Here is a 274538-nt window from a genome sequence, read left to right as displayed (position 1 = left end):
GACCTCTTGACCCTTCCTTCTCTGCCACCTACTCACCTCTCTGCCCTCCATGCCCCCCTGTGACCAGGCCTTGTTTTGTTGTGGCTGCTGTTGTCGTTGCTGTTGTTGTCGTTAGGGGCACAAAAAAAAGGCTCAGGTTGGGTCTTTGCCCATCTTATGGCCCAGAGGGGAGACAGATGAATATGAGCCATGGAGGTGCCATGGGAGTCATGCCGTGGCCAGCATGCTAAGGGAGCCTCAAATGAAAGTCTCATTGTGTACATTCCTCAGTGCCCCCTTCTCCTCAACACTGTCATCCAGCAGCCCCCAGGCCTGCTCTCTCTCCAGTTGGACCCATCTCCTCTCTGTCCGTCACCTCCATGACCATGGCAGCCCTGACCCAAGAGCCCTCTGCTGCTTCTCCAGGCCCCCCAGATCTAAGTGGGGCTCACCCACCCCCACAGAACATCCCAACAGCTGCCTGCTCGGTCAGCACTTGACAAAGACTTGTTCAATAAAAAGAAACATTTCCAGGGTGCCTGGGTGGCTCAGTCAGTTGAGCGTCCGACTTCGGCTCAGGTCATGATCTCCCGGTTTGTGAGTTTGGGCCCGGCGTCGGGCTCTGTGCTGACAGATCAGAGCCTGGAGCCTGCTTGGGATTCTGTGTCTCCTTCTCTCTCTGCCCCTCCCCCACTTGTGCTCTGTCTCTCTCTGCCTATCAAAAATAAATAAATGTAAAAAAAAAAAAAAAAAGCAAAAGAAACATTTTCAACTAGATTAAAAATAATCCCAGCAGAGGTCTCAAATAAATCTTCCTTCCAGAACATAAACCCTACAAATACTGGAGTTTGCTCTTTGCACAAGTGGGCACACAACTAATCAAGTTGTCTCTCGGAGAGTTATATCATTTATTTATCTGGAAACCAAACCCCTCACTCTGGGTTTCCTATTTGCCACACTAGATTCAATCCACAGTTGGATCCACAGAACCTGTTTTATTGCTATTTTCAGCAATGGCTTAATGACCAGCTATACGGGCGGTGTTGGCACAAGTGTCCTTGACTTCTGCTTCGCCTTTCCATTGCTACTCAGAATTCCCTTCGGAAGCTCTAAGTGTCAACAGGCATGATCATTATTTGAGTCACCTAATACAATAAGAGATGTCACACAGGCTGCCAAATGGGACACATTATTGCCAGGTTCTGTGCCCTGAAGGAGGGGTTCAGGGCAATCCAAGCAGATGGTCTATGAGCGCTGACAGCCAGAAGCTTTCACGAGGGCATCAGACATCTTGAGTGAGCTGAATCCTCGGCGCGGAACAAGGCGCCAGCCGCCCTCTTTGCTCAAAGTAAAAGAATGAGGTAGCACTTCCCTGGGCCTGAAGTGGCCTTGGACTTGTCTGAGAACGAAAGTGTTGGGCAGCCACCCAGGATGTGGCCATGACTCCACTCAGAAAGCTGCAAGGGGAGGGTAAAATGGCAGTGGGTCCACTATTCTCCTTATCAGAAGGGTCCTGTCCCACCTTGCTTGTGCCCACTTGCCAAGCTGCTTCTAGTCTCAAGCAGATAGCAGTGGGGCCTGTCATTCAACAATACCAAAGGGGTGCCTGGGTGGCTCAGTTGGTTAAGCGTCCGACTTCAGGCCAGGTCGTGATCTCACAGTTCTTGAGTTCAAGCCTGCGTCGGGGTCTGTGCTGACAGCTAGGAGCCTAGAACCTGCTTTGGATTCCGTGTCTCCCTTTCTCTCTGTCCACTGCTCCCCCGCCCCGCTCGTGCTTTGTCTCTGTCTCTCAAAAATAAATAAACTTTAGCAAAAAAAATTTTTAAGTACCATGACCTCAGGGTACCTGGGTCGCTCAGTCGATTGAGCATCCAACTTTTGACCCTGGGTCATGATCTAACCCCCTTGTTGGGCTCTGCGCTGAGCGTGAAGTCTGGTTGGGATTATCTCTCTCTCCCTCTGCCCCTCTCCCCCATGCGCTCTCACTCTCTAAAATAAAAAAATTATAATAAAAAAATAAATAAGTGGCCTCTAACCCCATCGTAGTCCCCCAGAGCTGGGCCACCAGATGGTACCAGATGGGGCTCCTCTCTGTTGGTTCCCTCTCCTTCCCCCGGAAGAAGACATCCTCAATCAAGCTGCCCAATGCCCCAGGAGGATGAGGTGAGAGGGTCAGTGAAGAGAAAGTCAGAGAAAACCCAAATGAAATGAAATGAGTTCTAACTGTCCAGGCCCCAAACCAAGCCAGCTGCCATTCTATGGGTTTGCCACTGCTTCATCATCCCTTGTCTTTCTTCCATGCCTAACCTGGCCCCCACGTGCCTCCTTCCTCTGCCACCCTCAAGGTACCCATCCCTGGCAAACTTTCGGGGTGCTGCAACCTCCTCGGGCCTCTTGGAGCCTCTACAGGCCCCCACCCTGGGTGAGGAAGAATCCCCCTGACCAGGCAGTTCAGTGTATGGGTTGGCCAACTCTGGCCTCCAAAACCTAATTCAACTGCACCTGCCTTCCCTCCATGGGGGCCGGGAAAAGGTGGGTAGCGCTTGTCTTCAGGGTCCCAGGCTCTTAGGTCTTATTCAAATCTTTCCACACTGGGTGACATGTTCACTAGCCAGAAGTTGTATCTGGTTCTACCTTTTCACCTACTGCTCTGAGGCCCTGGCTCCTATTTTTACTGAAGGCCACCAGCCAGGACCCAGATGCATTGCTTTTGAAAAGCCCCCGCCATCTTGTTTCTCATTTTCCAGGTGAGGAACACCCCCACCTCCCAGCTATTTGCCAAGTAGAGATGACTGACACAGCCTGTGTCCATTGAAGAGCCAAGCTTTCGTGGCTCAAGTTAGCACTTGCCCTCAGGGGCTTAGGAAGTAGTAAGTTCTTTCCTTCGGGGTCCCCGCATCCCCCAGATCAAATGGGGAAACCCACCCGCACCCAGACGGACCCCCCACCCCCACCCCTGCATACAACTCCTCTCAGCCACGCCCGTCTGTTGCCTCTGCCATCTCGTTCGCAATCTGCTCTGCTCTCAATCTACTTTCCGGGTTTTTGTGTTTGACCTCCATTCACTTTGCTCCTGGCACAGTTCCTCTGAAATTCCACCAGGACTTGGCCAACCTCAGGGAAAAGGGATTTTGTCTTCATTAGGCCAAGGGAGCCAGTCAAAGGCCAAATGAACTTAGAGGCCATGGTGTCGCCGGAGACCAAAGGGGCCGGCTGGACTGAAATACTTAAACCCAAATGACAATCTGGGACGTCTGGAAGGGCATCTCTTCCCTATGAACACCACAAACGGCCTCGCAGCGCTCTGTCCCCTCTGTGCTGACCAGCTTCAGGGCTCTAGCTGTTGGCCTGAACACGAGGGACGAAACTAGGAAAAGGCTAGGGAAGAAGCAAGGCCAGCTAGGGTGGGGCTGAGGAAGCCTGGAACGGGATGCACAGAGCCACCCAGGGGGCTGTGGAACTCCACGTAACATTCCCGGCCCCTCTCGGTGTCTCCCAAGGAGGCACAGAATGTGCGTCCCTGGGATCTCTGACCACGAGATCCAGCGGGTCCACCAGGTGGCAGCGCTACTCCTGCCCGGTGGGGACGGAGCCTGCAGTGTGAGAGAATGGCCACCAGGGGGCAACACAGGGCCAACCTGCTTCACAACGCTACCGGTTGCCTAGCAACTGTGACGCAATGGGCTCCCAGTTTGCACCCTCTTCAAGGCCTCACAGGTTATTTCTGGCATAACAGACTGTTGCACAAGGAGTGGCCTCAGGAATCCCCAACTGCCACTCTTTTAAGCCGTGAGAATCTAAAATGGTCCAGGGACCCAAATCCAGCATCACCCTGGCGTCTAGGGGATTGGGCTACTGTCCCTGCTCCTCGGAATGCCAGGGATCAGGAAAAGAAGATAAACATTTTCCATTTCCCTCTACCGTCCCAAAGCCACTGGGGACACTCTGATTTCTCTAGTGGCTAAAGCAGAGCAACCTCCTCCCCTTCCCCTTTCCCACCCTCCCCCTTCTAAGTAGGGGCCAGATTAGCAGTATGTGACCTTGAGCCAGACCTTGAGCCTCCTGCTCCCTCCTCAGCTGTACTCGAGAGGGCCCAAGGGGGTGACGATAAGGTCCAGCTCTGACCTTCTGTGGCCTTGATTCTCTCCCGTTCCCCCAAGAATTCTGTCCTTGCCTCCAAACTCTCCCTGGCTTTGATGACCCTGAAAATAGAATTCTTCCAATTCCAGTTGGATAAGTATGACCTGAGAGACCAGAGATGGAACCAAGAAAGTGAGGCAGACACAAGACAAGGAGTGTGGTTATAATGAGCTCAAAGCCTGTGCCGGTCTGGTCTGTGAAAGGGCCTGGGTGAGCCAAGGTCAGTGCCCTGGGCAGAGTCATCGGGCTGCTCTGGCCGTGGCGGTGGTGGTTCCAGGCACGTCGCTGGGTTGTGAGGAACCCGCTGGCCCTGGGGCTGGGCTCCGACTGGGGCCCAGGTGTCGATCACTAAGGTATCGGGGTCTCTGAGGGGCACCACGTTGGAGGATCACACGGGCATGTGCAGCTCGTTGTATTCATCCTGGCCGTCCTCGTCAAAGTTTGGTTCAGCGTCTTCAGAGTCCAGCTGCAGAAGGGAGAGGGTTGGGAGAGGCAGGGAGGCGGCTCCCGCCCTCCCAGTCCCCGGCAACGCCTCCGGCCAGCAGCCCACACCTTCCCGGGCCTCGCTGACTGCGGGGACCATGACCCCAGCCTGAAACACTTCCCTCTGGCCAAAACCCTCAGGTCGCCGGCCCAGTGACACCTCCCGATAACAGTAACGGTGACAGCCGCTACCGCCACTCAAGTACTTCCAAGGGGCCAATTCTCGGTCCTGTGGTACCCTGTACACCGCGTTCGGGTGGGTGACTTCAAAACCACGTCCCTTCCTCCAGCTGACCAAAACAGAGCTCGGGGTGGGTTTTGGTGCCACGCCACCCCCGCTTGTCCCTGAGCTGTGTGCTTTTGTGCAGGACACGACCTGCACAGCTATCTGCAGTAGTCCTGTGCGGATTTCACACCAAACCGTCACACTTGGTGCTTTACCTGGATTAGCGCTTAACCCTCACGACACTCCTATAAGGAAGACTCCATTATCAGCCCTTTCCTACAGCTGGAGGTAAGATTCCAGGAGGTTAGGTAACTTGCCTCTGGTCACACAACTAGCAGGTGGCACAGCAGAGGCTGCGACCCAGGAGCCCCCGATTCCAGGGCCCATCTGCCCTCACACCGCCCCGCGCGGCATCCCTTACCGCCTGCAGCTCCCTTTCCTGGAAGAGCCGGGGCAGAAGGCAACGCCTCAGAGGCACCGTGAGCAGCAGCAGGAAGGGAAAGGCGAGTGAGGCCGCTGTGGACTTGACGACCCAGAGCAGCGCGATGCAGCCCAGCTGGATGCAGGTGAACAGGTGCATCCGCCACGTCTTCACCTGGGGAACCGGCCTTGAGTCTCACGGCGGCGCAGCCCTCGGCCTGCTCCCCCCCCACCGAGTCTCTGGGGACTCAGCTCCCCAGGCCCCAACTTACCCTCCACCGTCATCCTGTCCATCTCCAGCCCGGGAATCCCTCGCGGCCCCTCCCCATCACCCCTCCTCCCCACCTCCATGCTTCCTGGCCCTACCTTGGTCACATAGGGTTGCTCAGGATGGTGTTTCGCCGGCATGAGGATAAGCAACAGACGCTGAGACAGCTGGATGCCGGACAGTGACGTGACCCCCATGTACAGGAAAATCCCAAAGAGCACAGCCAACGGGATCCGGCGCAGCACAGCCCCCATGACGATAGACAGGCCTGGAGGAGGTGACACAGACCTACCTGACCCCTCGGACGGCCCCCATGAAGATGGACGGGCCCCGTGGAGAGGGGATCTGGGCCTCGTCGCTACAAACAAGAGAAGATGGAGCAGGACAGAGAACCAGGAAAAGGCTCGCGGTAAAAAGGTTCACAGAGTGTTAAGAGGCAGGTTGGGGTCACAGCGGGTGCTAGACGTGATGCCTTCGGAGACTCAGGAGTCACCTGGGTCAAGTCCGGGATAGACAGTGGATTTAAGGCCACAGGGTCCGAGAAGGCAAGTCTGTGGGGTGGGGGCAGGGAGCCTTGCAAGGTGGGTGCTCTCACCCACGAGGCTGGCGATGAGCACTCCAGTGACCCGCTGCTCCCGCACCTCCTGGATCTGGGGCTTGTCGCCAGGAGCGATGGCAGTGCGCATAACAGTCAGTGCATTCACATGAGTGACTGAGCGGACGGTGGCAGCCGTGAGCCAGGGCAACCCAAACAGCCCACAGAGCCCCCCCAGCGAGCCGATCAGGAGCAGGTCCAGGTGGAAGCCAGAGCCCTTGAGCAGCCTCCGTGCCTTCTGGCTGACGATGAGCCTGCAGGGACGGGACGGGAAGTGAGGGCTGAGGGGCTAGGAGGGCAGGCCAGCCGCGAGGCCGGGCACGCGCAGCAGGGACAGCGTCATCGTGGGGGAACGACATGCAGGGAAGAGCTCTCCCCAGGGCCTGCCAGTTTCCTCTTTCAAGTTCCCAAAGTGATGTTCTCACGGCTAAGCAAATCAGAGCTAAAATCTCATACTGTGGGTATTTAAAGCACCACAAAAGCCAGATGCCAGATCTCACCACGTTGTGGTTTAAAACCAAAATGAGACACATGCGAGCATTACTGGGCGAGAGAACGTACTGCCAGAGTGTGGTGAGGACTGCCAAGTGCCACCTCGCAAATGGTGATGCAGACAGATGGGTATCGTGTCACAGCACCGCAGGGAAACTGTGCCCGGGCCCACGTGCCCCCCCCTTGCCACCACTCCCACCGCTTCCCGCTCTTCCCCAACCTCCTCCACCCAGGGTCCTCCAGCCCCCTCACGCAGTGATCTGTGTCTCCATGAAGATCAAGATGAGGACCAGGAGGGCAGGGACAGCCGCCGCCACCATCATCCAGGGCGGGAAGGGACGGGCACTGCCCAGGGGTGGGATGAACCACGTGCGCTTATGGGGGGATGTCACTGAGAGCCCTGTGGGCACCGTCAGCTTCTGCATGGCAGGAAGGAAGACAGGGTTCAGGCACACGGCCTCCCCATGCTAAGAACCCCACAGGGTGGCACTGCCCCCACCACCAAGTTCTGTGTTCCCTGTCCCAGGACTCCAGGAAACCTGGATGTGAACAGGTTTTGGGGAAATTAGTTTTCCATCTTCCAAAGTCACTGTCCCTGCAAGGGTCTGGTAAAAGAGAATGACATCTTTTCTCCCTGAGGCCCAGGGACACCTGTCATTTGGCCCCCAGCCCATTACTTGCTCCAGGAGTCTAGGCACAGGGTCACGCAGCCTCACCCCCACCCCCCCCGGCTGGCCTCCTCAGCGGCCCCCAGCCTACCCACCCACCCCAGCGCGGCCCCAGCAGGTCACCATGTCACTAGGAAAGCTGAGGCCCACCCTTGATCGTGGCCACTGCAGCAATGGGAACGAGTCGTGGCCTCCCTCTCAAGACTCTGGGGTGAGAATCCCCTGCCGGGGCTGGGGGGCAGGGGAGCTCGCTCACCTGCGTGTAGGTGTCTGTAATAGAGTAATCCACTAGGACCATCACCAGAATGGAAATGGGGATGCCAAAATCCCCAATGATGCGGCGAGCCTGGAGAGAGGAGTAAAGGAGCAGAAGGTGAACGTGAGGGTCAGGGGCACTGACATGAGGGCTCATTACTCCCGATTCCCTTGGGTCTGAGCTGGAGCCAGAAATCCCCTGACCCGTCCCTCTAAGTCCCACGGGTGCTGCGCAGCTCAAGAGGACATTCCTCCCCTGATTCAATTTCTCTGACGCTTCCGGTGGGGAAGGGACTGCACAGATTTGGTTTAGGTCCATGGGTTGACCGGGACAAGGGGGAAGCCCCTCTCTGGAGCGGAGACTGGCAGTGACGGCAGGAACTGGGGGTGGGGGGGACCCACGGGGGCTCCCCACTCCCCAGCCACGCACCTTGCCACCCAAGAAGCGGCTGTTCCTGAACTTTCGTAGGAAGAAGGCAATGAGGAAGGTCCCAAGCATGAGAATGAGGGACAGCAGAGCCGTGTTGGGCTGGTTCCTCGGGCCCGGTGGCCCCTCAGTGGGGGGCAGGGCGCTCCCATTCAGGTCTAGCCCAGCCTCCAATGCCCCCTCGGGAGGGTAGAATGGCAGCAGCGGGTGCTCCGTGAATACCTGTGTGGGTTACAAGGTTGTGACACTGAACCTGGGCAGGTGAGCCTAATTTCATCACCCTGATTTCATACAGCTGTGAGGGCGAAGCCTGGGTCCTCACATACCTGACCAGGCAACAGCGTCACAGGACACCCAGCTACACCATGCACGCGCACACGCGCGTGCGCGCGCACACACACACACACACACACACACAGTCCTCTACAAAAGGAGCCCCATAGCACCGACAGCGCCCCACTCCATCACATACTGGTTGGACCCCACTGGAGTTCCAACCTGTACCCTCTGGCTGTGGCTCCCTGCCCTTCAGTGCTGACCTAGCCCAGGGTGTCCCAACCCCCCAAGCCCACACCCAACGGAGCCCTCCTCCCTGCCCCCTCTGCTCCCAGGGCTCCATGCGCCACCCCCATGCTCTCCTCCCCAGGGCGCTTCCCAGCCCCCACCTACGCCCACCCCCCAAGACCTGTCTGGACCTCCACCTTGTAGAGCTTGTGGAAGGTCTCATAGATGAAAATAAGCGAGATGAGAAAGGCGAAGATCTCCTGGGTGAAAGGTGAGATATAGCGGACCAGGAAGCTGCCTTCGGCGGCCACCAGGGCAAGGACAAAAACCACCAGCCAGAGGCCAACCCACACCCGGCCGGTGAGGTACTCCAGGTCCTGGGCTCGGCAGAACTGGAGGACAGGAGGGAGGTGTGGTTACCCACAGAGGTCAGAGACCCTGGGCGGGGGGGGGTGGGGGGGGTGGAGGTCATGGGATCCAAAGGGGGAGGAGGGGAGACACTGCAGGGACCCATGGCCTGGGCCAGGGGACAGGGCGTGAGAAGCTGATCCCTGGGGAGGGGCAGGGTAGCGCCGTCACCTTGAAGAAGGCTTCTTCGAACACCAGCAATGGCCCGGAGAAGCCGACCACAAGAAGCGGCTGGGCCCCCAGCAGGGAGAAGAGGACGCCAAGCACGGCGGTGGACACAATCAGCTCGGACACGCCCATCAGGCCCTCCGTCTTCTCCCCTGGCGAGGGCGAGGGTCAGTGGGAGGGCCCTGGCCTGGCTCCTTGGACCCGGGCCCTCCTCTTCATCTAGCTTACCGTGACCTGGGGACCCAACTAGTACAGAGCAGCCCCCCAGAGCCCAGCCCAGCCCTCCCAGGCCCCTCACCACCAGCACCCCTGGGGCGGCCACAGCCTCCCTCGCCCCTTGCACCCCTCCCACCCCCTGCAAGAGTGATCCCTGGGGTCCTCCGACCACAGACCTTGAGGGTGACGCTGGGCGCCTCGCCCCGCCTCCCCTCCTTCTCACCTAGCAGGCCCCCGAAGGTGATGGCGGGGCTGAGGGCAGCGAAGTAGATGAACAGCACGGCTGCCACGCACTGGGAGTGCAAGGCGTCTCGCAGGTCACTGGGGTAGTGCGGGTACCGACGCTTCACATCCCGCACGAGCCCCCCAAACACTGAGCCAGTCCGCAGCAGGGGGTCATCTTCGGGGGTCGCCTCAGAGCCCCCCAACTCCACAGCCAGCTCTGGGGGAACAAGGGGCTGTTGGAGCACAGACCACCCCTCCTGCAGCAGGGCCCTGGGCTCAGTCCTCCCCGACAGGGGCTGGGAGTGGGCATGCAGGAGCTAGGGAGTCAGGGCAGGCTGGGTCACGACCTTAGGAGCTCCAGGGCGGGTAGGGGATGGGCCCCAAAGGGGCTGACCTTTCCCAGGGGCCACATAGCTTCCCTGGGTAGTCATCTCCACTTTGGTCTGTTCACGCTCCCTCCGTTTCCTCAGCAGCTCGCGCTGGAAGGCGGCCACAGAGCGCAGCAGATCACGGCCCTCTACCTCCGATGGGGGGATCACGATGCTGCCATCCAGGAACTCGCTGATGGCACTCAGGAGGTCCTGCCGGTCATCTGCCTGGTAGGCAGCCTCATGAAACAGCTGGGGGCAGGAGAGGCAAGGGCTGAGCCTCCCAGTAGCGCCCCTGGGAGGGCTTCGGAGAGGAGGCGTTGGGCCCTCACAGAGCCAGAGGCAGGGTGGAGGTCTGGCCACGTATACACATCCAGTCCGATTGTCAAAATACGGAGTCATGTCCCTGCAGGCCAGCAATCGGCCGGCCACAACCCTGAACCTCCAAATGCTTTCTGTTCCCCTAGGAGCTTCGAGATTTTTCCACAACGCCACAACTAAAGGGGCAACGCTTGGCATAGCAGGGGCCCCCGAAACCATTCTGACTAGAGTACCCACACCCTACAGGTTGGTCAGTACGGATTTCCAACATCACCCCTGGCTAGAGGACCTTCCTATCCAAGCCAAGGAGAAGCCACAGCAAAGACCGACATACCCAGCCCTCCCCTTCAAGTCTCATGACTCATCCAGAACTCTTTCTCCCTCTTCAACCACCTCGCCTTCCAACGGCCCCAGCCTAGGGCTCCCTCTTCTCCCCTTGGCCAACAGCTCCTTCACAACCATTCCAGAGCACTGCCTCCACCCAGAAGGGCCCCCAGCACCCCTGCATCCACAGGCACCAAGGTAGGCAGGGAGAGACTGGGGAAAAGTAGGGCTCAGGGGAACAGGCCTAGAGCACCCAGCCCGGGGCCTGCAGGACCCACCTTGTCAGACATGAGGGTGGCAATGGAGCGCCCAAGCTCGTGGTAGTCAGTGCTGGTGTGGCTGGGACCCAGCATCACAAAGAGAAAGCGAACCGGCACCGGGACCTCGAGCACAGACTCCAAGAGCACAGCCTCATTCAGTCGCACAAAAGCTGCCGCCGGCTGCTCCAAGAAAGGCACGCAGCCTGTGGGGGAGAGTAAGGCACCGGGCACTGGGTAAAGAGGATCAGTCCAGGCTGGCCCTAAAGAAAACGTCTGGGGCTGTCATGTACAGTTGAGCAGGTTGCGTGCTGCACGAAGAAACCCCAATCTAAAGAAACCCTATTCATTCATACGTTTACATATTTATTATGATTCATCAGTAGATGAAACGTTCACAGTCTTCAAGAAAGAGTGCTTCTCTGTAACTCCCCCAAAAGTGCTGTACAGACTAGCAGCAGTCCCATACGGCAGAAAACTGGACGGGAGGCAGGCAGAGGACTGAGAAAGAAAGAGCTGGGGGCAAGACAGGCTGTCAGGAAAAGCAGGTGCAAGTTGGGGGGCTGGCCAGGGGTGGAAGAGGTGGCCTGCAGGCCAGAGCATAAGACCAGCAGACCACAGTGGAAGGAAACCCACACACCCAGTAACCCCAGCCCCCCACCCTCCTTACCCACGAGCACAACAGTAGCCTCGGCATCTTCAGGGATCTTCTCCAGTAGCTTCAGGCTTTTTCCCCGGTGACTGTCTCCCCCAGGCATGTGGAGGGGCTTCTAAGGACGCAGAACTGGAATAGGGCTGGGACCCTGACCGGAGGCCGTGGCAGGCCATCCCCTCCCTTGCTTCAGCCCCCCTGGACTCTGCCCTCCAACCTCTGGACCTGGGCCCTGTTTTGTCCCTCCCCGGGGTGAGGCGCCCCACATCGGGAGCAGACCACTCGGGCTGTGGACCCCTCCTCCGAGCAGCTCACGACCACCTCAGCCTTATCTCATTTAAACGGCTCCCATCGGTCTGTCGCATCATCTCATCTAAACCTCCTATTTCTGTAGGGCAGAGGCCCTCATGCGTATCTGGATCCCCCACATGCCTTGTGTGGTACCAGGCATCCAACCTTCCTGACCCACTCAACGAAGCCATCAGTGGCCTCCAGTGTGAAATCAGAAGCCCTCTCAGTCCCCCAGCCCAGGTCAGAGCAAGGCGACTGACCTCCTTGGCATCTGGGTCATGAGGCCAGAGAGGGGCTGGTTCCCCCACGTCCTCGGCCATGGTAGGCACTGCACCGTCAGGGCCATGGCTGGGGGTTGGGTGATGATTCCCCATGACCGAGTTCACGCTGGAGCTGGACGGGTTTCGGGGAAAGAAGCCAGTGTCCTTGTCATCATTGGGATGGCTGTGAAGAGGGCAGAGGGAGCAAGGCAGGTTAAGAGGAGATGCCCTTAGTGGACTGAGGTCATGAAGAAATGAGAAATAAAGGGTCGGGGCCGGGGGTGGGGCGCCTGGGTGGCTCAGTCGGTTGAGCATCCGACTTTGGCTCAGGTCATGATCTCATAGTTTGTGAGTTTGAGCCCTGCGTTGGGCTCTGTGCTGACAGTTCAGAGCCTAATTCGGATTCTGTGTGTCCCTCTCTGCCCCTCCCCTGCTCATCCTCTTTCTCTCACTTTCTCTCTCAAAAATAAATAAAAACATTTAAAAAAACATGAAAGAAAAAAGCAAAACAAAGGAAAAAAAAGAAAAAAGAGAAAAGGAAAGGAAAAAGAAAAAAGAAAAGAAAAGAAAAAAAAAGAGAAAAGGAAAGAAAAGAGAAAAGAGAAAAGAAAAGAAAGAAAAAAAAGAAAAGAGAAAAAAGAAAAAAAGAAAAGGAAAGAAAAAAAGAGAAAAGGGAAGAAAAGAATAGAAGAGAAGAGAAGAGAAGAGAAGAGAAGAGAAAAAAGAAAAGGGTCTGCATCCCTTGTACCTCAGTGTAAGAAAGAACCTTCTAACGGCTGGTGCTGTCCAAAGATGAACGAGGAATAAACTCCCTGTCGCCTGGGTTATGCAAGCAGAGGCTAGAAAGCCACACAGGTGAGTCTGTGCTCCTGGAAGAGCAGCTGACCTAAAGGCCCCGTCCCAGGCGCCCCACCCTGGCACCTGTGTTTCAGCAGAAGGGTGCGCAGGACACTGGCCCTGTCCTCCGGACGGATCTGGTCAGACACGATCATGGTCTCCACCACGAGATGTGCGATACCCGGCAGAGTGGTCTGCTCCAGGTCCAGGAGGGCAGCTCCTGGGGGCACAGTCGAGGAAGGGGGCAGGACCCCGTCAGATAGGAACAACCACCCCGGCCGCCTCACTTCCCTGGGGCAGGCAGACACGCGGCGCGAGCCAAGCGCCCGGGGCTCACCGTTCCACACCGTTCCACGTGGCCTCGCCGAGCCAGAGAGGGGGGTGTGCAAAGGGAACGCAAGAGCAAGGGACGGCCCCTCCAAACCCGGGAAGGGGAGCCACGGGCGAGCTTCCCGCACGTGGACTGCGGCCTACTACGGCCCAGGTCCTGCACCGGGCACCAGAGGCACAGCCCAGGCCCCTCAGAGCTTACGGCTACGCAAGCAGTCAGACCCCACGTCTCCAGAGTGGCAGCCGGACCTCGCCTGGGCCCAGGACTCCAGGGAGCAGTCCCCAAGAGCTGGACGGCCTGCTGCGGGCCAACCTCCGGGGTCTCTGAAGAGGGCACTGCACCCCAGGGCCAGGCCCGCGGGGCGCCTACCGTGGGCGATGGTCCTCCGGAGCTCCAGAAGGCTGCGGAAGGAGAGCGAGGCCACGTGGGGCTTGCCCCAGCGCTCTGTCTCTTCCTCCACATCCTCCTCAAACTTGATCCAGCGCGCCGTCTCCCGCCAGTGGGGCTCCTGGCTGCGGTCCAGCGTCAGCTCATTGAGCTCCACAAACACCTGAGGCAGACGCCAAGGTGAGGGTCTGGGGGCCGCCAGGTGGGACCGGCAGTCTCAGAGACACGGTGCCCAGGCGAGGCAGGGAGGAGGGAAGAGAAGGCTCTGGGGAGAGGAGGGGAGAGGAAGCCGCAGGCCCGGTACCTCATGAGGCCTCCGATCCAACGTCTTCTTCTTCTTCTTCCTGCGCAGGATGGGGGCCAAGCCACCGGGGCTGCCCCTCCCACCCTGCGTGCGCGACGGCTTCTTCACTAGGTGACGCCGCATGCCAGGGTTGTCCTCCAGCCGGTGACCTGCAGACGAGGCAGGCTTCGTGGTCCCAGGGGTCCAGCTCAGGGCCTCACGGCCACAGTTAACCCCTCCGGCCCCCTGCTCTGCCCAGCCAGTCTACCTGGCGGGTGCCACGGTCGCCCAGGGGCCATGTCCACACCTCCACACCACAGACAAGGACAGTGAAGCCCGGACAGGGAGATGGACTAGCCCAAAGTAACACAGGGGACCACCGGCCAAAGCACAGTAAAAAGGCAGACCCCAGCTCAGTCCACGGCCCCAGCTCCCTTCCCTCGCCCATGGCCGCTGCCTCTCGTGCTGGAGCTCTATGACCTGTATCAATTCACCAGGCCCCCAACAATTTCCCTGTGCCCTCTCTCAGCACCCAGGTCTCCCCCATTGATACACACATCTGGCAGACTCAAGGAGAGCTCTGTCCCTTCCTCCCCGCCTGCCCCTTCCAGGCCAGCAGCTGCGGAAAGGCCAGCTGCCCAGTTACTCACAAGCTGGTCCCCCTGCCATGGGGCTCAGCTGGCCCTGGGTGGGTTCCCATGGGTCACAGTCATCAAGGTCCAGCACCAACATCTCTAAGTCCTCTGAGGTCAGCGAGTCTCGAGTGCTGGGGGCTGGGGCCATTCCAGGGCCCCGACTCTCAGCGTCCTCAGGCCTAGGGCTTGGTGCCCCGATGGGCTCTGTGACCTCCTCCAGCAGGCTCATCATTCCCCCGGGGGCCGAGCCCTCGGCCCCTGCTCCCTCCCAGAGCCCTGGCTTTCCTAAAAGGTGGGAGCCTGGGCCAGTGGTCTTCACCCAACCAGAGCCTCCTGACTCCTGGCAGCCCCGGGCCTGCTCCCTGCTGCTTCCAGCCCCCTCCCTGAGTCTGTAAACACGCCCTCCCCCTGACCCCCACCCCCACACCACTGCTGCCATCGGATTGTTCCTGTCCCTGTCCTCAGGCCCTGGCAACTTTCCATGACGTACTGAGCTCAAAGCCCTCCCTCCCACCCGCGCCCACACACTGTGGTTCCAAGGGGGAGGGAGGTGGGGTCAGTGATGCCCCTGGCCCGGGCACAGAGCCCCGTGGGTGATGACAGGTGGCACAGAAACCAGGGCACTGATAAGACGGAAGGAATGTGCCGAGATCACGGCCAGGCCCTGCCAACGGTGGTGTGACAAGTATGGAGCCCCTGATGTAGGGAGAAGCAGGACCCAGAAGAGTGGCCCACGCTCAGGGGGCCAGTGTGAAGGGGCCAAAAAGAAGATGAGAAGATGAGCCTTAGGGGAAGAGGAGATATAAAATCTCCAAATGCCATGGGGAAGAGAGGTTGCCTTATTCAGGGGGTGACTCAGAGGACAGAATCAGGACAGAAGGACAGAGGTGTCATGAAGGGAAATCTCAGCTCTGGCAACCAGAGAAGTGGCCTGGTGAGGTAGTGAGCTCCCCGCCCCTGGCCACATTCCAGCAGACAGGGATACTGCAGAGGGGACCCAGCGCTAGTCTGGGGAGAACACAGAGCTTCCCCAAGGTTCCTCACAGGCGGGGCGCCCATGGGGGTGGGCCAGGGGGGCTGCCACAGGGTGTCACTCACTCTTCATGTCGTCCAGGTCCGCGGAGCCCAGCATCTGGGCCTCCGCCTCGTCAGTGGGCACCTGCTGCTCCGGGCCACCTGGGCTACCCAGGGCACTGCCTGGGCACAGCCGTTCCCGAAGGTCATAGCTGGCCGACGGGCTCCAGGGCCGGCTCTTCTCCCCAGCGACTCGGGAGGCCCGGGCCCGGGGGCTCGGGGAGCTGAGGAGGCACCATGGCAGCCTTGGACTTGACAGGGAACCATGGTGGAGATGGGCCAGGTTAGGGGGTTCCTTTGCCCTCCTCCAGTTTGGGGTGGGGCCTGGAATAGCCCCCTGGGCACTAGACACAGACTCCTTCTGGGCAGAGAAGGAAGCTCACGTCCAGCTCCCTGCCCCCACCACACCAGTCCCCCCCTTCCTCTCTGTCCTTCCCCCTCTAGCCCTGTCCTCTCTAGTGACACCTTCTCTCTCCTCTTTGTCAGTCATGTGGATAGAGAGGGAGGCATGCCCCTCCCCGCTTCCTCCGCCCCCTCTCCTCTCCTCCCCTCTTCCCCGGGGTCAGAGCTGGGGACAATCCCCAGGGTCAGGAAGAAGCCTGGGACCTGCTCTGGGCTGGATGCCAGTACCTGACTGACTGCTGGGGGCTCTTGTCAGAGCAAGGGCCCACCGAGGGCAGGGGCTTGGTGAAGGCAGCCTTCCCGGAGAGGCCAGGACTGTCATCCTCGTCACTTCCAATGGAGAACTGTGGACAAAGCAGAGTGCCTGGGTCCCTGCCCAGACTCAGCCCCCAACCCCCGACTCTGCTTCCCCCAGGCAGCCCCAGCCCCCTCTGCTTCGTCTTCCTTCCTCTCCTCTCTGCACCCCTCCCTGAGGAGTCGGTGCTCCTTCGGGGGCAGACCCATACCTTTGCTTTCTGTGGGGACCCTGAGGGCGGGGGCTCCACAGGTTCTGCCTCAGATTCCCCTTCCTCTTCCTCCTCCTCCTCCTCCTCCTCTTCCTCCACTCCGGCTGCCCCCTCCTCCTGGATGGGAGGGGTCCCCTCAGAGGGGGGAGCAGAGGTCTTCTCCTTCTTCCTCTTCCTCCTGGTCTGCCGGGCAGAGGTGGGGGGCAGTCGCCGCAGCTTGTGGGGTGGAGGCAGGCGCGCCGAGAGCGGGTGGTGGGTGTGGTGGGATGTGTGCCGGTGAACTGGGGGTGCAGGAGAGCCGGTTGGGGTCCCCACAGCAGAAGGGGGCCCCTCGCCACCCTAGGGGCACACACCTTATTCTAGCTCAGGGCCTCAAACAAGGGCACCCTAGTCCTTCCTCGAGAGCCAGGCTCCCCCCGACACCTGTATCCACGTCCTGCCATTGGTAAGGCCTGGCAGAGCGGGGGAATGGGCCTAAGGGAGAAGGTCGTGAAAGGGGGTCTCGGGGAAATAGGACACGATACAGCAAGGGGGGAAGGCAGAGTCAGAGCTGAGGGAGGAGGCAGAGAGAAGAGAGCAGGGCCAGAGGTATGGCAGAGACTTGGGGAAGACGAAGGTCACGGAGGGAAGCCTCAGGCCCATCTCCCTGTGTCTCCCCTGCGTCTGGGGCCCGGTCCCCTGGAAGGTGGACAGGCGATGGGTGAGTGAGGCAGGATGACTTAACATGGCATGGTGGCCCAGCACAGCGTCCAGCACAGCGTCCAGCACAAGATGGCACTGGGTGACCAAGCCAGTGGTGAGCACGGTGATGGTGGCAATGAAGGTGATGGTGGTGAGGGCGGCCACACTAGGGGTCCCCAGGCTACCCACACTCAAAGTCCCGCTCGCTGTAGCTGCGGCTGGGCTTCTCAGGGTCCCAGGCCGGGGGCTTGCTGATGAGGTCCCCAAACCTGCTCACAGCCAAGGTCTTGCCCAAGTCATCGTCCTCCTCCTCCAGGTCTGGACTCAGAGGGGGCTCCTCCAAGGGCACCCGGACCTGCAGGCTCAGACAGCCTCTCCTAAGGACCCTTGACCCAAGAACGCCCCACATCTCCCCCACCCCCCCAACTCCCAGCCCTGGCTGTGGGAGGGGGAGACCAGCGGGCTCCACCTTCAACAACCCCCTCTCCCTGAGCCCCAGGCTTGGGTCAGCATCCCAGGCTCCCCGGGCTTGGGAGGGGAGGGGGCAACAGAACTGAAAAATACCAAAGCGCGCCCCCCCCCCACCCCATACCCTCCAACCCAGCTCCATCCCTGGATCTGGGGGTCCCAAGGTCGTCCAGAGGACTCCCCTCTCCTCTTTGGGGGTCCCTCCCGTCTTCTTCCACCCCCGCGCGCGTCAGTCACCTGGGGTAGGGGGGAGGCGCCCCCGGGCGGCGGGATCACTCCGTTGGCCATGGCCGGGGAGGCGACTTGGGAGCCTTGCTCACTGAGGGACCCGTGACCCGGTTGAGAAGAAGGGGGCGCTGCAGGGGCCTAGTGAGGAGCCCTGGGGGAGGAGGGCGGGGTCAGGAGCCTCGCGCGGCCGCCCTCTCCCCCTCGCCGAGCCCGATCCCCCCGCCCGCCCGCGCGCCCATCCGAGGCCCCGCCACGCCCGGGACACTCCGGGGCCCCAGCCCTGGTCCTGGCCCGCCGCGCCCCGCCCTGCGGTACCTCGGGGCTCCGGAGCGTGCGGGGCCAACGCCGGCCGCCGCGCCCCATCTCCCGCGCGCGCTCCGGGGCCTGGCGCCGCGCAGGGCCGGACGGCCGGGGGGCGCCCGCGGCGGCGGCGAGCCGGGCCGGCCGGGCGGACGCAGGCGCCGGAGCCCGCAGCCCGGGGCTCCACCTCCTCGCGCTCGGCTCCGCAGCTCCGCCGCCGCCACCGCCGCCGCCGCCGGGCCGCACAATGGGAGCGGGCGGGCCGTGACTCACTCCGCCCCGGCCGGCCCGGCCCCCACGCGCGAGCCCCCGCAGGACCCACCCTGCCCGCCAGCCCCTTCTCCCGGCGCCCCACGCATGGCCGGGGGCGGGTGCACGGCCCTACATTCCCACAATCCCCAGATCGCTCCCCCACTTTGCTTTTAGCCTCCCCTCCCTCCCCTCAGGAGCCCTGGAGGCGACCCCTGCACCGACACAAGCCCCTCCAACCTTGGGAACTAGGCTCACAGACACCGGAAGGCAGCCCCCACGTCCCCCTTTGGTCCCAATATAGCCTCAGATGCCTGGCTTCTGCCACCGGGCACCACCCAACATTTGACCTTGACACATCACCTCCCCTCCCGGGTTTGCCCCTCTGTGGCCTGGAGTAGGAGTGTTCCAGGGTTCCATCCAGCTCTAAGATTCTGTAGCCCAGTTGCCACAGCCCCCCTCCCCACCTACACTCCCTGAGGTCACTTCTCCTTTTCCAAGGTCATATCTCCTTTTCCAAGGTCAAAGGTCTGTGGAAGGAACTGCTGGATCCCAATCTGATCCTCCGGTGTCTGGCTGAAATTGGGCACCCAGCCCCAGGCTACATCCATAACAGCCCCTCAATAAAATGTGTTGAAGATATAGTGCAGCCACCTCCCCAATCTTTGGGAAGACAGAAGACGATGTGGGGGCAGAACCGGGAGGGAGCTAAAGGGCAGGGGAAGGTGAGCCAGCCCAGGAGAGGGGAAAAAACGCCTGCAGAGAAGGGGTATGGGGGACAGGGTGCTGGACAGGATGGTGCTCTGCGTGGGAAAGAGGTTTAACCTTGTGACCTTGGGCATGTTATATACGCTCTCCTACCCCTGCCCTCATCTGGCTCTCAGCTCAATTCAAGAGATTTTCGACACCGAGAGCCACACAAGGGGAGAGGGGAGGGTAGTGAGGGCCTGTGAACACCCACTTGGCTTTGCACTGCACCAGACCCTCTGCAAACTCGTTTCAGCCTTCCCACAACAGAGATGCAGGGAGGCTGATTACCCTGCCATGGTCACAGCTGGGAAGCAGGCTGCCGAGCAGGTCTCGGGGGGTGTGTACAGGGTGACTGTCCGAACCACAGCCATTTAACTGCCCCCAGCCTCTTACATCGAAAGAAATGTGCTCGGCCTCCCCATCTTGCAGGGCGGGCGGTCGTTGAGAGGATGAAACAAGACGCCAGTGTGAGTCAGCTGTGTGCCAATGGAGCATGTGGAACTGTGCCCCAGAACTCCGGGAGTGACACCCATCTGTTATGGATTGAATTGTGTCCCCACCAAATTTAATGTCGAAGTTCTAACCCTGGGCACCTCTGAAGGTGGCCTTATATGGAAACAGCCTAGTCAGACTGGGGTAGGGTGGGCTCCTTTTCCAAAAGGACTGGTGTTGTCATAAAAGGGGGAGATTTGGACACAGACGCACACTCAGGGAGGACACCATGTGAAGACAGAGTTGGATGCCACAAGCCGAGGAGCTACTAGAAGCTGGGAGAGAGGCCTGGAACAGATCCTTCTCTAACATTTTCAAGAGGGAACATAGCTGTGCTGACATCTTGATCTCAAGCTTCCAGTCACCAGAACTCTGAGCTAAATCTCTGTTGTTTAAGCCTCTCAGTCTACGGTGCTTTCTTACGGCATCCCTAACACGCTGATATGCCATCCCAAACCTTTATACTCGGAGCCAGGTGACTCGGTCCCAAGACTCTATCTGGAAGGATGTTTGCACAGGGCCCTCACCTTCTTAGAGATACTCAAGAGCCTTGGTGCCTTTTCCAGTGGGGAACTTTGCAAAGGGCTCTGTTCAGTCTACCTCCGACCCCTTGGTCGTCCTCATGGCCCCGTCCCTGGCTTCTAGGCTGCAAACTTGGTATCCAAGTTTGGGGGAAATGCTGATGGCCATTGGCTGTTTCATGCCAACTCACCCCATTAGACATCAGGGAATGCTCCATTTCTCCCACTTCAGATGTCCTGGCCTCCTGGAGGCTTTCCCAGTTGTGTTCTCCCGCACCTGTAATTGTCAATCCCCAACACAACGTTCCCAGTGGAGTCTTTAATCCTGCGACAAGCGTGCTTCTTGCATACTCAAAGAATGGCCACTGTGTGTGCGAGACAAAGGAAACAGGAAAGGTGACCAATGCAGAAACTCAGAGTACCCCACTGGCACCCTTCTCCTCAGCCCAGACTGACTTGAATGCCCGCACCCTCCATGTTGAGGCCCAGAACACTTGTCTGACACATGTACCACCACCAAGGCCGGTCCCGTATGTCCAAGAGCTCAGAAGCCACGCCACCACGCCACCCGGATGCAGACACACGAGCACATCGTCCTCTAGGGTTCCTCACAAATGGACCAGGAGCCCTCAGGGTGGGTTCTCCCCTAGCCGTTCCCTGCAATCACAGTCTTGTGACCAAGCACATTGGGAACCAGCCTGACGTAGTGGATATTTGTCCTCTGCAGCCACCCAAACCTTTGCAGACCCTCTACATTTTTGGTCGTTGCCCATGAGTACTGTCCCTCCAAGGTCAAAGCCGAGTGCCCCTTGCCGGACTCCCTTGCAGCTAGGGTACAGACACAACCTGGGTTCCACCAAGCAGACTTGCCTGTGCGAGACCTGAAATCAGAAGTGAGCACAGGAGTGGAGGCGGGTGGGTCCTCTGAGAGCAGCAGTGCTGCTTTTGCTGGAGAAGCTGTACTGATGGGGCCGGTCGTTATTCCTCTCTATTCCTCCCCCAAATACCACCTAACGTTCGTTATTTCCTTTAACAAATTCCAGCTTGAAGTAGCTCAGCATTCTGACTGATAGAATTGGGGAAATGGCTCTGAGTCCAGGGCACGGGCTAAGCAGGCACCAGGCATTAACAGTACCAATACCAGGGAGCTGGGGGCAGGCCCATGAGAGAATGACAATCTTTTTTTTTTTTTTTCTTTTTTGAGAGAGGGAGAGTGTCTTTTTTTTTAAGTTTGTTTGAGGTGGGGGATGGGCAGAGAAGGAGAGAGAGAATCCCAAGCACACTCCACACTGTCAGCACAGACCCAACGCGGGGCTTGAATTCATGAACCATGAGATCATGACCTGAACCGAAATCAAGAGTTGGACACTTAACCAGCTGAGCCACCCAGGCGCCCCGAGAGAAAGAATCTTAAGCAGGCTCCATGCCTAGCGCAGAGGTCAACATGGGGTTCAGTCTCATGACTGTGAGATTGTGACCTGAGCAGAAATCAAGAGCCAGACATTCAACTGACTGAGCCACCCAAGTGCCCCGAGATGACCATCTTATTAGCAGACCTGGGCAGTCTCTGTCCTCTTATTACTATGTCACTCCTCACCAACTCTATTCCTTAATCTGTTGTGTTTTTCTTTAAGTTTATTCATTTGGGGTGCCTGGCTGGCTCAGTTGGAAAAACATGAAATTCTTGATTTGGGGGATGATGAGTTTGAGCCCCACATTAGAGGATTAAATAACCTCTAGAGGATTACTTAAATAAACTTTTTAAAAATAAAAAATAAAAACTGGTTCAGCTGCTCTGGAAAAGTGTGGAGGTTCCTCAAAAAATTAAAAATAGTTCTCCCCTATAACCCAGCAATAGCACTGCTAGGAATCTACCCGAGGGATACAGGAGTGCTGATGCATAGGGGCACTTGTACCCCAATGTTTATAGCAGCACTCTCAACAATAGCCAAATTATGGAAAGAGCCTAAATGTCCATCAACTGACGAATGGATACAGAAATTGTGGTTTATATACACAATGTAATACTACTTGGCAATGAGAGAGAATGAAATCATGCCATTTGCAGCAACGTGGATGGAACTGGAAGGTATCATGCTGAGTGAAATCAGTCAGAGAAAGACAGATATCATATGTTTTCACTCATATGTGGATCTTGAGAAACTTAACAGAAGAACATGAGGGAAGGGAAGGGGAAAAAAATAGTTACAAACAGAAAGGAAGGGAGGCAAACCATAAGAGACTCTTAGAACAAAGAACAAACTGAGGGTTGATGGGGGATGGGGGACAGGGGGAAATGGGTGATGGGCACTGAGGAGGGCACCTGTTGGGATGAGCACTAGGTGTTGTATGGAAACGATGAACCATGGGAATCTACCCCCAAAACCAAGGGCACACTTTATACACTGTATGTTAGCCGATTTGACAATTATATTAATAAATAAATCAATAATAAAATGAGTTTTAAAAAATAAATAATAAAATTAAAATAAAATAAAGTTGATTTTTCTTTAGTAATCTCTACACCCAACGTGAGGTTCAAACTCATGACGCCCCAAATCAAGAGCCACACGCTCTTCTGACTGAGTCAGCCAGGCGGCCCTCCATTCCCTAACCTTCACGATACACAATAATGACTTCATTACCTTAAATGTTGGTTGTGCTATCCTGGTTATAAACCACTTTAATATTCATAATCTCATTAGTCCACAACAACCTTCTGAGGTAGAGTGTCTTAATCCCATTTGACATGAGAGAGAGAGAAAGGGCTCAGAAAGTTGAAGTGATTTGCCCATGGTCCAGGGCTCTGGAGACAGCATGGCCAAGAATTGAACCCAGGGGTGGGGAGCCTGGCTGGTTCAGTCGTTAGTGCATACGACTCTTAATCTTGGGGTTGTTTGAGCCCCATGTTGGGTGTAGAAATTACTTTTTAAAAAATCTTTAAAAAAAAAAAAAAAAGAATTCAACCCAAGGGCTTCTGGTTTCATGTGCAATATTCATCCCCATACATTACAGTGGCCCCAGCCCCACCCCCATGTCCCGACGTCCTCCTGCAACTGTTGAACTTTCCGCGTCACGAGCACAAACTGTGCCATCCATGAGAACGGAATTCATGAGATGAATTTTTTAAGGAGATTGCACCTTTGCTACCAGAGGCTGCAGAGGGGAGTGGTTAAGCATGAGATGGCTAGAGCCAAGCAGCCTGAGTTCACAGCCCAGCTCTGCCACCTGACAATCACATGACCTTGAGCAGGTTATTTACCCTCACCGGACCTCAGATTCCCCATCTGTAAAATGACAATAATAATGGGGTTGTTGAAAGAATGAAATGAGTTCATCCATGTAAAGCACTTACAACAGTGCCAGGCACATAGTAAATGCTCAGTAAATGTTAGCTAGCTTCAATCCCATTACAAATCTAAGAGACACGGTATGGAAAAGACCTCGGGTAACTTAAGCTACGAAAAGTGACGAAATGTACACACACGAAGTAAGTGGGAATGGTCTTACACTTAAAAGGACCGTGTCAGTCTTCCAGCCAAACTGGGTACTAGTCATGCGAATTCAAAGACAGAGAGCTCCAGAACAGCTTTTATCCCCACCAGGATAGATTCTGACACTCCTTGGCCAGTGGACCAAACTTTGCTCTGGTAATCGTCCCTCAGCAGACTGGAGAGCTTCTAGGAGATGGGAGGGTGTGGGTTCATATGTGCTACCGACGGAGCCAGTTGCCGTTTCAACTGGCCTAGAATTCCCTCTGGCCAAGCAAGAGTCCCTCACCCCTGTTCCCCAGAGCTGAACACCCAGTGCCATTTGTGGTTGACTGGCCAGCCTCGTGATGAGTAAGACCTTATTTTTACAAGAGAGATACCATGGCTCGAGAAAGAGCCCCAACTCTGGAGTTGGGCTAAAACAAAAATAAAACAAAATATCAGTTCAATGCTTGGCACAGAACAGGTGCTCGACAAATGTCATTCTTATTTACTATTGTTATTTGCAGTGGTTCTGCCATAACCCGTGTCCCTCAGCAAACCTGGACTCAGATCTGAAACAAATCCAATCTCAGGAGGGCACTGCCTCTCCCGGAAGGTTTTTCCACCCCTGCAGAGCCCACGTTTCAGCTTTGGATATACGGATTCTTTGTGGCTAGACTGACATTTTGACACAGAAGCTTAGGTCCTTTTGCTCTCCTCCCCCAACCCGCCTGAGCAGACAGCTTGCTTTGAATTTTGGTTTTTGAGAATGGGTACGACAGAAGCCTGCAAGCCTTTCCGTCTTCTGCACTCAGAGTCGAAGTCTCAGGAAACCGAGGGAGGTTTGCAGAGGGGGAAAAAGAAGGGGTTAGCGAGACATGCGGTGTCTTGGCCAGAAAGGGGTGGAGGGTCCAGAGGTTGTCACAGACCCTTCGCCTCCCCCGGTCAGCAAAGCAGGAGGAGGTTCTCCCAAGATGTCGGGAATGGGGAGGGTGAGGTCAGTGAGCCCCGCCAACCTCATGGGATGGGGGCTTGAAATAAAAGTTTGAAAATGTTTTGGTGGGGACATCTTCTTGGTGGCTCAGTCGGTTAAGCATCTGACGTCGGCTCAGGTCATGATCTCACAGTTCTTGAGTTCGAGCCCTGAGTCAGGCTCTGTGCTGACAGCTCAGAGCCTGGAGCCTGCTTCAGATTCTGTCTCTCCCTCTCTCTCTCTGCTCCTCCCCTGCTCATGCTCATGCTCTGTCTCTCTCTCTCTCTCTCAAAAATAAACATTTACAATGTTTTAATTGAAAAAAAAAAAAAGAAAATGTTTTTGTAAAGCAGGGTTTCAGGCATACCCAAGTGTGTAAACCAAAACCCACACACTCACTCTATACATCAGGTGTTGGATGTACCTCTGTGAAAAAATCAGCCATGCTCCCTGCCTTTGGGCTGTTTATAGTCAACAGACAAGCAACACATAAGTGTATTACAAAACATGGCAAGTGCCCGTTACAGAGACCACTGAGGTGGCACAGCTAAGGATACGCTCTGGAGAGAGGGGACGATTGAGCAAAGGCCATGAAGGGTATGGGGGGGAAGCAGAGCAAACGAGAGCATTCCACGCAGAAGGAAGAGCTTGGGGAAGGCCGGGTGGCAGGAAAGAAAAGGCATGGATATTTGGGTGTGGAGGGTCTGGATGGTGTCCTTCTGGCAGGACGTGGTACCCCTGGAGCCTGGAGCCACCAGGAGACGGATTTAAAAGGACTGAGGGTGGGGGCACCTGGCTGGCTGAGTCGGTAAAGCATACAATTCTCGATCTCAGGGTTGTGGGTTCGAGCCTCACGTTGGGTGCAGAGATTACTTTAAAAAAATAAGATCTTTTTCAAAAATAATAATACAGTGACTGAGGGTGAGCCAGGGTGGACAGTCTAGAAGTCTAGAAGACAGTCGAGTCTAGAAGTCTAGAAGGTCGAAGAGGCAAGAAATACCATTTAGGAAAAAGAGGGGTCCTGACTGGGATCTGGCATCCCCTTGGTGAGAATCTTAACCTTCCTTGCCCAGAGCCTCTTGTTTCCTCACCTGTAAAACAGAGATCATGCTTTTCCCTCAGGGCTGTACTGAGGGCAACGGCGTCACTGAGATGATCAGTGCAAAGACCAGCGCAAAGCAGGTGCTCCAAAATGGAGGTTATACTTCCCCGCTGTAGTCTTACCCACCCTTCGTGCGCCGGCTCCGAGGCGCCGTGTCCCACTCGCTCGCCAGACTGGAAGCTCCTTGAGAGCAGGAGCACGTCTGATTCGTCTTTATTCTCCACCCTCCCATCTTCTCTCCAGAGAGCCTGGCCCATTTTAAGAGCTCAATAAATGTCGTGGAATTGAAGACAAGTGCGCGAGTAATTATAGTAACTAATAAACTGAGGAATGTTTTTGCGGAGGACAGAGAAGTCCCCGCGTCCAAGATGATCAAATGACAGAGGACGGGCCAAGAAAAAAACATGCCATGGCCTGCTCGCATCCCCAGCAGTGTCCGAGCTCCCCTCCGAAGCACCCTGGGCAAACAGCCACTCGTGAACAAGCGGGCGGTCAAGATGTAGGTTTCTTCTGATTACAAAGGGCATTTCTAGGCAACAAAGCGGGCTGTGATAACTCGCAGGCAGTTTGTTGAAACCAGCATTTATTTACTGCTTTCTGGCTCACACAGCACTTCCACGTGCATTACTGCACTCCACAATTTGGTGAACTGGCAAGTTATGGATGAGTCTCATCCTCGCTGTAGATCGAGGTGCCACGGATCGGTAAGGACAAGTGACCTGCCCGGGGTGGAATAGTCAGCCACAAAACTAAGGCATAAGCCTGGACCTTCTGGATCGAATCCACTGTGCCTTTCCCTGGATGACCATCACCCCACGCGCACTCGTGAGCACACCGATGCAAAATACCGCAGGCACCTGCAGACAGGCAACGCGCAGCCCAGCACTGTGGCTGAACTTCCAACCACACCTAAGCGATCCGGGGAGGGTCTTCTCAGAAGCCACCGCGGCATCCTGGCAAAGGGGGAGGGATATGACTCTTCATTCCACGTGAAGTGACCCATCAGCAAGGGTGGACCCTGTCTCATTGAGAGAGAAAGAAAGAGTCTTCGAGGTGACCTACTCCCCACCTTCCAAAGTCTCAGGAGTCGTCTATACCACTCAGTTTAGGGGGCACCTGGCTGGCTCAGTCAGTGGAACGTGAGACTCTTGATCTCAGGGTCGTGAGTTCAAGCCCCATGTTGGGAATGGAGTTTACTCAAAAAGTAAATAAAATAAAATTTTAAAAATAAAAAAATAAAAATAAATGAAAACTTTTAAGTTTTGGCCACTGACCGCGTAGGGCCTCATCTAAGTTTTTAAATATTACTTTTGCGGGCGTGGGCCCATTTTGCGGGCGTGGCTCAGTGGGTTGAGCATCCAATTTTGGCTCAAGTCATGATCTCGCAGTTTGTGGGTTCGAGCCCCATGTCGGGCTCTGTGCTGACAGCTCAGAGCCTAAAGTCTGCTTCAGACTCTGTGTCTCTCTCTCTCTCTGCCCCTTCCCTGCTCATGCTCTGTCTCTCTCTTTCTCTCTAAAAAATAAACATTTTTTAAAAATCAATAAATAAAATAAATATTACTTTTGAATCATACCTTTAGGGGGGTTAAAAATATTTTTAAAATAAAAAGAGCCTCAATACCATCCCTGACCCCCTCTGCCTTGTTCTCATCTTCATCCCCATCACAACTTGTCCCTCTGGAATTCACTTACACAAACAGAAATAAATATGAATATATATACATTTCATCTCATCCTACCTTATTTCTACAGAAAATGTGGCATAGTGCTGTTAGTGACGTTTTTAGGGAGTGACTCCTTTCTCTCCACTGCTTCAGGCCTGCACTGCCAGCAAGCCCAAGGCCAGACAGATGATCAATGAGCACTTGTTAGAGGGGAAAGGCCAGACTGGATGGACAGGTCGATGCCTGGGGCCAGTCCAGGGCGTGAGAGGCCAGTGCTTGCTGACGGCCATCTGTGCACAAGCATCAGTAGCAAAGCAGGTCCCATCCGCTCAGAGGGCAGCAGAGTGTCAGAAGCGGGTGCATCCTGGCACCTGGTGAGGCGTGGCGCTAAAGGCCAGATGCTTCCGAGAGTGGTAATGGTAATGGCCTCACCATCGTCCACTTCTTTGGTGGCTCATACCAGCACCTGTCTTCTGGGTCACCAAAAAAAGAGCAACCACAGGACAAAGGGTGCAGAGGACTCCACTGACTTGTTAAAGAAGACAAAGAAGCCCGTAGAGATTTTAGGCACAAAGAAATGGAAGAAGTTCCTCGTGAACTGCACCAGCCTCACACCGCTTTGCAAATCACGCTACGATGACTAAACATTAGTCTGCCCCATAGGGACCGTCTGACGGGACTTCTGGAGAAGTCCTTATAAATGGGCCCGACCTTTCTGAACCGTAGCTCTGGGCCAGCGGCTGGAGAAGGTCTCTCTTGGGGCCAATACCGGCTTGTTCGCAGATGGTGCAAAAGTGCTGATGGGGAAGGGGGTGTGCACACCACCAAGAAAGTGGACTAATCTTTTTGGGAAGTTTTAATTTGCTTCAATTAAAAATTCAGGCCAGCTCTGAGCCAACGGAAGTAGGTGAACTTATTTTCTGAACCTCTGCACAGTCCTTTTGCAGGCCTGTCACCGAGGGACCTCCACCCTAGCCAGCATTTCCCGACTGGTCAGTTCCAAGATTCACACCGCTTCCTCTCCACTCTCCAGCTAGACCAGACCAGGATCCGGCTGGGGAAGCAGGAGACAGAAGCCATCTGGCTCTGAGGTGCAGAAGAAACCCCCTCTCTGGGGCCTCGGCTCAGGTCTGCCAGGTCTGGGTCATTTCTATTATACTGATGGCTCTTTTCTTAGGCGAATTGGCTCTACATCTCATGATCAAAGGGTATAGGAAACACCTGGGAAAATGAGCTGCTTTAAACGACGTACGGACCGTAGTAAGGGCTCACTAAGCCATAGCTGTTAGGTTATTACCTCCCTCATTATTTTGAGGTGTGCCTCTACAAATCCTCAAGGGAGCTTTACATATTGGCACCACCAGCCCCTCTCAGCAGTCCTGACCCAGAGAAGGTAGGTGATTTCCTGGAGGTAGTTTATGGGCTGCTGGAGAAGCCCTCCTGCCCTGACGTGTGCTCTAATGGGCTCTGCGGTAGGACCTGTGTCCTATTAACCAATCAAGTGAAGGAATAAATAAACTCATCCTTTCAGTGTACTTAGGAATAAATATGCTTCAGGACAGGAACAATGCTGACCCACATGAGGGTCAGAAAAGGCAGAGTTAAGGAGGGGGTCTTAACCAGGATCAAAGGCTTCTCCCTCCCAGGGCCCCACAGTTCCTTCACCTCCTCAGAACTCAGGGGCTTCTCGGGGTGCCTGGGTGGCTCGGTTGAGCGTCCAACTCTTGATTTGAGCTCAGGTCATGGTCCCAGGGTCACAGGATAGAGCCCTGCGTCAGACTCCAGGGCTGAGCACGGAGCCTGCTTGAGATTCTCGCCCTCAATCTCTCTCTTTCTCTCCCTGTGCCCTTCCCCCCCACTCATGCTCTTGCTGTCTTTAAAATAAATGAGACGGAAAAAAAATTAAAAAAACAAAAGAATCTAGGGGCTTCTCTCTTGTACTTTTGCTGTCTCGTGAGCAGGGTTTGAGGCTGAGTGACAGGCCTCCAGTGGCATTGATTATTTCCCATACGACTCCACCCTCTGGAGCCCCAGGGTTTGCAGAGGCTGGCTGGGTCAAGGGTAGAACTGGGGCACAGTCTTCTCTGGCCTACAGCACACCCCAACCCCAGGCCCCACCTTGGACTCCCCCAAAGCAGCTTTCCAGTGATGCCTGACCCAGTTTCCAGAGCACGTCCCTCCCCCATGAACCCTAAATCGAAGGCCTTCTAGTGGAGAGGAGTAACCCCCAGACCACTAACAAAGAAACCATACGCCCCTGCTCTCTAGGTCCACACCTTCCACACCCTTCTATGTGGACTTTTCCAATTGTAACAGATGAAAATTCCAGAAAACATGGCAGTCTTCCAAATTCAGGTATGCAAAAATGTGGTTTTCTTGACAACTCAACCCTATCCTTGTAACGAGCCCCCATTTGCAACCAACGGAGAAGTTAATCTGTTAACATTCAAGTCAAGTCAGCCTCATCAGTGATTTAAATTCAAGCAACCCAAATTTAACTTGGTCATATCCCCATCTGGGGGCTGGACCTACACCACCCTCCGGCTGTGCTGCTGCAAGGACCCGGCCAAGCTCTCTAGCACGCTTTCCGTGCACTTCCCCGCACTTCCGGGAACCCACAGGATCCTCTGGGCCCCCTCCCCTTTCCATTCGAGAGAAATCTGGGCAACTGTCTCCAGCCCTATCTTGCCACGTCCTTCCAAAAGGCCGGCTCTGTGTGTTCTCGTGGCACAGGGAACATCTGACTGGTCACTGTCTTCCCTAGTTCCAAACACGGAGCTAGGCACAGGGCCCCTCCACCCTGAGAGCCCCCAGCAGCCCGGGGCATCGTTCCTTCACTGCTCCTAATGCCCTTCTGTAAACACTCTCCCCTCTCTCCCCTGCAGAGCTCTTCGTCCCTTTATGGTCCCTCTCAAGTCTCTTCTTACTGTTTAGCCCTTTGACTTAAAACCTAAGGATCGTCATCTCTGTTCTCTACAGTTCTGCTGGAAGGGGTGAAAATCACCCATGAATTAATACTTCACCTAACATCTCGCTACACCCTGGAGGAAAGAGAAACTTCAGATACACTCCATCTGGCTCACCTGTCCTGCACGAATCTAGGATTACGCAGGGCAGGGTGGGCAGTGGTCCCTCTCTGTGAACTGTGAGTGGGACCGGGCACAGAGGCCCACCCATGGCAGGGAATGGGAGGCAGTGAGGCTCTGTGGTTTGCTCACTGCCCAGGCTTTGAAGTCCTACGAGTCTGGACTCATCGGGTCTCCGCCCTTTACTGATAGGACGTTGAAGAAGTCATTTAGCTCCTGTAAGCCTATTTCCTTCAACAAGACGCCACCCACTTCAGGACTCCTGTGAGGAGCTACCATCCCTAAGCACTTGGCTCAGGGCCTGGCATATAAATGCTCCATAGATGAGAGCCACCCCAAAACCACACAACAGACTCAGCCAGAGCCCAGCTTCTGGGTTGAAGGGAAGCTTGACTTAAGCCCTCAACACTCCTTCCCCAAGCTCTCCTCCCAGGGCCTCTGTGCACAAACATGTGGGTGCCACTCCTCCCGCTGCGCGCATTCCTGGGTGCAAAAGTCAGGTCCCAAGTCAGGCTGGCTCAAGTCAGGGTGCGGATTTACACAATTAAGACCCTTTCTATGGCTTGTTACTTGCTTCAAATTAGCTTAAGCCAAAAGAGAGACAAAGGGAAGAAAAAAGGAGGGGATTTCCTTTAGTTCACATAACCCAAAGTTCCAGGGGTACCTGCTTCCAGGCATGACTGGACCCGGGAACTCCAAAGACACCACCAGGACTTGGTCCTGCCCGCCCCGCCTCTCGGCCCTGTCCTGTCTCTGCGCAGTTCCACTCTCAGGAAAGCTCTCCCCTCACAGCCAGCAGCTCCAGGCTTCCTCTCAGCACCCCTCACGGGGGAAACGTACCTCTTTCCTGGGTGTTCCGGCAACCAGACCAAGTCACATGAGCATCCCTGAACTGATCGCTGCGGCTACAGAGACAGAGGTGAAGGAGCAGGGTCAACCCAGCCAGGCCACCAGGCTGAGCAAGGAAGTGCTCAGAGAAGAGGTAGGAGCGGCAACCCACAGAATGCCAACCACTCCCTCCGCAGCCCAACTCCACACACCCTCTCCCCAGACACCGTCTCATATCGGGCACCTCCTGCCAATGACCCGAGAGCTTCATTAGTTTCCAACGGTAATCCGAGACAGTGAGAATCGAACTGGCCCGACTGTTCGTTAGGCAGTGATTTCCACATCAGGCCCCGTAACAGGCACTGCTGGCTGTGGACTGGGGCCCACGAGTCAGGGGTCCTACTTGCTCCCATCAGCCAGGGCAGAGTGGGGTTGGAGATGGGGTCTCACAGAAAAAGCAAGGCTGCTTGCGCTGTCCACTGAGGGAGAGCTATGGGTGGGGTAGTTTCTGTTGGAAGAGAGAAAGGAGCGGCAGGCTGCATGAATGACACATGTCAATACCTCCATGGCCTCTGGAATGGAAACAATTTATTGATACCTGAGACACTGTGCAGGAGACACGTTCCTACTGACCACTTAGCTTGACCCCTTGGGCCAGACCAGGCCAGGCAACTTCTCTCACCCTTCCCTTGGGTGAGATGACCCTTTCCTGGGTCATTCTGGGGCCTCACTGAGCGTCCAAAGGCTGGAGAAGTCCACAGCCAGAGTCTGGAGAGACAGTCTGCAGCCGTGGCTCCTAAGGCCAAAGCGGGGTCGGCAAGGAAGCCTCACCGGTCAAGATCTAGAGCCTCCTGGGTCACAGTCCGGAGTCCGATGGAAAACAACTCCTCCCAGGGCTCCCGGATCCAGGCCAACAGGGCCGTCAGCTGCTCAGGACACACAACCCGAAGTGCCCAAAAACTCTCCAGCCGGGACACCTGGCAGACAAAGTGGCGGTGAGGTGAGGCTCACAGAGGACCCACCGCCCCTCGACTCAAAGGCGTCTTTCCTTCCCCAAGCCTGTGTCACTCCCTGTAGGAGACCCTGACTTTGAGCTTTTTTTTTTTTTTTTTTTTTTAACGTTTATTTATTTTTGGGACAGAGAGAGGCAGAGCATGAATGGGGGAGGGGCAGAGAGAGAGGGAGACACAGAATCGGAAACAGGCTCCAGGCTCCGAGCCATCAGCCCAAAGCCCGACGCGGGGCTCGAACTCCCAGACCGCGAGATCGTGACCTGGCTGAAGTCGGACACTTAACCGACTGCGCCACCCAGGCGCCCCTGACTTTGAGCTTTTTAAACAGAACGCAATCAACACTTACTGGAGGCCCCCCAGAAGGCTTTCACATTTACTATCTTGTTCTTTTAATCCAGCATTTTTCAGAATATAAGTTCTGGAGTCAGTTCCAAGGAATTGGCTGGAGTTCAATTTCTGCATCTACCACTTGTGACCCAGGCAAGTAAGTTAATGTCCCCAAGCCTCAGTTTCTCCATCTGTAATAGGCCTAATGAGAGTACTCCTCCCACTGAGGCTGTGAAAACCAGATGGCTGGCACTGGGGCCCAATCGAACACGAACTCCAAGCGGCAGCCGGTGCGTCATGAAAGGCTTCCCAGGCAACACAAAGCCAGGCTCCAGGTCCATGGGGTTCCCATGGCTGTCTCCCCCGCCTCTACCTGCTGCTGATCCAGACACCCAGCGAGCCCCCCAGTTCCCTGCACCCCACTTCTCCATGCTCCCTCCAGCATGACTGCCCATCACATCCACACTGCCCCCAATGCCCAGCCCTCCTAGACTCATTTCCCACACTGCCCACCACCCCTGTCCTCATCTCTCTCTCTCTCTCTCTTTCTCTCTCTCTCTCTCACACACACACACACACCTCGTCATAGAAGACCAGTCGTAGGTCCCCCGGGGCCGTGCGATACAGCAGCACCGAGCTCAGGCTGCTGAGTGGCCACTGCTCCCTGACATGCACAGAAGGGCCCAGCCCCAAGGGCAGGGACTTCTCAGAAGCTTCACCAGATGGTGCTGGAAGAGGAGGCTCTGCCTGGGACCCTGCCACGTCCTCCTCTAACAGGTACAGGGTGGACAGAGTCATCAACAGGGACACAGGGCAGGTTGCAGGGCCTAGAGGGAAAGAGACAGGGCGAGGCCCAGGGTGGAAAGCCGCAGAGGAGCCCAGATCCCCGGGGCAGCATCCCAGTGCGCTTGAGAGGAGTGAACCACACCCTGCTGAGGTGGTCAGAGAGCAGCCTGTGCCCCTGGAGGCCAGGGCCCTCCCTTCTCCAAACTCCAGGCATCTCTAGCTTCCAAAACCTGAGGCCCAAGACAAAGGGAACCTGCCCCACCACCCACCCCACTCAGAAAGAAAGATCCACTCGCCTCCTCTGACAGGATGAGGTGGAGCAGACCCAGCCAATCGGCTCCACTTCATAGAAAGCCCATACCCGGAAGCAAAGGTCTCTGAGCAACTGAGGACCCAGGAAACCTCCTGGCCCCCCTCAGAGAGGCCGGGAAGACTGAGGCTGTCATTTGGGTGTGCCTGTGAGTGAGAGGAAGTCCGGATTCCAGGAGCTGAAAATTGCTACCACGGCATGAGAGGCACGGGGGGGGATGGGGGGGAGGTGCAGCCAGCGGCCTGGACAAGAAGAGGTACCGAAGCCTTACCTTCCACCAGGAACACCCGAAGGTAGAAGAACAGGGGAGGCTCCGAGGAAGAGCCCCTCTCCAGCAAAGGCCTGGGGAGAAGGTGTGGTCAGCGAGGGGGGCAGAAAATACTGAGAGGGGCAGGGAGGAGGGACCAGAGCTGGGTCAGGGGGGTGCAGGCGTGAGGGCAGGTGGCAGGCCCAGGTGCTCAGGGCCTAACCGTGGCCGGAGCTGGTGGCGAGGGCCTGTGCACCAAGAGCGGCCGCATGGGCCACCGAGCCCGGCCTCGGCCTGCTATCCACTCACCAGAGGCGGTGCTCCGGGGTTACCTCCTCCTCTGTGGCACTGACACTGCTCCTCCAGGCAGGAGGCAGAGCCTGCAAGACATCTGGACCGAGCCGGCCAGGGACAGGGAACCTCAGCGACCCCACCTCTTCCACCCACCCTCTCCGCCTCTCAACACCTTCCGTTCTCACGATCTCTAGATTTCAGAAACCTCTACAATGGACGAGTCCCAGTACCCGTCTGTCTCCGCTGCAGCTGCCAGACACAGGCAGCCCCCACCTGCCCTCCCTGCACCTCCCTTCCCCCTCTCCCCCCTCTCACCGGTGAGCTCATCTAGGAAAGCCCGGCAATGTCTGGCATCTCGGGGCAGCAGGACACAGCTGCCTGTCCCGGCAGCCCACTCCAGCCGCAGACTCTGTCCTGCCAGCCCCAGTTCGAGGCCACTCAGGTCGTGCAGGGGGACGGCCAGGGTTGGCTGTAGCCAGCTAGCCGGAGGCCCGCTGAGGAGAGGCAGGGTCAAAGCGGTGGCGAACAGTGAGTGGTATGAGACCCAAGGGGGCCCCGCCCTGACCCTGGCGGCCCCGCTTGCTCACCTTATCTCCCCTGTCACTTTTAACATGTAAAGCCTGTGGTCAGACACCACTACAAGACACACAAACTCCCCAGGGTGGCCTGCCAACACGACGGGCACCTGAGGAGCAGGGAAAATTAATGAGAAACAAGGGAGGACCAGGGAGGAGGCTGCCAGGCTGAGAACAGGTTCGCTGTGCTCAACCCTCCCCCCGGTGCTCACGCACCCTGGCCCCACCCCCCTGCACCCTGACCCTCAGCTGGGCTCAGCGGGTTTCCCTGCCTGGCACCATGCCCCCTCTGGCCCACCCTCCACACTCTGCCGGACCATCCTAAAGCAAACTAGACTGCCACTCCCCTGCCTCAGGGCTCCTGCGGCCCTTGGGATCGGGTCCAATCCCCTTGGCGGGCACTTGAGGCTGCCCCTCAACTGACCCCTGCCTCCCTCTTCAGACTCCTCTCAGGACACCTGCCCCCTCCCGCCCCCTCCTCCTGCTGCCCCGACAGCAGTCTTCCCCACGCGCTAGCTCCTCTCTCAGGCCCCCACCTACATGCTATTTCCTCCCCCCAGATCCTCACCTCCTACTCTGTAACTACTTTTTCAAGACCCGAATTACACCTTAGATCGGCTCCCCAAAGAGAGGCTCCCTCACTCAGCCCGATCCCAGCCCTTCCCAGACCATCGGGTTTCTCACACCACAACGTAAGACGGCTGGCGACACCAATTTACCCTAGACCCTTAGTGTCCTGCACATGCTAGATGCTCAAAGAGGAACCAGTGACATCATAGATCTACAACAGCAACGGGAGGTCCCCCTCGAGCGCCAGGTGCTGTGCTAGGCAGCTGTGACGCGGGCCTCACTGACGCCACCAAGCTCTGTAAGGCAGGCCCTGCTACCCCCGTTGCAGAGCGGTGACAACTGAGACTCCGATATCACAGCCACGCTGCACGTGACCGCTGGAGTTGAAACCGGGAACCGGACCCGGTGCTTCCAGAACCACTGCCCTGACACGATCTGCTGCGCTGGCAGCGAGTAGGCACTCTGGTCAGTGAGAGGCGCGGGGCAGTGTCGGGCTGGCGCAGACCTTGGTGCAGCACTGGAACTCCTCCTGGGCATCGGTGAACACCTCAACATCCAGGAAGAGCCGGAGTCGGTGGTCCACGGAGCGGAGGCCGTGGCGCTCAGGGGCTGGGGGCAGCAGTGGGCCGTCAGCCTTGGCTGCCACAGCGCCGTCCCGCCTCCCCGGCAGGACCTCCTCCCTCCCGCAAACACCACCCCTGTCTCGTTTCACCTCTACTCACGGGGACTGAGGCTCCAACTGTGGTGATCTAAGGAGCCTGGTGCCTGAGATGGGGCTGGGTCGGCCCTGTCGCGGTGGTCACTGTGGTCAGAAGGGTCACAGACAGTGCTGGTGGACTGCAAGGGAGCTGGCGATTGCTCTCCCTCCCTATGCTCCCTGTTGGTGGTTCCCAGGGACAGAGCCAGGAGAACCACATGATCGCTACCACAGTTTGGACATACAGCAGGAGATTCTGGAAGGAAGGATGGGCACAGTCCCTGTGAACCACCCCTCCGCCCCACAGTGTCACAATCCCCTACCACGCTCATAATGTTCCCCACCCCCTCTTGGACTCCCCCTGACCGACATCTCCAGCTCCATACACTCCTACCATTCCCAACGCCCCTCTCCCCACTCCCTCTGCAGGCCTGTTAACCACCCTCCATCCCGGTGAGGGAGCAGCAAACCCAGACCCATGGCCTGCAACCTCCTCAAAATGGACCCCACCTTCTGATTTGAGGCCTTCTCAGAGAGGACCAAACTCAGCCAGGCCCTGCTCTGGTCCCCTCCCACAGCCTCAGGCTGGTCACGTGCTCTGATGCTCCACCAGCCACGTCTGAAAGCTCCAAATCAACAGATCAGGAAGGCAGGGTGCCAGGTATGGGTCCAATTCCAGACTCTGTCACTTAACAGCTGTCATCTAGGCAATTATGACAAGTCACCTAAGCTCCCTGAGCCTGGTTCCTCTTCGGTAACAGAGGGTGATGACAGTGCCTATCTCACAGAGTTGTCAGGATGGGTGAACGGACCAGGTAAAGAACCCAGGTCAGGGATCGGCAGCAAGAGAAAAAACATTCCTTGAGCAGCTATAGCGTGCTGGGCATACGCTAGAACCTCTGACAACAGAATCAAAACTCTCCCGACCCCATTTTGCAAATGAGGAAAGCAACGATCTAATAACTGAACGTACCTGGACTGAGACCATGGAGCTGAGGCTAGCGGTGGTAGCTACCATTTACGGAGGACCTGTGCTTTGTGCCAGACACTGTGCCTGGCGTCTTTGTCACATTTAAATCTCCTAACAGTACAGAGGACAAGTTCACTCCCTTCTTTGTTCAGATGAGGTAACCAAGGCTCAAATAAAAAGAGGACGTAACACACAGGAACGTTCAATTATAATAATGACCCACTGAAGGGACCCCAGGGGCCACGTGACCCTGTGGAGCACAGAAAGGTCTTAGAGGGGATGGGGCTCTTTCCACTGTATACATTGTACTTCTGGGCCTCTGGGGAGGGAGGTTTAGAGAGGGGGGTGGAAAGGGGTCTATTTTCTCAATAAACTTTAAACCTCTGCTCTAGCCGCTGCCAAGAAGAAAAAAGTGGCTACCAAAAGTCATACGTTTCAACACAGACGTTATCAAGAATATTTTTTTTCTTTAATGTCTTCAAAGACATAGCTTTTTAACTGATCTACAGTGAAAAAAAATCTCTCCCTTTAAAGAACATAGTGTGAAAAGATGCCATGAGGCACCGCTCGATATGAAGTAGCTTCCAAGGTCAGTCAAGGAAGGACCATCTCAGCCAACTCCCACAGCATCTTACTCAACAGCCAAACACACTCAGAGGACAGCACTACACCCAATACTGCAGTGAGAGCTCAGGAGCTTTTATGCAGTTTCTAAATATTAGCCAGAAAAAGTGGAAAGAGCCTTCAAGTTATGAAAAAATAATGAGTACGTTTAAATAGTTTCAGAGATTGTATTTCCTGACTTTCAAAAAGAAAGAATATAATTCTCTTTTTGCTCCTTTTCTTTTTTTTTTTTTTTTTTTTGATAAATGTATCAGACAGATGAGTCTATTTTCCTCCAGGCAGAAAAGCTGGTCCCAATTCCTTCCCTTCCCTGGGGTTCCCCCTCCACACTCCCTCCCTCAAAGCCACTGTCTCTGAAATGGTGGGAGAGGTGTGGGCAGGAAGGCCAAGGGCAGGGCCCGTACCTGTCTCTTGGAACAGAGGCCTCCAGCCTTCCTCACTGTCTAATCCCAACCTGGGCTCCTCTGGCTTGAACTCATGGCCACAACGTAGACACTGGAGTCTGCCCCTCAGCGGGTCTCTTGCTTCCCCAAGCTGACACTGAGCCGTGGTGGCTGCTTGGGTCAACACGGCAAGCAGCTCCTGATACAGGGTTGGCCAGAAGCAGCTGTGAGCAATGGACCCTGGCCCTTGACCCCCCAATCCTTCCCCAGCCTCCTGGGCCTCGCTCCGGGCCCCATTACCTGGATAGCTGCATGGGCATCGGGCTCCAGCACCACATATCGACGCAGCTGCCGGTCAGGGCAAATATAGGAGAAACGCAGAACAAGGACAGGGGCCCTGGGGAGCGGATCTGAGCCCTGCACACAAAGAGGGGGACTGCGTAGAAAAGAGTAGAGAAGGGGCGCCTGGATGGCTCAGTCGGTTAAGCGTCCAACTTTGGCTTAGGTCATGATTTCATGCTTCGTGGGTTCGAGCCCTACAGCAGGTTCTGTGCTGACAGCTCAGAGCCTGGAGCCTGCTTCAGGTTCCATGTCTCCCTCTCTCTGCCCCTCCCCCAGTCACACTCTGTCTCTGTCTCTGTCTCTTTCAAAAACAAATAATAAAAACGTTAAAAAAGAAAGAAAGAAGAAAAGGCAAAAGGCGGAAGGGAAGGGAAGGGAGGGGAGGGGAGGGGAGGGGAGGGGAGGGGAGGGGAGGGGAGGGGGAGGGGAGGGAAGGGAAGGGAAGGGAAGGGAAGGGAAGGGAAGGGAAGGGAAGGGAGGGGAGGGGAGGGGAGGGGAGGGGAGGGGAGGGGAGGGGAGGGGAGAGTAGAGAGTGGACCAGAGGGATTCCGGTTATACTGACAGCATGGCAGAGAACAGTAGCTCTGGATGTCATGAAAATGCTCCTGCTGCCATCCACGCTCCAGCTCAGCAGCCCAGCCTCCCAGGCTGCCTGGGCCCATGCCTTTGCCCCCGCAACTTCCCTCTTCTGCTCCAAGAGCCAACGAGAGACTGTGGGAAACTCGCAGTCCAGTGCTTTGCACCCAACAACCATGCTGTCCGAGTCGGCTCCTGCAAAAAGCCCAGCCCCTCTTCCAGGACCCCTAACACCACCGCTCACCTCGAGCACCGCTTCTCTGCCGGTCCGAGGCTCGGGCTCCACCTCAGCCGCCTCTAGACTCTGGAGCTCCAGCCGTGCCAGGGTCCGGGCCGCTTGGAGTTCCACCTCAAACAGGTGGCCAGAAGTGACCCGGAGAAAGCATTCCCTGCCCCGCACGCCCTCAGGCCCCTCCAGGGGACACACCAACATGGGGCGACACAGTTCCGCTGAGGAGAGATCAGGGGAGCAGCCCCATAAGAAGAGAGAGGTATCCCTGACTCTGCCCTCCCAAGGGGTGGCCTTCCATCCAAGAGGGGTAAGCCAGGGGCGCCTGGATGGCTCAGTCGGTTGAGCGTCTGACTTCGGCTCAGGTCATGGTCTCACAGTCCGTGGGTTCGAGCCCCGTGTCGGGCTCTGTGCTGACAGCTCGGAGCCTGGAGCCTGCTTCCGATTCTGTGTCTCCCTCTCTCTCTGCCCCACTCCCATTCGCCCTCTGTTTCTCTCTCAAAAATAAACATTAAGAAAGACTGCAGGGGTGAGCTATCCCCAGTCTGGGTTTTCCTAACTCTCCCAGATATGCCACCAGCACCGGGCCCCGTCTCCCTGACGGGCACTGAGCGCTCACAACTCACCCTCCACTTCATTCCGCTCCTGCTCCTCCTCCTCTTCTTCCTCCTTTCCTTCTTCCTCCTTCACCAGCTCCTCCACCACCTCTTCTTCCCGGGGCTCCGGCCGTAGCCTGACCTCCTCTGCCATTTCCTGTGGTGACTCCTTCTCTGGGCGGGGAGGCCCAGGCACAGACCCTGGGCTCAGGGTGTCTGGGCACAGAGTGCTGAGGGCAGGGGTCTGGGAGGCAGCCAGAACCGGGGTCCCAGAGGTCTCCAGGTGATTCCTATACTGTAGCCAGTCACAGCCAAACCGTTCCCGGAAGCTGTTCATGAGTTCAAGTTCCCGATGCTGCTGCACAAACTGCCCTGGGCCGGTGGGGAGAGCACCACTGAGCAAGCCCACGCCCCCACCACAACCCCCGCCGAGCCCGACCTCTTCTGCAACTCTCCCTCACAGTGAAGTAAACGGGTGTGTAATGTTAATAGGGGCTGGGCATCAGGGGGAAACTAAAGGCTTCCCCTCAGCAGCGTGTCCTGAAGCATGTCCTGTAGAACACCTGTGGTCGTGTGCAATTCGGAACCACACAACATCCACTCCTTGGGAGATTCGAGATACAAGGGGGCACCCTGGAGGTCCTGAGACGTCCTAGAAGGAGGACGTCTATTTGGCTTTGGTTAGCCCGGAAGTTCCCACGCAATCTAGTCATCAAGTGACCTTTCGACAGCCTACAAAATTCACGTTCCTTGAAAAACACTTTGGAAAATGCTGCCCAAGAGTGGTCTCTTCTCCTTTCCCTAAATTAGAAAGAAAGAGGAAAGCCTACGAGGCCCTCTATAATGCTGTGCTCCACCACAGACAGAATCCTTCTACCGAGAAGACTGGGACAGGACACTGAAGACAGGACTGGGCAAGGGCAGCTGGGAGCATGGCGGACTTACCAGCCGGGGAGGGGTCCAGAGTACGGGGCTCTGGGTCTGTATCACTGGGTTCCGAGATACTTGCTCGCCTCACACGGACTCGGCTCTGAAGGTGGACAGAGGGCCCATGCTCTATGAAAGCCAGGGCCTCCCACCCTGCCATCCATGGCCACCCACCCAACCTACCCAGAAAGCCCCACCCAACCTACCCAGAAAGCCCCACTCACGAGGCCTTACTATTTTCAGCCCATCGATAAACCAGAGCACCCATTAAAGGGACTCAACCCCAGCACAAGGCAGCCTAGGACACCGTCTACCTTAACCTTACGATGTGGGGGCTGGGCCACAACGCCCCCAGAGGAGATGCTGTCGCTCAAGTCAGGGCCACCTGAGGTTTCAACAGTACTCCCTGCTGGCCAGAGCACAGGTGGAGCCATGGAGCTGGAGGATGTGGAGAGCTGGGGTGTGACAACAGGAAGGACAGAAAGGTTGGAGCCAGAGGTACACCTCTGCCCTGCCAGGCTAGCCAGAGGACAGGCCCTACTTTGCAGCTTCCCAGAAAGACCCCTACCCTGGGACCCCTTTCATGTCCTCCCAAACCAATCCTATTCCCAGAGCTCCCAGCATACTAACCTGAAAGTCAGTCAGTGACAAGACTTTCCCGTCGAGAAGGAACTGAGCAAAGACAAAAGAGGAGGGGTCGTGTTGGTGGTAGAGTTCCTGCCTGCCCACGCAGGGAAACCCTTCAGCCCAGGGACCGCTAGGCTCAGCGAGGGGCAACAGCATAACAAGCAGGGAGTCCGGGGCTATGGCCCCTCACCCAAGGATGAGGTGGAAAGAGGCACAAGGGGGCGAGGGCAGGACCAGGCAAGAAAGGGACAGCAGAGCGGATGTGAGAAGATTACTCACGCCTGCTGCAGCATCCCTGACACGGGGTGACAAGTACTGGGCAGTGACCGCCCGATGCGCAGGGTGGAACCACAAAGGGTTCCCCTCCAGGTAGAGCTGAAGAGCAGGAAGGGGAGACTGAGATGGGCCTCAGGCCTCCCTGAGTGAGGAAGGGCACTCACCAAATCAGTCCAGGAGGGAGGGAGAGGCGCACAGCTGGCTCCCAAGTCCCGGAAGCGCTCAAGACTCACCTTGCGGAGCTCAGCCAGTAGCCACAACGGGGACAGCTCCCTGTGTCCTTCTAGCAGGTTGTATGCCACATCCAGGTGCCGCAGGTTCCTCAGCCGCTCCAGGCCTGGGTGCAGATGAGAAGGGAGGAAGGACAGGTGGGTGAGTTCAGGGGGCAGGGTGCTGGGGGACATGCAGCGGAAAGACCAGCCTGGGCATCTCAGACCTACCCGTAGACCCACAAGAGGCCCTGGAGGCATGCGGTTCCCGGACCACTCTCAGTCTCACATTGCCCCTAAAACCCTGTGTGCCCCCGCCTACTCTCTGGCCCCCCACTTCCCTCCCCAAACTCCCACTCACCCTGCAGGCTCCGGAGCTCATTGCCTCGCAGTATCAGGGTCCCCAGAGCGGCCCCTGAGGGTCCTATTCTTGGCACCATATGCAGGTGGTTATAGGAGATGTCCAGATGGCAGAGCTCAGACAAGTCCTGAGAGGGGTTGGTGACAAAGATTCTCTCCTTGACCAGACTCTAGCCGGGCTCCTCTGAGCCTTCAAGCAGGCCTCAACCTTGGCCTATAAAGACTGCGTACTCTCAGCACAAATGATTCATCCAGTCCTCCACACCCCCCTCCCCGCACCATGTTAACAGACTTGAACAAATACTGGCATAGTTCCTAATAGCTCAAGGTCACATCATTGGGAAGACAACTCCAACCCCCTTCCGTTCCGTCCTAGAGAAACTCCAGGCTGCCAGGAGAATTTAGTTTGTTGCAGCCAATGCCTGAAGTTACAGCCCCTGTGTCCCAGCCTCTGTGGGAAGGTAGGAAGCTAACTCTGGCAAGCGCCGGTTAGCAAACCCAGACCCAGATGGGTTTCACGTGGACCAGTGCCCCCTTCCCGCTTTCTGTACATTTCTACCTTCTTGACCTGAGGAAACTAACTGGAGAGAATCTGCTCAAGCCCCTGTCTTCCCCGGCCCCATTCCCTCACTCTCCCTTTAAAGGTCCCAGTAATCTCTGCACAAACTGAATTGGAATTCAGTTCACGCTGAAGTTTACTACCAATTAAAATAGTTTTACTGCTGATTACATTCCACGCTAGCTTATTACTACTCCAATGGTGCGTTACGGATTAAAGTCTGTTCTCACCACATTAACTAGTGTCTGACTTTGGCCACCCCTGACTATGAGATGTGGGAGAAGGCTCTTCACCATCTTCCCGAAGCCATCTTTTCTGAGCTAGGCATAGGCTGAGCAACATCCCACAACCTTCGCACCCACGGTAATACTACACAAGCAGGTACTCCTATGACTTCTGCTTGATGGGTGAAGAAACTCAGAGGTTAGTTTGTCCCAAATCACACAAGGATTAGGAGCTGAGATTTGAATGCTGGCCTGTCTTATGCTAGAGCCTGAGTTCTCAAACAGTACTGCCTCCAGGATGCAGCCCCACCTGGGGGAAGGCGGGGGACAAGACGAAGGTGGGAGCAAAACCAGGTCCAGGAGAGAGGATCAGAGCAGAATCAGAGACCCATGTGGTACCAGCCCCAACCAGCCTGCCCATACTCACCATCAGGAAGCCCTCACAGTCCTGCACTTGATTGTGGCTCAGATTCAGGAAGCGCAGAGCTGACAAGAGACGCTGGGGGGCATGGGAAAAGCAGCAGAGAATCAGACACCTCCGTGCAACCAGCTGGCCCTCCTCCCTAAGGGCCTGTCCGTGTCCTTCCCCAAATTCCCTTCCCTCTCAGGCACTCACCAGGGAGCTGTCTAAAGAAGTCAGTGCGTTGTAGCTGAAGTTGGCAGAGAGTAGAGCCAGCCAAGGCAGGGCAGAGCAGAGGTCACCACCGCAGGCTGAGAGGAGCTCCTGAGACAGGGTGCTCCATTACTGCCACTGTCCCCTCCTCCCCAACGCAAGGCCACGCTGTCTCCCAGCCATTCATTCGTTCTTTATATACTAAAGTCGGTCTGCAGAGGCAGACTGAAAGAAAGCCCAGGGCCCTGCCCCCAGGAGTTCATTGTGGGGAGAATGGGGAGACAAACATGGGAATATTGAATACAAGAGGGTAGGTGTGGCCATAAACGTATAAACAGATACACAGTGCTCTGGGAGCAGAGCAAAGGGGGCAAGGACACTGTCCAGAGGGAAGCAGGAGGCAGGGAAGGCTGCAAAAAAGAGGGAATGTCAGAGCTTGGTCCTCTATGTCCCTCAGAACAGGGCATCCGGGCCCAGCCTTCATTCTCCTTACCTCTAATGCCTGGATGCTCCTGCTGCAAATCAGGGTCTCTAGCTGGGAGTAGATGCCACAGAGGCCACGAAGGCAATGGATGGGGACACCTCGGAGCTGTGGTGGAGAAAAGGAGGGAAGGAAATAGGGAGACAAAACTTCACAAAAGGCAGACGCTTCGCCTCCCTTTCCCTCCTTTTACAGGGAGGGAAAGGTCGACAAGGCCAACTATGATTCAGGGAACCGTTACACGAGACAGATGTCACACTGCCACAGAGCAATGGGCACACTCAGGCCTGCCCCCCTGCCCCCCCCCCACCCCGGCAAAAGAGACCATCTCTCTTTCTCCATTCCCAAAAGGTTGTCCCAAGCTGGGTTTTGTGTGCCAGCATCCAACACTCCATACCTCCAGATGCCGAAGGGACTTGAAGGGAAAAATCTTGATGGGCCCTGGGAGGCCAGAACCAGGGACATGTACCAGCTAAAACAAAACAAAACAAAAAAACCACTCATGTCACTGAGGCCAGCACAGCTCCCTTTCCTTAACCTTTCCTCCTCGGCACAGCCACCCACAGCTCTCACATCTCCTCGATCTGGGCCCTGCAGACTTCTTGCACCCATGTACCCACCCCCGGCTCTTGGGCCCTGTGTACATCCTACCCAATTCCCACCCCAGGACCTTGAGTGAAAGAGTTTTCTGCAGCACATCGAAGAGGAACTGAAGCTGGAGGATGACAGGGGAGTCGGCGGGATGAGAGGGCAGAGCCACAAAGCCTGTCTGGCCAGGGCCCCATGGTCCCAGGTGCAGCTCAAATACGTGGCTCAGCTGCTGCAGGGTGCCAGTCAACAGGCTCAGAGTGCTACGGCCAGACAGGACCACATCACCTGCAGGGAAAGGGGTGGACAGGAAGGAGAGCATAACAAAAGGGTCTTTCCCTTTATCCTAAGACTCTGCGACCCCAGGACACACCCAGTCCAATCCACACTGTAATCTTCCACTGCCAGGATCATACTATCTCCTCCCCCGCCCAAAAGTCTTCAATGGCTCCCCTCTATCTTCCCAAAAAGTCCTAACTCTTCAGCCTGAAATATGAAATCGTGTCACTACATCCAACCGACTTTTCCAAATTTTCTTTCACCATCTGCTCAAGAGAGTCTGGCCTACTCACGATGCTGGGAATACAGTCAGCGTGGTTCACAGCTTCCTCGTTTTCTGATATTCCCTTCCACTCTGCTCAGCTTGAGACCTACCTCCTCCAGGCAGGCTTCTCACTGTGTCACACTGCTGTACTTTTAGACCATAATCATTCATTTTACATAAAAGCTGGTAATGTGTCTCATCTTTTTTTTTTTTTTAAGTAAACTCTACATTCAACATGGGGCTCAAGCCCATGACCCCAAGATCAAGAGTCACATGCTCCACCGCTCAACCAGCCAGGTGCCCCACGTGTTGGTTTCATCTTTGCTTCTTTTTCTGATTGAAAGATAGGCACACTTGCAGAAACTTTCAAACAATCCTAAAATGCACGTCATAAAAAGAATAACCGCTCGTTATAGCATTGGTACTATTCTTGATCTCTATGCTAAAACTGCTCTAACGAGACTGTCATCCTTGAGGGCATCTTTTGATCACCTTGGTACCCGTCACTGCACCTAAAAAAGTATAGCTATGAGGTAGGCACAGAGAAATATTTTTTTTTACTTTTTTTTTTTAAACCAAGATATAGGGGTGCTAGGTGGCTCAGTCCGCTAAGTGTCCAACTCTTAATTTCGCCTCAGGTCCTGATCTCACGGTTCGTGAGTTCAAGCCCTGGGTTAGGCTCTGCCCTGGCAGCGTGAAGCCTGCTTGGGATTCTGTCTCTCTCTCTCTCTGTTCCTCCCCTATTTGCACACAAATGCTCTCCCTCTTTCTCTCTCAAAAATAAACTAACGTTTTAAATAAAAACAAGGATAGAGTCAAAGGATGTTGCAAAAATGTTACAGACAGGTATTCTATACCCTCCACCCAGTTTCCACCAATGGTTACATTTTATGTAAATGTGGTAAGCGATCAAAGGCAGGAAACTGACGATGTATATACGTACATCCCTATAGTTCTATGCCACTGTCATTGGTGTGGATTCCTATAACCAACATCACCATGAAAATACAAAACTATTCCATCACCATAAATATCTCTCTCTAGCTTCCTCTTTATAGCAATACATACATACATACACATATACACATACACACACACACACACACACACACACACACACACACCATCATGCCTAACCCCTAGAGCACCAGGTCAGATTTGTCTGAACAAACCAATAAATCCTGTAACCTTACTTGAAAGATGGTCTATGTACTTGACACAAAGGATAGATGCAGACAGGGTTCAAAGATTCTTCCCACCCTCAAAGAGCCCCCCAGTCTACAAGAGATAAAATAACATACACAGTTAATAAAACAAGCCAGAAACTGAAACTGCTATAAACAGAGATTCCACAGATACCATCAATGGGAGTACAGAGTGCTAGAAGGCAGCTAACATGAATTGGGTAGTATGTGACAGACAACTTTGTTACCTCATTTAAACTTCTTTAAAATCTCCTAAAGAGAAGCACTACTGACCACCTCTTTCAGATATGAAAATGAGAGCTTAGAAAAGAATATCAACCGAGATTATATAGGTGGTAGGAAGTTGGTACTTCTGTGTGATCTCAAAGCCAAGGCTTGTTGTACCACGACTAATGTCAACCACATACTGAACAACCAGTGTGGCTCCACCATGCCCAAGTCCTGAAAGAAGAAACTCTAGTAAAAACAGCTACCAGTTTTGAGCCCTTACATATTATGCAAACATTGTCCTAAGTGCTTTACGTGAATTAAAATTAATCCCCTCGACAACTTTTTGAGTCAAGTACAATCATTATGCCATTTTGCTGGTGAGGAAAACTGAAGCTCTGAAAACTTAACTTCGCCACGTTTGAAAGAAGGTTGGGATTCCAACCCAAGTGAATCTGACTCCAACAAACCTCGTGCTTTTAACTATACTAAGGATCTTGCCACACATCAACGATTATACTAGTCCCTGGTCTCCAGAGACTTACAGCCAAGTAATGATCACCTTCCTCTGAGAGTATCAGAGAACGCATGGAGGAAGTGGTACTGGAGTTGGACCTCGAAGGATGGCTAAGGTTTGAACTGTCAAAGACAAAGGACACTGTAAGCAATGGCACCAGAGAAAAAACCCCAGAGAAGTAAAAAAAATGAACTGACGCTCGAACCCTCGTGACCTTAAACAGCTGTAATTCTATGACTCCTAGGGGGAGTGTCTCTGTAAGGCAGGGTGCATCCGCACCCTGCCCCAGCCCCCAGATCAACCAGGTACCCACTCACCAGACTCCCGCAGCAGCCCGGCGAGCTTCCACACCAGGGCGTCCCGCTGGGCGGTCGTCATGGCCACGGGACGCTGGGGGCGGAGCCTGAGAAAGAGGAAGCGGAAGAGCCTCAGGTGGGTGGTAGTACAAAAAGCCTAGGACGTCCGAGCAAGCCGAGACCTCGCAGGGAAAAAAAGTAAGAGAGAGAGCGAGGAAGAGCATCCTGTCGGGTACCCTTTCGAGGGGCATAAGACCTAGCCACCCAAACTGACCTCCTGTGTGCTCCTTCCACCAACTCTGCAGCCCGGCGCCTATCAATAATGGACGGGAAGTCCCGCCCCGGAAGGAAGGCGGGGAAGCGGGACAACCGGAAAGCTTGCCTGCGCTGCCGGAAACCACGCCCTAAGTCGTGCAGACGTGTCGGCTGGAGGCGGTGGGGTCTGGGTGCGGACGGGGCGGTCCCTCGGCGCTCCGACCTGCTGGGCCCGGCCCCCTCCGCCCCCCCCCCGCCCGAAGGGGAGCCGCCACCGCCACCGCCACCCCCGCCCCACTCGTGGGCTCCGCTCGGCAAGGGACTTCCACTCGGCTTGCCGCGGCCCCTGTGAGGAAAACAAACGTGACTGGTTGTTTGCAGACTGGGCGGGGAAGCAAAGTTTTGGGAAACGGAATTTTCTCTTAGTGAGGAAAGGACTCGGCCAAAGCGAACACTTGTTTTCCAATTAAAGGAGAGCGAGTCCGCCATAGGAGTTTTTTTGGTATCTGCCGAAAGCGGGAGCTGGCAAATTTGCCACTTCTGCAGTGCCCCTTGACGGTTTTTCCTTAACGTCCCTCCAAAATCTGTCCTTTTTTCCTTCAGCAATGTCAGACTCTCATACTGAGATTGGTAATGCTCCACGTGTATCAGGTCTCTTGTTTTTACCGCGTTCCGTCTCCTAACACGTGAATAAAAATTGTTAGACCAGCTTTGAAAAAAAAAAAAAACAGGTTCACAGAGGCTACGTTACCTGCAAAGGTCTTTCAATTAGTAACCAATTTTGTCAAGACTGCCAAATTTTCCTGGTTCCAAGTTCCCATTAGAGCTTTCACCTTGCTCCCGGTCAAAAGAGGACCTCCCGGCGCCTGGGCGTCTCAGTTGATTAAGCCTGGGGCTCGACGTCTGCTCAAGTCATGATCTCAAGGTTCGCGAGATGGAGCCCTGCGTGGGGCTCTGCGCTGACGCCACGGAGGAGCCTGCTTGGGATTTTCTCCCTCTCTCTGGCCCCTCTCCCGCTTGTGTTTTCTCTCTCTCTTTCTCAAAATAAACATTAAAAAAAAAAAAAAAAGACATCAACTACTGAGCTAGATTAAAGAAAAATGTAACGATTTGTTTTTCAGGGAGAGTTGTGCCTTTCTTAATTAAGTGCCTTTTCTACAGAGGAAAATCAAATGAATCCTTTACCAGTTGAGGGTGAGACTATAGTTACCTTTATCTCAAGTTGCAAAATTTGAAGGATCTGTTTTTCTAAAGACATAATATTTGAAATGGCAATTTATGCCTCTAAACCAGACAATTTAGCGTTTATCACATACTGTGTGATGAGCCAAAAGCCTAAAAGGCAGTCAAATGAAGTAAGTGGAAGCACGTAGTGAACGGTAGAGCAGTATACAAAGGAAGAGTAGAGTCTCAATATATTTTTGTCGAATTAGTAATCCCAGAGCCATGATGGTTGTCAGTCTCTGTTCATCCGTCACCTGGAACTAGGAAGGGAGCGTTCTCCCATAGCTGTCACTGCCAACGGTAACCCTCTTAGGCAAGAAGAGAGATTGTTTTGGGGCGCCTGGGTGGCTCAGTCGGTTAAGCGGCCAACTTCGGCTCAGGTCATGATCTCTCGGTCCAAGAGTTCGAGCCCCGCGTCCGGCTCTGTGCTGACAGCTCAGAGCCTGGAGCCTGTTTCAGATTCTGTGTCTCCCTCTCTCTGACCCTCCCCTGTTCATGCTCTGTCTCTCCCTGTCTCAAAAATAAATAAAACGTTAAAAAAACTTTTTTTTTAAAAAGAGATTGTTTTGAAATTACTGACTTGACAGTGCTTTGAAATCTTTCAGGAGTGTCTTGCCAGCCCACAGATTCTGAGAATTGCTCTATTAATATGGAGAGACCCCTGTAGCCAGATTTGCTCTCGATCCCTTGGCCCCCCAGAAATGTGAAAGTGGAACAGAGAGCAGCAAAGAAAACTGAACTATGGAGGGAGAGGAAAACATCCCCTGAGAGAAGCAACAAGGGAAGACTAAGTTCTTGCTTCCAGGCCCCGCGTGAGGCCCACTCCCCTTTCTGCCCTCAGGCTGCGGGAGAGGCCTTGGCCACCTTCCAAAGAATTCCTACCCAATTTTTTTTTTTTTTTTTTTTTTTTTTTTTGCCTAAATTAGTTTGAGTGTGTCTCTGTAAATTGCTACCATTAAGAACCTTGAGGGGCGCCTGGGTGGCGCAGTCGGTTAAGCGTCCGACTTCAGCCAGGTCACGATCTCGCGGTCAGTGAGTTCAAGCCCCGCGTCAGGCTCTGGGCTGATGGCTCGGAGCCTGGAGCCTGTTTCCGATTCTGTGTCTCCCTCTCTCTCTGCCCCTCCCCCGTTCATGCTCTGTCTCTCTCTGTCCCAAAAATAAAATAAAAAAACGTTGAAAAAAAAATATTTAAAAAAAAAAAAAAAGAACCTTGAGGAAGACAAAAGCTTTTTTATTTTATTCAAGTTTATTTAAGAGATAGACAGCACGAGTGGGGGAGGGGCGGAGAGAGAAAGAATCCCAAGCAGGCTCTGCATTCAGTGCAGAGCCCCAGGCGGGCTTGAACTCCACAACTGTGAGATCATGACCTGAACCGAAATCAAGATTCAGATGCTTTAACTGACTAAGCCACCTAGATGCCCCAAGGCAAAACCTTTTTTAAAAAACTGAAGTCTGGGTGGCTCAGTCGATTAAGCATCCGACTTCGGCTCAGGTCACGGTCTCATAGTTCGTGGGTTTGAGCCTCGTGTTGGGCTCTGTGCTGACAGCTCAGACCCTGGAGCCTGCTTCAGATTCTGTGTCTCCCTCTCTGCCCTTCCCTTGCTCACCCTCTGTCTCTGTCTCTCAAATATACATTAAAAATATTTTTTTTTAAGAAAAGAAGAAAAAATGATGACAAAGTTAGTTACCAGAGAATACAGACCTCAGAGTCCTAGTCCAAAGCCTGATTGTTTCTAGTACCTTGGAGCATGCAGGCCCCTAGACTATAGCCCACAGGGCAACAGAGTAATGATTCCTGGTTAGGACATGAACCACTGTCCTAGATACAGACCTCACTGCTGTGGTGCTACAACCTCCCACAGCAGATGAGATGATTGAGACCTAAGGTTTCCTCCAAAATGAAAATTTCACACCTGAAACTGGGTTGTGGGTAGGGAGAGTGAAATTGGATGATCTGTTTCTTTCACCAACCTCTTCATGGAGTGGGAAAGGGGGGCAAATGGAAGAGAATGAAGAGGTGTGAATATCACCTGCAAAAAAAGAGAGCTGTGGTAAAGGAGTTTGTGCTGGAGAGGCCCTGTGCCTGGCACCGGTGGCCCCAGGATTGAGTGGTCAGAGGCAGCTCTTTCTACATAAGTTACCACACATTGTTTCTCTTGGCTCTGATACCAGACCTAGCCACAAAAGACTGCCCAGGAATTGGCCCGGTTGCCAGAATCAGACATATGGGACAAATCAGCAGCATTACAGGAGGTCTGGCATGAGAACACTGCTTTAGACCGTGACCAAGCGAGCCCATCAGAGCCTGGTTCCAGGAGAGACTGAACACAAGGCTCATGAAGGGAAAGCCAGAGAAGCAGAAGCCAAGCTCAGCGTGAGATTAGAGAAGCCAGGGCCTGAGAATGGCTGACTGAAAAGGAAGTAACAAAATAACAATATCGCAGTGACCCAACAGCAGCTGGGACAGCCCAGCCTGAGCAGATTTTGCAGTGCTGCATAAAATAAACTGAGGGAGTCCCTGAGTGGCTTTATAAACCTGAGGTCCTTGAGAGTGCCTTAATTCTTTACATTGTCTCTGCTGGAAACCCCTAGAATCATATGGGGAGGGGTTAAGAAGCGCTGAAAGAAAGATGGGAACCTTGAGGTTAATCCAGAAAACAGAAAGGAAGAGATGAAATGAAAGCTCTATTCCTCATCAGAAGCTGGATAGGAAACCGGATTGAAGGCAGCTACGGAGAAGACAGGAAAGCAAGCAGAATCTTGGAAAAGAAGAAAACGTCGGTTTCAGGCATAAGCAGAGTCAGGTGCGTATGTGACACGTGCCTTCCATCTCAATTCTTCCTGCACACAAAGCTGGAGAGAAGAGTCTGCAACAAGGGAGGAATCTGGAAGTGGAATGGTGCAACGGGAAACTCGGATCAATGGGGCAAGGAAACTAGAGAAAAGTGAGATCAAAGGGCTTAGGGTCTCCAAGGGCCTGGGGAAAGGGAAAGGCAGTGGCCGCTTTGGAATCTCAGAGCCCGAGTAGAACCTCAAAAAGTTAAAGCAGGTCTTCATTCTTTCACTGGTTCCACAAATATTTACTGAGCCCTGACTATATGCCAGATCCTGTGCTGGCTTCCGTGTAAATAAAGGAGACAACAGTATGGCTCTTGTCCTCAAGAAGCTGGCAGTGAGGGGCGCAGGGGTGGCTCAGCCAGTTGGGCGTCCAACTTCAGCTCAGGTTATGATCTTTCAGTCTGTGAGTTCAAGCCCCACGTCGAGCTCTGTGCTGACGTCTCAGAGCCTGGAGCCTGCTTCAGATTCTGTCTCCATCTCTCTCTGCCCCCTCCCCGGCTCTCACTGTGTGTGTGTCTCTCTCTCAAAAATAAAATAAAAACATAAAAAAAAAATTTTTTTAAAAAAGAAGCTGGCAGTGAGGTGGAAGGACAGACACCAACAATCACATTTCAACATTGTGTTCACTTCCTATTGCTGTAACAAATGACACCAGACTTAGTTGCTTCAAACAGCACCCGTTTGTTACCTTACTGTTCTGAAGGTCAGAAGTCCAAAATGTATCTCACTGGGCTAAAATAAAGGTGGCAGTGGGGCTGCGTTTTTTTCTGGAGCCTCCAGGGGCGAATATGCGTTCTTGTCTTTTCCAGGTTACAGAGGCTGCCCACTTCCCTGTTCCCCTTCTGTCTTCACAGCCAGCAGTGGCTAATTGGGCTTTTCTCACATCCATCCTTCTGGTGTTAACTCTTCTGGCTCCCTCTTCCACATTTTAGGACCCTGGTGATTACATTGAGCCCACCCAGGTAACCCAGGATAGTGTTCATATTGTAAAGCCAGCTAATTGGCAACCTTAATTCCATCTGAAATCTTAATTCTCCCCCTGTTATCTAGCGTGATATTTGCACAGGTTCCAGGGATTAAGACACAGACATCTTGGGGCGCCTGGGTGGCGCAGTCGGTTAAGCGTCCGACTTCAGCCAGGTCACGATCTCGCGGTCCGTGAGTTCGAGCCCCGCGTCAGGCTCTGGGCTGATGGCTCGGAGCCTGGAGCCTGTTTCCGATTCTGTGTCTCCCTCTCTCTCTGCCCCTCCCCCGTTCATGCTCTGTCTCTCTCTGTCCCCAAAATAAATAAACGTTGAAAAAAAATTAAAAAAAAAAAAAAAAAGACACAGACATCTTGAGGGAAGGGAGGAGGCCATTATTTTGCCTACCATACTCATGATGCGTGTTATGGTAGAGATAGTTCCAGTCCCAGACTGCAAGCTGAATACAGGCTGCAGCCTCTTGCTCTCATCCCTAATGGTTAAAAATAAAAATATACAAAGGATATGAAAATGAATGTAGGAGCGCCTGGCTAGCCCAGTCAGTAGAGTATACCACTCTTGATCTCAGGGTGTGAGTTCAAGCTTCACATTGGGTGTAGAGATTAGTTAAAAATAAAATATTAAAAAAAAAAAAGTGGAGGGGCGCCTGGGTGGCTCAGTCGGTTAAGCGGCCGACTTCGGCTCAGGTCATGATCTCACAGTCCGTGAGTTCGAGCCCCGCGTCGGGCTCTGTGCTGACAGCTCAGAGCCTGGAGCCTGTTTCAGATTCTGTGTCTCCCTCTCTCTCTGCCCTCCCCTGTTCAAGCTCTGTCTCTCTCTGTCTCAAAAATAAATAAATGTTAAAAAAAAAATTAAAAAAAAAAGTGTGGTGCCTGGTGGCTCGGTCAGTTAAGCGTCTGACTCTTGGTTTCGGTTCAGGTTATAATCTCAGGGTTCGTGAGTTTGATCCCCATGTCAGGCTCCATGCTCACGGCACAGAGCCTGCTTGGGATTCTCTCTCTCCCTCTCTGCTCCTTTCCCCCTCGCACTGTCTCTGTCTCTCTCAAATAAATAAATTAACTTTAAAACAAAAAGAGGATAGATCAGCACTAAGAAAAAAATGAATTCAAGAGGAAGAAGTGAGGGAGCAAACAGCAATGGTAAGCAAAGACTTTAGTAAATTCATTCAAACTAAAATGTAGGACAAAATAGGCCCACACATACAAAGGAGGGAGGGAGGAAGAAAAAACAATAAAGGATAAGAGCGGGGGGGGGGGGGGGGGCTGGCTGGAGAGGGCAAGGGCAGTGCCTAGCCTACAGGGTAGATAAGAGAGGAGGTCACAGGGCCAAGGCCCCCAAGCACACAGGATTTGCAATTTTTTTTTTTTTTAAGTAGGCTCCATATCCAATGTAGGGCTTGAACTCACAACCTTGAGATCAAGAGTCATATGCTCTACTGATGGAGCCAGCCAAGCACCCCAGGATTTGCAGAATTTAATAAGAATGTGAAGACCTTACAAAGAAACCTGAAAACAGGGGTGCCTGGCTGGCTCAGTCAGTTGGGTGTTCAACCCTTGACTTCGGCTCAGGTCATTCATTATTCCAGGGTCATGAGATTGAGCCCCGTGTCACGTTTTGTGCCAAGCGTGGAGCCTGTGTGAGATTCTCTCTCCCTCTGCCCCTCTCCCCCCACTCATGCTTTCTTTCTCTAAAATAAAAATAAATAAATAAATATTTTTAAAATAAAATAAAGAAACCTGAAGACAAACTAAGTGATGATGTATCAAGATATAAATGAGATTCAGGACCCCCTGGGTGGCTCAGTCGGTTAAGCGACCATCAGCTCAGGTCATGATCTCATGGCTTTGTGATTGCATGGCTGTGCTGACACCTCGGAGTCTGGAGTCGGCTTCTGATTCTGTGTCTCCCAATCTTTCTCTGCCCCTCTCCTGCTTGTACTCTCTCTTTCTCAAAATAAATAAATAAACATTTAAGAAAGAAAGAAAGAAAGAAAGAAAGAAAGAAAGAAAGAAAAGGAAAGAAAGAAAAAGAGAGAGGGAAGGAGGGAGGAAGGAAGGAAGGAAGAAAGGAAGGAAGGAAGGAAGGAAGGAAGGAAGGAAGGAAGGAAGAAATTGGCCTGGGCAGAAATGCAAATCTTCCAAATTTGATAGGCCTAAAGTTACTACAGTCTTTAAAAGACCATGAAGACTACATCCAAGGTTTTCCTCCTATTGACGATATGTTCCCTTGGTTAAGGTGCTGACCACATCACTTCTCTGTAAGGTGCTGTGCAAATGAACATGAGTACAGAAGATCACATGTAATTCAACTTTCAACTGGAAAAGTTGTGAATGAACTTTTCAAAGAGGCGAGGGAACATTGGATGTCCCTCTGAAAGAAGCCACGTGAGCCTTGAGTGATGACAAACAAAAGTCATTTGCATGTAGAAGGTACAAGTTGGGGCATTCCTTTTATAAGGAATGAATACATCTATAGACCAAACCAGCCACAAGATGTTCAGATTTTGCTTAAAACAGTTTCAATAACAGTTTCAGTTTAGATGATGGTGAGTTGAAACCATACAATGATCCAACAAATGTTCAATTTCTGGAATCTGTTAAGGGTGACTCTGCGTGTATGCTTGAAATTCAGCAACTTATACTAGAAATCCTTTAAAGTGACATTACTGTTGGCAGAAGGTTTCAAAAGAGACTCCCCTGGAACTTCAGTGACTGGTTCATGGTGACCAAGTGAATTTGGATATGGAGAATGGTCAAGATCAAGAATACCTAAAGCCTAGAATAAGGTTCAAGGCTTTCCGTGGAGAAAGGCAAACCTTTGGAAGCCTTACACCTGAAATAGTCAGTACACCTTCTTCCCCAGAAGAGGAGGAGAAGTCAGTACTTAATGCAGTTGTTCTTATTGATGATTCAGGGCCAACAAAACCCAATTCAAATCCAGGGGCGCCATGCTGGCTCCGTCACTAGACAATGTGACTCTTGATCTCAGGATCGTGAGTTTGAGACCCACATTGAGCATACAGATTATTTTTATTTTTTTATGAATTATTTTTTAAAGTTTATCTATTTATTTTGAGAGAGACAGGGAGAGAGAGTGGGGGAAGGGCAGGGAGACAGAGAGACAGAGAGAGACAGAGAATCCCAAGCAGACTCCAAGCTGCCAGCACCACTCGGGGCTCCATCTCACAAGCCATGAGATCATGACCTGAGCCAAGATCAAGAGTTGGACGCTTAACCCACTAGCCACCCAGGCACCCCTAGAGATTACTTCAAAAAAAAAAATTCAGGGGCGCCTGGGTGGCTCAGTTGGTTAAGCGACTGGCTCCGGCTCAGGTCATGATCTCACGGTTTGTGAGTTCGAGCCCCACATCAGGCTCTGTGCTGACAGCTCAGAGTCTGGAGCCTGCTTCAGATTCTATGTCTCCCCCTCTCTCTACCCCTCCCTTGCTCACACTCTGTGTCTCTCTGTCTCTCAATAATAAACATTAAAAAAAAAAAAGAATTCAATCTGGGTTAGCAGATGACAGTTATTTGATACGAAGATGCAATAGTGCACCAGACAGTTTACTGGATGTTGGGGACTTTATTGCACAGTCTCATCCTGAATTTCCAAGTCTTCACTTTATTCTTGTGACTTCATTTCCAAACAGCTGATTAAAGGCTAGGAAAGACTATGTGCCATATTAGTAAGGAAAATACTTTCAACATTAAAACAAATGATTTTTATTACTTATATTTATTTTTTTTAAGTTTATTTATTTATTTTCAGAGAGATAGAGAGAGAGCATGAGTGGGATGGGGCAGAGAGAGAGGGAGAGAGAGAATCCCAGGCAGGGTCCCCACTGTCTGCACAGAGCTGGACACAGGGCTCGAACTCACAAATCATGAGATCATGACCCGAACTGAAATCAAGAGTTGGATGCTTCACCGACTGAACCACCCAGATGCCTCTTTAGTGCTTTTATAAATACATTTTGGTTTTATTCTTATTATTAAGGTCTTCCAGCCTTGGTATAGATAATATTGGACTAAGGATGAATCTTGAAATTAATATCTTTGAGTTTTTAGTTGCAGGGCTGGCTTATGGGGATAGCTTTTTTGTTTTTTAAGTAAACTCTACACCTAGCAGAGGCTCAAACTCAGGACCCCCTCCCCCCCAGATCAAGTTGCATGTTCTCCTCTTGAGCCAGCCACACACCCCATGGTGATAGCTTTTAAACATCCAGGCAACCCAATTTGTTACATGTTCACTGTTAATGTAACAACATTTATTTGCAGAAAAATGAACAAACCCCCTTTGCGATAAATGTATTTGGTAGAATTTGCACTACAGTTTGTTTTTTTTTTTTTAATTGTCACTGTTTTTTGTTGTTTTTTTTTTTCAACGTTTATTTATTTTTGGGACAGAGAGAGACAGAGCATGAACGGGGGAGGGGCAGAGAGAGAGGGAGACACAGAATCGGAAACAGGCTCCAGGCTCTGAGCCATCAGCCCAGAGCCCGACGCGGGGCTCGAACTCACGGACCGCGAGATCATGACCTGGCTGAAGTCGAACGCCCAACCGACTGCGCCACCCAGGCGCCCCTGCACTACAGTTTCTTAATGCTGCATTGACCAACAGCCATTAAGAAATTTTTTTAGGAAATTAAGTTGAAAGTTTTTCTGTGATATATACCAAAAAGTATCTGTATTCTTATTTTGAAATAGTTTGATCAGATAATAATTATTTCTCCTGTTTAGATTTTATGCCTCCTTTTTTCAAAACTTTTTTATTGTTTTTTTATTTATTTTGTTGAGAGACGGAGAGCAAGCTGGGGAGGGGCAGAGAGACAGAGGGAGACACGGAATCTGAAGCTGGCTCCAGGCTCCAAGCTGTTAACACAGAGCCTGATGCGGGGCTGGAACTCAAAACTGTGAGATCATGACCTGAGCTGAAGTTGGATGCTTAAGTGACTGAGCCACCCAGGTGTCCCCAGATTTTATGCTTCCTTTTTACTTATTGATTTAACTACATTAATAGTATCAAAAAATACAGTTTGGTTCTTTTTTGTAGAGCTGTGACCATCATAAACCAGAAATAAAAGGATATAAAGGTCAACAGTCCTTGAAAAGATGTGATACATTTTTATTATTTTTTTAAGTTTTTATTTTTTATTTATTTATTTTTTAATATTTTTTTAGGGCACTGGCTGGCTCAGTCGGTTAAGTATCTGTCCTGGGCTCAGGTCGTGATCTCATGATTCGTGAGTTGGAGCCCTGCCTTGGGCTCTGTGCTGACAGCTCTGTGTCTCCCTCTCTCTCTCTGCCCCTCCCTCTGCTCGTGCTCTGTCTCTCTCTCAAAAATAAACAAACATCCAAAATAATTTTAATTTTAATAATTTAATTTTAATTTGATAATTTAATGTTAATAATTTTATTAATAATTTTTAATGTTTATTTTTGAGAGAGAGACAGAGAAAGCACAAGCAAGGAAGGGGCAGAGAGAGAGAGAGAGAGAGAGAGAATCCCAAGCAAGCTCCGTGCCATCAGCGCAGAGCCCAACATGGGGCTCCATCTCAAGAACATCAATAAAATGACCTGAGCCGAAATCAAGAGTCAGACGCTTAACTGACTGAGCCACTCAGGCGCCCCAAGGTTTTATTTTTAAGTAATCTCTACACCCAACACGGGGCTTGAACTCACAACCCTGAGATCAAGTGTCACATGCTCCACTGACTGACTCAGCCAGGAGCCCCAAGAGCACTTTAAAATGGAGTCATTACAGTCCCTCCCAGAGACTGTCCTGATCACATTCATTCAACATAGTCTTCTAGGAGACCCACTGTATATCCTGAAAACTGTTTGAACTGCTGAACTCAAAATATATTCTACTCCAGGACAAAACCAGTCTAGAGACTCAGGAATGTATCTTGTCAGACACACTGGATCTAAGGAATGACCTCTGTAAGTGTTTGCATTTCTGCTGAACCCAAGCATTTCCTGAATGAGGTGGGCCACATCAGGAATGATAGAAAAGCTTTCTCTTCTCCCCAGATACCATGTCATCTTTGGTCACTACTCCTGATTAGTTTCCTATTACTGCCACAACAGATTTCTACGAATTTAGTGGCTTAAAATAGCACAGACTTTCCATCTTACAATTCCATAGGTTAGAAGTCCACCATGGGTCTCGCTGGGCTAAAATCCAGGTGAGAGCCGGGCTGCATTTTTTTCAGGAGGCTCTAGAGGAAGATCATCTCCTTACTCTTCCACCTTCTAGAGCCTTCTTGCATCTCTTAGATTGTAGCCCCCTTTTTGTACCTTTCTGACCCTTCTTCCACAATCCCATCTCTCTGCAACAGCCAGGGAGTTTCCCTGTGTTTATGGACTCCTGTGATTAGATTGGCCCACTGGATAATCCAGGATTATCCCCCCATCTTAAAGTCTGTAGGAACCTCAATCACACCTGCAAAGTGGCCTTTGCCATGTTAATTAACACTTTACAGTTTCCTTCCGGTAGGAAGGAAAGTTTCTCTCCAGGGGAAAACCTGTCCTTTGCCTTTTCCAATTTATAGAAGCTGCTGGCATCCTTGGATCATGGCCATATCACTGCAATCTCTGTTTCTGGCCTTACAATTTTGATTCTCCTGCCTCCCCCTTACACAGATCCTTGTGATTACATTTAGTCTACCTAGATGACCCAGAATAATCTCCCCATCTCAAAACTCTTCACTTAATCATATTGGTAAATCCCTTTTATCATACACGGTAACCTATTCACAGATTTGGGGGTTAGGACGTGAACATTTTTGGAGGGCCATTATTCTGCCTGCCACAGTCTACCTTTGCCCCCCAGATTCACATCCATCCCAAGTAAAATCACTCCATCCAAAGGTGCTCAAAAGTGTCAACCCATTACAGCATCGACTCAAAGCCCAAAATGTTATCTGAATCTCACCAACTTGAAAGTCCCAAATCTCATTATTTAAATTATCTAAAAGTATGGGTGAGGATGTGGGTATGATTCCTGGGGCATAATTGCTCTCCATCTGTGCACCTGTGAACCAACAAAAACAGTTCTTTGCTCCCAAATATAATGGTAAGACAGTCATAGAGTAATAGTAACAGATGTTCCCATTCATAAAACAGAAAATGGAATGAGCGAAGGAGCCACCAGTCCCAAGCAATGTAGCAATCCAGCCAGGAAGACTGCATTCATTAGGTTTGAAGGCCTGGGAATAATCTGTGGCTTCCGGCTCCACCCTTTGAGCCTGTGACTCCTTATCAGAATCATCGCTATTTCATGAGAGGTGGCACGTGTTTCTAGCTGAGGAGTTTCATCAGCTTGTTTCCTGCCTGTAGACAAACAATACTTTCACATTGTGAAAGTGCACAGCATGCTGCTTCATTGAGTCATTTTCCTGAATTCCTTTTACTGAATCCCTGCAGTCATGGCAGCTTTTACTTATTTGCTTTTTAATTTCTTTAGTGTTTATTTTTGAGAGAAAGCAATACGAGTGCAAACAGAGAGGGGCAAAGAGAAACGAGACACAGAATCCGAAACAGGCCCCAGGCTCTGAGCTGTCAGCACAGAGCCCAACGCGGGGCTCGAACCCACAAACCGCGAGATCATGACCTGAGCCGAAGGGGGATGCCCAATTGACTGAGCCACCCAGGTGCCCCAAATCGTTGTAGCTTTTAAAAATGTATAATGGTCTCTGGGGCGCCTGGGTGGCGCAGTCGGTTGAGTGTCCGACTTCAGCCAGGTCATGATCTCGCGGTCCGTGAGTTCGAGCCCCGCGTCAGGCTCTGGGCTGATGGCTCGGAGCCTGGAGCCTGTTTCCGATTCTGTGTCTCCCTCTCTCTCTGCCCCTCCCCCGTTCATGCTCTGTCTCTCTCTGTCCCAAAAATAAATAAACGTTGAAAAAAAAATTTTTAAAAATAAATAAAAATGTATAATGGTCTCAAGAAAGATGGTGTCACAGTGAGCAGTTAGACAGCCCTGTGTGAGGTCAGTTGTTTTGCAGGATATAGGTAACGAAAATGAAGAATGTTTTCAGTGGAAAAGAAAAAAAAAAGGACAAGACATTTGTGAGATCAAAAGTGATTGTGGAGGAGGAGGAGGAGGAGGAGGAAGGAGAAGAGGAAGAAGGGAAAGGAAAGGAAAGGAAAGGAAAGGAAAGGAAAGGAAAGGAAAGGAAAGGAAAGAAGAGAGGAAGAAAGGAAGAAAAGTAGGAAGGAAGGAAGAGAGGAAGAAAGAAAGGAAGGAAGGGAGGAAGAAAGAAATTGCCATCTCCACAAGTGTCCTGGCACTAGGATATCTTCCTTACCAATGAGCACAGTTTCATATCCTCAGCAGGCACATTTGGAGAACAGTGGAGAGGAGAGGCCATGTGGTAATGCAGCATAGTGGTGGGTGCACAGATTCTGGAACCAGACTTCTGGAGTCCAAATCCTGGCTCCACCACTTAGACATGTGACTCTGGATAAATTAATTAATCTCTCATACCTCCATTTTCTCATCTGTGCAATGGGTGTGATATCAGTGCGCACCTCATAGGATGGTTATGAGGATTGGATGAGCTCTTACTTGTAACGTGCCTGGCACATAGTAAGCTCTATATAGCCCTTTGTTGTATAAATAGTAAAATTAATAAAACAAGATTATTTGGTGGAGGGAGTGTGATTTCTAAGACAAAAAAGGTAACGGCAGGACTGGAAATAAAGTCAATGAAAGTCCTCAGAATATAAGGTTTCAGAATGTAGAGTTTCAACATAAGGCATGATATCATTTGTGGAGGAAAAAGCTATTTCTACAAGGTGTATGTCTATATGTAAATTCATAGAAATGTGTCTGGCAGGATACTTACTTCTATGGAGGGGACGACCAAGGAGAACCTCAGCATTATTTTCCATATTTGCGACCTGACCGAGAGAACATATCTGCGTGTTCTTTGTGAAATAACAAGCCAGCAACTTTTACTGAAAATCAACGTGAAAGAACAAAGTGCCCAGGAAACAGCAAGGAAGAGTGGTGGCTCTGCCATCTGGGAGTCAAGGGAAGTCACAGAAGAGATGACATGAGAATTGGATCTTCAAGGAGGCGTTGCCTGAGGAAAAGAGATTGGCTGAAGACAGGGCTGCTTGAGAATGAAATGATGGATTGAGGAAGATGGGAATTTATATTTCTGGTGTGTGTGGTTGGGTGGGGAGAGGAAGGGAGGGACGGGTCTGAGATCAGGCTGTGTGGACGGGTTATAAAGGCCTGCTGTACACACTGAGGAGGTTGAACTTTGTGGACACAACTTTTTAAGCCACCCAAGGGACATGATCACAAAAGATGTATCCTTCGGCATCCAGGTGGAAAGTAGCTGGGGAGGTGGGGATGATTGCTTAGGAACTGGTTCAGGAGGCTGTTGCACTGCCCTTCGAGAATTCTCCCGGAAGTGACAGAATAGCGTCTATGCAGGGAGAGAAAAGGGGCTTGATTTTAGAGATAGTTAGGAGGAGGCAGCAACAGTACCTGCCTCTAGGCATCGAGTCCACATTTTTTGTATTAACTGTATCCCGCTTTGGGGAATCACCTTTTTTCACTTTTAGCCCTTGTGCTTTAGGCTTGGGGCTCTGGGGATAGGACACAGGATATATAAGTCATTAACTCATTCTGTTCCCTTGGCCACCTTTCCCGGAGGAGCCCATGACCCCAATCAGGACAGTCAGGCCACCGAGACACGTTCTGAGATGTCTGGAAGCAGACTCCCTCGTGACACCAGGTGTGAGATGACAAGAACCTGGAACTGCTCAGGCTGCCGTGTGCCTGGGATGAAGTCGGCCCAAGGGAAGTCGAGCCTAGAGCTGGATCCTGGAGGCATCTTTGGAGCCCCAAAACAAGCCAAACCTTAGCCAGACGTAGTCACAAAAGTCTTACAAGCCAGTAATTTTTTTAATGCTTATTCATTTTTGAGAGAGAGGGAGAAGGACAGATAGAGAGGCAGACAGACAGAGCGTGAGCAGGGGAGGGACAGAGAAAGAGCAGGGCACAGAATCCCAAGCAGGCTCCAGGTTCTGAGCTGTCAGCACAGAGTCTGACATGGGGCTCGAACCCATGAACCGTGAGATCGTGATCTGAGCCGAAGTCAGGCACTTAAACAACTGAGCCACCCAGGCACCCCATGAGCCAGTGGCTTTTAAATTAAATTAAACTAAATTTAGCTTGGTTTAAGTCAGTTTCAGTTGTGTTTTCTGTTCAGACTAACTCTGAATTAAAAGTCTTCAGAGTGTTTCTAATGATTAGCACTGGAAGGAGGAGCATCTCTGAAATCTAGTCTCTTAGTCTCTTAGTCTCTTGCAAGAAGTGAGGACAAAAAGATGTCCTTAGCTACTGTCAGCCCCTCTTAGGGAGGATAGATGTGTCATTTCAATTTGCTAAGTTAGAAGAATCTAAGGCTTTAGAGATTCTGGAAGGGGTGGCCCAGACCAATGTGTGACTCCCTGACTTTGGGATTTTGCAGATCTCAGCTAGCAAAATTATAACGACAAATCTTAGGGTCCAAATTAGAATTGCTAAGTTTTAATTTGTTAAATAACCATAAAAGAATATTATATCAGAAAAAAATAATACTTTTACACACTCTCTGTCTCTCTTCACACACACAGAGAGAGAGAGAGAGAGAGAGAGAGAGAGAGAGAGAGTAACTGTCAAGCCAAAGATATCTCTTAATTTTTTTTTTAATTTTTTTTAACGTTTATTTATTTTTGAGACAGAGAGAGACAGAGCATGAACGGGGGAGGGTCAGAGAGAGGGAGACACAGAATCTGAAACAGGCTCCAGGCTCTGAGCTGTCAGCACAGAGCCCGACGCGGGGCTCGAACTCGCGGGCCGCGAGATCGTGACCTGAGCCGAAGTTGGCCACTTAACCGACTGAGCCACCCAGGCGCCCCAAAGGATATCTCTTTAAAACAAATACCTTGGGGGGCACCTGACTGGCTCAATCCGTTGAGCATCCGACTCTTGATTTCGACTAAGGTAACGATCCCAGGGTCCTGGGATCAAGCCCACACTGGGCTCCATGCTGAGCACGGAGCCTGCTTGGGATTCTCTCTCTCCCTCTGCCCCTCTCCCCGGCTCATGCTGTCTCTCTCTCTCTCCCTCTCTCGCTCTCTCTCTCTCTCTCAAAAAAAAATGTGAAATGAATATCTTTGGCTTTGTGAAAGACACTACACTGTACTCACTTTTCTCACTGTCTCAGGTATGTGAAAACCTTTTACCAGCAACCTGCTAACTGGCCTAGTAGAGAACCCGTGCCCTTCAGTAGAGTTTCCACCCGTCAGATGTCATCCACATCCCTGGGACAGGAAAGTCTGAACAACACAGGGTCCCAGGCCTATAGGAGGATTGCAGATCCCAGGGAAGGCCTCACTCAAAGCAGGGAGGATCTGGCAAGGAAAGCCAGACAGCAAGACCATGGAGCTCAGAGAGACTTGAGGAACATCTCCCATTCCCAGCATTGACCTAGCCCAACCAGCCCTCTCCCCAAGTCCACCGCCTGAGTAGGGACCCCCAGGAGCCCTGAGCACAGACTAGTTGCAATGCTGGGTCTAGATGAAGGTACTGGGAGAGACAGGAGACTGAACAGGCAGGTCCCCCTGCTTGGGAGCAGGAGGAAACCAGCTGGGGATTCAGCATCAACAGAGACAGGTTAGCTCAGGAGTGTGGATGCAGGCTATTCCCTGTGTCATGAGGAACAGCAGCTCATTCAGCTGAGCTCAGAGTGGGGGAAGGTGTTAGCCCACGGGTGAAGGGATGGGAGTCCCGCCCCTCCACACTCCCTTCCTAGAGCAAGCAGTCACCCACCCTGTGGAGCTGGGTTCGCAGGAACAAGTCTTTGATGAGTCACAATCCAAGCTGTGGTTGTGCGGTCAATATCAGAAAGTGCTCCAACTTTCAGTCTAAGGGGCCTGAACATCCCCCTTAAAGGGAGACTGGACGGAAGCTACTGGCTTCTAGCCAGGACCCCGGGGCAGGGCAGGAGGATAACAAGACAGAGGGAGAAAGGGGAGAGTGGACAAAGCAGGAAGGAAGGCCAGGGAAGCAGGGCCCATCAAGGCAGGCAGGAATGGACTGACAGGAGACACAACGGGAAGAGAAAAGGACTTTTTGCATCCTGCTCTGGGCTCTGATCACATACACGAAGGGTGCACACGGAGGCACACAAGAGCGCATTTCTCTGACGGTAGGCTCTGCCTTTCCACGCCTCCAACGTTAAGGACTGAGTTAGGGGTTTATGTAAAGATATACCGGGCACATTAAGGGAAGCAAAGGTTTCTAGAACCTGAATCCCATGAGGCCAGGCCTCATGGAGTCTACATCAAGAGCCAGTGACAGATTCAAAGGAGTCCTGGGACCCTCAGCAAATTGAAATTCTTGGGTCTTCGTTCTTCCACGTCTCTGCCCCTGTCCACTTTCAGACTCTGCCAATTCATCCGTCTTTCCCTGACTTTCCCACCCAAGTTCCTGAGGAACCCAAGATCTGAGCTGCTCTGAACATCTATCTCAGTGGGGCCCTGAAAGCCATGATCTCTGGCCAGTCTGCAAATCAGCTGATCTTGAACTAGGGGTCCATCAGCTAAGGTAGAGAACAGCAAGGGAGAGGCATGAGGGTCAGCTGCCTCCAGAGCAGCTGTCGAGAGCTCAGAACACTTTTATGTCTTCTCCACACCAGCTCCCCACCAGATGCATGTCCAATTACAGCTCTTGAACTCCAGATCTTTAGGTCAAGTGAGGCTGTGTGACCTGAGAGCCTACAATCCTATGCTCCTGGGGCCCAGACCTGCTCCCCACCATATCAGAGAAGCCAGAGAATGCATGACGAGTTATATGCACTATGTTGTTTATTGTCACATGTTGCCCATGGGACAGGGTCATATGGGGGAGGGGGGCCCTCAGGCAGAGAGAGATGGAAGGAGGCGGAAGTAAGAACCATCTATTTTCTGAACTCGGCTCTTCCTTCCAGCTGTTGATGGTGGGGGCTTGGCCACCAGCAGGACTCCCTCAGATGCAAGCACAGTGTTGCGTGAGAAGGTTGGGCACGGTCTCATACTTAAAAGAGTAACCACCATCTGAGGTGGTGCGGACACGTAGGGGCCTCATGGTCCCAGGGAGGGCAGCACAGCAGGGCCGGGCCCCTGGCACTAAAGAAAGGGGCTGGGCAGGGGTCGGAGGAGCCCCAGGGACCAGCAGGGGCAGGTCTGGTGGGGCAGTCAGCCCACAGCCACCGTGACAATAGTGGAAGATGAAGCTGGGAGGGTGCACGATCCACCGGTCCCAGCCCAGCTCCTGGAAGGAGATATTGAGGGCCGCTCGGTGACAGTCCGCGTGGGCAGCGGGTTCCTCTGGAGACCTCTGGAGCAGGCGCAGCGCGGCGGGAGACCAGGGCCAGGGCAGCGGGGGAGTGGAGCGGCGGGCTCTCTCCCCTCCGCCGGGCGGCCTGGCCCGAGTGTGGGCCACCAGGAAGGGTGTGGCCTCAGGCCGGGCCGAGCAGGGGCAGAGAGGGCAACGCAGCTGTAGCACCAGGACGGGGTGGGTCAGCAGAGGGAGGGCAGAGGTGGCCAGGTGCAGCACGGCCCAGCGAGAGGGGGCCTGGCCCAACGACATGGGCACAGCCATGGGGACTCCTGATGACAGCGCCAGCAGGCTCAGCAGGGGTCCAGAGCTGTTGGAGGCTGCTCTGCCCTGCCTGTCCAGTCCCGTGTGGAACCACAGGTGGGCTGATGTCACCTGGCGGCTGCGTGTGTGCTTGGACGGCTGGAACACATACGTGAAGAGGCTCTCCTCGGCCTCCTGGGTCAGCTCTCTGGCAGCCGGCTCATCCCCACAGCTGGCACCTGCAGGAGATAGCGGGAAGGGAGAGGGCAGCCCAGACTGGCGGAGCCTGGGACCCCTCCTCCTCAGCCACTCTCCTGAGTGCTCTGTCAGACTTGGGGCCCCTCTCCAGTCTTGAGAGAACCGACAGAGGCTCTCCATTTGTTTTTTCATCTCTATAGGATGCAGAAAATACAAGACGTTGCCAACTTCCCTCTGAAGTGGTTTTACCTATTAACATTCCTATCAGCAACATATATACAAGGCCCTGCCCACCCCCTACTTTCACTTGGAGCTGTTAGGCCTGAATCTCTGCTCACTGATAGTGTGAAATGGATGATAGTACTTTAGATACACAGGCAATTGTTTAGTACCTCATGTATCTTTTTACAAGTCAGAAATGTTGCACGATAAACTCTTTAAAACAATTCCGCTTGCTGGGGCGCCTGGGTGGCTTGGTCAGTTGGGCGTCTGACTTCAGCTTAGGTCATGATCTCACTGTCTGTGAGTTCGAGCCCCGCGTCGGGCTCTGTGCTGACAGCTCAGAGCCTGGAGCCGGTTTCGGATTCTGTGTCTCCCTCTCTCTCTGCCCCTCCCCTGTTCATGCTCTGTCACTCTCTGTCTCAAAAATTTAAAAAAAAACGTTAAAAAAAATTGAAAAAAATAAAATTCCGCTTGGGGCACCTGGGTGGCTCAGTGGGTTAAGCGTCCGACTTCAGCTCAGGTCATGATCTCACGGTCTGTGAGTTCAAGCCCCGCGTCAGGCTCTGTGCTGAGGCTCAGAGCCTGTGCTCAGAGCCTGGAGCCTGCTTTGGATTCTGTGTCTTCCTCTCTCTCTGACCCTCCCCTGTTCATGCTCTGTCTCTGTCTCAAAAATAAATAAACATTAAAAAAAAAAACAATTCCGCTTAAGGGGCGCCAGGACGGTTCAGTCATTTGAACTTCCCACTCTTGGTCATGATCTTGAGGTTCGTGGGATTGGACCCCGTGTCGGGGTCAGTGCTGACAGCAAGAAGTCTGCTTGGGATTCTCTCTCCCCCTCTCTCTCTGCCCCTCCCCACTCATGCACGTGCTCTCTCTCTCTCTCTCTCTCTCTCTCTCTCAAAATATATAAATAAACGTTTAAAACACACACACACAATTCCACTTAAAAAAAAAAAAAAAAGGTTAATACCAGAAAGAAAAAGGAGGGACAGGAGGGGAAGGTAAATAGCCTAGGATAGAGGGCAGGGCTTTCTAAGAAAGGTGATTGGCCAGAGGGTTACTGGAGGGGTTGTGGGAGGGGGCATGGGCTAAATGGGTAAGGGGCATTAAGGAATCTACTCCTGAAATCATTGTTGCACTACATGCTAACTAATTTGGATGTAAATTCAAAAAATAAAATTAAAGTTAAAAAAAAAGAGAGAGAGAGAAGGAAGGTGGTTGGCATCCTTCCCCAACAGGTATGCAGGCTATACTAAACAATCACGGACTAGTTGACAGACTGGGGTTAGGACTATAGTGTGACACAGATTCTGTTATAAATCTCACAAGTGATCTATTTTGCAGATAAGGAGAAAGGGTTACAAAAATGAACTACTAAGTGGCCAGGCTGGGATTCTGCCCCATCCCAGAGCCACACCAACTCACAGTGCTGCACGAGGACTAAAGCACGGGGAGGCAGGGGGTCCCCTCTGAGGGAAAGATGGGCCAGATTACGAGAAAGTCCACCTGGAAGAGGACTTTATTGGTTCAGTCAGTGGAACATGGGAACGTGCATAAGGAGATGAGGAGTCAAGAGAAAGTAGACTAATTTTCTGGAAAAGTGTCTCAACTAATCTCACTCCTGCACCTCTGATACCTTCTCAAGCCTCAGCTAATTGGGGCTAAAGAAACAAGATTCCGAGCAGGGAGTGGAGGCAGAGAAAGAAGGAAAGGTGGAAGGAAGGGGCCGATACCCAAATACCTCTGTCACTAGAGACTCTAGGCCTCCCCAATGAGTATCTCCCAAATGCCTCCTCTCAGCCTTACATCATTTCACTTAATCCTCAGACGTAGGCATTACTGCCCGTTTTAAGGTGAGGAAACGGAAGCTCAGGAAGGTTTAGTAACTGGTCCCCTGTTGCAAAGCCAGTTGAGCGGCGTGTATGGGACTCAAACCCAGACCTGTCTGGCTCCCAAGCCCACGGCGTATGTACCACACGGCTTCTCAAAGTCAAAGTCACCCTGCCAGTTCCCTGCCCTCATTACCTGTAGTTGGGAAAAGGATGGCCTGGGAGACATCCTCCTCCTCCCTGGGCTGAGAGCCCCTGTGCACGAAGCCCCCCTGGGCATGTCTTCGAGGCAGACGCCTGACTCCAGGATCCCCACTTTCCTCGGTCACTGCCGGAGGCCCCAAAGCATCCAAGAACAGGGCCCTCACCTTGGCCAGGACAAGTTCCCGGTCCAGCTCTGGCCCGGGGCAGCCATGCCCACTCTTCAGAGACAGCAGTAAGAGGAGCAGGAGTGGGGGCTGGGGCAACATGGCTCACCCAGCGGAGGGCCAGCGGTGTCCGGTGCCCTTTCTGTCAGGGTCTGCCCCCCACCCCCCCGCCTCCCGACTCTACCCTCCCATCTCAGTACCGGCCCTCTTCTACCCCTCTCATCCCAGTCTCCCCAGTCCTTCCCACGCCCTGCAGTCCAAGTTGCCCCTGCCCATGGCATTGAGACCTCCTATCTCTGACGCAGATGTCTGTGGCCCTGAGCCTTATCTCCCACTCCTGCCAGGCATGTGGGGGAGGGGGCGGGTGAGAGTTCTCACCCGGAGTGACCTGACCTACACATACAACCTACAACCCTTTCCCCCTATTCTCTCTCTCAAACACACACACACACACACACACACACACACACACACACAGCCACATCCCAGCACCCAGCACAGAGGTGACATCAGGTACAACAGGAGCCTGGGAGCTGGGGTCAGCCAGCTCCTAACAGTGTTACTCGTCGTCGGGGAGACAGAATGCGCCAGCCCCTCAGATCTTGGGCGAGGGGGGGCGGTGGCTTTCAACCAAGCAGCTGCTGGGCGGGTCATGGGGGGGAAGGGCTGAGGTCGGGGCTAGAACTGGGGCTGGGGCCGGGGGCAGGTGGTCCCGCCTGCTCTAAACTTAGCCTGGAGGAGCCAGTCTGGGCTCTTGTCCTCCAGCTGTGTCATCAGAGAATATTTTTGGGATTGGCAGCTGCAGGCGCCTCTGCCACTCAGGCCCAAGCCTGGCGGGCGGTTGGGGACCTGGCGGCTGGAGGTGGGAGGGAGGAGGGGAAAGAGGCCCAGGCTGTGGGAGGGGGCTGGGAAGAGAGGCTCTCCGGAGCAGGAAGCCAGGCCGCGGGCAGGGGAGGCTGCGGGGCCCCTCGCTGCAAAGGCAAACAGGAAGGACTGCCCCTCGAGCTCTCGACTCGGGGCCCGGGAATCTCCACCGCCGCAGAGCCGCAGCTCCGGGCCGAGGGTAAGGAGGCGAGCCGGGAGCGGGCGGCCGGGGGAGAGCCCCGCGGGTCCCCGCCGCCCCCGGCCCCAGACGCGCCGCGCCTCGCCTCGCGGGCTCCCTCCGCCGCCCCCGGCCTCCGCGCGCCCGCCGCCCGCCCTTCCCCCCCGCGCCGCTGCGGGCCGGCCGCCACCATGAAGGCGGGCTCGGGGGATCAGGGGAGCCCCCCGTGCTTCCTGCGCTTCCCGCGGCCCGTGCGGGTGGTAAGTGGCGCCGAGGCCGAGCTCAAGTGCGTGGTCCTGGGGGAGCCGCCGCCCACTGTCGTGTGGGAGAAGGGCGGCCAGCAGCTGGCGGCCTCCGAGCGCCTCAGCTTCCCGGTGGACGGCGCCGAGCACGGCCTGCTGCTGAGCGGCGCGCTGCCCACCGACGCGGGGGTCTACGTGTGCCGCGCCCGCAACCCGGCCGGAGAGGCCTACGCGGCGGCCGCCGTCACCGTGCTGGAGCCGCTGGCCCCTGAGCCCGAGCCCCAGCCCGCCGAGCGCCCGCTGCCTCCTCCCGGGGCGGGGGAGGGCGCCCCGGTGTTCCTGGCGGGGCCCCGGTCCCAGTGGGTGCTGCGGGGGGAGCAGGTGGTGCTGACGTGCCAGGTGGGGGGCCTCCCCGCGCCCGCGCTCTACTGGGAGAAGGACGGGATGGCCCTGGACGAAGTGTGGGACAGCGGCCACTTCGTGCTCGAGCCCGGCGGTGCCGAGGGCGGCCCCGGCGTGAGCCTAGCGCTGCGCATCCTGGCGGCGCGGCTGCCGGACTCGGGCGTCTACGTGTGCCACGCCCGCAACGCGCACGGCCACGCGCAGGCCGGCGCGCTGCTGCAGGTGCATCAGCCCCCCGAGAGCCCGCCCGAGGACCCCGATGAGGCTCCCAAGCCCGTGGTGGAGCCGCTCAAGTGCGCGCCCAAGACCTTCTGGGTGAACGAAGGCAAGCACGCCAAGTTCCGCTGCTACGTGATGGGCAAGCCCGAGCCCGAGATCGAATGGCACTGGGAGGGCCGTCCGCTGCTCTCCGACCGCCGCCGCCTCATGTACCGCGACCGCGACGGCGGCTTCGTGCTCAAGGTGCTCTACTGCCAGGCCAAGGACCGCGGGCTCTACGTGTGCGCAGCGCGCAACTCGGCGGGCCAGACTCTCAGCGCGGTGCAGCTGCATGTCAAAGGTACTGCGGCACCCCTGGGGCCGCCCGGGCCCTGTGGAGGGGCCTCCAGCGCTGCCCGGGAGCCGGTAGGGGGAGGGGAGACGGACTAATAGCATACCGTTTCCTGCCCGCCTCCCACCCCCCAGGGATTCGTATTTAGTAGGTCTCCAGGGTACCCAGGAACTTCTTAGCAAACTTCGTAAGTGATTCTGAGGCAGAGGGTGGAAAACCAGCCTTTGATAAACCGCTTTAAGGAGTGATTGATGTACGAACCAAGAGGGAGCACTTCTAGTCCAGGGGATTTCAGCCTCTTTGTTTCACTCCCCTTCCCTCAATGGAAATCCCTGTGGAGACTGATACAAGGAACATTTTATGGGTGTACATTTCCGGGTCCAGATTCATAACTATCCATGAGAACAAGGGTAAGAGGAGGCTGCATTCACAACTGGGTCTAGTCTGTGAGTCCTGGGGGGAAAGTCTGGCTGCAAGCGACACATTGAGAAACTCCTGATTCACACCAAAGGTAGACTTGAGGGAGGAAAAAAAATGCACTTTTATGAAACTGCTCTCCAGGTTTGAAAGAAGAAGAAGGTGAAGGAGAAGAGATTTCCATTTCAAAGTTGAGTCACCAGCAATATCTAATAACATTAGATACATTGCTCATAAACAGAAAACTCAGAGGAAAAAAACATCCCGAACTCCCACTGGAAGGTGAAGCTCTCCAGAATAGGAGTTCCCTGCAACTCCAGGGGTTATATCTTCACTAGCTATTCCTCAACTTGTCCCCTCAGAGGAAGAAAAGTGGGCACATTTCCTGAGCCCTGCCTGGCGTGAGGGCAGCATGTGGCACCTGTGCTTCTGTGGTGAGGTCTGATGTGCACAAACTCGCAAAACTGCACTAACACCATCAGGAAAGAAAAGCCCAGTGGGAAGGCAGAGCTTCCCAGAGGCACAGGACATACACGCTTCTCCAGCGGCCTGATAACCCGCTGGCCATTTCCATCATCGTGCTTTCTTTTTGTAAAATGCAGTTTTGACAACGACAATTCATTTTATTTTATTTTTTTAGTGTTTATTTTTGAGACAGACAGACAGAGTACGAGTGGGCAGGGGCAGAGAGGAGGGAGACACAATCTGAAGCAGGCTCCAGGCTCTGAGCTGTCAGCACAGAGCCCGATGAGGACCTTGACCTCAAGAACCGCGAGGTCATGACCTGAGCCGAAGTTGGATGCTTAACACACTGAGCCACCTGCCCCCCCTGAAAATGACTACTTCAAAAAATTTTTTTTAAGTTTTATTTATTTCTTTATTTTGAGAGAGAGCGCATGCTCTCATGTGCCAGGAGGGGAGGAGGAAGAGAGACAATCCCAAGCAGGCTCCACACTGTCAGCACAGAGCCTGACCCAGGGCTCAAACTCACGAACCGTGAGACCATGACCCGAGCCAAATTCAAGAGTCAGACACTCAACCTACCGAGCCACCCAGCCGCCCCTGTTTCTTTAAATTTTAATTGCACTTTTTAAAAATCATTTTATTTTTTTCATCATGATTATTGTGCCCCTTAATCCCCATCCCCTATTCCCCCCCCACCTCCCCTCTGCTAACCATCAGTTTGTTCCCTATAGTTAAGAGTCTGTTTCTTGATTTGTCTCCCTCTTTTTTTATTTTTTCTTTCACGCATTTGCTTTGTCTCTTAAATTTCACATATGAGTGAGGTCATATAGTATTTGTTTTTCTTTGACTGACTTATTTCACTCAGCATTATATGCTCTAGCTCTAGCCAGGTGAAAACGACTAAAGTTCTTTAAAAATGAAATTCAGCTCAGCCCCTTGCAGAATTTGTGTAGTGTCTCTGAGGGACCCCAGGGAACAGCTGGAAAATCACCGTTGTGGTCCGAACCCTTCCATCCCTTTCCCCGCTTGACAGTCAGAAAACTGAGGCCCAGGATCACTGAAATGGCCTTGCTCAGGGTGATGTGGCCGGAGCGTCAGGGTCAGATGAGAATCCAGGCCACCTGACGTCTCTCCTGTTGGGTTTTCTGTGATCCTGGAATACCTACTGGCCTGGGAGGAAGATGGCAGGAGCTGACGCGGGTATAGGCAGTTGGTAATGCACGGAGCCCTTCCCCTGGTCTGGCCCTCTCCAGAGCCTTCTATCTCTCCCCTCCCCACAGAGCCCCGTCTGCGCTTCACCAGGCCCCTGCAGGATGTGGAGGGCCGGGAGCATGGCATTGCGGTGCTGGAGTGTAAAGTGCCCAACTCCCGCATTCCCACGGCCTGGTTCCGTGAGGACCAGCGGCTGCTGCCCTGCCGCAAGTACGAGCAGATCGAGGAGGGCGCCGTCCGGCGCCTCATCATCCACAGGCTGAAGGCAGACGACGACGGTGTCTACCTGTGCGAGATGCGGGGCCGGGTGCGCACGGTGGCCAATGTGACGGTCAAAGGTGGGCTGGCCAGTGGGAGGAGGCCGAGGCTGAGGCAGGCGGATGCCCAGGCCCCAGGCTGGGGGATTCCCGTCCTTTTCTCAGGGCCCATCCTCAAGCGGCTGCCCCGGAAGCTCGACGTCCTGGAGGGAGAGAATGCGGTGCTGCTGGTGGAGACACAGGAAGCTGGGGTCCAGGGGCGCTGGAGCCGCGATGGGGAGGACCTGCCGACCATCTGCCAGAGCAGCTCCGGCCACATGCATGCCCTGGTCCTTCCAGGGGTCACCCGAGAAGATGCTGGCGAGGTCACCTTTAGCCTGGGCAACTCCCGTACCACCACTCTGCTCAGAGTCAAATGTGAGGGCAGGAAAGCCCGTGGGCAGACTGACTCTTCGAGGGCCGGACAGGAGGGCCAGGGCAGGAGGGTGACCAGATGCCAGAGCCTGGGTTGGCAAAGCGGACTCAAGTTGGGAGGGCTGTGGGAGGCTGGAGCAGGGCTGGAATGCAAACCCTGCCTCTGTCTCAGGCGTCAAGCACAGCCCCCCGGGACCCCCGGTATTGGCAGAGATGTTCAAGGGCCATAAGAACACAGTCCTGCTGACCTGGAAGCCCCCCGAGCCGGCTCCTGAGACCCCCTTCATCTACCGGCTGGAGCGGCAGGAGGTGGGCTCGGAAGACTGGATCCAGTGCTTCAGCATCGAGAAAGCCGGAGCCGTGGAGGTCCCAGGGGACTGCGTGCCCTCCGAGGGCGACTACCGCTTCCGCGTCTGCACAGTCAGCGAGCACGGCCGCAGTCCCCACGTTGTGTTCCATGGGTCTGCTCACCTCGGTGAGTCAGTCCTTCCGGACCCAGCCTGTCCGCGGCCGTACCCTAGTCACACCTCCCCATCCTCTCTCCTCCCTTCCCCAGCCTTCGGTCCCCATCATGTTATATGCCTTCTGCCTGCCAACTCTTGTCCTCTGCCAGCCTTCTGGTTCTGATGGCGGCACTCTGTCCCCATCTCAGTGCCCACAGCCCGCCTGGTGGCAGGTCTGGAGGACGTACAGGTATACGACGGGGAAGATGCGGTCTTCTCCCTGGATCTTTCCACCATCATCCAGGGCACCTGGTTCCTTAACGGGGAAGAGCTCGAGAGTAATGAGCCAGAGGGCCAGGTGGAGCCTGGGGCCTTGCGATACCGGATAGAGCAGAAAGGCCCACAGCACAGACTCCTCCTGCAGGCTGTCAGGCACCAGCACAGCGGGGCACTCGTTGGCTTCAGCTGCCCCGGTGTGCAGGACTCGGCCGCCCTCACCATCCAAGGTTGGTGCTGGTGGGGACCTGGGTGGACACAGAAGTCCTTGGTGGGTTCAGACGGAGGGCTCAGCGGTCCAGGAGGCCAATTTCCACCTATGTACAACGTACGTTATCTTCAGCATCGTAGCCAAATTCTCTTTGTGGCTTATAGAGTTCCATCACATTTGCTATCTTAGAGGCATGGCCCCTGGGCCCTAGTCCCTGACTGCTTCCTGCCTTATCATGTAACCGATAACATTATCAGAGCAACTTCTTGTGGTGTTAGGCACAATCCTAATCATTTTACGTGCGTTAATTAACATGGTTCTCTACAAGATAGATTCTTTGGTGAGTCCATTTTACACGTGGAGGCACTGAGTCACAGAGGGGTTAAGTGATTTGCCTAGAGTCACCGAGCTAATGAGTGGTAGTGCTGGGTTATGAAGCCAGGCAGTCTGGTGCCAGAATCACACTGTGCCACCTGTGGAAACCAGGAAGGAAGGGGATGAGGGGTCCCTGAGGAGGACGGTTCTTGGTGGACATCTGAAAGTGCAGGGGACACGTGTGGCATTTGCCATCTCACCATTGCTGGAGTTTGTCCGGCCAATCAAGGAATTCCTCGGTGACCGAGCACAGGGCCAGGCAGGTGGTCAGCTGCTGGCATCCTAGGAGGAGGGCAGAGTAAGAACCAATAACTAGAGTGGCATTTTCAAAATGCAGCCTGGGACCCCTGACATCAGAAATGCCTGGAGGGCTGGTTGATAATGCAGATCCCCTGGCCCTTGCATGCCTGTGTGGGGCCTAAGAAGTTGCATTTTCAGTAGACTCCCTAGGAATTCTGTACGCTCAAACATTGCCCTTGAGAATTGGCGTGTGAGCCCAGCGATTTTCTTTTTAATTCCAACAAACGCGTTGAGCCAGCGGTTGTCTGGCCTGATGTACTCCGGCCTGCACCAGCGAGGGGTGTTGATCCCAGGTGGAGCATGACAAGGGTGCTGCCTGTGCTCACGCTTCTCCCCACACAGAGAGCCCGGTGCACATCCTGAGCCCCCAGGACAAGGAGTCGTTGACCTTCACGACCTCGGAGCGGGTGGTGCTGACCTGTGAGCTCTCCCGGGTGGACTTCCCAGCGCGCTGGTACAAGGACGGGCAGGAGGTAGAGGAGGGCGAGTCGCTGGTGGTGAAGATAGATGGGCGCAAACACCGCCTGATCCTGCCGGCCGCCGAAGTCCGAGACAGCGGCGAGTTTGAGTGCAGAACAGAAGGCGTCTCAGCCTTCTTCAGTGTCACCGTCCGAGGTCAGCAGCTATGGTGGTCTGGGCTCCTGCAGCTGAGGCTGATTCCCAGGGGCCATGCAGGCCCTGCCCCCTGGTCTGCCTGCTTGGGGGTCCCTTCCAGGGAGAGCCAAGGGGGCCAGCGGACACGTTTTCAAATTACTCTGTACTTGCTTCCTAATCCTCCCGTGCACCAACACCCTCCAGCATACTTGCCCTCCACATACCCCTGGCTAGGTAATGAGGGTGGGGAAATGAAATTCAATTAAGGGAAGGAGAGGCACGTGCTAACATTTACTGGGTCCCTGCCGTGAACCCAACATAATACCAAATGTTTCAAATACATAGGGTTTCACGTAATCTTCACATCTGGATGAGAAGCAGTAGATCTCTACAACACAGATGAAGAAACAGGCTCAGAGAGGTTATGTGATTTGCCCATTATCACACAGCCAGCAAACACCATAGCTGGGTTCACACCCAGGTCTGTGCTTATCCTGCTATCTCAGGTAGCCACGGTCAAAGGGAAGCTTTAAGTGCAGGGGTCCAGTGGTTCTCAGGCCATGTTCTGGCTGCTTCAGAACCACCTGGGAAGCTTGTTATAAATGCATATGCCCAGGCCCCCCAGCTCTCCAGCTCCAGACTATCCAGGGTAGAGCCTGGGGATCACTCCGGGAAGGCAGCTTGGGAACCACTGATTCACCTCATCTTCTCGCTTCGAGTGGACATCCTGTCTCAACCCCACTGCAAGGAGGCCCTCTAACTGCTGTACACGCACCCAGTGACAGGGAACTCACTACCTGTAGCGAGCAGCTGTCTCACTGTGGCACCTAAGTCATTCCCCCTTCCTGCCCATCCTAGGGCCAGTGCTCCAGGGGATCCCTTGTAAAAACAGCAGCAAGCGTGGCCCATGATAATGACCTCCTCTCAGCCTAGGCAAAGGCTGTCATCTGTGCCTCCCCCTCCCCCATGTCCCTGCCCAGCCACCCCCACGTCCCGTGGGGACGCCCAGAACACAAAGGTGCCACATGGTTTGCGTTGCCTCACCTGCCATGCCCTCAGTACCCCACGTCATTGCTCCAGACCACCCTGCACAGCACGGCCTTAACCCTCCTAGTGTCCCCTGGGGAGGAAACTGTCTCCTGTGAGTCTCCTGCCTGCGTGACCTCGTTTTGTCTGCTTCCCACCAGACCCCCCGGTGCATATCCTGGACCCCCAGGAGCACGTGTTTGTGCATGCCATAACCTCTGAGTGTGTCATGCTGGCCTGTGAGGTGGACCGAGAGGATGCACCCGTGCGCTGGTACAAGGATGGGCAGGAGGTGGAGGAGAGTGACTTTGTGGTGCTGGAGAAGGAGGGGCCCCACCACCGGCTCGTGCTGCCTGCCGCCCAGCCCCCCGACGGGGGCGAGTTTCAGTGCGTCGCTGGAGATGAGCGTGCCTACTTCACCGTCACCATCACAGGTGGGGGGACAGGCAGGTCCGTGTGGCACCGCCTAGCAGCTGTCACACGATCCCCTCCGGGCCACTCTTCCCCAGGCCCTCTTCCCTCCCCGCAAGCTGATTGCGTGCCCCTCCTCGGTCTGCATCCTACGATTCGGTCACCCACCAAAACTACATTGTCCTAAACGCTGGCCAGGGCTCCACGAGTCACAGGGCGCCTCTGCCCCTTTCCGTTCTCTGGCAAAGGAGAACCTCTAGGAATGGCAGAGCTTTCCTGCGGGGCAGGGTGTAGGGCAGGTAAGCCCCCACCCTAGAGGGGTCAGAAGACCTCAAAAGTCTATGGGAGACCCTGGCTCCATCTGGGCACCTAACCCACCTCTCCCCAGCCCCATCTTACATACGGTCCCTGCCCCAACCCAGAGAGCGTAGACCATTTCTACAGCCAAGGCTGACACCGTGGTCCCGATGGGGCCACCGTGCCTGTGACGTGCTTTGGTGACTGTGGTTGTGTCTCCAGATGGGGGTGGCTGTCCCAGCAGCTAGGAGACCTAATCCAAAGGCAGATTCTCTTCTTTTTTTTCTTTTTTTTTTTTTTTGTTGTGATGAGCACTGGGCGTTCTATGTAAGTGGGAAGGTGGGAAGGCTCTCTTCGTCAACACGTGGCCCACTTGCAGGAGGAGGGAACAGGCGTGGCTCAGGGAGGGCAGCCGGGCGCCTCGGTCCCAGCTATGACTGTCCCTGTCCCGCAGATGTCTCCTCGTGGATCGTGTACCCCAGTGGCAAGGTGTATGTGGCGGCCGTGCGCTTGGAGCGTGTGGTGCTGACCTGTGAGCTGTGCCGGCCGTGGGCCGAGGTGCGCTGGACCAAGGACGGTGAAGAGGTGGTGGAGAGCCCCGCATTGCTCTTGCAGAAGGAGGACACCGTCCGCCGCCTCGTGTTGCCTGCCGTCCAGCTGGAGGACTCCGGCGAGTACTTGTGTGAAATCGATGACGAGTCGGCCTCCTTCACCGTCACTGTCACAGGTGTGGGTTCACCCCAGCTGCCCGGGGTCACCAGAGGACAGTCCTGAGCCCTCGGGGGAGCTGGCCACCTACCCCCTAGTCGTCACACTGGGGAGGAGGGAGGTGGGGCTGCGGGTGCATGTACTGAGGCTCCCTGCCCGGAAGACCCCAGGGCCCCTATTCAAGGAAGCAGGCTCCTCCCCAGCACCAGGGCCAGGAAGAGCTGTGCTCCCCTGGCTCATTTACTGGGTGCCTCCCACGTGCCACCAGACCCCGGCCGGGTGCTGCAGGTAACTGGTGTGTGAGACATGCACCATCTCTGCTCTCAGAGCTGCAGTCTAGCTGGGGAGGCAGCTGTTAACCAGGGGTCGCAAACGGGCAGTCCGTAGGGCCCCATGCAGCCCACAGATGTGTTTTGTTTGGCCTGCAGAGTCTTACCAAAGTCAGGACAGTTCAAATAACAATCCGGAGTTATGCGTCCTCTTGAAAAAGCCGAAGACCCGGCGGCTCTGGTCCCGATTCCCCCCATGGCGACGAACAGCTGGTGCTGAGTAGCAGCTGCCCCCATAATATGGGGCCCACATTCCTCTGCCCTTCTCCCTCTGCCATTCCTCTTTGCCTCTCCCCAGACCCCTTCCGCCACTCACCTGACCACCTACCTGGCCCCTGTGGGCATTTGAGTTTGCGACCCCTGTGTTAAACCAATAAATGCACAAATAAATGCACAGTTGACACGTCGTGACAAGTGATGTGAAGGAGCAGAGGGCTGGAGAGAGAACAGGAGAGTCAGAGAGGGCTGCGGAGAAAGCCGCCACGCCCCTGGGCTGGACTCTGGACACCCGGTGGCAAGCAGACAGACACGCTCACTTCCCTCCGGGAGCACGCAGCCTGGGAGGAAAGGCAGACACTTTAGAGGGTCTCAGAAGGTGGACTGTCCAGTGTTGTGACAGGGGTACAGAGGGAGCTCAAGGCTGGGGGGCTGCTAACCTTGTCGGCAGGCAGGGAGTGCCTTCAAGGCAGATACTTGGGGGCAGGGGCCGAGGTAGCTGAGTGGGGTCAGGTTTGGGCCGAAGGTAGATGGGAGAATGTTCAAAGCTGGGAAAGCACAAGACGACTGTGAAAGTCACGGAGGTTCGGTGCTGGAAAGCGTGGGGCCGCAGGCCTCAGCGCCAGACCTGGTGTGGATGTGCAACTCGGGTGGGGGGGGGAGGTGGCGCTCGCAGGGCCTGACAGCTCGGTGGCACAGAAGAACCGCGCTGGCTGCACTGGCACTGTCTTGTCGCCCTGTCCTCCGCTCTGCCCCAGCAGTGATGCCTCGATCCAGGCTGAGCTGCCTGGGTGCCCCCACCCCCAACCGGCGAGAGTGCAGCCTGGAACACCCAAGCCACAAAGCCAAAGAGGCCTCTCTGTGCATGTTTTGTCCTGTAGTGACCCCTTCAAGCTCTTCAGCCCCACGCCCTGGCCAAACACAATGGCAGACACACATTTCAGCTCACACCTGGCCTCCCCACAAAACACCAGATTGCCCACTGGGAAGTTCACACAAGCGGCCCGGAAGTTCACACAGAGCCAGCCCGGCTTTGGGCCAGGGATAAACAAGTCTGATGCCAAGCTGAGGTCCCGCAGCTGTGCGGACACCCCAATCCTGTCATGGCAGCTTGTCCTCACCCCACTGCTCCCTTCACCTCCTTGGCTCCCCAGGCAGCCGCACCTTGCAATCTACCAGCCTTGCTGGACCCCTGAGAACCAGCCTGCGTCCCTTGGACTCTTAGAACAAGCCCTGTTAGCGAGGTGGGTTGTGGAGGCAGAGGACTTGTGTGCTGGTGAGCACGTCTGCCCATGCGCACCTCTGCAAAAAAGTGTTTCCGGGAAGCGAGCAGTTCCTGAGCTTAGCCACAAGGGGGCCGCATGGTAAAGGGGCTCTAAAATGTCTTGGAAGCTAGAAGATTCTTGGAGATGTTCAGGGCACATGGGAGCATGGGCAGGCTCGGACTCAGTGCGCCAGTCACCTCCAGTGTTGACATAGGAGGTCCTTTCCTGTGGAGGAATGACCCCTTTGGAGCAGTTGGAGATGAACTCCCAAAATCAGCGTTTAGCATCCCTGGGGAACTCAGGTGCTGGCAACTCTTAGACACAGATGCAAAAATCATTACTGAGTTCAGCAAGCTTTGGCTTTCGATCCCAGCACTGCTCACAGAGTCTGAGCCTCCCTTTAACAGATGGTGGCTCTTCCTCCAGCCCTCGAGTACGTGGACCCAGCTGTGACCTTAAAGAGATTGGTTAAATCACTCTTTGCCTCGATTTCTTCATCTGGAAAACAGGGATAAAATGATATCTACCTCTTAGGATTGCTGTGAGAGTTCAATGTGTAAAGTGCGTAGGACTGTTCCTGGAACCTTAGGAAATCATACAGAAGTATTCGCTGTTTTGGATCTACGATCTCTTGTTCACAATTCTGAAATCCAAAAAACCTCTCCAAACCAAAAGTCTTTTTCTAAGTTTGGTCTTCAGAGCCATTTCAGTAAAACCTGTGAAACTATTTCTGCTCTTTAAGTATCTTGTTTAGAGTGAGTATATGTATATGTCACACTGCTGAAATGTTAGTGTGGTTGGTTGCGGCAGGGGATGGGGCACGGGGGGGGGGGGGCGGGCGGTGCTCCAGTGGGGGCTAAGAGAGGCAGGTATGTGATATATAATAAATGCACCTTTTTTTCCGGGGATCTGAAGCATTCTGGATTCACATCTCTGGCCCCAGGGTTTTCGGAGGGTAGATCGTGGACCTGTTATTCCTTGTTATTATTATCCTTATCACTCTTGTTGTTGCAAGCGACAGGAACTCCATGTTGCCAGGGCGGCTGGCGATTGAGTTTGTGACAGCCTGTGATTGCCCCACTCTGCAGAGCCCCCAGTGCGCATCATATACCCTCGAGATGAGGTGACCTTGATCGCCGTGAGCTTGGAGTGTGTGGTGCTGATGTGTGAGCTGTCTCGGGAGGACGCCCCTGTGCGCTGGTACAAGGATGGGCTGGAGGTGGAGGAGAGCGAGGCCCTGGTGCTGGAGAGCGACGGGCCACGCCGCCGCCTGGTTCTGCCTGCGGCCCAGCCCGAGCAGGGGGGCGAGTTCGTGTGTGACGCCGGAGATGACTCAGCCTTCTTCACTGTCACCATCACAGGTGGGCAGTCTCTGGGCACCGTGGGGAGCTAGAGAGGGAGGAGGCCGAGGGACAGACACCCAACCTTCTCACTTCCTGCTTCTTAGGGGCCCCCCACCTGCCCCACACAGCCTGCCCCTCCCCCAGACTCCTCATTCTCAGCCATCAGAGAGCCCTGGCTTGCCCAGATCAGGCCATGACAGTGACTAGAGAGAGCCCAGCAGTTAGGAGCATTCATTCATTCATCAAATATTTATTGAGCAACTACTATGTGCTCGGCACTGTTCTGGATGCTGAGGGATAGAGTAGCAAGCCAATAAGAGAACACCTCCAGTCTTTGTGGAGCTCGAGTTCTAGTGAGGATACACAGACAATCAGTAGGCGATGATAAGTACATCAGAAGCAAAGTGGGGAAAGGGGATATGGAGTGGGGGCGAGGTAGGGTGGGGCGTGCATTGGGGTCACATCGGTCTGTGTCTACCTCTGTCTATTCATCGGCCCTCAGACAAATCACTTTCCTCTAAAGAGGCTTCGAGTCCTCATCTGTAAAGTGAAACCAACATCGGTGCCGTCCTCGGGAGTGTCAGGAGTAGCTGTGAAAAGAGCTGCCGTGTGCTTAGCACAGCACCCGGCACACAGTAGGTGCCCCCAGACGGTAGCCACACAAGTCCCAAGAACTGCTCTGGAAAGAGAGAGTGCTGAGAAGCCAGTGTGAGTGGGTGGGAGCCTGCTGGCTGAGCCTGAGCACCTTTCCCTCTGTCTGTCCACCAGCCCCACCAGAGAGGATCGTGCACCCAGCAGCTCGCTCCCTGGACCTGCAGTTCAGGGCTCCAGGGCGCGTGGAGCTGCGCTGCGAGGTGGCCCCTGCCGGGTCCCAGGTGCGCTGGTACAAAGATGGGCTGGAGGTGGAAGCATCGGACACACTGCAGCTGGGAGCCGAGGGGCCCGCTCGCACCCTGACCCTGCCCCACGCCCAGCCCGAGGACGCCGGGGAGTATGTGTGCGAGACTCGTGATGAAGCTGTCACCTTCAATGTCAGCCTGGCCGGTGGGTGCTTCCTGCCAGCCCGGGTGCGGGAGGGGGCAGTCAGCCGGAGCTGACATGTTCCTCTCTCTGTCCAGAGCCCCCAGTCCAGTTCCTTGCTCCAGAGGCAGCCCCTGCCCCACTCTGTGTGGCCCCTGGGGAGCCGGTGATGCTGAGCTGCGAACTGTCCCGGGCTAGTGCCCTGGTCTTCTGGACTCACGATGGGAAGCCGGTGCAGGAGGGCGAGGGCCTGGAGCTCCATGCTGAGGGCCCCCGCCGCATCCTCTGTATCCGGGCCGCAGACCTGGCCCACGCAGGCCTCTACACCTGCCAGTCCGGGACAGCCCCGGGGGCCCCCAGCCTCAGCTTCACCGTCCAAGTGGCTGGTGAGTACGGCCTGGGCAGAAAGCCTGAGAGCGTTGCACCCCCAAGCCCGTATGAGTTTCCCCGCCTCTCTAGCATGCCTTGTCCATCCCTCACTCACCTCTCTCAGTATCTTGCCCTCCCCACAGCCCTCGGGCCTCTCCCCATCCAGTGACCCCCAGCTCTGACCCCACAGAGCCCCCCGTGCGGGTGGTGGCCCCCGAGGCAGCCCAGACAAGGGTTCGCAGCACCCCAGGCGGGGACCTAGAGCTGGTGGTGCGCCTCTCCGGGCCCGGGGGCCCTGTGCGCTGGTACAAGGACGGGGAGCGACTGTCGAGCCAGGGGCGGGTGCAGCTGGAGCAGGCCGGGGCAAGGCAGGTGCTGCGGGTGCGGGGGGCACGGAGCTGGGACGCTGGGGAGTACCTGTGCGACACGCCCCAGGACAGCCGCATCTTCCTCGTCCGCGTGGAAGGTAACAGTGCACCCCTCACTCCCTGTGGGCCCTGTCACCCCAAAGACCACACCCCTGCACCCTTCTGGGACTCCTTCATCCCCCGCCCCCCTCCTTGCTGCCTCGGGCTCTAACCAGTGCATGCACAACTAGTACTTGGATGAGGCTTCGGGAACCCTCTGTATAGGAGGAGCCATAACCCAGTGGTTAAAAGCAGGGGCTTTGGGGTCAACCCACCCGGGTTCCAATCTGGGTTCCACTTGTCAGTAGTGCGAGACTCTGGCAAGCGGCTCCACCTCTCTGGGCCCCGGCTCTGAAGGGCGGGGCAGGGGGTGGTGCTTGTCTTGTAAGGCTGTTGTGACCGTTAAATGAGATAAACAGGGTCCGTGGTAAATTACCTAATAGGGAGTCAGAGAAGTAGGGAGCCAGGCTGGGATTGAAAGGAGGTAGCTAGGAGCGGCAGGGAGCTGGCATCTTGTCCTCTGAGATACCCCCCGTGGTCCTCAGCAACGATCTTTCAGATAACTGAGAGACGAGGACCTGCACCCAGGAGAGGATGGAAAGGAGGGAGAGGGAAAGACACAGCCCACCTCACTGCCTGACCCCATCCCCCCAGAACCACCACTGGCAAAGCTGGTCTCAGAGCTGACGCCACTCACCGTCCATGAGGGTGACGATGCCACATTCCGGTGTGAAGTCTCGCCGCCAGATGCCGAAGTCACCTGGCTCCGCAACGGGGCCGTTGTCACTCCGGGGCCCCAGTTAGAGGTGGCCCAGAATGGTTCCAGCCGCACGCTGACGGTGCGACGCTGTCAGCTGGAGGATGCGGGGACCGTGACTGCCCGAGCAGGGGGCACAGCCACAAGTGCCCGGCTCCACGTTCGAGGTTTGGTCCTGATGGGGATGCAGTGGTTTTGTCTCCTGTGCCTGTTCTCTCAGCCCTGGCCCTGGCAGCCTTGCGTCTCTGCCCAGGGACCGGCCGGTGAGCAGGGGGTCATCAGCCTCCAGGCCCCACCAGGCTCCATGACCCCCTCCCCCTTCCTCCCCAGAAACGGAGCTGCTGTTCCTGCGGCGGCTGCAGGATGTGCGGGCAGAGGAAGGCCAGGACGTGTGCCTCGAAGTAGAGACAGGTCGAGTGGGCGCAGCAGGTGCCGTGCGCTGGGTGCGAGGTGGGGAGCCCTTGCCCCATGACTCGCGCGTATCCATGGCCCAGGACGGCCACGTCTACCGCCTTTTCATCCACGGTGTCGTCCTGGCTGACCAGGGCACCTACGGCTGTGAGAGCCACCACGATCGCACCCTGGCCAGGCTCAGCGTGAGGCGTGAGTGCCCTGTCTTCTCCTAACCCATCACACTGCCCCGTGGCGCAGCCTTTCCTGGCTGCCCCAGGGCCCCTCAGACCCCCCACCAAAGTGCCCCTCGCCACTGAGGCAAGTCAGCCCTGGCTGGCCTCCAGAAGTGTGACCTGAAGCAGCCTGCCCAAAGCAAAACTTTTCATTTTCTAGTGTTTTCTATTTACCCTAGAAGTCCGTGTGGATTTTGCATTCCATTTCACGTGTCCCAGTTGGCTTTGCTGTAAACGTAAATATTATACTCCAGAAACACGTGCTGTGTTTATCCCTCAGTCACCTGCCCCAGGGTCCACGGGCCCATTTGGCAAATAGCAACTCCCCCATCTGCCCCAAGCCAGAGCTTTCTATTAACTGCGAGACCTCATGCAAGTTACTTACTCTCTCTGAGCCAAGTTTTCTCAAGAATGGGGCTGATCCGTACTTCAAGGGTCTTCAGGAACAATAGCTGAGATGACATGAAAAATGCCCACACAGAGCTTGGTAAACGGTTGCTGTTGCTGATATGTAGTCTCTTCTAATTTATTTCATTCATTTAATCGCAATAAACCCATGTCTCAATGCTGTTCACCTTGTACGGTTGGAGAAACTAAAGCCCAGAGAGGTCGAGCAGTTTGCCAAAAGTCACACAGCACACAAACCATGTGGCAGAGCTAGGGCCTAATCCCAGCTTGTCTGACTCCGATTCCTGTGCTCCTCCCAGTGTCACAGCACCCCTCACCCAGACTCCTCGACCCTCTAGCCACAACTCATCTCCTTCACGTGTGCCCTCTCCTAAGCCCCTCTCCACCCCACCCAGTTGGCCTCCTGTGCTCCTTTCTCCCTGACCCTGGTTCTGGGCTTCCTTCCACAGGGGCTCAGATTGGGTGTTAGGGGTGGTACAGGTGGGGCCAAGAGCTGTGTGAACCCTCAAAACCCCTGCCCAGAGCTGGAGCCCTCATCCTCCCTCTCTCCCCATCTGCCCCCACCAGCGAGGCAGCTAAGGGTGCTGCGGCCTCTGGAGGATGTGACCGTCACTGAGGGGGGCAGTGCCACCTTCCAGCTGGAGCTGTCCCAGGAGGGTGTGACCGGGGAGTGGGCCCGAGGTGGAGTCCGGCTGCAGCCGGGGCCCAAGTGCCACATGCATGCAGAGAGCCACAGTCACCGTCTGGTACTCAGCGGCCTGGGCCTGGCTGACTCGGGCTGCATCACCTTCACGGCGGATTCCCTGCGCTGCGCAGCCAGACTCACTGTGAGAGGTGTGGATTCTGGGCCCGCTGCTTGCCTGCTGACTGCCCTGAGTGTGATTCCACCGATCCCCCTCCCCGTGTGGCCCCCTGCACTGACCCTGCCTGTCGGAGTGTGCCTCCCCTGACTCTTTGGCCTTGGGTGGCCCCCGAGACTGCCCTGCTTGAGTGTGGCTCCTCTGACCGATCTGATCCAGCGTGACTCCACTGACCTTCTGGTCCCTGTGAACCACTGACCATGCCACTGTGAGTGTGCCTGTGCCGGTGTGGTCCCTCTTGTCTGCTGCCTGACCAGGGCCCCACTGACCACTCTGAGTGTGGCCCCACTGACCACACCTGCCTGCCATGGCCCCTGCTGCCTGCCTGCGTGTGCCCTTCTGACCACTCAAGTCCCAGTGACCCACTAACTGCCTAAGGATGACTCTACTAGCAACTCTGGTTCAGGGATGCCCATTTTTTTCTACGCCCCATATTCCCCACTGACAACACGTGCTCTGGAGTTCCCCCCATTGCTCCTCTGAACACATCATGTCTCCCACTGGCCAGTATCACCTGTCCATTCCAGTAAAGTGTGGTCCCCACTGACCATGCCTGCCTATAGGTGACTCCACTGGCGTTCCTGCTTTGGTTCCCGCCCCCATGGCCCTCTAATTCCAGCATGTCCCCCACTGGCCAACTTAAAGTGTGATACCCCCAGCTGGCCACTCCTGTCCCATTGACCCCTGTGGCCCTGTTGTGTCCTCCACTGACTAGCATCCCACTTGGACCACTTGTGTCCCGGCACATCCCCCTCTGACGAATGGCCTCCACCCACCACCTTCCCCAAATGTGTCCACCACTGACCCCTGTGCCCAAGTGTGTCTTCCTTCTCCCCCTCCCAGAGGCCCCAGTGACCATTGTGAGGGGGCCGCAGGACCTAGAGGTGACCGAGGGAGACACAGCTACATTGGAGTGCGAGCTTTCCCAGGCCTTGGCTGATGTCACCTGGGAGAAGGTCAGAACCCATCCCACCTTGACGTCATAAGGACTTAATGATAATGGCCCAAATGGAAACAACTAATACTCCCTGAACAGATGTGTCTGGCACTGTGCTCAGATTTACTTTACATTAAACCCTCTAATCCTTACAACAGCCCTATAGAGTAGGTTTTGCTATCTCCGTGTTATCCCTAAGGAGCCTGAAGCTCAGTGAGGTGATATCGCCCAGCGGCAGACAAAAGGGGTAGAGCCATATTTGAATCCAGATTTGCCTTATTCTAGAATCCACGCTCACGTCCAGAGTGATCGGTACACGACTTTTGGCTTCCAGTGCCCACGGCGCCCCTTTTCAGTCCTAACATCCCCAAGGATGACACCTTCCCAGTGAGGCTCCTGGGGAGGCCCCAAAGGCTCAGGACAGCCAGATCCCAGCCTGGGGGGACAGAGAGGCATAAATGCTCCTCGAAACCTCTGGACTTCAACAGACGGCGCCGCCCTCTCCCAAGGCCGAGGCTGCCTGTGTCCAACCGAATTCTCCCCGACCCTCTGCAAATCTCGCCCCTAGGACGGGCGCCCGCTCACCCCCAGCCCTCGGCTCAGGCTCCAGGCCCTCGGCACGCGACGCCTTCTCCAGCTGCGGCGCTGCGGCCCCTTGGACGCCGGGACCTACAGCTGTGCAGTGGGGACGGCTCGCGCCGGGCCCGTCCGCCTGGCAGTGCGCGGTGGGTACCGGGCGCTGCCCGGACTGGGCAATGCTGCGGGCGCGGGGACTGCGGACCCGACTAGCCCCGGACAGACTCCGGTGCCTCCCGGGAGTAGGGCGGAGTGTGGGCGTGAGCGGGCACCGCCCCCTCAGCCCCGCCCCCGCCTCACGCCCCCGGCTCCGCCCCAGAGCGCAAGGTGTCAGTGCTCTCCGAGCTCCGGGCGGTGCGCGCCCGCGAAGGCGACGGCGCCACGTTCGAGTGCACCGTGTCGGAGGTGGAGACCACCGGGAGCTGGGAGCTCGGAGGCCGGCCGCTGAGACCCGGAGGCCGCGTCCGCATCCGACAGGAAGGTCTGGCGGACTTTCTTCCTATTCTGGCCCCCTGCTGCCCCGCCCCCGGCTCAGGCAAACCCCGCCCTACTAGGATAAGCCCCGCCTCTGGCTCGAGTGAGCCCCGCCCCACAGCCCAAGGAACCTTCTCCCGGTATTTCCCCGGTCCCCAGCTCTGAGCCACCGGTCCTGGACCACTCCTCTTTCCCCTCAGTCCCGCCCCCAGCGCACATTGGCCGCGTCCAAACCGACCCGGGGACCTACTCCGGCCCACCTTCATCCCCGAACCCTCCCCTTGGCTGCTCCGGTCTCGCTAGCGCCTCTCTCACCCCCAGGGAGGAAACATGTTCTGGTGCTGAGCGAGCTGCGCCCGGAGGACACCGGTGAGGTCCGCTTCCAGGCGGGACCCGCCCAGTCCGTGGCTCAGCTGGAGGTGGAGGGTAAGCAACTGGGGAGGGACGGTTGGGAGAGGGCATCATCTCCCCTCGGGACTGGCAGGCTGGCGGCTGGTCCTGGGAACACTGCCTTCCCACCTCCCTTCCTCGAGGGACTCTTCTGGGGCGGGTCACAGAGGGCAGTGCGTTTCCTGGGGAGGAGGAGACTTTGGGTTAAGGGTACAGAGGATCGGGCTGGTGCCTTAGATATCTAAGAGAAGTGGAGGCTGCAGGGAGGGGGAAGATGCGTCTCTCCTCCTGGGGGCCCTGCGTGTCCCTATTAACTTAAGCCCTCGTCCTCACCCCCAGCACTGCCTCTCCAGATGTGCCGCCGCCCCCCTCGAGAGAAGACGGTTCTGGTCGGCCGCAGGGCGGTGCTGGAGGTGACTGTGTCCCGCTCGGGGGGCCACGTGTGCTGGTTGCGGGAGGGGGTCGAGCTGTGCCCGGGAGACAAGTATGAGCTGCGCAGCCACGGCCCCACCCACAGCCTGGTCATCCATGACGTGAGACCTGAGGACCAGGGCACCTACTGCTGCCAGGCCGGCCAGGACAGCGCCCACACACGGTTGCTGGTAGAGGGTGAGTGGAGCTGACTGGGCAGAGGTCAGAGGGGCAGGCTGGCTGGCCAGACAGGAGGGGTCGCCTGGGAGCTGGTGGGCTGAGACACGCCTACCAGAGGTTTTCCAGGACTTGGGATGGCCAACTGGTTCTGGGGTGTGTGGAGGTGGGGAGTGGGGGAGGGGCTGAGGGCTGAGCAGAGGAGGGAGCCCTGTGTTCTCTACTGGAACCGTCTGGTTCAGGTCAGCCGTTTCCACCTTTCTATGCCCTTTCCTGTCCAGGCTTCTCACTCTCTCCTGCCTCTGGACTGTGTCTGTCTCTCTTGAATGCCCCATTTGGACCCTAATTCCTCTCCTTCCTACCTACTAGCCCCTGATCTCTGCCTACCTGTCCCTCATCCCCCTCCTGCTCTCTGCCCAGCTGGCTCCTGCCCATCTCAGCCAGCTCCACATCGGGCTGAGAGGAGGGCTCCTCTGGTCCCATTTCCTTCCTCTTCCACAGAGATGCCCCCTCCACCTGAATTCCCGCATTTCCTACCCCTAACTGGGGGCTGACTCCCATTTTCCTGCCCTCATAGACATCCCTGACAGAGGTCCAGAAAGGGTGGGGCAGAGGGTGAGGAGCCAGCTCTTCCTGTGCGGGTGCCCAGGCTCTGCCAGGGGAGAGGACGGTGGTACCCACTCTCTCCCCAGCCCCACGCCGAGTCATTCCTCTGCAGGTAGCTAGGAGGACCGAACCAGGCCAGGCAGGTGCCCTCGGACAGCTTGGAAGGCGTGTGCCCGTACCCTGGGCAGAGGTGGGGAGGCAAGGGAACCACAGGTGTTGGGGACAATAAAGTGGTACAGTCCTTTTCCCTGGCTCTCTGTGTGATGTAGGAGGGCAGAACTTGCCTGGAGCCTCTGTGTAGTAAGTGACACAGGACACCAAGGGCTGCGGGGCTTCCCATTTGGCCCGTGAAAGTGCCAGCCACTGAAGACCACCACCACTCCTGGCAGAAGCCACACAGTTTGGCACATTTATAAAATATGTAAAACAGGGTGGGGTGAGGGGAGACAGAAGCATGAGGTGTCCAGGGTGGCATGACAGACACCAGACATGCACCGTGCATTTAAGCCCCCTCCCCCAGCCCCTTTCCCTAACCCAGCCCAGAGCAGCACCCCCCACCCCCCTCCCCTGCCACTGCCCTCAGGCTGGTGGCTTTGTAGAAGACAGGGGACCAGGGCTAGGGGTGCTGCCATTTGCCCCAGGGACAAGGACAAGAAGCCTTAGATGAGTCTGGTTGGGAGGTGGAGCAGTGGGGGAGGAAGGCAGACATCCTCCACTTAGACATGCAGGAGAGTGGCCTGTGGGACCCCAGCAGTGGGGGTGGAGGCAGGGCCAACCTTGGAGAAGCCCCACCAATCAGAAATCTAAGGCAAGGGTCCCAGTGTCCCCTCAAGCCCACGCCTCCATACACACATATACACACACACACACAGGCGGCACACTCACAACCCTGAGCACACCCCAATGGGGCTCACACCCCGCATCCCTCAAGAGCCCCTCTGGAGCTCGGGAGGAGGCTTTCCCCTTAGGCCAGGCCCAGCCTGAGACAGGTTCTCTCTTCCAGTAGCCGGGCCAGCCCTCTTCAGGGTGGGGAGAGGGACAGCCAGAGGCCACAGGGCCAGGCAGGCTGGGTAGCGGCCCAGCAGACCTCCCCAAGCTGGCAGAGCTGGTGACCGCAGAGTCTAGGTGGGCAGGAGCAGCAGTACTGCTATACCCGCACGGGGGGCCCTGAGCAGGCCGTCAGTGGCCCCCGAGACCCATACTCATAGTCCGCGTCTGTGGGCGAGGCCATGAAGGAGCTCAGCGAGCTCCCCGTCTGCCGGTCCCGGAAGCTCTGGATGTAGCTCTGTGGGAAAGTAAACACGGGTGTAAGCGTGGAAATCCTGCCCCGGAAGCCACCTCCAGGGACATCCTCTCCTTGCACGCCACAGCCTCAGACTCACCCCAGAGTGCCACAGGCCCAGGGCCTCACCACACCCATAGTCCATAGCCTGAGACCCTACCCATACTATACCTCATTAAAATTCCTACTCAGGACACCTTTCCCCCAGTCCTAGAGCTGGACCCGTCAGTCTCCTTGTGCAGGGGTTACAATAGTCAGACAAATGCTAGCCCTTCTAGATCGAGATCGGCCTCTGGGGAAGGCCAAGTTCCGTTGGACAGAGTCTACAGTACTCCCTTCTCCCCCCATTCAGGCTGGAGGGGCCCAGGTTGCTCACCGGGGAGAGGACATCTCCATTGAAGCGTTTGATGGGCACGGGCCTGCGCCGATAGGCGGGGTCAGGAGGCCCGGGTCTTGGAGGAGCCCGGGGGCCTCTGGGGGGCGCTCGAGGGGGTCTCTTCTTCCTCCGCTTCTCCTTGCGCTCTTCCTGCTGCCGAATCCGCATCAGCTGCACGCGTCGTCGCTGCCGGCTGATGACCACTGTGCAGGGGTGGGCAGAGAAGGGTCTCACAGGCTCACACGCCTCGTGTCCTCCAAGCCTCCCTGATCCTTCCTACCTCAGGGCTCCAGGCGTCCAGATTCCCTTTGTCCATAACCTCCTGCTCCCCCTTCCTTTCCCCATCTCCCACGCCCCAAATGGGACTTCCTGCAGTTGTTCTTTTCTTCCAAAGGTCATATGGAAGATTCCTAGACTTCTAAGTACTCCCTCTCCAGCTATTATCCCTTTCCCAATCCTGAGCCCCAGGTGACTCACCTAAACCAGCCGTCATCATCTCTCAATTGGACAACTACAGCCTCCTTCTCACTGGCTGGGCCTTCCATGCTTGTCCCCCCCCCCCCACCTTCCACAATGTTTCTTACACTCAGCAATCAGAATGAGCATCCCAAACGCTAAATGAGATTCTATCCACCCCCTGCTTTAAACCTGCAATAGCATCACATTGCCCTCCTGGTAAAATCCAGAGTCCTAACCACGGCCCACAGGGCCCGCACAGTCGGTATGCCTCACCCACCACACTACAGCCCACTTCCTCAACAAGCCAAGATCTTTCTTTCTGGGGACCTGCCCTTGCTGTTCCCTCTTTTTCTAGCTCTTTGCACGTGGCCTCTTATCCTTGAGCACTCTACTCAAATGTCACCTCTTCCTAGCGGCCTTCCTTGACCCCTGTATCCGTAACAGCCTCTGTAGGTCACTTGTTTACATTGCCCTGCATATTTCTTTCGTATCACTCCGGAGCTGGAATTATCTAGTTTGTATGCATCCTGTTGTCTGTCTGCCTCCACCTGAATGCAACCCCATGAGCGCAGGGTCCTTTTCTGTTGGATCCCCTGTGCCTGAAACGGGCTTGCCACAGAGCCACTGCCCCATACCTTGTTGCAGAATGAATAGTGGGGCTGAGGTCCTGTCTTCCCAGACCCTGAGCCAGTCAGCTCTCTAACCCTATTGAGGCCTTTGGCTTCTAGTGTGTACTGCTCCTTCTCCCGTGCCCCATTTGCTCAGTCCTCCCACCCGTCCTTGGCCACTCATTTCTCTCTCACCCACCCTGGCCTGGACCCTCTCACCTTCCGTGTGGGAGTCCCCCTCGGCCGTCACCCGCCACTGCACCAGAACGCCCATCAGGCTGAGCAGGGGCCAAAGTGCCAGCAGGGCCCAGCTCCGCCAGCAGAGGGGGGGTACTGGGGCGGCACGCAGTCGCTCCACCGCGTAGCGCCCCAGCAGCAGCAGCTCAGCAAAGTAGTCAGCGGCAGTGGCGATGAGCGCAGCACCTGTCACGGCGGTGGCCAGGGTGGTGAGTGGTCGCGGCCAACGCAGTGTGAGCAGGGCGCAGAGTAGGCCGCCCCCCAGCAGCAGCCCCAGTGGGCCCCACACAGAGCCTGGCTGGTAGTAGGGAGCGGAGCCCAGCAGGGCGGCAGCAGCGAGCAGCAGACCCAACAGCAGCCCCACCAGGAAGAGGCCCACACTGCGCACCAGCATGGCCACCAGCCCGCAGAGCAGCCCGATGCCCAGTGCGATGCCCGCACTTGCCCCGGCACTCAGCTGTGTCTCCAGCACCCGCTCTCGGTAGCACAGCAGGAAGATGACCACCGAGCCAAACAGCAACCCAGTGAGGAAGAGTACTGCCTTGAAGCAGCGGTAACCTGGAGGGGAACAAGGGCTAGTGAGGGGCCAAAATGAGGTCACCAGGCTCCAGAAAGGGGATCAGAGGGGTTATGGACATGAGAATCACAGAGGAACCAGGAGCAGGTCACTAAGTTCAGAATCTTGGGGGCCACTGGAGTTCTGAGGGCATCAGTGATGGGACCATTGGGGTCCAAGGAGGTCAGAGAGATAGGTCATTGGGACTCACTGGGAAAGCAGAGAGATAAGAGTTACTGAGATGAGTGTTGGGTCTTTGAGGGTCAGATAAACCATTGGAGTCAAGAGTGAATCAGTGATAGGGTCATTAGGGTCTTTGGAATCATAGGGGGGAGAGAGAGAGGTCATTTGGGGTCACAGGCAATCAGCAATAGAATCACTGGGGCCTTAGGAGGGATTGTTCAGAGATACGAGGTATTTAGAAGTCAGAAAGAACTTGAGAGATGACGGTCACACAGGTTCAGAAAGATAATGTCTTTAAGGGGTAACAGGGCTTCAGAGATACAACATTAGTAGAAAATTACAAAGAGAATGGAAAAGCAGGGTTATTGGGGAGGGGTTCCAGAAGATGAGGTCATTGCAAGCAGGGGAATTAACAGACATAGAATCGTTGAGAGTGTTAAAGGGTTTCTGAGAGAGGGTAATATTGAAGCCAGAGAAATGGGAGATCATGAGGGTAGGCAGACAATGGCATCATAGGGACCAAAGTGTCAGGAGTAACAGAGGGAGACAGAGGGATGGAAGGTAATGAGATAACTGGAGGCGGCTGGGGGTCACTAGGGTCATAGAGTGTTCAAGAGGATTATAAGGGGAACCGGTGGTCATGGAGTTTCAGAAAAATGGAAGTTATACCCATTAAGGGTAACTGGAAGAGTGAGGGACCTGTAGATACTGAACAGTTGGGAAGATGGAAGTCAGAGATGGAGGTCAAGGGTTCAGGGTACGCCAAAGAGAAAGTTCATAAAGAGATTCAGGAGGTGCCTGGGTGGCTCAGTCAGTTAAGCATCCGACTCTTGATTTTGGCTCAGGCTGTGATCTCGAGATCGTGAAATTGAGCCCCATGTTGGGCTCTGTGCTGAGCATGGAGCCTGCGTGGGATCCTCTCTCTCCCTCTGCACCTCTTCCCTGCTCTTGTGCATATTTTCTCTCTCTCTCTGTCTCTGTCTCTGTCTCTCTCTCTCTCAAAAATAAATTTAAAAAAGAGGAGATTCAGTTTTAGGAATGAGGGAAGCATCAGAATCCAAGAGGTTCTGGGGTCAGATAGAGGAGTAGGTCATACACAAGGGCTCAGAGTCCAAGAGCCTGGGAATGAGGGCATCCAAGGTGGGTAAAGTGGCAGAGAAGCCCAGGGGAGAGAATGTCAGGCTGCTTGAGCAACTGCAGAGAGAGTGGGTATGGGTAGTGGAGAGCATGAGGTGACAGACTCCTTAGAGACCCAGAATGTGTCCTAAACCCTTAGAAGGGCACTTCCTCTTGCTCATTCTGCAGTTGTTCAGCTTAGAGTTTGGGGGTGGAAGAGGAGGGACCATCTGGCTCCCATCCTTACCTACTACACAGCCATGCTAGGGGGAGGTATAAATGCTGCAGAACACTAGTCTCATGGCACCTCTGCCCAGCCTGGAACCCAGATCTCCATGCTTTCTTTGTACTTCTTCCAATTGCCTATAATGATCCTCCTAGAGGCTTCCCTTGGGCCCCCAGCCCATGGAGCTCACGCCCCTCTCTGAAATTCTGTAACTCTTGCAGTAGTCACCAGGCACTTATTCCACTAGCCCATCTGGTACCTTTGTGCAAATTAGAAAAAGTCATGTCTTCCTCTAGGTAAAGCAGCCTTGTGCCAAGGCCTAGAGTTTGGCAAATGGACCATGGGCTGGATTTCAGCTCCCGGTTGCCTATTCAATTGAACTCCCTTGTGCAGTACCCATCCTAAACAACTGTTTATAGCAGGCCTGGTTACTATAGCTATCTCCATGTATGTGACTACCATCTAGCCCACTCTAACATGTATTACAGGTGTGAATGTTCCAGAAGTCTCTCCCCTATCAGACGATATGCCATGTGGTAAGGGACCATGTTCAACCACCCTGCTAAATGCTTTTCTGTGCCTACCTAGCACAGTGACCCAAACCCATCTTCGCCATAATAGCTATTATTTATTGAGCATCTACTATTTTCCCAACAACCCTCTATGAGACAATTATCATCGTTCGCACAGTTTAGATGGGAAAACTGAGGCTCAGACAGGTTAATGCGCCGAGGTATCACAATTAGTAATGTGCAGAGCCAGTTTCAAATTCAAGCATGCTGAATTTAAAAGCCTGTGTTTTTTAGGACCTAGAGTCTAGATGATCCATGAACATGTGTGGGATGAAAGAAAGAGAAAAGAAAGACAGTTATTCATGGTGGTGGTGGTGATGGTGGTAGTGGTGATGATGTTCTAGAGAAGATTTGAGGCGCCTAAAAAATAATTTGGGAAACAGTGGGGAGCCCAGGTGAAGGATGAGGTAGGGGTCTCACCGAAGAAGCAGTAGACGACTCCGAACAGACAGCACATGATGCAGACGAGGGCCGGCAGTGCCTGGTACCTGCGCTCCAGGGGCTGCTCACAGGGTGCACCCCAGAAGGCATCATCTGGCTCGGGGGGCAGCAGCTGGAACCGCAGTGTCGCCACAGTGCCTGGCATAGTGCTGGGAATGGAAGGGAGTCAACCTCCCAGGTCAGCCTGACAAAGAGTAAGTTGGGGTCAAGGAGGAGTGCTGGGTCTCCACCAGGATGGGGGCAAGAATGGGAATGGGAGAACTAGGCAAGGACACCAGTGGACAAAGGAGTGATGCCCAGCTCTGGAAGCATCTCTGAAGTGGAGCAAAAGACAAAGGGAAACAAAAGTGCCTGGCTAAAGGAGGCTGAGATGTAGAAGTTAAAAGGGACCCTGGTTGGGGGAAGAGGAGGACAGTGTGCTGCCCATAAGAAAGAGGCAGCCAGGAGACTCCTCTGTGGGCGGCCAAATCTGGGATTGTCCAAGATCTACCTGGGCAGGAGGCGACCTGAGCTTCTGAGCGAAAGAGGCTGTGCAGGGGCCGGAGGGTCCGGGGTTGCAGAGCGCCAGAGGCCCCAGCTGACTGGGGTCCGGGAAAAGTCCGCCGAGCCGGGAAGGGGGCTGCTGGGCCGGAGGGACCGTTCTCTGTGCGGCGGCGTCGCTGCTCCGCCTCCAACACCGGCTGGCACTCCAGTGCCGCGGAGCCTGGGGACTCAGGCTGGGTCTGGGGAAGGGAAAGGAGCGGGAGCAGGGGCTGGGGCTGCCCCAGAGCCGCGGCCCCATGCCCTGAGCCCGCCCGCGGCCTTTGGTGCTGATGGACAGCTCCGGCCTCTGCTCCTGACGTCACTCAGGGCGCACCATCCAGGCAGGGGCGGGCTGCTTCTGACGTCACCAGGGACGCACCAACCACGCCGGGGGAGGCAGGGGACTCCGCCTCCGGCGTTTCCCTCACCGGCACTGAGGAGGGGGCACTTCCGGGGGTCCTTCCCCTTTAACCTCCCCCTTCTCCTCCGTCTCCGGTAGCTGGAGCCCGAGACCCCACCCCGGGGGCGGGGACCTCGCAGTGACACGTCGGACAGCGGCGGCCGTGGTCGAGGCTCCTGCGCGGAGCGCTGGGACCCTGCGCCGGACGGAGGAGGATCGGAACGCCGCGCAGGGGATTCGACTAGGACCGCGTCGGCGGGGAGGGAGCGGGCCCGCCCGCTTGGCCCGGGCCCTTCGGATCCGCCCCCTCCCCGGTCCCGCCCCCTCGGAGCCTCTTCTGGCTGCTGTGGGGCTGCTCCGGGCCCCGGGGCCCGTGGTCCCGGCGCCATGCGGGCATCGCTGCTGCTGTCGGTGCTGCGGCCCGCAGGGCCTGTGGCCGTGGGCATCTCCCTGGGCTTCACTCTGAGCTTGCTCAGCGTCACCTGGGTGGAGGAACCGTGTGGCCCAGGGCCGCCCCAACCAGGAGAGTCTGAGCTGCCGCCGCGCGGCAACACGAACGCGGCGCGCCGGCCCAACTCGGTGCAGCCGGGAGCGGAGCGCGAGAGGCCTGGGGTCGGCGCAGGCGCCGGGGAGAATTGGGAGCCGCGTGTCTTGCCCTACCACCCTGCACAGCCTGGCCAGGCCGCCAAAAAGGCCGTCAGGTAGGGATCAGCCCCGCCAGCCCCACCCCCTGGGCACCGGTCGGGTCGGGCGCGCCGGGGAGGCCGCCGGAGGCTGGGTTAGGCTCCGGAAGGAAGGGGCTGGCCAGCCAGGAAGTCTTTGGCCCCAATAACTTCCGATTGCCCTGCTTCCCCGGGAGCTGTGGAACCCATCTGAGGCCCTTTCTGGGCCCCGTCCAGGCCTGGGCGGAACTTGCCCTCCTCTGTCCTAAACTGGCTCGACCCCATGGTCCCTCATAGATCCTATTAGCTCCCTGATTGGGCTGTTGGGTTTCGAGAAATGACTGGTACTTGGAGTGGGTGCATAGAGAGAGGGAAAGAAAAAAGAGAAACCAGAATTTACCTGTATCTCTTGTTCCTGGGTGGGGCACCTCGGGATGAGGTTTGTGGGGGAGGGGTGAGGTACCCATCCCATTAATGCCTTTGCGCATGAGTTGAAATACTTTTCTTCTAAGCAACACTGAGTTCAAATTTCAGCTTTGCGACTTACCTTCTGCATTATGGAAGCTAAGTTACCGGAACTGCTGAGCCCCGGTTTTCCCTTGTCCCAAACACACTCAGTACATCCCTCTGCCCTATATTCCTTTACATCATTTATGTGATGTATTTGTGCTATGATGGCATATTTATATAGAAATAAGTATATACATGGTGTGTGGAGTATCTATGTGCTGAGCAGTTGCCTAAGTGCTTTGAATAGATACTATCAGCTCCTTTATGCAGAGCAGACTACTGAATGAGGCTCAGGTAGGTTAAATAACTTGCTCAAGGACACAACTACTAAGTCGTGAAACAGAGAATCAAATCCACAATGTACCTCTCATATCTCCACACACATCGCCATCCCCCCCTCCTCAAGGCACTATATAGGTAAGGCAAATATTTCATGTAAATCCCCATGACCCCCGGGGAGTTGGTTATTCTTATCCTATTCGTAGGTGAAGAAACAGGCCCAGAGAGGATGTGACCTGCCAGAGCCTATGTTGTCTTCTGATAACCTTGTGCCCTCTTCTCCCCCAGAACCCGATACATCAGCACGGAGCTGGGCATCAGGCAGAGGCTGCTTGTGGCGGTGCTGACCTCACAAGCCACGTTGCCCACACTGGGTGTGGCCGTGAACCGCACGCTGGGGCACCGGCTAGAGCGTGTGGTGTTCCTGACGGGCTCTCGCGGCCGCAGGGCACCACCAGGCATGGCAGTGGTGACACTGGGTGAGGAGCGGCCCATAGGGCACCTGCACCTGGCACTGCGCCACCTACTGGAGCAACACGGTGACGACTTTGACTGGTTCTTCATAGTGCCCGATGCCACCTACACCGAGGCACATGGACTGGCTCGCCTAGCCGGCCGTCTGAGCCTGGCGGCCGCTGCCCACCTGTACCTGGGCCGGCCACAGGACTTCATCGGTGGAGAGCCCGCCCCAGGCCGCTACTGCCATGGCGGCTTTGGGGTGCTGCTGTCCCGCACACTGCTGCAGCAGCTGCGCCCCCACCTGGAAGGCTGCCGCAACGACATCGTCAGTGCGCGACCGGATGAGTGGCTGGGACGCTGCATCCTCGATGCCACAGGGGTGGGCTGCACTGGCGACCACGAGGTGGGAAGATAAGCCGCCCCGTTGGCACCTCCTGCCTGAGCTTGTGCCCTTCCCCCTCGGAGGCAAAGGGGTAGTTGGAAATAATAGGCCTGGGTTTCCGTGCCAGTTCTGTCACTTTCTATCCCTGCAACCTTGGGTGAATGACTGCATCTCCTGAACTTTGGTATCCTCATCCATACCAATGAAAACAACTATGGTTCAGGTGTGTTCTAAGGATTAGAAAAAATAAGGGAACCTTGCACATAGCAGGCGTTCAGTGTTGGCTACTATGATTTTTATTTGAGCCCCTGGACAGCTCTGAGATAGGATCCATATGCCCATTTCCACACATGAGCTAGCAGAGGCTCGCCCAAAGTCACACAAGCTAACAACTGGCCAAGGTGTACTTAAACCCAGTAATTCCGACTCCAGGTCCACATAGGTCATGGGAGGGGAAGATGAAATCCACACTGGGAGGTGAATGGGGAGCTGTCCCATCTCTTCCCATCATAGACCCCTTCCCTTCCTCTCCCCAGGGGGTACACTATAGCTACCTGGAGCTGAGCCCTGGGGAGCATGTGCAGGAAGGAGACCCCCGTTTCCGCAGTGCCCTGACAGCCCACCCTGTGCATGACCCCGTACACATGTACCAGCTGCACAAAGCTTTTGCCCGAGCTGAGCTGGAACGAACATACCAGGAGATCCAGGAGTTGCAGGTATGGTCGGGGCCCTGGGGGACAGAGGGGACAGGTCCTAAGACATCTGAGATCCCAGGGAAGTCAAAACTAGAATCAGAACAAACTGGCTTCCCAGTCCCTCTTTGTTCCTGCCTTTTCTGAGAAGCTCTTCCAGAAGCCTCCCTTTTAATTCTTAGGCTGCCTCAATCTGGGGAAAGGATAGGTGGAGGCCCTGGGATAGTAGAAATTGGGGACTAGGGACCCATCCCAAGTAGCACCTGCTGTCTGCTTAGTCCTCCAGCTCTGCGCTGGCCCCCACAGTCTCTACCTTGCTCCTGGTCTATTTTTCCGATCTAGTGGGAGATCCAGAACACCAGCCATCTGGCAGCCGATGGGGAGCGCGCAGCCGCCTGGCCTGTGGGCATTCCGGCACCATCCCGCCCGGCCTCCCGTTTTGAGGTGTTACGCTGGGACTATTTCACGGAGCAGCATGCTTTCTCCTGCGCTGATGGTTCGCCCCGCTGCCCGCTGCGAGGGGCTGACCGGGCCGATGTGGCTGACGTTCTGGGGGCGGCCCTGGAAGAGCTCAACCGTCGCTATCATCCAGCCCTGCGGCTCCAGAAGCAGCAGCTAGTTAATGGCTACCGACGCTTTGATCCTGCCCGGGGTATGGAGTACACACTGGACTTGCAGCTGGAGGCGCTCACCCCCCAGGGTGGCCGCCGGCCCCTCACCCGCCGGGTGCAGCTGCTGCGGCCACTGAGCCGTGTGGAGATCTTGCCTGTGCCCTACGTCACCGAAGCCTCGCGTCTCACCGTGTTACTGCCTCTGGCTGCGGCCGAGCGGGACCTGGCCCCTGGCTTCCTGGAAGCCTTCGCCACTGCGGCGCTGGAACCTGGCGATGCCGCGGCAGCCTTGACCCTGCTGCTCCTGTACGAGCCACGACAGGCCCAACGGGCGGCCCACGCGGATGTCTTTGCGCCCGTCAAGGCCCACGTGGCGGAACTGGAGCGGCGTTTCCCCGGGGCCCGGGTGCCCTGGCTCAGCGTGCAGACGGCCGCACCCTCCCCGCTGCGCCTCATGGATCTGCTCTCCAAGAAGCACCCGCTGGACACACTGTTCCTGCTGGCCGGGCCAGACACGGTGCTCACGCCTGACTTCCTGAACCGCTGCCGCATGCACGCCATCTCTGGCTGGCAGGCCTTCTTTCCCATGCACTTCCAGGCCTTCCACCCCGCCGTGGCCCCGCCCCAGGGCCCTGGGCCCCCGGAGCTGGGCCGAGACACGGGCCGCTTCGATCGCCAGGCAGCCAGCGAGGCCTGCTTCTACAACTCCGACTACGTGGCGGCCCGAGGGCGGCTGGCGGCGGCCTCAGAGCAGGAGGAGGAGCTGCTGGAGAGCATGGACGTGTACGAGCTGTTCCTGCGCTTCTCCGGCCTCCACGTTCTGCGGGCCGTGGAGCCGGCGCTGCTGCAGCGCTACCGGGCCCAGACGTGCAGTGCCCGGCTCAGCGAGGACCTGTACCACCGCTGCCGCCAGGGCGAGCTGGAGGGCCTGGGCTCCCGCACGCAGCTAGCCATGCTGCTCTTCGAGCAGGAGCAGGGCAACAGCACCTGAGCCCGCCCTGCGCCCCAGCACCCTGGCACGGCAGCACCCCTCTCCTCCCCAACAACCCAGAGTCACCTGCCAGCCTCGCCGGACAGGGCCGGCCGTGGTCTCAGACCCCAGGGCAGAGCCCGCTGGCCCCCTCTCTCTAGCTTTGTGGGTCCTCGGGCTCAGGACAAGCCCTGGGAGGTGCCTTTGGAGCCACCCCTTCTTGCCCCAAACCTGGTCTCCCTGCCTCCCCCCCCCCCCCCCCCCCCCCCCCCCCCCACTGCCGCCCTTGACGCTGCTGATTCAGGCTGTGGCCTCTGAGTATTTATGCAGTGCAGTCTGCCTGACGCCAGCCCCATCTCCCTCCTGGGGGCTGGGCTGTAGATGAGTGATTGGGGAAGCGGGGAGCTGAGAGAAGAAGGGGGGGTGTCCCCCGGCTTCTCCCTTCTGGACCTGGATGAAGCTCCCTGCCTTTAATAAACTGGCTGAGTGTGGACTAGTGATTCTGAGTTTTCACAAGGTGGCACAGGGACTGGGAGGGCTGGTGGTAAGGATGGCCCCGGTCTCCTTTCCCAGGGACTAAGCCATGAGATGCCCCGCCCTGCCCCAGCTCACAGCTTGGTCATATGTGCACACGGAAAGTTCTTTAGGCCTCTTTATTCTCAGTTTCGTCAGCACTTACAAAACCAGACTGGAGGCAGAGAGGCCATTCAGGAAGGCTCCCTTCTCCACCCCCAAACTCAGCCAAGGTCTGATGGGTCGGCCTGCTCCCTGTGGAGGGGATGCTGAAGGTGGGGTGGGGGCAGGGGAAATTGGGAGCTAGGCCAGGCCTGCTGGGCCACCCAGTCCCCCTGCAAAACGGGGAGCTGGGCCTGGAGAGGGACAGGAAGTAGGACCAGCCCAGCCCTCCTGAGTCCTGGGGGTTCTCCCTCTCCTGCTGACATTCTAGGGCTGGGACCCTGGCTGTCCCTGAATCACCCACCCCCATAGCCCCACCCTGCTTCTACTTCTGTATCCCCACCCCCACCCTGTCCTCCCTAAATATATACAAATGTACAGGGGGTTCCACCCCTGCTGGGTGGGCCCCTTCTTCCGTCTCCCTCTCTCCTTTCCTTCCCTCCCCTCCAGCCCTCCCTGGGCACCAGCCTGGGGGTGGGAGGTGTGGACAAGAAGGACCCTTGTGCAAAGCAGCTGGCACCAGAGCTGGTGAACTGAGTCCCCACCCTCCCAGTGAGCACCGCCTTCTCCCCCTCCCCTTGGGTCACCCCCTGGCCTTGTGTCCCAGGATCAGGAGGAGACTGTCGGGGATCCTGGGAGGGGTCCCAGACTCCTGGGTCTTTTTAGACACAGCACCATCCTAGCAAGCAAAGTCTTCAAAGAGGCCTCCTCGGGGACCAGGAGGGTGGTGGTGGTTGGGGAGCAGGCCGCTGGCTCCCCCACCCTCAGCACAGCCCCGGCTTGGACATGGACTCTGCAAGGTAAAGAGGGAGCGGACGTGGAGAATGCAAGCCCTGCCCCCATGCCCCGCCGCTCCCCCCACCCCCACCCCGCAGCAGCCAGCCTTTCCTCGCCTCCTAGGGTAGGGGCTTCCAGGGAACCCAGGAAGAGCTTGGGCAGGCTAGTTCAGAAGTTGCCGAGGCCTTCAGTCCCGGGAGAGGGCACCGGCTGCACTCCGCAGAGCTCGCCCTCACCTGCTCCTTCAGCTCCTGCAGCCCCAGGGTGGAGATGCCCCCAGTGGAGGTCCGCAGGGGGGTCTTGGGACGACGCCACACCCGCTTCAGTCGGTCCCAGGACACCTTGGGGTTCAGAGTGAGGGGACAGCAGCGGGCTCAGGAAACTTGGTAGAGGAGAAGGGCAGGCCTCACCAGGCCCACCTTGTAGGACTTACTGCCCCAGCAAACCCCCATTAGGACTCCCCAATCCTCCCCACCCATCCCCTTCTCCTGACTCCTCAGCACCCCCCAGCCTTCCAGCCAGTCAGGAGACCCTGGCCAAGAACCCTGGCTTTGCAGCCAAGCCAGCTGCACCAGGAAGACTGTACTGCCCCCTGCTTTTCCCACAGCCCCTCCTCCCACCCTCCACGCCCCCTCTGGGTGGCCCCCACCAGGCCCCCATCCCTTGCCTCATAGATGTAGTCCAGGATCTCCAGCAGGGTGAGGATGCTGGCCCCGATGAATAGGCCCATCTGTCCCCCGAGGTCTCCTGGGGCGCACAAGAGCAGGGTCAGAGGCACAGGCTGGGCTCATCCGCCCCCATGGAATCTGGGTCAGGGCCTCGTCTCACCCAGTAGGGCTGACAGGCCGTAGGCCGCTCGCTGCTCCATGGCCTCGGAGGTCAGGGCTTCAAAAAAGACATCAAGGACCAAGAAGTTCTCCCTGTGGAGACAGGAAGCAGGGTGTCCCTGTGGGGCCATCCTGATCTGAGTCCCCTGCACCAAGAAGCTGGTGACCACCCTCAGACTCCCAAAGGCTGTGAGGGAAGACAGTCCCAGATGCATGTCTGCTTCATATTTTGAGGGTTAGCCAAGGGCCTGGGAGAGCAAAATGAAACTCCTGGGCCTGGGGGCACCTGGGTGGCTCAGTCGGTCGAGTGTCTGGCTTTAGCTCAGGTCATGATCTCACAGTTCATGAGTTTGAGCCCCACATCGGGCTGTCTGCTATCAGTGTGGAGCCCGCTTTGGATCTGCCGACCCCACCCCCTCTCTGCACCTCCCCCTCTCGTGCACTCTCTCTCAAAACTAAACATTAAAACAAGGAAAACAAAAATAAAAACAAACAAACAGAAACCTCCTGGGCCTGAAGGAGCCCCTCCTGCCTTCTGTAAGGCAGCAAATGGCATTCACTCTGTATCATCCCAATACCTCTCTAGAACTTTCAGTGGCTCCCCTTTGCCTAACAGTACACCCCAAAATTCTTTTTCCAGACTTCCAAGACTGCCTGTGATCTGCACCTTCTTATCCAGACTTCTTTCTTATCTGCTTCTCTCCACACAGCCTCCCCACTGCTCAGGCTGGTCTGTATATGATCCCACAGTTCTCTAGTTGGGATGCCTCTCCCCCACCCTGTCTCCTCCTGTCACACACCCAGGGTCCTCAGAAGCCCCACACATGCCTTCCCTGCTTCACCTGCCCCGCCCATTAATCTCAGCGGAGGCCTGACGATCAGCACCTCACTATCAAACGTGGCCTCACCCACAAATTGTGGCAGGAGCTTTGTGGTGTAATCACCTCTGTCCCCGCAGGACCCACACCCTGGTATCCTGGCACCCACAGGATGTTCAGCCTTTGTAGATTGACTGCAGGGGACCAGACCCAAGACTCAATGAGGCCTCTCCTGAAGGCCACCTTGTCCCTCTCCCTTGGCACAGCATTCTCTCCATGTGCATTTAATGGCTCCCAGGTTGCTGGGGGGGGGAGGGGCGGGGGGCAGGGGTTGGGGAGACACAAGCAGAGGGCTGTAAAACAACCATTAAGTGCAATGACCGAGGGAGGTACAGAGTGCTGTAGGGGCTCAGAAGAAAGGCGTTTGGATCAAGAAGGGCATCCATGGAGGTGGGGACACAGGATGTGACTTGGGGGATGGGTAGGGATTAATTAGAAGAAAGGGATCGTGAAAGGCATTCCTGGCAGAAGACTCATTAGTAAGAAAGATACCACCCACTCCCAGTCTCCATCATGGACCACGCCTGTTGCAGGTGGCCTCTACTAAAGACACACACACACACACACACACACACACACATACCGTATGTAGGTTTCGTTGCGGTTGTACTTCCTTGCCAGGTACCGGGCTGAGCCCCTGTTGGGGATCCTGACCATGGAGATTTCTTTCCCGTAGCGGGTCAGGTTGCAGGGAGTAGGGCAGAAACACGGGCCCTCGGTGCCCCCACCCAAGGAGTCTGCAACACAGAGGTACCAACTGCAGTGGCGGTGGGGGGGGGGGGGGGCAGGTGGCCCAGAGGGCCCACTGGCTGCAGGGAGAAGGCATAGGGGCTGTCCTGAGGCAGGCAGGTCCTCACTGAGGGCCTCTACTGGCCACCCTGGCACTGCCTAAGGGGGACTGGCGGGGGGTTCCTTCCTGGACCAGCTTCAGACCACCTAAGAAAGTGGGTGAGGGCAGAACCCCCCAGCACCCTCCTACAGGCTTATCTTTCTGTGTCCTAGCCCTTTGGGGCTGAGTAGTCCTCATGGTGCAGACGGAGGACACAGCCCATCCGTCAGAGCCATTCACACGGGATCTCAGACACACACAGGGCTTGGAGAGGATGCCGGATGAATGGGATTATATGCATGTTTTCACATATGCAGATGGATGAGTGGGTGGATGGGTGGACAGATGGGCAGAAGGACAGATGCTATGTTTCATATGCTGGATTTTCTTTGTTCCCCCCTTCAGATCCACTCTCCACTCTCCTCCACTTTTCTGTGTCCAGGAGGCAGGTGTCTCTGCCAAATGCATTACCTAGACTCCCTTGTCTTCTGGCTTTGGGTTGGGTTTAGCCAGTGGGAGACCCCAGCAGGGTCAGAGAGCAAGGAGGGGAGAGATGCCAGGATATTTCTTTCCCCAGCTTCCTCACCACCAGGCCATTGGTTGGCTGAGACTGCTTCCCCCTCTTGTGGCCAGAGTTCCCGTCCTCTGGGACAGCCACACATCTCTGCCTGGGCCCCAGAGGCGCTCCCTTCCTTTACCCTGTAAAGCAGCAAATGGCATTCACTCCTTATCATCCCAATACCTCTCTAGATCTTTCAGTGGCTCCCCATTGCCTAACAGTACACCCCCAAATTCTGGACAACTAAAGTCCCTGCTCACACATCTGCCCCTTCATTAAACACTCTCCCACTGCCCCTTTGGCCGACGCAGTTGGGATGCGGGACAGAGAAGGTCTAAGTTCCACTTCCTGTCATGTCTCTCCCTCCCTGGGGGCCCCATCATCTGGATTACTGCAGTGTTCACCTGACTGGTTGCTCTGCTTCTGGTCTTAACTTCCACCATCCCTTCTCCACAGCTAATCAGAGTCACCTTGATAATATCAGATGGCATTCTTGCCTTGCCTTAAGCCATTATTGGCTTCCCAGAGCCTTTTCCAGTCTTGCCTCCCCCCCACCTCCTGTGTTCTCTGCCCTCGGGGCACACTGACCTTTCCGTGATTCCCCTCCCAACTCTCTTTCCGGCTACAGATGTTTAGCACTGAACTGTTCCCACTGCGTAGAACATGTCCCCCCTTTTCACCAGGCTGACTCTTCCACACCCTTCAAATCTCAGCTAATCAATCTATCACCTCCTCCAAGGATCGTTCTGCCTCCCCAGGTGGAGCTGCACGCCCATCCCTGGGGCCTTGTAGCACCCCTGTGTTTCCCCTATCCAAGGACCAAGGCCGTGCCTGTGCCAGCACGGTGCCTGCCCACAGTCCTGCTCCATGAGGGCGGCCTCTCGTTCCCACTCTCACCTCCAGCACCAGCCCAGGCTGCCACCATCTGCAGAGGAATGAATGGATGGATGGATGGATGAAAGAATGAGCGAATCGCAGCCCAAGTGAGACCTATGGCCAGATGGGGTTTGCCTTACCCACACTGATAGCAGCGCATCTTTCCTCAGACCAAGAGAGAAGTCATTTCGCTTCCCCAGAGAGGGTGAGCTCGTTGGTGGAGCCACAACAGAAGCCCGACCCTTCACTCCCAGTCCTGGTTTTTCTGCAACCCCTACCCTGCTACCTCCACTTACCCAAGTGTCCACACCTGCAAAGTCCTCAGACCCCCTGGAGGTATGGGATAAGGCTCAACCCTGGAGGGAGTGTCCAGGGAGAGAATAGGAGGAAGGGGGCCAAGGCAATGAGGAGAACAGCAGACAGGGGGGGTGAAGAGGGAGGCAATAGAGAGGCAGGGCAGGGGAGAAGGCAGCACGGACCCAGTGTGTGGTCGGCACATTCGATGTAGATATTTGGCGGGCAGATGGTCTCATTGCCTGAAAGGAGAGAAGATTATTCCTGGAGTCTGTGGTTCCACCCCCTCTCCCCCACCACGCTCCCAAATGCAGGCACACACATGCACGCGCACAGACGTACATGTTTGCACATCCCTGTACATGCATGAGCGTATACATGCTCATGCATGTACGCCTGAAAATGTACACATGCATATGTGCATCAAACGAATGCACATTGCCTGCATGCACACATGCACACACATCTGTACGCGTGTGTACCAGCACATGCACACAACCGCCTCAAATACACAAGCCCAAATGTACGTAAGCCCACGTATGCAGAAGTGCGCATCAACAGGCCCACAAACATGCATGCGTGCATTGCCATATGCATACGTGAAAACATTTATAAAGTCCCAAACACATACGCATACACTCACGTGAGTGTAGACACGCACACAGGTTGTTGTACACATGCACTTGCTCGTGCACAAGAGCAGTGTTCTGCCCCTGGAGGTTCTGGAGCCTGGCAGGGTGGCACGGAGGGTGGCACGGGAGGGGAGGGTGCCCACCTGGCATGTGCACCATCCGGCAGTGGCAGCGCTGAAGCACGGCCTCCTTTTCACAGCGCAGCCGGCAGGCAGACACGCTGTAGGCTGAGTAGCCCTGAAGCTCAGGCTCCCTGAGCCCGCTCTCTGCCCGGCAGTTGCCCCAGGGCTGGGGCAGATAGGTCAGCTGCAGAGGGGGTGCATAATGGGGTCATGCCCAAAAGGCCCACCTGGCCCTCCATTGCCCACAACCTCAGCAAAGTCCGTGGGTGGCCTGGTGGCCTGTGAGCTTCTGGAGGGTAGATCTGGTCAGCATCCCCTCTGGGCCCAAAGACCCTGCCCAGTGTCCAATCCAGGGCCCAGCTGGAGGTGCTCACCCGCTGTTCCTGGCAGGACACGAAGGTTTGGAAGCCTGGGGACACACCAAAGCCCAACTGGTGGATGTAGGGTGGCTCCTCTTGGCTATGGATCTGCACTCGGATGCCGGCCTCAAACGATGTCTCATCTGCACAGTGGAGATGCGGACCTTTGGAAACCCCTCCCAGGCAGAGAGCCCAGGCTGGAGCCCCCAAATCGGTCCCTGTCCCTTTCCCTGCATACTTGTCTCTCTCCAGATGGGCAGGTATTCCTCCTGCTGGATGTCCAACATGATCTCCAGGCCACTGCCCATGCCCCCAGCCCGACTGGGCAGTGAACTCTGTGGATCCGCGTTAAAGGTATAACACTTCCCATAGCGAGTATACACCTGGGGCAGGGGGGTGAGAGAGAGGAAGAGAGGAGGTGAAGCTAAGACAATTCCTGCCGCTCAAGGCTCCCTGTCCTGTGAGAATGCCCACCTGCCTGGACATCGCTGTCCAACAGCAACCACTCTACAGCCCAGCCTCTTCCCTAGGCTCTATATTTTCCACTGACATCCTCTCTTAGCTGATTAAAAGACATCTCCAGCTTAGCGTATCAATAGCAGAACTCTTGCGATCTTCTGTGCTCTGTCCCTCTGATTTTTAAAAAAACTTTTTTTTCAACGTTTATTTATTTTTGGGACAGAGAGAGACAGAGCATGAACGGGGGAGGGGCAGAGAGAGAGGGAGACACAGAATTGGAAACAGGCTCCAGGCTCTGAGCCATCAGCCCAGAGCCTGACGCGGGGCCCGAACTCCGGGACCGCGAGATCGTGACCTGGCTGAAGTCGGACGCCTAACCGACTGCGCCACCCAGGCGCCCCTCTGTCCCTCTGATTTAAAGACCCCATTATCTACCCCATTTCTCAAGTCAGAATCTCTGACTTTTTCCCTCTCCTTCACTCCTACATTCAATCCAGAATCTGAGCTGGGCAACTCTACTCCTGAAATCTATTTGGAATGCAAACACTTTCATTCCATCTTGTGTCCCCTCTTTCACCAGCATCTCCCACCTCGCTCCGGGCTCCTAACTGGTCTGCCTTCAGCCATCCTTGCCTCTCGCTCCTGGCACCCTCCCCCCCAACACAGCAGCCAGAGTGCCCATTGTAAAGTACAGGGATCCAATTGAGTTCCTTGCTGGCTTGGAGCCCAACGTTTCCCAGAGGATAAAGCCAAACTCCTTCCCTAGCCTGAAAAATCACCATGTGTCATGACCTCTCCTGCCACTCTACCCCCAGATCTCAGTGACAAATTCAAACCTATGGAGCACCTTTCCTTCCTCTGGTCTTTGTTCATTTATTTCTCCCTCCTGGAATGCCGCCTCCCCCCACCTTTGGCATGGTTAGCTGTCTTTAAGTCTCAGCTTAAGTGCCCCCCTCTTCATTTTTTTTAATGTTTATTTACTTTTGAGACAGAGACAGAGTGTGAACAGGGGAGGGGCAGGGAGAGAGAGGGAGACATAGAATCTGAAACAGGCTCCAGGCTCTGAGCTTTCAGCACGGAGCCGGACGCAGGGCTCGAACCCACGAACTGTGAGAGCATGACCTGAGCCCAGGTCGGACGCTTAACCGACTGAGCCACCCAGGCGCCCCAAGTGTCTCCTCTTCAGACACACGCACATATATACCACACACACACTTAGGGTGATCCTCCGCAGCTGTTCATCAGTTTGCTCAGTGTATACCAAGACCTGAGATTATCTTGTTTATCTGGTTGTCTCCTTGTTCAGTGTCAACATCTCCCCCACTGAGGTTTATGCTGCACAGGAGCAGTGGGTTTGATGTCCCCAGCACTGGCCCAGCGGCCGGCAGGAGGAAAGCTTATAAGCAGTTACTGCCGCACCGAACGAAGCTCTTTTCCACTACGGAGGGTTCCCCAGAATGGACACCAGATGGCGCTGGCGTCCCGGAGATGGATGCCGAAGAAGCCCCGCCGGCCAGGAGCTGCGATGGGGTCGTTGCGCAGCAGCTGGGGAGCGGGGGTCAAGAGGGAGGCGGAGGCAGGTGCCCGGCTGCCAGGCTCACCCCACAGAGACGAGCCCCCGGGTCAAACCCATCACAGGCAGCACCTTCCCTGGGGGCAAGGGGTCAGTGCCCTCAATCACTCTTGTGCTCCCTCTCCCCTCTCCTTGGAAACGTTTCCAGCTGGTAAAAGCTGGGAGAAAAGGCTTGGGCGGTGTTGGGGAAAAGATATCCTAAATGCCTAGCTTCAGAGAAAGGGTGTAGAAGGGAGAGGGGCTGGGTTGTGGGCAGCAGGAAGGACGATTTCTAAGAACTGGGGGCCTGGGGCACCGTCGTCTGGGGAGCAGGGTTAAGTCTTCTGTCACCCAAATATCCTGCCTGCGGATCCTCAAACACGCGTCTAACAAGCACCTTGCAATTTACAAATCATGGCTACATCCACCCCCACCCCCCACCCCCATTTCATGCACTCAGCAACTCTGATATGGATAGATTTAAATTACTTGGCTTTTATAGGCCAGGAAACTGCAGCTCAGAGAGGTGATGTGACTTGCTCAAGGCCACACAACCAGTCAACTAGTCGGTAGGAGAGGCGGAATTCACCTGGATGCAAGACTTGAGCTGTTCCCACAACCCACAGCTGCCACCTGCCAACCCAAGCCCCAGCTCCCTCTCAGTCCCACCAGCTGAAATGAGACGGGTGAGAAATGAGAGAGGTGAGTGATTTAACACCCGTCTGTCCCCTCCCCCACCACTTCCTCCTTCCCTTCCATTCCACTTCCGCACATCTTCCTCGCTTTTTTTTTTTTTTTTTTTTTTTTTGGAAAGCTCACCCTCTCTTTTGGGGTAAGGGGTCAGGGATTACCTGTTTCTAAGCCTTTCATTTTTTTAACGTTTATTTATTTTGAGTGAGTGAAGGGTGGGGCATGAGCAGGGGCAGAGACAGAGGGAGACAGAGAATCCCAAGCAGTCTCTGCACTGTAAGTGCAGAGCCCAACGTGGGGCTTGAACTCACGAACCATGAAATCATGACCTGAGCTGAAATCAAGAGGCTGAGCCACCCAGGCGCCCCACACCTTCCTCATTCTTTGTTCTCCAGATCTGCTGCCCCTCAGTTCATTGTCGTCCCTCCTGCTTCTCCCCCTGACCAATTTCTGGGTTCCAGTCCTTGACCCTGTCTGTATCAGCCCTGCCCACTCCATGCTGCACGTCTATCTGTGGGGCAAGAGTAGGCATGGCTGACAGTCCCAAAGCATTCGCTGTGCCCAGGCACTGACTAAATGCTTAACGTGCTCTTTCCAATGGAATCCTCACATCCCCCCTCTATCAGATGGGGAAGTTGAGGCTCAGAGAGATGGGTTGATTTACGAAGGTCTCCAAGATCAGTGCTTCTCAAACTGTATTGTACACAAAGCACCTGAGGACCTTGCTAAAATGCAGTTTCTGGTTCAGTCGTGTGTGTTGGCAAGGGGAGGGGGACAAGACGGAGATTCTGCATTTCTAACAACCGCTGGGACGTGGACCGTACTTCAAGTAGAAAGGCCCAAAATGAACGGGTGAGAGTCCCGTAGGACAGCTCCACTTTAGGTCTGCGCTCTGCTCTGACAACGTGTTACTGGAAGGAGGGGAACCCGGAGAGGGGCTTGGTGCAAGATTCCTGGGTCCCCAGGGGTGTGGGAAGGGTAGATGGGGAGAATACATAAGTATTTGACTCAAATCTCAAGGCAGCCACCCTCTTCCTACTTCGGGCCAAGAAGATGCTGGAATCAGCTCTTGCTGATGCAGCTGGTTTGAGTGTATGCTCCAGCTGAGAGGCTAAACAAGGCATGGACTGTATGGGGGACCCGTTTAGGTTTCGTGAGCTACCCCCCACCCCCGTTGTGCAGCACCGCCCCAGTGGCTCCCCCTGATCACCAGGAACCGTCGTGGCCTCTCCACAGCTCAGCCTGACCCAACCCGAAGGACTGTGGACTCCCCGCAGCTGAGAGGCTCAGAGCCCATTTCGGCATGCGTAGACCCCAGTACAACTCGTAGAAGGTGTGAGGTGGAGGGAAGGAGTGCCAGGTGAACCCTACCAAAGGTCTTGCACTATGGTGCTTTTGATTTATTTTCTCCTTTGAGAAGGGCTCTCCTTTGCCTTCCGGAAAACCACACGAGGAGAGTATCGTTGCCCCCATTTAATGGTGAGGAAGCCCAGGGAGGGAAAGTGAGTTGACTAAAGGCACACAGCCAGTAAACGACAAGAGATCCAAACGGAACTGAGCCCAGTGCCAAAGCAGAATTAGCCCTTATAAAACACCTGGCGGGTGCGTATCCGGTGACTAAATGACTCTGGTAGGCTCCTGACCCTGGGCAGGCCTTGGGCAGCCTCCCTTTCAATACCTCCAGTAAGTACACACAGACCATTCTGCATGACACTGAGCCCGGCCCCGTGTGGGGCAGGGGTAACCAGGAAGACTTTGACTACAATGGCTTTGGCGGGGGGTGGTTACCTGGCACCCCTGCCCTCGAGGGGGTTGTGCAGAGTGGGGGTGGCGGTGGGTGGACGTGCTCCGGGTCTGATGGATAGACTCTGCAGGGAAGGGACAGGCCAGACTGGCAGGGCCGGGCCACTTGCACAGCCCAGGTCAGGCCCGACCGCTGGGCAGAGCAGAGCGTTGCCCCGGAGACGGTCCCCGGGCCAGGCAGGCAGCGGCGGGTGGAACTGCCAGCTCCTAAGTGGCAGAACCCTGGTGGCGGCACAGCCCACAGCCTCTTCCATGGAGACGGCACGGCCGCTCTGCCTCAAGGTCCCCCAGGTTGGTCACTGCTTTCTTCCCCATGGACTGGCCCAGAAGGAGGGAATGCATACAGGAGAGTCCAGGGCCCCGCAGCGGAAAGGGGCAGGTGCTAGGCTAGGATGTGCCGGAGTGGGCCGAGGGTCTGTCTCCAAATGACCCACTACCAGCCCTCAGCCTTAGAGGCTCAGACCCCTACCTCTGTATCTCCCATCTCAGACCCCTCCCATCTCAGACCCCTCCCATCTCAGACCCCTACCTCTGCCTTTGGTCTGCACCCCCCCACCCCCCCTACCCGCCCCCCCAGCCCGCCTCGCTTTCTGCCTTAGCTCCTGGGTCCGCCCTCCTGACCCTAGGCTGAGCACATGGCCTCCCAGAATCCCTCTGGCCCCGGGCTGAATAAGCTTCTAGACGGGAATCCGTCTGTGCTGCGTGTGGACCCTTGGACCCTTCCATTACCTTTCTTTTCCTTTTGGCCAGCCCTCTGCCTATCCCTCTCAGACCAGCCCACCCTTTCTTGGCCTGGACCCTGGCCCAAGTCTGACTCCCTGGTCTCTGCCCCTCTGATCTCTGTGTCTCACGGCCCTTCGCTATTCTCCTGGCCTGCCTGTCCTCAGCATCTGATAAATTATCCATCTGGCCTCTGTTTCTCGGTCCCTTGCCCTCTGTCAGCCAGCCCATCCCCCTGGCCTCTGTCTTCCTCTCCCATTGGCCTGGCTGCGCCCTGTCCTTTCCTTTCCTTTGCCCTCCGCATCTGCAGCCTGTTTATCCTAGCCAAGGTGTCCAGTCCCCATCTCTTATCTTCCTACTAGACTCTCCCCTGGGCCTGAGACTGCTGCTGCCAAGCCAGGAACCCTTCCCCGGGCACGCCCCCCTCTCCTTCTCCCTGCCCCCTCCTCCAGGTCTGCCCCGGACAACATCAGAGGTTGGGAGGGATCTGTCCTCTCTGAGCTCCCTACTCTGAGCAGTGGCTCCTCACAGCCTCTTGGGTTCCAGGTACCCACAGCTGCCGTTTCCCCCAGGAAAGCCCTCCTTGGCTGGCTTGCATGCACCCCCAGCCCTCCCCACCGCTCATCCTCCCTGCAGTCACGGAGCCCACGGGGTTAACAGGCAATTAGCGGGGCCAGGGCTCAGAGCTGTGGGGGAGAGGGCCAGGGGCCTCCAGGAGATAAGAAGCCAAGCAGCCAAGGCTGGGCTAATCCCAGAGCTAATCTGCAGCCTAGGCTTTTATCTCCACTGCCTTCTGGGCACCCTGCCTCTGCTAAGGCCCTGGCGCCTCCCCCACCCCCCAACTTTTCCATAAGAGCTTCCTCCTGCCCCACATTCCGTCAGCCCTCCCCTGATGTGGTCCAGGCCTGGGCCTCTCACTCAGGCCTCTGGAATGAATTCCCTTTAACCCTGTGGTGCCCTGGAGTCCACGGGGGTGGCCAGTGGAAGGGGGTGCATCTTCATCCATTCTGGACTGTGAGTAACACCCCAGGCTGAACAGCTCTTGAAACAACACTCAGGGGTGGCCCAAGTGTCCAAGCTCAAAGGCTCCTGCCTCTCTAGCCTCCTCGATGGGGAAGGAAGAGGGCATCATCGTGCAAAGGCCACAACAGAGGGGTGGCAAGGTACATATCCAAGGGCACATAGGAAGACGGGGCAAATTCAGAGTCTAGTCCCTCTCCTCCACTGGCCCCAACACTCTCCTCTAACCCCCCCCACCCCCCACCCCGAGGAGTCGACCCTGGTGTCAGCTTCAGCTCTACCACTGACAGCCTTGTGTAACCTTGGCTAGTAAAGTGATTTATTGACTTCTCTGGACCTCAGTTTCCTCATCGGTCAAGTGGAAATCGAAATTCTTGCCCGACTTATTTCATAGGGCGGTTGTAAGTGTATGAAAGAGGCATCTGCAGACTGAAATAATGTACGTGAGTCCTCAATATTAGTAACAAGAGTGTCATAGAGACCAATAAAACCTGGGGCAGAGATCGACCCCTGGAGGGGGTGCTGGAAATGGATACACATATCATAGCTTCATAATATGGGGAAAGGGGCATGTGTTTTGGAATCCTACAGAACAGGGTTCAAATCCTGGCTATGCCACCAACCGTTGACAAGTAACCTTGGGTACGGATGCATGATTTAATCTCTCTGAGCCTAGGATTGCGCATCTGTGAAAGGGAAGTGGTAACTTCTCCTAAAGTTAGTTATGAGGATTAGAGATAAATTCAGAGTGGGGTGTGGTAGGGTGTTCAAGAAAGATAAGGGAAGGGGTATGGTATGGGGTATAGATTTGTGAATGGGACTTCTTGCCAAATGGTGCAGCTGTTTCTTTTTCTCTTTCTTTCTTTCTTTCTTTCTTTCTTTCTTTCTTTCTTTCTTCCTTCCTCATTGAAGTATACTTGACATTGGTGTAGCATTTTGATCTTAGATTCCCACTGGTCCCATTCTCAGGGCACCATGCACCTTGGTAAAGGCTCTCCCAGCAATTTGGGAGAGACTGTGTTTCTTAGGGGATGGGGCTCTGTCACAGTGAACCACCCACCCCGGCACAGGGATACGGCTCTCCTACCGGATGAGAAGCAGCACCGAATGAACAGGCCTGCAGCCCAGCCTGGTTCACATCTGAGGCCTGCCTATATTGTCTGTGGGATTCGGATTCAGTCATTGAACCTCTCGGATCTGTGTTATGAGGTAAGAGATGATATACATAAATCATAGCAACATCTAACATGTATTTAGTGCTTACTCTGTGTCAGGCATGGCCCTGGGCACTTTATATAAATTCACTCCTTAATTCCCACAAAAACCCTGCACTAGAGGTCTCTTATCCCCATTGTAGAGACACAATAGTAGAAGCCCAAAGAGGGTAGGGAACCTGCCAGGGTCGCATATCATGGCACAGCAGGGTACCAGGCAGTCCGATGCCCAAGCCTGTGCTCATATCCACTGTGTGATGATACACACCTGTCACAGCACTGGCAAATAGTAGGTGCTCAAGAAATGACAGGTGTTAAAACAGCATTTATGTGCCCGTCACTATTCTTTGAGGCTGTGCACCGTGTCAGGCACTGTGCTTGGTGCTGGGGATGGTTCAGAGAACAAAACAGACAGTCTCTGCCCTGAAGGCGTTTGCTGTCTGGCTGCAAAGAGATTCATTCATTCAAAACGTGTTTATCGAGCCACCTACACTATGAGGCAGGTGCACAGCAGCCGGGAACAAAATAGAACAATCACAGGTATAGGCAGATCATTACTGCCTGGGACTATTGCTGTGATGGGAATCCCACAAGTCCTCCGGCAGGGGGATTGGGGTTGGAGGGTAGAGCTTCCCGGAGCAAGCTCACTCACCCGCACCGGAAGGGCTTGGGTTCCCGCCACACGGTCCAGACCGAAGAGAATCCCCCCCTCCCCCCCAAGCAGGCCTGGCCTCCTCCCCTACCACACCCCCACAGCCAGCCAGGTGCTTTTCAGAGTAACTTCCTCCCCAAGGTCGAAGCGCTCCCGCTCCCAGGTCCGGGAGGAAATGGGAGCAGTGTTTGTTCAAATGTAAATGTGTGAGCTGCGGTGGAAGAGACGTAGGGGCCGGTCAAGGCCGCGTGACTCCAGGCCGAGGTCGCTCTGGGAGCCAGGAGAGCTTGGGGCCGTAGAAGAATTTGGTGACTCCAGGAGTGCGCCGCGTTTCCACGGGAGAGGAGCGCGCAGGGTGTCCAGCACGCAGGTAAACCCGTAAACCTGCTCCCAGGTAGCTACCACTTAGGCCTTAAACCCTGGAAAGGCAGTTTTCCAGGCGAGAATATTTTTAATTTGTAACGAAGCCCTTGCCTGACATTGCCGCCCCTGGATGCAAAGTTATTCGTTAGAGAGTTTTGTTGACACAGTGCGGCACACACCCACGGCCGGGCGGGAGTTCCCGGGCCAAGACTGAGCAGGTGGCGGTGGGCGTGTGGGTGTGCGCCCCCCACCCCAGCACACGCACCCGGGCATCCGGGCCGGGCCCACCCGCACCCCGAGGGCCGCACCCACCGCCGCGCGCTCCCCGCCGCCCCCTCCTCCCTCCCGCGGGGCAAGCATCCATCACCGCGCCCGAGCGCCCTCCCTCCCGTCTCCTCCGGGCGCCTCGGCTCTCCTCCCTGGGTTTGCCTCATTTGCATTCCCCCGGCTCCCGGCTCCTCGGCAAAGTGACCTCCGCACACAGCAGAAGCCAGAGGCTTCCACCGCGGAGGGAGACACCGCCTCCCGCCGCCCGCCGCCCGCCGCCCGCCGCCCGCCGCGGCCGGGGAGGGCCGAGGGGGCGCAAGCCCGGACGGCAGGGCGGGGGCCCGGGGGAACAGTTCTCTGGGGGCAGCTGGAGGGCCCGGGAGCGGCGGGAAAGGCCTGGGGCCGAGGGGCGCAGACGGACTCCGATGGGATTTGAACCTCAGGTCCTCTGTGTTGAGGGAGTGGCACGTGGAGGTCAGCACCGGGCCCGCGAAGCTGCGCCCCGACAACCCGCTTGGAACCTGGGGAGCCCCAACCCCGTTTCCCTCCCCTGCACCCCCACTGGAGAGGGGCCAGCCCTACCGGGCAGTCTCCCAGGAGTCCCCAGTTCCCCCCCGTGGGGCCTGACCAGTCCCTGTCCCCGCTCCCCTGGCCTGCCGAGCCGCCTCCCCTCCCCCCATTTGGTATTTACACCTTTCACACATTTGTAAGCTATTATCCTGTCCACGCTTAGTCACCGCTGAGCCAAGCGCCACGGATTTAGCTCCTTTAATCTTTCCTCCTAAATCAGTCCTCCATTTCCCCTTAATCATCCCGTGGCTCCTCTCTGAACTCTCTCGCTGCCGCCTCGGCTGCTGCAGCCCATGCCTGTCTCTCTGGAACTGCTCCCCCTCCAACCCCAAACGGGTGTCCCAAGGGCATGGTGAACGTTAGAGGGGGCCCGGGGTTGGATTTCCAACGCTGCGGGTCCCCAGCTTGGGAGCCAGGGGAAGAAGTGCAAACACTCCCCCCACCAACCCCTTTCTGGAAACACACAGCACTCTGAACCTTCTCCTCTCCACCCTCGTTGTCTCTGTCCTCCTCCTGCCTTCCCACCCCCATTCATCTGGATTCATCTGGATGGCTCCAAGACCCTAACCCTCAGGTCTCCTGACCATGGTTCTGGCTGTCCACCCCGCCCCCCTCCCACCACGAGACAGAGGTGGCATTGCCGAGAGAGCATGGAAGGACAGGGCAACGCTGATAACCCACCAGCCTGAGGCTGCCCTCCTCCCCTCTCCAGGGTGACTGTCCATCTCTCCTTGACCACCCTGTCTCCACACTGCACTCACTCCCGCCCAGTGGAACCCACGGACTCAGGGGCCTCAACCTGAGCAGCGCTGAAACTCAGCCCTCCTAGTGCTCCCTGGGATGCCCCTGCCTCCCTGCCACCCATTCCTGTTCCTTTCTGCCCCCCAGCCTGGGACTGGCAGGGGCAGCCCTGCCGCCAGCCACAGGAGGGAGAAGATTCCTCCCTGGAATCCAAAGGGCAAGGGTGGGAATCCTGCAAGGAGCATGGGTAGGGGAGACAGAGGGAGGACAGGAGGGGGATACTGGGGCCATTTCTTCAAATGCTAATCAGCATCTTCCGGCAGTGCCACAAGAAGCTGAGCTGATAATGAGCCCAGCTCGGGGCTGATTCCTGATTAATGAAGAGGCCACAGGGTTGCTGAGTGGGGCTGGGTGGGGCAGGTCCCTCCTGGCCCTCCCCGCTGCCCTGGAAGACCAGTCCTCTGCAACAATAACAGCCCCGCGCTTGGCTGTTTGGCCACACCACTTGAATCCCCCACCACCAACTCCACTTGCTGGCCAATGGGAAGCAGCCAGACTGAGGGCACCGCCACCAGGAGGGCCCGAGGGACAGCAGCCAGCTCTGGGGCAGGCGGTGGGGAGAGCAAACACTGGGTTCTGCAAGCTGTGACTTGTAGGTAGCCCTCAAAATATTTCTTAAAGTCAGGAAAATTTTTATTCAAATCATCAAGACTTGGGCTTCCCTGGACCCTGCCCCCACCCCCAAACACTGGACATCCCCGACCCGGTCGGTCATGAGTTAGCTGGGGCTGAGGGACAGCGGCTCCCCTCGGGCATAAGTGATCTTCCCTTCTGCTCAGACCCCACCCTTCCCTAAGGTGTGCCCTCCCCTACCTGACCTGCCTGGCTCCTGAAGGCAGGACAACCCTGAACTAGATGTTGAACTAAATGCTCTCAAGATTCATGCCTTAAGAGAGGACAGGGCAGAGGGGCTGGACAGAGGGTGAGGGTAAGAGGTAAGCTTGTCTGGTAGGTAAGAGGCCTGCGCCAACCTCAGAGGGAAGCCTGTCCGTTCCTGAGTCGAGGGGGCAGGGGGCAACCCTCAGGCCCTCAGGAGCCAGCAGCCAAGGTATGGAGTTGTCAAGCTCATGGGGTAGCCTTCCCACAACCGAGGAGGCAGGGCAGAGCTGATCAGCACCGCCCTGACCACACCAGGGAAGGCAACGGGCTTAGGAGGAAGCCGTGAGCTTCGGAGGAAGCTGGGATCGAAGGCAGGGGATTGCCAGGATCTGGCATGGGGGAGCCAGGGAGGGCTAGAGGGCCAGAGGGCCGCATGCATGCTGCCCCCCTGCCTCTGAGCTGTCCTGGCTGGCAGCCGGGGTGGGGCTGGGAGAGGAGGGAGGAGGGCAGGGAGGGGGACTGCCCAGCTGGAAGAGGCCTTGTCTAATTGTGCCTGATTAGTAGAGAGGAAGAGAACAGGGCGAGTGATTAATAGTCACGGCAGTCACCAGCGAGTGGGGAAGGAGGGTTGGGAGGGGGAGGGAAGTCTGAGAGCCAAGAGGGAATGGGGACAGTGAAGTGCCCACACGTCCCTGGTCACCTGCCCCTCCAGGGAGTGGCTGGACCCCTGACGACCCACAGAGAGGGGCTGCATCCTACCCCTGCCTCCTCCAGGATTTTCCACCTCCCCCACGCCTCGATTTTCCAGACAATAGAATGGAAGAGAAAAGACTGAGGTCATGTCCTGCACCTGGGAAGAAAGGTGCATCGGCTCATGTGGTATCAACAGACACCTCAGTGTCTCCAGACCCAGGCCCTATCCTCAGCTCAACCTGGGACCTCAGCCCAGATCTTAGACGCCAGAGCTTCCAACCAGAGCTGACACCTACCACCCATATCCTCTGGCCCCGCCTGGAATTCCTAGCCCTGCCCAGTCCTGTAGTCTGAACCTAGTTCCTGGGTCCACTGAGAACTGTGCTGTCCACTACGGTTGCCACTACCCGCGTGCGGCTATCCGAATTGAACAATTCATTTTCTCTGTCATGCGAATCACATGTCAGATGCTCAATGGCCAGTGTGGCTGGTGACTCCCATGTTGGACAGCACGGATACATTTCTATCATCCCAGAGATGTTCTGTGGGAGAGCACCGATCTGGAGAGAGTCTGTGCACACGCATGCACGCACGCATGCACGCGTGAATATTTGGAAGGGGTGGGTAACACGGGAATGCTGTAACAGGGGAGGGGAGGGGCTGGGCCTGAGGATCAAGCCTGGGGGGGAAAGACAGGAGACGGCAAATAGCAAAGATGCCTGCATGTGGGTCAGCAACCGCGGGTGGTGCTGGGAATCGACAGGTAAGAGAGCAGGAAGTTGGGGCAGTGGCACTTGCAATTGTGGACTCTTCCAGAGGACACACTATGTGCACGCCAGGCCGTGTGCTGAGTTCTTCTCGGCCATCTTTTTAATCCTCTCAACTGCCCGCCTGGTTTAGGTTCTAATATTGCGTTTACTGGATGTAGAAACGAAAGCTCACGGAAGCTTTTTGACTTCTCCAAGGCCACGCAGCTTAGAGGGGAGAGCCGAGGTTCAGATCCAGACGGTCCGGCTCCAGAAACCACACACTTGACTGCTCCGCCATACACTCCCCAGCTGAGAGGAGAAGCTGAATTTTAGAGCCACCCTTGCATTTTACAGCTAAAGAGATGAAGCCCAGGGAGAGAGAGTGATTTCTGCCTTCGAGTAAGTGGGCAGGCTGAGAGCAAGCCGCAATGGGGAAAGTATGGATGGGGCTCGGAGCACCAGGGTGGGGGGAGCAGATGGTGGTGGGAATCGGAGGAAGGGAGCGAACATATAGGTGGTGAGAGCAGGAGGCGAGGTGGGAGTGGGTGGGTGGGTACGAGACTGAGTAAGGAGGGGGAAGGGAAGAGGAGAAGGGACGGGGGAAGCTAGGTGGAAGGAAGCATGGGTGGAGCGGTGAGTGTCCCCCACCGCCCAGAAGCTCTTTCCTCTCTCCTCTCTCTCCCCTCCTCTCCAAACCTCCCAGGCCTGCCTCACCCCTTGAACCTTCCCAGCCTTCTTCCGCCCAGAGCGGCCTCTCTGTCTGGGCTCTTACTACCCATGGACCTCTTGGCAATTGATCCTGGCAGCTCAGGATCAACCCTGCATGGCTGGTTAACTCTTGCATGGTTGGTTAAGCTTCTGAGTGTCCCTGTCTCTGCTCCACCAGGAGAGTGTAGGCTGCCTGAGGACAGGGACCGGGGACTGGGGCTTCCCTTCTTTGTTCTCCACCCCCCCCCCCTCACCACCGAGCAGGTACACAGTAGGCACTCAGAGCTCCTGTTGATTGGGCGAGTGACTGGGAGTCGGTGAGGGGGTATTAGGGAGCGTGGGGGTGAAAGCGACTGCAGTGGTAACAGAAGCAAAAGCAGCAGCTTAGGGGACTGGGGGAGGGCACATTACCCAGAGTAAAAATAGGCTGGAAAATGTGACATTTATTAACTTGGATTCTGGAGGAAAGGTCACAGCAGAGTGGGGAGTGGGAAGGAGGAAACAGGGAAAGCCACAGAACACACGTCCCAGCCCCTTCCCCAAAGCCTGTCTTTGTCACTGACCATCTCACCACTCACACCCTGGCAGGTCCCCTGCCAGCGGATCCCTGTACCCGTCTCCCCACCATCGATCCCACCAGGAGCTCCGTGTTCTTACCGCAGGGTCTGTTGTGGACCTCGTGTCCTCCTGAAAGACCCCTTGTGTTCATCTCCTGCCCCTTCTCTGATCTCACCCTGCGGTACACCCTCATCTTCCCCACGGCTGTGCGGCATGAACCGCCATCCCAGCCCACACTCCCAGACCCTGGTGAATCTGCAGCAGACTCAGCCCTCGAAGGCCAGGTCCAAGGGAGAGTTACGCTCAGCAGACGGGGGATGGGCAGAGGGATATGGGGTCTGGACTGGGTGGGAGACAGGGAACGCAGGCTCTAAAGGGGAATTCCTGTCCCCCAGTGCTTGCTTTGCCCTTCTGCCCTTCTTGGGCCCGCCGCAGCCCCAAAACTGAGACCCACAAACTTCTGTCGCCCTCTTGTCTGCAGCCCCAGGGTATGAAAGGGCCCGCTGGACACCCATCCTCCCCTTTAGCCATCCTCAGGATTCCCAGAGACTCCCTGTTCCCAGATCCTCCGGGCACCTCCTTTTCCTAGAGCGAGGCAGGAAACCCTGCTTCCCTCACCTTACTCCCCCCTTCCCCATCTCTCCCTCCCCGCCACCCTCCTTCCCACTGAGGTTTCAACACACTTCCCCTTTCCTTTCTACCCACCCGCCCCCCCATCCCTGCGCAGGGACACAAAGCTCCCATTGATTTCTGCCCCAACAACACCTGCTGGGACTGGGCTGTGTCTCCCTCCCCCCAACTCTGAGGGGTGAGGATGTCAGACAGAGGGGCTCCATGGACCCAAAAGTCCACATGCACACTCTCTACACCTCACCTCCTTCTTGAGGACTCTGGCAGTCCCGGATTTGGGAGCAGTGATTTTTCCTAGAAGAGGGGTGTGTGGCCACACAAAAGCCCAGTGCCCCCCACCCAGGACGACCCCTCCTTCCTGCCCCTTCCTCCATTGCTACACAACTGCCCCCACACCCAGTGGCAGGAGGACCCAGAGGCTGCAGGCATGGGTAGCCGTGAGAGAAGCCTACTAGGGGCACGTTTCCTGCTGTACTGAGGCAGTGAGTGAGCGAATGGGAACCTGGGCCGGAGGAAGGAAAGCGCCCTCCCCATCCCTGGGGCAGGCCACTGGAGGCTGGCTGGAGTGGGCACCATGTTGACGCCACGTATTTGCATATGCACTGGGCAGTGGTAACAAGGGTGCAAACACACATGTACACAATGCTGGGAGTCAACCGTGCAGCGGGGATCTCTAGCACCAGGGATAATAGATACCCTGTGAGTGTGGGTGAATGGAGCACTGACTGACAGACAGACAGACAGACAGCACGCAAGACACGCCCCCTGAGCTCACACCTGACTGTGGGAGGTGTGCATGGGAGGGCAGCCCAAGCCGACACTCCAGATCTCAATGAGAGAGTGTGTGTGTGTGTGTGTGTCTGTGTCCACACACATGTGAGAGATGGCACCAGCAGTCCCCGCATGGGGCGCAGGGATCAAGATAGATGGGCGGGGGGCATCACAAAGGGGATGGCATCCACAGTGTGACCCTGTCCTCGTCCTCAGCAGCTAAGTAAGAGCTGGGATCTGGGCATAGAGATGGGTAGCTCTCGGTGTGTGGGTGTGCAGGTGTGCATGTGAGTGTGGTGACAGGGACACTGAGTATGAGAGAGTGAGCACAGAAAACTGTCCCTGAGCGGTAGGGGTGTGTGTGTGTGTGTGTGTGTGTGTGTGTGTGTGTGTTGCTGGGTTGCAGTGAGGGTGAGCCATGCACATAAGGGTGAATGAGTGATTCTCAGTGTAAGAGCCAGAGCCGGGCAAGGGAACAGCAAGAACCAGGAAACGGAGGGAGGGAAAGGGAGAGAGGCTGGAGGGGCAGCATGAAAGAGGGATGTGTGAGGGAGTCTGTGAAAGGGGGTGTGTATGAGAGACACAGAGACAGAGAAGAGACACTGGCACCCAGTGTACACGAAGATCAAGATCGTCTCTATCCAGCCTGCCGGTCGGGCCAGCTCCCCAGGAGGCAGCCCTGAGTCCCTCTCTTGCTGGAGCCCCCCAGACACCCGTCCCCAACACCCTCATTCAGTGGGGAGAAGAATCCAGAGGAAAAAGGGAACAAGAGATGAGTGGGGGTCAGTCGGCCCGGCCTTGGCACGGTGCATCCCTTCCTTCCCTGCAAGCTGCCCGGCTTCGGGGACCCGGGGCCCACTCCGGGCCCCCCGGGCCCAGACCTGGGCCCTGCAGCAGCAGCAGAGCCGAGAAGAGGAGCGGCCGCAGCAGCGCCAGGGTGAGCCCCTAGGAGCGTCCCCTGCTCCGCGGCTGGGGAGCGACAGGGAAACACCGGGCTTGGGGGAGACACGAGGCCAGCCTCTGGTGGCGGAAGGAAGGGAAGCCCTGTAGAGCCCTGTTGAGGATGCCCCTGCGCGCCACCCCCCCCCCCCCCCCCCCCCCCCACCGGCCTCCGGCCACCCCAGGCCCGGCGGGCCAGCTGGCAGGACTCACCACAGAGAAGTTGCTGGCGGAACAGTGGTGCCCACTGAAGTTGCAGCTCTTGAGCATGTCGGCAAGCTGGTGGCCAGTGCGGTTGAGGATGTCTACCATGTCGGGCTCCGGGTAGCGCAGGCCGGCGGCTCGGTGCCCGTCCCGGTCTTTGGGGGGCAGCCCCGTCAGATTGGCCAGGTGGAAGATGTCGGCGTCGCTGAGCGCCGAGTGCCGGAAACGGTTGATGTTGCAGAGGGTGACGGCCGGGAAGCCAGCCACCGGGGCTGGGGCAGCAGGGTCCATTGCCACCAGGTGAGGCCGGGTCAGGTAGCCCCGGGCCAGGCCAGCCGCCTGGTACAGGAAGGCAGCCAGCGAGGTGAGTAGGGCCAGTGCCCACAGGGTTCTGCGCAGTCCATGGGGGCCTGGGCCACAGGCCCGGCCCAGCCCGTGCAGAGTGCTGGTGCTCGCAAAGGTGGCCAGGTCCCGGGGGGCTGCTGCCCCCCGTGCAGCCCCCAGGAGGCTTTGCTCATCCCCTGCCTCCTTCTCCTTGGGTTTCGCATCCTCCTCTGCAAATTTGATTTTGCACACAATCTCGATCGGCATCTGTCCCCGGCTGCTGGGACTGGCCAGAGCCTCCCTGCCCCTGTCCCTCCCTGGCCGGCAGCCCCCCGGTGCCCTCCGGAGTGGCGGTGGTGGCAGCGGCCGCTCTCCTCAACTCAGGGCAAGCGGGAGGAGGACAGGGACAGGGTGGGGGCCCGAGGTGGGGGAGTCACTCCCACTCCCAGCAGCTCCGCAGCCCTCGTGCTGCCTCTGCTGCTGCTGCCTCTGCTGCTGCTTGTCTCTCTCCTCGATCGTCTCCTTGTGGCTTCCCTTATCAGCACCAGCACAGCTGTCAGCCCCTGCGTGTGTCCCTGCGAGCGAGCGAGCGAGGGAGTGAGCGCTGCTCCGCCACGCCGCGCAGCCCCAGCCGCTCCGCTCAGCATGTGCTCCGGAGCCCACCCCGTGCTTAATAATTCAGGACATGTCAACAGCGCTTCACCGGCGGCACTGGCGGCAGGAGCCAGGCCAGGGGCGGGGGCAGCCCCCAGCCCAGGACTGGGATCCCCGGCCCCCGCCTTCAACAACCTCGTCGGGCTGCCCCCCCCAAACTCTTGTCACACCCTAGGCACTCACGGGGTCCCCAGATGGCCCCACTCCCAGGCCACCCAGGGAAGAGATCTGCACCCAGAGTCCTCAGCTCATTCTGCCACTTTTGGGGGACCACACCCAGGCTCAGCCGACTTCACCACACCCCCCCCCACCTCCCTGACTCTTGACTCGTGACTCCTGACCCCAGCACCTGGCCACCACCTGCCCCCAACTACCCCAGTCACAGCGGCTTCCAGAAACTCCTTGGGAGAGCCACTTGTTTGAATGAGGTAGGGGAGGGCAGAGGAGGGCAGGCAAGGCAGACAAGGGGACAAAGGTGACTCCACCAAGATTCGTGACTGGCCTGGACCTTTGCTCCTGAGCTCAACATCCACCTTCCCCGCCCCTTCCCCCCCACCCCCTCCTGGGATGCTGGCCGCCCCCTCCCCCGCCCCCAAACTCAGTCATTCCTGTGTCTGGGACAGAGGGCACCCTGGCTGACTTGAACATCTGTGGCCACATTTTTCTTCCCCAAACGCTTCCCAAATCCCTTGCCACACCTGTCTGGTGGGTGGGGGAGGGTGTTGGGTGAACGGGCCAAGGAGCAGGGAGGAGGTGTGATGGGTGGGGGAGAGGGTATGGAATGGAGGGAGAGGAAGAGCCCAAATGGGGATTTGGGAGGGAGGAGAAATGTGCGGGCTTGGATGGGGAGTACTATCTCAGAAGCGGAAGCAGGGGGTGGCCGGCAGAATAGGGCAGGGGCGCCCTGGTGAGGCTGCTGTCTTGCCGAGGGGAACAGGCATGTGGGTTGGTATGGCAGGCAGGGGTGGGGCCCCAGTGGGCAGCCCAGGAGGAAATGCCTTGGTGCTCCCAGGCTGGGGTGGTCACAGGGAGCAGCTTGTGTTCTGGGGGGCCCGCGTGAGAACGCGAGCCCTCATGGGGGAGGAAGCACTTGTCCCCCAGAGGAAAGGGGGGGCTGATTAATCGGGGCACTAATGAGCAGCAGGGAGAGGAAGCTCAGAGGGGCGGGGGAGGCGGCTCCATCGATCCGAGCCGCGGAACCAGCAGCTGAAAAAAAAGTGAGAAGGGAATCGATCTGAGGGAAACGGCAGCTGCTGGGGATTAGAGCCCGAGGTCCACCCGCTGCCCAGAGGCCACCCCTCCCCTGCGTCAGGCCTGCCCTGCCAGTCGCAGCCCCCGCCTGGGCCCGGAGGAGGGGCCCACGGGCGGCTACCCCGGGGGTGGGGGTAGGGAACCACCGGGGCCACCCTGGCTGTGAGACCGTATCAGGCCCCATCGGTCACCGTCGCCCCAGCACAGAGCCCACCAGCCCCCTGCCCTGGCCCCGCTTGGCACCCTGCGGTGTTGTCCCCGGCCTCTCATCAAAGTAGCTTCCTGGGGGCGGGGTGGGGGACTGCGGCTGGGCTTCCCCAAAAGCCAGCTCCCCCAAGCTGGGAAGATGAGACCCCTGGGGTCAGGGCTGCGTCTGGCGGCCTCCCACAGGGGAAAGTGGGGATGGCACTGGAAGCAGCTGCCGAGTTAGCACTCCGAGTCTCCAAGTGACCACAGACAATCCCCCTTTCTCTACCCCCTACCCAGGCGGCCCCCTGCCGTGCTCTGCCCTCCCGGCTAGACTCCTAGACCCTTCTAGTGCTTCCACCCCACCTCCTCCTCCCCCAGCCTCTCTTCCCCTTTCTCCTAGTATTGATTTTTCTTTACTGGTTTTTTTTTTTTTAAGGTGATTTAATTGCTTTTTTAAGGTTACTTCAGTCTGGGGCTCTGCCAAGAAATCAGGGAGCTACTCCCCAAGCTCTCCCCAGCACTCGTTGCTACCCTGTACTCAATGCCTAAATTGCCCTGCCATCCACTGAGATCATGGGGTCATACTCTTTTAACATACTGGCCTCCGTCATCATCAGCCCCAATCACACTCCTCTGGAGGGCACAAAGTTGGGGGGTGGGTGGAGAGGAGAGTTCAGGCCACGGGGAAGTAGAACTGCATTCACTCCCCGCCAGTGCCCCACAGCCAGCTGTCTCCAATTGTCCCCAGGTCCCCATCACCCCGTCTCCCAGACCCCTAGGAATCTGGTTACACTTGGCGAGAGTCCCCCTTCCACATCCCTGCAGCCCATCCTGTGCCTCCCCTCCAGTCTCTTCCGTCTCTCCTGCCCCCCTACACCCCCTTCCCCTCTGGCCCCCGTCCTCCCCCCCCCCCCCCCACTTCCCTCTCCCCGCTTCCCTGCTTGCCTCCCTCTCTGCCCGGCTGCAGTTGGGTGATAATCTCCCTCATTTAGCCTCCCGGCTGCTTCCCCGGCTCATTGCCCAGCTGGTCCCTGGGGCCTGGCCCAGCTTCTTCCCCACCCCCACCCCCAGCCCTGCGCCCAAGCTCCCCCATCCCCTCCTGACTTCCCCCACCCACTCCCCAGGGACCACCTGCCCCCTGCAGTGAGCATCAGGGCCAAAGTGTGGTTGGCCAGGACCTGAGCTGGGTGTGAGCAGAGGGAGAGGGTCTGTCTGGGACCTGGTTCCCGAGTAGGTGTGGGGCACAGGGGTAAGGGGGCTTCAGAGCCAGATTTCCTCTGCTCTCCAGTTGTCCCCATTTCCCAGATTTGTTCCTAGTCCAATCTCCACCCATCTCCATCCCCCAGAGCGTGAACTAGGTTTCCTGATGGCAGTGTGTAGACTGAGAGGCAGAGATTAGAGTGGCATCTGTACAGCCAGATAAGGCAGGGCATGGGAATGGGGGACAGAGGGTGAGGGAGATGACAGGGAGGGCAGAGGGTTCTTACAGAGCACCTGAGAAGGTGCAGGTTTTATTTCGGCAAAATGCCTCAAAGGCAGATCCAGACACCTCTCATGATCCAGCTTGGGGGCTCCTAAGGGATCCTCCAAGGTCCTTCCTATACCCAGGCTTTTGGGGCTTCACCTCTTTTCCCAGTAGAGGGATGCCCCCCCCCATGTTGAGTTGCATCTGCCCCTTCTCACCTTTGTGTCAGCCTCAGACTCCCTTCCTGGGTGGCCCACACATAAATGACATGACCCCCAAACTCTCTCCTAGAGAGAGTCCCCAGCCTCCCCCTCCTCCCAGTGGACGCCTTGCCATCCTTCCGAGCCCAGACACCTGTCCCAGGCCTGGCTCTGGTGCGGACCAAGGGATGAGCTAGTGTGGGACAGACGTGGGCGGGAAGGGACAAGGATGGGGGGGTGGAGGCCGGGACTGGGCCAGGCCTGGCTGGTGAGCGAGCAGCGGTGACAAACGGGCTGTGCGGGGGCCGAGGGGCGGGGGGCGGACGGCGGCTGATTTATCTGGGTTATTTATGCCGCGGACGAGGCAGGAGAAGCGGTTAATGAGAGTTCCAGTGAAGGGGGGTGGGGAGGCCCGGACGTGATCTGAGGCGACTGAAGAGGGTTAGCGTCCCACCGCCAGGCCCTGCCCCCACTGCCCGCCAGCATTCTGCACCCCCTTCCCTGTCCTAGGGCCAACCCAGCCTGATCCCTCTCCTGTGGCTCACACCAACGCTCCCCCCCATCCCCTTTTGAGGATGGCCAAGGCAAGGCAATGGATCACCGGGGCCGAAGGACACCAGGTCCAAGATCGAGGGGCAGGCAACCGGAGGAACTGAAGAGAGGACCAGGAAAGGGAGAGTAGGGAAGAAGAAAGATGAAAAATCTTGGCTAGTCAGAAACTGACCAAGTCTGCGGGGCCTGAGGGGGCGGGGCGGGGTAGGAAGAGACCAGTGTGGGAGTGGGTGGGCATCAGGCAACCTCTGAACTGAGGCTGGAGAGAGGGCAAGGGGCACTGGAGGGCAAATTTGGGGTCAGCCAGGAGCCGTCATGGAGGCCTGAGAGACAGACCGGCTGGGAGTGGGGGTGCTGGTCAGAGAGAAGAGGGAGCCAGGGAAGGAGGGGGAGAAGATCCAGAGAAGGAGGGGGAGAGGGCTTTGCAGCAGCGAAAGCTGCTGGGAGCAGATAAGGCGGCACAGCAGCAGGAGGGATTAAAGCTCTGAGGGGCAGGGGCGGGGGCGTGACGCAGGACGGGGGGTGAGGGGGGGCGTGGGGTGAGGGGTACGAAGGAAAGGGCTGAGGGCAGGACATCAGGGCCAAGGAGATGAGCAGGAGAAACAAGGGCTGTGAAGGGGGCAAGATTAAATCAGGGGCCGGGAGATGACTACTGCCTGGCAGAGAGGAAAGAAGGAGTTCCTGATCATCTCTTCTGGGCATGGGGACTCTGCCACTATTGGCGAGGCCCCATAGCCCGCGAGTACCAAGGGTGGCAGAGCTAAGCAGGGGTGAGCAGGGTAGATTGGGTGGGAATGGCAGGTGCCGGCCCTGGGAGCCTCTGAGCTCCTGGCTGGAGAACCCAGGGCAACGCAGCGCCTCCTTGAGGTGACCAATGGAACTCTGCACGGGGAGCAACAGTCAAGGGTGCTCAGCCCACCTGCCCCGGGATGGAGCGCCAGCCCCATCACGCCCAGGGTGGCAAGAACTAATGTCTCAAGGAGCACTTCTTTGTAGGGAGGAGTATGGGCCCGGAGGGTGGGCCGTGGCTTGCCCAGGCTCCTGCTCAGACCGGGCGGCCCCTTACCACCTCCTGCCCTCCGGTTCTCCGTGCCTCCCAGAAAGGTGTGCTCAGGCAGGGTGAGGCCCCTGCTCCCTACAGAGGAGCCGAGGTGGCCGAGGCGGCGGAAGGGGGAGCCTGGAGGGAAGGAAGGGGAGGAGGAAGAAGGGGCGGGGGGAGGGGAGCGGGGGTGGCAGGCGGGGCAGAGTAATTGCGTGTTTGTCAGTTCTCCTGTCTGCACAGGAGGGAGCGTGTGTGGTGGTGGGTGTAGCTTCGCCTCGAGGAGTGTGTGTCTGTTGGCAGAAGTGTCAGTGTGTCTGTCTCAGGGGTCTGGGCTCTCCCTGGCCCCCGCCCTCCCCTTTGTGTTTTGGGGAGCGCAGCTCTGGGCACACCCAGCTGTGCTCCGTGCTGATGCGGCAGATGTGGCGGGGCCCCAGCTGTGCCTGCTTCCCGGAGAGGGGGAGGGGGCTGCAATCTGCTCCCCCGATAATGGCTGCTCAGCGCCAGGGGGAGGGGATGGAGATGGGGGTGGGACTGGGGCCCCGGTCAGCCCCGCCAAAGGGACAGGAGGGAGATGAGGGCCCTGCCCCCACCCCACCCCGGCCAACCTCCCCCCAGTCTGTGTTCTTGGCTCGGCCTCTCCCCCTCGCTGGCTCCTGAAGCCCATCCAAATTTCCGTCCAAGCTCGGTCCCGGTCGGGCCCCAGCTCTCCTCCCATCGCCCCATCCAGCTCGGTGCCAGGGACCTGCCCCCCTCCCCAGCCCCCAGCTTGCTCCCCCTCGTGGATTTTACAGAATCATCTTTTTATGGAAACCTAAAAAAGCACTAATGGCAGGAGCGCACCCCTCCCCCGCATCCCTTCCCCCGCTCACCCCCACTTCCCACCCCAGCTCCCTCCCTTCTCCCTTCTCAAACCCTTTGGGGGCCAGCACCCTCCTACTCCTACAGGGCCAACGAAGACCTAGAGGTGGTGGAGAAGGGGGCTCCCACATCCTGGGCCCTGAGCTGTGCCCTCAGAGGCAGACTGGGTGCTGAGTCCCTCCTGGGGCGGACAAGGGCTGGAGGGGAGTGGAGGGCATCACAGCTCCTTCCTAGACCCCCACCTCTGCCTGAGCACACACGCAGCAGTGACTAGGGCAGCCTGGTGGGAGGGGGCATGTTACAAGGATCTCCGCTACACTGGCCACCCCCCCCCCCCGCTTCAAACACTGACCCTTTCCCCTTCCAGTGCCTCTCCCCACCCCCACTGGGCCTAGGAGGGGGGTCCCGGGGGCCAGGGCCTGACACAGACTTATTGGATTTCACGGTGTTTTGCTGAGAAAATAATTAAATTATCATATTTATGATGGAGCTGCCATGGCCTCTGCCAACCACTTGGAACAGAAGGGTCAGGACTGGGGGGAGGGCAGGGAAGGGACCCAGTCTCTGGCCCCATAGCCCATCTCTCTCCCAGCTCCCTCCTCAGGGAGTTGACCCCAGGCCCAGAGTAAGCATCTGTGGTTCCCTCCAACCCCATGCTGATAATGGAAGGTCTGGGCTGGAGGCAGGGACAGGAAATGGGAAAGAGGCTGAGTCAAGGCAGGTCGTAGGTCGGGACTGCTAAAACCTGGCTCCTTTCACACACACTCCCTTACAGCCTGCAGGGCCTGAGGGGGCTGGGAGGTCACATCTAGCCCAATTCCCACATTACCCTCAGCCCGGCTCCAGAGAAAGCACATCTTCCTAACTGCTCAGCTCTGATGCTCTGAAATCCTGGGCTCTGTCCCAGACCCTGGTGCTGATAACAAGGCCCCGGCACCCTGCCGCCTGCCACCCCTGCCTGCTGCCAGGACCCCCTCCTCCCTCCCACCCACGCCCTGCCCCCCCATTCTCTTTGGGTAATTAGATTCCTCTCAATTAGCAGATTACGATCATTACCAGCTCATCTGGCAACTAAGCTCCGCACCCACAGCTGGGGAAAGGGGGGGGGGGGCACCAAGAGGGGCACACGGGGGTCACGGGCAAACATGATAGATGGTTGGGTTTCTCTGGGGCTTCAGGAATGTGGAGAGGACTAAGACCTCCCAAAGGGCAAAGTTGGTGGCGGGAGGTGGCCAGGGCCCCTCCTCTCCCAGCACCAGGGGCCCCACTGTGCTGCAGGTACCAGCTTAGTTAGGTCTGTCCCGCCTGCCAGGGGAGAAGACAGACACCAACCAGGCCTCGGGAGGGGAGAAACCCCCACCCAGCCAAAAGCCAGGCGAGGAACAGATGGAGCTGGCAAAGCGGAAAACAGGCTGGGGCCGGGCTGGGCAGAAACTGAGGAAAGCAACCACCGGCTGATCCAATCTCAGGCCTGTGGCTCTCAGTCTGTGAGCCCACGGCCAGCACCCCACGGTCCCACCGAAATCCTTCACCCTTCCCTTCAGAATCCTTACACTCAGAGCCCAAGCCAGGGCCAACGAAGAGGAACAGGAAGGCTGGCAAGCTGGCCATGCTGGGGTGGGGGTGAAGGCAGGGGCCAGGCAGGCTGGGAGCCTTGGGGGCCTTCCTCCCTAGCAGCGAGAGAGGCTAAAGGCACTGGGAGGGGGAGATTTACCAGGGCTCCAGATTCATTATTCATGAGCCGGCAGCGATGACTCCAATTTAAATGCTAATGTGGGGGGGCCTGACTCAGCTGCCCCCCTTCCACCCCCACCCCCAGCCCAGGCACAAACGGGAGTCCGTGCTGGCTCCAAGGTTCACGGGGGTTTATTAGGGAGCGGAGAGGGAGGCCTGGAGTCTCCCCAGCCACCCGGCCACCCACGTTGCTCCCCGACATGTGAAGATCCTGCCTGGCTTCCTCCGGTCTTTTTGGACAGAGGCTGGCCATGCAGGCAGCAGCCTCGAGGGGGGTGGGCAGGAGTTGGAGGGGTGCCTTCTGGCAGTCCCCCTCAGAGGATGATCTGGTTGGTAAAGCTGCGGCTCAGCTCCTTGTGTGGCAGAACAATCGAGTTCAGGATGAGCACCTCAGCAGGGATCCGGACGCGGCAGCCTGCAGGGGGGACGAGGGCACCAGGAGGAAGCCATGGGGAGGGGAGACCAGAGGCCAGGAGCTGGGGCCACTGCCATCCGGGAGGGATCCCACCCTGCCCATCTGTGCCCTGGCCTCTTGCCCCCAGTGACTCAAATCAGGGCCTGGCACACAGCAAGCACTTGGAAAATGTTTGCTAAGGGAGTAAACACGCACGTGTATGTGTGCACGCAAACACACACACACACACACACACACACACACACAAACACGCGCACGCATGCTCCCCACAGGGCAAAGCCATCACCTGTGGAGGTTTTCCACAGCCGTCTGTCCCCTAGGAAGCCATACCTAGGATGGTGATGGCAGGCAGCAGCTTCCCATCCTTGAAGAGGCTCTCACTGTCCATGTGTGCTCGCGGGTCGTTGGGATTGGGGTCATTGGGGGTACCCTCCACACGGGCCCAGCGCCCCACAGTGCTCCCCCAGCCCACAATGGTGTGCAGAACACACGTGTGCTCCTGCCAAACACGACAGTGTGAAGTGAGGGAGTAGAAGGTGCCAGATGCAGAGCCCACGGGGCTCACCCCTCCCCTCCAGCCTCGGGGTCCCATGCCCTGCCGCATGTGCCTGGGCACCTACCTGCAGCGTGGCTCCATGGAGGACAATGCTCTCTCGGAGCCGCACACCCTCGCCCACGGTCACCCCCTCCCCAATGGAGACATTGGGGCCCAGCTGTGGAGAGGAACACATACTATGACCCCTGGAGGGCCTTGGAGAAACCCAAATCCAAACCCTTCATAGAACAGATAAAGGGAAGGGACCTGCTTGTGGCCACACAATGGGCTGACAACGCAGAGCCCAGCACTCAGCTCAGGAGTTATCTGCACCGCCCCACCCATCCGGACAGCCTGGCCCACTGCTTACCACAGCCGACGGGGCCACCTTGGCCGTTGGGTGGATGTAAACGTTTCCTAGAAGCAGAAGAGAAGACCTGGGGGCAAATACCCTAAACCATATCTGGTTCAGGGAGGGCAGGGATTGAGTCTTCACCTCTGAATCTGAGGTTGGGAGTCATGGCTCAGAGGGTACAGGAGGCTGGGGTGGGGGGCAAAGATTAGGAAGGGGGCAGGGCGGGTACCTCGGATTCGTGGACCCCCTGGGGTGTGCTTGGCCAGGCGTTCTGGATGAGTGAGCTGGTACTGGCCCAGGTAGAGGCGGGAGGCATAGAGGGCTGAGCTGGAGGGGCCACAAAGTGGAACAGGGGTTCAGGGGCCAGCAGGTGCCTACCACCCGAAAGTCTCAACCCCCAGGTGCCCCGCTCACCTCCCAGAGGCATACGTACCCTGCAGACTTGATCTGGCTCCAGATACCATCAGTGAGGTGTACATAGATCTGGCCCTGTCCAGCCAGGGCTGAGAACACATCCTGTTCCAAGCGGATGGTGCCTGCCCCTGGCCATAGGCCTGAAGAGTCCTCCCTGGCAGAGAGGAGAAGATGTGGGCATCAGTGCCCCGGCTGAGCTGGCCTGGGAGACCCACACAGTCTCTCAGAGGATAGGAATCTGAGGGAATCCCACCCCCTCTCCAGGTCTGGTCAGATCCTCTCCAAGGGGAGGCTTATGTCCCCGGAGACTCTCCCACCGCCCTTACCCACACCACCCTCCACCCCTAGCTAGGGTGGTATCCCGGGGGATCCCCAGGCATGGACCACACCCCATCTCTGCCCCCTGTCCAAGAAGTTGACCCCGACATACCTTCCCCCCATTTTCCTATTCTCCTCCCCGTCCACTCCTCCCAATCCCACCTCCGGCTACCCTCCCTCTCACAGGATGGAAGGAAACACAGACACTCACCCCAGAGGAAGACAGCTGGTGAGGGCAGAGACAGTCACAGAAAGAGAGGGGGAGAGAGAGATGGTAGAGATGCCAGCTCAGCAGAAACAGACAGAGGCCAGGAGAGATGGAGAGAGAAGCAGAGATGGATGAGAGTGAGAGAGTGAGGCATGAGATGGGGAGCCAGCGGGGAGGAGGGGGTGAAGGGCAGGACCCACGGGGGTGGGGGAAACACGTCCGGGGCCTCCAAGGATGACCTGGGGAGGGGACTGTGCTCAGCAGGACTCTGGGCACTATGCTCTGAGGGGAGCGTCAGCCTGAGAGAGAGGGTGTGTGTGTGTGCGTGTGTGTGTGTGTGTGTGTGTGTGTGTCTCTCTCTCTCTCTCTCTCTCTCTCTCTCTGCATGTCTCTACACCCAAGCGTGTGTGCACCCAAGTGTGTGTGTTGCCTTCTGTTCTGAAAGACATCTCTGGGACACTTAGGGCTTGAGAGAAATGGACCAGAAGGGGAGTGGGCAGGCAGTGACAGAGGAGGAACCGGGATGGATAAGGAAGAGGGACAGAATGAGGTTAGAAGGGGAGGGACTGGGAAGGCTCAGCTGGGGATGACAAGAGGAAAGGAAAAGGAAGGAGGAAGGTGAGCGGGTAGAGATGGAGCCTGCAGAGACTGGGGTGGGGGCGGGTAGGGGGGGTTACGGGTGGTCTGGGACGGAGTGGTACTTGGGTTACAGGGCCATGGGGCCCGCCTCACAGTTGCCCATCCTGCTGGTTACGCTGGAAGACGTCCCGAAGGGGCTTCAGGGCTTCAGGGGAAAAGAGGTAGATGCCGCAGTTGATGATGTCACTAACAAAAGTGCTGGGTTTCTCCACGTAGTGCAGGACCTGGGGACACAGCAGGCTGAGTCTGGTAGAGGAGGGGCCGCTGCCACCATCCCCTAAGACCTTCTGATCTCCAGGTACTCCCCGCCGCCAGGGTGGTCTTCCTAACTGCAGTCACTGCCCTTCACCTTCAAGAGAAGTCCCAACTCCGTGCCTTTTCCCTCCCAATCCTCCCCACCTCCCAGCAGCCCTGGAGCACAATTCAATGCCGTTGCGCCTGCCTGTGCCTGGAATGCCTTTTCTCCGCTCTTCATCTGGAAAACCCAGCTTTCAAAACCCGGTCCACTCTGCCACTGCCTCTGTGAGTCTGCTCTTGTCCTGCCTCACAGGTGGCTTCTCAGGTCTGGGCACCCGTGGCCTCTGGCCACACCCCACTGTGGCACCTGTGTCATTTGCAACGTTTGATTTTTGCCTGTCTTTCCCACTGACAGGGGGTTCCTGAGAGGCAGGGATTGTATTTCTTTGGCTCTGTCTCTCTAACATCTAGCTAGTGCCTCGCATAAAACTTAAAAACACCCGAAATCACACATATTTATGTGTATGTGTGTATGTCTACCTGCGTGTGCCTGTTTAGATGTATTTTTAATACGAAAGCTTGAGCAAATAAAAGGTCGGTGTGAAAGTCAATTAGGCTCAAGGGCTGGGAGTTTCACAAACAAGGACAGAGAACCTCTGCTTTGCCCTGCAGGCCCCCTACCTGCTATGCCTTCCAGTCTCCTTCTTCCTCTATGTGAATTTAACTCGGCTCAGACCTTGCCTCTTCCAGGGAGCTCTCCCAGCCCCCACCCAGGCAAGGCTGGGGTGGGCCTCCTTTTGTGTTCCCATAGCACCCTGTGCATACATCTATTGGGGCGCTGAACCCATGGAAATTAACTGTTACCCCTTTGCTTTTTGCCAATCTCTCTAGAACGGATAGAAGATGAACAACCAAGGGTATGCCCCACCAGTCTGACAGCACTGGGGCCCCCCCAATAGCATTCCAGCATTCTCAGGGTGCCTGGGCGGCTCAGTCGGTTGAACATCCGACTTATTTCAGCTCAGGTCATGATCTCACGGTTTGTGGGATCGAGCCCCGTATCGGGCTCTGCAGTGACAGCATGGAACCTGCTTGGGATTCTTTCTCTCTCTCCCTCTCTCTCTGCCCCTCCTCCACACACATGTGTGCATGCATGCACTCTCTCTGTCTCTCTCAAAATAACTAAAGTGCTTTTAAAAAAACAGCATTCTAGCATTCTCTAGAAGCAGAGGGGTGGGGGAATGAAGACACAGAGTAAGAACCCAGCCAGCCCCCTCTCTGCTCTCACCTCGTGTGTCTGTGGATTCTCTACAATGCAGCCGTAGTTGAGGGATTGTGTCCTGTTAGCCTGAAAGACAGACACACCAAAACAATGACCCGCCTGCTCCAGGGCAGCAAGGTCTGTTTTCTTGCTTTCTTTCCCTCCTCTGCAGCACCTGACACATATTTCTGCCACTGACAGGCCTTCAGCAGGGGGAGAACTGACAGCTGCCCTCCCCCTCCCTTCTTTCCAAGCAGCCACAGGGCTCAGGGTCTCCACCGCCACCTCAGCTACTGCTGGGATTTCTGGCACATTTCCCTCTTGATGTCGGTTCCCACTCCAGCTCCCTGGGCTGCCCCTGCCTCCCCGACACCCTGCATTCCAGGAACTTCTCTGGATCACCCCCTTTACACCCTCCAGCCTTCCCAGCCCCCTCACCGTGGTGCCAAGGAGCAAGAAAGGGTGAGGCTGGTGTCTGTAGGCATCCAACATAGCACTCAAGGGGAAGTCGGAACAGACGTCAGCGTTGAGCACGAAGAAGGCCTCAGGGCCCCCAGCCAGGATCTGGTCCCGGAAATGGTAGAGACCACCCCCTGTGCCCAGGGGCGCAAATTCCTGCAGGTACCTGTCCCCAGGGACCCCAGAGCCAGCTCAGTGAGATCAAAGGAGGCAGATATCCTGAGCCTGGCATCTGACCCCTCCTGCTCCCAGGAGTACATCAGCCTAAGGCCAATATACTCAGGGATTCAGAGAGGCCCAAACAAGAATCCTCCCAGTATAGAAGGGTAAAGTCTGGCAAACACCAACTCAACCCACTCACAAGAACCCTGAGGCCTAGGTCACCGTCCCACACCCCCATACTGCACGTGTGCACAAACACCTGACTGGAAGGTTAAACTCCTGCTGGGCAGCCTCTAGAAACCGGGTAAGGGGCTCGTCAGGTTGGTAGAAGCCAATGAGCAGAATCTCCTGCATCCCAGGGACCTGAGAACAAGGGAAGAGGTTGGGAGGAAAAAGAAAATATCTGATAGGAGGGAATGTTCGGGGAACCCCTGGAACAGTCCCAGGACTCCAGAGACCACAGTTTTGGTCTCAGCTGTGGGGCCCCTGGGCACTTACTTTACGACTCTGGCCTGATTTCTCCTCCAGACAAAAAGGAAGTTAGAGGAAGTCTGTCCGTGGTCTTTCAATCTTTTATTATTTTACTATCCCCCCCCATCCCCACCCCCACATCTGAAGATCACCCTAGGAAAGATTCTGCCCACCAAGCTGCATGAAAAGATAATCCTTTCATTTCCCCCCATATTTATTATCTGTCAATCTGAGCTTGAGATCAGCATGAGATATGGGTACCATTTATCAAGTGCCTACTTTGTACTAGGCACTTTACCAACCTCATCTCTAAGCTCTGTCAGCCCACAAAGTAGGTTTAATCACCCCATTTGACAAATAAGGAAACTAAGGCTCACAAAGCGGGGAGAAATTTACTCAAGTCCTTATAGCAGGCAGAGACTGGATTCAGATAAACCTCTACCTGTCCCAATGATAAAAGCAAGACAGAAATTAGCTCTATAGTGAGCAACGGTTTGAGTTCTGTGCTTTGCTATCATTAAGGTTCCTCATGCTACAGCTTTAAATGGTCTCCAAGATTCCTGCCTGCTCGCACATTCTGTGCTTTAAAAATAGGAGTGAGGGGCGCCTGGGTGGCGCAGTCGGTTAAGCGTCCGACTTCAGCCAGGTCACGATCTCGCGGTCCGTGAGTTCGAGCCCCGCGTCGGGCTCTGGGCTGATGGCTCAGAGCCTGGAGCCTGTTTCCCATTCTGTGTCTCCCTCTCTCTCTGCCCCTCCCCCGTTCATGCTCTGTCTCTCTCTGTCCCAAAAATAAATAAACGTTGAAAAAAAAATGATAAAAAAAATAAAATAAAATAAAAATAGGAGTGAAATCTAACCAAGAAGAGGCCAGATGAGAGACCAGATTAGTAAGGACAGCAGGGCAGTTGCACTGCATAACTCCAAGGGACACCATTCACACTGTCATTTGTAAATGGGAGTCCTTGGAGTTATGCCTGGTGGGAACAAGACACGGTTGGAAAGGGGGACGTACAGCATGAAGAAGATAAGCAGGAAGTGAGGTGGGAGTGGGGAGCCTACGGGGTTACCTGGGCACAAGCCTCAATGTGGTGCTGGATCATAGGGACCCCTGCCACTGGAAACAGGGGTTTGGGCACCTCAAAAGACAAAGGCCTGAAGCGAGTCCCTGAGACAGGAGAGAGAAGCCCATTACAGCTTCTTGCCTCCCTCCCTCTGCCTCCGCTCCACCAACCGCTCCAGCCCAACCTCCCTGCTCCTTTCCCCGGGGCTCCTCACCCTTTTGAGGGCCTCCAATCAGGATCACAGCTTTCAGCATGATGGCAATCGCTACCTAAACCTCAAATCCCAACAGAGAAATCAGGCTCAGATCTCACACCCCAATCCAAGAACCCCACTCACATCCCAAGCAAACCCCAAACCCCAAATAGAAACACTTAGCCCTCTCACAGGATGTAAATCCAAAATTCAATGTAGTCCCTCCCTGGACACAACACCTCACAAATCCCACACATCTGAAATCCCATCCCAGATTCCAACTGACCTTAAACCCCACAGTGGTTTCTCCTAAATCCTGAAATTCACACCTTGCAATTTGATCCAACAGACTTCCCTGTGGCCATAAACAAATCCAGCTAACTCAGAAACTCAGTAATAGACCTCTTAGACCCCAAACCTCAAAACCAAAACCCCAAACCCAATGATTTCCAATTGTTACATTCTTATGCTGTAGATGTTAAGCCCTGAATCCCAAGAGTGAACCCTGAATACTGAATCTCAAATCCTGAGTATGCCCTAGATATTTAACCACAATCCTAAGAGTGAATCCCTAGAAATAAGGTAACACTGATCCGCATCTCATGAATCCCAAGTCCGAGCAAAAACCCTCTATATGCCGAACTTGAATCCTAAAACTAACCTCTAAGTGATGAACCCTGAATCAAAAGACAGATTCCCTTGGCATCTTAAACACGGAATCTACTAGCCCCTGAGTCCCAATACTGGCGACGAGTGCTAAAACTCGGCATTCGGAGGATTGATTGCTGACCCTCTGAACCCTACAACTGACTCCGTCTAACAAACCCTAGCCTTGCTTAGACAGCGGTTGCGGGGCTAACACAAGAGCAGACCTCCGAAGGGCCAGCCGGGACCTCCGAGCAGCCACCGGTCTAGGGGCGGTCCCCTCCCTCCTACCCCTTTCGCCACCCCTCCATCGGCTCCATTTACCACTAGGTCCCTTTATTCCAGCTCTGCGGCCAGCTACCGCTTGCTCCTTCCGCGCACGTGTCTTCTCGCGACTCGCGAGAACTCCTTCGCGGAGTATGCCGGGAATAGTAGTTCTTAAGCTCTTGTTTGCCGTAGCCCTCCTCGCTACCCCTCCTTCCAACTACGAAAGAGGAGGGAGGTGGGACTAAAGGGAGAAGAATGGGGCGCGGCCTAGGGATCGAGGGGAGTGGCTAAAGAGAAGGGTGGGGCCTAAGAGGCGAGGCTGGAAGCTGAGATTGGGACCCCGAACTGTCCAGGAACGGGCCCAGGAGTAGCAGTCAAAGTAGAGAACAGGGACACGGAGAGGCGGGGCTAGAGACGAAAGGGGGTGTGGCCAGTCTTGAGATGGGCGTGGCGAGAGCCTCCTACAGCGAGTGGGTGGGGCTTGAGGGACTCAGAAAAAGAGAAGGCGGAGTCATAAGGTCCTCCGACCGTCCGGTTGGTTAAGGGAAGGAGCTTCGGTCGTTGAGAGAAACCTTGTCTCAGATTTACAGTCTGTAAAATAAAGCACCGGACCAGTCACTCTCCAAACATTCTGATCCCAACATTCTGTGACCGTGGTGTGTGGGTCTGGAGTAAGCGTGGGATTGGAGTGCAGGGGAAAAGAAACGGCGTCTCCAAAGAACAGAACAGGCGGAGGGTCAGAGAGAGCAGCTTTATTAAGCAAGATGGAGGAGGGTTGTCGGTCCCACCCACCCCGGGGCTTGGAGCCAGGGCGAAAGGTCCGAGCGTTCCTTTCAGGCCACGTCCACTCGTGCGAAGCTCTGGTCCATGCCCAGGCTGTTCTCCACGTACACCTCGTACTTGCCGCTGTCCTCGGGCGTGGCCCGGCGGATGGTCAGCGTCGTGGTGGTACTGCCGATCTCGAAGAACACCCTGGCGGGGAGAGCGGGAGTGGGGAGGGCGGGCCGCGGTCAGGTTACAGGCGCCCGGGGCCCGGCTGGTTAGCCAGCTCTGGTGCTCGCCTCCCGTTCCCTGCCCCCCCGGCCCACTCCCGCCAGTTTTCTGGGCCCCGTTCCGCCCCAGCGGCAGGTCCCCGCCCTCGCCTGTCATCCTCCTCGATGTCCTCCCCGTCCTTGGTCCAGCCCACGTCGGGTGCAGGCTCGCCCATGATCTCCGCAGTCAGCGTCACCGTGGCGCCTTTGCGCGCCTTAGTGTTATCCGGTCCCTTTTGAATCTTCGCAGGGACTAGAAGAGAAAGGGCATGCGACCTAGTGAGGGTCCTAGGGGTGAGGCGGGGCAGGGGCATCACCTCCCCAGATAATACCCAGCGCTAAATACGAGATGGATTTAAACTCGCAGTGTGACGCGGGGCAAGCCTGGAGCCTCTCTGTGGCTTCATCTCCTCAGCTGTTAAGCCGGGCTAGCAGCTGCCGTTCCAACTTCCCACGGGGGAGAGGGGGGGACGGAGGATCAAAGGAGGTACTACGAGTGCAAGCCCGGGAATGTTTACACACCTCGGTGCCCTGGAGACAGCTCCACGTAGTGGAAATTGCCCCGGGTTGGAGTCCGAAGACCTGGGCCCTAACTCTGGTAATGCCTCTGGTTCAATGTGACCTTGGGGCCCTGGTGTGGAGTGATGGAAGCCCACTGCGGACTTCTCAGTCTGGGTGGGAAGGGCTCCTGAGGCAGGCGGTGCCCCCAGCCCCATCGGGACTCGGCTAGGCCCAGCGGACCGCGCGCGGCTGGACCCAGTGGCGGCACCTGGAGGTGGTGCCGCTCTGCGTGGTGGCACCCGGGGCGCGCGTACCTTCCACCAGGATGCGCGCCGAGTCGGAGCACTGGCCGAAGGGGTTGGTTACGTTGATGCTGTACTGGCCCAGGTCTGCCAGCTCGCCGTCGCGCACCACCAGGGCGACCACGTCAGGGTCCTCGAAAACGTAACGATACTTGGGCCCGTCACGCAGCTCCTTGCCGTCCTTGCTCCAGCGGATGAATGGGTCCGGGAAAGCCGAAATGCGGCAAGTCAGCTTGGCCGCGCTGCCCTCGATCAGCACCACGTCCTTCAGTGGCTCCAGCACTCGCGGTGGCCCCTTCTCGCGAAGCTCCTTCCGGGACCTATCAGAGAGCCGGCTCAGGGCCCAGAGGTCCCACGACACGGCTCTGGACCGCCGGCACCAAATTCCTCGCCCCCTCCCCCATTCGGTCCACTAGAACTTTGAATGTGGGGATGGGTTCGGAGGGAGCCTGCTCTTGAATTGTTACCCTGATGAAATGATTTATTCTTGTCGGCCACTGTGCCACACCTCACTAACGGCTTTCCCCTAAGTGCAGGGACCCCAGCGGTCCATAACACTGTGCTCAGCTTCCACCCCCCACGCAGCAGGGCGCTTTCTGCAGCTCCAGCTCCTCTCCTCCTGAGGGCTCCGGGCTCCCCCTCACCTGTGGCCCCGGTAAGAGGCCTGGATGCGAATGGCTGCTCTCTGGACCTGGGGGTCGTTGATATCCAGGGTACATCCCGGAGGCGGGGCCGCAGCCGCTGGTTTTTTGGCGGGAGCTGCTTTGGACATCTGGGGAGCGCAAAGCAAACATGGGGTCTAGGCTCACACAGAGACTTTGACTTTCAGCCTTTTCCCTGTCAATTCAGAACATCTTGGGGGATGGGAGTGTCTGGGGCTGGTCTGAGGATGGGGACTCACCGCGGGCGGGTCGACTTCGGGACTTGGGTCGACTAGCTGGGTGGGAGGTGGGACAGAGCCCTCCTGGCAGGCACAGTAGGGGCACGAGCAGGTGCTCAGCCCAGGGCCCCGGTTTTATACATCACTCCCCTCCTTGCCTTGTTTGGCCTGGTTGCCCCAAGCCCCCCGGGGACCCCAGCCCCGCCCACTGACCCAAGCGGGCTCCTTATTTAGCCTGAGGATGTGTTGGGATGCTGGCTCAGCCTCTGGGGCAGGCCCGGGGGAGGAAACCCGAGCAGCTCTGGGGTGCACTTCATGTCAGCACCTGGACAGCTGGGCAGCTGGATGCGGCCCCACTCCCTCCCAGGGCAGGGGGTAACCATCCCACTCCTGGGAGGACCAGACAAGGGCCCAGGCTGACAAGAGATTCAGCTCCCAGCTGGGGCAGCTTTATGCTCTGGTCAGTCCCCAGACCGTCAGACAACATGCGCTTCCCAGGGAACTGTCCGTTAAGGGGCACAAGTGTTTGTGGGGGCGTCCCTGAATGACGCTAGAGTAGCGGGGTACTTCGCTGTCCATCCAGCCAATTATGAGAGGGCAGTGTGGCTGTCAGGACCAATCTGGAAGCACTTACTCCCCTGGCCCTGGAAGCCTAGGGTTGTCATTTCCGCGCTGTGCCCCCTGGCGGTCAACTGAGATAAACCTAGAGGGGACGGTAAAGATTTTTGAGAACAGCACCCCCTTCTACCACCCCAGTCCCACTCTTTTCCCTCCATGTGACATGGTAGGGTCTGGCTGGGCTGCACTGTCCCAGGAGATTTGGCATTAATACCAATTCCCCAATTCTAGGTCTGCCCAAGCCCCTTTGGGGTCGTAAACTAGTGCATAGGGGCACCAGACAGCTTGGATGAAGGGGTTCAGTTAACCCTGCTGGGACTTGCCTGGAGTCCAGCCTACCCAGTCCAGGGCACCAGGAAGAGCATTGCTTCCACTCTTTGTAACTGCCCGCCCAGGTGTGGAGCACTGTCACCTTTTGATCAGAGCAATTTTGACACAGCTCTGCTGACATAAATTACCTTTGCTCCTCCGGGTTTGGAACAAGCAGTTCACATGCCATTTTCAATGGAGATGGGAAGGGAGCTCAAGATGAGAGTGGGGACGGGAGAGGAATTTTACCATTTATCAAGATATGAGTTCAGGCACCTCATTTTTATATGAAAACACTTGCAGTGAGTAGGGGATTAAAGATTCTCACAGGCAAACTGTATATCTTCATCGCTAAAATGACAGGTGGGCAAGACGTCTCTGTAGTTCCTTCCAGCTGGCTTGAACATCCTGTTATTTTATGATGATGGGGCTTGCCTCTTCCCTGGGGTTCCTGAGAAGCCAGGGAGGCTGGGCTGGGTGAGGCTGGGTGAAGGTTGTTTGGGGGCACAGCCAAGGGGCCCTCAACCACGATCGGCAACACACCAGTGCTACCTCTCTCTGCTCATGGTGGGAGGAGACTTTAATTCCTCTCACTTTGCCAAGAACAGAGTTTGCAAGGTGTGGAGGAGGTAGGAAACAGCCCCCCCTGGACACAAGGAGAACTGGCTCCCTCCTCCCCTTCACCTCTGGGCAGGGCAGCTCAGTTCTAGGACCCCAGCGACCATTCTGTGGTGCTGCAGGGAGCAGCTAGAGTCAAGGAGCCTCGGCACCCATCAGACTCCCTAGCGTGCCATGGGGACAAGAAGATCCAGCTTGGTGTGCCCCTTAGCTCTAGGAAGATGCTCGTCGGTGGCCCTATCTCAGCCGACACGCCGGCCACAGCCTTGTGCAGCTGGCGCCCCAGGTGCCTGATTGGTGCTCTGACACAAAAGCGTGGAGCGAGAACGTGTCCTGGTTTCCTCTGCAGCCCTTTCATGCCATCATCACCATCTTGCCAATTATCATGATGAAAGCCCTTCTGTTCCAGGGGTCGGGACCAGAGCTGGCCTGTCTCCTGGGCAGACATGCTGGCCGTGCCAGCCTTGGGGTGTGGACTGGTACATTCCAGAGCCCAGTATCCTCCAAGTTGCAATGAGGTAATATGTGAGACAAGATGGGGGCCACCAGACTCTGGTTACATGGTAGTGGTGAGGAGTCAGTGGTCCTGCCAGGATTCCAGAAACTTCAGAAGGAGGGGCAGAATAAGGGAAAGGTGAGGGGCCAGGCGGGTCAGGGTCAGGAGCCATGGTCCTAAGATGCTAGCTGTTACACCTCAGCTCTCACTGGCCAAGGGCAGGCCGAAATGCCCCTGTCCCAGCACCCCCAGCACCCTGTTCCCCTCCCCCCCTTCATCCCTCCCCATTGACCACACACAGGTCCTGCTGCTTGCCGTTTTTATTTTCCTTGTGACAGACAGACAGACAGCTGCACAGACAGCTGGATGGCTGGGGGGATGGTCAGGACAACACGGGCAATAGGAACTGGATGGAAGGGAAATTTCATAAAAGTCAATAAATAAATAAATATGAATGGGAAGAAGGGTGAAGGCCACAGAGGGGCAGCGGAGACATCCTTGGGCCAGCAGAGTGCTCACAGCTGCATCCACTGGGACAGGAGAGCACTGGCTCCCGTAATCACTGCTTCCAGGCCCCAGTGCTCCAGGTTCTCCTTCTGGGATGCTGGCAGCTGGCCCACCTCACCCCACCCCACCTGAGTCCTCTCCTCTCCCTCCCCCACTTTGCTGCCCTCCCTCACATGCTGGCTCTGGCTCCCTAGCGCCGTCTCCACGTCCTGTCCCCGCTCCACCAACACTCACTTCCAGCCCATGGCCCTGACACGCTGGGCTCCTTCCTCTTCCTCCTCTCCAGCTATTCATATCCTGCTAAGTTGGTTTCCCCCCAGATACATTGTCTCTCCCCCCGCCAGAACCTTCCTAGAGTCTCCTCTCCCTATCCCGTGGCTTCTTTTCCTTGTCTCTTACCCATTCCCTTCTTGCCCCTCTTCCTGCTTCCCTGCTCCCGTGCCCCCACCCCCACCCAGCCTGGCCCATGGGTCTCCCCCTCTGGCTCTGGCCGGGGTGGCATCGGCAAAGCCCAGGGCCTCTGTCCCTGCAGGTCCATGAGGTAACAGCCCGGCTGGATGTTGCTGCTGGTGGTGTCCGAAGCCCTGGGCCCACCCGGCTCAGTAGGGGCCCTGGAATGTCCCGTGGCCTCAGTGGAGCCCCGAGTTGAAGCCCGAGGCCAGGCTGTGGTCCGAGCCGCTAGGGGCTGCCTGGGTAGGAGCGGAGCAGCACCTTGTGACGGGTGGCAGCCTCAGCCCGGCGGCGCCGCTGCTCGCCCAGAAACTCCTTGAGCCGGTTGGTGGTGAAGGTGAGTGTCTGGCGACGCAGCTTCATCAGGTAGGCATCCTGCAGCCAGGGGTGGGCCAGGCAGTCCTGCAGGGAGGGCCGGCTCCTGCCAGGCCGGCCAGGGACAGTGAGCCTGGAAGGCTCCGCCCTCCCACGGATCCAAGTCCCGGTCCTGGATTCACATCCCTCAGCGAGCCAACTCTGGGGCTCGGTTTCCCCATCTCTGGAGCAGGGGCAGTGACTCTGCCCGCCTCACGGGGCTTAAAGGCATCAGTGGTGGAGAGAACAACCATTTAAAAGTAGTGGTGTATTAGTGGTGGCCGGGGAGGAATTGGGGTGGGGGGGGCTTCGGCTCAGGCTTGGCCAGGGTGGTCTGAGGCCGCGGGCAGGTAACGCCAGGTGGGTTGGCAAGTGTGGGGCCTACTCACCAGGGGTGTACCGAGAGGACCTTCCGCAAGAAGAGTGTGGCGCTTTGGGAGGTGTTAGGGTACAGCTGGAAGGCATCAAAGCGGCCCCCCACAATCCGAGCCTCTGTTTCCTGGGGGTCTGGCTCATAGAACGGGGAGCGTCCACTGAGCCTGTTGTGGAGACGGTTCAGTTGATGCATGTGGACCAAAGGTCAGCTCACAGCCCCAGGGGGACGTTAGTGTGGGGGTTCAGAAGGGCACAGTGCTCAGAGATAAGTCTACTGAGCCTGAGCTGGGCGTGTGCATTGTGTGCAGGGGAGGCTGTGAGTGGGGAGAGGGATGTAGGCGGAAGGTGGGTCCTAGGGGCACTCACATGATGTAAGTGAGCACACCCGCTCCCCAGATGTCCGTGGCGGAACCGATGGGCTCTCCCTTCACCATCTCAGGAGCTGACGGGAGACAGAGGCCAAGTTGAACCAGCTTCCTGATGGCAGGGGAGCGGGAGAGACAAGGGAGGCCCCTGGGGGCTGGGGGAGCAGGACAGTGCCCAGGTCACAAGACCATGGGCACAACCAGAGCAACAGGCCCTGGATCCAGCAGGTCAAATGGGAGTTGGGTGGCCCCCAGCGGAGATGTGGGCTGCCTGAGGAATCGGCCCAGGTACTGAATGGTGGGGTCCCCAGAACTGCAGAGGTACTGGGAACCAGGGCCACTAGCTCCCTCGGATCAGCCCTGAGGTAGGACGCCCATTCACAAAAAGCGTGGCCAACACCAAGGTTAAGAGCCTTTGAAATCAGCCTGGCTGGCTCTAATCCCAGGCCTGTCCTTCTAGCCGTGGGACGTTGGCAATGTACTAAACTTGTCTGGCTCTCCATTTCTTCATCTGTAAAGTGTGGCTTGTAGAATAACTCCCAGGAATAGAGATGATGAGCATAAAGTATTCAGTAGGTAGCTAAACGGTAGCTGGTTTACCTTATGTATATAGATTAATAATTGATCTCCTCTCTGTCCAATTTTATCAAATCCTGGCTCTACCATTTATAAACTGTCTGATATTGGACAAATACTTAACCTCACTGCACCTCTGTTTCGTCTGTAGAATGGGGGTAATGTTATGCCAATCTCTAGGGCTACTGAAAATATAATCCATGGCGGGTGTCTGGGTGGCTCAGTCAGTTAAGCGGCTGACTGTTGATTTCAGCTCAGGTCATGATCTCACGATTCGTGAGTTCAAACCCCGCATCAGGCTCTGTGCTGACAGTGTGGAGCGTGCTTGGGATTCTCTCTCTCCCCCTCTCTCTGCCCCTTCCCAACCCATGCTCTCATGCTCTCTCTCTCTCTCTCAGAAAAAATAAACTTAAAAAAAGAAAAGAGAGAAAATGCATGGAAAGAACCAAATTCGTCGCTCACATATAGTAAGCACTCAGTAAATGGCACATACGTGAGTGAAGCAGAGTGAGCCCCGGCTTCCACCCCTCTGGTAGCACCCCAACCCCCGGCTGGCATGGCGCCCTCACCCATGAACTCCAGCGTGCCTGTGCGGTGGCCAAGGGGCCGCAGGGCCTGGGGGTTGTAGGGCTGGGCACTGCCGAAGTCCACAATCTTGAGGGCGTTGTCAGGGGCCAGCAGCAGGTTGTCAGGCTTGATGTCCAGGTGCAGCACGTGGCGGCCGTGGAGGTAGTCCAGGCCTTGTAGCAGCTGCACCACATAGGTGGCCACATCGTCCTCTGAATACCGGAACCTGGGGGGCCCGGGCGGAGCAGGTGACATCCCAGCTCAGCTGCCCCCACTTGCTCCCTGCTCCCCCAGGTCGCCGGGTTACCTGTCGCTGAGCCCACAGAGGAGCTCCCGGTTCCCACAGCTCTCAGCGATGAGCACAAGGTAACGCGGGGTGATGTAGGCCTCGTGCAGGGACATGAGCCGTTCGTGGTGCAATGTCCGCAGCACTTCGTACTCCTGTAGGACGCGCCGCTTGCCCTCAGCCGCGTAGGGCACGATCTTGGCCACGAATGTCCGCCCGGTGGCGTTCTCCCGGCATGCACGCACTACACCGAAGCGGCCCCTATGTGTGTATGGGGGGGACACCACATGATCAGAGAAGAGGAGGTGGGGGAAGCAGGGACCCCCAGCAGCAAGTATGCAATGGTTCTGAGCGTGGCCTCTGAAGTTCAATCCTAGGAGCCTGGATGGGAGTCTCAGCTCTGCCACTTACTGGCTCTGTGCCTCAGGCAAATCCCATAACCTGTCCAACCTCAGTTTTCCTATCTGTGAAATGGCTGATGATAATAATGCAGTCTCTGTCTGTCTCTCAGGGTTGTGAAGATTAAATGGTATCATATGATTAAAGAGCTTAGCACAGTGCCTGGCAGAGAAAATCTGAATTTAATATGCCAGGCACCCAGATCTCAGTCCCTCCCCAACCCTGCCCAGGGCAACCTGATCTTCTCTCTGAATTGCTGTTCCCCACATCCCACCCACTCCCCCCTCCGTCCTCCGTCCCTTCCCCAGACCCACTTGCCTGGCCTTCTCCTCTAGGAAGGTGTAGGGTTTCTGAGGGGGCCCCTGTCGAAGAGTGGTGCCCTCTGGCCCAGGAGAGCTGGGGGGACCACCCACAGGGGAGGTGACCACCTCCTTGGCCGGGCTGAGGCTTCGCACAGTCACCTTGGTGGGCTCGGGAGGGGGCTCGGGGGCTGGGGGCTCAGGGGCTGGGGGTGCAGACACAAAGGAGGTTACCATATACAGGGGAGTAGAGGAAGACGCTGGTTTAACCCCTTGAGGGGTGGAGGCTGGGGTTGGGGTCCCAGTGTCAGGGATGGAAGACTTGGGCTCACTTGGGGTGGCCTGGGCACTGGGTGGGGCGGGCTCTGCTTGCTGGGCAGCCTGCAGGCCTCTGTGCTTTCGTGGGGGGGTTTGGGGTGGTGGACCCACGGCCTTGAGGGAGGACAAGGCCTGACTGGGGGGTGTTGGGGGACATGAGGGACTGAGAGCGGCTGACTGAGGGGCTGGGGGAGCAGGAGCTGGGGTGGGAGTCTGGGATGGGGCCAGTGAGGTAGGAGAGTGAGGAGGCGGGGCCCTGGCTGGCCCTGAGGTAACAGGGGCGTCTTGGTGAGCAGCAGATGGCAGAACTGAGGAATCTAAGTGGAGAGAAAGAAAATCATCACCATGGTACCCCCAGGGCAAAACCATAGTTCTCTGGCCACCCCCCATCCTGTCCCACTGACCTTGTGTGCCCCTGACGATGATCTTCTCGGAAGGGTTGCTGAAAGGCCCTTGCCCAGCACGGTTGGCACAGGCCACACGGAATCTCACGGTCACACCGATTGGCAGGTGGGTCACGTTGTAGTAACAGTCAGGGATGCCTGAGCTCACAGGGTGCCAGGCAGACTCCCCTGTAGGGCAGCATGGGGGAGGGGCTGAGGCCACAGAAGGGGTGGCCCAAGCTCCCAGGGCTATCTGTGAGGAGCCAGGGAGGGCAACTGTCTCCCGGGACCCGTGCACCTCCCAGCTCCCACCCCCTCTTCCGCCAGCCTGCCCCGTCCCTCACCGTCCACCCGCCGCTCCAGCGTGTATGTGCAAGGTGCCCGGCTATCTCCTGGCTTCCAGAGCACCAATGCCGTGTCCTGGTAGGTCTGGGGCACCTCAGGAGGAGCTAACTTTCCTGGGATGCCTGGCAAGAGGAAGGGAGCCCCAGTGAGCCCCTGTGCCCCAGCTTAGGGACCCTCAAACCCTAGCCCACCATGTGCCATCACTGCCCCCCTCAGTCCCTGCCCCTAGCTCACGGGCCACAGCCACGGTACAGGAGCTGGTGATGCTGCCCAGGACATTGGTGGCCGAGCACTCATAGAGCCCAGCATGTCGCTTGCCCACCCGGGGGATGCTTAGCAGCTGCCGTCCATCTTTGCAGGACACGATGATCACTGAGGGCTCTGATTGCAGGGACTGCTTGTCTGCGGGCCGGGAAGAGCAAAGGGGGCTGCTGAGTGAGACGGCTCCAGGCCCCCATCCCCAGTTACCACCTCCCCTGAGCATCCCCTGGCTGTGGGACCACTTGCCTGCCCGCTGTCTGTGACAGGAGGGTTCTCCTTACCTTTCATCCATGAGATGTGGGGTGCAGGGCAGGCCGCTGGCAGACAGAGCAGGGTGGCTGCCTCTCCCTCCAGCAGCACCTGGTCCTTGAGTTTGATGTGGAAGACCGGAGGGAAATCTGCAGGGAGGACAAAGACAGCCATGGGTCTGCAGGAACCCCAGCTCACTTACCAAGGAGGGAAGGGAAGATGTGTGTGAGAGCGGGGGCTGCCAGCAGGAAGCAGAGTGAAAAGTTGTCCCTTCCCAGTCAGATGTCATGCCTTTGAGAATTTTCTTTAGGGTGTCACCTCCTCTGGGTGTAGAACTAGCTTTTGCTTTCGTTGACTATTGAAGATGCTTGGGAGCTACCTCATAATGTTTGTAAAGCGCTTGGAGTGGGGCCTGGAACTAAGTAAGTGTTCTGTAAGCATCTGTTAAATAAAGTAAAAACAAATATTGGAACACTATGCTGATTAAGATTTTGAAATACCCACTCCTGTGGGGCACCACAGGGCAAGTGAGAGGAGCCAGTGACTTGGGCACAGACTCCTGAGATTGAACATTACGTTCAATCAAAACGCGTCATCTCGAAAGATCCAAAGTCAAGGCAAACGGGGCAAACCCCGGAAGTGTGTCAGCCTCCCCGGCCCCTTACCCCACCTGGGGTCTGGGCACACGGTCCCAGACCTTGTATATACTCCTTCAGGTCAGCTAAGTAGCGAGAGCTTCTGCAGGGACAAGAGACAGTATCTGTATGACCTTGGACCGTGTTTTGTCTGTAAATCGAGGAAAATCCTAACACAAAGCTCCTAGGCTATGAGAATTAAAAGAGGTATGGAAAGTGCTTAGCACGTATCTAACATGTAATAAGTGCTCACAAATGTTAGCTTTTATTGTTGTCAGGATTACTATCCTGTTGATATGCCCAGTAGAGGAGCTAAGGCCAGACCCCCAGAGAAATAGGCTGTTTCAGCAAAGCTGGCTTCATAGCTGGCTGGTGAGTGTGTCCAAGCCTGGGCTGTGGATGGGTCAAGGTCTTTGCCGCTGTACAGCCTGCCTGTGGCTCCTTGGTGTCCTGAGGATTTGCATTCCTGCTCCCTGGAAAGTCTCTTTAGAAAAATCCCAATCTGGTCGAGACCAATGCGGGGTGGGGTATGAGGTACATTTTTCATGTGGGAAGAGAGCTGAGGGGTCGATACCCCTGGGAGCCCCAGCTGCTGCCTGTCTAAAGAACCAGGAGGGAGCAGAGGTGGGGATGAGCTGCGTAGGGGAGGGATGATCAGCCAGAGTGGATATCAGGAGAGCCAGCATGACCCCTCCTTTCCCACTATACCCCAGTGTTCCCTAGGAGGGGTCCCACACCGAGGCGCCAACAATGCAAAGTAAATATAGTTTCATCAGTGGCCACCTCCAGGCCAAGTGAGGGTACTGGGGAGAGGGGAGAGGGAGGGGGGCCAGGAGGAGAGGTGAAAGGTGACCCCAGCTCAGCTCTGCCAGCCCCACCTCCATTCCCGCAGAGGCCAGCCCTAGTTGGTAAAGTGGACGGGGGACAGCCTTCTTCCTGCAGGGAGGGGGCAGAGGATGAGGTAAGGGGACACTGCCTCGGCAGAAAATCAGCTGCACAAGCAAAATGCAGCTGGGAGAGAAGCCCCAGTGGGAAGGAATCAGCTGTCCCTGGGCCTCGATGCTGGCTTATCTCTCTTTCCCTGCCTCTTCCACCCCTGCCCCCACCGGCTGGCCTCCTTCCCTCCCCTTTGCTCACTATAGGCCCTGCTGCCTTAAGAAAGACACCCCAGCTCCCCTGGCCAAAGATGGACACAGTCACCCTGCGTCCAGCAGAGGCACGGCTGGAACGGTGCTGAGGAGTTTTATCAGGAAACTGGGGAAGATAGGAGCGGTGACTGATAAAGGTCCCGCACACAGCCGGGCTTGGTGGGCCTGCTCTTTTCTGCGTGCTGGTCTGGAAAAGCTGCCCTCTCCCCAAAAGCCTTTGCCTGTGATCCTTGAAGAATGAGCCCTTTTCTGGTGGGGAACTGGGGTGACCCCAGGTGGAGAATACCTCTCTCCCTGCAGCCCCAGGATACTTGGGCAGAGAAACAGCCCAGGGCATATGCCAAGTCCCCCACCCCTAAGCAAAGAGCCCTGAAGACTGCTTTTCCCCACACAAGTGCCTTCTGTGGGGGCAGGGAGGACAGGAAGGGGCAGCGAGGGTGTTCAGGGCTCTGGAGGAGTAGAGAATTGGGGGCACAGTCCAGATTGTGGGCCGCTGGGCTGGGAGAGAAAGAATGTCTTTGTACGTGCACACATTTGGAGGGGGAGGCTAGCCAAAGAGAGGCATAAGTACAGTGTCCCAAAGCCACCTCTGGGTTCTGGCTACAGAGGACCGTGCAGTCCAACTCTCGGCTAGCATGGCTAAACCTGTTTCCTCACCCATAAAATAGGGATGATGATAAAAACAGTTCCTAAACAACGTGGGAAGGTTAGATGAGGCAGCGCTTGGACATCTACTAGGACATCTACTAGGACATCTACTAGGACATTACTAGGACACTCAGCATTACTAGTCAACAGGATCAGTTAATGCTATTATTATTGTTGTTTTCCTGACTCTGGGTCCCTTCCACTACTGCCCAGCGTCCTCAAGGTGGGCTCCACCCAGCTATGACCGCTCCTGAGGCAGGGAGGGGTTTACTCACCCAGCAGGCCTCTATTACCTGATTCACTGCGCACATACTGGTGACCCAAATCCTCCTGGGCACTGGCAGAGAGGTTTGGCTGTGATAACCCCTTGTCCTTTCGAAGCCGAGAGAAGCCCCAGCGAAGCCGCCTCCGGCTTTCCCCAGGAGCTGTGAAGACCCAGGCCCATAAGCCCTGGCCCAACCAGTGCCAGAAAGCTCCCACCTCCCTGAGGCCCTCAGCCCAGGGAAGTAGAGAACTTCTAGCCCCCACCGCAGCTTGCTCCCAAACCAGCCTCAGCCCCCTGTCCAGGACCTCCAGCTCCTCCTCCCAGAGCTTCCGTCCAGCCCTCCCACCCTCTTCCGGGCTCTGCACCTGTCATCCCAGCACCACCACACCCCCCACCCGCACGTGTTCACACATTTACCGGCCACTCTGCCCCTGTCCCTCACCCGAGGAGCCGGACGTAGCGCTGGCCTCGGAGCCCAGGGACTCTGCGGAAGGCGTGCTGGCGCCGGCCTGGGCCGCCAGCTGGTTGTGTGCGAGGCCGAGGCGCCGCAGACTCTCGCCCTCCGACGTGGCCCTGCGCAGCCGTCCAAACAGCGGCGTGCTGCGACCCGATGCGCCCCCTGAGTCCTCGCTGCTGCCGCTGCGCTGCAACCGGCTGGACAGCCGCTCGAGCGTGGAGCTGAGCCTCCTGCGCACGGCCAGCACCGGGGAGCCCCGCGCCGAGCTGCCGCCCTCCGAGCTCTCCCCGTCCCCACCGCGGGCCTCCCAGGCTGGGTGGCGCTGCGCGGGCGGGGTCCGCCGCAGACGCTGGGACAGCGACAGCGAGAGGCGGCGGACGAGGCCCGGCTCCCCGACCGCCCTGAGGTCTTGCACGGAGCGGGAACGCTCCGGCCGTCGCACCAGCTCCAGCGGCGTTCCTGCCGGGCTGGGCCGGTACATGCCGTCCTCCTCCTGGGCCCCGCGAAAGGGGCCGCGTTCCTCTGAGCGCGAGCGGCTCAGCAATCGCAGCCCCCGCGACAGGGGCGACTCACGGCTGCGCTTGAACTTGGCCTCGAATACAGCCTCTGACTCTAGGTTCTCGATGCTGCTACTGAGACTGCTACCTGGCCTGCGGGGCACTGTGGGCACCCGGGCTTTCTCGGCTAGCCCTGGGGGCGCCCCGGCTGAAGGCACGCGCTTCTCGGAGGCTCCCGGAGGTGGGGAGGCCACCCGGGCAAACACAGCAGGGTGGGGTCTGGGCTCTGATGGAGATGCCCCAGGGCTCTGCAGGGGGCCCGTCGTGTGGCCTGACAGCTGGAGCGACTGCATGATCTGGGCATAAGGTGTGAGGGGGGCCACTGGGGTTTGCGGAGCCACAGAGGGCTGTGTGGGCTTGGGGGCTGGGACCGGCTCCAGCGTGGACTCTGGGGCCTTCTCTTGGGCAGGCTGGGGTGCCAAGGGCTGCGGGGCATCACTGGGTGTGGTGGTAGGAGGTTTCAAAGACTTGGGGACACTGGATTTGGGGGCGCTGGGCCTCGCAGGGCTGGGTGGTTGGGCCTCACTGAGGGCAGACAAGGAGGGAGACTCCTGTAGCCTGCGGGCCCCAAGCCTGGCCACGGGGATCTCGAGGGGCGCCCCAGCACGGCGGTGCCTGCCCCGGGGCTCCGCCTCTCCCTGTGAGAAGCTGCTGCTCTTCTGCAGGCCCCGGGTCTCAGGTGGGGGCTGGTGTCGAGGGGCTGCCTCGCTGGAGGCAGCCCGTGCCAGCCGGGGATCCCGGGCACGGTCCCCCAGGCTCTCTAGCAGGGGGCCCCTGAGGCCACTGACCTTGCCGTCCTCAGGGCCTCCCCGCAACAGCCGCTGGCGCAGGGCCTGCAGCCTCTGGGCATACTCACCCTCACCCAGGCCTCCCCGGGTCAGGCGGGTGGCGCCCGGGCTGGGGCTTCGGCGCTGCGGCAGCTCCACAGAGGCTGCCTTGTGCAGGCCCCGGCCCGGCTCCCTCGGCCCGGCCCGGGGCAGGGCACTCTCAGCAGAGGTGCCCCTCCGGAGCTCTCTCCGCTGGGGGCTGGACCCAGCTTGGGGCTCCTGGCCTGGGGAGGGGAGGGCCTGAGGGCTGGGGGCCTCCTGGTCCTGAGAGGGGGCCCTTCCCTCCTCCTGCCAGTCCATGGGGGTGGCCGTGCCAGCCTCTGGGGTGCCCAGGGCCTCATCCTCAGTGGGAATGTCGGTGAGGGACACCCGGGAACCTGAGAACTCAGGCTGCAGTGGCCGGGGCACTGAGGGCAGCTCCTCCAGCTCTTCCTCCTCAGAGTCAGAGGAAGATGAGAGCCCCCCACTGGGGGGTGGTCTTCTGGGTATGGCTACCCACACCCGCTCTGGGGGTGCCCGCAGCAGCTCAGGGATGGGGCGCAGCACCAGGTGGCACTTGTAGCTGATCTGGGAGCGCTGGAGACAAGGTACTAGAGTCAGACCTGAGAGGGACCCCTGAGGCCAGACTGACCCACTCAAGCCCACCTCAGCCCCAGGGGAGAAGACCCCAGGCAGGCGGAGGGTTGGGGAACGGGAGTGAAACTGGGGTTTGAGAGAATAAAAAGTGGATGAAGACAGACGAGTGGGGAGCGAGGGCATGTGATAGAAAAAAGGCAGGTTCAAGAGAAAAACTGCGGAGCGAAAAGGTGGAAGGCACAGAGGCAGGGCCCAGGCAAACTCACCTGCCACCTCCGCCTGGAGAGGAACAGCTTTAAGTGATCCGTGCTCACCTCTGCGCCCTTGGCCTGTGTCTGCAAACCCAGGAAAGAGGGCCTGAGGAAAAGTCCTCTGTCAACCTAGACCCTCAAGGTTTGGCAACGGAGAGACAAAGTCCACAGGAGGGGACAGTGGACTGGGTAGCATTGAGTCTGGGTTCCTAGGGGTCCCTTCCCCTTAGATCTGTCACGACTCCCACAGCCAAGGTGCCTACGAATGACGAAATCCCTGAACCTAAGTGGAAGGGCAGAAAGTCAGTGGCTCTTCGTGTGGGTTTGGGGCTTACGCCAGGGCTCTTACACCGTCTTGGCACATTGGCTGCCCTCAGGAGCCTGCACTTGGGCCCCTGGCCTGGGCTCCACTCCCCAGCTCACCACCTGTCTCACGCAGAGCCGGCGTCCCAGACATCTGGAGCTTTGGTGGGCCAGACGGAGACAGATATTTCCCTCAGTCTCCCACCCAGGTGTCTGAAAAGAGCTCATTTATGATCTGAGAGACAAGGCTCATAATCCAAGGACGGATACCAGAATGACCTCAACCTTCAGTTGACCCAGCATAACACTCAATGGATGGTTTATTCAGTCACTCTTTCTGGGTCATATGCTGAACTCCACCCCTCTGCCCTGTGGTGCTGGGGTTTGAAGATGAATGAGTGAGAGTTCTGGCCACACAGAGCTCAAAACCAAGAGACCGGTCTAGCCGGGCCACCCACCAACCGCAGTGCGGGACAGAGGCAGACACACAGGAGTGAGGAGGACCAGGGCTGGTCTTGAGAGCCAGGGAAAACCCTGATGACTTTGCTTATTAGCAAAACAGGAGTAATAATGTCTTTCCAGGCAGAGCTATTGTGAGGCTAACCGACCATATGGTTATAAATTGCCTCTCGCAGACTATACTGCACACAGTAGGCACTCAATAAATGGAGCTGTTAATAATGTCCTCTCCCCCCACCTCTTCTACCACAACTTTGCAAGAGACTCACTTTGAACCAAGGGTGTTCTAGGGTCTCCTCTGCGGTAGGCCTCCTGTAAAGGAATGAAGGTTAAGAAGGGCTCCATCACTCATTCAGAGAGCCAGTCAACACATGGGCAAACAGGGCCTGTAAGGAGTTGAGAGACTGAACATCTAAGGGCAGAGGCTGGGTCAGGAGTGGGGGGTGGCATGAGGGGACTCTGAGGGGTGGGGGGCTCCTCAGGACCCTGTACTCACAGCCGGTCCCGCACCAGCACTTTGATGAGGAAGCCCCGGGCCTCCCTGCTCAGGCTCAGAAATGTGGTCTCCTCGAAGGCCACGTTGTAGTTTCGAATGTTCATCAATGTCGTCCGATCGTTTTCCCCAACAAATGGGGAGATTCCCGTCAGACTGCAGAGGCAGAGAGGGCCAGCATGAGAGGTGGGCAGGGCCCTGGGCCGAGGCAGAGACTATGAGGGATGCCAGTGGGGACATGGGGCTGGGGACAGGTGGAGGCCCTGGGGCTCTGGGGAAGGCAGAGGCAGGGTGAATCCGAACAGAGGGCAGTCTTTCAGACTCTTGCCTGTCCTGCCGCCACCCCACACTGCCAAATAGGTGAGGAGGCAGTACTGCTTTGAGACCTGAGCACCCAGCTGGGCCCTGCACCCATGCTTTAGAGGACCTGTTTTGTCCCTCCTCCAGCCACGGCCTGTTCCTGAGGTGAAGAGTCTGTGCCCAGGGGATATGCCGCCCTGAGCCTGAGCCTCTTTCTTCTAGTGCCTGTTCTGAACACTCAGGGCCTTATAATTCCCTGCCTAGATGGCACTGAGCCTGCACGGGCCTCTCTCTGTCCAGCCTCCCAAGCATGCTGCCAGCATGACCGCCCTTCACGGAGGAGCGTGGTGGCAGACAGAGCTTAGACTCGCAGCCCGAGGCATCCACATTCATGCACGTGAGGCCCCTGACAGTGCAGGGGTGAGAAAGAGAAGGGGTGGGCTGCAGGCCCTAAACTGCTCTCCTGCCCCAGGCTCTGCAAATGTTAGGGGTGGGCCTGCTAGGAGACCATTGGAAACTGGGTGTAGAGGGGTCCTTACCAGAGGAAGGCAACAACGCCCACAGGCCTGTGGGGAAAAGAGAGTAATCGAGGGGTAAGTGGACAGCCCGCCTCCCACCAGCAGTGAGCGGTTTTCTGCTACCACTAATCTAGTGAGGAGTGTCCTCACTGGGACAAATGGGCACAGGGATGCCTCCTTCCAGGAGGCCTCTCAACTCAGAGGTCTCAAGGTCCCTGGAGGAGTCAAGGGTCATGGCAGGGCCAGCCCAGGAAGCACAGAGGAGTCTGGGAGCCAAAGAGCTGGCCTCCCTCACTGCGGGGAGGCAAGATGGCCACAGAGGGGGAAGTCCCCGCACCTAGGGGAGATCAGGAGCCAAGGATGGACAGGGAGGGCTAAGGCCTTGAGTGACTGGGTCAACTCTGACTGATGAGGGGCAGGTAGAAACATGGTCAATAGACCTACTGTCAGAGGAGGAATCTGGGCTTAGTGAGGTTCCTCTCTGCCAGCGAGCAAGGCCCCAGCACGGCACTGAGGGAAGAGGCCCTGGCCCACCCGTGGCCCAGTATGCCAGCATTACCAGATGTCAGTGACTCCAGACACGGGGGTCTGATTGACAATCTCAGGTGCCACGAACTCAGGTGTGCCGTATTGGCAGTACTGGGGCTCTCCCGGAGTCAGCTCCTGGGCATTCCCAAAGTCACAGATCCTCACCTGCTCCTCACCCTCTGCGCCATCCCACACCATCAGATTCTCAGGCTGCAGAACACAAGGGAAGGCATGGGAGCTGAGTGAAGAGGGGGGGGGATGCCCCACTGCCTGCCTCCCACGGGGGCTGCCTGCTCCCCACCCCCGCCTGCACCTCACCTTGACATCCAAGTGCAGCACATGGTTCTGGTGCAGGTAGCATATTCCCTCGAGCACTTGTTGCATGTAGGCCCGGATCTGTGGAAACAGGAGGCCCAAAGTCCGCGGGGGCAAGGGTGGGGTATTAGGTTTGCTCACCACCAGAGCTGTGGCAAGAGATCAGGCCATGCCTGAGAAGTGGCCTTCAGATGGCCGGCTGGGAGAGGTAGCTGAAACATAGGTTTGGGGTTTCTGAGATCTGGGGCCTCCAAGTACAACTGTATAGGTTGGGCATAGCACAAATATAGGAGGGAGCCATTTACATTATAATAAGTAGAACTGTGCAGTGTACAATTTGTACAGCCCTCCATGGCGGGACAGCAGTGAGACTAAATAGAGTCGAGGTGGGGTGCCTCCCGAGAGAAATATCTGAGGAATGTTTATGGGGGGAAGACTGGGAAACAACACAGGTAGGGGCCAGTGGGCCTACTGAGATTTACAGAGGACTGTGCAAGTCCCAGCGTGGGAAGTCTGGTCCTGCCTGCCTAACCGTCCTCTCCACCACCACCCCTGGCCTATTCATGGGCATGGACGGCATGCCCAGGACCCACCCCTCAATTCTCAGAGCTCAGGTGGGTAACCACGGGTGCCCAACCTGACCCCTACCACCCACTGCCCTCACCTCAGACTCACACACGGTGGGTTTCCTGGCCATTCGCTCCAGAAGCTCCTCTGTGCATCTATGTCCCAGATCAAGGAGAACAGTGACAGCAGGGCCAACTCCTGGGCCCTCCCTGGGCAGTGCCCTCTACCCCTAGAGCTCAAGTCAGATCCCGGCTCTGCACAGAGTTCTCCTTCCCCTTAAAACATATGTAATACCAGTTCTGTGTCTCCACCCTTTCCCTATCATCTGGGTGCATAGATGGGATCACCCTGCTTGGACTCTCATTTGCTGTGGGGTCTCAGGCAAGTCACCCAACCTCTCTGAGCCTAGGTTCCCTCGGGTGGAGAATGGGGATGACATCTTCACTCATACCCTTTCGTTGCCTGTTTAAAAAGGCCAAGTTAGAGCAGAATTTTGTGGACCATGGATGGAATTTCTTGCCTCTTTTTGAGAATGACCTGTGACATTTAACAAATGGTCATTTTTCTGAGGTTTGGGCTCTTAAAGTGCAGACTGGAAGGCTGGTGTGAAGGATATGGTCACCCAGCTAATGGGAGAGACAAGCTGACCACCTTATCACAGTGTGCCTCTGTTTAAACAGAGCTCTCCTGGAAGGGCAAAATCTATTCTTCAGGAAAACAACCTTTCAAATAAAACCAGTCCCGATGCTCATCTGAAATGGGGTCACTTCGAAAGTTTGGATATATGGTACTGTATTTCGTGTACGTGCCTTTTGTTAGCCATGTGACCTTGGATGAGTTACTTCATCTCTCTATACTTCAGTATTATCATGACATAGGTATACACGAGGATTAAATAGGTTAATATTGGCAAAACTTAGGAGCACTGCCAGGCACCCACTAAATGCTATGTAAGTTTAAGCTAAAAGGGGTGCCTGGGTGGCTTGGATGGTTGAGAGTCTGACTTCAGCACAGGTCATGATCTCACAGTTCAAGAGTTCAAGCCCCGCATCAGGCTGTGTGCTGACAGCTCAGAGCCTGGAGCCTGCTTCAGATCCTGTGCCCCTCTCTCTCTCTGCCCCTCCCCCGCTCATCCTGTGTCTCTGTCTCTGTCTCTCTCTCAAGAATAAACGTTAAAAAAAAAATTTAAAAAGACAGGGGTGGGGGAGCTAAAAAGTGCTGCTTTTTGCAGAAGTCTCCAGACTCTACTCTGTAAAGTTCTGACAAGATGTCTTCAGAACTCCCAATCATCGATGGGAACATTTCCTAATAGGTGGTCAGCACCTCCTAAAGGTCAGTGGGACCACTTTGTAAAGTATAAAACATGTTGCTAATTGGCCACGTGTCCCCTACCCGCCCAGCCTATCCCAGGATACAGCTCGGTGACAATGACCAGTCCCCGACGCCTCTCAAAGGCCTCATGGAAGTAGAGGACGCAGTCGTGCTGGAGCCGGGCCAGCAGCCGGGCTTCCCGCCATGCTGATGCCTTTGGCTTGGCCTGGCTGGGGATGAACTTGGCTGCAAACTCCAGGCCGGAGCTTCGCTCCACCACGCGCCGCAGGTAGGAGAAGGCACCCCTGGGGGACGACACAGGGAGGTGAGGGGCTCCGTCATCGTCATCGTGGTGGCCCTGGTTCTCCAAGGCCTCCTAGCCTCAGACCCAGGCGCCCTTGGCTCCTGGGCTCGGCACCCTCTCCCGGCCCCACACCTGCCGATCTCTTGATGGATGTCATAGAAGTCGCTGAGTCTCCTTCCTCGCTGTTCCTCGGCCTCCCCGGCCCCCTCTACTTCCATGGCTGTCTGGGCTGGGGAAGAGATGCCTGGTGTTAGGTGGGGGAAGGCAAGAGAGTAACGAGGGCAGAGACCGGGACAGGCAAGGCAGATGAAGGAGGACCAGGAATGTTGGGGGCCCGACGTGGGGTGCCGGCGCCGGAAGATAGTGGTGGTTTAAGAGGGAAGGGCCTGGTGAGTGGTTCCTGGCTGGGGGCTCACGTGGCATTCCCGAGAATAAGCATTCTGCCTTTCTCCCTTCGCACTCCAGCCCACCTGAACGCACAGCCAACTCCGCTTTGCAGGAGACTTCGCCAGCCAGGTTCCGTGCAGTGCAGGTATAGACGCCTCCATCCTGGGTCCCTGTGCTGAGCACCACCAGGGAGCACTCGCTCTCTTCATACACGAAGCTCACATGGCTACTCTCGGTCAGCAGCACCTCGTCCTGCAGAGTTGGCCGTCACCTCCAGCCCAGGCCTGGCTTTACCTCTACCTGGGACCCACCTTTATCTCCATGACTGAGACCCAGTCTCAGCCCTACCTCAAGGGCCAGGAACACTCCTACCCCACGGCTCGATATTATCGCTGCCCCAGGGGCCTTGCTCCCTTCAGCACCCGAAACTGGCTCCACTTTATTTCCCAGTAATAGCTCTGCACCACCCAGTTAGTCCCCTGGTTCCTGAAACACCCACGATTGTCACACGGCACCCTGGGTCCCATTTTCTTCTCCTAGCCACACCTCTGGCAGAACCTTTGTTCCTCTCTGTCCAGGCTCCCCTCCTCCTAAGGTTGCCAAGACCCCTCCTGTCCAGAAATCCCTCCTCCCTTACCCTCAGGCTCCCAGCCAGCCCCATGCTAGGACTCCCTGAGGCCTTTGTCACCCTCTGACCTTGTACCACATGATGTCTGGCAGTGGTTTCCCCTCAACCACTACAGCAAAGCGTGCGGTTTCCCCAGCCCCGACCTCCACGTCCTCCATGATGGACTCAAATCGAGGGGCCTCTGAAATACACAGGGGTGGGGTGAGGAAGGGAAGGTGACAACACTGAGGTCACGAGGGTGTGCCTTTTCAGTCCCTCTCCAAGCCCTCCCTCCCTCAGCGACAGGCTCAGGCAGAACACCAGAAGCCCCTACACCCCAGCACCCCACCCACCGGGGTCTCAAACTCGGCCCCTGGGAACACCAGAGTTCCTTGCCTGTAAATCCATATGTGATGTTCTCCAAATCCCAGAAAACCTAAGCCAGAGGGTGCAGCCTTGCTTTGCTGGACCCTCAGTGTTCATTTGCCAGCTCTGAAACTAGGAGATTTTGACACACAAAAGAAATCTGGATTTCCTGCCTCTCTTGAAAAAATCAGGATTGGCCATGCTGAGTGAGCCTCTTCCCTCACTGCATTAATGGGCTGGCGCAGAGTGGCTCGATGCTGCCCCCTGTGGGTGACCGCCCTTCTGCACAGCCCTACCTCGGGCGTTACTGTCCTGGGCCCCGGAAGGCAGCTCAGGCTGTGACCCTGAACTAAATTTGCGGATGGCATTGCCCGTATCTTGACGTTTTCTCTCTGAATCTTGTTTAAATGTTTAAAGGGGCCTTTTGCCATCTGGGAGATGACAAGATGAGCAAACAGATACCAATCCTCAGCTTTGCTCTCCCACATGTGACAGTGATTTCATTCTCTACGCATATCATGCGGTCATGTTATTTCCTGGCAGCGTGGCTTCTAATTCTCGGAATGGAATTAAATACCTATTCTAGCGTGCTTCACAGAGGAACCTGTGACTTCCCAGTGCCCCACCTCCTGAGCATGTTTAAGGTCTCAGCTTTAAGAGGAGTGGGAGTGAGCAGGCCCTGAGGGAAGAACAGGGGCACAGGGCAGGGACCACCACCCATCACAGGCACCCAGTCTGACTTTGCAGAGATAAAAGGGGGGCACCCTGGGAGTGAAGAAGACCCTACCGTGGGGCAGATATGGAGGAAGGAGGCAATTCCACTTGCCCTGCCTGGGGGCTGGGGGGTGGTGGGCACAGTGGGAGGGGCATGAAGATCCAAGCCCCAGGCCTGTTCTAGTCCCAGCTAACTGGAACACAGTGTCTCTCTCTCTCTCTCAGTCACTGTCCCAGCCTGGCTGGGCTGCAGGGCTCTCAGTGGCCAGGGCTTCCCAAACCCTAAGGCTCTTCCTCTATCTGGGAAGAAAAATGAGTCCTATAGACGGTACGTTCAAGGACCAAAGTGGCAGCTGAGTAGGAAGTGTGGGGGGGTGGGTGCGGGTGGAGAAGCTGGGCAAGGGAGGAAACACACAAAAGGGAGACAGGGACCCAGCCACCGATCACAGTGCCCACCCCCCATCCATATCAGGGCCAGCAGGGCTCCCTCACCTCTTCCTCACACACCCTACGGCCACTTCTCTTCCACGCTCAAGATCCCTTCCCACCCCTCAGGGAATCTGGTTTCTCATCCAGAGGTGGTGGGGGGTTACTCCGTGAAGGTCAAAGGACTGGAAGGTTTCAAGTGAACTTGAACAATTTTTTAAAAGCACCAGCAAATGTACATTTACCCAGATATGATTGCCTGTGCTAACTAAAATGTCACTTTCTTTGCCTTTGGTTGGAATTGTATCTACTCAGCAGGTAACACTGTTTAGCTCATGCTGATCTGAAGTTCTGAGTGGCGGGTACATATGCCTAGAGTTAATTAACAAACCGGAAAACAAGACAATTACTACTTAACGCATGCCACCGGTTGAGAGCCTACATCTTTAAAGGAGAAATTATAAAAAGGGTCCTCACTGCAAAGGCTGGCAGGGTCTGTCAAATAGACCAGTGCAAAAGGGCAGCCAGGGTCCCCAGAGCTGAGAGTCGGCTAATCAAATGTGCTCGCTTGGGCTTTTTTCTTTTTGAAATTAAACTTGGTCCCCTTACACTTGTTACAGTTGAGGTGCTATTTCCTGTTGTGTTTAACACAGGAGCCAGGAGTTGGCCCTGGCGTTGGGCATCCAGGCTTGAATCCCAGCTCCTGTCCTTATCAACTTGTGTGACCTTGGGCCTGTTACTTAGCATACTCTCCAAGCCTCAGTTTTCCCATCTGTCAAATAAGGATAATAACCAGTCCCATATCACAGGGCTAACGTAAATATTCCATGAGGTGATACACGGAAGGTATTTGGCACTGAGCCTGGCACATACTAGGTGCTCAATAAATATCTTATTCATACTATCACTGTTATTTCTGCTAGCATTGGTATTATTACAGCCATTAGATGGCCAGGCCTGACAGGAGGGTGTATGCACCTGGGGGCATAAGGCAAGGACCGTGGGCCTGACAGGGAGGAGAGGGAAGGAAGCGTCCTGTCACCCACCTGCCAGCTCCAGGGTGACTGAGCAGGCCTGTGTGCCGTGGCGGTTGCGGGCAGTGCAGGTGAGGGGCCCCACGTCTCGGCGGCTCACCCGGCAGATGCGAAGACAGTACTGGTCATCATCCGGCTGGCTCAGCTCGTACACACCTGCCCGTGCCTCTAGAAGAGCCCCTCGGCAGCTAAGAGACACGACAGGGAGGTCACCCAGCATCTGGGCACAGGGTGGGGGTCAGGCCAGGACGGCCAGAGCTGGACGGCCACATGTGGGGAATGAGGCATGCAAGGCAGGGCCCCACCTTCTCCAGACGACCTGGGCCTCCACGTGGTTGAAGGTGACCGTGACACTGGTGGGCTGTCCCTCCACCACATACACGATGTCCGGCTTGTCCAACACAGCAGGCGCCTCCTCGAGTGGTGGGCCTGGACAGAGAAGAGCACGAGCTGGTGCTGGGCTTAATACCAGGTCCTTAGTGTCCTCTATGCTCTTAACCACCCGCCAACCACCATGGAGCTCCGTGTTTACAGATGAGGAAGCTGAGGTTCAGAGAGGTTCAGCTATCTGTCTAGGGTGCATAGCCAGGAAGTAGCAGAGCGGGGACTTTGCCCCTAGCTTGTCTGACTCCAGAGCCTCAGCCTTGCCCACTGTGCATGCAGCTTTCAGGAGGAAAACGTGCTCGGACTGGTCAAGGTTGCCCCCAGCTGTGCTATTCCCACCATAGCTAGAATGTCTAGATCAGCCCTTGAGCCTCCACCACGAAGACCCAGTTCCCTGGCCCAGCAGCCCCAACCACCCCCACCCCCATGGAAGTACCCAGGCTCACCGTGCTCCAGCAGCTGCACAGGCTCAGAGGGGGGTGAGGGCTTGCTGCTGCTCTTGATGGTGGTGCTGAGGACCCGGAAGATGTGCTGGACCCCCTTACGCAGCCCCATGGCTGCCCACCCGGGCTCCCGCAGGCCCGTGGCCAGCACTGTCCACTGGTCTGAGCCCAGAACCTGGTGCTGCACGGTGTAGGTCAGGGCATCTGGGTCTAGTGGGGAAGTAGCTGCTAGAGGTGGGCATTGCTGGGACACCCCCTGTCCCCCCCCCATTCAGCTGGCTCAGGACCCAGAAACTCATCATTAGTCTGCTCTAAGGACCTGCCTCAGTTTCTCCTGTTGCTTCTGCCTACCTCCCATCTGCTCTTTCCAACCTGGCCAGCCATGCTCAGGGCCCACCAGGTGCCAGGCATGGGGTCCAGTTGTAGGCATGGAGGGAGTTTAACTCATATCCCAATTTCTTGCTACAACCTGAGATGGAGAAACTGAGGTACAGAGCAGGGAGAAGTCATATGCACAAGGAAGGGGAGGGTATTCCTAGGATCATGACCCAAACACCCAGTCCCTCTGAGAAAGGGAACGTGGAGGCCCCTTTGTGGCCTCCCCTGATGCGGACCCAGGGCTTTATCCACCTTGGAGAGGAGGCAGGCATAGCAGCTCCTGGCCATGTTCCGAGTCCCCTGCTCTGTCCTACCCTCCACTGGTACACCTCTCTGGGTCCTGCCTCCCCATCCTGGCTCCCTGGGTGCCCCTGCCTGGGTGTCCCTGCCCACATTCCATCCCCACCCCACAGCCCTGTGCAGCCTGACCCACCAATAGCCATGTCCAGACTCCTGGGGGGGTTCCATGTGAGCGTGATCATCTTCCCAGTCACAGCCACCACTTGCGGGGCACCATCTGGGGGGCCTGGAACCACATCTGAAAGCCAGAGGTCAGAGGTCTGCTGGGTCTTTTAGGGTCCAATGGCTCCGCAGGATCACCAAGCCTCAGGACAGTGGGATGGAGACCAGAGGCACAGCCACAGGGCCAAGGGCAAGGCCAAGTGGCTCCACAGGGTATAAGGGGAAGGGAGGCCCCTCCCTCACCTAGGCCTCTGTGTAGGCAGAAGCCAGCTGACCAAGAAAGTGCCTGCCTTACCTGTGACATAGAGGTGGGCATAGCACGCAGCTTTGCCCAGCTTGTTGGCGATGACACTCTTGTAGACGCCGGCATGTTGAGGTCCCACAGCAGGGAACACCAAGCGGTGGACATCCCTGTCTGGGGGGTGGGCAGGGAGACAATGACACCGAGCCTGAGTGAGGAGGTTTGGAGGGCTGGACCCATGCCATCACAGGCCTGGCCCTTTACCCTCACCCGCTGAGGGAGCAGCGAGGGGGCAAGAGGGGGGTGGACAGCAAGAAGCATGTCCACCCTGCAGCAAACCCAAAGTCCAGGCTGCCAAGCCTACACCTGCAGCCCTAGCCCCTCTTGGCTGTCCCTCCAGTGACTTCTCATCTTTCTCCCACACTGATTCACCCTCTGTGAGTTCCTACCCCGCTAACTACCCTTCATTTCTGCACCTCTGGCGGTCACACCTGGGCATCAAAGTGCTGACAGGTTTCATTCCTAAGGCCCCTCCCTCAGTCCCCTCTTCATCCCGCATGGCCACTGCTGGTCCCGTCTGCAGCACGGCACCCAACAAAGCCCTCCACTGGCACAGTCCACACTCTGCCAATGGCATTGCATGTTACCTCCCGACCTGGAAACCTTGACGGCACCTACCACACTCGACGTACCTACTAGCATCCAAAGCCCTCAGCCCAAACACCCACCCAGCCATGTCTCCCTCTCTTCCTCCAACCCTGACAAGCCATCAGGTCCCTGAACAAGCCCCAGGAGTTCCATCTCCAGGTTTTTGCTCACGAAATTCCTCCCTTCTGGAATACTCTTCCCTTACTTAAGGCCTTCTCCTTCAAGACACAGATCAAGTGAATGCCAGCCTGGGAAGCCTTCTCTGTACCCCCACCCCTGACTCCCTCCCCGGGGTGCCCCGCACCAGGCCCGCACTGCTGTGGGTAGTTCTTCCTCTTTACTTACATGTGTCGTGGCTCCTTAAAGACAGGGCTAACTTGTCCTGTCAGGCCCAGTACCCGACGCCTTACACATAGTAAGTGCCAAAGATGTTAGATTATAAATTATAATAAGCGTTGTCTGTTCTGTGCCCAGTCTATGCCAGCTACTTGACATGTACTTTTTTCCATAATCCTTTCAACAACCCTGCAAGATGATTCTCATTTTACCAATGAGATCAGAGACATTAATGGACTTGTCCAAGGTGACCCAGCTAATGAGTGATGGAACCATGGCTTGAAGTTGCTTCCCTCTGATTCTGATCCTCCTTTTCTACACTGTGATCCCTGAATGATGATAAGGAGGCCATCTCAGGCGGGGGTGTGAAGGGGAAGAGGCCTGCACTGTCCTCCTTCACATCAAGGCCATCCCCAAACACCCCTCCCCTCTCTTAGTGGTTATCGCCACGTGAAACACTCACCCATTCATTTATCTCTGCTGACACTATTTATAAAGGAAGAGAGACCAAGGGCTGCTGCTGACCCCAGATACAGACAGAGGCTGAGATGCCAGCTCAGATCCCAAGAGACACCCACCAGGGGCCTCAAGCAGAATGAGAGACAGGAAGCCTGTGGGCTGAACAGACAGCCTGAGGAGGGGGCTGTGAGGAGAAAGGTCACAGCCACAGTGGTGGCACTGGACAGTGGGGTAGGGGAGTGAGGCACAGGTGACAGGGGGCATCCTGGTTAGGAGGTGGGTGCCAGGGTCAGATGGTGTTTTTCTGCCTTTGGGCAAGTCCCTGTCCTTCTGTAAGCCTCAGTTTCCCTGCGTGCAAACCGGGATAATAGTACCTGCCTTATAGGCCCTTGATGATGTCAGGCCTTCAGCACTCAGGGCCTGGCACTCACAAAGTGCTCAAGAAAGATAAGTTCTGTCATGTCGCAGCGGTAAGAGGCACCCATCACGGTCGCAGCATGGGCTGTCTGATGGGGTTAGATAAATCTTTTCCCATGAGACTCAGATCCCTTCCAGGATGGAAATGAGATACCGCCGAGAGAAATATCTGAGGTGGAAGGGACACGGTCCCAGATACGTTCCTCTGTATTTCTCCCCTGGCTCCTTTTCTTTATTTGGTATTGTTAACAACCCTGGCCAACCATCCTTTCGGAGCCAGACGCTGCCCACACTGGCCTTTTCACTGAAATTTCTCCAGGAAGGTGTGAGCAACACTGCTTTATGAACAAGGATAATAATGGCAACGACAAAAACAATAGCAATAATAATATTTTTAACATTTACTGACCACTGGCTATTTACCAGGCCCCACTCTGAGTGCTTTATATGTATTAACGTATTTAAAGCTCATAACAAGCTTTTATAGATAAGGAAACTGCGGCACAGAGAGGTTCCGTAACCTTGCCCACAGTCCTGCAGCTGGTCAGCAGCAAGTTGTAGGGCCTGTCCAGCAAGTGTTAAGGGGGCCACCCCAGGCGCAGAGCGGTGATCCAGCAGGTGGCGCCATGCAACTCAAGGAAGGAGGCCATGACCTCCTAGCGCCTGCGCACTCCCCTCCCCGGCAGTGTCCCATCCCTGGGCAGGCTAGAAAGGGAAGGCTCAAGGGCAGGGAGAAAGTGAAGGTACTGTGTGTGCAGAGGGTGCCAGAGGGGACACTCCCCAGGGTCCCTCCCTAGACACATACACTGTGTCATGCGCCGGTCATCACTGCTCTGGATGCGGTGGCCATTGTGGAACCAGCTGATGGTGGGGTAGGGCAGGCCGGTCACCTGGCACTCCAGCATGGCCTCCTTGGCCAGTCCCACCTCCAGGTCCTGCAGTGGCCGCAGGAAGTCGGGCATAGACAGCCGCTCCAGCTCGCCCTGCTCCGGCTCCTCGGGGATAGAGGGCATCTTCTCCAGCTTTGAGCTGTAAGAACAACATAGCTGCCCAGATGCCCAGAGCAGCCCCTCCCACCACGGGCCGAGGCCACACAGAGGCAGCCCTGGGAACCCCGGGCGTGCCGCGGTACCTGGGGCCGGTGGCAGCCGTCCGAGGCTCCTCCACGTAGAGCTGGGCCGAGCACTGGGCCTGGCCGTGGGCGTTGGTAGCACTGACTGCGTACAGCCCCTCGTCCTCACTGCCCACATGAGCGATGTGCAGAGAGTGCAGACCTCCTTCCTGCCGCAGCCGCAAGTTCTCGCTCTCCTCCACCTGGTGGCCTGGGGGAGGGAGGGGCGGGCAAGCAGAGCAGGCTCAGTGGGGGCCCCCCAGCTGGCCCTCTGGCCCTCAGGAGGCGCCCAACATCTGCAGGGTGGAGGGCCATACCAAAATGAGTCCAGGTAACGGCAGGGGGCGGAGTGCCGCTGATCTTGCAGTCGAAGCGGGCCGCCCGGCCCTCCAGCACCTCCACGTCCTCCAGCAGCCGAGTGAACAGGGGCGCCAATGAGGGCCGCACCGTCAGCCGGGCACTGCAGGTCAGCTCATCTAGTGGTGGGGGGGAGGTCAGCACTGGGGCAGGGAAGGCCACGGAGTCCCAGGAACCCCAACCCACAGGTCCTGCCCTCATATGCCAGGCAGGAGAGGGGAGCTGGGCCAGGAGCTGGAGCCTGGGCAGAGCCCAGCAAGGTCCCCAGACACCAGAATGAGGTAGTAGGCAAGACCCAAAGACCTGGCCTTCTCAGGAGGGTGGAGGTTGGCGAGGGTGGGCGGCAGGCTGCCACGGTGGTTGGGGAAGCAGCAGGAGCCCCTCGTCACTGCCCCTGCCCACTCAGGACGAAGCTCCGCTCAGCTCCAGGAGAGGGGCCTGCAAGCCAAACCCCGATCCTCCCCCATGCCTTTCACCTCCCCTCGGAACTGTCCTCTGGGCCTGGGCTGTGCCTCCACTCCTCCCACCCATCCCAGACCCCGTGAAGCTAGCCCACAAGGAATCTTCCGGGGGAAAGAACAGCCCCTTATGCCAACCGGATCCTTTCCTGCTTTACAAAGACTTCCAGCGTCACCTAAGGGGCTCATTACCACAAGCTGGTGAGGCGTCATCTCTGCTCTTCCAATGAGGACAGAGACCAGGTCAGAGATGTCATTAATAATAATAATGGGTGACATTTATCAGGTGCCACCCTTTGCCAGCCTTGTGCTGTACTTTGTTCTTTACATGATATCTCATTAATCTGACCAATTCCCCTACAAGATAGCGAGTCTCGTGATCTCGTTTTACAGATAGTCTAAAGCTCAGAGAGATGTAGTAACTTGTCTGAAGTCACGTGGCAGTGCGTGGCAGGGCCAGAATTGGAACCCAAGTCCGGGTGGGTTCTGCTACACCTCAGCAGACTGGTTCTCTACGGGAACAGCAGCTGACACTGACACAGAAGGCCCTCTGTGCCAGGCGCTACTCCGCGTGTTGAGGCAGGTGTACCGCATGATCTTACTTTGCGCCCAGCTCCTACACTTCCGGTCCCCTCCCACCAGCTCTGGGGTGCCCATGGCAGCCCTCGGGTCTGAGCGGGCAGTTACCTTTGGCCGTGCTGAGCTTGCAGGTGTAGACACCACTGTCGTCCTCGTGCACAGACGTGAGCAGCAGCTTGCATTTCCGGCCATCGAAATGCATCTTGCATTTGAGCAGAGCGGGCTGCAGCAGGCGGCCTCGGCAGAGCCAGTCTACCTCCACGTCAGCAGGACCTGCCACCAGGCACTCAAACAGCGCCATCTCCCCGGCCCCCACGTCCACGTCCTGCAGGGGGGCCAGCACGGCCAAGGACCGGCTTTCAGGATGTGCTGGGGGGAAAGCGGCCACAGGGGGGCACGCGAGGAATAGAGACACACGGGGTGAGGGAGACACACACACACACACGCACACACACGCACACACAAAGAGACAGACAGATACAGAGAGAGAGATGCATTTTGTTCCTTTGGAGACAGGGAAAGCCCGCCCACCCGGCCAGGACAGCAAGGAACTCCAGGGCCTGCCTTCAGGATGGCAAGCTGGGCCAGGGAAGGTGGACTCAGGGGAAGCGGGAAGGAATCAAGGGCAGGGAAACTGAGAGGGCCACGTAGGGGCAGAGACGGCGGCGGAAAAAAAAAAAAAAAACACAGCACACCAGCTGGGTACAAACTGGACTTTATTTGAGCTAAGAAACAACTTTTTCCAAATACCTCCACACCCATTACAGCAGGCCCTCACTCTTCGGCCAAGCCTGGCTAACACCCTCATTTCCAGACAGAGCGTCCCAGGCCCTGACAGTGAAAAGGGGAGCCCCAAATGAGCCCTAAACCTGCCCAGAGCAGGACTTGGTCAGGCCTCCTCATCAGCATAGGGCCTGAGGCCTCTGGCTTTTAGTCTCTTGTGAAATAGAAAGTGTTGTGCCATTTGAGACCCACTTCTGGAATGGTCAGTGCACTGGCCCCCACTTCATGAGCCTCTTGTCAACAGCCTCCTGCCCTCCTAGGCCCCTCCATCCTGCAGAGGCTATGCCCTGGCCTGTCCCACTCTGCCTCACCCCACACCAGCTCAGAGGCATCCTTCCCTGACTGTCACAGACACACAGACAGACAAACGGAGAGACAGACAGGGCCTGTAGCAGCGGTAGCACATGCGCTCGCTGGGTGCTCCCCTGCAGGGAGAAGTTGGGGGGGGGTGTCTTGATACCCCTCATGGCTGCCCCTTCCTGGCACTCAGTCCATGTGGGGGCTGCCCAGCCATATGTCCACTTGGGGAAGAAGGGTCCCTAGGGGCCCATGGGCTATCCCAGGATGCTGCATAAGGTGGAGAGGGGAGGGAATGGGAAGCTGGGACAGGGTCCAGGCCGGCGGGCCGGCAGGGTCTGTGGGCAGGAGGCAGTGAAACACAGCGAGGTCCGAGAGGTGCCTGAGACAGGGGCGCGGCTCGGAGGGTAGCGGGGGGAGCGCAGTCGGCCCCCTGAGCTCACTCGCCTGTGTACAGACAAAAACCTCAGTCAGCAAGCGGCAGGTTAGTGCAGCACACGCACGCACGCACGCACGCACAGGCACGCACACCACGCAGACCTGGCTAGGGCCCCTCTACGTGGAGACCTGCCTCTAAAACTGCCAGGGCACGCTGCCACTTTCAGTTCCCTCCAAGATCGGCCTTGGGATGGGGGGATTGGCAGCCAGCCAGAGGCCGGGCAGAGACCGCAGAGCTCTCTGGGGTTCCTGGGTGGGCAGAAGCTGTGGGCAACTAGGGAAAAGGCATCACGGGTACCCAAAGCCCAGGGGATGTCAGGAGGAATCCCAAAGAGAGAGAAGCACTGAGACATGGGTTAAGACAGAGAAGCAAGGCAGAGCCAGACCCTGGAGGGGAAGGAACAGGCCAGGGAATGGGAGCAGGGAGAGCTGAAGAATTCAGAGACCAAGGAGTGGCAGCTCCAAGAACAAGAGGCATAGGGCAGGTAACTGAGATAGGGAGGGCCCCACGAAGGTGACCGTGACTGTCAGGGTCTAAGCTCCAGCAGGGGCTGGTGGTATCCAGAAGCTCGCCTCTACCAGGAAGGGAGGGATGATGGCTGAGTGCAGAACTAAGGAAGGGTTCCCAGTCAAGAGCTGCCCACAGAGAAAGGTGAGTAGAAGGCAAGGTTGACAGCCAGCCCTCGGGAGGAACACCACCAGCCCCCCAAGGGCAGCCTGGCTAAGGCCTGCCTGCTATCCCCATTGCCTGAAAGGCCCCCTGCCCTCATGCCCCAACTCTGGGGGCCCCAGGCCTCTCCACATTCCATGGCCCTGCTCACCCTCACAGCCCTGGGGTCCCTGGCAATGCTTCAAGCCCAAGTCACCCCAAGGGCCCCTCGGAACGGGTCCAGCTATCAGACTCACCCCACTGCAACCTCCAACCACAATAGCTTCTGCACAGCAATGGGATGGGTAGGAGGGCAAAGGGGCAGGGAGGGGGTTTGTGAGGGAGAGGCCTGGAAAGGGCAAGGTGACCAAAGCTTGGAAGAGTGTGTGGAGAGGACAGCTGGTGGCAGGAAGTAGGGTCTCTCTCTGGCTAATATCAGGGAGCAGGTGCGACTAAGCATAGGGAAGGCAGTACTGCATAGTAGACTAAGCACTGAACAACTTGCCAGGTGGCCTTGAGCAAGTCACTTCCCCTCTCTGGGCCTCAGTTTACTCAACTGCAATATAAGCAACAAATTAACAGGATTTTAGAAGGCCCTTTCTGTTCTGGCGTCCTCTAACTGAGGTTGTGTGAAAGTTGGCATCTGAGCAGGGAAGAGGCTGGGGATGGGGGGGCCAGGGCCGGCGGGCAGGGTGGGTTTTATGGAGAGCGTGAGGCACTCACCTCTGACCTCCAGGCGGGCCTCACACTGCCGGGCTCCATACTCATTAACCGCTTTGCAAGTGTAGAAGCCAGCGTCGGCCCGCTCAGCCGCCAGGATCCGCAGCCGGCACAGCCCGCCCTCTGCCTCCTCCGCGAAGCGCCGCTGGTCTGGGCGCACAGGCTGCCGGTTTCTCAGCCTGTCAGAAGGACAGGAACTCAGTCTAGGGGCCCAGGTCCTGACTTGCCTGCACCAGGAAGTGGGGCTGCAGAGCCAAGCAGGCTCCTCCACCCCCCACCCCGTCTTTGGTCCACTTGTCAGATCTGTCTCACTGACCATGAGCACCCTTGGGTTAACAGGGCCAAGTTCTCACCCTGACTCTGAGATCCTCCCCCACCCCCAGGAACTTCCAGAACTCCTCTGCCCACCTGAATCTTAACCTTCCTTGGAACCTAACTACACTCTTCAGTTCTTGGTAGCTCTGAAATGTCTTCGTGTCTTATTTTTTTTATTATTTATAACCAACGGATAGCTTTCTCACTTCCCAAAAGGGCTAAGAAATAACTTACGATGTTAAAAAATCATAGGGGACCAGACAATCAATTACAGATGAAAACTAGAATCCAAATAATAAGAACCTAAGCGACCTGAGTAATCAAAGTTCTATGCACCCAGGAGGAAGCAGTGCAGCTGAGGCCCACATTTAACCCTGGGCTCTGCCAGCTCAGATACAAACTGTTATGCCCAGGCCTAGCGCAGGTCTGGGAGCAGAGCAGGCCTTGAAAATCACCCCGCTGTCACCTGATGGGGGTGGGCATGGGCAGCCTTCTCCAAGAGACGACTCCTGCCCATTCATCCCCAACTGGACAGACAGGAGACCTTTTGTTACCCAAACCCTACCCCAGAAGAAGCCCTGAATGAGCCTGAACAAAGGCGTGTTAAGGGAGTGGCACCACTGGCCCCGGGATAGACCCCTGGGCAGATCACAGGGAAGTCCACAAAGGGTCCACTCCCCTCAACCCAAAGCCAGGCCTCCCAGGGCCAAGGCTGGAATGGGGGAAGCTGGCCCGTGGTGGCCAGTGGCTGCTACTCACCAGGAAACCACCGGCTTGGGCTCCCCCTGGACACGGATGCTCATGGTGACATCTTGGCCTTCTCTTACTGACTGGTCCATAAGTGAGACCTGAAGGGGGGACCCCAAAGTGTCAGGGGAGACATTCAGGACCCAGATGTGGCCTGGGGGCCAGAGGATTCTGGGACAGAAACCTCTTCCACACTAGGCTGACAGAGGCTGGCTCCAGGTAAGAAGGATTAATGGGGCCAAGCTCTAGGCCTTGCTAAAACCTGGTGTGGCCCCAAGAACAAAGGCACACATGAAGGAATGAGGTTGCCCGGGGGCTGGCCTTAGCGGTCTGACCTTGAAAGTGGGGGGTGCCTTGGAGCCAGTGTCAGAGGAACGGCGGTTCTGGCTGGGACTGAGCTTCATAGCGGGGGTTCCGGGCCAAGTCTCCCCAGGCTCTGGAAACTCCTCTGGGGGACTCAGGTATTCCTCATCAGAGGTGATGGGGCTGCTGAAAGGTGATGTGGACCCTCCTGGAAAAGAGACAGAAGAGAGACAGTGGCACAGAAAGAGACACCAGCGGGGGAAGAAGGGCCAGAGAGAATGACAGAGCTGGCTAGATCAGCCCCAGATCAAGGGCCTGATAAGGTCTGGAATGTCCCGCAAAGCCCAGGACATAGGCCAGCCCTGCCCTGATTTCACTTCATGGGGTTCCTACTTGCTTGCTGCATGACCTTGCTCAGGTGTTTCCTGTCCCTGAGCCCATGAATCCTGCTCTGCCACAGACTCTCCTAACATTGACGCTGCTGACCCTCCTGGAGGGGGAGAACCATAGGCAATGGCCTGGGACAAGGCATTCAGGCACCAGAGGGGCTGCCGTCTGGGCCCGAAAGGAGGCTTAGAATTCCACTGGAGCAGGGAACCCACATTCCTGGCATGGAACTGCAGGTTCCTAATGCAGATGGTCCCCAGAGTGGTACAGCCAGGGACCCGTTTCTTGGGTGAGCTGGGCCTGGTGCAGAGGAACACACACCTCAGACAAGCCCCATCCGGACAGTGCCAGGGCCAATGAGGCGGCACTGTCCAGCCTGCCCTTCCCCCTCTCCCTTCTCAGCTTCCTGCCCCAAATACCCCAGGGGCACCTGTTGGCCCCAGCCCTAGAGCATGGACCCCAAAACTCTCAGGGGATGGAAAAGCAGTTTGAGTGATCCACAGAGAAGGGCAGCTGAGACTGGGAGAGGAGGGGGGCACGAGTGTCTGCTTTGGGGGAGGGGTGTCCCCAGGGCCCTGACGCCCTCTCCTGCAACTGGCCAGGGGCCCAGCCTCACTGAGCTGGCTCCTATCCGACTACCAAATACAGACATGAATCCACCACAGCCCCCTGGCCCCTCCTCCTGGTTCCCCCACCCCAAGCCCCTGTGGCCCAGCCCCCCCACAGGGCCGCACCCCAACTCACCAGAGACTCTGCACACAGACCCCAGGCTGTGCCTGTCCTGAAGGCTCTGCCCTGGCACCAGGCCCTCCTGCTGCCTGCCCACTGCCCACCCCACCCAGCTCCCCAAGGAGCAAGATCCCAGCCTGCCCAGCCCCACTCACTCGGAGGCTCTACACCCGAAGGCCTGGGGGAGGGGAAGGAGCCCGAGGAGGGGAAGGAGGAGGTGGGGGCTGGCAGGGCAGGGACAGGCTCGGTGGCAGGCAGGCAGCTGGCTGGGAAGGTGGTGCCTGCTAAGACCACAAGCAGTGCGGGCCCTGGAGTGGAGGGGGAGGAGAGGGGAGGGGCAGAGCGCAGCCAGGCTGGATTTAGCCACCCTGCTCATTCCCAAGCAGCAAGACCTGCCTTTTCTCTCTTTACAGTTTCTAGACCCTGACAAGAGCAAAGCCCCCTCGGTGGTACCTTGACTCAAAGTGCGGGGGCCTCAGTCCCCAGGGAAAGATAGGGGTGCTATCTTCACTGCAGCACCTAAGATGCTTGCCCTGACCCGTTCACTCTGACATACCCACCAGATGAGGGGCCGATGGCAAATGGCCCCTAAGACGCCCCTTGTTCCCCACGTGGGAATGTGCTGACAAGCTTCAAATCCTGGAGCCAGGCCATACCCTGTTTTTTCTGGTGCTGAGAATCAGGGAACTGTCAGGACCTTCAGCCTCTTCCCAGAAATACCCTCCTCAACCTGAGGGGGCCCAGAATACCACCTCTGCCTCCACACTACTGCCATGGCAGGTTTGGCCCTGTACCACCCAGGGGCACCGGGCCTGCACTCACCCCTCCTACTTCAGGCTCTATCAGGGGCACCTGTTGGCAACTGTCCCTCACCCTGTCAGCTCTACCAGGACCAACAGTCACGAGGCAGGGGCTGCTTCCCCCGTAATGCCCCACAACTAGCATCCTTCTGTACCAGGGCTGGGGAAAGGGCTTGGAGATCAGCAGCAGAACAGGGGAGCTGTTGAGAAGTCACATGTCCTTTTCCTTCCTCCTATCACTACCCACCCCCCCAACCCAGGGCCACATTCCCAAGCCATGACCTGTGTTTCTCAGCACTGCCAGTGAAGAAGGAGGAGGGGACTGGCAGAGGAGGGGGGCCCACCATTCAGATTGGCTGTCTTGAGGTGGGGGTGGGGAGGCAAGCCGGAATGGCATTTAGAGAACATCTGCCCGGGCCTTGGCCACCAGCTGATGCTGAGACCACAGGCATGCTCCCTGAAAGCGGGAGCCCCCTCCTCTCTGTGGTGCCTGGTGACCTCCAAGGTCACCTCGAGATTGGATGGCGCTGCAGGCGCTCAGGGGCCCAGGAAGGGAGAGCAGAGACTTAAAGCAGATTGGCAAGGTTTGCGGGGAGCCTCAGAGACCCCTGGTGGTGGCTTGGGGGAACTGCACCCTGAGGGCATCCAGCGACCAGGTGAATCAAGGTCCTGAGGCCGCCCGGAAACACTGAGCAAGGATCTGTCTCCAGCTCCCAGAACCTCTGGGCTTCCACATCAGCCTCTGGTGCCACCCCACTTCTTACTGATCCCACCACCCAGACCATCTTTGTAGCCAGTCCTGCTCCACCCACAAGCCTGGCTCTCACGGTGGGAAACATTCTTATACCAGCCAGGAAGTGGGTATAACCTAATATGCACATATTGGTTAGGTGCTGCCCCTACACACCCCACCACCCCAAAACATGCCGACTCTGTGCACATGTGTGGCCTTTCAACACTGCTCCCAGGTCAGACTCACTTGATGAAAATACCACTGTGAGGGAGCCTCCCCAGACCCGTGCATCCAGCTCAATACTGGTCCCAACATCCCTTGAGATGTTCTAAGGATAAATATAGTCACAGTCACCTACATGAAAGGCCTTCTACACCAGGGCTTTTCAGCCACCCACATCAGGACCACCTGGGAGCCTGTTTAATCTATAAATTCCTGGGTCTTACTCTGAAGAATTAGATGTCCTAAAATGGGGGTCAGGAAAATACATTTTTAAAAAGCACGCCAGGTGATTCTTATGCACATGAAAGTTTAGGGACCCCTGTGATCTTCATGGAAGAACAACCCTGAGAGGTGAGCTCACCTTACTTGGCCACTTATCAGGGCAGGGATCTGAATAGCCCAAGTGCTTCCCACAGGACCACCTGGCCTCCCACCTTGAGCAAGGTTCCTGACTCTACAGCAGTGGTTCTCAAAGTTCACGGGGCATCAGGATGAAGCTTAAACCACAGATTGCTGAGCCCCAGCCCCAGAGTTTCTTTTTTTTTTTTTTAAGTTTATTTATTTATTTGGAGAGAGAGAGCATGCATGGCACGTGCATGTGCATGTAGCCGGGGAAAGCAGAGAGAGAGAGAGAACCCCAAGCAGGCTCTTTGCTGTCAGCACAGAGCTCGATGCGGGGCTCAAACTCACACACTGTGAGACCGTGACCTGAGCTGAAATCAAGAGTCTGACGCTTAACTGACTGAGCCATCCAGGTGCCCCACCCCCAGAGTTTCTGAGGGAGGGGGTATGTTAATGTGCATCTCTACCATATTCCCAGGGTGATGCGGATGCTGCTGGTCTGGGGACCACACTGTAAAGACCGCTGCTCCATGGTTTCTTCTGCCATCCCAACCTCCATGCTTAGGCAGATCTTCGTTAGTACCCTTTGCAGATGCATGTCCCGCCCAGCCTCTGCGTGTCACCCAGGCTGTTCCAGGGACTGGGAAAGTCACATGGATCTTGATTCCCCCCACACTACTACCTCACAGGCAATCCCTGTGGTCCTCATAGCCCCAGACTAGCCAGGAGGGCCTCCAGGTGTGGCTACGATAGCTGAGAAGTGGACAAAGCATGGTCATGATTTCAGGAGCCTTCTGCCTGATAAGGGTGACAACTGAGACACATACACAACTAGTCTAGTGAGAAGGAATAAGGTGGCAAGAAAAGGACAGATCAGGGCCACGGGAGTGCAGAGACCCGATTACTCTGGACCCAGGGAAGACAGGGTAACTGAGGGAAGGGGTATTATTGGAATTATGAATATGGTTGAGGGGCGCCGGGGTGGCTCAGTCAGTTAAGCATCCGACTTAGGCTCAGATGACGATCTCACGGTTCACGAGTTCTAGCCCTGCACTGGACTCTGCTGTCAGCACAGAGCCTGTTTCGGATCCTCTGTCCTTCTCTCTCTGCCCCTTCCTCAGTCGCTTTCTCAAAAATAAATAAACATTAAAAAAAAAAAAGTTTGGTTGAAGAAGGAAAAAGGGGGAAAGTCTTTCCTGAGGAGGAAACTGTGTGAGCAAATATTCGGAGAAAAAAAGGACATGCAGACCACTGCAGCTCAACTTGCTTACAAAACTGGGTAAAAGTGAAAGGAGTGAGACCCGACCACGTTAGAGTAGGTGCCTCTCTCAGCCTCTCAGCGGCCTCCAGCCACCTTGGGGTCATTCTCAGGCCAGATGGCGGAGGCCAGCTTCCGGGGAGTGGCCTTCACTCTCAAGGCAAAGGGCAGCTCCCTCGAGGTTTCCGAGGGAAGGGGTGACACGTGGGACTTAAACGCTCGAATGTGGCCCAGCCATTATTCGTAGCCCGTTCTCCACGGGCACTGTCTCAGTGGGCTCCTCCAGAGGTGATGCCTTTAAATGTCTGCTGTGGTCAGGCCACCATGGAAGACAGAGAGGCTGAGAGAAAAGGAGGATACAGGCCAGCCTGCGGCTGGGAAGGCACAGGTGCTGTCACGGGTACCGCCCCTTCCAAAGCAGAAGAGCAGCGCTGAGGTTTCTGTTTTGGTTTGCAAGGGACAAGGAGCAGAGAGAACTGGGGCGCCTGGGTGGCTCAGTTGGCTAAGCGTCTGACTTCGGCTTATGTCATGATCTTGTAGTTTGTGAGTTCGAGCTCCGTGTCAGGCTCTGTGCTGACAGCCCTGAGCCTGGAGCCTGCTTCGGATTCTGTGTCTCCCTTTCTCTCTACCCCTTCCCCGCTCATGCTCTTCTCTCTCTCTCTCTCTCTCTCTCTCTCTCTCTCTCTCTCTCAAAAATAAATAAACGTTAAAAATTTTTTTAGAAAAAGGGGGCAGAGAGAATTTCACACGGTCGGCCTGACCTCACCATAGAAACAGTTAATTCCCTACATGTGACTATTTGGGGTTGCTCTGTGTTAGACAGAGGGTTGGCACTCATGGTAGACTAAGTCCCCATTCTTCTCATGGGCTGAGTGTGACAGCCCCCACTCTGAGGAAGCAGCCCTGGGCAGACACCCATCACGGCCAACCTGCTCCTGGTAGACAGGAGTGGGGAGCAAGGGCTGAGTCTGGCCAAGGGACCACACTGCTTTTTTAGATGCTATCCAACCCCCCTTCAAAGATGGACAATGGGGTCACATGGCATTCCAAGATCCCCTCCATCGGCAGCCTCTGCTTTCACAGGGGAGACGCCATAACTCTGCAGCAGCCCTGGCCAGGAGAAGGGGCAGGAGCAGACACTGTTGCCTTTGCTTTTGTCCTCATGACCCGCTATAGCCAAACTCTCTTCTGTTGCGACAGTGTCAATCATATGGTGGGACCAGAATGAGCCCTGAAAAGCCATATCCTCTGGCCCAAATGTCCTTATCTACATTCTCATCCCCACAGAGCCTCATAAATCTTACCAAGTAAATAGCCCAGTAGATATAAGGACCCTCACCCTACAGATGAGGAGACTGTGGGCAGACAAGGAAACATGAAGAGGCCAAGGCCTCAGCTGGAAAATGCTAGAACCTTGGGCTCAAATACACAAGACCTGTGCTTGAGGGAGGACGAAAGGAAGCAGAATGGAGCCCCCATGTCCCCTTTTGTCCTGACTAGCACCCAAAGGGCCTCCTGTCAGAGCCTGAGGTGCTGGACCACAGCCACAGCAGAGATGGGGAGACAAGAGAGGAAGGAGAGAACCCCCCCATCTGACCCACCCACAGAGGGCATCAGCAGTCTCTGACCCCCCCCCCCACCCGGTATGAGCTCACGAGCACAATTCTACCTTCACCTTGAACCTGTTCAGAGTAGTAGGGAAGGGGATGGTAAGGAGTGTAGGCTTGGGAGATCCAGGGACAGGGCTTCAAAGCATGACCAGCCCCCAACTGACCATCTGCTCCTAGAGCTGAGCACCCCAACAGGGAGGGCACTAGCCACCTGAGGCTACTTATACGTATATTAATTTAAATGAAAAGAAAAGTCACTTCCTTGGTCACACTAGACACATTTCAAGGGCTCAACAGCCACATGTGGCTAGTGGCCACCATACTGGACGGTGCACATATAAAACATTTCCATCACCACAGAAAGTTCTATTGATCAGCATTTCTCCAGAGCAATTTGCTCAAGTCTTCCAAGTCTCAGCTTCCTCATGTGTAATGTGGGCATAATAATAGAACCTACCTCCCGGGACAAGAGTAAATGTGATAAGCCAATCAACACAGGCCCTGGTACATATGAAGCACTGACTAGAAGCTAACTCCTTTTTCTTTTCATTTGCTATCCACCTAAGCTTATTTCCATCACCCCAGATCACCTGTTGCTTACAACATTCCTAGGTAGATTGCAGGTACTCAGTAAAGGCTGCTGGCCTAGCGCTAGCTCCACGTCACTTCGTTCTCCTTGTTTCTGTCTTCCTATCTGTCAAATGGGAACATCGCCACCTATCGTGTACCTCTCCAAGGGGTATATACGGTGCAGTGTAGCTCAAGTAAGAGAGGAGATGTGAAAAGACACTCTCCAAACACACGAAAAACTGTTCAGAGAGATGTAGAACTTGGCACCCAGCTGGTACTCAATAGATGCTTGTGTGACAGATGCAGGCAGCTGAGAATGCTTCACTTCAGGTAAGCATACTTCTCACACTCCCCAACCACCCGCTGCAATACACACACGCCCTCCGGGAGAACGACTGTGGTCTCAGCAGTACCCAGTGGGCTGGGGCAGGCTGGAAGGGACATGGGGCCGGGGTGGGGCTGCCGGAGTGGAAGGGAACCAGACCCTGCCCCTCAAACCACAGCACGCGAGCAACTACATTGCCCAGTTACCCATTCCCTAATTCCCATGGTTCCCAACCGGGAACTGAGATCTGTGGGCTCTCCAGAACAGGCCCTTTTGGGGTGGGCATGCCAAGAGGGCACTGCACAGTCAGCCCTGGTTGCCAGGGTCCTGGGGTGGGTGGTTAAGGAACGAGAAAGGGAGATGGTTCCAGGAGGCCGCTTCCTACCAGACACTACGCACCCCCTCCCTGGGCGGGCTCCCACCGCCCTGCAGGCAGCCACACTGCCAGGCTGCCTGACACTCTTCCTTAGCCCCATCCCCTCACTGCACACAGTCCAGGCCCGGGACCCCGCCCTGGCCAAACGTCGTGCCACCCCATCGTTCCAGCCACTCTGTTGCTCTCCAGGTCCACTGGCCCTTGTCCAACCACTCTGGACCAAACAGTGCCTTGTAGGGGAAGAAAGTCTGCTTCTGCCAAGGGAGTCCTGGGGCCAAGTCAGCATGACTTACGGGGGCTGCTCTCTGGGGGCAAAGACACAGACTAGTGGCTGACTAACGAGATGAAGCTTTTCTGACTCCCCATGGCGGGGGGTGGGCAGACAGATGCCACCACAGGCTGAGGACCCAAACGCCGGGAAATCTAGAGGGGCTGGGGCTGCGCGCCTGGCAAGAGCAGGGGAGGAGGCCCCAAGGCACAGATAGTCTGGAGAATGGTCAGAAAAGGAAAAGGCAGCTTTCTGGAGGCTCGTGGAGACCTGAGCTCCTGTGCACAACGGCACCCCTTAATAACGCTAACAGTTAATGTTTGTCTACAGCTTTACAGTTCATAAAGCTCATTCACACATTTACTTTTGTTCGTGAAGATGGTATAATTATCTCTGGTTTACAAATGAGGAAACCAAAGCACAGGGAGGTTCAGTGCAACAAACACGGAGCTCCCAGTCAAGTGCTGACAGCTGCCTTGCCCCAAGCCTCTTTCCCAACCTTAAAAGGCTCCCAAATGGCCACAAGCCAGTAGCGGGGCACCCCCCACCCCCTTACCAGATCTCAGCCCAAGCCAGGTATTGACCAGAGTCCTGGAGCCAGCCCCAGGCCCCCTGAGGAGAGTTGGGAGCTGAGTCAGAAGCCAGATCCCAGAAGTGATGGAAGGCCGGAAACGTGCTATGGAGGGCCGGGCATGATTCAGCGTGGTGGGAGGGGTGAGGAGAGAGATTAAACATGGGCTCCTGGGCCGGGTGTGTATGCTAAGGCAGACGAAAACCTGCTGGTCTGCAAAGCCAGACAGGTGCAAACAAAAGGATCTAATGCAGGACTGGGGCTCAGGGCAGATCCCACCAAAATCACCGTTATGGTGAAGAGTGCGGGAGCCCCGAGACCACAGCAAGACAGGCTCTGTAATCCTGTCTCCTGTCGAGCTGAGTGAAAGAAAGGGACAGAACAGCGTGTGCTGTCCCCCCTCCAGGCATGCCCAGCCCCTCCCGCTGCCGCTGTAAATCTGCCTCTCAATCCAGCATCCCATAACACTGACTGACTGCTCTGCTCCATGTTCTAGGACCTGGGTTCCTCTGCCCTGCAGTGTCCTCCAACCTAGGTCCTCTGATCAAGCTTGGTGACCCAATGGCAACATCCTTGAGGATGGAGTCTGTGTCTTTCCTTTCTACCCAGCCTCACCTCCCCCTCCCCCACTGCCCAGGATCAGCACACCGTTGGGCCCATCATCCTGAATGAGTAGAACTAACCACACACACTGACGCCAGGCTGGCCCTGCCCCGAACCTGAAAGAAACCGGGCTTACACCCAAAGGAAGTAGTCCAACACCAAGTGAGGGCTTTTGTAAATATAGAAAACAAAGCAGCCAGAGCCACAGCCATCTCCAGAGCAGTGCTCTCAGCTGCCCCCTCTTTAGGGCTTTAGGTTCAACAGGAGCGAGGGAGTGGGGAAGGGTCTTCTTTTTACTCCAGACCTCAGAAGGCTCCTGATGGCTTTTAAGCCCTCTGAGCTGGGAGGTTCTTCTTCTCTGAGACTCAAGGATAAGTTGCTTTCCCCACAGGACCATTTTCAGGGAAATGCCACCGGAGGATGGCATTTAGAGGATACGTAAAGGCAAATTCCAGTGACTTCATGAATTGGCCGGCCTGGTGTGTGCCTTTGGGAATGCGGCCCCCGCTCTGAGGCTGGGCCACTTAGAATGCTTCCACCAGAGCAGGTGACATCTAAGAACAGACTGTGCACGCTGGTCGAGAACCTGAGCTCTGGGCTGGGAGTGGGAAGGGTCACGGCTCATCCCGCCCGGGGCCCCACAGGCTCCCTACCAGGTCTCACGGCCAGCGCGGCAGCACAGCGGGCCTGACCCAGCTCGTTGGTGGCGGTGGCTGTGTAACTCCCGGCATCGGCCGCCCGGGCCTCCCGGAGCAGCAAGGTATGCCGCTCTCCTTCAGCCCGGATGAGAAGGCGGCCATCGCTGCGCAACGCAGACCCATCCTTCTGCCAGGACACTGTGAGGAAGGAGCGGAGTGACTGGATGCCATGGCCCACAGCAGTCCACTGGAGCAAATCTCCCCTCACCCCACACAGAGCCCAAACCCTAGGGAATCCTGAGGACTGCCCCCTCACTCACAGAAGCCCAGGCCTGCCCTCTCTCCTCCCAGGGGGTTCTGGGAAAACTCCCCTAACACACACACAGGAGTCCAGCAAGCCCCATGGGGCAGATGTGCCTCCTCCCCTTCCCCTCCCTCCGAGGACTGACGGGGGACCTCCCGCTCCCTGTCTCAACCTTAGCCTGGCCCCAGCCCTGGAGCTCACCTTGGGGCGGGGGGTTGGCAGTGATGATACACTTGAGCAGTACATCTGCCCCTGGAGCCGCTACCACATTCTGCAGAGGGATCTCAAACACAGGGGCCTCCAGGGGCTCTTCTCCAGCGGACACATATGAGTCATCTGAAGACTCTGCCGGAGACATGGGTGACGAGGTAAGGGGACATGGTCCCTGTGGGGATGACTCAGGGGGACGGGGGATCGTGACAGCCTTGTATCTTAGAAAGCCAAACCCAGAGAGAAGGGCTTCCAGAAGGTGGGGTTTGGGGAACAAGGGCTCTCACTCCTGAATGTCCTGAAACAGGGAGGAAAAGACAGAAGAGAGGTTCTCAAACAGGACAGGGCAGCCAGGACTCCACATTAGCTGGACTTCTCAACTTCAGCCACAGCGACTGTGGTTTCTGGAAGAAGTCTTGCACGTCTTTCCACAAATCAGTCATCAAGGGTGGTAGATCAGGCCCTGTTTTAGGAAGTGCTCTGAGTGCACAAGGTGTTCCCAGCTGCCAAGGAGACCGAGTACAAGCTAATAGCAACCCAAGCCTTAAGCAGTAATACCGCTGTCACAGGACAACATGTGGTAAGTTGCCAAATTAGTGATGCCACCGGATTCAAGAGGGAGCAGCACGTGGGTCCAGCAGCCGTCTGAGACGCCTCACGAATCAGCGTCGATTCTGACCATCCACCAAACAGTAATACTGTACCTACAGTGCACTAAGCTCTGTATGAGTACCAGGAATACAACAAGAAGAAGCACTCCCTGCTTCCAGGAAGCTTGTACGCACGAATATATCCTCCAACCCCACTGCAGTGGGTCCCTCTACCAGAATGGCCCAACTCTGACATTCTTTAAGCTAAACAAAGCACAGCGTAGGTAGCCAAAAGAGCAGCGAGACTCCCAATCACACTGTTTTCCAGCTCCACAACCTTGGACAAATGATATAACCTCTCTGCGCCTCAGCTCTGTTATCTGCAAGGTGGAGCTGATAAGTAACACTCAACATCTTACACAGCTGACGTACAAATTAAAATAAAACAACATCCCTAAGCTCCCAGTTAATACAACACCTGTATTGTGGTATGCAATAATGTGGCCAATAGGGCAACGGACAGGTACCTAATTATTTTTTAAAACTCTGAGATGGTAATACTTAAATTAAAAATAAATTAACTTTGATAAAGAAAAATACAAGGTGGTAAGTGAAACGAAAGCAACTCTGACGAGGGTCCTGGGAGCAGTGAACACAGGCATCTGGCCTGGGGAAGCAGCAGGGGGTGCGAGTGAGTCAAGGATGGCTTCCTAGGTCTCCATCCAGGAGTGGACCCTGAGTTGATGTTCAGGGTGAGCAGAATTAGGAGCAGGGGCATTCTGGCTGTTGGCCACCATCCACAGGACGACTGGGAGACAACACACAGGCTGGCATGTATCTACGGTCAGCACAGCCACACAAGGAGTCAAGGATGGGAGAGAGGCAGCGAGGTGATAGACCGGGTCAGATCTCAGTGGCCACAGGTGGGTCAGGGGATGGCGCTGGGATGAAAGGGCACAGATGAGAGGTGGCTGGCCCAAAGCTCGCCTGGAACAGGGGCCTGACACATTATTTACTGAGATGGCTTTCCATCTCTTCCCCCACAGAGGAGTGGGGTTTGGAGGGGCTCCTTAGATTCCCAGCAATGCCTCCCACCATGGTTAGGTCCTTGACCCAGCTGGCCATTGGACCCAGGGCACCTGCGGCAGGCATCTGGGCACCTTTCTTTCTTCGGCTCCCCCCAGCCTCCACCAAAACACACTCGCACTCTGCCTCACCAGCCGGCAGATTCCAGCACAAGGACCTTCACAGACCTTCACTCAAACTCGAACCTGGTGCTTTCCCTGTGAAGCCCGCCCTCTCAACCGCCCAGCAGCGTCGCTCTCCCCAAACGTCCTCCCACCCAGGTCTCACTCAGCACCTTCTCAGCCCTCGCCGAGGCCTTACCGAGCTCAGGTGAGGTGGGCCGGGCACGGCGACCTCTGCCCTGGCTGCGGGCCCCTCGGCGGTCCCAGGGCCCCCAAGGACCGTCCTCCTCCGGTCCTCTGCGGAGCCTCTTCTCGGCCTCAGGCCCCGCCCTGTTCTTCTCCAAGGTCTGGGGCACAGCAGTGCTCTCCTGGCCCGGCGTGGCCCAGGGCAGGAAGCGCACGGCCTGCGTTGGGGGCTCCCGCTTCCGACCCGGGGGCGCTCTCGTCCTGGCCTCGGGGGGATCGGTGGCGGCGGGGGGCGGCACGGGACTTCGGCACTCCTGGATGGCTCTGCTCCGGGTCAGCGGGAACTGGTCCCGGCGCCTGACTTCCTGCTGCGGGCCTTCCCCCGGCTCTGTCCTGCCCGCCGGCCCGCGGCTCCTGGGCCTCCCCTGTTCGTCCCCGAGCTTCCCCGTGACGCTCGGAGGGGGTGACTGGGCGGCGGCGGGACTCTCGGCCCGAGGGGTCTTGGGAGTGGAGGGCCGGGAGAAGAGCGGGGGCTCGCCAGGCTCTCGGGGGGACGGGGCCCGCTGCAGCGTGGCGCGCAGGGACTCGTGAGAGCGCACCAGCTCCTCCCGCGACGTGGAGCGGCGGATGCGGCCCAGCTCCTGGGCAAAGCGCAGCTCAAGGTCACAGGCCGGGCTGCGCTGCCGCGTGCGCTCGTCCAGCGAGGCCGCCTTCTGCTGGAACAGGCGGCGGCGCTCGGCCACGCTGCCCCCCGGCGCCCGAAGCTCCTCCTGCGAGGTCCCGGGTGTGCCCCAGGGCGCTCCGCCGTCGGATTTGGGCTGCTCCAGTGAGCGGGCCTTGCGCAGGGGTACCCATGGCCGCAGGGGCGCCGGCGGCGAGTCGCTGCGCTCCAGGCTGCGCCGTCGCTCCTCGAAGAACTGCAGCTTGTCCAGGATGCGGGAGCCGGCACGTACCAGCCTGGGCGAGCGGCCCAGCGCCGACAGGCGGCCAGAGGCCTCGCTCAGTGGTGTCTGGGGCCGGGACTCTGCCGTGCCCGCCAGCGAGGGCCCCGACGACTTGGACTTTTTCCCTCGCTTCTCTTCTGCGGTGGCGTCCTCCGGCAGCACAGGCTCCTGCGTGCGCCGGTGGGGCGATGTGGGGGTGGCGGGGGGCTGGGCGCTGGGTCCCGGCGGGGGCCGCTTACCCACCCGAGGGGACGGTGGGGGCAGCAGCGCGGATTTGGAGGGAGGCGGTAGGGCGGGGCGACGCGGGGCCTCACTGGCCGGCTGAGGCTGAAGATCAGGCTCCTCCCTGTGCAATCCGCTCTGAGGGACGCTGCTGCAGAACCAAGAGGAAGAGGGGTAGAAGATTTAGGGATCTCCCCTCCTAGGCCTTCAGCTCGTCATAGGAATTGGACGGTGGGGCATGCTGGGAAGGCTTGGGGGTGACATGGGTCAGACCCTCTGCCCCCTCCCCCCAAGAGGAAGGCACAGCCATAGCAGGTGCTGGGGAGAGGCTGGCTGCCCTGGCACCAGAAGACTGGTCTGGTGGCTGGGCCCAAGTACAGACTCAGCATCCCGGGCTCTGGCCAGTCCCCTCCCCCCAGCCCCGGAAGCTGGGAAATAGCAAAAACAGAACGGAGCGGTGGGAGAGAAAAGAATGCTTAGGACCCAAAGGATGGTGAAGAAAGGCAGGAGGGTTGGATGGGGAGGGGCCCTCTCAGGAATGCAGCCTCCCACTCATTCCTGCCCCCAGCTGGCCCCCGCAGCCCTGCCCATCCTTAGCAGGACATACCCCTTTCACAGTGGCCTCTAGAAGAATAGGCACTAGCCTTCGGGGGGCAACACCCTTATCCCAGGGACTACCTAGCACCTACTCAGACCTAAGCCCCTTGCCAGTGCTGACACAACGCAGCAGGTGGCAGATGAAGTCCCTGGGGTGGGAGACTAGAATACCCAGGTTCCCATTCTCTTTGATCAATCTGCCCCCATTACAGGCCTTTGACTTCCTCCTGCCTCTGGGAAAATTACCTTGAATCCTTTGAACCCCCTCACCCACCTCCGCCACCTTCCTCCCACCCAGCACAGAAGCTCCCCAAAGGGGTATGCTCCGAAATAACTCAGCTCAGAAATAACTACTGCGTGGGCCTGAAGAGGGGGGTGTGGGAGAAGAGGAAGAGGGAATGAGCTGGTCAGCTCAGAGTACCCCTCTCACCCACAGAGATTTTGATGCCCAAGAGCTGGGCCTCAGTTTCCCCTATCTGGATTCTTGGGGAACACATCAAACAGAAGGATTGGCAAGGAAAGGAATTGGAGATATTAACATCATACCTGACTCACTGGAGAGAGCTTACTAAAAACTTAGGAAATGGCTCATTGAGTACTCACTGTGTGCCAAAGCGTGGACTAAATATGCTTAAGGTGCACTGAGCCGCTTAATCCTTACAACAATCCTCCGAGATAGGAAGCGTTACTGCTTCCATTTACAGATGAACAAATTGAGGCTTAAAGAGGAAAAGTGCCTTACCAAGGTGACACAGCTAGGAAATGGCTGGTATCAGGACTGAAACCCAGGTGGTCTGACTCCTGAGCCCTTATTCCCTGCAAATGTCTAGGATTCTGAGGGCACAGAAGGGAGGAGAAATAGGGTACCAGCCACAAGCAGAAGTTCTAGCAGGTGCCTGAGTGTACGGATGTTTCAGACTACCTGGGTCAGCCACCCACACTGCAGACCCCACCTCTGACTGCAAGGTGGGGGGGGGGGGGGAGGGGAGGATGATGGGTAGAAGAGCAATCCACAGTGTCCTGAGGGAACAGAATCTCAGCCAGCCACCTGCAGGGAGGCAGAGTTTACTATGGGGAAGGGACAGCAGAGAGCAGAGTCCCTGATGAATGGCCTCTGGGAACTGGGTAAGGCATTGGAAAGAAAACGGGGACAGCAGAGGAGGCCTCTTGCTGGCAGTTCTGAGCTCCAGGCCAGCCTCTGTACCACAGACACCGCTAAGGAAATGGGTTCCTCTGAAGTTGCCATAGCAACTCCAGGCTTAGGCTGAGGCCTGGCAAAGGAAGGCAGGGAAGGAAAAAGCGAGTCCAGGGCCCAGGAGTGCCTGGTTAATGCCAACCAGATAAAGCAAGGGAGCCTCCCCTGCCCCAGACCTCTCCCCTGCCTACCGCTAGCCATTCCAACCACCTTCAAAACAGCCTCCCTCCACCAGGCTCCTTCTTCCTCCTCCATGATGGTCCCTCCCCCACACACTCATACCCATCACAAGTTAGGCCCCTCTCAGCTCCCCAAATGTCCCCCAATACCTCTACCATCAGCCACTCCCCTCTTCTACTATAGCACTCCCTCCTGTATCTGCCAGCCCCCAAATCTCTAAAAATGGCTCCAATGCCTCACTCCAAACACCTCCGCTCCTTGCCACCCCCTGCCACGACAACCTTCATCCCTCCCACGCCCCCCCCCCCCCCGACAGGCATTTCCCACCAGGTCATCACATGCTCCTAGCCTCCATCACTCAGCCCTCTACCTCCACCCCAGCCCCCTGACTCCATCCCTCCCTGCCCACCCCTGCCTCCCACACACCCCACATCCTCCTGCCTTCCCAGGCCCCTGGCCCCATCTACTCCCTGACCACCTCACTCTCTTCTCTCTCCCGGCTGTGCTCTTGCTCCCTTGCTCTCCTGCTCTCTCGGGAGCTGCCTTGCGGAAAGGTTCCGTTCCTCCCAGAAAAAGGCCCACATGGGAACAGGAATGTGCAGAGAGAAGAAAAGGCAGCAGCTGCTGAGACAGCAGGCACGGAGGGGGCCCTGGGGGGGGGGAATCTGGGGGACAACTGGAGCCTGAATGGGCGAGGTGAGAGAGGGCCCCTGGGAAAGTGGAGATCTTGGAGGGGACGAGGAAGGGACAGAGGGGTCCACGAGACCATGGCGATGGCAGGGGGAAGCCAGGGCCAGTGGGAACAGGAGGCTGTGGGTGGTGACGGCACAGGAGGGAGACGGAAAGTGTGGGAGGACAGAGTAGGTAGCTGGGGCCAGGGTGGAAGCAGGGGCGGTGGAGAAGTGCACAGAGGGATGGATGGTGCAGGGGAGGTGGGGATGAAGGCTGACGGGGTGGTGAGGGGCAGTGCAGGACAGCATGGTGAGGTGGAACAGTGCAGGCCTGGGTGAGGCCATTACTTACACGTGAATCGAGAGCGCCCGTCCTCTGTACAGACTGAATGCGCTGCCATACAGGTCACTGGCCACCGAAAGGCTATCCTCTGACCCCCAGCTTGCGCCCACCAGATTAGCTCGAGACGCCCGTACCAGCGGCTCCACCCCCAGGTGCCGTGGCCCGGCCCCGGTTGCCTGTGCTTGCCTTGGGCTGCCCGGGAGGCGGCGGGTGCCACCCCTGCTGCCCGCTTCCTGCTCCAAGACCGTCTGCCCGCTGCCCCACCAGCTCACTTGCTCCTCTGAGGTGCCTGTCACGGAGGTCGGGGGTGTGTCCAGGGAGGTGCCCACCAGGGTGTCGGAGCCCCCTAGAGAAAGGAGCACGGTGAAGCCCGGGCACCTCTTGTAGGAAGCCCGCCTGCCTGCTCTTAGAGCAGCCCAGATAGCTCACCCGTGGGGGTGCTGAAGTCCCCGTCATCCCGAAGCTCCAGGCGCTGGGTCCCCTGCACATCGCTGATGTCATCCTCGCCCGTCTCCGAGTCTGGAGAAGAAGGGGTCTGTGTGGGCAGGGCCCTCCTCCCTCTGACTCCAACTCTTCCCTGTGTCTCCTCCCGCCTCCCCCCCACCCAGCAGGCTCCATCTTACCACCAGCACGGCTTCCACACCTATCTTCTCCCCTCTTTTGCTCCCCCACATGCCCCTGCCCTTCCTGGGCTGCTCAGGCCAGTCCCGTGGCTTCACCTCTGTGCCCCTGGCTACTCACCCCTGCCTCCCTGGTAGTGCTCTCAAAGCCACCTACCATCCCCCCTCCCAGCCACTTAATGGATTACCAGGGTCTCAGCCCTCCCCTCCTCCCTGGTCAGTGATAGCTTAGGTTCCTGTGCAGCCCCCAAACAACAAGATCCTAGGTTCCAAGGCTCTAAAGTGTGGGTTCCAATACTCCAGGAACAAAGGGGAGTCACCTCAGAGTCGTACTGTCAGGGCACTTGACCAACCGCAGGGCCAGCCTGTCCTCCACCCCAAGCCAGCCGCCGGAACACATCAGGGTGCAGCTGAGGCAGGGTGAGGAGAGGCCAGGATCGGGCAGGGAGAGGGGAGTGGAGGGCTAGGGCAGGAGCCAGTTTCCTACCGTAACTTTGCTTTCTGCAGGAGCGGAAAACTTCGCTTCCATAGGAGCAGCAGGAGAGAGACATGGACAGACTGTTATCAGAGCGTTTGTGGTGTAGGGCGTGGTGGGTAGGCAGGACAGAGGGGGCATGAGGGTACCCAGTGCCCAGAAATGCCCTGTGGGGATGGGGGAGGGGGAGGGAGGCACCTGGAATGGGCAAAGCATCTCTCATCCTGACTGCCTGCAGGCTCCCACTGTGCCCAGCTGGGGAGCACACCTGTTTAGACTGGTTATTCCAACTACCCCAGCAATTCTGTACCCTTGGCACTCTCACTGGTGCTGCCACTGGCCACGCACACACATGTACACACATACATCTGCTGGTGTTGAGCCCAGTCACAGACCCAGGCCCCCCATTAGGGGTTAGGCCCACCCTCCTTAAAATACTTGCGCTGTGCTTTGACCCTTCCTTGCAAACCAATCTCCCCACCTGTTCTGCATCATGATGTGACAGCTACCCTCTTCCTGATCCCTCTCTTCTACTTCTGAGTGGTCCTCAACAATGCCCAGTGGTTAGGCGAGAAGCAAAGTTTCCTGGGCATATTTTTAACTTTCCCAGGTTCTATCAGGTTCTGTGCCTCAGTTTCTCTATGAGTGCTATGACAAGCAGGAGCCACGTGCTGGTTGTCAAAGCATGGCAGTGAGCTCATCACCACTTGGCCCCACAGATGGAGAACCCTGAGCCCAGGCCCATGTTGGGGTGTGCTAGTGAGTCCCCCCCTCCCCCGCCATTGTTAGGTTCTCTCTCAGAGGGTACGGGGCACCTCCTTGAGTGGGTATGGATGTGTACTGGGGGATCCCACATCTCATGGGCTGTCTTCCGGGCCTGGGTGCCTCATGAAGGGACATGGACCAAGAAAAGGAGTGGGCATGGGCTAGAGCAAGGAGCCCATGGTCCACGCACCATGGGTGAGTCGGCCAAAGGCCCGGCGGGAGTGGCCGGTTTTCTGAAAGAGAAAAGCCAGAATGAATTGTTGAGGGGAAGGCTCACTCCTGATGTCCCTTACTTCCCATCGAAACCTCTATATTAAACAGAAACTCGGTCCAGGGGCTGGGGTGGGGCGGGGGTGGGGGTGGGGGGTAATGCACAGAGACTTAGGGCAGCCAGCTTCCCCAGTAGGGAATGTTTCCACTCTTCCCAGCCTTTCAGCCCTCCCAGCAGGAGCTCCAGGCTGGCTACCCAGCTTGGCTCTGGGGAGGAGCAGAGGAGGAAGGAGAGAGAGGACAGCAAAGCTGTGGGTCAAATGCTGGGACTCTGACAGAGGCTCACAGGACTGGGGACCTGAGCGACAACCCCCCCCCCCCGAGATAGAAGCTAGGGGATAAAATAGGAAGCTGACTGAGGTGAAGGAATAAAGGGGGGGGGGGGTGCTTGGATGACTGGGAGATGGAGGGACGAGGGCACAGATTCCTGCTTGGGGGGGTAGGTGGGTGAGGACAGATACCTGAAATAGGTGTCAAGCGGGCGGGGAGGGTGATGGGGGAGCAGAAGGCAAGGTCCCCCAAGGGCCGGAGCCTCACGAATGCAGGAAGGAGGCCCGGGTACGCGGAGGACAGGGCAGGGCTTAGGGAATTTATTGCGCTCGGCGCGGATCCCTGTGCGTTGCTTCCAGGAGCTCGGGAAGATGGAAGGCTCCAGAGTGGGGGGGCTGGGGAAAGCCGAGGCGGGGGGCCGGGGTTGGACCGAGGCGAGAGGGGACGGGGTGGCAAAGAAGCCAGTGGGTGCTCCACGCCGAACTGCGGCGGGGGCCTTCCCGGGGGGTCGCGGGGATTGCGGGCAACTGGGGGTCTGCCCTTCGGCACGGGGAGGGGCCGGCGCGCGCGGCACGCAGTCTGGGGAGCCCCCCACAGCGCGCCCGGCCGCGGCCCTGGGCCGCTGGGTGGGGCGGGCGCGGCCCCGGCGCCCCCTCCCCCGGGGCCCGGCCGCGGTGACCCGCCCTCCCTTGGGGCGCCCAGCCCTGCCCGCCCCTCCCGGCGCCGCCCGCCCCCGGAGCCCTCACCTGGAAACGCTTCTTCACCCACAGCTTCTTCATGGCGGGGGAGGGGGCCGCGCCGGCGGCCGGGCGAGGAGGGGACGGGCGGGGGCGGGGCGGAGTCGGAGGCGGGGCCGGGGGCGAGCGGGGGAGCGGGCGGGAGCCGGCGCCGGTGGCGGTGGCGGAAGGAGCCGCGGGGCCGCTGGAGCCCGGGCGGGGGGAAGGCGGCGGCGGCAGCGGCGGCGGCGGCGGCGGCGTCCAGAGCCCGCCCCTCCCCCGCCAGCCTGCACCCCACCTGGCGCCCCTTCCCAGGCCTGCTCCCCTGCGACCTCCGGGGCGGCGCTCACCTGCCTCCGGTCACCCCCGCCCCGCACCTGCCTCCCGGGCCCTGGGCACATGGGGAAACTGAGGCACAGAATGGGGTGCAGCGGCCCCTATGAGAGTTCGGGCCACCCTCTCATTGGCAGCCCGACGCGGTCTCCACGCCACCCCCACTCGCGTCCCGCGGGGCCGCTCTGGAAGGTCAGCCGCATCTCGACTTGCTCACTCCACAAACATGCGCACACTCCACTGTGCCAGGCAGTACCGAACTCGTCACCGCGGGAACACGCCGCAGGGCCACAGCGCCGGGCGGGGGCGTCTAGGTCGCACACTGGGTAAAAGTCCTGGTGGGTGGGGGCTCCGTGCTGCCATGGACCGAGACTAAAAACCCTCTGGCTCCTCAGGAGAGCCAGAGAGGACCCTAGAGTCTCTTGATGGTAGGTACTCTGTCCCTACCCCGTGGCGCATACACACACACACACACACACACACACACACACACGCTAAGGTGCCCAGAGATACTATTATTCACAAATAGGACCCATTTTCTCATTCATAGGTGAGTGTACTCCCAGGCTTCCTTTGTCCTTCTCCCATTCAGAACCATGCACACTCTGCCTACACAAAACTCAACCCTTCCTTCCCCCCACCCAGCAATCATTATAACTAAGTTTCTTAAGCATTTACTAAGTGCCAGGCACTTTATAAATGTTACCTCATTGACAACAACCCCTTATGGACATTTAACAGGCTCCATTTAACTGACAAGTGACTAAGGCTCAGAGAAGTCCTATCACTTAGCCAAAGCCATACAGGTTCTGTGTCACCCTGTCCTCTAGATCCAAATCCCCACCCCAGCATACACAAGTAGTGCCATTCCTGGCTTCTGAGCTGTGACTACAAAGTCATCTTCATTAACAATTACTGCATGCTTAGTATGTACTGAGCATTGTGCTAAGCACTTTTACATGAATCAATTCATTTAAGCTTTACAATGAGAGGCAGGACTGAGGCAGAGAGAGGTTATTTGCCCAAGGTCACACAGCCAATCACCGGGGGAGCCAGGATTCTAACCCAAGCACTGTGACCGAGTTATTGACCACTATGCAATAAAGCCTCACATGCTAATAAGTCAGTATGTTCCCTAACTTTATTTCTTTAAAACAGGGGTCCAAAATAAATACACAGCCAACTGATGAGTTTTGTTTAGCCTGCACTCTTATTTTAGGTGGGGCATGGACCTTCAAGTTCAGCCCCTGATGACAATACCTCTCTGTTATCAATTTCTACTGGGCTTCTGAAGTTATTTGAATTTATGGACCTTTTTTTTTTTTTTTTAGTTTAAAGTCATGTCTTGTACATTCTGGGTGCACACAGGTGGTCCTGTTTCCCAGAACCTCAAAGGCAAATGTTGCATGTACAGGCATGTGCATGGGGATGTACACTCAGAGCATACACGTGTGCGTCCATATCGGTTCCAGTCAGAGCACCCTGGACACCCACAGGCGCTTTCCCTGCCCACCCCCAAACACACCCACTCACAGATGGGGAAGCTGAGTGAGGAGAGGGGGTAACTTGAGCCCCTGTTCCCCAGGAGAATCCGAGGGGCTGGCACATTCCATAGCAAAAATAACCAATGGACAGCGGGCGTGAGTGACGGGACAGCTGGGCCGAGGACAGGCCTGTGGGATTCTGTGTTCCTGTTCTGGGTCTGCACTGCTCACCCCCACAGGGCTGGCCTGCGATAGGCTTGCAGGGTGGGCCACCCCCAGCTGGCCCTAGATTGCCCCATTTTCCCCTCCATGGCTGGACAGGTGTGCCCCTTTGTCATTTCCCCAAACCCAGACTTCCAATTCCCACACTGCTAGCATTTCCCCTTCCAAAGAAAGCCCAGCTCATCATGCCATGCCCGATCTCTCACACGGACCCTCCTCAGAGCCAGATGCACCCACTCCCCTCCTCCTTGCCTCTTCTCTTTCCTTCCTGGAAGGTCCAATTTCTTCCTTCCCTCCTTTTGCTTACCCTGCTCTGCATTTCTGACATACTATAATATTTTTGCTTATTTATTGTGTTGATTGCATATCGTCTGTCTCCCCTCACTAGGATGTAATCTCTAGGACAGGAACTTGGGGGTTTCCCCTCCTCTCGTGTAGCCCAAGCACCTGAAACAGTGCCTGGCCCACAGTAGACACTCGATAAAATGAGAGGGGAGGGCAGAGCTGGGGATGGTGCGGATAGGGATGGTAAAGCTTCCTGGAACAGCTCATTCATCGAGCCCTCCTCCCTCCTCTGTCCAGACCCAGACCCTTTCCTAAGAAATAGCTGGAGCAATGGCCATTTCAAGTTCCACTCAGGATCTTCCCAGGAGAGCCTTCCCTGGCTTCAGGAAAGTTCTCCTGCATGGGCTTTGGCTACTTTGGGGCTTCTCTGCTCCTGTCTCTCTTTTATCCCAGGGCTCCTCACTGCTGCCACTCTGGCTCCTCCTCCCCTACCTGATGAGGCCTGGGCATGAATGGATGGCGACACTCTCCCCACCCATTCCCAACTCCATACTAGTCTCCTCCTGGCTTTTCATCCAGACATTCCAAATTCCTGGTGAAAAAGAGTACTGCAGAATATTCCTCAACACAGGTTCTGGTGTATTCCCACCTTTTCCTTGCTGAACAAGCCCTCTCTCCCTGTCTCTACCTCTCCTCTCCATGCTCTCAAGTCCCAGCATGGTCCACTCCTATATGTTGACCTTTGGCCCTTCTGATTGAAACCAGAGTCTTCCAGACTCCAGCTACACAACATGCAACTAACAGGGTAAGCACTGTCAGCTTGCCCCCTCTCTCGGCTGTGCCTTGTCCTCCTTACCCCTTGCCCTTTAAGCCTCCACCTCCAACCACACATGTCCCAAGCTTCGAGGGTGGTGCTTGTTCTGGTCACTTGATTGGCACATAGCTCCACAACCCAGTCATGAAAGAGAATGCCCACCTATCTTGGACCAGCTACGGGCCAGAAGATGGCTTTGGGGATATGGTTGGGAGAAGGATGGTTAGTGATGATAGATCCTTGCCTTTAGTCTTCCCACGCTTCTCTTCCTGAGGACAGGCAACGTGGACCTGAACCCAAAGACCTGGCTTTCAGATCTGGCTCTGACACCTCTCTTAGGCATGTGACCTTGAGTCAATTCCCTCTTGGAACGCCAGTTTTCTTGTATGTGTAACCATCACAACAGTAATCTAGGCTTAGAAGATCAAATAATGGAATGATAGAGGGTTCTGTACACATGCTAAGGATTCTACAGGTAGCCTGCATGTCTGCCATCTTCACTATTCCTGGTCTTTCCTCATTTCTACACCCCAAATCCCACTCTCTTGTGTCCCATCCTCCAAACTCTCCAGCCTGTGGCCCACTTGTCTTCTTAAGGCCTCAGTCTCCCCAAGCCATGCCAATATGCCTCCATGCTTGAGCTAACATCTCAGGAGGAGTGCCAGGAGCCTTAGCATCACCCTGTCTTCCGGAGCCAGACAGCAATCCCAGCCAGGAAACTGCCTCCTTCTTCTGCAGCCAGGTCCTGGCTTGGCTTCCTCGAGAACCCTGAAGTCCTCCTGCTGTCGATCCCCACCAAGAAAAGTTTTCCATGAGTAAGTCTGAGCAATGCTGAGCTGCTGGCCCAGCTGCCTCTGACCAAGACCTGTAACTGCAGGGACTGGCAGTGGGGGTGGGGGGCAGGGGGCAGGGGTGGGGTGGAGGGGACTGGGCAATAGGAGGAGGAGGAAGCCAGACTCATGCAGTCAGTCCCCCACCACCACCAAGCAAAGCCCTGCCCTCCCCCAAATCATGTGAAAGGGGCATAGTAGTTAATTAAGCACCTAGTTCTTCGCAGCGAATCAGATCCCCCCCAAAATCCAGCTGAGCCACCTTCTATCTGTATAAGACATGACATTTAATCCTCTCCACCAGCTCCCCCAGGATTGCTATGGGACTTCAATTATATATCAACAGATATGATAATGTGTCACCTGCCATGCAGTACTGTGGAGCTCTTCATAACATTACAGATTACCACCAAGAATAATTACCAACTGATAATAATTATAAGACTGGTCTTAGGGTAGGGGCGCCTGGGTGGCTCAGTAGGTTGAGGGTCTGACTCTTGATTTCGGCTCAGGTCATGATCTCAGCGTTGTGAGGTCGAGCCCTGCAGGGAGCTCTGTGCTGAGCAGGGAGCCAGCTTAAGATTCTCTCTCTCTCCCTCTGCCTCTCTCTCATAAATAAATAAATAAATAAATAAATACATAAATAAATAAATAATAAGACTGGTCTTGGGGTAAAGATTTTGCCCGTAGGAAAAAGCTCTCAAATGTGACTTATGACTTGCTGCAGCCCACTCCTTTTTGTTTTAACATAACTGTCAAAAGGCCCCAAGTCCAGTCCCCGGGGCACCTAGGGTCCTTTCCTAGCCCACGCCTCTCAAACGTGCTGTTCCACCAGCGCAGCCTGGAGACCATCCTCCTGGCCTCTATCTAGATACGCCCCGCCAGCATTCAGCCCTGCCAACCATGCTACCCAGTTTACAGAGGGACTGAGGAAACACATCTTGCAGGAGGGCTCTAGCACCCTGTCATTCTCCCCACTCTGGGGAACCAGAGCAGGCTAGAAGGCTCTCCTCTGAAAGAGAAGGTCTGGGCTACTCCCCATACAATGGACAGCTGCCCTCCCTTTCTCTTTCTCTCTCCTACCTCCAGAACTCCTTGAGTGGTAAAAAGCCCCCAAGGTGGAAACCAGGAGGAATGGGCTCTTAGTTCTGGGGTGGCTATAACTAGCAATATTTTTCTGGCAGATCTTTCTCCACTCTGGACTACAGTGTCCTCGCCTACAAAAGGAAGTATTTGGAGCTACTGTTCTCTGTGGTCATTTCAACTTGAAACAAATATGGCACTCCTCAGTGCTTCCTTTCCCCTCCCTAAAATCTCTCTCCCCCAGACTGTATTCTCACCAACCTATCTATCATGCACTTCGGTTTATGTTCTGTTTTCGGTCCCCTTTGCCCCAAGGGGACCAGATCCCCAAGGACTCCAATCCTCCCCCAGTTCAGAGCACTACCAGGATCGTCTTCTTCCCTGACTTCTGCGCCTGGCCAAGTACAAGGCTAATCAAGAGAAGCCAGCCTTGACCCTCTCTGTCCCAGGCTTGGCCACAGGAAGTCAGAGGAACCAGTTGTTGAAGACGGTGGGGGTGAGCAGGGTGGCACGCAGGAGAGAGGGGGGATGCTGACAGAGGGAGGTTGAGCCCCTGCTCCATCTTCCGACACGCTGTAACTCAGAGTCAGCTACCGAGGTCCCCCATCCTTGTGCCTCCTCCTTGTGTCTACCCAAGGGTGCACCCCTACACAACACCACCCAGCTGGAATGAGAATTCCCTGTTGAAGATGCCTGGGACACACTCAGTGATCAGTGATCCCCACGATCTTTGCCATCTCCCCAACTCCAGCCTACTTCCCCAGGATTCTGGTTCTGTCTGCAGAGAAGAACTGGCTGGCTTAGGGGCTGAGAAAGTTAAGGAAACCCAGACACTGACCCCGGGAGAGTCCGCCCTGGCCTGCCCCCCACACCAGCCCCAGCAGGACCCTGAGGACCAGGCCCAATCTCGGTCCCCTCCCTTCTGCCTCAGATCGACATCTGTCCCTTCACACACGAGCCTGGCACTCTACCCCCACATGGGCAGGGGCCCAAGCACAGGCCTGAGCATCCTCTTTCCACACCCTCTGAACCTCAGGTAGACATACATGGCCGATTGGCTTTCCATCCCAATTCCACAAACCCCCATCCCTCAACTGCTTGTGCCACCAGACCCCTCCACGGCCCGCATAGGTACACACGCACATGCACGTGCACACCCTTGCATGTGGATTCTCAAGCACCCTCCTCCCTGCACACCGGGAGCCCCCAGACCTAGCTTCACTCTCTGATGCTCTGTACTCTGTTCATAATTGTCTACCCACTGGCTTCTTCTAACTAGCCTGGTGCCCGTTACACCAACCCTCCCCAGCAACGGACTGTGAGGAGCTCTGACCCATCCCTTCACATCGCAGTGGGACCTGGGGAGCCCGCCCCTCTTTCAGACATGTGCACACCTGTCAGGGGTCCCAGGTCTAAGTTATCTGAGCTGATGAAGACGATTTTTCCCCAGGAGGACTCTCTTTACTGGAAACTAGGAGGGCTTTCACTATGGAAGTCCCAGAGAGGCCTGAGTGGGGCTCAGGTTTTGCTTAGCAAATGCTGACCCTTGACCTCTGACCTTCCTGTGGGGGAAACCTCTCTACTCTGACACCCCTTTCCCCCCAGCACACACTTTCCTCTTGATGGGCACTTCTGGGTCAGCACAGCTAAGAAGCCCGAGCACCTGGGAAGAGACCTGGGTGCACCGGGACCTCCCCACGTTGCCTGGCAGTCCTTGTCCGGCTCCGAGCACCCCTCCCCACCGGGCACCCCCGCCTCCCCATTACCTCCGACCTCCAGCACCGTGAGGACAGCCTCACAGGAGGCCTGGCCCCGCTCGTTCTGGGCCCTGCAGCTGTACACGCCGGCGTCCTGCGCCCTGCAGCTCCGCAGCCACAGGCAGCTGGGCTCAGGGGCCTGTGGGGGCAGGGGCTGCCCGTCCCGGAACCAGCTGAGGCTGGGCTGGGGCGTCCCGCTCACCGCCACCCGCAGCCGCACGTCGCTGCCTGCCAACACCGCCGCGTCCTTCAGGGGCCGCAGGAAGACCGGCGCCCCGGCCGCCGCCCCTCCGCCGGCCCCCACCTTGGCTCGCTTCGGGGGCACCCCGGGGCTGGGGGGTGCCCTCATGCCCGCGTCCCCGCCTCGCGTGCCCCGGGCTTTCTGCATGGCCTCTGCGAGCTGGGCTGGGGAGAACGCTGGAACCGGACGGCCACGGGGGGCACCCGGGGGATGGTGCCCTGGGAGACGAGTCCTGGGGGGCCGGCGCCCTGCCTTCCTGCCGCCCGCCCGCCTTCGGCCTGTGTTACCCAGAAGGTCACCAGGGCGGCCGGCCGGTTGCGCCTCGGGGGCTATTTTTAGGCCCCCCGGCTCGGGTTGCGAGGGAGCAGTGGAGGGAGGGGGCAGCAGAGGAGGGGACTTGGACTCCAGGCTGCCCCTTCCCTCTCTCCAGGAGCCCCTATCTCCAACACCAGCTTAAATGGGGGCCCTGATGACTGGTTCCAGGCCCCATCCCCCATGGTGCACCGCCCCCCGGCCCACTCAGGAGTCTGGAGTCCGATTACCTCTGGGCTCATCACATTGCCCTTCCTTCCACCCTCCCCTGGTGCTGCTGATTCCCAGCTGGGGGAGAGGGAGAGGAGGTCCTGGATGACATGTCTAAGAGGCAGATGGGGAAGCAGGCCGCAGCGGAGGTGAGTAGACAGCCAGGAAGAAGGACCAGTGGCCACCCCCAGCCTCCATGCCAGCCTGGTGAACAGTAAGCCCAGGAACAGGGAGTCAGTGGATTCAGGCTCCCAGCTGGTCCTGCCCTAACTTGCGGGCTGGTACTGAAGCTCTCTCAACCCCCAAGTCCTCATCTGTTAAAAATGGGTAGTTGAATAGGGGTTGCAACAGGCAGAGAAGGGTGGAAGGATGTTCCAGGCAGAGGGAACAGCATGACCTAAATCAGAGCAAGCTGAAAGTAGATGACATGTTCTAAGAGTCAGAGGAGTTTGGAGACATTGAACTGCAGTGGGGTGGGGTGAGTGGAGGTTTTGCTTGCAAGGTCTGTATCCTGATGGCAGTGGGGCGCTGCTACAGGGTGTTACACAGCAGGATAACATGGTCAGAGCTGTGTTTTAGAAGGATCCCTCTTGGCAGCCATGGTGCTCAGGGTGAGTCGGAGTTGATGGGAGAGCTGGAGGTCAGTTACAGCGTGGTTCTCAAAGTATGGCACCTGTTGAAAGTACAGACTCTCAGTCCCCACCCCCAGAGACCAAGGTGCATCGGGGGTGCTGGGAGGGTCCAGGAATCTGCACATTTAACAAGTGGCCCAGGTGACTCAGATGCATCTAAGGGTTGCACTTTGACAAACATCAAGATGGGACGTTACGGTCTTAAAAGTTCAAGTGAGACTTTTGCAACGGAACAGTTCATATGCTGACTGGTGGTAGCCACATGAATCTACATATGTGATAAAATTGCGTGCACACACACACACACTAATGAGTGCATGGAACACTGGTAAAATGTCAAGAAAGTGGGTGGCAATTTCCTGGTTGTGACATTGTACTGTAGTTATGCAACACGGAGCCATTGGGGATCGCCAAGTGAAGTATCTTTCTGTATTGTTTCTTAGAATCTCATGTGAATCTACAGTTATCTTGAAATAAAAAGTTAAACAAAAGTTCAGGTGACAGACCCAGGCCTGAACTTGAGCCTCGAGGAGTGAAGCCTGGGAGGGCAGAGAGGAGCCCGAGGAGGAGCCCTGAGTCATTCTGAGATGCAGAAAGTTACTCTCAATGTCACCTCACCCCCCACCCTCACTCGGGAAGACCAAAGTCAAAGTGTGCTTGTGCATGTGAATGCAGAGGGTACAGAAGAGACAATTTAAGCACTGAATTATGTCCACAGGGATTAAGAGCCTTGAGGAATGAAATTTCTTTGTTGTTTGCATGCATTAGAGCTTACTCTTTGTGCTGTTCAGTTCTTTGGGTTTTGACGAATGCACAGAATTGTGCATCCTCTACCTCAGGACCATACAGAACATCACCCTAAATATTTGCCTGAATATCCCTTTTGTGCTCAACCACATCCCCTCCGCCGATCCCTGGAAGCCATTGATAATGAAGTATTAAACATGAATGTAATTCTAAAAAGATAAAAGTGGGGGGGGCGGGGCGGGAGGCTTCACAAGCAGATGGAACATCAAGAACAAAGAACTAGAGGGACGCCTGGGTGGCTCAGTCGGTTAAGCGTCCCACTTCAGCTCAGGTCATGATCTCACGGTTCATAGTTCGAGCCCTGCGTCAGGCTCTGTGCTGCCAGCTCAGAGCCTGGAGCCTCCCTCTCTCTCTCTGCCGCTCCCCATCTTGAGTGCTCTCTCCCTCTCTCTCTCTCAAAAATAAACATTAAAAAAACAAAAGAGGGGCGCCTGGGTGGCGCAGTCGGTTAAGTGTCCGACTTCAGCCAGGTCACGATCTCACGGTCCATGAGTTCGAGCCCCGCGTCAGGCTCTGGGCTGATGGCTCAGAGCCTGGAGCCTGTTTCTGATTCTGTCTCCCTCTCTCTCTGCCCCTCCCCCGTTCATGCTCTGTCTCTCTCTGTCCCAAAAATAAATAAATGTTGAAAAAAAAAAAAAACCCAGTAAATCCAAAGCCACCTAGCACTAGACCTCAACAACTCGCTCAGAATGCATGCAGTTAGGTGGTCTGTAAATGTTGACTGGGTGGTTGGTTGGTTGGTCAGTTGGTTGAATAAATGAACTGTGTGGTCTTGAGTAAGTCACTTAATGTCATAGAGGTTTAGTTTCTTCATCTATAAAATGGGGTAGCCCAACTCAGGATTTATTCGTTCATTCAACAAACATTCTTGAGTTCCTATTCTGTGCTTGGCACTGTCCTAGGCAGTAGGGATATAGCAGTGGACAAAAAAGACAAGGATTCCTGCCCTGCGGGGGAAATGGAGCAGGGCAAGGGAGATGGGAGCGTGGTGGGGCTTGAACTTTCGAATAGGGTGGTTGGAGGCTCACTGGGAATAATTGAGCCAATCTTAAAGGAGTGAGGAAACAAAAGGTGTGGATATCTGAATAGGACTGCTTCTGGCAGAGGGGGGAGCGTGCCTGGTAGGCTCCAAGCAGAGCCAGGGGCCAGTGGGGCTGGAGGGAGTGGTAGGGAGGGTAGAGGGACATGAGGTCAGTTGGGTAGCAGGGGCCAGACAGCAAGCACCTCGTAGGCCATGGCACTTTTATTCTTAGCGAAAACGGGAAGTCATCTCGGAGGATTTTGAGCTGAGGAATTACATGATCTGACTTAGGTTGTTGTGATGGCTTTAAATTATTATATTAAATATTAAAATGAATATTAACTATTTAACAGGGCCTGGCGCAGGGCCTGGAACATGGCTTGTGTATCTCCTGGCAGAAGGTCCATAAGGGGGGGCATTCATTGATGTGTGCTCAGGGGTGTGTGGGCCCCGTAGGGAGGGCACAGGCCCGTGTGAGTCACTGGTGCCCTCTCCTGGAGGAGCCCGTACTAGCCGTGCCGGTCAGAGGCCAGCAGGTTCTGGCCAGGCCCACCACCCGGAGCAGCTGGCTACAAGGCACTCATCTGTCCCTCAGAATGGGCCCCATAGTGCTCTGCGGCCTGGCGCCGGGCTGGGTGTGTGCTGCCAGTCTGCCTTGCCTTGCGATCACAAGCCTATGGTGTCATGGAAAGAGATCTGGACTCCGGAGGCCAAGGAGCCTGGAGCCTGGTCCTCCTGTGCCGTGGAGATGCTGTGTGACCTTGCCAGTTCACCCCACCTCTCTGGGCCGTGGGGAGTTTCCTCTGGAACGTAAGGATGCACCATGTGCCTGGCACACAGCAAAAGGTCAATAAATGTTGGTTGGATCAGTGAATGAAGTGGGGGCCATCAGCCTTCCCAGTAAATATTTAATTTAGAGAAATGTAAATAAAAGTGCTCGGTGGGTATTCATTCAACAAGTACTTAAATATTTAATGAACACCTTCTATGGAGCAAGCAAGCACTCTCCCAGGCACCAGGGGAACAGTGGTGAGGAAAATGATGAACCGCCCCCCCACCTTGGTTAGCTGACATTCAGGTGCTGGACCGGAGGCCATTGATGTATTTGCATAAGTGTCCTGGGCCACCAGGTGAGAGGAGGGAGATGGAGGCGTAATTGGGTAGAAGGTGCTGTCTCAGGGGCAGGGGGAGGAGGAGGGTAGTCAGAATGGACAGAGAGGGCAGGACAGTGTCCGCTGAGCCCTCAGTTCCTGGCCCAGGAACATATTTGTCTTTATAGTCCTTCCTACCTCACCCCTCAGGTGGCGTCTGAGTTGGTCTAGAACAGGTCCCCTGGGTCTAATGTGAAGCTAGTCAGCCCTCCATGGGCTCTCTTATTTCATGATGTTCAGAGTCTTACAGGAGAAGATACCAGAGTGCCCCAAGGAAAAGGGAGATTTTTTGCCATAGAGGTGATGGGGTGCATATATATGACCACATGGAACCCAGATCTTTTTTGGGGGGGCTTGTTTTGTCCATTCTTTGGGAGCACCACATCCATGTCCCCTGCCCTAGAGTCCCTGTATCACTGTCCAACTCCCAAAGAGATAGGCAAAGCAGAGGACTTAGAACCAGAGGATTTCTATTTAGGTTTTTTGCTGTTTTTAAAGATTTTATTTTCAAGTAATCTCTGCACCCAACGTGAGACTCGAACTCACAACCCCAAGATCAAGAGTCAGACGATCTACCGACTGAGCCAGGCAGGCGCCCTGAACCAGAGGACTTCTAGGCCCAGGAAGGCTCTGCTCAGAGAATGCTTCCCCGCTGGGGACACAGGGTGGGTCTGGACTTCTCTCTTCTCTGAGGACAAGTGGGTAGTAGTTACCGGAGACAGAAGTGTGCCAAGGAGGAGGACTTTCTGACTTGCAGAGCTATCCCAGCTAGAAGGGGTCACCATGCAGGTAGTATGTTCTCTGACACCAGAGATATTCAAGCAGAGCTTGACGACCGCTCATCAAGGTGCTGGGGCGAGGCTGGGGAGGGGACTCCTGTATTGTGGGGGTCACTGCCTCAGGGACTTGGGGTCTGACTATAAGAGTCGAAGATGCCTAGACTCTCTCCACTTTAGTGACTAGTCTACACCTACCCTTTTTTTGGAGGGTAGGGATGCCTCTAAGACCTCCCCTGACCTACGTGTCCCTTTAGCCTTTGTGGGGTAGATGAGTGAACATACTCACTTAGGGGAAAGAAGAAATTGCTGAGAGGCTCCTGAAATCACTCACAGATACACACAACTACCTCTTATCCACCTGAGCCTAGCCTCACCCAAGCATGTCTCTCACAGAGAAACTAATTCAGACTCCAGGGCCCCCACCAGGCTCAGGAATGAGAAGCCCCTCACCCATCCCTCCTCCTGTATCCCAGGATGGGGACACTGTAAACGCTACTCCTGACTTCATTTGGAATTTCACTACGGGTTGATTGGGGTAGTTCTGGGGTCCGCAGGGTTCATCCCACTAGATCAGTGGGGGGAAAGAAATGACCATGAGTCACCAGTGACAGAGGGTGGGGACCTGGGTGTGCCCACGGTGCTCCCAGGGCAAAGACAGAGAATGGAGCCTTCTTATAGGGAGGGGCTACACAACCCAGAGGGAAGGGGCAACTCATGAGGGAGGGTGGCATCCAAGGAGAAGAAGAATGATAGAGACACCAGAAAGGCTCTGGAAGTTTCTGGAAAAAGCCAGTTAGGAGAGTCAGCCTAGAGACCTTAAGACTAAAACCCTATTAGGTTTTTTTTTTTTTTTTTTCCCTTACAGACTGTGCCTGAGTTTACCACATTTGTGATCTCTATCCTCTTCTCCTCTCTTATAAAGAGTAATCTCTTAAATCTGTGAGGACTAACTTGAAGGTTGAGGCCTATACGGATCCATCAGGCTTCCTAAATCTTAGGTCCATCTGGAATTTTTTGGAAGGAATAAAAAGAGACAGGCTTCACTCCTGCCCCAATGGCTGCCCAATGACCCCTAAGCCTATATATTCTCCCACAGAAACCTTTAACACATCTGTGTTAATATTTTATTCTAGGACTTCCTAATGCTTTTTCATATGTCCTACACTCCCCTCTCCTATGCTTACCAAATTGTCCCCAAATTTCCCTTTGGTATTTTCACTGAGATTGCATTGCATTGAAATTATAAATTAATGTAGGATGAATTGACATCTTTAGAATGTTGAGACTTCTTCTCCAAGTACAAGATAAAGCTTTCCATTTTTCTTAACATTGTTTTTGTTCCTGAATCAGCCCTTGTTCATCGAAGGTGCTCAGGCAGGTTTAATGGGAGGAGGCTGTGAACTTCTTTGGGGAAGGGAATAGGGGAGTTCTACTTCAGGGCTGGTCTGTGTCCTTCAGGAAGAGCAGCAGGTGGTGTCCCTGGGGCCCTGATCATCTCGAAGTGGGGTAGGGGGCCCAAAGGCAGCAGCTCAGGAATTGGGGCCTAACAGGAGGTATTCAAGGGTCCCTTTAAAAAGTCTCCTGCCCAACCCCCCTCCACCACTCACTACATGCACACAGCAAGGCTGGGAAGTTCTGGGAACAGTAGGGGTGACAGGCCCTGGGGGACAGTCTGACTGGGCAGGAGGGCAGCGCACAATCCATCTCAAGGGGCGTGCGACAGGGCCCTGGGGGCCCCCAGAGGCAACCAGGCAGTCAACACAGCCAGGACATGCTAGGCTTGTGCTTCCTTTTTATTGTTTCTGTCCAGAGCCCCTGCTGCAGGGGAGGGGCAGGTATGGAGGGGGGCACCCCTCCCCCTGCCTGAGACCGCTCTCTGCCTCTCTCCTCTCCTCTCCTCTCCAGCATCTCGCCCACCCTCTCTCTTTCTGAATCTCCTGCTCCCACATCTGGCACCTTCGGGGGTTCCCTCTTGCAGCCCCTGCTTTCTAAGCCCACTGTGGGAAAGGAAGGGGCCATGGGGTCAGTTTCAAGCCCCTATTCCCACAGGGGCTAGTCTCCCAGTCACCTGCCCGGCTTGTTGGGGAGGCTGCCCTTTCTCTCTGACCCAGGCTAGGGAGTAGGGAGTAGGCATGTCCATAGGTTCCATCCTGATCACATGGGGTCTCAACACCCTGCTCTGGAGCCCTCTCCAAAGCCAGAGGCTAGAGCCTGAGGTCACAGAGGTAGGAGGGGCAGGGGCACTGCTCTGCCTTGGCTCCATCCTGGCCCTGCCCAGCACACCCTGAGGGCAGCCAGGAGCCAGGCTCACTCATCTCCAACATCCAGGACTCACACAGCTGGGGCTGCCTGTGCCTGGGCAGGGGTGAGCCATGTCCCCTGTAGGGGCCATGAGCAGTGGTCGGTGAGCAGTGGTCAGAGGCTGTGAGGGGAGCACTGTGGCTGGGTGTGGTGACCTGGGATGGAAGGAGGCTGGCTTCAGGAGGCAGTGAGGACAGGGGCGAGGATGGTCTCTGATGGCAGAGGGGTCTCTGGCTTTAGAGCACCTCATGTTGCTGCTGTGTGGCCTCACTGACGACCTGGGGAAGAAGAGAAGCCCAGTGCAAACCAGTGCTGGCAGGAGAATGGAGCCCCAGTCCTGGGTTGCCCCCCAACTCCAGTGCAGCAGGACCCCCTCTCCTTCCAGGTAGAGGCTTGAACCAGCACAGTTGGTGGAAGGCACCTGGCTGACAACCTCCCAGACATACCCCATAGCCCCCCCTCCATGGGTAAGGGGACCAGGCAGATGGCTCACCTCCCCATCCCGGGTCTCGATGGTCTTGATCATCACTGTCTTCTTGGTATGGACCTCAGAACCCCTTTGCTCAGGGCTTGTTTCTGTAATAGATCCAACCACATAATCAGCCTGACCAAGTCCAGGCCTGGGCCACTCCAGGGACTAGAAGTTCATCCCTGGTTCCATGGGATGGAGCCCAGAAGTCTCCTCCCCCTTCAAGATGGGCCTGTTACTTCTTCAGCAAGACTTCATAACCTGTCCTTGAGCCCAGCATCCAGCAGCGGGCTCTGCAGACACTGGGGCCAATCCCATGGCCGGGAAGGGCTCAGAAGCCAACAGATGTGCTCCAGCCATGGGCTGATTTAGAAGGGTGGGGGGCCCCTGAGGCCCCAGACCACCCAACATTCCCATTCTTCACACACCTCTTTGCTCCCTCTCTACCACTGGGTTCCAACACAGCCCTGCATGAATTTGTACCCGGAAAGAACCCCAACCCCAGCGTCAAGACACTCTTTTGGAGGACCTCATGGCACCCAGCCCCCTTTCAGACTCCAGATGAGTAAACTGTGTCTTAATGAAAGAGACAGACAGAGAAGTCAGCTACTGATTCATCGTGCTGGTGGCCAGTCACTTGCCCCTCTACGCCCCAGTGTCTTCACTGTGAAACAGTAACAATGATACTTGCACTGTCATGGCCACAGAACCATTGGTTTGAAAAAGCATTAAGTAGTTTCAGTTGCAAGGCTTACGCTCGGGTGTCTGCATAAACTACCAACTGAAAAAAGAGGTTCTGAGTTTTACAGGGCAGGTCAAATTTAGGTCCTGAGTATTCTGAGTTTGGTGTTCATGAATCTCCTTAGCGAGCAACCAGCCTGTGATGAACGTTGTAACTCGGTGGGGCACGGCATGTATTTTTCCCGATGGAAATGAACGTCGAAGATATAAAAGGTTTGATCTAGGAAAGGCGATCCTGCCAAGGACTCCGACTTGCTTTCCTAATGTATCATTGAAGCGCATTTTTCTGCTCTCTGGGGCTGGAAAGCCACTCGATCTGCATATTACTAATGTCAGAATGGCAGAATGCCCTAGGAGCTCGTTCTTTTAATTGTTTGGCTTTGCTAAGGTTTGGCTCCATTTTTTGTAAACATGCATCCAACATCTTGCTCCAGCAAACTGGAGGTGTTCAACAAGGAGCCGGGGGTGGGAGTGGGAGTGGTAGGGGATGCTTGGCAATTTGCCAAACAGACACTGGCTGGGGGGTGCCTTGTAGCCCAGGGTGTATGGTTCTAGATGCTTCTGCTGCCAGACCCCCAAGGACACCCCTGGTACCTTCAGAGTTTGGGTATATTGGGAACATCTTGCTGTCAGACGGTGCCTCTCCCTAACTTCCCCCGCCCACCTGCAGCAGCCCCCTTTCTCTTTCCCAGACCCCAGCCCTGTCCCCACGGCTCCATCTTCCCTTCCTGGCTGGCCTCGGGCAGTGCCCATGCCGGGCGCCTGCCCCTGCCACCCAGCATCCACTGACCAACAGGCACTCACCTCGGAAGTTGAGAGCAGAGAAGGTCTGGATGGGGATGTTGATCCTGAAAGGGGAGAGACCAAGCCCCCAAAGGGTTAGGGCCCTCCATCTCTCCCTGTGACACCCCCCCACCAAAGCTTGCCCAGGCCCCCTCTAAAGACCATTGTCAGCTGTCCCTGTCTCATTGACCTTAACACTCCCACCTTCATGCTACTAAGGGCATGGGGTCAAAGGTCAACTGCAGCTATCCCAGGAACTGTTCCTTCTGGAAGGATCACTCATTCCATCCCTGACTTGCTGGCCTCACATCAGTACTCCCAACCCCACTGCCCTTTCCAGTTCACCAGGATTTCCTTCTTCAGGCACTGCAGGGTTATCGATAGCAGCTGTGGGCAACATCCATCATGTATGCCCACCCTCCAGCCAGGCTGGGAACCTCCAGCCCACCCACGGGAGGGCAAGTGCCAGCGTAAATGCCATCCCCATTTATGCCTAGTGCTGGGAGAATGCAACATTTGAGAATGCAACTTGAGCCACCTTAAAAGGTCATTATAGGTACATGTAATTCTATGAAATCTGAAATCTCTCTATGTGCAGTCTATCTAAACATGTCTGCTGATTTTTTAAAACCTTAGATATCATATCATTCTCATGGGTATCAATAGGCATCATTTTTTTTTTTTTTTTTGAGCAATTGACCTGTTTTAAATTGAGGTTAGGTTTACATGCAGGGAAATGCACAGTTGCTTAGTATACAAGTCAGCAAGTTTTGATCAATGTCTACATCCATGTAACTACCAGTCTAAATCAACATATACAGCATTTCTAGGGCGCCTGGGTGGCTCAGTCGGTTAAGCACCCAACTCGTCATTTCAGCTCAGGTCACGATCTCATGGTTCATGAGATCGAGCTCTGTGAGCCAACTCGGGATTCTCTCTCTCCTGCCCTCTCTGCCCCTCTCCCACGTATGCCCTCTCTCCCCCCCCTTTCTCTCAAAAATGAATAAATAAACAAACATTAAAAAAAGATGTATGGCATTTCCATCACCCCAGAAATTTCCCTCACATTGCCTTCTAGTCGCATGTCATTTTCGGTATCTAGAGGTTAAGTTGCTCTGAGCATGTCATGCTGTCTTATCCTCCGAGCATGTGTATGTGTGTGTGTACGTGTGTGTGTGTGTGTGTGTGCACTTGTACACCCTCAGTGCACGAGTCTTGCACTCTTCTTCTTAGCCTGTGTCCAAGGCTCTCTGCTTGTCTCTATTGGCCCCTCCTTTACCTTCCTCATCATCCCCTACTCTGCTTTCAACTCCCCCTTGACTGGCAGTAATATTTTATTACTCGTTGCTGAACATGGTTTTATGCTGCTGGTTCTTAATTCTGAAGGTGGATGAGGGAATACTTATGTTTCTCTTTTTATAAAAGCTATTAATTAAATCACCTTTACCCAGGTGGCCTTAGTTAATTCTCCACAATTAGTGGTGTGGTGGCCTCGTGTACAAAATTATTTCCAGATCTTGCTAAGGTGATCCTGAGCCCCCCTCCCAGGGCAGGAATGGGCGCCTCAGCACTCCCCAGAACCCCACCACCAACCCCGGCCTCGCCCCTCACCGGCTTTCCTCGCCCTCCAGCAGCTTCCGGTAGGTGGCGATCTCCACATCTAGGGCCATCTTGACATTGAGCAGGTCCTGGTACTCGCGCAGGTGGCGGGCCATCTCATCCTTGAGGTGTCTGATCTCTTCTTCCAGACGTGCAATGTTGTCCTGGTAGCCACTGGCCTCACTAGCAAAGCGGTCTTCCAGCTCCCGCATCTGCCTCATTAGGGAATCGTTCTGCAGGAGAGGGACACCCAGGTCAAGAACAGGCATGGAGGGGTGGGCACTAGTGACCCGGGATGGGGAGAGACACAGCCTCAGAGCTAGGAGGCAACCTCAGATGGTCAGGTCCAGGAGTTGGAAAACCCTTCTGAGCTAGGGGACCCTGAACTCAAGTGAAGTCTTATGTAGAAACCCAGAGAACAGAAGTGATAAAAGGAAGCATCAATGTTCACCCTCTCCACCCCCACCTAGGAGCCCCATAATTCCTGAGAGTCCAGCTGAGAATCCACCCATCTGTTTTCATCCCTGTGGTAGATATAAAGAGACAGAGGCCCAGAAAGGGTATGTGATGGGAACCAAGGTCACAGAGGGAGAGTGTGAGCTGTAGGCCTGAAGGATCGGGCTGGGCAAGGTGGGCAGGGACTCACAGTGCCCTTGAGGGCATCAATTTCACAGGTGTAGGACTGGATCTGGTGTCGGTACTCCATCATCTCCTGCTTGGCCTGGCGCAGCGCATCGTTATTCTTGTTGGCTGCCTGGGTCAGGTCGGACACCTAAGGGTAGGGCGGGGCATGAGAAAAGGAGAATGCAGGTAGGGATGGCAAGGGACAAGGGAGCGTGGAGACCTGGCTCACCCTCCTCCCCATGGACAGAGCAGAGGAAGCATCTCTAAACAGGGATGGAGGGGGACAGAGGAGCCAGGGCGCCTGGGCCAGGTTACCCACCTTTGACTTGTACCATTCCTCAGCTTCTGAGATGTTCTTAGCTGCAATGGTCTCATACTGAGCCCGGATGTCCCTGAGGGCAGCAGTGAGGTCTGGCTTGGACATGTCCATCTCTACTTGTACTTGTTGTTCCTGAAGTTGGGCCTGTAGCTCTCGGATCTCCTGCAGGGTGCAGCTGGGTTTCAGTGCTTTACCAAGACCCACCCACACAGCACCCTCACAGCCCCGTTCCCAGAGGCTTGCACTGCCCCCCATCCCTTCCAGCTTCCCTCACTGGGGTCTAAAGACCCTGAAGATGAAGGCTGAGGGCATACCTCCTCATGCACTTTCTTAAGGAACGCAATTTCCTCGTTGAGAGATTCAATCCTGCGCTCCAGGTCAATTCGAGCTAGAGTAGCGGCATCCACGTCCTGGGAGTGATCAAGCAAGAGGGACAGGGTCACTGATAACCCAGGCAGGGCAGAGGGAGACCAGGGGTCACATGGGGTGAGAAGGGTAAGGCTCTACTGGGGGACCAAAGAGGGCTCACCGCTCGGAAGGCAGCCAAATTGTTCTCTGCTTCTTCTTTCAACTGAATCTCCTCTTGCAGCCTGGCCAGAACAGACAGACAGAAAGTGACAGTTGGTGGGCATAAAACTGGCCGTGGAGATGCCTGGGTGGGGGCTGCCCAGGGAGTGGGGCTCCCACAGTGTCAGGAGGCCTGGCTAGAGGGTAGAGACAAGAGGCCCCGCCCACCCAGGGAGGGGACAGGAAGTGGTCCAACTTCTTCCCCAGAGCCACACCCCGGAAGTCTATGTCCCCACCAGATTGTGACCTCCCTGGGATTAGAAACTGTGTCTATTTTATCCACTGCTATGTTCCTGGTTCCCAGCCCCAGCCTGGCCCATGTAGGCACTCAATTATTGTCTGTGTCCCAGTGGCAGGACAGTGATTCTGCTCACTTAAGCTGTCAGAAGCAGGACCTACTAACACTTGCTCTGTTCTTGTTCCCTTTTCAGATGGGAAGCCTGATGAAGCCCACCACCAAGTCCTCCAGGTTTTCTGGGGGCTGCAGCTAGCTCCTCCCCTTTTCCTCTAGCTTATCCATTCCCTCTGTGAAATGGCACAGCCTCAGCTAGGGACAAGGACCAAGATCTGCTGTCTACCCACTTCCCCTGGGCCCCCTTACAGATGAGCCGAGAGCTACCACTTGGATTCCCCAGCCCCTGCCTGTCCCAGCCGGCCCCATCCTCCTTGTCTCCTATCAACCTCTCCTCTCCCTCTGACTGAACCCCGACCTCCTCCCTCCACTCCTCTGCCTGTCCCCCGTCAACACCACCCCAGCATCTTAAGATGCTCTTAAGGAGGCTGTCCACAGGGCCCAGGTCTCCCATTTGCACCCCCAGGAGGTCCCCAAGAAAACTCCTCCTTTGCAGAGTGGGAGCACGAGGGAGAGACCTGCGGTCCATCTCTCCTCGGAGGACGCCAGGACGCCGTAGATGGCTCTCTCCCCAGAGTGGGGAGGAGAGGAGTCCCTGGCGCCCTGGGGGCAGGCAGGTGCTGACGGCTGCGCCCCAGCCCCCAGGCCTCGCCTCCCGCGCCCAGCCCATGGAGAAGGGGTTCGGGGAGCGCCGGGACCTCACTTGGCCTTGAGCCGCTGCAGGTCGTCCAGCAAATTGTCGCGCTCGACGTCGACGCGGGCGCGCTGGTTGGTGAGCACCTCCACCTGGCGCCGCAGCTCCCGCAGCTCCTCCTCGTAGATCTCGGCCACCCGGGTCGGCTCGCGGCCCTTGAGCCGGTTCACCTCGGCGGCGAGCGCCGCGTTCTGCTGCTCCAGGAAGCGCACCTTCTCGATGTAGTTGGCGAAGCGGTCGTTGAGTTCCTGCAGCTCCACCTTCTCGTTGGTGCGCGTGGTCAGGAACTCCTGGTTCACGGCGTCGGCCAGCGAGAAGTCCAGCAGCTCGCCCGCGCCGTAGGAGGAGGAGGAGGGCACGCGGGCCGTCCCCAGCCGGCTGGCCCGCAGCGACCCCAGGCCCCCGGCCCCGCCCGACGTGCGCGACACCTGGTACACGCGGGACGTCACCGAGCTCGAGGAGCCCTTGGTGCCGAAGCTCCCGCGCGGGAACACCGGAGAGCTCAGCGGGGAGCCGAGCGGGAAGCCCGAGGCCCCACCGAACCTGCGGTGGTAGGAGGACGTGAGCTGGCTGGACGAGTAGGCCTGGCTCATGGTGACGGCGCGGGCGAGGCTGGGCGGCACGGAGGAGGCGGCGGGCGGCGGCCGGCCGGAGAGTGGATGCGTCGAGGGGAGATAGGGCCCCTTAGCCGTCCGCACTATTTGTATCCCTCCTGACATCAGCCCCCGCCGCCCCTCCCCTGACAGCTGCAGGATCCCGCTGTCCTGCCAGGAAGGGCGGCCGCTGGCGTGGGGGCGGGGAGGCCGGCTCCCCCGCAGGAGGCCTGCGCCCCTCGGCTGGTGGGAAGGGGCCCGTAAGAGGTGTGGGACAGGCTGGAGGACCTAGGAGGGCAGAAGATGGGCAGGCCTGCCAACCCTTTCACCGGGGGCAGCAAGCATGTCCAGAACCCCTTGACAGGCCTCTTTCAGCCCTTGGGTGCCTGGGGAGGGGGACGGGAGTCAGGGGAGAGAGTAGGAGAGAGGGTTCCACTTGGTTTGAGGGTGTCCCTTTTGCTCTAAGGAGAGACTTTGAGTCATTTCCTGAAGGGACAAGACCTATTCCCAAGAAAGGCTCAAAATCACATCCCCCCTCCCCCCCTAAGATTTTCTAGAAGGGACGGAGTTTCGGCAGGGCTCAGGCAACACAGCCCACCAGCCGGGCATAGAGGAAGAGGGTCTCTAGGCAGGCAGGGTGGGAGAGGATCCTGGGGGGCAGAGAACAGTCCTGGCCAGATCCCGCCTGCTCCTGAATCTACCCTGGTACCAGGGTTCTAGCCCTGAGCCTCAGTTTCCCTCTGGGCTAGTCTAGACCCTTCCCCCACCCCTCCTCGGGGTAGGGCGGAGCCTCAAGTTTATAAACAACAGGGTGATTTCCAGAAAGAGTCTAGTGCCCTCTCAGTTTCCAGTTGCTCTGTATTCTCACCCCCACACACCAACTTCACCTGGCTTCTGCCCCCTTGTGCCCACCCCCACCCATACTCTGATTCATCCCCCTACTCACATCACCCACACCCACATACACCAGGGGTTTGTATTTTGTCAGGAGCCACATGTCAACCCAGCCATCTCTCTGGCAGCAACAGCTGCCAGCCCTGACATACCAGAGCTGGTATTTATAGAGGAGAATGCATCAATCCGGGAAGCAAGTGCACGGGAGAGGCGCTCTGGGGGATGGGGGCCCGTACCTGAGGAGGCATGGGTGTCAGATGGCGGAGGAAGGTTTGGGGAGAGAAGCCCCAGTCACTTCCCACCCCCATAAGGCTCCAAGCCCCCAGCAAGAATGGAGTCCCACAGAGGACCTGTCCAGTCCTTCATAGCTCCCCGTCCGCAGTGTACAAGGTACTGGCTGACCCCTGAGGACTTCTCCAGGAGCACTGGCTGTCTCCCTACATCTCCACCTGGCACTTTCCAGGCCTCTCTTAGATCTGACCCTCTCAGAATGCAAACTTTGGAATTAGGGTGCTGGTCCTGGCTTAGCTCTGCCGTCACCAGGGGGCCAAATTACTAGCAGGCAAGTCCTTCTTTGTGTCTCCACTATAAAGTGGAAATAGTCACACAAGTCAAATAAAGTGGAAATGGTCAGCCTTGCCATATCTACCCCACAGGGGTTTGAAGAGGCTTGGGTAACAGCATGCAAATAATACCTTACACATACTAAGCACCCGCTGTGCTGAGCACTCCCCACCCATGACCCCCAATCCTCCAACAATCCTATAAAGTAGGAACTAGTATCATTCCCAGGGATACTGCAGGGAGCTGAGGCAGTCTAACTCCAGAGCTGTGCTTTGCCCCCAGAATGGATGTGAATGTGCCAGGTGAACTGTAAAGGGCTTTGTTACTGCTGTCTTTTCAAAGTCTTTCCACACCAAGTATCTAATTTTTATCCAGGAGACAGGCCTATGAGGTGGGTGGGGAGTTCCAGATATTCTTATCCAGGCCTGGAGTCAGTGCAAGCTGTTGAGTTCTGGTTATTTTTGTGTCTTGTCTCCCAAACTAGATTGTAGGCTCCTGGAGAATTTTAGAGACCATGTGGATCCTTAGCATATCCTAGGCAACAACCGTCCTTGTTGTAATTCAAGCTAGCCTGCAAGCTTTCTTTCTCATTCTCTTATTTTGGTAACAAATGCTACACACTTACACACACACACACACACACACACACACACACACACTGCACATGATGGGTGGACAGGTGACTCAGTTCCCAGCCGGTATTATAAACTGTATCTCTCTGACTGCAATGATTGGCTCAACGGGTGACCTGGACCTGAGAAGGGCCAATCAGAGACCTTCCCTGGAATTTATAGCTGGAACATTGATTACTAAACTGGAGGCTGTGGCAACCATGTTTTTTGCCCATTGGGGTCTTTCTGCACTAGGAGGAAAGGGAGGTCAACATTCAAGGAGAAGCAGAGACACCTCAAGAGGAGAGTGCCAGGCAAAAAGTCCTAAATTCCAACCCCTGGGGCCCTGGTTCTGCAGCTCTTCCCTTAATGTTGTGAGCTCCCCCAGTGTCCTTCCTGACTTTGGGGCCAATAAACTTTTCCTTTTTTTTTTTTCACTTAAGGCACTTGGTGCCGGCTCCTCTCACTTGTAGCCAAACATTCCTGACTAATCTATTGTAGGAGACTGTGCACCCATTTCCTAGGGAGGACAGAACATTTTTGGGAGTCCTCTCTGTGAACAGTCTCCAGACCACATAAGGAAATTGCCCTTCAGACCAGCCCGAGATCTCAGTTCCTTGGTGAAATGAAGTAGAAAACAAACAAATAAATTATGTCACCTATTCTCTATTCAAAATCAACATCTACCAGACTTGGCTCTGAACCACTTGGGGCTGTTTCCAAACTTCAGTTCCAACCCCAAGAATTTGCTACCATGGAGGGCAGCAAAACAACACTCCAAGTCTTGGACAGCAGGTGAAAGAGGAGTGCTCCAAAACACGTTCTGAACTGGGCAGCACCTCAGGAGTAAGAGTTTAGCCTCCTCAGGGAACTATTTAGACTGGGACACACTAAAAAGAATACTAATTTATCTGGATGGGTAATCTACTTGGCACAAAATTCAAGAGGTCCCATTCTGTGGGTTGGTTGCCTTTTCACTCGGTTGATCATACCCTTTGATGCACAAAAGGTTTTCATATTGATGAAATCCAATTTATCTATTTTTTTCTTTTATTCCCTGTGCTTTTGGTGTCATAGTTAAGAAATCACTGCCAGATTCGATGTCATGAATTCTACCGCTCATGTTTTCTTCTAAGAGTTTTACAGTTTTATGTCCTTGATGCATTTTGAGCTCATGTTTGTGTGTGGTGTGAGGTAAGGGTCCAACTATGTTCTTCTACATGTGAAAATCCAGCTTTCCCAGCACCATTTGTTGAAGACTGTCTTTTCTCCAACGAATGGTCTTGGCACCCTTGCTAAAAACCATTTCAACCTATGTGTGAGGATTTATTTCTGGGCTCTCTGTTCTACTCCATTGGCCGATCTCTCTGTCCTTTGACAATACCACACTGCTTTGATTACCGTAGCTTTGTGATAGTTTTGAAATCAGGAGGAGCACCTGGGTGGCTCAGTCGGTTAAACTTCCGACTTCGCCTCAGATCTTGATCTCACAGTTTGTGAGTTTGAGCCCTGCTTCAGGCTCTGTGCAGACAGCTCAGAGCCTGGAGCCTGCTTCCGATTCTGTGTCTCCCTCTCTCTCTGCTTCTCCCCTGCTCATGTCCTCTCTCTCTCTCTCTCTCTCTCTCTCTCTCTCAAAAATAAATAAGCATTAAAAATTTTTGTAATTAAAAAAAAGAAATCAGAAAATGTGAAGCCTTCAACTTTGTTCTTTTTCAATATGTTCTGGCTATTCGGGGCCCCTTGAGATTCCATACGAATTTTAGGATGGATTTTCCCATTTCTTCAAAACATATTTGTGGGATTTTGATAGGAATTGCATTGAATCTGTTGGTCACTTGGGGCAGTATTGACAGCTTAACAATATTAAGTCTTACAATCCATGAATATAGGATGCCTTTCCATTTATCTGTGTCTTCTTTATGTCAGTAATGTTTTATAGTTTTCAATGAGCAAGTCTTATGCCTCCACCATTATGTTTATTCCTAAGTATCTTATTCTTTTGATGCTATTATAAATGAAATTGATCATGTGGGGTTTGCCCTTCATTCTGTAAATGTGGCATATTAAACTGATTGATTTTCATATGTTGAACATCCTTGCAACCCAGAAATAAATCCCACTTGGTCATGGTATATAATCCTTTTAATATGCTGCTGAATTAGTTTGCTAGTGTTTTGTTAAAATGTTTTTATGTTTATTTTTGAGAGAGCTAGAAAGACAGAGTGCGAGCAGGGGAGGGGCAGAGAGAGAGGCAGACACAGAATCTGAAGCAGGCTCCAGGCTCTGAGCTGTCAGCACAGAGCCCAAGGGGGCCTCAAACTCACCAACTGTGAGATCATTACCTGAGCAGAAGTTGGTCACTTAACAACTGAGCCACCCAGGACCCCTAGAGTTTATATCAATATTCATAAGGGATATAGGTCTGTAGTTTCATTTTCTTGGTGTCTTTGTCTGGCTTTGGTATCAGGGAAATGCTGGCCTCATACAATGAGTTAGGAAGTGTGCCCTCCTCTTCCAATTTTTGGAAGAGTTTGAGAAGTACTGGTGTTAATTCTGAAATGTTTGGTAGAACTCATCAGTGAAGCCATCTATCTGTGCCTGCTCTTTTCTTTATTGGGACATTTTGAGTCATTCTTCTTAATATCCTCATTTGTATTTCACTGTTTGAGCTTGCCATAATTTATTTAGCCAATTTTTTATTTATGGGCATTTATATTGTCTCCATTCTTTTGCTATGGTAAACAATGCTGCTGTGAACATCCTGGGGACACAATTTTGAATTTATAAATTTTGATAAGATATTTAAAAAAATAGATTATTTTATGGTCACAGTCTTACTTTGAGCTAATTGGTATTGGAAATGTGAAGGTCCCCTAAGACAGACCATTTCATTCAGTGTTTTTCAGGAATAAAAGGGGACGATTTATAAACTTGTGTATGTGGTACAATGTCTTGTACGCTGGTTGTTATCAATACATTTTGTCAACCCAATTAAAGAAAACAGTCTTGCTTTTGCTTGAAATCTTCCCAGATTACCCTGACCTTGGAGAATCTTGGGAGCTTGAGGTTGGAGGTGACTTCAAAAGTCACGAGGTCAGCCAGTCCAATGTCCTTACTTCTCAATTAAGGTTGAAATCTCTCTGGTGTCTCTAGCAGGCATGGGTCCTGCTTGAATCCCTTCACTGCCTGGGAACTTGGTGTCTTTAGGCAGCCCATTCCATTCCACTAAGAGTCATTGGGTACCACACATCTCCGTCATGGACAACGGACAGCTGTGCTGTTAGAAAACATTTCCTTAAGGGCACCTGGGCTGACTCAGTCAGTACAACATGAGGTTCTTGATCTCAGGGTTGTGAGTTCAAGCCCTACATTGGACATGGAGCTTACTTAAAATATATATATATATATCGAAAATACTGAAATTATATTGAAAATATATATACTGAAAAACACTGAATGAAATGGTCTGTCTTAGGGGACCTTCCCATTTCCAATACCAATACATATATATATGTATATGTAATATGCACGCACACTCACACACACACATATACACACACATATATATGAAAACATTCCCTTATATTTGAACCTGCATGATGTGTCTCTGCTATGCTCTTACTCTGACCGGGAAGCCCAGCAGAGTGAAAAGAGCTCCACTTTCACAGATCAAATACTTGGGGGCAGTACACCTTCCTCTTGGAGACTGCCTGTTTCATCATTTTCAGTTTCTCTCCCTTCCCTGAGCTAACAAACCAGCAAAACCCAAAGTCATCATGGCCTCCAAGGCTCCATAGGACCGGCCCTGCTCACCTCGCCAGCCTCAGCTCATTCACTTTTCCTTTGGGCACACCTTACTTCAACCACACCATCCTCTTTTCTGTTGGGTGACACTGGTTGGATGACACCAGTTGAACGACCCTGCCAGGCTCTTTCCAGCCGCCAGACCTCTGCATTTGCTGTCCCCTGCCTTCCCCTAAGCTCGGTGTCTGGAGGGCTTGTGAACGCCGACCTAGTGTCTGGAGGGCCTGTAGATACTGAGGCAGATCTCTGAACCTCACAAAGGGTTCCCTGGAACTGCCCATAGAACCTCCCAGATCCCATAGATGGCACAGATGAGGGGTCAGGTGGCTGGCCTTGGTGGGTGGCTGGAGTGGGGGTGCTGACCTGACCAGCCTGGGGCATTTGGATTGAGGAAAAACTGAAAGAGGGCAGAAAAGGACCAGGAGCCACTCTTCCACCTTGCCCTGTCTGGGAGCACCTCATACCCCAAGCCTGGCCCAGGATCCCAGGTGGGAGACAGTGTTGATGTCTCCCCACATTGCACCCCTCCTCCACCCACTGACACGCCCCCCCTTCAAGGCTTTCCCTTTGCCCCTTTCTCCAGGGCCCATCCTCCCCCTCTTTCTGTTTTCCAGCTGAACACATGGGGCTTCTACCCAGAGCTGGATTGGGCCAGGAGGCAGCCATTGCACGAGAGCCTTGGGGACAGTGTGGCAGGTGTGAACTCTGGAACCCTGGCTCTTGCCTCAGCTTTCCGCTTGGTAGGGAGGTAGTAAGCTCAAGCATGGGGGTGTGGGTGTGGGGTGGTCAGCCAGAGGCTAAGATACGGGTCTTCATCCTGGGGGCTCACCAACTAATCATTTGGGTGACCTGAACAAGTCTCATTTCCTCTCTGGCTCTGTCAGTCAGAGGTGTGAAAGGGGATCAGGCCAGGTCACCTCTGAGGTCCCCTCAGCCTCTGATATCCTGAATCCCTGGGCCGAGGGAGTGGGAACAGGGAGTGGTGAGTGGTCCCCAGCAGAGGGCTGAGCCCTTGCTCTCTGGTGCCTCCCTGCCTCAACGCTCCCAGAGCTCTCCCTGGGCAACAGCCCCCTTCCCTGCGCCACCTCCCCCCCCCCCTGCCCATTCCTCTCAGCTCTAGTGGCTGCTTAACCTTCTACAGGCTGCTGAGGAGCCTGGAGTGACTGTAAAAGGGAAGGAATGTCCAGAGGCAATTGTTTCTTCCTGATATCACCAGGGGGAGGTTGAGTTGGGGGGCCCAGCCCAGCAGGACGGTGGCGTCAGGATTCTCCCTGCAACTCCTCTCTCTCGTGCTGCCCTTCCCCAGGCTGGGCCAGCCCCCCAGCCCTCATCTGCCTCCCTCTGCCTCTCACTGGCTTAAGACCTTCAGGCCAGTCTCCATGTGACCCCAGGCTGTTTTCTGAGCCCCTGGCTTCATAATGGGGGGTGGGGGGCACTGCCACCTCCATTCTCATAAATCCCTCCTCCACCTCCTCCTCCTCACCCCCACACCGCTGACCCAGCTCCTTCCCCGGGGAGGCCCCACAGCCCAGCTCCAACCCCCTGCCTGCCCCACTGGCTCCTTTTACAGACATGGAACGCTGAGGGTTTTCTGCCAAAGTAGGAGAAGTCTGAGGCCAATCTCACCTCCTCCCAGCCCCCAACTTCTACCAAATAGGACACTTTGCAGGCTGGGGGGAGAAGGGAGAATGGGGGGTGAGGCTGAGCTTCAAGGGGAGGGGCCACTGAGATGGCAGAGGTGAAACTGCCTTGTGGACCCGGAGCATCCTGTCCCCTCAGGTGTCACTACTCGCATGGGTAGGAGATGGAGAAGCAGAGGAAGGGGACCAAAGTCAAATCCCGGGAAGGAGAAGGGGCTTCAGTAGCATTAGAAGAAGGTCCCCCCAGAAGGCCTTCTGATGTGCAGAGAGCAGCCTATGGCTGGGAGTTGGGAGGCCAGATCCAGATAAGCTGTGTGACCAGACTGTTATGTCCTTTCTCTGGGTGTCAGTTTCTCCTTGCTTAAAGTGAAATATCCTGGACATCCCTCCCTACTCTGCCCCAAGGAGAGGAGTGAGAGAGGCCTTTTTCTTCTGAATCAAAGCTTGGGTGCCTCCCCGGGGCAGCCCTGTTGGGAGCCTCTCAGACTCACCATCAATCGGAACCCAGCTCCCTGGCACAGCCACAGAATGGCCCCAATCCCATGATGAGACGTGGCTACACCAGCCAGCAGAAATGGGATCAACATCCTCCTTAGACATACGTTCTCCCTGCCCTCCTGTTCCTTGAAACCTGTAGGTGCTCCTGTCTTCCCTCTCCCCGGGGGTGTCCCGCCCAACAAAACAACACAGCCCTGTGTCCTGCTGACTCTCCCAGCTGTCCCCACACATCTCTCTCCTCAGCACGATTACCAGCAGTTTGGAGGGGATGCCTCTAAACTTCTCCAAATGGCGCCGGGTCCTGAGCCGTTTCCCGAAGAGACAGAGAACCGAGGCAGAGGAGCTGTCTGTCCCCACATAGCCATGCACCCCTCCCGCCCCCCGCGGAAACCCCCAAGCAGAAGAGGAGAAATGCTCTTTGACCACACTAGGGTGTATCTGGGTGGAAGAGGGTAAGGGGTCTGAGAACTGGGGTGAAGGGTGTCAGAGGGAAGTCAAGAGCCCCTGAGACGGGGTCCGATGGCACTCCGCCCTGCTCCGACCTCCGTGCAAGATTTCACAGGCTCCTTCACCTGCCCAAGGATTCACACACTGGATAGCCTCTCAAGGCCTGACTCTAATCCCTCTGCTGAAATGCAAGCCCCTTCTTTCTTAGAATTTGACCAGATAGAAAAGGCAGCTTCCTCTCTTCCCTGGATTTCTGGCAGGTTCTTAGTGCCATCACTCCGCCTCTCCTTCCCTGATTCGTCCCCATTCCTTTCATCTTTCCTCACAGGCTTTTTTGGTTTCAGCCCCTCCAGTTTGGTCATATCTCTGCTGTCCTGGGCCCTTTCCAGGTTTCCTACATCACTCTGAGGCTGTGGAGTGCTTTAAACAGGGCCTGAGCAGGCTGGCAATGACCTCACATGGCCACTATGCACAGTTGCTATCTATAGCCTTATAGGATCATCCTCCTCTTCCTCTAGCCAGCTGAGTCACAGTCATCTTGGGGTCCACTCAGACCCTAGGGCCTTCTCTGCCAGTCCAGACCACAGCCCACCACAGCACTCTGAGCTGTTCTAGCGGCTGAGTGGGATGCTTTATTCTTCAAAGCATCCAAGTACACAGTGGAAGTGAGTCGTGGGTTCCAGAAGATAGCCCTTCTCGAACCCTCAGTGTTTTTGTAGCCCCTGTCCTTCCTCTTTCTATCTTCTCACACCTGTCCAGAGAGCCAGCCAGTGGCTTAAATTCCATCTGACCCTACAGAGGTATGGGTAAGGAGTGGGGCGGGGGGGGGGGGGTGGGATTTGGGAAGCAACTGTTGGACCACTGCTTGGGGTCAAATTGGATCTATCGCTCTTGAGTGAGTTACTTCACCCTTCTCAGCCTCAGTTTACTCATCTGTAAAACAAGGATAATAGTTACTTCCCAGTGTTGTGAGGATTAGAGATAGATTTTTATATGGCAGGTGTCCAGAATACCATGCCCAACATAACTACCAGTTATGGAGCACCTACCGTATACTAGGCATAGTATTCTGGACACCTGCCATATAAAATCACCATATCTCTAATCCTTACAACATGGGGAAGTAACCATTATCCTCATTTTGCAGTTATGGACACTAGACTCAGAGAGGTTAGGGAAGTTCTCTAAGGTTGCATAGCAAGTAAAAACAAAGTCTGGGTTGAACCTTAAGTTGATAGCTCCTAGAAACCCAGCTCATTTCTCTGCGTCTCTAAGGCCTTGCCACAGACTGACTTGGTAGCCTCAGCTCTAGGTCCTTCCTTTTTTTTAACTCAGCCCCATCCAGGGATCTCCACTGAAAAGTCCCCTGTCTAGTGGTGGGCAAGTCCTTCTCAACCTTCCACGCTGTTCCTCTCCCCAACCCCACTGCCCTCCAGGAAGGGGACTGGGCTTGGAGGGGGCAGGTTTTAAGGAGTCAGACCCCATCAGCATATGGGGTCTGGCCTCCATCCCATGGGACCTGGGAGCACTGAGGATATTCCATCCAGGGATTAAAGAGGCTGGTGGGGGTCACTCTGCCCAGTGCTACCCTCAGGCCAGCCAGGCACTGGGGCTCCCCTGCCAGCTGGAGAGGATCCCCTGAATGCACCCTGGCCCCAGACTGCCCCCCGCTGGCCTGGGAGCTGGCCTCAGGCAGAAGCATGCCCCATTCTGTCCTCGAGAGGCTGCCTGGGGGACTGGGACTGGGGGCTGGGCTGGATCCTGGGGTCCAAGGTCAGCTGCTGAGGACTCCCACTGCCACAGCTCTCAGGCCCCAGAGCCACCTAGAGATGTCTCAGATACACCCCCCTTCCCAACTTTAAAGATCCCGAGAGACAATTTGTTGGAAACAGAGCACTGGAGTTTTTTCTCCGCACCCAGAGCAGTCAGAACCCTATCCCCTAACTGTCCCAAGAAGCCCCCCTTATGCCCCTTCCCCATCGAGCCTTGGAGACATGGGCCAGGCTCTCCTTCTGCCCTTCCCCAAGCTCCCCAGCCACCCTGGCACCAGAATAGACCACTGACCACCTGCCCTGGGAGCTGGGAGGGGCCACAGCTGGTGCTGCCAATCAGGCATGGGGTGGGGGGGAGGTTAGGAGGAGAGGAGGGGGGCGCTGGGACTGTGGGAGGGTACTCCTCAGTTTTGTGCCAGGAGCTCTCCACCAACACCCTACAAGCAACAATGCCTCACTCTTCCCAGCCACTAGGCTTGGAGTGCCGTATACCCTCTCAGGATGGGGCTCAGACTGTCTCCAAGCCCAGCTTCTTCCCCTTCTCTGGTCTCTGCCCCCTCTCCTTCCTCTCCAGGCCATTCCTCCTACCCCTCCTCAATCCTCAACCATCAGGGTCTGTCTCCGCCCCTGCCATGGTCTCTCCACCCCACCCCTCTGGTCTCTGGGTCTCTGCCCCCACCCTCCCCCAGCTCCATCTGAGTAAGGATGCCCTTGCTTGGTGACCCCACATTCCGGTTACTGGGGTCAGAAGGACTTCCTGCCTGGTGTGGGATCCCTGCCCCCACCCTTAGCTCCCAGCAGCCTCTTGGGGCCAGCCAGCTGCTGGCCCTTTGCAGTCCCCTTCTCAGACACCTCCCCCAGCCCCAGGCCCAATTTAGCTCCTTTAATCTTCCCTGTAATCCAATCCAACCGTTTCCTGAGCACAGAGTGCACTTCCCCAACGCTGGTCCCTGGAGAGGGGTGGGGGCAGGGTGGCCTCAGCTCTACCCAGCACTGGAGCACCCCCACTCCATCCAGGCACCCCTGCAGTGCCTCTCTTCTTCCCACCTCTAGGAGGCCCAGGGAAGCTCTGACTGCGCAGGCCTCTGCCATCTGGCCTCCAAACAGGGCCGCCGGCCTCAGACTAGCCTGACTCTTCACCTCACTTTCCCACCTCTAGGCCTTTGCTAATGCTCTCCCCTTTGCCTGCAATACCCTCACCTCCCTAGTGCATTCCTTCCCAAGGGACTCTTAGCCCTCCCCTCTTCAGGCCAGCTCCAGCCTAATTTCCCAAATTCCAGACTATAGATTCTGTACAGATTCCAGACTGCCAGGGTCCCTAATCCCAGCTCTGCCTCTTACTGCCCTTGGGCAGATTGCTTCCCTCTCTGAGACTCCTATTTCCTCGTCTGTAAATGGGGATCATAACAGTGCATACCTCAGAGGGTGGCTCTGAGGATTAATTGAGTTACTTTATGTAAATAAAGTGCTTAAAGCAGTTCTGGGTAGGTTGTAAAGTGCTATTTAAGTATGAAATGAAAATTATCTTTTTCTGCCTTATATTACAATGACCATTTCCTTCAAGACACCCATGAACTGTGAAACACTCCATTTATTTAATAACATCATTTCAGGGGGGAAAAAAACATTACCATATGAAATGTACAAATTGTAAGCCATCTTCCAATTCTGTATATGTATAAATTGTTCAGTAACAATATTTGTGTTGAGAAGAACATATTCTTCTCTACGCTCCTACTCAGCCAGCCCCCTTTGCTGCTTCATGTGCATTCATTTCTGTTTAAAGTAACCTCTACACCCACAGTGGGGCTTGAGCTCCCAACCCAGGGATCAAGAGTCTGGGGACTCATGCACTACCCACAGAGCCAGCTGGGCACCCCTGCACATTTGTTGATTATCGTTGGTAATAAGGGTTTGGATTCAAGTTCTTACTCTCAAATGATATTTATGTTTTTTATTTATTTTTTTTAATCTTTATTTATTTTTGAGGGACAGACAGCGTGTGAGCAGGGGAGGAGCAGAGAGGGAGGGAGACACAGAATCCGAAGCAGGTTCCAGGCTCCGAGCTGTCAGTACAGAGCCGACGCGGGGCTCGAACCCACGAACGGTGAGATCATGACCTGAGCCGAAGTCGGACGCTCAACTGACTGAGTCACCCAGGAGCCCCCCAAATGATATTTAGCTGATCCAACTTAAGTAAATTCTTTTGCTTCGTTAAGCCTCGGTTTTTCCTACACAGCCAAGATGACTCACAATTATAGTGAGTATTAAGTGAGATAATATATATATTTTAAGGTGTTGGCACTGTGTTAGATATTCAACACAAGAGAACAACCGTTATTGGGATGATTTAAAAAAAGCGGTGAAGAGCTGGTATTTCAGGATCGAAGTGCCCTCCAGTGGCCATAAGGGAAAACTGCAGGCTCCCTGATGAGCTTGGGGCGCTCTTCCTTTGCTGTCCCAGGAATGAACTCAGCCCCCACCCCCACCCCCCAGTCAGGCTTATCCAACCCTTCTGGAATTCTTCACATTATCTTTCCTTTTACAGAGGCTTTAAGGGGCTTTAAAGAAGTACTTAATAGGATAAGACACCAGGGACAGAGCTTTAGCCCAGGAAGGGCTAGAGCCTGGACATACACTGTCTCAAAACTTGTGGGCCCAGAGCCCTATGGCAGGGAGGTAGGATGGTGGAATGCTTTGTGCTGGGCATCAGTTCTCTAACTGGGACACTGGTATCTTGCCCTTGAGAAAACCTTCCTGCTACCCACATCCAGAAATCTAGCCTAGACCGAGTATAGCCCATTCCAAGTATCTGCTTCTGTGCTTTCACAGATTTGTCATTTATTCACTCATGCACCCTTCCTTCTTCCCTCCCTCCCTTCCTTCCTTTATATTTCAGTATTTACTGAACACTGGCTGTGTACCAAGCTTCATTCCTAGGTGCTGGGGTTAAAAAGATCAATCTAACACAGACACAAACACAACCCCCAAGAGTTGTTCACAATGTCCCAGACACCACATGCAGAGTTAATCCTTGCATTTGAGTGTTTACAGCTTCTCTATGTGGCTGAGTGGGAGGGAAGAGGCAGGAATATCCGATCCAGGCTGCCTGATTTCCCCTGATGAAATAGGTCCATAATGGAAGCTTTGCCTGGCCAGGTTTGGGGCTGACTTCCCCCTCCTGGGCCACACTGCTCCTCTGAGAAATCCTCCCCATCTCAAACATGGACCAAACCCCCAGCTCCACCTGCCTCCGTGTCCCTGGTCTTCCCTCCCTTCCCCCATCACTGCCCTCTGCCCAGGGCCCAGATTCCCTGTGCTGGGAATCAGGGAGGGGTAATGGGGGCCGCTCTTGCAATGGACGGCGTGAATAGGGATTTTACTTACCTGATACTCAGCATCCAAACCCAGATCACTGGCCACGTGTGGCCAACTGTGGATTGCCCAGGACTGAGAGAAAAGAGCCTTATTCTAGAGTTAACGCATGGGAGGGTGACTGGAGGCACCCAAGGTTCGTCTTTTGGGAAGATGACAGGAGGGGGAGGAAGAGCTCGGGTGATGTGTGCATTGTTCCTAGGACTCTGTTGCCTCCCTGAGCTGTCATCCTCCCTCCTTCCTTTGTGATCAAGCTTCTCAAATGTCTTCCCATCCCTTCCCACCCTCTTGCTTGCTCCTAATTGTTCTGTTTCCTCAGAATTCTTCCCAGCTGTCTTAGCACAGGCTACCCGTCCACCGCTGGGTGCCCTCCACTCCTAGACCAGCCTAATAGAAATGTAATGAGAGCCACACAGGTATCATTTTAAACGTTCTAGCAGTCACATTTTTATTTTTTTTATATTTGTGTGTGTATTTTGAGCAAGCGAGCGAGAGAGAGTACAAGTAGGGGAAGGGGCAGACAGAGAGAGAGAGAGAGAGAGAGAGTCTCAAGCAAGCTCCATGCGGTCAGTGTGGAGCTGGATGTGGGGCTTGATCTCACAACTGTGAGATCATAACCTGAGCCAATACCAAGAGTTAGAAGCTCAACCAACTGAGCACTAACACCCTGTAGCAGCCACGTTTTTATTTTTTTTTTAATTTTTTTTTCAACGTTTATTTATTTTTGGGGGACAGAGAGAGACAGAGCATGAACGGGGGAGGGGCAGAGAGAGAGGGAGACACAGAATCGGAAACAGGCTCCAGGCTCCGAGCCATCAGCCCAGAGCCCGACGCGGGGCTCGAACTCACGGACCACGAGATCGTGACCTGGCTGAAGTCGGACGCTTAACCGACTGCGCCACCCAGGCGCCCTGCAGCCACGTTTTTAAAATGTAAGAGGGGCGCCTGGATGGCTCAGTCAGTTGAGCACCCACTCGCTATTGGTTCGGGTCATGATCTCACAGTCGTGAGATCAAGCCCCATGTCTGGCTCCACACTGACAGCACGGAGCTTGCTTGGGACCCTCTCTCTCCCTCTCTCTCTGCCCCTTCCCCTGCTTGCACTCTCTCCGTCACTTACAATAAATAGACATTAAAAACACGTTTCTAATTTCTTTTCATTGTATTTATATTAGAGAGAGAGAGAGAGAGAATCCCAAGCAGGCTCCGCACTTAGCGCGGAGCCCCACGCGGGGCTTGATCCCACGACCCTGGGATCACGGCCTGAGCCGAAATCAAGAGTCAGATGCTCAACTGACTGAGCCACCCAGGCACCCCTTTTAAAAAAATGTTTTTAAATAGATAAAAAGTAAAAGAAACAGGTGAGATTAATTTTAATAATATAGTATTTTAACCCAGCTCTTCCAAAATGTTACCGTTTCAACATGTAATCAATATTTTAAAATTGAGATTATATATTTTTTCATAAGCTGATGAGTATATTGCTTTCTATGTGTAGCATCTCTCAATTCAGACTAGCCCCACTTCAAGCGGTCAGCAGCCACACGTGGCTGGTGGCTACTCTACAGGGTCGTGCATACACACTTTTATTACGTGTGGCTAATCACCCCTCCCCACATGTCCTGTCTCCCCAGGGAGATTAGAAGCCCCCTGGGTCAGAGCTTTCACTTCATTCATCCCTGTATCTCCTGTGGCACGTTAAAGTTGTGCGCCCCCCCCTCCTCAGGAGGGGCCCTCCAAGCATGTTTGTTGATGGGAGTGAGCATTGGGGATTGATTTTTGTGGTTTAGTTATGGCTGTAAATGGTGTTTTATAGATCGCTTCTATAGATGCACCCTGCTGCAATATTAGCAGAAACAAGCAGCCGTGGTTGTCAGCAGAGGCAGAGGCAGACGCCTCAGGGCAGTTAGGGCCCCCTGACTCAGGCTGGGGAAATCCTGCCAGACCATATACCATTTCTCTGGCTTAAGTGCCTGTCATTGCCACAGCGTGATCCTGCCTGCAACTCCATCTCCGCAGACCTTGGATATAGCCCTTGTCAGGGCGCGTTGCACAAAGGATGCGTCTCCAGCATCCCACCACCAGGCTGGGAGCTCCTTGGGGCAGAAAAGGAGTTATTTGGGTTGACGAGAGCCAGATCTGCGACAGATGTACAAAGCGTGCCTGTCGAGTGAATAAATGGACGGATGGCTGGAGCCAGCGAAGCCTCTCATTCATGCATTCGTGCACCCCCAAAGTGTTTGTTGAGTATTTGCTATGTATCAGGCACTACGCTGAGCACCAGGGATTCAGCAGTGAAAAGCAGATGTGGGCCATGCCCTCCTGGAGCTGACTTTCTGGTCGGGAAATGGGATAAACAAGTAAACACGTGAAAATGAAATAATTAAGCACACTGACCTGGGAAGGGAAACAAAGGGGCCCAGAGAGAGAATGAGAGCGGAATCCCTCAAGCAGAGAAGAAAGTCTGTTTGTAGCTTCTTGGGACGCAGGACCCTCCCATGCCCAGGTCAGGAGTCATTGTTTAGACATCGGGCGCTCTTGGCTAGCCTGAGGCTTGGCGCTGTGAGGGCATTACTGTTTCAACTTGCATTGATGATGTCACAATGGGCCCTATGCAGACAGGGACTGAGGACCCAGTGAATTGCTGCAGAGGGGCAGAGGCGAGGGGAGGAGCTGGCAGAAGAGGCAGTAGGGACTCCCGCTGCCCCCCGCCCCTCCCCAGGTCTCTATCCAGCCTCTGACGACCAGACCCGGCTCAGGAGGAGGTGAGCAGGTGACCATGGCGATCAGCCTCTCTGCCTCGTCCATTGCCAACAACTGGCTCCCAAGCTACCCTGAGGTAACCAGGCCTGCCTTCTAGGTCTGTCTTGGGTGGGAGAGTCCCAGCCAGAGCAGATCGCCAACCTGTAAGGCGAGCATTGTCCTAGGCATTGTGGGGGGTGATAAGATGTGGGAGATATGGCCCCTGCCCTCGAGTTGCTGACAAATTAGACCTTGAGCAAGAGGCTTATCAGAATAATACTCCTCGTCCTCTCCTGGCTAGCTTTGGAGGCGGCGGGTGCTAATTGTTGATGGGATCATTACAAACATCCCTGTCTGGTCCCCCAGTTTCTCTCTGTGTGGGCCCACAAGGCACTGAGCTTAAGGGCAGCTCCCCCGTCGGCCGCAGTATTTTTGAGAATTTGAACTGTGTTTCTCGGGGTGATCTAAGGATAGAATTTGCAGCACGAGATAAAAACACACATTCCTGAGCCTCAGCCCAAACCTTCCAAAGCAGAGTTCTCGAGGATAGGGCTCATGAATCTGCATTTTCAAAAACACCCTAGGTAATTTTTACCCTAAGCACTGCCCTGGTGTTTAAATACCTACTATAGTTCCCCAGTCCAGCTGACCAGCCTGGGTCAGTTTCTCCGTCCAAGATGGGTGTTGGTTTTGATATTTTTATTACTGATGAGAAGCCATGATTCATAGGCTGCTAGTGGCTGGCTGTCAGCTTGGAAGGAATCAGAGGCCACTGAGAAAAGAATTCTCTATCTTTTCGATCCATCTATAAAATGCTTACCTGAGCAGACACTGTTTAAAAGCCATTAAAATACCAGACACAGAATAACCCAGTCCCTGGAACTTTATAGACATATTTACTCAAACCCAAGTGCTTGCAAAAAGTAAATAAAAGGGAAGCAAAATGAGCAAGCCACCCCTAGAAATACAAACAGAAAGTAAACAGCCCTGTTCACTAAAATAAACAGGACAAATCCAGCGAGGATTAAATGACCTCTAGTCAGACAGGCTCAGAGCCAGAAATGCCCCATCTTGGCTCCGGGAGGAAGGAGAGGTGAGAGCCTGTCCCTGTCACCTGGGGGTATATGCCAGGATCGCTGCCTTGGTGGCCAGAGCCGGGCCTGCAAAAGCAGACATCATCCTGGGGGGTATGGGTGCTCCCCAACCCTCCCTGCAAGCCCGCCGCGGGGCCTGAACATCTCCATGTTTCAAGATCAAGAAGTGTGCCCCAAAAAGCCTCTGATAAAATGCACGTTTTCTGGAGGTATAGAAACTTGAGTCGCTATTATATGCCATTTACTCCTTAATTTAGCAAACATTTATTTAGCACTTGCTGTGTTTCAGGCCCTGAGCCCGTGGCTAAAGATATCAAGATAAGGAAGGCATAACCATGCCCTCAAGTTGCTCACAGCTTAATATGAAAGAAACAAGAACAAATAGTAACATATAGTGTTCACTGCCGATTTGACACACTTAATGATAAGCACCCTACAGGCACTGTTTAGCCCTCATAACATGATGGGTCTCATTTAAGGATCTCATTTACTCTTCCTGACATCAGGCAGTCATTACGGATGTCTTTCCACATTTTACAGATGCGTAAACTGAGGCTCAAAGTCTATGGTATGATGGTAAATGGTTAATAAGCTCTTTGAAACAAAAACAAAACAAAACAAAAAAAAGCCCTGATTCATAGTGTTTGTCAATCTCGGTAGTGTAAATACTCCCGGGTTGGTTTCAAGCTACCAGCCCGATGTCACTGAATGTGGAGTTGGAAAGACATAGGGGTGTGAGCTGGTTCCAGCACTTCAGGCAAACAAGGCTCACAGCTAATCAATGGAGGGGCCAGAACTTAAACCCAGGTATGTGTAATCCCAAGCCCCCGTGCACAACCACTTTGTTATACCGTCAATAACTACATGAGATCATTGACATTTGAAAGGGGATACATCTTAAGACCTTTGTGAAGTGCCAGTTTTACAATGCTCCATAAAACTTCTTGGCTGGTTAATAGCCTGTGCTTCCTCTAGCTCTGTTTTTATTACCCACAAGAGCCGTTGGTTTTCTTTCGAGGGCCATTTAAAAAACTTTTTAATTTTGAAATAATTATCATTCACAGGAGGTTGCTAAAATAGTACAGAGAGGGCCTGTGTACCTTTAACCCACTTCCCTCAATGGTCACATCTCACATAACGACAGGATAATATCACAATCAGGCAAGTGACACTGGCAAAAGGTGTGTGTATATTTCTATGCCCTATTACCTAGGAGTGCCAGATTTGACAAATAAAGATAAAGGATACTCGGTTAATTTTTTTTTTTTTTTAGTGTAAGTATATCCCATGCAACATTTGGGACATACTTATACTAAGAAATTATTCTTTATCTGAAATGCAAATTTAATTGGGTGTCCTGTATGTTAGCTGGCAACCCTCATTTTATCACATGTGTAGAGGCATGCAACCACTGCCCTAATCAAGATACGGGACCATTGTGCCACCACAAAGATGTTCCTTGTGCTACCCCTTTAGAATCACGCCTGTCCCGTAGCAACCACTAATTCCCTCTCCATGCCTATAATTTGGTCATTTTTTTCCCCCGCTTAGCATAACATCCATGAGATCCAATCAAGTTGTTGCAGTTTTCAATACTTTGTTCCTTTTAAATGCTGGGGAGTATTCTCTGGGGGCCAATTTTAACAATGAATAATTTTTTTTAAATCTCATTCATTGGGTATTTATTGTATCTCTACAAGGTGCCAGATGCAGACATGGAGCAGGTGATCTCGGTGCAGTCAGGGCTGGGTGTTTGTCAGGCAAGTAAGCAAATGCAGTGGCAGGGCACAGGCATGATTAAGACAACTGAGTGAATTATGCTGGAACCCGATGTGGGGCTCAAACTCAACATGATCACATGTGAGATCATGACCTGAGCCGAGATCAGGAGTCAGATGCTTAGGACACTTAAACCAACCGAGCCACCCAGTTGCCCCTATTTTTTGTTTAAATATCATCAACATCAAAAGAAACATTCTATCCACACCTCCTTCCAAATGTAGACACAATTTCTATATCAGAAGTAATACAGGGGCGCCTGGGTGGCTCAGTCGGTTGGGTGTCCGACCTCAGTTCAGGTCATGTTCTCATGGTTCGTGGTTCCAGCCCCGCATCGGGCTCTGTGCTGACCTCAGAGCCTGGAACCTGCTTCAGATTCCGTGTCTCCCTCTCTCTGGCCCTTCCCCATTCACGCTGTCTCACTCTCTCTCGAAAATAAACATTAAAAATTTTTTAAAAATAAAAAGAAGTAATACAGTTTTACATGGGTATTTAAAAATTTTTTTAATGTTTATTTATATTTGAGAGAGAGAGAGACAGAGTGTGAGTGGGGGAGGTGAGGAGAGAGAAGGAGACAGAATCTGAAGCAGGCTCCATGCTCTGAGCTGTCAGCACAGAGCCCGACACAGGGCTTGAACTCACAGACTGTGAGATCATGACCTGAGCCAAAGTCAGATGCTTAACCGACTGAGCCACAGAGGCAATTACATGGGCATTTTTAAACTGAAGATTTTAGGGTTAAGTGTTAACTAACAAATTGCTCACTAACTCAATCAGGGTACAGAAGAAAACAATATGGTCACAAAAAGTACTTAAAGATCATCTTTCCATCTGTTTTTTAAATTTACTTATTTCGTCTTAAAAGTGGGTAATATGTGTATGTAGAAAAAAATTCAAAACATACAAAAGGACTTATAGGAAAAAAGAAACATTCCTCCTACCACAGACCCTTAGCCAAAATTTCTCTTTCCCAGAGTCACTATTTTCTTGTGACTGCTTTTAAACATATAAAAAGGCGTGTATGTGTGTGTGTGTTTATACACAAACAGAACATACCATAACTGCTATTCTGCACCTTGTTTTTTCCCTTAGTATATCTTGGAAATTGTTCCCTATCAGTACCTATAGAGGTGCTGCATTCTTTTAACCATACAAAATACTTTTTAAAGCCTCCCTCGTACTTGGTTGAAAATTTCAATCTTACCGAAGCGACTCACCTCAAGGCATCCTGGGATTTGTAGTTCTTAATCCATTGAGTCTTGCATGGAAAAAAGAACTTGAGCAGAAGACTTGTGCTGGAAATGAAAATGTCCTTCCAACAACACTGTGAGAGGACATATTGTACTGTGTCCTATGTATGCTCCTATCATTATGCCCAGAAGCAAATTATTCATACATTTTAACAACCAAGATATCAATGAGACACCCAGGTCTGTCTTAGAATCAGGAAATCAAGATCATTTTAGCAGACAGGGACAGTACAGACACACACACACACACACACACACACACACACACACACCCCACGCCTTTTCTCCCTTACATTGCTTTGGTCTTCTGTATCTCAAACAATTATGTGACAAATTACTACTTAGAAAGCTCTCTCACAAACAGAGGGGTTAGAAAGGATACATATAACCAATGGACACGTTGAAGTGTGTGTGACTAATTGCTATGATAACTTCCAGGTATTTGCTCGTTAAAAGTTGTTCAGCCAATGGGGCATCTGGGTGGCTTAGTCGGTTAAGCATCTGACTTGGGCTCAAGTCATGACCTCTTCGTTCGTGGGACTCAGGTCATGACCACTTCATTGGTGGGTTCAAGCCCCGGGTCAGGCTCTGAGCTGTCAGCTGTCTGTCAGCTGTCAGAGCCTGCTTCAGATTTTGTGTCTCCCATTCTCTCTGCTCCTCCGCTGCTCATGCTCTCTCTCTCTCTCTCTCTCTCTCTCTCTCTCTCTCTCTCTCTCAAAAATAAATAAACATTTAAAAAAATAATAAAGTAAGATAAAAGTTGTTCAGCCAAACAGAAATGAATGATGGTAGCATTGTAAACATCAGCTAAGAACTAGTCAGGAAGATTTTCTCAGCAGGCTGAGGGCAAGAATGATTCTCAGAAACTTTTTTTGGATCGCTAAGGTCCCCCCCCCCTTGACCCTCCCATTTCCTAACTAATGCCATTCCATTCTCCCTCCAAACCTGTTTCCACGCACTTACATGTATATGCATATAAAATCTAGACATTTAGCTCATTATGTGAATTTTACCTAAATGCTCTTGCCGTGTAAGTGTTGTTCTGGAAATCGCCTTTTTTTCATTCAGTATATTCAGAAATTTTTTCTATGATAATACATGACAAGCATGACCTCATTGCTTTTTTAAATTTTTTTATTTTTTTACATTTATTTATTTTTGAGAGACAGAGACAGACAGCATGAGCTGGGGAGGGGCAGAGAGAGAGGGAGACACAGAATAAGAAACAGGCTCCAGGCTGTCAGCACAGAGCTGTCAGCACAGAGCCCGATGCGGGGCTCGAACCCACGAATCATGAGATCATGACCTGAGCCGAAGTCGGGCACGTAACCGACTGAGCCACCCAGGCACCCCTGACCTCATTGCTTTTTACTACCACACAGTGGTTTAAAACAACGTGTCTCAAACTTGAATTCGCATACAGATTAGCTAGGGATCTTGTTATCATGCAGATTATGATTTGATGGGTTTGGGGTGAGCCCTGTCATTCTGCATTTCTAGAAAGTTCCCTAGAATTGTAGATGCTGCTGGTCAAAAATCACACTGTGAGGAACAAAGACATAGAGTCTGAGAGAAGTTGTGTGCTAGAGCTGACTTGGATCAGCTCATGAGAAATGATTATCAAATGTCCAGGAATTTTGTGATCCTGCCGTTAAACATAGAAATCATTAAAAAAAATTCAATTATGCACTCTTAATAAATTATATTGCAAACATATAATAAATACACAAAAATCATCACCTTCTTAGCTATTTTATTATCAATCTGTGCTCCTTTTTTGAAGTTTATTTATTTATGTAAGCAATCTCTACACCCAACATGGGGCTTGAACTCATGACCCCAAGATCAAGAGACACATGCTCCTCTGACGGACCTAGCCAGGCACCCCTCAATGTATGCTCTTGAGTTTATTTATGTCCATTATATCTGTATGGTACAAATCTATACAATGCCCTGCTTTTGTGCATCTCTTCCTAACTCCACATTCAGTTCATGCTGGCAGCTTGGAACGAGCCGCTGGGAGAGTTTACACCACAGAAATTGGGTATAAAGGCATGCGTTACCCCAAGTCTTCTCCAACACTTGACTTTACCAGTTCTTTTCACTTTTGCTAATATGCCAAATCAAAAATGGCACCTCATTTTTAGCTTGCATTTCCCAGATTACAGTGAGACTGAGTATCTCATACTCATTCTTAGGAATTTAATAGTATTTCTTGTTCTTGTAAATAGGACCGTCTTACTAGTATATTTTCTAGTTGATTATTGCACAGGAAAGCTGATGATTTTCAAAATCAGGTCATTCCTGCTACCCGTTCAAATAGCTTATCAGCTTATTTTCTTGGAGGTTCTAGGTAATCAAGTAATCTATAAATAACGAGAAAATTTACTTTTCCATATTTATAGTTGTTTATTTTGCTTTGTGGCACTGGCTCTCACTGCAGATCCACGTTGACTGCCAGCAGTAATAGCTCACCAGTGTCTTACTTCTGACTTGAACAGGAGCACTTCTGTATTTCCCCACTAATTTCTACTGTAGATTTCTGGTAGATAGTCTTTATCCTTCCTTTCTGGTTTCTTTCTTTCTTTTTTTTAAGCTTATTTATTTTTGAGAGAGAGAGACAGAGCACAAGCAGTGGAGGGGCAGAGAGAGAAGGAGACACACAATACCAGGATCCAAACCAGGCTCCAGGCTCTGAGCTGTCAGCCTAGAGCCGGAGGCGGGGCTCGAACCCACGGACCCGCCCTCGAGATCATGACCTGAGGGGAACTCAGACGCCCAACGCCCCGCAGGCGCCCGCCTCTTTTGGTTTCTTAAGAGGATTTCATTTGTTTTGTTTTGTTTTGTTTTTTATCAAGAATAGATGTTCAATTTATCAAAATGTTTACTTTCACTTTCTAAGTTACCCATTTTGGTGTTATTTGAATTTCTCACATTAGCATGTACTTTTTTTTTTTTGTACTCAGAAGAGCATTAAAAATTTTTTGTTAAATTTCCTTCCCTTATACATTGCACCCGTTTCATTTCTTGTCACTGTCCGCGAATGTGTCCCCCACTAACCAGCCTCTGGCTCTCAGAGGAAGAGAATGTTCTTTCCATGACACTCTCAGCACAAAAACTATACATTTCAATAAACAGGGAATGCCATGAATTTACCCCACCCCCTGTATATTCTTGAACACTCCCCCGCAATACCTACTTCTGTGAATTGAAGGCTGCGGGGCCTTTCTGACCACTCCCCTGGCCCATTCCTACCCCAGTATATAAAGGGCAGCTTGCTCACCTGTAATCCCTAGAGTGTTAACGCCGCTGAGTGCTGGGCCCTGTTTTGTACCTAGGGGCCACCAACAGTCCTGATCAGAATCTATGACTAGGTGGGCACCTTGGTTTTTTAAATTGTGGCTTACCACTCTTGACATGTGAAAACTGGGATTGCCTCCAAGAACATATGGAGTTTATTCTGTCCTCTTAAGAAGTGGACAGAGTGCAGGTATGAGTCATTCCAGACGCATCCAAACAGTTGTGTGATCTTAGGCCAAGTCATTAACTTCCCTGGGCCTCAGGGGACTTGCCATGTAACGTTACACTCACCAAAGTGCATAGAAAAAGGCCGAGAAACGATCGGATCGGAGAGTAGCTTGCTCCAGGCCCCTGGAATCAAATTAATTGGGCTCAAACCCCACCTCCGCCATTTACTGCCCTGGACAGGGTACTTGCCTCCGTATTTCGTTTCGTTCATGTGTAAAATGGGGACAGTAGAAGTACAAAGTTGACGAAGCAGTTGTGAAGATTAAACGAGGTAACACGTTAAGCCTTACTGGAAAGCTAAAGCTTATCGTGAACGCTCCATGAACACTAGCCCTGTTGCTTTTATTACCACAAGGGTGCCTGCGGTGAGAGAGAGCACTTTGTACCGTACTCGTCGGACCAGGTGAGCCGGCAGGGGCGAGTTTTTTCGCAGATTCTCTGACCTGGGACAGGCGACGAGGCGCGTGACTCGGAGGCTGCTCTAGCACCTCCCAGGCAGCAGAGGGCCCCCGCCCCCACCGCGGACGGCGGGGCGGGGCTGGCGGCGCGGCCTATCTCGGGGCGGAGCAAACGGCGCGGCAGAGCAAACGGCGCGGCAGGGGCGGGCCCGGAGGCGGGGGCTAGCGAGGGGCGGGGCGGGCAGAGAGCCGGAGCCAGGCTAGCGGACACCGGCCCACGCGTCGGGTTATGCAGGTAGGTGTCTCCGGCCCGCCCAGCTGCGGCTCAGATCCCCTCCGATCCCGTTCGGGACTGAGGTCAGCAGCGCTCTGAGGTGAGGGCCGTGCCCGACCCAAAGCGAAACCGAAAGCCCGGCTTCCGTGACCTGGTCTTCCTGGGGTTGGAAAAGGGTGGCCTGCTATAGACTCTGGGGGTGGAGGGGACGGGGGGGGGTGGTATTCCCCGGAGAATAGGGCTTTGGCTCCTTGGTGCAGGCCCGCCCGGAGTTTAGGGGCCCGTTTGGGAGCTGAGAGCTTGGAACCGACCGGGATTTCCCCGGTGGGCGGGCACGTGGGGGTAGGATTTAGGGGGCCGGGCTAAAGCTCGTATTGGGGGCGGGCCGTCTGGGAGGAGCTGGGCGGGGAGCACCCTTGGGGTTGTGATACTTTGGCTGGAGGGCTGGAGCTTTCTGCTGAGAGAGGTTTGGCCCGGCATCTGCGCCTGTCCGTAGCGAAAGGGGCGGAAGCAGAGGTCTGAACCTCGCAGCGGTCACTTAGGGAGAATGGGGCTGGGGAAGGAGGTGGTTCCCGGGGCCTGGATGATATAACTGTAGGGTCCCAAACCTCGTTAGGAGTCTGAGCACCTCCCCTCCCCTAGGTGGTCATGACCGGCAGAGCCCGCAAAGAGGCGGTGCAGGCCGCGGCCCGGGAACTCCTCAAGTTCGTGAACCGGAGCCCTTCTCCTTTCCACGGTAAGTGACCAGGACAGGGGAGGAGGGTGGGGCCGGTGTGCCCCCTTACCCGCTTCCATCGCTCTGAAAGCCTTCTTTCGCTATAGCTGTGGCTGAGTGCCGCAGCCGCCTCCTCCAGGCTGGCTTCCATGAACTCAAAGAGACGGAGAGCTGGGATATCAAGCCAGAGAGCAAGGTACTTGGGGTGGGGTGGGGGCAGAGAAGCATGTTCCTAGGCTGGGGCTCAAAGTCCTTTGTGCCAGCTGGCTAGCTAATCCAACTCAATCTCCGCACCCCTTCACCCCCCCCCCCCCCCCGCCAGTACTTCCTGACCAGGAACTCCTCCACCATCATCGCTTTTGCTGTGGGAGGCCAGTATGTTCCTGGCAACGGTTTCAGCCTCATTGGGGCCCACACGGACAGCCCCTGCCTGCGGGTGAGGAACTGGGGCTGCGGGGGCGGGGGTGGGGGGGGACAGGTCAAAAGGAAGTGGAGAGGTACAGATTGGGGAGTCTATTCCTGAAACTTGTCGCCCCCTTCCTCCACACTTTGGGCCCTTCTCTGCAGCAGTATTTGCTCTGTGTTAACTAGCTCTCGATCAGTCTGTCTCCTCTCCACATCATGTCGTCCAGCCTTCTCTCACTTCCCCACCTTCACACGCAGGTGAAACGGCGGTCCCGCCGCAGCCAGGTGGGATTCCAGCAGGTTGGTGTGGAGACCTATGGTGGCGGGATCTGGAGCACCTGGTTTGACCGGGACCTGACCTTGGCCGGACGAGTCATTGTCAAGGTGGGAACTGGGGTGGGACCTGGGAGGTTCTCACCTTCAGCTGCCTGAAGATTGACTGTGACCTTCCCTTAGGGTACCTGTGGAGAGCCCCCCAGGGAAGGGGTGGCGGGGCAGTCTGGTCTGAGGACCATGTTGGTCAGTCTGGGGTTTTAACCAACGGTGATTGGGAGGTGCCCTGGGCTGACCTGGCCTGGTGGGCCACAGTGTCCTACCTCGGGCCGCCTGGAGCAGCGCCTGGTGCACGTGGACCGGCCCATTCTCCGCATCCCACACCTGGCCATCCATCTGCAGCGAAATGTCAACGAGAACTTCGGGCCCAACATGGAGATGCACTTGTGAGTCTGGTGCGAGGGCTGTGGCACCAGGTGAGGGAAGGGGCCCGGTGGGATCTAGGACACCACGACCTACCTAATGGTGGCCACAGCCAGGTTCTACTGTTGGGACCCAGCTGATGCTATCTGAGGTCCCTCATTGCTCTGCCACTTGGAAAGCAAGCTGAGAATCAGGGCAAGGGCAGTTCCCCCTGGGAGATGCTGGAGCTCAGGGATGCCATGTCTCCAGCCCTCCCCACACTTCCCTCTTGTGACTCCACACAGAGTCCCCATTCTTGCCACAGCCGTTCAGGAGGAGCTGGAGAAGGGGACTCCTGAGCCTGGACCTCTCAGTGCTGCGGTAAGAGAGTCCCCTGCTCATGGGGAGGAGTAGGTAGGGCAGGGACTGATTCTCTGAGAAGGGGGAGGAGGGGAAGAGCAGATCTTCTCCTAACATCCTTTTGCCCTGCAGGATGACCGGCACCACTCGGTCCTCATGTCCCTTCTCTGTGCCCATCTGGGACTGTGCCCTGAGGATATCTTGGAGATGGAGCTCTGCCTTGCTGACACCCAGCCTGCGGTGAGGAACGGTTGCCGGAACTCATGGGTGGGGATCGCCGGGATCCTAGCCTGCCTCTGTGCGCCCTGAAGCACTCACCGCGTCGGCCGGTCCCCCAGTTACTCCCATCTCATCCCTGTTCTTTCCAGTAGTCATCATGCTCCTCTGCCTCCAGGCCAGTGGTTCTCAAAAGGGCACTTTCCTGCTCCAGAACTGCCTACCTGGACGTCTGCGGTGGGGCCTGGAAATCAGTCCTTCCACACGCTCCTTAGGGGTTTCTGCTGCAGGTGGTCACTTGTACTTTGACCCATACCGGCCCAACACCTCTGAGGGCAGAAGGCCTGGCTGTGCCCCCCCACCCCTTTCTCTGGAGCCTGCCCTCGTGCCCCTCTGAGTTGCCCACAGTAGGAGATTGTGAAGTCTTTGGATGTTTGGGCCTGTTTGAATGTGCACTGTTTCCGGGCTGGTCTCTTGTTTATTTCCTTAGCTTGCCTTGTGACCATTCAGCGTCTCCCTTTTCTAGTCCCACAGGAACTGGTAGGGACCATAGACATCACCCTCCCATCCCTCAGCTCCTGCCCGGCCCTGTTCCCCTTCGTCCACTCAGCCCTACGCGGCAGATCACAGTGCCCTAAGCCAGGGGGCAGGGAGGGGCCGCGCACAGAGCCAGGGAGGCTCGCTCACACTCAGGCATTGGGGAGCAGGGAGAAGCAGGTGAGTTGGGGTGAGGGGTCGAAGGGCAGGCTGACTGTCCTGTATTTCTAGGTCCTGGGCGGTGCCTACGAGGAGTTCATCTTTGCCCCTCGGCTGGACAATCTGCACAGCTGCTTCTGTGCCCTGCAGGTGAGTGGCGGCGGCACCCCAGGCAGCACATCACCAGGAGGAGCAGCAGTGGGGGTGGGGAGGACTGCCTCAGGTCCTAGCAGGTCAGAAGAGGGCCACCGGCCACCTCCCCGGTCTACTGGTGCTGGCTGGGCCATGGGCAGGGGCTGAGGCGAGGGAAGGCTGAGAGGCCGGCCAGGGCACCATGGTGTCTCCTCCTCGCCCTGGTCCGTCTGCTTCTCCCCTGCGTCAGCCTCTGCTCCAAGGGAGAGGCCTTAGCATCTCATAAGGCAATGTCGTCCGCCTCCCTCTGCTCCCCCTGCCCTCCAGGCTGAGGCCCACCCAGCCTTCTGTCTGTGCCTTGGGGTCTCAGTGGGGCAGTCTGTCTTCCTCCCAGTAACCTTGATGTCCCCACCTTTCTACCCTAGTTAGTTCTATTTCCTTTTTTTTTTTTTTTTTTTTGAGAGAGGGAAAGAGGGCACAAGTGAGCAAGGGGCAGAGAGAGAGAAAGAGAATCCCACAAGAGGCAGAGAGAGACAGGGGGAGAGAGAGAGAAGCAGGGCTCACCCGAAGCAGGACTTGTGCTCACCCGATGTGGGACTCAAACTCACAAACTGTGAGATCACGACCTGAGCCAAAGTCAGATGGTTAACGACTGAGCCACCCAGGTGCCTGTCAGTTCTATTTCTTTCTTTCCTCTCGCCCTGTCCATTGTCATACCTCTCCCTCCCTCCCCATCCTGTTCTTGGAGACAGGCTTTGGGCTGTAACTTGAGACCAGAGCCAGACCTGGGACCTGTATTAGCTTCTGCAGCCAGCAAGCTGCATCACCTCGATGGAGTCCGGGTCACCTGGTCACCTCTTTGGACCTTGATCTTTTCACTGAGGCCAATTAGTTTACACGCTCTGTGTGGTTCTTTTGACTTTCCAGGATTCTCAGCTCTTCCCTTCCAGCTTATTCATCCTCCTGCCTTTTGCATAGGAAGGTAGGGGAGGAGAACACCCAAAGGGTGGTTCTCCCAGCCCAGTTGAAAAGGTCTCCCGCATGCTGGGCAGCGCCCCAAGAGATGAAAGCCTGTGAAAGCCCCAGCCCACTTCCCTCCGGCCGTGATGACAGAAGGCAGGCGGGGAGTGTGAACCTCCGAGGTGTTGGTGGGGAGGGTTATGGAAGAAGGGGGGATGAGGAGGATGCTCTTGATACCCCCCCCGCCCCCCAAACAGGCTTTGATCGACTCCTGCGCATCTCCTGCCTCTCTGGCCGCGGAGCCCCACGTGCGCATGATTGCTCTCTACGACAACGAAGAGGTACATAGAGGGTTCTGTGGAGGGTCCCCTCTGTGAAGCTTTCTGCAGCCAGCTCGTGCCAGGTACCCACCGTAAGCCAGGGCTATTCCGGAAGCCACAAAGGTGGGAAGATACTGCCTGTGCTCTCTTAGCGCCTGGTCCCCCTGGCTCAGCATATATCTGCCTTCAGTAGTGAGACCATACCTCCTCTGTCTCTGTGTGTGCCACATGGTGAGCGTCTCGAGGACAGGGACCCTGCCCTTTCATCTGTTAGTCCCAGGGCTCAGCACATGGCGGGTCCTTTACTCTGCGTGCCTGTGTCAGGTGCAGTCTTAGACAACGCAACAGAGCCTGAACAGATGGGTTGTTCTCTCGCACATAATTGCACGGGTCAGAGTGAGCAGTTCAGGACAGGTCTCTGCCATTCTGAGCACTCGGCTTCCATCTCAGGATCCAGGGTGGCTGTCCTAGCTCCTGCCATCGTGTCTGTACTGAGTTAGGAGGAGAGGAAAGGGCAGGGGGAGAGTGTACGCTCATTTAAGGCACCACCCAAAGGTGCCGTTCCTCGCTGTCTGTGTTCATGGGACTTGGCACGGCCACGTTTAGCTGCAGGGGAAGCTGGGAATGTCCTCTCTACCTGAGTAGTTGTATGCTTAGCTGCAGTTTGGGTGTTCTGTTGTACAAGCTGGCACGGGTAGTTAGCCGCCTCTGTCACGTGCATAAAAGAAGATTGGCCAGTGTGAGAGGGCATCTGCGAGGAGGCCCAGACCTGAGGGTCAGGGGAAGGAAGAAGGGGGTGGGGGCAATGTAGGAAGCCCGCAGAAAGTGCTGTCGCTGCCCCAGAGACGACTCAGGGTTAGTTTGGCCCCAGCCCACCATCAGGTTTTCGGTGGCACGGTGTTGGGGACGTTGCTGACAACATCCCACAGTCCTCAGCCACTGAATCAGTTGGGTCCCGGGCCAGTCATGGGTGTTGGGCCCCTCTCCTTGGCTTCTGCCTCAGGCCCCCGATCCCAAAGCCAGTCTCTGCTCTCACCAGGTGGGGTCCGAGAGCGCCCAGGGGGCACAGTCGCTGCTGACAGAGCTGGTGCTGCGCCGGATCTCGGCCTCATCCCAGCACCTGACGGCCTTCGAGGAAGCCATCCCCAAGTCCTACATGATCAGCGCAGACATGGCCCACGCCGTGCACCCCAACTACCTGTGAGTCCGCCGGGCCAGGCTCGTAGTCCTCACAGCTGGCGGCTCGCGGGTAACCTAACGCTGGGCCCCAGCCCCTCCCCCTTCCCCTCCTTCCTCCTTCTGGCGGAAAGGTCAGTGGCGGCTTCCTCTTGACTGCTCCAAGGCCCAAACTGGCCAAAGTCATGTGATGCCCCTCCCAGGTACGTTGAAGAGACTCTGTGAACTTCTTTCCCTCTGTTGCTAGAGGCCGCCTGGAACACTGACATGCCTCCTAGGTCCTGCCGGGCTGGGTGGGGAAGAATGCTGGGATGCATTAGTGATGTTTCCACGGGGTAGGTGGTGGTGATGCCAGGCCCACTTCCTGTTTGCCATCCCTGGCCCTTAATCTCCGTCTTGCAGGGACAAGCATGAGGAGAACCACCGGCCCTTATTCCACAAGGTGAGGTAGTCCCGTTTCTCCTTAGGGACTTGGGAGGCCTGGCTGGTTCTGGGCCCGTCACTCGTGTGTGGCTCGCCCTCATTTCCTGGTGTCCCTCTCTCCAGGGCCCGGTGATCAAGGTCAACAGCAAGCAGCGCTACGCCTCGAATGCAGTTTCAGAGGCCCTGATCCGAGAGGTGGCCCGTAATGTTGGGGTGCCCCTGCAGGTGAGGCCGGGCCCTGCCTGGGAAGATGTGATGGGAGGGAGTGGGGTTGGGGGACATAAGCACATGGGCCCCCCCAGTGGAGGGGGGCCTGGTAGCTGACCTGTAGTGAATGGGCTTCCAGTCGAGTGAGAAGAGTGGGTTTTGGATGCAGGTGGAGCTGGGATGAGTGCTGGCTCTGCTGTGGGGCTGGTCCTGCCGCTGAGGGCCAGTCTCCTCATTTCTCTGAGCCTCAGTTTCCACGCCTGTAAAATGGGGCTGATAACGATGCCTCTCCTGGATTTCTGTCAGAACTGAAGGTACAGAGTGCTCGAGGCACACGGTGGGTCAGTCCTGCCTTTTTCCCATCCAGCCCCCTGTGTCTCTCTGACATACCCTGGGGGCTTCCATAAGGCAAGTTCAGGGCTGGGGAGACTGGAACTCTTAACGGCCTCGGCAGTCTTGCCTCAGCAGTGGCCCATCTCGACAGAAATAGGTAGGAGCAGAGAGTTAAGGAACTGGGGCCCAGGTGATCCAGCGACAAGCAGCGAGCAGGTCCTGGTGACTCAGAACCAGGACCCTGGCATCCTGTCTCCCGGCTCAGGGCTCCCTCTGCCGCACAGCCCCACCCTGTCCCCTGTAGACCTGAGTAGTTCCACTCTTAGGGAAGCCTCTTTGAGGAGGTGACACTTTGAGCTGGGACTTAACTACCAGAAAGAGGCGTGGGTGAGTCTGCAGGAAGAGCGTCCCAGCCACAGGGAATGATTGCAAAGGCCCTGGGGGGAGGCAGGGACAGGAGCGAGCTGGGTCTGTCAGGAAGAGACAGAGCCCCAGCGATAGAGCTGGGGTGAGAGCCAGAGTGGCAGGGAGAGAGGCCCCCCAGGCCAGCTTTATAGGGCCTTCTAGGCCACGGAAGGGGGTTTGCATTTTCTTCTAAGGCAGTGAGACGACATTGGAGGAACTTTCTTTAATAACTTACAGCAGAAGCAGGACATGTGTCCTTCAGAAAATTAGGAAATACAAAAAGAAACAAAATGTTAATCCACAGAGATTTGTGTATATTCTTCCAGATTTTTTTCTGTGCGTATACTTAATACGTATTTTTTTACAAAATGGAATCGTATTGGGTATATTTCTTGTTTTCTCTTCACTCCGTGTTCTTTACCTTTTCATGTCAGTAAATTTTTGTTTCAATAAATTTGTGTCTAATGCACAGATCATTTTTTTTAAAAGTAAGCTTTACACCCAGTGTGCTTAAATTCACGACCCCAAGGGGCCCCTGGGTGGCTCAATCGGTTAAGCGTCTGACCTCAGCTCAGGTCATGATCTCACGGTTCGTGAGTTCGAGCCCCACTTCAAGATCTGTGCTAACAGTTCAGAGCCTGGAGCCTGCTTCAGACTCTGTGTCTTCCTCTCTCTCTGCCCCTCCCCTGCTCATGTTCTGTCTCTCAAAAATAAATAAAAAAACACTAAAAAATTTTTAATTAAAAAAATAATAAATTCATGACCCCAAGATAAAGAGTCACATGCTCTACCAACTGAACCAGCCAGTCACCTCCAGATCATTTTCAGTTTTCCCTAGTTATCCCCAAAATATTCTTTGTTTTGAGAGAGAGAGAGGGAGCTCAAGTGGGGGAGGGGCAGAGAGAGACTCCCAAGCAGGCTCCCCACTGTCAGTGCAGAGCCCGATGTAGGGCTCAGACTCACAAACTCATGAGATCATGACCTGAGCTGAAGTCGGAGACTTAACCAATTGAGCCACCCTGGCACCTTTCCCCCAAATATTCTTTACAGACATCTGTCCCACCTTAGTATCCAGTTCAGGACCGCATTATGTCTGGTTGATATGTTGCTTAAATGTCTCATAACGTAGTGCAGCCCTCACCACCCCCCTTTTAAAATAGCATTGACTTAAAAAAATAAAATATTGACTTGTTGAAGAAACAAGGCTCATCATCCCACAGGATTTCCCACTTGCTGAATTTGTCTGATTGCTTCCTCTTGGTGGTGTTTAGCTGGTGCCTGTAGGTCCTGCATTTCCTGTTGATTGGAATTCATACCTAAAGGCTTAGCAGATGACACATTTTTAGCCAGAAGTCATGACTGGTGGGTTCCTCATGTTGCATCATACTTGTGTTATCTGGGCGCCCCGCCCTTAGTGATGCAATGCGTTGGGGTGCCCTCCTTCCCCTCTGTCATATGGGGGTTTTCCTCCTTTGGCTGGACAGTACCCTGTGCAAGTGATGAGTTCCCTAACAACTAGACACATGATGTCAATAATCCTTGCTGAAGTCACTAAATTCATTCCCCCAATTCATCCCTTTTCTACGCATAGTCCCTTCTGCATAGATTAGCTGCTGTTCTGGGAAGCAGAACTTTTCTCCCCGTCAGCCAGGGCTATTTGGTTGTCATGCAATAGGGTTTCTGGTGGAAAGACAGGATAAATGCTAATTCTTTCCCTTTACTAATCAGTTTTCAAGGCGAGCTGTGTTAATAGCCACCTTACGTGGTGACAGATAAGGGGCTTTTTTCCTTTTCCATTTCTGTCATTAAATCAAGGGTTTCATTGGTTCGTTGTGACCCGAAGCACTGTAGCCATTTACTTTCTTTTTTTTTTTTTTCAAAAATTTTTTAACGTTTATTTTTGAGACAGAGAGAGACAGAGCGTGAACAGGGGAGGGGCAGAGAGAGAGGGAGACACAGAATCTGAAACAGGCTCCAGGCTCTGAGCAGTCAGCACAGAGCCCAACGCGGGGCTCGAACTCACGGACCGTGAGATCATGACCTGAGCCGAAGTCAGACGCTTAACCGACCGAGCCACCCAGGCGCCCCTGTAGCCATTTACTTTCACCCTCGGATTATCATAACTTTGACCAGTGGGAACCCTGTTGACATGTGTCCTTTGACAGGACTCTCGAAAGTTGTCTTACTTTTTGCATAACAAGAAATTGCAGGCTCATCTTGTTCATTTCTCTCCCCAGACATGGATGATGGTTTTAGAGACCATTGTCTGGCACCATGAGTGTCCATTGTTCTTGAGGAAGTGGGGGGGGGGGGGGGGGGGCGGGGCGGTGCTTTGGGGTCATTTCTGTAGACATAGTTAGAAAAATATACATATTTTTTGCAAACCATGAATTAATACTATACTTATGTAAGAAGTAATAGTTACTGCTTAATTTATCTGATTTTATAATCCTGTTTTCCCTTATACTAAAAATCTTAATTTTGAACATACTATGATTTTCTTATTTACTTATTTATTTTTTTTAAATGTTTGTTTATTTTTGAGAGAGAAAGTGTGAGCAGGGAAGGGGCAGAGAGAAGAGGGGGGAACAGAGGATCAGAAACAGGCTCTGCTCACAGCAGACAGCCTGATGCGGGGCTCGAACTCACAAACCATGAGATCATGCATGACCTGAGCCAAAGTCGGATGTTTAACCGACCGAACCGACCACGTGCCCCTTCTTATTTAATTTAATTTTATCAGAATGTAAAGAAATTCAGAATGCCAATAGCAATATTTCTAAAAACACTAAAACTACAGAGTGATTGTTCTTTGTGTGTGTATGGGTACAGGAAGTGAGTGTGTGCTAAGCAAGAGGTTGATATAAAGGGTACATTTTGTTTTTTTAATTCCCCTGCCTGCTATGTGGAGGAAGGAATCTTAATGGAAGGGAAGGTGGCTGGAATTAGGGTAGCAGTAGTTCAGATGGAGAGAGTAGGACCAATTCAGAATATACTGCCCTTTGGGCTTGCCATTTAACGTAGGCTATCTTTATTCTGGTCACATCTACTCTCTGAGGGGGCAGAAGTGGGCCCTCTGCCAGGCCCCCTTCAGTCCTGCAGTTCTAAGATGACTTCCTGTTTGGGCTTAATGAGCAGACACTACCTGTTGTTCATGAACCTGTCCTCCTCTCCGCAGGATCTCATGGTGCGGAATGACTCTCCCTGCGGAACCACCATTGGACCTATCTTGGCTTCTCGGCTGGGGCTGCGAGTACTGGATTTAGGCAGCCCCCAGCTGGCCATGCACTCCATCCGGGAGACCGCCTGCACCTCAGGAGTGCTCCAGACCCTCACCCTCTTCAAGGTGACTCCCACCTCATCCATCATCATGGTGGCTGGGCTCCTCCTCTGGTGCCTGGATTGGTTGCTGGGGCTCCATGCTACCCTGTAGGAAAGGAAGGGTGCCCATTCTTCTTGAGACACAGGGGCCCCGATCAGCCCCCAGAAGATAATGAGAGGATAGAGTGGGGACGAGAGATGGGAAGACTGGGGCAGTTGTCATGTGTGGGTCAAGGACCTGTGTCTCTCTGGCTGGGCCTGTGTTGGTGGGAGCAGGGCCCCCCCATCTGGTCTGCACTGATTCCAAATCCCTTGTTGCTCTCCGTTTTAGGGCTTCTTTGAGCTGTTCCCTTCTCTGAGCCGTAACCTCTTAGTGGATTGAGGCCTCTTGGAAAGACTTCTCTTGCACTTGAGAAGTTGTCAGCTGAGCTGAAGCTGGATTATTAAAGTGGATTTTTCACTCAGATGCATTCTGTTGTGCTCATTTGGAGGCTGGAGGGGTGGGAGTTGAATCTGGCTTGAACCACTAGAACCAGAACAGAGGGGGAGGTAGGGGGCAGGTGGGGGTGGGGGCGCAGCTCCTGGGAGCTGGAGGCCTGATCTCGAATCTCTTTTCCTTAAGCCCGTGCCTGAAGTGGGTGACAGGTAGGTGGGTCCACAATTGGAAGGTTTTTCTCCCATCCCTACTCCTCCCTTCTGGGAAGCAGCCTCAATGGTCTTCCATTACCGGAAGAGTCCAGGAGCCCATCTCCGTGCTGTGGGGGCTCCACGCTCAGCATGGGACCCCAGAGCTGCCCTGGGCAGCCCAGGCTGTCCCCCTCCCCGCCCCTCTCAGCCTCTTATGAATTTTTATAATCAATCTCTTATTATTCAATGTTTTTCCTCTAGTTAGTAATTTCCCTCCATCATTTATCTCTCCTCTCTTTTCCTGTTTCCTTTTTTCCTCTTTTTCTTCCTCTTCTTCCTCTTCCTCCTCTTCCTCGTCCTGCTCCTTTCCTTGTATTTGTTCATTCCCCTTCTTTGTCTTAAGTTTGCCTATCTTGTGGCTTTTTTCCTAAGCGCCAGCAGTCGTATTTGTTAGCGCTAAGTGTGCTGGTGACAGACCCTGGCATGTGGCACGGTCACCATTACAAGCCTCTCACTGGCTGAGCCCAGTCCTTTGGAGGCCGGGTTGACGGTGGAACGCTGCTTTGGAACTGAGTTCCCTGGTGTTGATGTGATCATAGGATCTCAGAGTCGCTGAGACCAGGTGGCAGCCCTTTATAACCGAAGTCTAGTATTTTCTCAGTATGCTGTAACTGTGAAATACAAGTAGTTTGGTTGTGTTTTTTTTTTTTTTAAGTTTTTTTCAGAGAGACAGTGTGAGCAGGGGAGGGTCAGAGGGAATCCTAAGCAGGTTCTGTGCTGTCAGTGCAGAGCCCCACATGGAGCTCATACTCAAGAAACTGAGATCATGACCTGAATCAAGAGTCGGACGCTTAACCGACTGGGCCACCCAGGCGCCCCCAGATACGAGTATTTTTATTTCCTTCTTTTGGATGAACTGGGTGTTTTTTGGAGAACGTGTTCTGGACTTAGGCAGCTGCTGCTCTCCTATGGGGACTGCCAGTGCTGTTTGTCATAGTAAAACACGGAAGGCGTTGGTAGAAGACACCGTTAGCATCCCCCACTCTGTCCCTCACTTTGATCACTTCAGTAGACTTGTCCCAACTTCCAACTGCTCACAGCTACACCTCTTTGCCTGGAGGCTGGCTTTTGCTGCTCGACTACAGTTTTCCATTCATGACCTTTGGAAGTGCCAGGGAATGAATTCTCCCCACCCCAGAACAGCTCCAACCAGAAGGCCAAGGCTAGAAGAAAACTCCAGCTCCCTCACATCCTGGGAGATCACTTGGACATGGGTAGCATGGGACTCTGCAGCAGAACCAAGCGCCAGAATTAAGTTTGATAACACACGCCTTTATCGTCCACCCTCCCTTCCTTGTCTCACACCTCCACGCCCCTGCCAGTGTTTACCTCCACCTTCCAAATAAACTCCTTGCACTTGGATCCTGGTCTCAGGTCTGCTGCTGGGAGAGCCTAAACAGTATTCCTTGGAGAGGGAGAATAAGACAAGGGTGCTTGGTTTTCCATTTTTAGTTAACACTGTACTGTTAGTCCTTAGTTTGGGTGATATGGTGAAGACAAAGGATAAAGGAAACACTGAAAGGGGAGGAGTAAAGTTCCTTTTGATATGATTTGTTACATAGAAAATTCAAAAGCTATATTATTTATTTGAATTAATAAGAGAGTTTATCAAGGTAGCTGGCTGAAAAATCAATATACAGAAATTATTTCTTTAGGCCAGCAACGAATAGTTTGAAAATGAAAATTTTAGAACAACTTCTACAAAGCGTAATAATCAAGTACCTATGAATAAATATAAAAAGTGAGCATGGGGGTCCCTGGGTGGCTCAGTCGGTTAAGCATCCGACTTCGGCTCAGGTCATGGTCTCACGGTTCGTGGGTTCAAGCCCCACATCAGGCTCCATGCTGACAGCTCAGAGCCTGGAGCCCACTTTAGATTCTGTGTCTCCCTCTCTCTCTCTCTGTCCCTCCCCCACTTGTGCTCTGTCTCTCTCTCAAAAATAAACATATTTTTTTAAAAAGTATGCATGATTTCTACAGAAAAGAATTATATGAAAGGAGGTCCAAATAATTTGCAAGATAGGTGTTATTTGTGGATGTGAAAATATTTTTAAAATACTGGTTATCCCCCAAATTGATAGATTCAGTGCAATCCTGATAACAATGTTAACGGGTTTGCTCCTCCCTGCTTTTCTTATTTTGTGGAAGTTGACAAATTGATTCTATAATATATATGGAAATTGCTAACACACTTGAAGAAGACAATCACCTTATCAGTTAAAGCTGATTGCAAAACTGTAGTGATTAAGAGAGTATATTATTGTTTCAAGGGTCGACTGACCAATGGAACCAATAAAGACAAGTGAATAGCTGTTACTTGATTTATGAGGAAAGGGGCAATTGAGATGATCTTTTCAATAAATTGTGCTATGGAAATTGGATATCCATATGGAAAAATTAAGTTGGAGCCCTACCTCCCACAACACGCAAAATCAATTACAAATAGATTTTGAATCTAAATGTAGATGGCAAGATCATAAAGCTTTTAGAAAATATTAGAGGAGAATATGACCTTGGTTAGGAGAAGATTTAAGTAGGATACAAAGAACACTAAACATAGAGGAAAGTATTGACATATTTGGCCTCTTGGAAATTAAGACCTCTCTAAAAGGATTAGAAAGGTTGTTTGTAACACATGTAATTGACATAGAGCTCATATTCAGAGTATATAAGACCTACAGTCAATAAGAAAAGTCAGACGTCTAAAAGAATGGGCAAATTACTTAAATAGGCACTTCATAAATGAGGGAATCTAAATGGCCGTTAACTATATGAAAACATGCCCTACTTTGTCAGTCATCAGAGGAACTTGGCTGAATCATGACATTGTTTGTGTTTGACCATTTTGACTGACAAAATGGTCATTTCATATGGTTTAATCTAATATAAATTAAAACCGTGATAAGACCTTGCCACACACCCATTATGATAGATAAAATTTTTAAATCTGACAATACCAAGTGTTGGTGAGGATGTGGACCTATGGGAACTGTTGTACAATGTTAGTGGGAATGTAAGTTGACAACAGTTCAGGACGTCAGTTTGGCATTCCTCACTGGCCCAGCTATTTCACTCCAGCAGACTCCCTCAGTAAGAATGAGACTGGAAGCCAAAGGGCTCCATAAAAATCTTCTTTTCCTGCTATTATGAGTTTGAGTCCCGCACTGGGCTCTCTGCTGTCAGCACAGATCCAGCTTCGGATCCTCTGTCCCCCTGTCTCTTTGCCCCTCCCCCTACTCTCTCTCTCTCTCTCTCAAAAATAAACATTTTTTTAAAAAATGATATGGAAAAAAAATGATATGGGTCAGTCTTGAAAATATAATGTTGGGGTACCTGGCTGGCTCAATCAGTAGAGCATGCGACTCTTGATCTCAAGATCATGAGTTCGAGCCCCACATTGGGTATCAAGATTACTTTAAAAAATAAAATATAATGTTGAACAAAAGCAGTCAGCACAAAATAATATATATTGTAACTTAGTGACTTGAATGGCATATCCCCAAAATTGGTGCCTCCCTGGAACCTTAGAATGTGTCCTAATTTGGAAAGCGGGTCTTGCAGATGTAATTAGTTAAAGGTCTCAAAATGAAATCATGCACACCCACTTTATGCCTTGAAATGCAAAACGCATATGTCCTCCTTGGAAGGGAACAAAGAGTTGATGATTTCTTTAGAATAGATAACAGCTAAGGAAAGGCCAGATGAAAATGACCGGAGGAAGCTATCATATGTGTATTCCAGACCACCAATGATAGACATCTCAACACTAAGAACACCTGGGCCCTTTGTTCTACCTGGTTCCTGGATGCCTGAGAGGACACATACTCCAGACCTCAATCCTCAATAAAAACCCCAGATCCTAAGCAAAGGGGAGACTCTCTCTACTTTCCTTACTGAGATCTCCCAGACACTTTGTCTACACCTACACTCTCTCTCTACAGTGAACTCTGCTTTCGCCTCCTGCGGGCTTGCATTTGATTTGTATCCTGCACACAGCTAGGGACCCTCTTGGCTGGTCCCTGGACCTAGCCTGCTGGCATCAAAAACATCTGCATGTGCACCAGGAAATGTACAAGAATATTCACAGCAACTGTTCACAAGATTCCCAAATCAGAAACAACCCAAGGTCCATACACAATACAGTAGACTCTGGTAGAGGTCACAGGTTTGTGGGGGCTGAAACATACAATTTGGGGACCCTCTTTGAGTAGAAGCATACAAAATTACAAATAAGAATTTAGTACGAAAGCAGATATCTCACAAGAACGAAGACATTTAAGGAAGAAGTAACACCAATTGTTCACAAACTCTTCCAAAAAATGAAAGAGAGAACATCAGTCATTACCCTGATATCAACACCAAAGACATCACATGAAAAGGAAAGAAATTCACTCTTTATGAATATAGATACAAAAATTCTCAACAGAATACCAAACTGAATCCAGCAACAAGTAAAAAGGACTATACACCATGACACGGTGGGACTTATCCCAGGAAGGCAGGCTTGGTTCAATGCCACATTAATAGAATAAAGGGCAAGAACCACATGATCATCTCAGATGCAGAAAAAGCATTTGACAAAATCCAACATTCTTTCATGATGAAAAAAAAAAAAAAAAAAAAAACATTTAACGCCCAGAAATAGAAGGGAACTTCCTTACTCTGATAAAGGGCATCCACGAAAAACCAACAGATAAACATCATACTCAATGATGAAGGACTGAAAGCTATCCCCCTAAGGATCAGAAACAAGACAAGGATGTCTACGCTCACCAGTTTTAGTCAGCATTATACTAGAGCTTCTACCCAGGGCAATCAGGCAAGAAAAATGTGTAACTAGAATATGAATATATAGTACAACAAATTAATTTTTACAAACCATACACAAACATTCGATCATGTGAACACATTGCTAAGGCTCCTCCCAGAACCTTGGAAGTGGTCTGGGAAGACAAGTATCCCTGGACCTAGAGGTTTCTTGGCTTTATAGTATGCCCTACTCTGAACTGTAATGTAACGTTATCACACAATGGAAGACTACAACCGCAATGAAAATGAATGCAATACTGTTTCATTCAATGATATGGGTAAGTTGGGGCACCTGGGTGGCGCAGTTAAGCCTGCAACTTTGCTCAGGTCATGATCTCACGGCTTGTGAGTTTGCGGGGCTCAAATTGTTGTCAGCACAGACCCAGCTTCGGATCCTCTGTCCCCCTTTCTCTTTGCCTCTCCCTCTGCTCTCTCTCTCTCTCTCAAAAATAAACATTTATTAAAAAATGATATGGGTCAGTCTTGAAAATATAATGTTGGGGTACCTGGCTGGCTCAATCAGTAGAGCATGCGACTCTTGAGCTCGGGATCGTGAGTTCAAGCCCCACATTGGGCATCGAGATTACTTTAAAAAATAAAATATAATGTTGAACAAAAGCAGCCAACACAAAATAATATATATTGTAATTTAGTGACTTGAATAGCATATCTCCAAAATTGCTGCCTCCCTGTACTAATTTGGAAAGAGGGTCTTGCAGATGTAATTAGTTAAAGATCTCAAGATGAAATTGTGGATTTCAGGTGGGCTCTAAATCCAATGACTAGTGTCTTTATAAGAGAAAAGAGAGGGAGATGTGGACACAGACACAGGGATGGAGGCAGAGACGCTGTCACAAGCCAAAGAACTCGAGTCCCCAGAAGCTAGTCCAGCAAACAAGGATCCTCCCTAGAGCCTTTGGAGGAAGCACTGCCCTGCCAATACCTTGATTTTGGACTTCTGACCTCCAGAAGTGTGACACAATACATTTTCAATAACATTTTTTAAGTTTATTTTGAGAGAGGCAGAGAGAGAGAGAGAGAGAGAGAATCCCAAGCAGGCTCTGTACCATCAACACAGATCCCAACACAGGGCTCAAACCCAGGAACTGTGAGATCATGACCTGAGCTGAAGTCAAAAGTTGGACACTTAACCAACTGAGCCACCGAGGCACCTGGAGAGAATACCTTTTTGTTTTAAGCCACCAAGCTTGTGATTGGTTGCAGGAGCCCTAGGAAGCTAGTACACTGTATAATTACATTTCTAAAAACTACTCTTTAGAAATGTGTACTCACTTACATTGCACAACAAAGATAAGGAAGGGAGTTATGCCCACAAAGTCAGGAGAGTGATTAACTGTGGGGAGAAGAAGGGCTGAAATCTGGAAAGGACAAGGAGGTATTCCTGGGGTACTGGCAGTGTTCTGTTGCCTGGAGAGTATGACATGATTGTTCACACTCTAATTGTTGAGCTTCACCTTTATATCTTAACCACTTGTGTTTATCTGTATCACTTTTCACAATCATCACTTAAATATACTCATCAAAAAGTGGGGGAAAAAAATCATAAAGTCCTCCAAACACAAAAGGTGGCATTAGATGCATTCTAAATTGAAAGAAGAGTTTCCTCTAAGATTATTGGGTTATTAGATGTAAAGAAATGCTCCCTTCTTGCCTAATACACCTGAGAAGCTCAGGACTGGCCCTGGGCAGAGAATAGAGGAGGTCAGTCCCGCTTTCCAGGAAAATCCCCCTCCCCTGGCAGGCTCCCCCTGCATCCCCCAGGGGGCGCTGCTCTCCACGGAACTCAGCTTCCAGGGACTGGAGACCGCCCTTCCTTTGCTCCTTTAGTGCACAGCCTCATTTTCCAGGAGATTCCCACAAAGGATGATTATGTCCTTGAGGGAAGACACTGTTGCCTGACCAAGGGTTGTGGTCCAGGTCTTGCAGACTTCAACACAATGATAATATCTCCTTCCCTGGATACCCAAGAGGAGGCACAGTAAATGGAAGCCCATGCCTCACTCATTGCCTCCCCCCACCCTCACCCCAAAGTAACCCCTAGACAAAAGCTACTGGGGAGCCTCCAAGGCTGAGTCCAGCCTTAGCCCAGCTTTGGTGAGGCTGCCTTGGGGCTCCCTCTCTCCCAATCAGGATGAGCAGCTTCTGTGCTCTGGGACTAGCTGGGCTCTCTCACCCCATCTCCCCGATGAGCTGTGAAGCAGGACTCCTGGGTTCTGCTCCTGATACTCTACCAGACCTCCCCTTCTGGGTTTCAAAGTCCTCCGCCCAGCCATCGGGCTTTGGCTGTGATCTGAGAATCCCAGGGAGGCTGAAGCTGAGGTGGAGCAGAATTCAATGCCCAATGTGTTTGTATAGCATGATGCTGTTCTCATCCATCGTCACCATTTCATTCTCACGGTCTCCTTCATAGGATGCTCATCTAACAGATAAGAACACTGAGGCAAAGAGGTTTCATACCTGTCTCTGGACCCAGAGTCTCTTTCATTTGTTCAACAAATATGTATTGAGCATCCACTCTGAGATAGGTCTGGAGCTAGACACTGGGGGTGTGACAGTAAATGAAACAGACAGGTCCCTCCTCCCCCTCTCCCCAGCAACTTACAGTCCAGTGAAGAGGCAGAAATAAACAAGCAGGGGCACCTGGATGGCTCGGTCGGTTAAGCATCCAACTTTTAGTTTTGCCTCAGGTCATGATCTCACAGTTTCATGAGTTCAGACCCCAGATCAGGCTCTGTGCTGACAGCGCAGAGCCTGCTTGGGATTCTTTCTCTCCTTCTCTCTCTGCCCCTCCCCCGCTCACGTGGTCTCTGTCTCTCTCAAAAATAAATAAAAAATAAATTTAAACAATAAACAAGTAAATGAAGGAACAAGTCATTATAAATAGTGGTAAGTGTTGTGAGGAAAGTGAAGCAGTGAAACGCATCTCTGAAAGCGTGGTGTTTATACCGAAACAAAGAGGTGACCATAAGGGCGGCAGAGGAGGAAACAGTCTGTGAGAAGAGCTCAGGGGTTCACAAATGGAGGGGAAGCTGGTGTGGCTGGAACAACAAGAGGAAGAGGAGAGAAGGAAATAGATTGGATAGGAAGATGGGACTAGGTCATGCACACCTTATAGGCGGTTCAGCAGTTAATCTAAAGCATAGGAGAGCCATGGAAGAGGGGTAAGCAATGGAGAAACATCCTTCAATTTCTATTTTAGAAAGCTCCTCTGGGTGCTTATAAAAGAGATTATTGGGAGGCAAGAGTGGAACAACACATATTCAAACATATATTTATTGAGCACCTGCAAGTGACTGTGCCAGACCCTCTTCTAGGCTTCTGGAACACACCATAATTTATCAGTTATCCCAAGCAACCAGATGAGATGCAATCTCAGTAGCAGGTAGGAGATGATGGTGGTTTGGACAATAGTGGTGGCATGGAGCAATGACAGAAAGGCAGAATGGGAGAACAGTCGTGGCTAATGTTAATTGAGTACTTACTATGTGCCAGTCCATTCATACTTCTAAATGCTTTGCGGGATATTAAACTAATTAATCCTTCTAGGAAGACTGTGAGCTAGATACTATTATCACCTTCCTCTTAGAGATGAACTAGAGCCCAGAGAAGTTAAAGGGCTACTGCCTATACTTGGATTTGACCCTAGGCGATCTTACTCCAGCACACCACCTTATGAAGTACCCACGTAGGGGACCCTACTTCTCAAGAACTATGCCCAGGTGCTGGTTACAGATTTGCAATTACACAGAATTTCCAGCACCCCCTCCCCCCTCCCCACATCTTTAACACTTGGAGACAAGGAGATGGAGGTTGTGCTTCTGGGGAGGGGGGGAGGATGGGAGGATGGGAGGATGGGAGAATGGGAGGATGGGAGTGTCCAGAAGAGATTCTAGAGGAAGGGTCAAGTATATTCAGCTATTCAACTGTGTTTGTTTGTTTGTTTGTTTGTTTGTTTGTTTGTTTGTTTTTAGTGCTTTTTTAATTACTTTTTTTAAGTTCTTTATTTTTGAGAGAAACTGGTAGTGGGGGAGGGGCAGAGAGAGAGGGAAAGAGAGAGAATCCCAAGCAGGCTCCACACTGTCAGTGCAGAGCCTGATATGGGGCTCAAATCCACAAGCCATGGGACCCTGACCTGAGCTGAACTCAGTGCCCAACCTACTGAGCCACCCAGGCACCCCAAGGGAAATCAGCTCTTCATTTTAGGAAGGATCCTTTGTAGGTGATGAATTAGTTTTCTCTTCCTGCTTTCTTTTTTTTTTAATACGAAATTTATTGTCAAATTGGTTTCCATACAACACCCAGTGCTCATCCCAGCAGGTGCCCTCCGCAATGCCCATCACCCACTTTCCCCTCCCTCCCACCTCCCATCAACCCTCAGTTTATTCTCAGTTTTTAAGAGTCTCTTATGATTTGGCTCCCTTCCTCTCTAACTTTTTTTTTCCCTTCCCCTCCCTCATGGTCTTCTGTTAAGTTTCTCAGGATCCACATAAGAGTGAAAACATATGGTATCTGTCTTTCTCTGTATGACTTATTTCACTTAGCACAACACTCTCCAGTTCCATCCACATTGCTACAAAAGGCCATATTTCATTCTTTCTCACTGCCACGTAGTAGTCCATTGTGTATATAAACCACAATTTCTTTATCCATCCATCAGTGGATGGACATTTAGGCTCTTTCCATAATTTGGCTATTGTTGAAAGTGCTGCTATGAACATTGGGGTACAAGTGCCCCTATGCATCAGCACTCCTGTATCCCTTGGGTCAATGCCTAGCAGTGCTATTGCTGGATCATAGGGTAGATTTGTTTTTAATTTTTTGAGGAACCTCCATACTGTTTTCCAGAGTGGCTGCACCAGTGTGCATTCCCACCAACAGTACAAGAGGGTTCCCATTTCTCCACATCCTCGCCAGCATCTATAGTCTCCTGATTTGTTCATTTTGGCCACTCTGACTGGCGTGAGGTGGTATCTGAGTGTGGTTTTGATTTGTATTTCCCTGATGAGGAGTGATATTGAGCATCTTTTCATGTGCCTATTGGCCATCTGGATGTCTTCCTTAGAGAAGTGTCTATTCAGGCCTATCTCAAGAAACAAGAAAAATCCCAAATACAAAATCCAACAGCACACCTAAAGGAAACAGATGCAGAACAGCAAAGACACCCCAAACCCAGCAGAGGAAGAGAAATAATAAAGATCAGAGCAGAAATAAACAGTATAGAATCTAAAAAAACTGTAGAGCAGATCAATGAAAGCAAGAGTTGGTTTTTTGAAAAAATAAACAAAATTGATAAACCTCTAGCCGGGCTTCTCAAAAAGAAAAGGGAGATGACCCAACTAGATAAAATCATGAATGAAAATAGAATTATTACAACTAATTCCTCAAAAATACAAGCAATTATCAGGGAATACTATGAAAAATTATATGCCAACAAACTGGACAACCTGGAAGAAATGGACAAATTCCTAAGCACCCACACACTTCCCAAACTCAAACAGGAAGAGATAGAAAACTTGAACAAACCCATAACCAGCGAAGAAATTGAATCAGTTATCAAAGATCTCCCAACAAATAAGAGTCCAGGACCAGATGGCTTCCCTGGGGAATTCTACCAGACATTTAAAGCAGAGATAATACCTATCCTTCTCAAGCTGTTCCAAAAAATAGAAAGGGAAGGAAAACTTCCAGACTCATTCTATGAAGCCAGCATTACTTTGATTCCTAAACCAGACAGAGACCCAGCAAAAAAAGAGAACCAGAGGCCAATATCCCTGATGAATATGGATGCAAAAATTCTCAATAAGATACTAGCAAATCAAATTCAACAGCATATAAAAAGAATTATTCACCATGATCAAGTGGGATTCATTCCTGCGCTGCAAGGCTGGTTCGACATTCACAAATCAATCAATGTGATACATCACATTAATAAAAGAAAAGAAAAGAACCATATGATCTTGTCAATTGATGCAGAAAAGGCATTTGACAAAATTCAGCATTCTTTCTGAATAAAAACCCTCAAGAAAGTCGGGACAGAAGGAACATACTTAAACATCATAAAAGCCATTTATGAAAAGCCCACAGCTGATATCATTCTCAGTGGGGAAAAACTGAGAGCTTTTCCCCGGAGATCAGGAACACGACAGGGATGTCCACTCTCACCGCTATTGTTTAACATAGTGTTGGAAGTTCTAGCATCAGCAATCAGACAACAAAAGGAAATCAAAGGCATCAAAATTTGCAAAGCTGATGTCAAGCTTTCACTTTTTGCAGATGACATGATATTATACATGGAAAACCCGACAGACTCCACCAAAAGTCTGCTAGAACTGATACATGAATTCAGCAAAGTCACGGGATACAAAATCAGTGTACAGAAATCAGTGGCATTCTTATACACTAATAACGAAGCAACAGAAAGACAAATAAAGAAACTGATCCCATTCACAAATGCACCCAGAATCATAAAATACCTAGGAATAAACCTAACCAAAGACATAAAAGATCTGTATGCTGAAAACTATAGAACGCTTATGAAGGAAATTGAAGAAGATATAAAGAAATGGAAAAACATTCCATGCTCACGGAAGAATAAATATTGTTAAAATGTCAATACTACCCAAAGCTATCTACACATTTAATGCAATCCCAATCAAAATTGCACCAGCATTCTTCTCAAAACTAGAACAAGCAATCCTAAAATTCGTATGGAACCACAAAAGGCCCCGAATAGCCAAAGTAATTTTGAAGAAGACCAAAGCAGGAGGCATCACAATCCCAGACTTTAGCCTCCACTACAAAGCTGTAATCATCAAGACAGCATGGTTTTGGCACAAAAACAGATACGTAGACCAATGGGATAGAATAGAAACCCCAGAATTAGACCGACAAAAGTATTGCCAACTAATCTTTGACAAAGCAGGAAAGAATATCCAATGGAAAAAAGACAGTCTCTTTAACAAATGGTGCTGGGAGAACTGGACAGCAACATGCAGAAGAATGAAATTAGACCACTTTCTTACACCATTCACAAAAATAAACTCAAAATGGATAAAGGACCTGAATGTGAGAAAGGAAACTATCAAAACCCTAGAGGAGAAAGCAGGAAAAAACCTCTCTGACCTCAGCCGCAGCAATTTCTTACTTGACACATCTCCAAAGGCAAGGGAATTAAAAGCAAAATTGAATTATTGGGACCTCATCAAGATAAAAAGCTTCTGCACTACAAAGGAAACAATCAACAAAACTAAAAGGCAACCAACGGTTAAAGATATTTGCAAATGACATATCCGACAAGGGCTAGTATCCAAAATCGATAAAGAACTCACCAAACTCCACACCCGAAAAACAAATAATCCAGTGAAGAAATGGGCAGAAAACATGAATATTCAACTGGTAATAGCAGAACTCTGTCGGCGAGACGGGGAAGAGCCGGGGTTGGGGGCCTCGTCACCAGCCGCTGCCATTGGCCGAGCTGCCGGAGAGGGGCGCTCGCAGTTGTCGCTGGCGTCTGGCCTTGGCCGCCGCGGTTGGAGCGGTGGAGCCGGCGCGCCAGAGCAACCATGCAGCAGCGGGCGCGGCGGGCGCGGGGGGCCCGGGGACCTGCGGGGATGCGTCTGATGCTTTGCTTCCTGCTGTTGAGCAGCTGCCCTGGGGGCTGGGACGCCATTAGTCCCCACGGTCAGGAGGAAAGCTGGGGGAAGGTCTGGGAAGTGGGGGCTGCGGGAGCGGTTGGTGCACGAAGCAGGGCGAACCGTGTCGGGTGGGTAAAGTCAGCAAGCACGGGGCGGGGACGGGGGCAGGCATCCAGTCTTGACCTCGGGATGAGGCCTGACTGGAGCCAGGTGCCTGGGCTTACCCTCCTCCCTGGGGAGGTAGGTTGGGGGGGGGGGTCTGCGGGAGGACGCCTAGGCTTCCCCACAGCCGTGTGCCTCCCTCTCCACTTGTCCTCCGCGTCCTTGAACTTGGAGACCAATGCAGAGGTCTTCCCGAGGGCCTGGGGCTCTGCAGAGTGCTGGAAGGGCGCGGAGGGGAGTCAGGCCCTGTGCAGATGCCTGAACCCTTTCACCTCCTGAACTTCCCCCACTCCCACCCCATCTACCTGGACTGAGGAGGGGTCTGTATGGTAGAAAAGTTATTCCTCACATTGTGTAGCTGGGTACTGTGGCTTTCAGGACAAGAACCTGGGATCCCAGGGCTTAACAGTCTGAACCCAGCCCCCAGGCTTTATACTTCCAAGGATTCTGGAAGTCTTTCCAGCTCTCCACCCAGGAAGCAAACTTCTTCCCCCATCCCTATGCTGTCCGCCTGTCTGTCCATTCAAGTTTTGTAGCCCTCTGAGGCTCTGCTCACCTGTCCATTCACAGGCTGTCTCTTTGCCCGAAGACTCTGCTCTTACCTGGAAGTCTGTGCCAAGGGTGAGTGAGACCCAGAGGGTAAAGAGGAAAAGGTGTGATGGAGGGAGAGCTGATAACTGGGAAGGGGGGCAGGGGGGATCTGAGCTTGATGGTGGAGAGGGTACTGCTTTTCTGCAACCAGGCCCTCTTGAAGGCTTTTGGCCAAGCTCCCTGCTAATGCCATTCTGTACCCTTAGAGGGACAGCCCCAGGTGGGCATGCAGCCACCCAGGTCCCGGCAAGGAGTCATCAAGCTGGTCTTCCGATACTGGCAAGATGTGCTTCAGTGGCTCATGCCTCAAGGTGAGACCAGAAGAGCTGGAAGAGAGAGGCTGGGCTGTGGGATCCCCACCTTGACATTAAAAGCTCCTTCCACAGATTTCTCTGCCTGAACTTTTCTCTTCATCCTCACCTCTGGAGCCTCACCTGCTCAGACCCTGAGCAAAATGGGTGGTGGTCTCCCAGCCTTCGTGGGGACGCTGTTGTCACTTGTCTTCTCTTTATTTTTAAAAAATATTTGTTATTTTTGAGAGAGAGCGCGTGCAAGTGGGGAGGTGGGGAGGTGGGGGTGGGGAGAGACAGAGGATCCGAAGTGGGCTCTGTGCTGACAGATGTCGGTGCATCGGGTCCTGCCCCACCAATGTTGGGCTCGAACTCACAAACCAAACCGTAAGATCATGACCTGAGCCAAAGTCAGACACTCAACTGACTGAGCCACCCAGGCACCCCTTACTTACCTTCTTTAGAGGAGCACAGTAGAGGCAATTAGAAGTCCCTGGAAGAGTTCAACATCCATCTCCTTGGGACTAGCCCTATGCCCCTCTGCCCTGTGCTATCCGAGTGCTCAGGGCCAGGAATCATGGGGTCCCCAGTCAGAACCTCTCCCTCCTGTATACATATTCCAGACTCTGAATTGGGGGAGTAGACAGCTCAGAGTGTATGGCAAATAGAAGCATGACAGATGGGGGTGCAGAATGGGAGGGGATTCCTTGGGGAAACGTTTCTGATCCTCTTTGAAAGCCGGGTTTCATGATTGCAGGGTTCAGAAGGGAGATCTGCTTGGAGTTCGAATTACTGCTATTAATGATCATAGTGTATGATGTGCGAGCAATGCCTTAGAGTTTTAGAAACACTGCGTATGTCCTCCACTTCCATTTGGTCCTCATAACAGCACGATTGTTAAATTCACATTTGGCTACTTATCGCTCACCAAGCACCGTGCTAAGAAACTTACATGGATTACCTCCTGTAATTCTCTCAACAATGGTTCATCATTTCATGGATGAGAAAACTGAAGCTCGGCCAATTTAATTAAGTTCCCAGTTAAGTTAAGGGTCACAGAACCAGTAAGAGCAGGGATTCCAGTGCCGAGGTGGGCAGAAGGCAAAGCCCTGTACCCCAGACTGTCTCTGGATCCCTCCAGTGCCCCGTGGCCCTTATGTACTTTACGGAAAGCAGAAATGCCAATCGCTCTCTGGTTTCTGGGGTAGGACAATCCAACTGTCCCAAGGTCAACTTACACTCCTCCCTTTCTTTCTGCAGGACTGTTCTGGAAGGATGATGTCACTCAAGATGTAAAGACCCAGAAGATGGAGCACATGCCCAGGCTCCACGCCTCAGAGACCTACATGAGGGATGGGTAGACAGCCTTTCCCACCAAAACCACCACGCTGAGGTGTGTGAGGCCTGTGGTCTGTCCACACTGCACGTGTCTGGTAGACAGAGCAACTGGGAAGGGAAGGAGTGTCAGGGATGCCAGTAGGAGCTGTCAGAAGTCCAGTGAGTAGGATGAAGAGAGCGCCTGTCTGGTTTCAGCCAGAAGCAATCCCATGATACCTTAGTGATGTCCACAAAGGGAGAGAATTGGGATGCATGGCTACTATGTGTTATCCCTGGCTTGGTCTTTGCCTTCTAGGGACAGGTGCAAAGGGAAGCTCTAATTGTTGTTCCCTAAGGTGAGAGTCCCTCGGGGATTTTGAAATTCTTCATTTGGATATCATCTCTTTTCCTCTGGGCCTTTTCGCCATTTTCTCTTCACCCTTGACTCCTGTTTTCCTTCCCCTCAGAGCCCAGTGACCAAGGTGAACAGGGAACAATGCTTGAACTCTAGAATGGTTTCGGAGGTCCTGAACCAAGCAAGAGATGACCAACCACAGCAAGGCCCCACTGTAGGTGAAGGCCTGCCCTTGTCCAGGAACGCTGAGCCCACCAAGGGCCTGTTTACAGAGGGAGACAGGGTGAAGGAGGGGATAGACATTGGTTGATAAGGAATGATTTCACTGAGACTGATGGAGAACCTTCTGGAAGAGAGGGCCTGGAGGATGGAAAAGAACAGAGCCAGCCCAATCTTCACCCTGCCACTGCCCAGCCGTGACCTTGGACACATTACCTAGGCTCTTCAAGTCCCTTCTTCCACATCTGTAAAATGGGAATGGTAATAAAGACGACCCTTCCGGTGTTGCTGTGTGGATCAAAGACAATATATGAACAATGCCAGCGGTTGCTGGATTGAGGGGAAATTCTCCCTTTGCCCACTGGAGGGCGCCTCCACTTTCTCTCTCACAGACAGCTTTTCAAGGATTTCAGCAACTGGGGATTGCAAGGGGCTGGGGGCCTGCAGTGGACTCTTGCTTTGTAAGATCAAGCACAGTCACAGAGCTTGAAGGGCCTGCAGAAATCTACTTGAGAGGTTTCACAACTTAAAAAATATATATGGGCTCCCTGGTTTTCTAAGAAAATCTTGCGTATGACATGACTCCAAATCCTCACCTTGCCCATCCATCCATAGCCGTGTGTCTGTATACATTTCTCCCTCTCTCTCTCTCTTTCGGTATACACACACACACACACACACACACACACACACATTTATACATACACATATAAACATAGATATGAAGATCCTTAAATGGGAGAGGAGTACCCAGAGCGCCTCACATTCAGCCTCCCCCTTGCTCTTCTCAGTGGTGTGGAGGAAGTCACCTGGCAAGGTTGTCGGGCATCCCCTTGGACCCTTGAGCTCTCTGGAGCCCAGGTAGAAAACTGCCCACCTCTTAGTTATCCATCCATCTTTACAGCTGAGAAACTGAGTGGGCAGGCATAGAGCAGGGCCAGACCAGGTCCCCCCACCAACCTTCCCCCACCGCAGCCCCACCCTTCCTCTCCGGGGCCCCCATAGAGGTTGGGCTGCTTGACACATCAGACTTCTCCACACTGAGGATAGCCTGAGGAGGTGACATTAGAAGTTTGACCTAAAAGACATCCTGGAAGCAGCCGGGGGAAGATCTGGAGGAAGAATCCCCAAGGCAGAGAGAATTACAAATACAACTGCCCTCAGGTGAGATTGCAGGGCTCCTTAGGAGAACAAACAGAAAGACATGGCAGCAGAATAGGCCCAGGACTACTCAGGTCTATAGACGGGTTTGGGTTTTGTTCAAAGTGTAGTGGGAAATCATCAGCAAGAGAAAGGCGATATGATTAACATTCTATAAAGACATAGTGACGCTGCTGGAAAATGGATTATAAAATGGACAAGAGTAGAACCAAGTAGAACTGTCTGGGGCTACTGAGTTGTCCAGGTGGGATCTGGTGGTACCTTAGACGAAGATCGGGGCAGCGTTGCTGGGAACCTCTTAGCTGGACTCCATCCAGAGGCAGCCTGCACCTCAGAAGTGCTCTAGCCTTTTACCCCTTTCAAAAAAACTGGTCCCCATCTCTGTCACCATGGCAGCCAGGCCTCCTTAGCTTGGATTGGTTGCTGGACCACATCGTTGGTCCTGTGACTGACCCTGTGATGGGGACTGGTTGCCATGGTTCTATCAAGTGTGCAAACAAGGAACTGCCATTCTCCTTCAGGCTCAGGGGACCAACCAGCCCTGTGTCTAATGGAAAATCCCTTGAAGGAGATAGAATTAGAGATAGGGACCAGGGAAAGGCCTGTAGTCTTACAGTGCCTGAGTCCCTTGTCTCAAGGCTTATTCACATTAAGACTGCTATGGAGACTTGCTCTGAATTTGGTGGGGAGGGATGGGGACGGAAGTCAGTGTATTCATTAAAAATTCCTTGTTTCTGGGGCGCCTGGGTGGCGCAGTCGGTTAAGCGTCCGACTTCAGCCGGGTCACGATCTCGCGGTCCGTGAGTTCGAGCCCCGCGTCAGGCTCTGGGCTGATGGCTCGGAGCCTGGAGCCTGTTTCCGATTCTGTGTCTCCCTCTCTCTCTGCCCCTCCCCCGTTCATGCTCTGTCTCTCTCTGTCCCCAAAAAAAAAAAAACGTTGAAAAAAAAATTCCTTGTTTCTTCCCATTTTAGAATGTCTTTGAGCTATTCCCTAGTCTGAGTCACAAGTCACAACCTCGCAGCTGATTAAGACCTGAGGGGGAAACCTTCCATCCCCCACACCTTCCTGGTGCTCTCAAGAAGGGCAATTTCAGGGGGCACCTGGGCGGCTCAGTCGGTTAAGCCCCTGACTCTTGGTTTCAGCTCAGGCCATGATCTCATGGTTCATGGGTTTGAGCCCCATGTTGGGCTCTGTGCTGACAGTGTGGAGCCTGCTTGGGATTCTCTCTCTCCCTTTCTCTCTGCCCCTGCCCTGCTCATGCTGTCTCTCTCTCTCCAAATAAATAAACTTAAAAAAAAAAAAAAAGAAGAAGGGGCACCTGGATGGTTCAGTTGGTTAAGCATCTGACTTTGGCTCAGGTCATAATCTCACGGTTTGTGAGTTCAAGCCCTGCATTGGGCTCTCTGCTGACAGCTCAGAGCCTGGAGCCTGCTTTGGATTCTGTGTCTCCCTTTCTCTCTGCCCCTCCCCTGCTCATGCTCAGTCTCTCTCTCTCTCTCTAAAAAATAAATAAAAACATTTAAAAATAAAATAAACTAAAAAAGAAGAAGAAGGGCATTTTCAGGCTGACCCAAATTTGGATCTGGATCATTAAAGCTGATTTTCAAGCAAACTCTTTCTACAGACTTGTCTGGAGGCAGGATGGGGAGGGTTTGGACCTGACGGGAGTCTCTGAGGTGAGAGACCTAGGATCGGAACACAGGAAAAGTTGGGGTGTGGGGTTCAGAGAACACAACCCTGGTTGCACCCAATGCATGGGTTCTGATCCCTTCCTCCCCCTACGGATTACTTCTAAGGCAGATGGACTGACAGCTGGAGGATCAGCCATCCCCACCCGCAGCCTTCAAATGTATCTTCTTGGTCTCCCTTCCTTCCATTCGTGGAAGGAAAGTCTTCCTTCCAGACCTTGGGTCTGCAAGGCCTGGGACCTTGGTCTGCCTTTGAGGTTCATGGCACCATCTGAGCATTGGGGTCCCCTACAGAGCAGTTACGCCAGCCCCAAACCCAAGAACCCACACAGAATTCTGTGACTAAATGCTTTGCACATTTAACGCTCTGATACCCTGTGGTCACTTTGCCCCGGGGGGAGGGGGACCAGCCACCGTCGCTCAATCCAACCGAACTCCAGACATCTCATGCCTCAAGCTTTGTATTTCTCACAGCGCCTAGCTCATTTGATCCTCACAGATGGGAACACAGGGGAAGGTGCCAATCCTACTGTCTTAGTGTGTTCAGGCTGCTGTAACAAAATACTGTAAACTGTGTGGTTTATCAACAACAGAAATTCATTTCTCACAGTTTTAATTTTTTAAATGTTTAAATTTAATTGTTTAATGTTTATAAATAATGTAATAAATGAATTTTCTTTCTTTCTTTCTTTCTTTCTTTCTTTCTTGCTTTCTTGCTTTCTTGCTTTCTTTCCTTAAGCCCTTGAGGGTTAAGGTTTCAAAAATACCTCTGGAATGTTAGGTATTTCTTAGCCTCCATATTGTGTGCATCCTTTCCGTCCTTATTTGGGGTTATTGAAACACTTTCCAGCATTCTATTTTAATGTAACAATTGTGTTTTTTATTATCTTTCTGTACTTTTTAAGTGATTGCTCTGGGGATCTGAGTATATACATTTAACTTGTCTCTCTCTCTCTCTCATCATAGCAGAGAGCCCGATGAAAGGCTCAAACTCATGAAGCGTGAGATCATGACCTGAGCCAAAGTTGGATGCTCAACCGACTGAGCCATCCAGGTGCCCCTCTCACAGTTCTAGAGGCTGGGAAGCCAATGAGGTGCTGGCAGAATCGGTGTCTGGTGAAGACCTGCTTCCTGGTTCACAGACAATGTCTTTCACTGTGTACTCACATGGTGGAAGACGGACAGATCTGTCTGGGATTTCTTTTATAAGGGTACTAATCCCATTCATGAGAGGTCCATCCTTAAGACCTAATCACTTCACAAAGGCCCCACTTCCAAATACTTTCTTATCACCTTGAGGGTTAGGATTTCAACATATTAATTTTGGGGGCACACAAACATTCAGACCATAGGATCTGCTTACTTATAGAACCCAGGGAAACTAAGACACCCTCCTCTGGCAATACAGGCTTACTCATGCTTCCAATGCATGTCCTATCCCCTGCATCTGTGCATCTAAGGACATAACTAAACATAATACTCAACATATTTACCTAGGCCTAGTTTTTTTTTTTTTTTACTTTATTTATTTATTTTGAGAGTGAAAGAGAGAGAACATGATCAGGGGAGGGGCCGAGAGAGAGAAAGAAAGAGAATGCCAAGCAGGCTGCATGCTGTTAGCACGAAGCCTGATGCAGGGCTCGAACCCACAAACTCTGAGATCATGACCTGAGCTGAAGCCAGATGCTTAACCAACTGAGATAGCCAGGCACCCCTATACCTAGTTTTTATTAGCTAGATTGACCCCTACCACCTACCCTACTTTTCCTCATCATACATTCACTGTGTCTGGCCACCACAATTCATGGTTCCTGCCTCAAGGCAACTGAAGCTTAGGGAAGTAAGACATACATATAACATATTCATGCAATAGATATTCATTGAACACCTGTGTAGCACACCATGCAGATGCCCTGCTTCATATCCCCTGCCCCATCTCTGAGTTCATCTGTGAACTGCAGGTAGACAGTGTCTATACAAGCTGACAGCTTCCCACCTCAAGCTGAGACTCTACTTCTTGTCCTGTGGGTATTCTAGAATGCTAGAGAAACTTGCCTATCTGTGCTCAAGACAACTCTGAGATTTCTTGGAATTAACACTTCCAGAGGCAGTTAAGGATTGAGTTTAGTAGATATATACTCCTGCAGATCCATCCCTGGTGGGGTAAATCTGAGACAAGTTCTACACAGATCCTCAGGGGTCCCCAACAGGGTTCATTCCCAGTTGCCCATTGTGATGGTTAATTTTATGTGTCATTTTGACTGGGCAAAGGAGTTCCTAGATAGATGGTAAAACATTATATCTGAGTGCGTCTATGAGGATGTCTCTGAAAGAGAACAGCATTTGAATTAGTAGATTGAGCAAAGAAGATGCCCTCATTAACGCGGGTGGGGGGGCATCATCCAATCTATGGAGGACCCAAACAGAACAAAAAGGTGGAGGGAGGGTGACTCTGCTCTCTGCTTGAGCTGGGACATATGTCTTCTCCTGCCCCTGGACATCAGGACTCAGATTGGAACTCATATCATCAGCTCACCTGGTTCTCAAGTCTTGGGACTCAAACTAAATTACACCACCAGCTTTCCTGGTTCTCTGCTTGCAGATAGCAAACTGTGGGATTTCTCAACCTCCATAATTGTGTGCATTCTTTCCTTCCTTATTTGGGGTTATTGAAACACTTTTCAATATTCTATTTTAATTTAGCAATTGTATTTTTCATTATCTTTCTATACTTTTCAAGTGGTTGCTCTAAGGATCTGAGTATACACATTTAACTTTTCACAGTCTGCTTATGATCTTACCATTTTGAGCCAAATGCAGAGATCTTACTAGCATATGTTCCTTCCCTCTCTGGCTTTTATGTTGCAGCTGTCGATTAGAATCAGTTACATCTACATACATTTGAAACTCTATCAGACACTGCTAATAACTTTTGCTTTGAACCATCAAACATATTGCAAGTAATTCAAAAGGAGAAGAATATATTTACCCAGATAGTTCCCATTTTGATTACTGTCTCCATTCTTGATGTTCTGGATTTCCTTCTGAAATCATTTCCTTTTTATCTGAAGAATTTCCTTTAGCAATTCTTTAGAGCAGGTCTGCTGGCTACAAATTAGTTTTTCTCCATCTTTGTTTCACCTTCGTTCCTGCAGTATATTTTGCTTGGTATAGAATACTGGGTTGACAGCTCTTTTCTTTCACTACTTTTAAAATGTTATTCCATTTCCTTCTGTCCCCCATAGATGATAATGAAAAATCCACAATCATTTGGATTATTGTTCTATAAGTGATGAGTTGTTTTTCTCTGGCTGTTTTCCAGATTTTGTCTTTGTTTTCAGCTTTTAGAAGTTTGATTATGATGTGTCAAGGCATGGATTTTTCAAGCTTATCTTGTTTATGTAAACAAACTCCAGTTCATCTGCCTGATGCAGGTAAAGGCCAATCACTGAGACATCAAGTTTGTAGCAAGGAAAGGGTTTATTCAAGAGGCAGCCAAATTAAGAGTTGAAAGGGCATACTCAAATTTGCCTCCTCAGAGGGGAAGGACCAGGGATTTAAAAAAAAATTTTTTTTTATGTTTTTAAATTTTATTTTTGACAGAGAGAGAGAGACAGAGTGTGAGTATGGGAGGGGCAGAGAGAGAGGAAGACACAGAATCCGAAGCAGACTCCAGGATCTGAGCTGTCAGCGCATAGCCTGATGTGGGGCTCGAACTCACAGACTGCAAGACCATGACCTGAGCTGAAGTCAGACGTTTGACCAACTGAGCCACTCAGGTGCCCCAAGGGTCAGGGATTTTTAAAGGCAAGTGGAAAGGGGTCTGGGTAAAGGAGAGAGAAGCTTCATGACTCAAAAATAAAGGAAGTTAGAGAATATTGTACAAAGTGAAATAAGTCAGTCAGAGAAAGATAAATACCATATGATTTAACTCATATATGGAATTTAAGAAACAAAACAGTTGAACATTGGGGGGAAAAAAGACAGAGGCAAACCAGAAAACAGACTTTTAACTATAGTGAACAAACTGTGGGTCACTGGAGGGGAGGTGGCAGGGGGGATGGTTTAAATAGATGATGGGGATTAAAGAGGACACTTGCAATGAGCACTGGGTGTTGTGTGTAAGTGATGAGTCACTAAATCCTACACCTGAAACTAATATTCATTGTATGTTAACTAGCTGGGATTTAAATAAAAACTTGAAAAAGAAAAATAATAAAGGAAGTTACTAAGTACGAGACAATTAATTTCATTTTGCTCTCTCATTTCAAAGAGGTGGCCGCTAATCCTGACTGGCTCTGGCCAGCTTCTTGGTTAAACCTTGAGTCTTTGCAAAACTAAATCAACACTTGGTTATCATGGTGTCAGAATATCCTTGTATCATCTTATAGAACCATGGTGGCGGACAGCATTCTGAGAACAAGGAGATTTGGGCTAAAAAGTTGCAGCTGTGCTTATCTGCCCCATTAACCCTTTGGTTACTGGTTTCATTTGAAGTTCACTGAACTTATTGGATCTGTAGGTTTGTGGCTTTTGACAAATTTGGGAAGTTTTCAGCCATTATTTCTTCAAATATTTTTAATGTACTACCCTTCTCCTTCTGGGACTCCAATGACATGAATGTTAGACTTTTAGTATTGTCCCACAGGTCGCTGAGGCTCTGTTTATTTTTTTCTCCAATGTTTTTGTCTCTGTTGTTCTGATTGGATCACTTCTATTGGTCCATCTTCAAGTTAACAGATACTTTCTTCTGTATTCCTATTCTGTTACTGAGCCCATCCAGCAAGTTTTTATTTTGGTTATTGGATTTTTTTGGTTCTAAAATAGCACATTAGAGGAACAAACAGAACAGCTAGTGGTAAGAAATGCAGTTGGAGAAGTAGACCCAAAACTGACCATTTGGGGCTTTTCAGCTAGTAGTAAAGAGTCTAGATCTTATACAAAGGACAAAAGAGGGTCTCCTGGGAGGCTCAGTTGGTTAAGCATTGAACTCTTGATTTCAGCTGAGGTCATAATCTCACAGTTTATGGGATTGAGTCTCAAGCTGGGTTCTGCGCTGAAGGCAGACTCGGCCTTCAGGGATTCTCTTTCTCCCTGTCCCTCTGCCTCCTCCCCTTCCTGCCACCACAAATAAATAAATAAACTTAAAAAAAAAAGGACAGAAGAAAATCACTAGGGATTTTAAGGAAATGAATA

The 274538-nt window shown here is 54.7% G+C and overlaps 13 protein-coding genes and 1 pseudogene across 51 annotated transcripts; 5 read left to right on the top strand and 9 right to left on the bottom strand.

Annotated features, from left to right (window-relative positions):
- Positions 1-4263: 4263 nt before the first annotated feature.
- Positions 4264-18211, bottom strand: SLC4A3 (solute carrier family 4 member 3). Of its 3 annotated transcripts, none has more exons than XM_043577957.1 (23): positions 18095-18211; positions 17789-17930; positions 17273-17438; positions 16403-16683; positions 16125-16240; positions 15519-15718; positions 13807-13955; positions 13485-13665; positions 12869-13004; positions 11948-12131; positions 11415-11514; positions 10766-10950; positions 9869-10094; positions 9473-9691; positions 9037-9185; positions 8655-8849; positions 7957-8175; positions 7528-7617; positions 6856-7022; positions 6112-6365; positions 5615-5784; positions 5250-5423; positions 4264-4585 (listed from the first exon to the last, which is right to left on the bottom strand). In XM_043577957.1, the coding sequence occupies exons 2-23, from the start codon at positions 17837-17839 to the stop codon at positions 4508-4510; spliced, it is 3690 nt and encodes a 1229-aa protein (XP_043433892.1). In that variant the 5' UTR covers positions 17840-17930; positions 18095-18211; the 3' UTR covers positions 4264-4507. The 3 variants fall into 3 exon arrangements, with proteins under 3 accessions (XP_043433892.1, XP_043433891.1, XP_043433893.1); XM_043577956.1 differs by having other exon boundaries at positions 15519-15745; positions 18095-18205; XM_043577958.1 differs by lacking the exons at positions 15519-15718; positions 16125-16240; positions 16403-16683; ... (1 more) ...; positions 17789-17930; positions 18095-18211 and adding an exon at positions 14436-14729.
- Positions 18212-31785: 13574 nt separating this feature from the next.
- Positions 31786-47770, bottom strand: LOC122481822 (serine/threonine kinase 11 interacting protein). 2 transcript variants are annotated; one of them, XM_043577954.1, is made up of 25 exons: positions 47664-47770; positions 47411-47496; positions 44703-44908; positions 44430-44504; positions 44045-44140; positions 43555-43662; positions 43366-43437; positions 42157-42283; positions 41820-41923; positions 41590-41685; positions 41314-41355; positions 40998-41138; positions 40702-40786; positions 39787-40128; positions 39176-39381; positions 38314-38430; positions 38035-38212; positions 36062-36292; positions 35845-35948; positions 34782-34879; positions 34510-34688; positions 34210-34291; positions 33925-33995; positions 33137-33384; positions 31786-32194 (listed from the first exon to the last, which is right to left on the bottom strand). In XM_043577954.1, the coding sequence occupies exons 2-25, from the start codon at positions 47469-47471 to the stop codon at positions 32045-32047; spliced, it is 3219 nt and encodes a 1072-aa protein (XP_043433889.1). In that variant the 5' UTR covers positions 47472-47496; positions 47664-47770; the 3' UTR covers positions 31786-32044. The 2 variants fall into 2 exon arrangements, with proteins under 2 accessions (XP_043433889.1, XP_043433890.1); XM_043577955.1 differs by lacking the exon at positions 41590-41685.
- Positions 47771-51204: 3434 nt separating this feature from the next.
- On the top strand, positions 51205-56342 carry LOC122479525 (annotated as a pseudogene).
- Positions 56343-65540: 9198 nt separating this feature from the next.
- INHA (inhibin subunit alpha) lies at positions 65541-69105 on the bottom strand. Its single transcript, XM_043577949.1, has 2 exons — positions 68758-69105; positions 65541-66551 (listed from the first exon to the last, which is right to left on the bottom strand). The coding sequence occupies exons 1-2, from the start codon at positions 69029-69031 to the stop codon at positions 65719-65721; spliced, it is 1107 nt and encodes a 368-aa protein (XP_043433884.1). The 5' UTR covers positions 69032-69105; the 3' UTR covers positions 65541-65718.
- Positions 69106-70108: 1003 nt separating this feature from the next.
- On the top strand, positions 70109-96931 carry OBSL1 (obscurin like cytoskeletal adaptor 1). 6 transcript variants are annotated; one of them, XM_043577925.1, is made up of 21 exons: positions 70109-71174; positions 73328-73597; positions 73682-73933; positions 74103-74405; positions 74583-74879; positions 75878-76150; positions 77317-77589; positions 78318-78590; positions 81470-81742; positions 82493-82768; positions 82843-83130; positions 83304-83579; positions 84175-84444; positions 84608-84880; positions 85879-86145; positions 87015-87127; positions 87677-87833; positions 88004-88165; positions 88480-88584; positions 88888-89157; positions 96820-96931. In XM_043577925.1, the coding sequence occupies exons 1-21, from the start codon at positions 70163-70165 to the stop codon at positions 96861-96863; spliced, it is 5727 nt and encodes a 1908-aa protein (XP_043433860.1). In that variant the 5' UTR covers positions 70109-70162; the 3' UTR covers positions 96864-96931. The 6 variants fall into 6 exon arrangements, with proteins under 6 accessions (XP_043433860.1, XP_043433865.1, XP_043433862.1 ...); XM_043577930.1 differs by lacking the exon at positions 96820-96931 and adding an exon at positions 89859-89987; XM_043577927.1 differs by lacking the exon at positions 96820-96931 and adding an exon at positions 89855-89987.
- On the bottom strand, positions 90123-96669 carry TMEM198 (transmembrane protein 198). 2 transcript variants are annotated; one of them, XM_043577951.1, is made up of 5 exons: positions 96289-96669; positions 95778-95947; positions 92687-93262; positions 91401-91603; positions 90123-91027 (listed from the first exon to the last, which is right to left on the bottom strand). In XM_043577951.1, the coding sequence occupies exons 2-5, from the start codon at positions 95941-95943 to the stop codon at positions 90890-90892; spliced, it is 1083 nt and encodes a 360-aa protein (XP_043433886.1). In that variant the 5' UTR covers positions 95944-95947; positions 96289-96669; the 3' UTR covers positions 90123-90889. The 2 variants fall into 2 exon arrangements, with proteins under 2 accessions (XP_043433886.1, XP_043433885.1); XM_043577950.1 differs by having other exon boundaries at positions 95778-95982; positions 96289-96666.
- Positions 96932-97090: 159 nt separating the features above from the next.
- Positions 97091-101778, top strand: CHPF (chondroitin polymerizing factor). Its single transcript, XM_043577931.1, has 4 exons — positions 97091-97421; positions 98460-99033; positions 99549-99728; positions 100047-101778. The coding sequence occupies exons 1-4, from the start codon at positions 97108-97110 to the stop codon at positions 101304-101306; spliced, it is 2328 nt and encodes a 775-aa protein (XP_043433866.1). The 5' UTR covers positions 97091-97107; the 3' UTR covers positions 101307-101778.
- A 145-nt stretch (positions 101779-101923) lies between these two features.
- ASIC4 (acid sensing ion channel subunit family member 4) lies at positions 101924-130105 on the bottom strand. 2 transcript variants are annotated; one of them, XM_043577932.1, is made up of 11 exons: positions 129997-130105; positions 124305-125194; positions 108352-108496; positions 108129-108256; positions 107776-107938; positions 107186-107242; positions 105026-105179; positions 103566-103657; positions 103405-103484; positions 102974-103078; positions 101924-102753 (listed from the first exon to the last, which is right to left on the bottom strand). In XM_043577932.1, the coding sequence occupies exons 2-11, from the start codon at positions 124884-124886 to the stop codon at positions 102640-102642; spliced, it is 1620 nt and encodes a 539-aa protein (XP_043433867.1). In that variant the 5' UTR covers positions 124887-125194; positions 129997-130105; the 3' UTR covers positions 101924-102639. The 2 variants fall into 2 exon arrangements, with proteins under 2 accessions (XP_043433867.1, XP_043433868.1); XM_043577933.1 differs by lacking the exon at positions 129997-130105 and adding an exon at positions 125657-125833.
- A 2569-nt stretch (positions 130106-132674) lies between these two features.
- GMPPA (GDP-mannose pyrophosphorylase A) lies at positions 132675-140418 on the bottom strand. 13 transcript variants are annotated; one of them, XM_043577935.1, is made up of 14 exons: positions 140262-140371; positions 139314-139374; positions 139106-139203; positions 137827-137930; positions 137385-137571; positions 136974-137033; positions 135542-135672; positions 134813-134827; positions 134303-134437; positions 134099-134196; positions 133885-133931; positions 133600-133692; positions 133310-133478; positions 132675-132979 (listed from the first exon to the last, which is right to left on the bottom strand). In XM_043577935.1, exons 2-14 carry the CDS (start codon positions 139351-139353, stop codon positions 132879-132881), a joined length of 1278 nt encoding a protein of 425 aa, XP_043433870.1. In that variant the 5' UTR covers positions 139354-139374; positions 140262-140371; the 3' UTR covers positions 132675-132878. The 13 variants fall into 13 exon arrangements, with proteins under 13 accessions (XP_043433870.1, XP_043433875.1, XP_043433872.1 ...); XM_043577940.1 differs by lacking the exon at positions 134813-134827 and adding an exon at positions 139579-139647 and having other exon boundaries at positions 140262-140311; XM_043577937.1 differs by having other exon boundaries at positions 139314-139368; positions 139579-140275.
- Positions 140419-140941: 523 nt separating this feature from the next.
- Positions 140942-142831, bottom strand: SPEGNB (SPEG neighbor). The gene is made up of 4 exons (XM_043577953.1): positions 142683-142831; positions 142051-142358; positions 141347-141488; positions 140942-141176 (listed from the first exon to the last, which is right to left on the bottom strand). Exons 1-4 carry the CDS (start codon positions 142808-142810, stop codon positions 141038-141040), a joined length of 717 nt encoding a protein of 238 aa, XP_043433888.1. The 5' UTR covers positions 142811-142831; the 3' UTR covers positions 140942-141037.
- Positions 142832-145261: 2430 nt separating this feature from the next.
- On the bottom strand, positions 145262-201829 carry SPEG (striated muscle enriched protein kinase). 13 transcript variants are annotated; one of them, XM_043577916.1, is made up of 43 exons: positions 194422-194513; positions 193326-193368; positions 192383-192417; positions 191705-191794; positions 191462-191621; positions 187137-188440; positions 185152-185295; positions 184662-184844; positions 175247-175422; positions 174924-175012; positions 173853-174028; positions 171071-171331; positions 169886-170044; positions 169590-169779; positions 169263-169486; positions 166652-166771; positions 166328-166432; positions 165520-165726; positions 164995-165118; positions 164702-164877; positions 162239-162351; positions 161626-161794; positions 161288-161384; positions 160956-161156; positions 159638-159695; positions 158977-159054; positions 158690-158868; positions 158152-158178; positions 157316-157468; positions 157089-157131; positions 156073-156141; positions 153832-155806; positions 153418-153549; positions 150726-150842; positions 150418-150585; positions 150183-150305; positions 149860-150027; positions 149157-149772; positions 148461-148700; positions 148156-148379; positions 147012-147087; positions 146660-146809; positions 145262-146337 (listed from the first exon to the last, which is right to left on the bottom strand). In XM_043577916.1, the coding sequence occupies exons 9-43, from the start codon at positions 175313-175315 to the stop codon at positions 146145-146147; spliced, it is 7269 nt and encodes a 2422-aa protein (XP_043433851.1). In that variant the 5' UTR covers positions 175316-175422; positions 184662-184844; positions 185152-185295; positions 187137-188440; positions 191462-191621; positions 191705-191794; positions 192383-192417; positions 193326-193368; positions 194422-194513; the 3' UTR covers positions 145262-146144. The 13 variants fall into 13 exon arrangements, with proteins under 13 accessions (XP_043433851.1, XP_043433849.1, XP_043433859.1 ...); XM_043577914.1 differs by having other exon boundaries at positions 191285-191621; positions 192383-192412; XM_043577924.1 differs by lacking the exons at positions 193326-193368; positions 194422-194513 and adding an exon at positions 201209-201822 and having other exon boundaries at positions 191285-191621; positions 192383-192412.
- A 5380-nt stretch (positions 201830-207209) lies between these two features.
- Positions 207210-215493, bottom strand: DES (desmin). The gene is made up of 9 exons (XM_043577909.1): positions 214811-215493; positions 213718-213778; positions 213503-213598; positions 213189-213350; positions 212892-213017; positions 212258-212478; positions 210668-210711; positions 209147-209229; positions 207210-208931 (listed from the first exon to the last, which is right to left on the bottom strand). Exons 1-9 carry the CDS (start codon positions 215392-215394, stop codon positions 208890-208892), a joined length of 1419 nt encoding a protein of 472 aa, XP_043433844.1. The 5' UTR covers positions 215395-215493; the 3' UTR covers positions 207210-208889.
- Positions 215494-231681: 16188 nt separating this feature from the next.
- On the top strand, positions 231682-250871 carry LOC122481809 (aspartyl aminopeptidase). Of its 5 annotated transcripts, none has more exons than XM_043577904.1 (16): positions 231682-231837; positions 239747-239794; positions 240706-240799; positions 240886-240974; positions 241101-241214; positions 241442-241567; positions 241772-241902; positions 242164-242239; positions 242351-242458; positions 243203-243280; positions 244480-244563; positions 245582-245742; positions 246121-246160; positions 246265-246366; positions 250265-250432; positions 250739-250871. In XM_043577904.1, exons 1-16 carry the CDS (start codon positions 231778-231780, stop codon positions 250787-250789), a joined length of 1530 nt encoding a protein of 509 aa, XP_043433839.1. In that variant the 5' UTR covers positions 231682-231777; the 3' UTR covers positions 250790-250871. The 5 variants fall into 5 exon arrangements, with proteins under 5 accessions (XP_043433839.1, XP_043433843.1, XP_043433840.1 ...); XM_043577908.1 differs by having other exon boundaries at positions 231697-231763; XM_043577905.1 differs by lacking the exons at positions 231682-231837; positions 239747-239794 and adding an exon at positions 239965-240084.
- Positions 250872-263440: 12569 nt separating this feature from the next.
- Positions 263441-266779, top strand: LOC122481808 (receptor-type tyrosine-protein phosphatase-like N). The gene is made up of 5 exons (XM_043577903.1): positions 263441-263604; positions 264291-264341; positions 264518-264622; positions 265862-265994; positions 266386-266779. Exons 1-4 carry the CDS (start codon positions 263487-263489, stop codon positions 265960-265962), a joined length of 375 nt encoding a protein of 124 aa, XP_043433838.1. The 5' UTR covers positions 263441-263486; the 3' UTR covers positions 265963-265994; positions 266386-266779.
- Positions 266780-274538: the final 7759 nt, after the last annotated feature.

Source organism: Prionailurus bengalensis, chromosome C1, assembly GCF_016509475.1.
Source record: "Prionailurus bengalensis isolate Pbe53 chromosome C1, Fcat_Pben_1.1_paternal_pri, whole genome shotgun sequence".
Lineage (NCBI taxonomy): Eukaryota > Metazoa > Chordata > Mammalia > Carnivora > Felidae > Prionailurus > Prionailurus bengalensis.
This window is presented reverse-complemented; position numbering and strand designations above follow the sequence as displayed.

Bases quoted from the DNA above. Each gene is read 5' to 3' on its own strand.
- SLC4A3 (XM_043577956.1), bottom strand. From the start codon at position 17,839: ATGGCCAACGGAGTGATCCCGCCGCCCGGGGGCGCCTCCCCCCTACCC. The intron at 9,186-9,472 runs GTGAGAAGGAGG...CGCCCTCGCCAG, and splicing joins CACCTTCGGGGGCCTGCTAG to GGGAGAAGACGGAGGGCCTG. The intron at 7,618-7,956 runs GTGCGTGGCTGG...TCCTCTCTCCAG, and splicing joins GCCGCTTCTTGGGTGGCAAG to GCTCGCCGCATCATTGGGGA.
- LOC122481822 (XM_043577954.1), bottom strand. From the start codon at position 47,471: ATGACGACCGCCCAGCGGGACGCCCTGGTGTGGAAGCTCGCCGGGCTG. The intron at 44,909-47,410 runs GTGAGTGGGTAC...CTTTCCCTGCAG, and splicing joins CGGGCTGCTGCGGGAGTCTG to GTGATGTGGTCCTGTCTGGC. The intron at 38,431-39,175 runs GTGAGCGGTGGT...CTTTGTGTGCAG, and splicing joins GCAGAGAAGCGGTGCTCGAG to GGCTCAGATCCGCTCCCCAG.
- INHA (XM_043577949.1), bottom strand. From the start codon at position 69,031: ATGTTGCCCCAGCCCCCACTCCTGCTCCTCTTACTGCTGTCTCTGAAG. The intron at 66,552-68,757 runs GTAATGAGGGCA...TATCTCCTGCAG, and splicing joins CATCCTTTTCCCAACTACAG to GTGCCAGCTGTGGGGATGAG.
- OBSL1 (XM_043577930.1), top strand. From the start codon at position 70,163: ATGAAGGCGGGCTCGGGGGATCAGGGGAGCCCCCCGTGCTTCCTGCGC. The intron at 73,934-74,102 runs GTGAGGGCAGGA...CCTCTGTCTCAG, and splicing joins CACTCTGCTCAGAGTCAAAT to GCGTCAAGCACAGCCCCCCG. The intron at 81,743-82,492 runs GTGGGCAGTCTC...TCTGTCCACCAG, and splicing joins CTTCACTGTCACCATCACAG to CCCCACCAGAGAGGATCGTG.
- TMEM198 (XM_043577951.1), bottom strand. From the start codon at position 95,943: ATGCCAGGCACTGTGGCGACACTGCGGTTCCAGCTGCTGCCCCCCGAG. The intron at 93,263-95,777 runs GTGAGACCCCTA...GTTCCCCTCCAG, and splicing joins AGTCGTCTACTGCTTCTTCG to GTTACCGCTGCTTCAAGGCA. The intron at 91,028-91,400 runs GTGAGCAACCTG...ACTTTCCCACAG, and splicing joins ATGGAGATGTCCTCTCCCCG to AGCTACATCCAGAGCTTCCG.
- CHPF (XM_043577931.1), top strand. From the start codon at position 97,108: ATGCGGGCATCGCTGCTGCTGTCGGTGCTGCGGCCCGCAGGGCCTGTG. The intron at 97,422-98,459 runs GTAGGGATCAGC...CTTCTCCCCCAG, and splicing joins GCCGCCAAAAAGGCCGTCAG to AACCCGATACATCAGCACGG. The intron at 99,729-100,046 runs GTATGGTCGGGG...TTTCCGATCTAG, and splicing joins AGGAGATCCAGGAGTTGCAG to TGGGAGATCCAGAACACCAG.
- ASIC4 (XM_043577932.1), bottom strand. From the start codon at position 124,886: ATGCCGATCGAGATTGTGTGCAAAATCAAATTTGCAGAGGAGGATGCG. The intron at 108,497-124,304 runs GTGAGTCCTGCC...CCCCTGCCCCAG, and splicing joins CCGCCAGCAACTTCTCTGTG to GTGTATACTCGCTATGGGAA. The intron at 102,754-102,973 runs GTGAGGGCGAGC...TTTACCTTGCAG, and splicing joins TGCAGGAGCTGAAGGAGCAG to AGTCCATGTCCAAGCCGGGG.
- GMPPA (XM_043577935.1), bottom strand. From the start codon at position 139,353: ATGCTGAAAGCTGTGATCCTGATTGGAGGCCCTCAAAAGG. The intron at 134,197-134,302 runs GTACGTATGCCT...TGGCCCCTCCAG, and splicing joins AGCCAGATCAAGTCTGCAGG to CTCAGCCCTCTATGCCTCCC. The intron at 133,693-133,884 runs GTAAGCAGTGGG...TCCTCTCCACAG, and splicing joins AGGTGGCCCCGTCGGCTGTG to CTGGGCCCCAATGTCTCCAT.
- SPEGNB (XM_043577953.1), bottom strand. From the start codon at position 142,810: ATGTCCAAAGCAGCTCCCGCCAAAAAACCAGCGGCTGCGGCCCCGCCT. The intron at 141,489-142,050 runs GTACGCGCGCCC...TTTCTCTTCTAG, and splicing joins GGCGCGCATCCTGGTGGAAG to TCCCTGCGAAGATTCAAAAG. The intron at 141,177-141,346 runs GCGAGGGCGGGG...TCTCCCCGCCAG, and splicing joins GACATCGAGGAGGATGACAG to GGTGTTCTTCGAGATCGGCA.
- SPEG (XM_043577924.1), bottom strand. From the start codon at position 201,587: ATGCAGAAAGCCCGGGGCACGCGAGGCGGGGACGCGGGCATGAGGGCA. The intron at 171,332-173,852 runs GTGAGTGCCTCA...CTTTCCCCCCAG, and splicing joins GGCCCGCCTGGAGGTCAGAG to CACATCCTGAAAGCCGGTCC. The intron at 162,352-164,701 runs GTGGGTGACAGG...TGTGTATTTCAG, and splicing joins AGTCACCCTGGAGCTGGCAG to AGGCCCCTCGATTTGAGTCC.
- DES (XM_043577909.1), bottom strand. From the start codon at position 215,394: ATGAGCCAGGCCTACTCGTCCAGCCAGCTCACGTCCTCCTACCACCGC. The intron at 209,230-210,667 runs GTGAGTGCCTGT...GATCTATTACAG, and splicing joins CTCTGCTCTCAACTTCCGAG to AAACAAGCCCTGAGCAAAGG. The intron at 208,932-209,146 runs GTGAGCCATCTG...CTTCTTCCCCAG, and splicing joins TCGAGACCCGGGATGGGGAG to GTCGTCAGTGAGGCCACACA.
- LOC122481809 (XM_043577904.1), top strand. From the start codon at position 231,778: ATGGCGATCAGCCTCTCTGCCTCGTCCATTGCCAACAACTGGCTCCCA. The intron at 241,215-241,441 runs GTGAGGAACTGG...CTTCACACGCAG, and splicing joins CGGACAGCCCCTGCCTGCGG to GTGAAACGGCGGTCCCGCCG. The intron at 241,903-242,163 runs GTGAGTCTGGTG...GACTCCACACAG, and splicing joins CCCAACATGGAGATGCACTT to AGTCCCCATTCTTGCCACAG.
- LOC122481808 (XM_043577903.1), top strand. From the start codon at position 263,487: ATGCAGCAGCGGGCGCGGCGGGCGCGGGGGGCCCGGGGACCTGCGGGG. The intron at 264,342-264,517 runs GTGAGTGAGACC...CTGTACCCTTAG, and splicing joins CCTGGAAGTCTGTGCCAAGG to AGGGACAGCCCCAGGTGGGC. The intron at 264,623-265,861 runs GTGAGACCAGAA...TTCTTTCTGCAG, and splicing joins TCAGTGGCTCATGCCTCAAG to GACTGTTCTGGAAGGATGAT.